Here is a 288358-nt window from a genome sequence, read left to right as displayed (position 1 = left end):
AACCGGTAGTTGTAGAAATCTGGCTTTCCCAACAGTAGTTGTTAGCTCAATCGGTAGAGCGCTGAGCTATGGATTCAAGGGTTGTGAGTTCGAATCTAGTCTAAGTCAAAAGATTTTTTTCCTGATATAATTCCTGAAATGGGAATGTTTCTCTCTCCACCTTTATCTCGTAATTCTGAATAGAGATGTTTGGATGTGAAAGAAAAAGTATACTAGAATGTAAGAAAAGAGAGGTAATTTACATGATTCCTTTTGCAATTTTTAACTATATTTTCACCTATCTAGGACGTTTCTAAAACGTTCAGACTCCTAGAGCTCCTTTTCGCTCTCTTATCTGTCCTTTAACTAATTTCTACAGTTACTTAGTGAATTACATATACATATATTACAGATGTATCTCTTTCTCTTCTCTCTACATCATGTCTGGAGATGAATGTTTTGACAATAGGTTACAAACACGATTTTAAAAAATAATACGATCTGCGATATCAGTGATACATATTGTGGTGTTTAACTTAACATATAAAACAATAAATAGAAAAACTGAGAATACGAATCTTTTCGTGCACTGATGCTTCAATAACAGTGAACTGATGCTTCAAATCTGTGTCTTTACTCCCTTCACCTATGTTAATTCCCTAGTCAAAATAAAAACTCTTCAAAATTAATCACAAATTCTTATACAACCATCCCTTCCTTGGAGTACTGCGCGGTCACATACCCGTCACTGCGATGTAAAGGCACTTATGGCGACGAGGATACATCGTATCTCTCCTCACTTGACAGCCTCCCGTCAGACACCACCAAAATGTACTAAGTCCTACAATATGACCCACGTACAACGTAACTGCACTCTCTCAAAGTGCAGTCCATTTCCTATAAACAAGCTTCCCACTGTCTTCTGACGTCCATAAGCCACAATCCTGTTCTTGCATGTACCTAAGAACGCCAATAAATCTATTTTATTTCAAAATAGGTTATAATTTTATACTCCCCACTCTTCCTTGTCTTGCGACGCCCCTGTGGTTTACTTTTGCGACCACTAAGTTTAAAGTTACAGTTCATCTGTCTGCAATAATATCATAAGTTTTCATATGTCTTGCATGAAAAAATTACTTTTTACAAACTCCTAATTTTATCAAGTTATTTTCAATCTTTTGTAATTATTTATCAATAAACTTTCACAGAACAATAAATAATATATATTGCAAAATAAATAAATAAATAAATTTGCTTCACGTTACAAAATAGTAAATAAAATTATAAAAAAAACTATCACAGGTTGATTCAGGCTCGAACCCTGGAACTTTAGTGCAGGAGTCGCGCATGTTACTCACTACACCAAGCTACACTAGTTAAAACTGACACGCTCTAAAATGCAAGCATCCCACTACTAGAAACGTGGCACGTGTTTGTACAAGTTAATTATTGTATCTAAGTTCAACAATTATTTTAAATACAATTCTAACTGTAGTGAATTGTTTTTCTTATTACTACCAAGCATATAGGTTGCTTATGCTTTCAATATGCTAATACACATCAACATATATTCATGCTTTCAATATGATAATAGCTGCATCAACTTATATTCAGTTCTTCTATGGCATCCGCTTTTTTATTTTCTTTCAAACAACAAATAATTTTAGCATCAGTGTTAAACATGAAACATTCCGAGTAATTTTTTACAATGTATTAAATGATAGAAGAGAAGCAGTCTGTATTGGGTGTCTTTACATCTAGTTTCAATTAGTCATACCAGGTGTACAATATACTAAAAGGAACCACAAGTAGTTAAATGAGTCATATGTTGCACATATAAATATTGTTCAAATAAACCACGTGTGTTTAAATTTAACTTTTAAGTTTTTCTCCATTTTTAAAAATGTGGGTTAGACCACTGTTGCGCTTACCCACTCAATTAATCAATTTTCACAAATATCTAGCTGTCACGGTTCGCATACGTCCCTTGTTAGTTAGAGCTGGAATGAAACCAGGGACCACATCCAACTGTGGTAAACGCTCTACCACTAAGCCGCCGCAGCCCCAAACCCAAACAGTGATTCAGATTATACTTTAAACAGTTTCATACAAGTGATGGTTAACTACCGTAGAATCAAATCGACCTGTCAATGCTTGTAATTAGTATTCACAGCAGACCCAACACATAAAAAAGATCGATCGTTAGTTTGTAGTTTATCGCCGCTTTCTGCACTCAAGCTATGTGAGACGTTGCTAGAGCGTAACGTAGAATCCAAGCTGCATGAGATCCCACCGAGAATTGGACCCGGGTCTCTAGCAGCAAAGACGCATACGCTAACCAAAAAGCTGACTCACATAGAAGAAAGAACAGTTAAAATTAAGTCAATTGAATTTTAAATCCTTTATTAATATAGTGGTAGTATAGGACAGGCGATTGTATATGTAAATTTAATATAATTCGGGATAATTAATTCATGCAAATGTTTATCTTACTTATTTGCATACGGAGTAATGTTTATTTTGCGTATCAATATTTTGAATATATAATTAAGTAATCAAATAAAGGATTAGTTGTGGGAGCAAGAACATAGGTTTAAGTGATTTGTTGTATATTATTATTATGATTATTAGTATTCTGGATGATTGTAATTATTGTGAAGGATTTAATTGATATATATTTTATTAATCGTAACATCGATGTATATTTAATTCAATGTATTGTTTTGATAGGTATTCTATATGAGAATATACACCAAGTTATAGAACTCAGCTCTCTATGAAAAAAAGAGAATTCAAAGACGAGAGTCTTTGTCTGAAGGAAAAGTATACGCTTGATTAGAAGCACAAGCTACATCGTTGCTAACCCCATATTCCGAAGTATAGGTACAAATAGGTGAATTTCATGTACCTACAGTAATAGAAAAGATATAGTCGATAATAGCACAGCAGTAAGAGACATTGGAACCAGGAGACAAGATGTCGAGAACGGCTATTGTTGGAAACATTCTCTGAAGTTGATATGTACGTGTGAAAATTCGGAAGACAAAGAGGTGCTAGAAAAATAGGTTCTGACCATATCTCATACCTATTTCTTCGATGGCTTCATAGGCAACGAACTTTTCCGCCAGCTCAAGACGGACCTAGGATTTTGAAATTCTTGGCTGCTTGGGGAAGAAAAACCAAGGAGAGAGCATTCCTGATAGAAACCTTCACCCCTGTTAACAAAAATGCTTCCACAAATAATTCTTTATTTATGTAGAAATTTTCTTGAAGTTTTCGTTATGGTAGTATATAGTATAGGTTAGCCTTGTTCTTATATATATTATGTATTTTTAAAAGAATGGCTTGTGATAAGTCCAGCAGTATCATACTGGGGGAGAGACGTGATACTTGGAAAAGCAGCAATGTTCGTGTTGAAGCAGAGGACGTCCTGAGTAGAAAAACAGCACCAACCCAAACAAAATTGCTTAATACTCACTTGTCAGTTATCCTACAATGACAGGGGAGATACCTATGAGGAACTGCGAAAGGTGGCAACACCGGCTTGACACTGCAGAAAATGTGCAAAAACTCATAACCAAAGTGTATAGCTAATGTTCTTAGTTAATTAGTGTGTTTCTTGGTGACAATAATAATGAGAATCACATATCGTATGAAAGCTTGAACTTCGTAGAACACTGTACCAGTGTTAGATTTTAAATATCGATTGCCAATTTCGAATAAATAAGGAAGAAAACAGGCAAAGTGTGGTAATCGGGTCAGGAAGGACAATGACCTATGGTGACAACCCCTCTCACCAAAACACCCCGCCATAAGAATTCTGGGTAGGCAAGGAGCGAACCTGAACTTCTGCACAAACTGGTGGGTGGTTAAAAGGAAAGAGCAGAGGAGAGACTGGATGATTCGCTGTGTGTTCATGAGATCTTTGGCTGTGTGTTCACGACATTCGCTGTTGCTCATGAGATCATTCCTTGTTTGCTCATGAGATCATTTCGCTGTGTGCTCAGGAGATCATTCGCATTTTGATCATTCATTCGCTGTTTGTTCATGAGATCATTCGCTGTGTGTTCACGAGATCATTCGCTGTTCGTTATTATAAGATTCGCTATTTGTTCATATGAGAAGAAGTATGACTCTTCGCGCTGTGTTGTTGTACTATTAGACACTTCGTTACTCATACTTTGAGATGAGAATTATCACACTGTTCTATTACTTTGTATATGTAAGCAAAGAGACTTGTTTGTGTGTGGACTAAATTACTAACCGCCATTAGCCAAACAACAGACTAGTAAGACGAGAATATACAAGAGAATGCAATTCTTTTCGTTTTAATGAAAATTTGTAAAGCTATTGTGATGTGCCAAGACGTTGTCACGGGTGCAACATACTAAAACCGTAAACAATAAATCTGCAACCCGACGAGCAACCAAGTAATGCGGGCTAACATAACGTCAGTGTCATCATCCCTTTGCTATTAGGGTGATGAAAATTAGTTAGACGTACATTAGCCACTTAACGGGGTGGATCGCGTTAGGTAGGCGAGACAAGCGGTCAACTACATCGCAATCATATTGAGTGCAGCTACAGTCCTTTTGAGAAAATCAAGAGGAGAAGCTCCAGAGTTCCAGAAAGTCTTGCTTCAATAGGAAGAGAAGCGAGGCCGGCGTTGGACCTACGTCTCATTAAGTGGGAAGATAATGAGGACAAGGTGGAAACCAAGGATAGAAAATCCAGCAGGAGCGTCCAGGAAGCAGAAGTAACCTTCGTGCAATGACGTGCACAAACTTTCAATTTGGTAGAAAAAGCCTAAAAATTCAATTTATTTCATTTCGGCGAACTTTCCAAATTTCATTCAAAATTAATTAAAATATTTTCCTTTTTTCTCTTCGTGTACAGAAGTGTGTATACATATTTATCGTGTGTTGTGGCATTAAAGCTGGATAAGCTTGCATATGTGCATTATTTTTATTCATATTAGTTTCATTTTTTGTATATAGTTTAGTGGTTTAGTGAATTCTTTGTGATACTTTTAGTGATTTTTCTGGTGATTTTTATTGAGTCGTGTTGGCATTGGCTGGCAACAGTGCCTTCAGTGTGCTATTCAAGTTGTGTCTGTGCATTCGACAATGTGCCGTGAAGTGCAACTAGGCAAGCATATTCATTAATAGTTTCAGAAAAGCATATTTATTCATAGGTTTTAGAGAAACACTCATGTTCATTAATATACAAGATTTACATGTTCTTAACGGTGTTTTAGAGTGCTACTCAGTTTATGTGTGATCGAAGACAAAGTATGATGGTGTAACAAGCAACCATATGATTTAGCAGCAAGCAAGCAACAATTACTGAGGAAAGAAGTTAAGGTAAGTAATTCATTGTACTAACCTTTAAGTATTATATCAATAATTATATTAACATATGAACAAAGCATGTTATATTTATCATATTAACGCATGTACACTTGAACAAGAATTGAAGCAAGTAACATCTAAAATATTCGTTAAGTCTTATTTCTCGTTCTTCCATGATATCTGGGTGAATCAGTAAAATGGGTTTGATCATACAGTTGATTAGCTGTGGATGTGATATGCGTGATTTGTAAATAAAGTACATAAATATATCACCCCTTTATAAATAAGCATCATCATTTTTTTGGTCCTCCGTCCACCGGATATCAGAACGAGAAACGTGGCTTTGAATTGTTTGTTCTCGTGTGTGTTTGTGAGATGCGTGAAGTTTGCAGGACCACTAACAGCTCAAATTCTGAAACTCGGTGCAGAATTTGAGTAGAATTTGACCTCTCAGAAAAACTAACTCCCAGAATTTGAGCTTTCAATTTAAAGGCTCTAAGTCCATTAGATAGGTGGTCCTGCCAACTTCACGCTGCAGGACCACCGAAAGCTCAAATTCTCAAACTCCGTCCAGATATACAGTAGACTTTGAGCTCTCAGAAAAACCAACTACCAAAATTTGAGCTCTCAATTTAAAAGATCTAAGTCCACTTAAACTTGAGCCACTTACAGCTCAAATTCTGAAACTCGGAGCAGAATTTGAGTAGAATTTGAGCTCTCAGAAAAACCAACTCCCAGAATTTTAGCTTTCAATTTAAAGGCTCTAAGTCCATTTGAAAGGTGGTCCTGCAAACTTCACACTGCATTACCACCGAAAGATCAAATTCTCAAACTCCGTCCAGATATTCAGCAGAAAAACAAACTCCCAGAATTTGAGCTTTCAACTTAAAATATCTAAGTACACTTAAAACTTGCGCCACTAACAGCTTAAATTCTGAAACTCGGTGTAGAATTTGAGCTCTCAGAAAAACCAACTCCCAAAATTTGAGCTTTCAATTTAAAGGCTGTAAGTCCATTTGAAAGGTGTTCCTGCCAACTTCACGCTGCAGGACCACCAAAAGCTCAAATTCTTAAGCTCCGTCCAGATATTCCATAGAATCTGAGCTTTCAAAAAAACCAACTCCCGGAGTTTAAGCTTTCAATTTAAAAGGTATAAGTCCACTTAAAACTTGTGCCACTAACAGCTCGAATTCTGAAACTCGGTGTAGAATTTGAGTAGAATTTGAGCTCTCAGAAAAACTTAATCCCAGAATTTGAGCTTTCAATTTAAAGGCTCTAAGTCCATTTGAAAGATGGTCCTGCCAATTTCACACTGCAGGACTAGCGAAAGCTCAAATTCTCAAAATCCGTCCAGATATAAAGTAGAATTTCAGCTCTCACAGAAACCAGCTCTCAGAATTTGAGCTTTCAATTTAAAGGCTTTAGATCCATTTGAAAGGTGCTCCTCTCAACTTCATGATGCAGGACCACCAAAAGCTCAAATTCTCAAACTCCATCCAGATATTCAGTAGAATTTGAGCTCTCAGAAAAACCAACTCCCAAAACTTGAGCTTTCAATTTAAAGGCTCCAAGCCCATTTGAAGGTGGTCCTGCCAACTTCACGCTGCAGGACCACTGAAAGCTCAAATTTTCAAACTCCGTCCAGATATTCAGTAGAATTTGAGCTCTCAGAAAAAGAAACTCCCAGAATTTGAGTTCTCAATTTAAAAGACCTAAGTCCACTTAAAAATTGCGCCACTAACAGCTCAAATTCTGAAACTCGGTGCAGAATTTGAGCTCTCAGAAAAACCAACACCCAAAATTTGATCTTTCAATTTAAAGGCTCTAAGTCCATTTGAAAGATGGTATTCGCAACTTCACGCTGCAGGACCACTGAAACCTCAAATTCTCAAACTCCGTCCAGATATTCAGTAGTATTTGAGGTTTCATAAAAAACAACTAGCGGAATTTGAGCTTTCAATTTAGAGGGTCTAAGTCTACTTGGAAACTGCGCCACTAACAGCTCAAATTCTGAAACTCGGTGCAGAAGTTGAGCAGAGTTTTAGCTCTCAGAAAAACCAACTGCCAAAATTTGAGATTTCAATTTCAAGGCTCTAAGTCCATTTCAAAGATGGTCCTGCCAACTTCACGCTGCAGGACCACCGAAAGCTTAAACTCGGTCCAGATATTCAGTAAAGTTTGAGCTTTCAAAAAAACCAACTCCGGAAGTTTGAGCTTTCAATTTAAAAGTTCTAAGTTCACTTAAAACTTGCGCCATTAACAGCTCAAATTCTGAAACTTGGTGCAGATATTGAGTAGAATTTGAGCTCTCAGAAAAACCAACATCCAAAATTTGATCTTTCAATTTAAAGGCTCTAAGTCCATTTGAAAGGTGGTCCTGCTAACTTCACGCTGCAGGACCACCGAAAGCTCAAATTCTCAAACTCCGTCCAGATATCCAGAAGAATTTGAACTTTCATAAAAACCAACTCCCGGAGTTTGAGCTTCCAATTTAAAAGGTCTAAGTTCACTTAAAACTTGCGCCATTAACAGTTCAAATTTTGAAACTCGGTGCAGAATTTGAGTAGAATTTGAGCACTCAGAAAACACAACTGCCAAAATTTGAGCTTTCAATTTAAAGGTTCCAAGTCCATTTGAAAGGTGGTCCTGCCAACTTCACGCTACAGGACCATTGAAAGCTCAAATTCTCAAACTCCGTCCAGATATTCAGTAGAATTTGAGCTCTCAGAAAAGACAACTCCCAAAATTTGAGCTTTCAATTTAAAGGTTCCAAGTCCATTTGAAAGGTGGTCCTGCCAACTTCACGGTATAGGACCATTGAAAGCTCAAATTCTCAAACTCCGTCCAGATATTCAGTAGAATTTGAGCTCTCAGAAAAACCAACTCCCAGAATTTGAGCTCTCAATTTAAAAGATGTAAGTTCACTTAAAACTTGCGCTATTAACAGCTCAAATTCTGAAAGTCGATGGAGAATTTGAGTAAAATTTGAGCTCTCAGAAAAACCAACTCCCAAATTTTGAGCTTTCAATTTAAAAGGTCTAAGTCCACTTAAAAACTACAATTTTGAACACATCGTACCGGACAACCAACAGGTCAAATTCTGAAACTCGGTGCAGAATTTGAGTAGAATTTAAGCTCTCAGAAAAACTAATTTCTAAAATTTGATCTCTCAATTTAAAGGCTCTAAGTCCATTTGAAAGGTGGTCCTGCCAACTTCACGCTGCAGGACCACCGAAAGCTCAAATTCTCAAACTCCGTCCAGATATTCAGTAGTATTTGAGGTTTCAATAATACCAACTAGCGGAATTTGAGCTTTCAATTTAGAGGGTCTAAGTCCACTTGAAAACTGCACCACTAACAGCTCAAATACTGAAACTCGGTGCAGAATTTGAGTACAGTTTTAGCTCTCAAATAAACCAACTCCCAGAATTTGATCTTTCAAGTTAAAGGATCTAAGTCCATTTCAAATATGGTCCTGCCAACTTCACGCTGCAGGACCACCGAAAGCTTAAACTCGTTCCAGATATTCAGTAAAATTTGAGCTTTCAAAAAAACCAACTCCCGGAGTTTGAGCTTTCAATTTAAACGGTCTAAGTCCACTTAAAACTTGCGCCATTAACAGCTCAAATTCCGAAACTCGGTGCAGATATTGAGTAGAATTTGAGCTCTCAGAAAAAAACAACTTCCAGAATTCGAGCTTTTAGTTAGTGGCGCAAGTTTTAAGTGGACTTAGATCTTTTAAATTGTGAGCTCAAATTCTGGGAGTTGGTTTTTTTCAGAGCTCAAATTCTACTGAATATCTGGACCGAGATTGAGCTTTCGGTGGTCCTGCAGCGTGAAGTTGGCAGGACCACCTTTCAAATGGACATAGAGCCTTTAAATTAAAGTAATAAAATACAATTTCTACATTGATGATGTGTTAAAATCAGTACCAAACGTGTCAGAGGCCTTAGAACTACAGAAGGATCTTATTAATATTTTAAGCAGAGCAGGTTTCAAGCTTTGTAAATGGAGTTCTAACAAAGAAGAAGTACTTCAAGGAGTTCCCGAAGACTTCAGGGAAAAACAACAGCCAATCATACTTGGTCAGCAAGAGGGTGTTAAGACTTTAGGATTCCATTAACAGACAAACTTATAATTTCGATCAAATTTTGTAAACACGAAACTGCAGTAGAAAGTAATGTTGCAATGACAAAAAGACAAGTCGTCAGTATAGTGTCATCTATCTTCGATCCATTAGGTCTGATCGCTCCAATTGTCATCAAATACAAGAATTTCTTACAGAAGTTGTGGAAGACAGGAATGGATTGGAATGACCCATTAGACACAGTCTTACAAGTTGAGTGGAATCAATTAATGTCTTGGTTACCTGCGATGGCGAAGATACAAATTACAAGAAACGTAATGTCTTCGGAGAACGTTAAGGAAATTCAATTACATGGTTTTTGCGATGCAAGTGAAGAAAAGTTTGGAGCAGTAGTGTACATCAGGGCTACAGACGATCAAGGAAACATTGAAGTCAATTTACTTTGTTCAAAGTCGAAGGTTGCACCACTGAAGAAGCAAACTTTGCCTAGATTTGAATTATGTGGAGCACTGTTACTTTCGAAGCTAATAGACAAAACGCTATCCATATTGAATATAGAGGTCAGTGGTATACACCTGTGGACAGACTCGATGATAGTTTTGTCATGGATCAAATTACCTCCTAATCGTTGGAAGACATTTGTATCCAACAGGGTGGCTCAAATTCAGAGAATCACATCAATTAATCAATGGCACCACGTGCCAAGTAAAGAAAATGCGGCAGACATAGTTAGTCGAGGTGCGGATCCCAACATTCTTATTCAGTCTCGAGAGTGGTGGCATGGTCCAGAGTTTCTTCACACAGCAGAATGGCCATGTCAAGAACAAAATGAGCCAGCTAATATCCCAGAAGAGAAGAAAGTCATGATAAGTTTGGTGGCAGTTCATGAAACAAGCTTTATGAAAAGGTATTCATCGTTAAACAAAATGTTGAGAGTAGTAGCATATTGTTTGCGATTCAAACATAATTGTCTTTCCAAGAAATTAGAAAGAAAAACCGATAGTCTTGACGCTTCGGAACTTCGTTTAGCGTTACACAGATGTATCAAGATAGTACAACATACTACCTATTATCAAGAAATATTGAACTTGCGGCAACAAATGGAAGTTTCAACAAAGAGCCCAATCAAGGATCTTTTTCCATTTCTGGACACGGAAGGAATGCTAAGAGTAGGAGGAAGATTGGAACATTCAAACTTGGAGTACGACAACAAGCATCAATTCATCCTACCTGCAGGACATAATTTCACCCACCTGATAGTCAAAGAAGAACATAAAAGGTTGCTTCATGCAGGACCACAGCTTCTTATTGCATCTTTGCGTACCAGATATTGGATTCCAAGAGCTAAGAAGATGGTCAAGGCAATAGTACACAATTGTTTGGTTTGTTTCAAGTGGAGATCAACAAGTTCATCACAGTTAATGGGACACTTACCCAAGGAAAGAGTAAATGAAGCAAGACCATTTGTACACGTGGGAGTGGACTACGCAGGATTCTTTTATGTCAAGCCCACAATTCGCAGCAAAATTCAAGTGAAGGTCTATGTAGCGTTGTTCATCTGTTTAGCCACTAGAGCAGTTCACATGGAAATAGTTTCAGACTTAACTTCTCAAGCCTTCATCGCAGGATTGAAGAGATTTGTTGCTAGGCGAGGTAAATGCTTATCTATCTGTAGCGACAATGGTTCAAACTTTGTTGGCGCCAATCGAGAATTGCAACAATTTTTTGAATCTAAGACTAACCGAAAGGACATCCTGGAATACTCACCTCAAGAAAGTTTAGAATGGAAATTCATTCCTGCCAGATCTCCTCACATGGGGTCATGGGAAAGTTCAATAAAATCCATGAAGTACTACCTACGGCGTGTAGCAGGAACAGCAAGTCTGACATACGAAGAGTTGAACACGTTACTTATTCAAATTGAAGCCATTCTAAATACAAGACCATTGGCAGCCATTTCCAACGATCCTACAGATCCAATGTATCTCAGTCCAGGACATTTTTTGATGGGAGCTACACTTCTCAGCCTTCCGGAACCAGATCTACTGGATGTACCTATCAACAGACTAGGAAGATGGCAACGGATTCAACAAATAAAGCAGCATATTTGGAAACGTTGGTCCAGGGATTACCTCAACCAGTTACAACAAAGAAGAAAATGGAAATCAGCTCAGCCTAATCTACAACCGGGCATGGTCGTATTGTTAAAAGAAGACAATGTTCCTCCTCAAGTGTGGAAGTTAGGTGTGATTAAAGAACTTCATCCGGGCAGTGATAATTTAGTGCGAGTGGCAACTGTGAAGTGTAAAAGTGGCATTTTTCGGCGCAGTGTTGCTAAATTAATTCTTTTGCCTCTAGAATATTAATTGATTGTGTCCAATCAAGGAGGGGGAGGATGGATAAGCTTGCATATGTGCATTATTTTTATTCATATTAGTTTCATTTTTTTTTTGTATATAGTTTAGTAGTTTAGTGATTTTTTTGTGATTCTTTTAGTGATTTTTCTGGTGAGTTTTAGTGAGTCGTGTTGGCATTGGCTGGCAACAGTGCCTTCAGTGTGCTATTCAAGTTGTGTCTGTGCATTCGACAATGTGCTGTGAAGTGCAACTAGGCAAGCATATTCATTAATAGTTTCAGAAAAGCATATTTATTCATAGGTTTTAGAGAAACACTCATGTTCATTAATATACAAGATTTACATGTTCTTAACGGTGTTTTAGAGTGCTACTCAGTTTATGTGTGATCGAAGACAAAGTATGATGGTGTAACAAGCAACCATGTGGTTTAGCAGCAAGCAAGCAACAATTATTGAGGAAAGAAGTTAAGATAAGTAATTCATTGTACTAACCTTTAAGTATTATATCAATAATTATATTAACATATGAACAAAGTATGTTATATTTATCATATTAACGCATGTACACTTGAACAAGAATTGAAGCAAGTAACATCTAAAATATTCGTTAAGTCTTATTTCTCGTTCCTCCATGATATCTGGGTGAATCAGTAAAATGGGTTTGATCATACAGTTGATTAGCTGTGGATGTGATATGCGTGATTTGTAAATAAAGTACATAAATATATCACCCCTTTATACATAAGCATCATCAAAAGCTGTCTATTCACCTGAATCTGAAGTGCATATTTTCTACCCTAGGATGTCAGTCAAGGTATGTAGAATATTTTTCAGTGTCACATTTCTCTTCCAGCTGTTTGGAGTTATGCTAATCCTGCCAAACTTGGTTGTGCGGAACACTCATGTGTTGCGTAAGTGAGTGAGAGTATTGTCTCATAATACCTGGAGTAAAACCACATCTAACACCTTGTAAAGTAAAGTCTCATCTTTCTTTAAAATTTAAGTAATTAAGAATACATTTTGTTCAGTTTGATAACTTTATCAATTTAACTAATATTTTGCTCAACCGACTTTTAATTAGCTCTAACGACTGTGCTAGATAATTTGCATAATATTCTAAATTAATTTATCAATATTCTGACTATTTAATATTCACTATTTAATATTCATTATCATCATCTTATTTTCATCTCCTCCTTCGATCGCACACACTTAACATGGTGTCTATCGACACTTAGTTCACCCTATTGATCTAGTGGCTAGGGCATGCACCTTTAGTGCACGTGGTCCGAGTTTTGATTCCAGAGAGTGGTGCCCATAGACCGGTTTTGGGGCGGATTTAGGGTGATATAGTTTCTCAATCAATAATACTACAATTGAACTTTAATTATATGACTATGATGTTTTTAAGAATGCTAACTGTGAATAACTAAGCTAAAATAAGATTTTAAAATAATTGTCATATCAAAGAACACTGTCTCTTTTTGATTGAAAAACCAAATCGTGGCGGAAGTCGATATAGACTGATTCTGTTTAAAAAGAACACGGTACAGACTATCAAAATGAACTAGTCTCAACAACCTAAGCAAGAATTTTTGTTAAATTTTGGGAAGGAAAAGTGGTAAATTAGAGGGAATAGCGCCCAAACACTTGGCTACGATGGCTCCGCCAGGGACGCCCACAGGATTTTTTTTTTTTCAAGGAGGCAAAAGAACAATTTCAAGGAGGGCAAAGAACTGACATACAAACACAATCGCGAATACTTTGAAGCATAATATACATAATATAAAACAACATTTATTTAGACATATATTGTTACTAAGTATAGTACAGTACAATAGTATTTGATATACATTATATTAAGTACTGTAGTAGTATGTGAGAGCAACTTATTATTTCTTGTCGTGTATTTCCAAGAACTGAAGGGGGCACGGTGGCTCAGTGATAGAGCCTTACCTCTGGTGCATAGGGTCTCTGCTTCGATCCCAGGCCAAGCAAGTTTGTGATGGACAACATTGTACCCGTGAGTTTCTTGGGTACTCCCGTTTTCTCCCACATTCTCATACCATCAATTTTTCAATCACCATTCACTAGCTTCAATCATCAGTCTTTTTTTAACCTAAAGAGCATAACGCGGGGCATTAAACTGAAAAATGTCATTTCAGTTTCCCAAGAACTGAGTACCTTTTAAAAATTCAGGGCGCACAACTGTCCTACTTTGCCTTTGTTGCTGTTGGCCATAGGCTATTCCAGATTGAAGAACATTTAAAAACAATTGAACGCATTACGATAGTTCGGATTAGACCCTAAGTGGAATTCCACGTTTTATATACCCTCGGTGCTGAAAATGAACACTAAACTTTAATGAACAAACAACACACTATAATTTACAGCCATTCAACTTCCGTGTGACCTTCCAGATGCTAATGATTAATACTGTGATCAGGGCCGGCCCTAGGCAATTTTCCGTCCCGTGTAATGACATCATTTGCCGCTTCCCTTTTTCCACAAAGAACAAATCTTAAAAACCACGATTTTAAGTATAAAAAATATATTACCCCTCCATGAACATCGAAGGGGAGAGAAAATTGCACTCGCACTCAGAAAAGCCTAAACACTACGTGTACAATCTCGTTGTGTCCGTTTTCTCTTTAAATAATAATCTTTATTATATTAGTGAAAGATAAAACAAACACGCCTGCAGAGAAAGATGCTAATCCTTTCTATAGAATTCAATATCGAGCTTCAATCTGAATATATCAGTTTGCAATTCCACTGCAAATAGTTCCTTTATCTTTATTTCTTGATTTTCCTTCTACATATGTTAAAAATCTAAAATAAACTTGTTTCCACTTTGAGTAATAAGGAATTTGTTTCTGATAAAGACAAGACTTATTTCCATATCAAGACTGTGATAACTAACAAAATGGAACAGGTATTCGCTAGTGCTTCACAGAATTGAGTTCTTGTATTTGACATCAATCAAGCAATTCGCGCTGGTTTTTGTTTGACCATTTGGTTTAGCAATGTCCATGTGACAAACTAATGCGACCTAAACGTGATTTATGAATGTAGTATTCATATAACAGGCAAGCTTAGGAAATTTAACTACCAGCATTATGAAGATGGTTTCCAACAAGAAATATTTATTGTATATAATAGTAATGACATAATTTTTCCGCCCCTCGAAACTTGGCGCTCAGTGCAAATGCATGTGTTGCACATATGGTAGAGCCAACCCTGACTGTGATAACATTATCAACACAACACAACTTGTTTTACAAATTGTCGTTTCGGCTGAGATAAAATAAACAAGTTACAGATATTTTTATCACCTACCTTTCCTTGAGAATTGTAGATGTCCCTGTCTTTTGCAAACAAATTTGCAATCTTTTATTCGTCCACGTAAATAGCTACAAAATAAATGAACAAAACAATCCAACAACATACCTTTTCGATTTGATAAGATTACTTTCGCTCGTGCATTTCTTTTTTTAAAAAAAAAATATTTATTATCACTCTTCAAAGGGAACTTGAAGCTAGTTTATTATGATCCATTAGTCCTATGCTTTTGTGTTAAGTATTCTCTCATATTTTGGAGCCATGCTGTTTTCGCTATTTGTTCTATTTCTTATTTATATTCGTTTACCAGTAACCAATTCGAAACTATCGCCAATTGTCTTACCAAAACAAGGGCCTATCCAAGGATGTGTTGAGAAGTCATATCATGGAAAAGAATTCTATGCGTTTCAAGGTGTTCCTTATGCAAAACCACCACTAGCAAATCGTAGATTCCAGGTAAAGTCCATGTTTATTTATCTATTTTTTTTTAAACGGTATCCTGTATTTTTCTGTGAGGAAATCTTAGATTTTTGGATTTTGACTTAGGAATTGGGTTTCTGAATTTTCGGTATCTATGGCAATGTTAGCTCGTCACGTGTAAAGGGATGACGTGCCTCCGCGATCACACTATTCGAAGATAGGGAAGGAACAAATAATTGGGGAAGGAAGGAAGAGATCTTGTACCTACAAGTTAGGTACCATCCCTGCATCTGGCTGGTGTGAATAAGGAAAACCTAGGAAAATCTCACTCAGGTTGGCTGGCCTAAAAACCGGGAACCGAACCCGGGATCGCTCGCACTAGAGACCAGAGTTTTTGAATTCAAAACTGTCCTATGCGTAAGAATGTGGATGAATTTTTGTAGAATAGCTAAAAATTCGTCTATTCACCGATATCAGAACAAAATAGTAAAATACTGTACAATATTTTTTTTTAACACTTTGAGTGCTAATCACGCGTATATACGGAGTGGCAGAACATCTGTAAACTGAGAATCACGTTTAACTACGCGTTTGCAGTCAACATTTACTTTATTAGGTCCCTTTTCCTTCATACTTGTACGAACTTGTACCATCTTGAATAATAATTCCTTAGATTTCATAGGTCCTTAGATTTTACCACAAGATGATCTTCAAATCCACGTAACTGTGCTACTGGCTTTCATGTCTAAAAGTGATGTGCATGGTTTTTACAGCAAAAATGGTGAGAAAAGTCTGTCGGACACAGTAGCGACATTTCAAATTTTGTCAAAAGAAGGGTACAGGGAAAACAAAGATTTCCTACCTACAACCGTTTCTCGTTTTTTTATTGGTATAGTAGTATACAATGTATTTTAAAAGTATTTTTTAAATTTTTTTTAAAATTAGTGTCGTAAATTGACTCCCTGCCGTCCCGAAATGACGACCCTGGTCGCACAATGTCATTTAGGTGAAGAGAAATTCAAGGAAAGTGGTGGATTTTTATTATTATTACTATTATTGAAAGGCCTTTCAATATGTTTCTCATGCTTTTGGACAATTCTTACATACTCTATAACAAAACTACCAGTAACAAACTATTTTTTTTTTTTAAATTCATGAAAAATATTTGTGAGACATTGGTTGTATACAAAGGAGAGGACTGGTGTAGGAAACCCAGGTTCGAGTTAAGTTGAGTTGATTTTAGTTTAGCGTCCCGTTCAGCAGCGAGGATATATGAGACGTGGACCTACTCATTAACGTGGAATCCGAACCACATGAGCTCCCGCCGGGAATCGAACCCGGGTCTCCCACGCCAAAGGCGCGTACGCTAACCGCTTAGCCACGAAGGAGCTCTAAACCCAGGTTCGATTCCCGGCGTAAGCTCATGAGGTTCTCATCTCATGTTAAACTGTAGTTCCACGCACTGTCTGATATAGCCTCGCTGCTGAACGGAACACTTAACTCAAAATCAAAGGAGGGTTATAGGATTTGAAATTACTTGTCTAACTCCAGGGAAATAATTTTTTGCACAAAATTCGCTCTTTGTAAACAATCCTACTCCGAAATTTTTCATTCGAGAAAACACTTCATATAGAAATGTAATGGGACATGTATCCACCTAATATTTTTATAGTCCAGCGTATACTCACTTTCGGAAGCACGAGCCTTTACGAGGGTAGGTGTGCACTACTTTTTTTAAAAAACAGTCGAGCATATATTTATCAAACATTCTAGCATTACAGTACTGACTTCACATCATATATTTATACACTGCAATGCAGTGCAGATGCTGAAAATTTAATTCAGTGTTTAAAATGTTTACTTACAAACATAAGTACAGTACAGAGTAGGCGCTTCCTTTAAATACAATGTAAGATTCATGAACATTTTATATTTTGTGATTTTTTTAAATACATAATGGACTTTCCAATATAACCTCATTATTAGAATATACCAAAAACTAAGAAGTTCCTAACTTTCCAGTGGTGTATGGTACATAAGTTTTGCACAATTTTTGATTTCGAAATTAAAAAAAAAAAAAGAAAAACATGCAGATAGCAAGAAAGATCAGCACTCAAAGTGTTAAAATGGATTTATTATCCCAAGAACTGGTTCAATCTGCTCGCTTAACAGTTTATTCAAGCTGGAAATGAGAAAACTTTTATCATTTCCGGTTTTAACATTTGTTACATACCATTGATCAGAAACAGTGATAGATAGCGAGAAGAATCTTCAGAGTTATTCAGAGCTCTTACTCTTTTATTCACTCTGGAATTAGTAGAAATCTAGTAACACTTCCTGTTTTAATATTGAGCTCCATAAACCAAAAGCAATATGAACAAACATGAATCACTTTTTGATGTCAATCCAGTGTCTCAAGATAAAGTTTCATCCACAGCATTATGGCTCGATTGAAACCGGAAGTTTTTGCCCTATCCCTTTGGGGTTCAATACTGAATCCTCGTCCCAGTTTTCTTTCCTAACCCACTTTCCACTGTGATACTTGGCAAGCCTATTAAGTAGTTTCAGTTATAACATGTTTCGTACAGTCACGTTTAATCGTTTAATTTATTTGAACATTTGCCATTCTTCCAGAAGCTCTATTGTTGAGTTGAGTATGAGTTTAACGTCCCCTTCAGCAGCGAGGCTATATGAGACGTGGATCTACTGATTAAAGTGGAATCCGAACCACAAGAGTTCCCGCCGGGAATCGAACCCGGGTCTTCCACGCCACCAGAAGTTCTCTTGTATAATCAACGCTCTCTCTAGGAGCTCATTGAAAAGAAATCTGAAAATGCTATTGGAAAATAACTTAACGAATTGAACAATTTAGTTCATGATTTTTTTAAAAAAATATTTCTGACAGCTCCTCAATTTTGATTTTTTTTTCAAGGGGGAGGCAAGCATTAATATTTGGGATCTCTAGAAAAAATTTGTTTTAGGCTCTCCCACAAAATTCAAAAATAGGCCCCTTCTTTCCACCATTCTCTTACTTTTTGTGAGCCCCCGGAGCCTCTGGATCCTCCCGCATGGCTCCGGGCCCATTCAATGCATGACAAATTAATTAAGGCGACAATATTGACAAATCTCAAAGCCATACGAAGAAATATTTCTAGGGCCCCTAATAGTAGATATTTTTACTGTAATGGGCTCACGACTCATTTTTGTTTTATTTACCTTTTGTGTGCTGTTTTGTTCATGTAGGTCTAATCTAGTGAACTTGTTTGATGCTTCATTTATAATTTCATGTTCGTATCGTACACGAAGAAAGAAAATTTTTATCTTAAAGTGCCCCCCGCCCTAGAACGGCTGTGAGCTTCTTTGCTAGCAGTTGCCCCCGCTCCTACCCCCACAAGTTACGGCCCTGTTCTGAATGCATTTTATTTTAGTTTATAAGACCTTAAAGTTTGATCCTTTTTCCATCGGAACATCTAGCGATGGATAGTGGCTAGTATATAATTAAAATCTTTAACTAACAATTATAAATAACTACACTGTAAAAAAAAAAATCGTTTTGTTATTTCAACGACATGCCTATATGTTAACACGATTGTGTTAAAATATAACAAACAAGTTATTAGAACAACTCACTCTACATTTGGAGTTGTGTGCCAAATGCCGATAGTTGAAATGACACACAGCCTGTATGTTAAATTAACACAATTGTAGAATCTTCGGTATTGTTTTCTGCGTGATTGCCAAATATGTTGGGCATCTAATTATAAAGGGTTATGAATTGAAGCTATAAACAAACACAGTAAAAAGAAATACTTAAACAAATCCAGGTAGGCCTATACGCAAAATTTCAAAATACAAACCGCGCGATGTGTTTTCAAATGTTTTACATAATATTTCTGAAGAAACCGTAACAGCCCAAGATGTGCTAGGCATGTGGCATTTAGGTGTTCTAAATTCATCTCCCATATTTGATGCATTTATTACTTCTTTTTCTAAGCGATTGTGTACTAGAAGCAACAAACGCATCAACTTTATTAGATGGCAACTGGCGCCGATCATTTGAAAGTGAATATGGAAGAACTATAAAACAAAGTAGGCTAAATAGACAATCGTCATTTTGTTATAAAATTAGGTATACATTGCGAGCAGATTTTATCTTATCCCGAACAGTTATCGTCGAATATACGCGGCTTAAAGGAGCACTCTGCTTAGCCAAATTCAAAAGACCTCAACAATTTATCCCTCTACAAGCGACGTTTTTTTCATCGCCTCCGTGGCCAAGTCGAAAGAGCACGCGGCTACTAATTGAAAGGTTGGTGGTCCGTGCCTCTCCCGCCACTGGAGTACATTTTTTTTTACTTGTTTAAAGTGTTTTTGTAGACTCAGTATAATGTAAACACATTACGCATATACCTAGGCGATTTAACATATTTTGCGGGAGTAATTTTGTGGTTCATTAACGCTTACGGCACGGCTCAACACCGGTTATGTGTTAAAGACGTAACACACCCCCTGTGTTAAACGCCAACACCGCGGGGTATGTGTTGAACTAACACCGCATAGTGGTAGTCACGCTGGAAACACTGTCCTGTGTTAAAATTGAGTTGAATTAACACAAACATTTTTTTACTGTGTATAAATTGAAAAGTTAAATTGACAGTAAGTGTTATCTTCTTCTCTAGCCTCCTGAACCTCCAGAACCGTGGCTTGGAATATGGAATGCTTGTAACAATGGGACGGTATGTCTCCAATACGTATTTACGGAAGAAGATCCATCGAAACGGGTTTATGGATCAGAAGACTGTCTCCATCTTAACATCTATACACCACAGGTAACGACAATTCTTATCAAACTTTTCAATGATCAATCAGTCCTATATAAGATTCACAAATTTTGTATCATGCCCACTCTTTTGGTTTTAATACCTCAAAACCTTAAGCCCGGCGATGACACTGCTACTATGAATATTTAACCCTCGTCAGGTTTCATGGGGTCAAATTTGACCCCAGTGTTCTTTCCAGTGCTGTAACTTTTAATACATTTGAAATAGCTTCAAGCCCTTTTTTGTATTTTACCTTTGCTTTCAGACAGCAAGTATGCTTAGTACACACTTGACCTCGGGTTTACATAATGACAGGTATTTGTTAGTATAAGTGTTTGGGGTCAAAAATGACCCCATGGTACTTCTTGTGTTCTAAATTATGTAATATGTTAGATTCATTTTTTTATGACTTAGACCCTACGTATTAATTTTTCCTACCAAAATAAATAGCGGGTAATAATAATAATAATAATAATAATAATAATAATAATAATAATAATAATAATAATAATAATAATAATAGTTATAATTATTACAATCGCAAAGTGAACAGTTCTTTGAATATGGAATCATATTGAGTCTTAATATATTTTCCTGGAATATGAGCTATTTTCTTCCTAGACTTGGCTACATTACCCCACCTGTAGTTGGCAACGCTAGCATCAGTAGACACATTGTTTTCAAGCAGAGGTAAACGAAACAACATTATGGCGAGACAAAAGCTATCTGTTGAAGAAACATTGTCCTATTTGGAGGAAGCCAGTGACAAAGAAGACTATTCAGAACAGTTTGGGATGAGACTGACAAAGAATTCAACGAAGCGATTGATTCCAGAGTGAGGAAAGTGCAAGTGATTCTGAGTGCGATGAAGAAAACGATAGTGGTGTGATGCTTGGAAAGGATAGATACGTCTGGGAAACAAAGACAAAACGATCAAAAAGAACACCCGCAAGAAATTTGGTAAGCGGAAAACCAGGTCCTAAAGGAGCTGGAAGTCAAGCCGACACTCTCTGAAAGCATTTTCGCTGTTCACGTGATAGCGCATGATATCTGTGATAGTGAAATGTACAAACCAGAAAATAGAAGCTGTGAAAACCACGTACAAGGGTAGATGCTGTTTCAACTACAAGACTGATGAGGATGAACTAAAAGAACTTTTGGGAGTATGACTCTTTCTCGGCGAAACTAAAGGTTCAAAGTAAAGTTTGTGAAGCATTTTGGCAATGGATGCTATTGGAAAACTGCTCTGTATTGCAGCTATGAGTCCGAAGCGGTTCTTATTTCTCCTTTACTGCTTGAGATTAGATGACAGGAGTATTCGAGACCAGCGTAGGGCTGTTGACAAATTGGCACAGTCTGGGAAGTTTGTGAGATGTTTTTGGACTTCTGCAAAGCAAACTACATGCCTGGGAGTTGGTGTACCGTGGGTGAATCTCTGTTAGGGTTTCGAGGAAGATGCGGTTTCAAAAAGTATATGCCTAAAAAGCCCAGCAAATATGGAATAAAAATGTACGTGTTATCTGATAGCATGGCTTTCTATTCGTTGTATTCCAAAGTGTATATAGGTAAAGGTACTCACGATCCTGGTTTCAGTTCCTACTCAAGCTGTATTCGACTTGATAGGAGCACTTGCTGCGACCAATCGCTACATTACAACGGTCAATTATTATATACCAATTCCGTTGGCCAATCAACTCAAGTCATGGGGCCTGACACTGGTCGGAACCATGAAGAAAAACAAGAGATGCATACCACCTTCTTTCCTTGCAAAATCTAAAGAATTCTGCACCAAGTGCAACAATTTTGTATGCAAACAACAAACGATTAAACAGAACTACAAAGGAGCGATTATAGAAATAATGAATAGTTTGTGTAAATGCAAAGTGCTAAAAGATGAGTGTACACAAATAACACATTGATAATGAAAATGTTGTTCACATTCTTTAATAAAGATTTCTGGATAAAGAAATATAATTCTAGATGTAATATTATTTGTATAGTTGTGTTTTGTAAGTGGGGTCAAATTTGACCCCATAGTACCTTTAGTGTAATTTTTTTCGTGGTACCAGACGGGGGTTAAATAGCTAGTCTGTAATTGCAGTACCTTTGGCCGCTTGACTGACTTGAGAGTTTTGTTCTTAAATGTTTAACTTAACGTTACACGATTTTTTTTAATAAAATGAAATCTTTGAATTTTACGTCCCACAGTTATGCCAGCTAGGCTAAAGGGGACTGTGATAATGAGAGATGACTGAAATGAAGGAAGTGGAAGGAAACGGGAGAACTCCGAAAACCCACGCATACGGTGTTTGTCCACCCAAAGTTCACGTGGCTTGAGTGGGGATCGAATCATTGATCCCACGCACCAGATGTGAATGCTCTACCACTGAGCCACCGCGGCCCCACGTTTTTTTTTTTTAACCTTTAGGTTAAAGGGAGACTCATGATAGTGATAGAGATGCAAGGGAAAGGAAAAATGAAATGAAATGAAATCTTTGAGTTTTACGTCCCACGGTTATGCCGGATAGACTAAAGGAGACGGTGATGATGAGTAATGAATGAAATGGTGGAATGAAGAAAGTGGGAGAAAACGGGAGAACCCCGAGAAAACCCACGCACACGGTGTTTGTCCACCACAAAGTTCACTTGGCGGGGGTTGGGATCGAACCCGGGAGCAACGGAAAGGAAGAAAAGCTCTCTCAAGAAGAAAGTTCTTTTCCCAAAATGTTTTGGATTGTGAAGTTTGGACCTTCTTTTTAAAATCTTTCAATTTAGTGGAAAGATAACAATATGTTCCATTTTCATTTCTCTTTTTTGCGCGTGCATTTAACTATCTTTAAATACATTTAACCATTGATTTAGCTGGAAAAATATATTTATCGGTATGTCTTTAACACACACAATGCTCGACTAAATTTGTTACTGAACTATAGAACACCTAAGACAAATACTTTCCAGAAGATCGTTCCGTTCTAATTTAAACACTGCATTTAACATTTTCCTTTAAAACTCCTGGATTCTGAACGGAGAAGGAAAAGGAAAAATTCAATAATCAAGGGAAGTCGGTCATTCGATAGGAGAGAAGAAAATGTAAATAGGTGGATGTTAAGGGCAGACTGGGAAACTTTGGCCCACCAGGCTTATCTAGATAGTTATATCCTACTATCAAAATTCATGGCACTAGTTTTAGTTGCAGGCAGAAAGTGGTTTTCGAAAGTCAGTTAAGAATTATTTCTTTTGTTATCAACAAGAATATTTAGTGGCTTAAATCGCTTCCTATTAAGCCAAAGGTATCGATTGTTTTCTAACCTTCACAGCCATATTGAATATTCTGCCTCATCTGTCATATTTTTCGATTTCTTCGCCAAGCTTAAATCCTTCTTTCACTAGAACCGTAATTTATTTTTACTTTTCCTGCGACAATGCATATATTCGCTGTATTTTCTCCGTATCTAAGACAAGTTTAAATTTCAAATTATTTTTAAATAAAAATTTACAAAAGTCAAAAAGTCTACAGATATATGAGGGGTTTGGGGAAACGTAATGATGAGCAACAGTTTCAGTGAAATTGAGTTATTAGGTGAAGTAGGTTGAAATTGAACCATGAAGCAATATGTAGGTAGCTTAATCTCGGCAAATGTTACAGCCTGTTCCTATTGACGTCACATAAGCAGCGCAATTTTGTGTTGGTTGAAGCTTTATATCTCTGTAATTAAGAAACATTGTTCTGAGATTTTTGGTATGTGCTATATTAAAGACTAATATCACCTAATTGAATCATTAACTTAAAACTTTTGGTCGAAAAAGAAATGTCCATTGTTTGTAGAGCTATCAAATGAGCATTCAATGACATTTTTTAAGTAAAAAAAAAATTCAATAATTTTAACATAATTGTTTTGAAAGATTTCGTGAGAGGTGGAATATAATGTAAAATTTATGAATTAAAGTTTCATTATAACTAGTAGACGTAACACTTATTAAGTTCATTAAAATTCGAGAGCAGAAAAATAAAACGCCATCAAGAACTTGTTTCACACACTTTGACACGGTACAACGGTAAACAAAGAAGGAATTATTTGAATAATGAAATTTTACTACTATTCTCAAAAATAGCTGTTTACGACTAACTTTGTAAACTGAAATCACATTAGGTTCTAATAGAAAATCTGAAGCTCAAGATAAAAGGTTTCCCGAACAGAAAACGAAGTGCCAGCGAAATTTTATATCAAAACAAAAATGGTTTTGTATGTGCTTTTTTTCTTTTTTTTTTTTTTTTCACCTGACAGTTTGAAACTTAGCCAACCAGTAAAACATAATATCAAGGTGTATACCTTGCAAGTTCTTGAGAAGATAGTTGCAACACTAACATGACACCTGTAATGTGCTGGATTGCATAAGGTAGACTTGCTGCCAACGAATGCAATGCCAGTTTTAGAACGCAATTAAGACAGCCTGTCCCGAACGGAATATATGACTCCCCAGTACTCAATATTGTAAACGCAATTTCTTAATTGTAGAATCCGCTACAAGGAAAGTCATAAAAAAAAAAAGCTAAAACTTCCGCATTTTCCATGAAATCTGCTTTTTACATTTAAAAAAGCCAATCCAAAAGAGCCACCTTCTTTGTACTCCTAAATGTTTATGAAAAATTGGATGAGGAAATAGAGAAAACATGAGAACTCCGAAAAAACTTATAGTTACAATGCTGTCTACCAGAAACTCACATTGTCTGAGATCGAACCAAGGACCCCTTCCACCAGAGGTGAGCACTGAAGCACTATTTTCTCTTTCTGAATCTTTTGGTCACTACTAGACTCGACAGAGTACACAAACACAGAAACATCGGGAACACCCATGCTTTTCTGAGAGACTCGAATCCACAGTATGCTTCGTCTCACTATTTTTATTAGCGTAATGCCTCAGACTACTCGACTGCAGACCGGGCTTACTGAATCTCTGTGCTCCCCAATCACGGGTAGGAGTTATAGCTATTATCTTGGTACAAGTGCTTCTTGGTTTATGGAGTGAATAGTGAAACACACTAGGAATTGCAGGTACTTAAATAGGTATACTCATAATAATACTACCGCTACCGGGCTGATGGGTTTTACTTGTTTGGAAATTAATGTTTTTAAAGGTAACAAATAAATTCATTACGTAGTGACTAATGATTGAAAGTAGCATTTCCTGATTATATCCTACCATCCGATTCTCATCTGGGACATTTCCACTAACAGTGAACTACTTTGAAACAACATACTCATTGTTTGTTTCAGTTAGTTCAACCGTGCTCTCGACCCAATCTTGATGTGATCGTGTTTATCCATGGTGGATCTTTCATGGTAGGATCTGGTAGAGAAAACGGACCACAATATTTGATGGACAGAGAGGTTGTCTTCGTTACATTGAATTATCGTTTGGGACCATTAGGTAATTACATCACATTTATTTTAACAGTAGTAAGAAAATTATTAATCTAATATCAATAATGCAATAATAGTGTATTAAATGTTTATCTTATGGTTAAAAAAAATCTGAATCTGCAAATGAAACATTACATTGGCAGTTATACAGCGAAATGCTTCACACCTCTTTAAAAATAGGAGTCTCTTAAAATCGATGCATGTTGTAGTAAGTACACTGAATTACGAGAATGGATCAAAAAGTAATGTCTCCTGTGGCATAAAATTTTATTACTGAACATGTAACAGCAAAAGTATTACAGACCATACATAGCCTGAACTGTTCTCTGAAGAAAACTACCGTTCAACATAATCTTCGTGATTTTGAACACATTTACGCTATTGTCGAACACAGGCATCAAAACTATTTTGAAAAAAATTCAGGGGTTTGCTTCTTGACCCATGATTTTAAAGCTGTCTTAACTTTATCCAAGTCATTGAATTTGTTACTTTATGATATCCCAAATCAGCAGTTATTGCTTGGTCCGAGCCATACAAGACATTTAATGCAACAGTAACATTCTGAACTGTAATGTGCCTGTCTTCTCAAATCAATTCATCAACCATGTTCTCGATTTGTATCTGTGACTCATGTTGACGGCCAGTCGCTTCTAGGTTTATCTGCAATTTCTGTTTCTCCATTTCTAAACTTTTTCACCAAACGCTACACATTCCTGATGTCCATTACAGCGTTATTATATACAGTTTTAATGCGATTATGAATTTTCTTAGGTAGACTACCTCCTTTTGTCAAAAATTCAATGACAACTCTTTCTTTTAGCTTCAGATCCATGGTTATAGTCAATCAATCTGAAAAAGAAAGGACTACATTAGTAGAGTAAGGTTACATCTATAATATCATTTTTAGATAGTTCAGTAGTTGCAATAGAAACAAAATTATAGCAAGGCATTACTTTTTGATCTAACCTCGTACTTTATACGCTGCATGTAGTATTTGCGTAAAGAGTATGTATGTCAGCGTTAGGGAAAGACAAACTGCCATCTACTGGTTGGCAGTTATTGCTAGCTAGTTGCTACGTATACATTGTGAGCTAGTGGTCTACTATGCCACGCTTAATTGCATGCATGGAGAGCATGCTCGCGACCGTTCGGTCTATTTAATGGACGGGTTCCGCAAGAATGTAATGCACCCCGCCCGTAGTTGCACAATATACGCTATTATTGCTCGTGCACGAAGTGCGCCGTCAAGATTTGTCCCTTAACCTTGATATCTAAGTGTGTCACCCCCATTCTCTGAGGGAGTGGGATACGCCCACTGCGCGGCCAGACCAAGTCCTGAGTGCCAACCAGTGGACCTACTGGTTGAGGCAGACTGCTAGCGAGTCAGTCCTACCATGCTCTGCAGGCATGGCGCCCGAGCGTTATAAGGCAAGCTCACCTCCCGCCCGTGTTCACCGTTACCCAGATTCCTGGGATTGGCTCCCACAAGCTACCGAATCCCACGGTATGACCACAGCCCGGCAGAGTCCAACCCAATCCGGGGCCCCAGGCAACGCCCGAGGGGGCTTGTTCAATCCCGGCCCTGCCTACCTCTATCGTTCAACTGGCAACCGCCTTGTCGTGTAGAGGTACCACGCACACGTCGAGATACTCCCGTATCTCATCCCGGACCCAATGGTACGTGTTGAGTCATCATTTGGGTTTGGTGCCGGCCCATGTCCCACGGAACTTCCTCCCTTTAGCAGAATCAGAACCGTTAGCCAGATTCATGGGATTGGCCCCTCCCCACCTCCGGTTGGTCCTCCCGCAGGCTGGAATCCGACACTCCCCCCGCCGGTAGGGTCGTCCAAGCAATACGGGACTTCCTCTAGTTACGGTAGAGGTACACCGTACATTACCAGAGCCAATGACTGATGTAGACCGTTTGCTCAAGGCAGACATTGTCATTTGGGAGCCGTGTCTCCCCTGGTAGGCCCGCCCAAACAATACGGGGCTACCTATCTTTCATGTGTTTAGGTACCACGTACACGTTGTAGCAAAGCTACCTGTCCGAATCCCAATGGTATGTGTAAGCCACCATTAGAAGGGACACCCACACACTTCCTTCGGTAGGGTCGTCCGAACAATACGGGACTACCTCTTCTTACGAGAGAGGTGAACCGTACATTACCAGACCCAATGGCTGATGTAGACTGTCTACCTTTAAAGACAATGGCAATTTGGGAGCGGCGGCTCCCCTGGTAGGGCCGTGGCTCCTGCACCCAGCTCACACTACTGGGACGAAGGAGGGACCCACTTCCTCAGCGCTCCTGAGGTACAAGTATGCGTTAGGATACCAAGTATCCCATCCCGGACCCAAGAGAACGCATTACACTCTCTTTGAGGGCAGTACCTACATCATCCTCCCGGTAGGGCGTTGGATCCGCCCACCCAGGGCACACCAACTACCCACTCTTTTTAGCGTGTTGGGTTACCACGCAGCCTTATCTCCCAGACCCAAGGGCACGGCTTAGTTGCCCATTTCGGGGGATACCCAAGGGCTCACCCCCGCCGGTAGATACGGCAGTCGAAACTACCTACCCCACTGAGGACGTGATGGGGTCACACGTACTCTCCCAGATCCAATGGCACGAGTTAGTCGCCCATTTCAGAGGATGCTCCCCGAAAGCTCACCTCTGCCGGTAGGTTGTTGACACCGCGTGCCACTCGCTGCCATATGGTAGTTAAAGTACCGGCAGCGCGCCGGGCACAGTGTCGCCCTATCTCCGCCTGCGAGTTACCGCGCCACCACAAGGCGTGTGACCCGGCAATACCCAGGGGGTCCCTCCCCCTTTCTCAGCACGGGCTTGGGACCGGCCACGGCATACAGTTCATAAAATAAATAAATAATAACTTCCCCCACCAAATTAAAAATTTTCAATTATTATTGGCAACGTACGACGCATTTTTTAGCGCCACAGAATTCTTTTAATTTTCTCAAAAACAGCGCATTTTGCACTCATGCGTATCATTTTGCTCAACTCAGCATTATCCATCAGTCTGATATTTGGATATTTATTATCTTTTCCATTATATGTTAATTATATTGTAGAAATTTGAGGCATGCTAAAAACATAACATGTCAACTTGGTAAGAGTGAAAGAATAGCATATGTCTGATATTTGGATATTATCTTTTCCGTTATATGCTAATAATATTGCAGAAATTCAAAGCATGTGAGAAGCAAAAGTGTAGCAATTAATACCATGAATGTTTTAAGAGAGTTATACTAAAGGCTTAGGACAGAACCAGGAATTAATAAATAGATCTAACTGATGAGTTATTGAGTTCCAGAACGGACTCAGAAGTTGTTCCATGAATTGCAGAGAAGGAAAGAAAGCTATTTCATAATTAACAAGGGAAATGAACTGCATTGTCAACCTCCAATAATGTTTAACAAGCCAATAGTGTAAATAATATGTAGTATTGAGTTCCACTTTATCTCTCTGTGTGGGCTCTGATAAGATTTAGCACATCGAGAGGTCAGATGTAAATAATATTTATAATGTGTGTTCCTTTTAGGTTTCTTAAGTACGGAGGATGAGGTTATACCGGGTAACAATGGTCTTAAAGATCAAGTAGCAGCTCTAAAATGGATAAAATCGAACATTGCTTCATTCGGAGGAAATCCAAACAGCATCACTCTCACTGGACATTCAGCTGGTGGAGCCAGCGTACATTTTCTTTTGCTTTCACCGATGACTAAAGGTAAAAGCAAGTTACTCGCCTTTTATTCTTCTAGAATGTTTATAATTGTAAGAAACTAACTTAAACATATCTTAATAATACAGTAAGTAAACATACAAATATAATGGATACAATGATACATTCAGGAAGGTGGTTTTCCTAAACTGGGAATAAGATAATAACTTTTCAATTATTATAACTCGCTGGATTTATTTTGCATTACTTAAAGCACTTGGCTCATCTATTAAATAGCTTCTTCTAAACACATTTATACATATCAACCAAATCACCTTTATCCTATAGATGATGTCAGTTGACAAACATTCAATCAAATTAGACCATTTACGTTTCGTAAGAAATCAGAATGTTTTGTTGCCACTCATGTGTGGGTGGTTCAAAGTGATTTTCCAGTACAATCAGATGTTATGTTGTAATTTGTTAGAATTCTGATAATTCGGAACTTTCTCTGTGTTAATAACATAGCAACAGAAACGATACTAATATTATTCGAACTGTGCAGAAACGATAGGAGAAGTATGATATTTGAGGCATTCTTCTGACGAGAACATATCGACTCATGGGCCCTTCCTCCAGAAATCTGTTTAAATGAACCATCATACTTAATTCTATAACCTCTGAAAATTTTGTTTTGATATTATACTACTGGACAAAGCGATACATTTATTTTGGATTGTGACGCATGTGAGAGCAGAACAAACTATTCGAATGGTCAGATTTAGCATATGGTTCATTAAAACGTTACTGTCGATTTTCACCACATTTGTCCAGTTAGAGAACATTAATTCATCAAGTGCAATCGAAGTTTCGGACTTGTAAAATCTGCTATGAAAAAAAAAAAAAGACAATATTTGATATTGCTATATCTTATTTTGAGGTCATTATGGTAAATTGCCGTATTAACTCAATCACCTTTCAATGTTCTAAATTATCGAAATATTACAAGAATTGGATGAAAGTATTGAAATCTCTAATTTTGAAAAAAAAATCAAGAATGTCACATTCAAGGCCCAGAATTATGTCCCAACGAAGTACTCAAAGGTTGATATATACATGTGAACTGAACCCTCCAAACACCATGTATTGGTTAAATAGAGTAAATAAATGAAATGATGAAGAGAACGACAGGGAAGGAGATTAGAATGAAGTAGATGTTGATGAAAAAATAGATATACTGAAACCTTTCCATTTGTTGGAAATTGAGTGAAACAACGTAATAAATGCAGTCTTGCACGGTTCGTCCTAGGTGAATGCAGCATGAGCTGAAGTTTTTTCTAATTGCTTTTCTGCACAACTTGCCTGGTAGCGTTTGACCAATTGTGTGGTCGAACACCTTAATCTTCTTATTAGTTTCAAGGCCCACGATTATGCATCGACGCTATGGAAGATGGTAAATTAGTGATGAGATGGATGCGAATGGTGAAATGCTGAAAGTAGGAGGCAGCGGGAGAACCTTGAGAAAACCCACGCTACAAAGCCTACTTCGCCAGGGTTGGAATCGAACCAGAGACCTCACACAACAGGGGGGAGTGCTCTACCAACGAGCCACTGAGGCTCGGAAGACCTCAATTATTTCATTTTCTTTGTGTGTTGCAATTTTACAAAAATTAGAATGGTTTACATTAAATTTGAAATGAATCCTACAGAGTGATGTTAGTATTTACAAATAATTCACTAACGAAAGCATGTAGTAACCAAAATTTAAAATGAAGTACTGTGTGATTTTCTTCCCTCAGGTCTCTTCCATCGAGCTATATCCATGAGTGGCACTCTATTTAATCCTTGGTCTCTTATGAAAGAAGGAAAACAAAGGGCACACAAAATTGCTTCAAGTGTTGGATGCCCAACGGACCATTCACGTAAACTTCTTGAATGTTTAGTTGAACGTCCGGGAACACTTATTATTGAAGCAGTCGAACATTTATATGTAAGTTTAAATATAATTTGTGCAGTAATTATTCCACACTTGAACCCTTATATTCATTATTTATTATTTGTATTCAGTTTATAATCAGTATGTTTAACCAATGCATAAAATTATACATTTACTAGCTAGTTCAATCATTTCTTTGAATGAAATAGCAAGTATTAATATGAATGTCTGTAGCTGAATGATGAGTGTAAGGGATCTTTTCCGTTAATTAGGACAGAAATGGTTAAATAATATTCTTTAGAGAGATAATGCGTAGTAATTGTGTATAATATTAAACGGAAAGTTAATTCATTTTATTTCAATTCCTGTTATTAGAAAAAAGTCATGTTATTGTATTATAAAATCATAAACTAACTCTAAATTCAAATCTAATCTAACCTACACTATAACCAAAACTAACGTATACTCAAACCTAATATACATTCAATACCGAGCGAAGTAGCTCAAGTGGTAGAGCGTTGGCTTCGCATTCGGGAGGTTGCGGGTTCGAATCCCGCTGCCGACCATCCTGACTGGGGTTTTCCAGGGTTTTCCTCAGTTCTGCCAGGCAAATGCCGGGATGGTACCTAGTAAACAGGCCCTGGCCGACACCTTCCCAAATCCTTTCCATTGTTGTTGTTGTTGTTAGATATCCAGTATAAAATGGCCCCTGAGCTGTATCTGGTGTTTGTTAAATAAATAAATAAATAAATCTAAAATATCCTAACTACAATTCAATCCAAACCACACTTAATCCAAACCTAATCTAATCTATACTCAACTTAAATCTAATCTATTAGGTTAGCTCTATCCAAAACAAACTTATACTCAAACCTAACTGAACCTACATTTAACCCAAACCTAACCTAATCTACACGCAATCCAAGTGTAACATAATCAAACCTAACTTAACTAATTTACTAAAGCTACTAGGTAAATATTTCTGCAGTTCATAATTGATTGATTTTGGATATTTTCAACATTAACTTAACCGATGTAACTTGGTTTCCCTGTCTGAAATATATATATATATATATCGTTATGTAGTCATACAATGAAAAAGATTTAATGCGTGTACCTTTTGTGTACATGGTTTCATATTTAATTACCAGTAGGAGACTTGTAATATCCGAGAAAGACGCAAAACCGTGATGCAATTTATGAACTAGCTGAATGAACATGTATCAAGCTGTAGTTAAGAAGGTCATACGTATATACAACATTGTGATAACGCATCATTTTGTTGCAGGTGTGACTCTGTTCACTCATAGTATTTTGTGACCTGTAGCCCTTAGAAGTTCAATTTTTAGCAGGTGTTAGTGAAGAAATTGTTCTACTATTAACACAAGCACTAAGTTAATAATAGCAGCACTTCATACATAAAATTACTTGAGAAAATATGCATTAAAGATATGCATAAATATTAGGGAAAAGTACAACCGTGTTAGTCAAAACCTGGTATGCATTTGATTAAAAAAAATTATCTTTATTCTGCCACAAAATGATAGTTCTTGTTAACATTCTGCTTGCTAGCGTGTCTCTCATTATCAATTAATTATTTTCTAGGTTTGGCAAATGTTTCCTGAGTTACAGTTTGCTCCAACCGTTGAGTTAGGTGGAAAGCAACCATTTATTACGAAACATCCTTATGAAATTATTAATAATGAAGAAATACACAATATAAATTGGATTGTTGGTTCTGTTTCTGCAGAGGGACTTTGGCCAACTGCAGGTTTGTACTATGTGGTATATCTCTTACAGCTATTACAAAGAAACACATAGTATGTAATTCCAATTGAAGTGTGATGATTATTAATATGCAGAATATATTGAATATATGAGAAAATTAAACTGATGGAAGTGCAATGTTTCACGTTGAAAATGAGCAAACCCTTTACAATTTAATAATTCATAACTCTTTTAGGTTGTAAAAGCTAATTCATCAAAATTTTACTGTCATTTGGAATCAGTAGTTCTTTCAGAAATACTGTTCAGGGGACACAATTAATATTTGGGGGGGGGGGCTGCTGATGCTATTCTATTTATTATAATATTATAGAAGTATTATTTTGGTTATCTCCGGGGGGGCACTCTCAGAGCTCCAGGGGCAGTGCCCCCACAAAAAACATGTCTGGAAGAAACACTCTTTGTATATAATTTGCGTAATGATTTTTGCCATTTCAACACAGTTCAGTAAGAGAGAAATATTTATTTGATTCCTTGTTGTAATAGTTCTAGGCTCCGTCAACATCAAATTGCTCCCTTTGTTATTCATATATGTGTTCATTTGGTTTATTAAGAATGCAAGAAGCAAAATATCACGCCAGAAATCATTAAGTTGGAATTGCAAACAATTGGTATAGTCGAATAAACTTATATACTAGAGTAAAAGTGGATGTGAAAAGGTAGGAGGACAAATGAAGTCACACTGTCCCCCTTACCTATCTTTGCCCATTGTATTTTTTTAGGAAGTGGAGGAACGTCATAGATATTTAGTGGAATGGGGGAATGACATCCCAGCGTTCCCCTTCACTTTTATCCCTATATGGAATTGTATACACGTTTCAATGGAAACTGCAACACGTGAGATTAATTGGTTCACTTGCTTTGCGCTAGGGGAAGCCGCTAATAGTCTGTGCCTACAGAGTCATTGACTCAACTGCCACCTGGCGGCAGGCCCGTGAAGGTCCTGAAGCCGGCAAGGTAGAATTATTCACCAGGGGCCAAATACTTAAGCAGAGTTTCCAAATTTGAACATCTTTATTTTTCCTTTTCAACTAAAAGGTAATTCTACCTATTGTAAATTTAATGTTAAAATTTTAAATGCAAGTTGGTGGTGCATTTGGCCAACCTTTTCTTGTCATGTTTAGTCATGTTCCCCCAAATTTAAACCTAAATGAGTTTAATCCATACGTTCCTTCATATATGCTTCATTGTTCGTTATTTGGTACATAGAGTTGTTCTTATTCTAAAGCTTGATGTTTATATTTTGCATTTCTGAAAAAACAAGCACCGATTGATTTAGGTTAATGCAAGAGCCGACTTATTCTAAACTTAACCTGTTTGACTTACACTGTTTGCAGTCATTCGATCCTCCTGTTAAGTTTGCTTGTTGTTTTGAATTATGTTAGTGTCACTTAAGTGTTATTTGAAAATCTCGTTACTATTATATTTTGTTGAAAATCTCGTTGAAAGAAAAAATGGTTATAATAAAATTAAACTCTTTTATACATGGCTACTCTCATTGTGCGAACCGATTATACAGGGTGGTAAGAAATTATTTGAACAAACTTCGGGAGCTGATTCCTGACACCTGAACCAGCAAAAAAAAAAAAAAAAAAAAAAAGTCCTCTGGAACTTTGGTCAGTGAGGGATAGTCTCGGCGATATAAGATATCGAAAGCGTGGGAAAATAAACTTCAGAGGGCTGTAATTCAAAAACATGTGTGCGAAAGATTCCCCAAAAGAACGTAGGGATTCCCTATAACCTGGCAAGTGATCCATGCGTTGGGGAATCCCTAGCACACATCTTGCGGAGGTTTGAAACACATTTTTCAATCGAGTAGGTATGACTTCGAGTGTCATGTTTCAAACCTCATTCTCTACGGTGCGTTGTTTTTGAATTACAGCCCTCTGAAATTCATTTTCCCACGCTTTCGGCACCTTATATCGCCGAAACTATCCCTAACTGACCAAAGTTCCACAGGACATATTTGCTGGTTTCGGTGTCGGGAATCAGCTTCCGAAGTTTGTTCAAGTAGTTTCTTACCATCCTGTATATAGTATATATACGTGTATAATATAACTGGAGCTATGTTCATTGCCATTGTAGTTATCTGTTATCTCCTTCAAACAACGAACTTTTCAACATTCAAAGAGCTGTAAGTTGTAAACCGTTCTAGATATAGATAAACTAATTAGTGTATGTGATTGTGTGGAAAAAATCATTGTTGTTTGATACCTCACATGGCCCTCTTTTCATTTGAAAAAGTTGACGTCGATCCAATACGGCGTATTTCAAGATGGTGGTCATGATCCGGAATGCCATAAAAATCCCTCTTAACTCGATTTACATAGTTGAAGTCATAACTGTTGTTCCTCCATCTAATTCGTAAAAAAAAAAAAAAAAAAAAAAAAAAAAAAAAAAAAATCGATCTTGCTACTATCAAATTATATTGAATATGGCTCTCCCACATTCATGTTTCTATTTCGTTTTCCGAAGTTTCTAGTGCCATTAGCAGCTAAAATTTTTGTCAGTGTCTTATATTCAACCCTACATTAGGACAGTAGTTGTTTCCTTTTGCTAACGCAACGGCGAAGTGATTATGTCTACTTGTTAGCCTAATTTCCCTACATGTAAGTTCCCACTAGCAGAAACTCACGTATCACAAGAATACTAGCTAATTATTAAATTACAAGAAATTCAGGGTAGGAAGGGTATAGGGTATTACCTATCTTCTGAGGTATATGATCATTATTCTTGATCATAACATATCAAAAAGGTAAAAGAAAATCATAGCATTATCAAGCCCATAATCTCTCGTTCTTAAGAATCGACCTCAATACTCTTATAAATAGGCCTCTCTATGGAACTTGACTCACAAAGGGACTCGAACTTACATTCACTGAGATCGTAATATACCTGAATCTAGAAGCTGGTTCATATACAAATCAGGCTTGTAAAACAAAGTCTTACTAAAAATAGGGATGTCATATTAAAAATAAATCCAGTTTCCAGTCACACAGTAGGATTATTTAATTCAACACAGTATACAAATACATGTTTACTAAATTGTTTTAAAAAAAGAAACAAAAAGAACAAAGCTTATCTCCTACTCGGGACGAAATTATCAAACAAGACTAACAACACTCAAGTCTGAAACACTGGTGTCTTCCCCGGACGTAAATTAAGGCACCTAGTATCAAGATCCGCCACATCCATTTTGTTTAGTTTCGAGTAATCTCACAAAACGTGCAGTGAAGCTCCATATACACGCGTACTATATTGAACTAGTTTTTTAGTATGAAATATTAATATACAAAGTTCTGTTTTCATGGAATTACCTTAGATCAAACATATACGGGTAACAAGCGATATATAACTCAATTTCGGTAAAAAAAAAAAAAAAAATGTTTTTGGAGGCTTTTGATACTAGGCGCCTCAATTGTCCAAGTGTCTAACCTTAGTATAGGAAACCTGCATTGTTTATATTAGCCCTCTCTATAGGCTTTTCCTATCCGTCAGCTGTATACAACTGAGCTTTGAGTCCCTTCCTTGGGTTCAAAAATTAAAAAGAGAAATTCAACGCTTTGATACTTGTGGGCCGATACTTGACCAGTGACTCAAGAACATTGAACCACGAAATATCATTTATACTGTTCTGACCTAACACAACTTGAAACAGGAAGAAAAAAAAATCTCAAAAAAGTATTCTATACAAAAATACAAAGAATTTTTTTTTTTTTTTTTTTAGAAACTAGCTACTTGGCCTTTTCCCCCTGCTTATAGAAAAAGAAAAAGACTTACCGGCTTTGGAGAAAGTATGTTAAACTAGATTCCAGTGCTGCTAGTTATAAGAAAATGTGTTAGAAGAAAAGCTTTTAGATAAATATTAACTATAAGGTATGTACGTATTAAATTGCATAAATGTACAGATAGTAATAATATAGAACATTGTCTAAAATGTAATATAGATATATAGGTTTCCATGCCTGGAATTTGATAGTTACTATTACCAAAAACATGAAGTTAAGCTCTATATACAGTATATATACAAATTATCCTATAATATAAATATACATAATTAATAAAATATATATAGCCTACACGAGCAAGGGGTGCTAAAAAGACACAATTGCACAGTTTGATTATAAGTATTTGGATGCCACAGACAGGTAGCAATCCTCAAGGAACTTGATGTCCCGTTTGGAAGAACATATCTGCTTGTATTGGAAGAGATCTGTCTGTTTCAAGTCTCATCACGGAAAGTCTGTCTCGCCTTGTCTTGGTGGCAATTCTACTGTTAGCTTACTTACCGCAAATGTATGTGCTCCTAAATCATAAGACCATTTCCTAATCTCTTTGTTCTAAGATACTTTTATTTCTTTAATTTTTATTTTTTTTCCATAACAACTTAGATCACCTGTAGTAAGACGATTTATTTCCGAATATATCACAGCCAAACAATTAAGTCCTCCTTACCTTATAATACTCTTATCTTCACAATGCTCTTTTCTGCCCAGCTCTTTTGTTAAAAAGTTTCTCATCCGTTTTCCGTTCCACATAGGTAATTCTTTTCATTCTTCTGTGCTAACTACATTTCGAATTCTTTCATTCATTTCTTTCCATCGCTCTCTCGTAATATTCATGTCTGCACACTACAATATTTCACACGAAATGTTTGATAAGTATTCTTCTTAGCTCTGTTTAACTATTCAGAAAATATTCTTTTTCTTTTTCCTAGAGGCATCTCTCCAATTCCTTTTCTTACTTTTAATATTGATCCAAAATACATTTCTTTTTGTTATTTATGTGTAATCTTTTTGGTATTTTGCATTAATACACATATTTATCAGGATTATTTTGGTTTTTATTATTATTTTGTATCATACGCTTTTATCCAATGTTAGTTTGTTACACATTTAACATCATTGAATAGACTAAATTATTTTATTATCTTTTTTTTTGGTACATACTAATGATTAGCATCTTGTTATTTTTAGTATTTCTGTTAGATCCAGAAAAACTTCAGTATGTCAACGACAATTTTGAGTCACTTGCTCCATATCTGTATTTATACAATGAGACTGCTCCTCGTGATGCATTTCCTGAGATTGCCAGAAAAATCAGGAAGTTTTACATTGGTGATGATCATATCAATAGTAGAAATTCAAGCGGATTAATTAAGGTATGTAAAACAGTGACGAAGGATTTGTATATTTTTGTTTACTTTGACCATCTCTATGTCTGCAAGTGTGTATATATGTGTCTCTCTGTCTCTTATTTGCGAATTTTTCAATTTTGAGCCCTCCACTCGATGAAGCATCAAAAACTATCTCCAAAAAAGTGATGAAATTTTTCGCGTCACTCTTACCGTTCCCGAGATATTGGCCAAAGAAGTTCCGATTTCGGAAGCCATACTTCGAGGACCGTAAGTCATAGAGAGATTATATTGGTGTTGATAAATACCAATACCAGTTATTGCTTTGATAATTACTGCGTCATCAGTTATTGATTCAACAATTATTGCATCATTAGTTATTGTCTCAATAATCATTACGTCATTAGTTATTAATTCAATAATTATTTTTTCTTTAATTACTGACTCAATAATTATTGCGTTATTACTTACTGATTCAATAATTATTGCGTCATTAGTTATTGATTTAATAATTATTGCGTTATTAGTTATTGTCTCAATAATTATTGCGTCATTGGTTATTGACTCAATAATTATTTCGTCATTAGTTATTCACTCAATAATTAATGCGCCATTAGTTATTCATTCAATAATTATTGCATCATTAGTTATTGGTTCAATAATTATTGCGTTATTAGTTATTGACTGAATAATCATTGCGCCATTAGTTATTCACTCAATAATTATTGCGTCATTAGTTATGGATTCAATAATTATTTCGTCTTTAGTTATTGACTCACAAATCATTGTGCCATTAGTTATTAACTCAATAATTATTGCGTCATTAGTTATTGATTCAATAATTATTGCGTCATTAGTTATTGACTCAAAAATCATTGCGCCATTAGTTATTCATTCAATAATTATTGCATCATTAGTTATTAATTCAATAATTATTGCGTTATTAGTTATTGATTGAATAATTATTGCGCCATTAGTTATTCACTCAATAATTATTGCGTCATTAGTTATTGATTCAACAATTATTGTGTCATTAGTTATTGACTCAAAAATCATGGTGCCATTAGTTATTCACTCAATAATTATTGGGTCATTAGTTATTGGTATAATTATTATTTCGTCATTAGTTATTGATTCAATAATTATTACGTCATTAGTTATTGACTCAAAAATCATTGAGCCATTAGTTACTCATTCAATAATTACTGCATCATTAGTTATTGATTCAATAATTATTGCGTTATTAGTTATTGACTGAATAATCATTACGCCATTAGTTATTCACTCAATAATTATTGCGTCATTAGTTATGGATTCAATAATTATTTCGTCATTAGTTATTGACTCACAAATCATTGAGCCATTAGTTTTTAACTCGATAATTATTGCGTCATTAGTTATTGATTTAATAATTATTGCGTTATTAGTTCTTGACTGAATAATTATTGCGCCATTAGTTATTCACTCAATAATTATTGCGTCATTAGGTATTGACTCAATAATTGTTGCCTCATTAGCTATTGAGTAATAACAAATTTCGAAAAAAAAATAATTCTTCTTAACTTCGTTCTGGCAATGCTCTTCGAGCATTCTCAACTTGTTCTAAATGAATTAAATAACTAATTACCATCAGTAAAAGTCCACGCTTTGTTGAACTTCTAATTGTTTTTTTCTAAATATTAATTTTAGGATGTTGAATCAAATGGAACTATTTTTAAACATATGTATTCATGGAGGTCCCTGAGAAAATTGTCTAAGTGTAGAATAAATATAAATATCAGAACTTTTCTCTTGTGACCCCATGGACAGATGTATTTTAAAATATTTTCGTTGGATTCAGCATTCTCAAATTAGTATAAAAAGCGTAATTAGAAGTTTATTCAAGCGTGAGTACTTTTTGCTAGTGGCATGATTGTTAGTTCTTTGTTAACTAAAAGCTTTTACCTCTTTTGGTGATTATTAACTAGTTGACCTTATTGGCAAAGGGACATTTATCTGAGCTTATCTAGCTTGATTGATAAGGAAATTGCTTTTATTGTTCAGATAACGAAGCAAAATTTGTACTAGAAGTTTAACATTATATAAAGTTCAGATCGTAGTTCTGAAAGCTGCTTCAAGTACGGTATTTGGCACACCTTATTGTAAGAACTCTCTATATCATCCAGATGCTGAACAAACTCCATAAAACTGCAGAACTCCTTCGTGGCTAAGCGGTTAGCATACGTGCCAATGGTGTGAGAGACCCGGGTTCGATTTCCGGCGGGAACTCATCTGGTTCGGACTCCACGTTAATCAGTAGGTCCCGTCTTATATAGCCTCGTTGCTGAAAGGGATGTTAAACTCAAAATCAACCCAACTCCATAAAAATGTGTCGGTGCTCTCCAGTGAGAACAATACTGTCTAAATTATTGGACTAACTTTCCTCATTGCAAGTATTTCGCACCAAACTCCCACTTTCAATATATGCATAGATTGTCCCAAAAGTACGTGTGGATTTTCAGCAGTCCTTATGCATGTATTCTGTGAATTGACATAGCCATACAAATGAATTTTGGATCACTACGCATCTGCAAACATTGTTACGTTTATTATGCCAGAATTTCTCCCAAGGAATTCCTGAACCCAATAACAGTATTTTACACGTTTGTTCTTATCTGGTTTCAACAACTATTTATCGGAAGTATTCCTGAATGCCTCAATCTGGACTTTTTCCGTAGCTCTCTAACATCCTGAGCACGAAGATCCACTCTTCTGTGACCGACGTCTTAATGACTTACAGGTGATCGCTCGAGTAGAATCAACAACAGTCGACAGTGAGGATCAACGATATTTACTACTCTAAAGAGAGACTGAAATGTTTCCAACTTGAGCACTAATACCAGTATTGCCTTCCTCTCGGGAGATGTTTGAATTTGACATTCCCTTTGGCTTTTCTCTTTTCGTAGTTGTAATTGAATTTGTAATTCTGTGATTCTTCATAAGGTAGATAAAGTTGCTACTGCAGGGTGTACTGCACCTTTACAATGTCTAAGATAACTGAGGAACAGCTGCCACAATTTATGAACACATACACCATCTTTTGTCAAGGCAGTATCACCACCATCACATGATACAGCATCAAATTCCCAGAATAGTGTTAAATATGAAATTTAAACAAACTAGTGATGTAGTCATTATGAATTATCATTATTATTATTATTATTATTATTATTCTTATTAATAATAATAATAATAATAATAATAATAATAATAATAATAATAATAATAATAAAGAAGTTTTATATGTGTGACTGTAGATTTCCTTGTTTCATAAGTTGTAAATTATTTTACATTACATCTGTACTCCGTACTGTATAGGTAAATATTTTGCGCTGATTGAAGTAAACTTGAAATGCCATCGAAGGATCAAACTACTCCTACAGTGTGTAAAATTTTCTGAAGTAGTCCATGTTGCAGTTGAGTAAAACACAAGTTACAGAGGGCATATTTCAAATATAAACTACCATTTTGAATTAGAACGTTATTAATTGACCTTGGGATTATCTGTCTACGCTTGTGAGCAATTTGTGATATTATTCTGGTCCATTATATATTTTCAGGTACACTCTAACATTCATTATTGATAATTTATTGCAGAGTGAATCAGACAGACAATACCTAATTGGACTCGAGCGTGGAGCTAAGATGCATGCCCTGAAGACTTCAGCTAAGACTTTCTATTATGAATATAATTTTAAAGGAAACCGCAGTTACTCGGAAATTCTAAGTGGGAAATCACTGAAAAACTTTGGTAAGAATATGTATAGAATTAATTCAACTTTATATTCGTGGAGGTCTGAAAAAGAATATGGTAACTTGTTATAAATTTTAAAGGAATTGAATACCCAGGAAAAAAAAGATAACCTAACTAAACTATTAAGAAGTTATTTTCATGATAAGAAATTTTAAGATGTAATTTATTTTTCTTTGAGGTGAAAGAATGAAAAAGCTGCGTTTGATGAGTGTTTCCTATTTTGCCTGTTGGCTGTTGACCTCACATGAGCTTTTGAACGAATGAACAAGCGAACGATGATTTAATTGATTTAAGAAAACCAGGCTTTTGTTTCAAGTCCTCTACTTTCATCATTATTTTCAAGATTTCGTTGGTTACTGTGTGTGAATTTATTTGTCGTTGATCAGCGCTGCCACTGTCGCTAGCGCTGTGAATTGTTGTCGTATGTAGCGTCGGTCACTTATTAGTCTTGGGGCCTCATTCCGTAACGGTTTGGGTCAGCTGAGTAGAATCTAGCCATTTGAGCAGATTTTGATCTTTTGACCCTTAGGACCGGCGTAAACCAGTGTATTGCTAACTGTTAGGACCCGCCCACACTCTTAGACGCCTCTAACCTGTGAAAGACCGTAAGTTCCCATGGGAGCTGGTTTTGTTACCAGACTCCATCGAATTTGACCTTGAGGTCCTATGTCTTAGGTGTCATAGCATATGATGACTATAGGCAAGAGGTGTGTGAGACTCCATCGAATTTAACCTTGGCATAACACGTGAAATTGATTTGTTGCTAAGGGGATATAGCGTTTCACGGCAATTTTGATGGAAGTAATGAGTCACGTAATGTATATATATATACTGTGTATATACATGTGTTGTTTGCAAACTTTTCAATTTTGAGCTCTCCATTCGATGGAACATCAAAAAGTATCTGAAAGAAGTTCTGAAATTTTTCGCGTCACTCTTACCGCTCCCGAGATACTTGGCTAAAAAAAAAAATCCAATTTCGGGAGATTTAAGGAGCCATATCTCGGGAACCGTAACTCATAGAGAAATGATATTGGTGTTGATCAATATCAATATTGATTCAATACCAATAGTTATTGATTTAATAATTATTGAGTCAATCAAATAAATGTTATTACGCGTATATACAATTTCATATAAATTTTGAAAAAAAAAATAATAACATTTAAATTCGTTCTGGCAATGTTCTTTGAGTATTCTCAACTAGTTTATTTTGTATTTTATTTTTAGTCTCATGATAACTTACATGAAAATTATGCCTAATGATATACTATAATAATTACATATGTTTCCGTTGAGACTTCAACCTAACCACTAATACTTGGAGTTACAATTAGATAAATGTTTATACTTAAATTAAGGACTAAATGTCTGCCTCCTATCTTTTAAAATATATGCTCAATGAAAACTTTCGTAAAACTTTCACGTTTTATGTAGTATGGTGTGTAATCTTCTTTAGCCAATTCAATCCTTTACTACTTGAAATCAGTAAAGAATGCGAAAATAAATTTATCTTCTCCAATATCAAAATAAAAAGAAGAAGTGTTCCAAGATAACTTTGTAAACATTACCCAATTTTATGGAACATACTGAAATTAGCGAAGAATAAGATCATGGGAACCTTAAAAAAGTCGCTGTTTTTTAAGAATACTTATCATTACTTGTGTAAAGCAAGAATGAAGTGCGTAGAAAATCTACTATTTTTTTTTTTAATTATTTCAATCATCTAAGGATTTCCTTGACTTGTTGATGATTTGGAGTTTGACGTCCCGTTCAGCATCGATACTATATGAAAAGCGAAACTACAGCTTAATGTGGAATCCAAAGCACATGAGCTTCCATATCGAGTCGAACCACGCTCTCCTACGGATTTGCTGACCTTATTGACGAGGGTAGTTCAAAAGGACCTCTTATAGCATAAATGTAGGTAACGTACTATTTTCGAGTGGAAGGAAGAAATTTATTGTCCAGCTATTCTGCTATTCACCCAATTCATATTTTTAGTGTACGTGACTGGTCTTTAAGCAAGACAAACTGTAAATAATAACTAAAACAGGATAAAGGAAACAAAAATAAAATGCGAAGTAGAGTGTCATTTTGAGGAATCGCACTGAAGCAACTAATGCCTTGAAGTCTTGCGCGCTATGAATTACCAAAGCAATGAACACTTGAAAATGAAATATCATAAATGATTGATAATTCTGGAATTGTTTGATGATGCTAGGGTTGCATCGAAAAGTCTGAGGCTACAATCAAGAATCAAACCCAGAACCATGATCAAGCACGCTAACCACTGGCTATAGGACATTATATGACACACTTTGATTGATTGATTGATTTTGAGTTTTACGTCCCGTTCAGCAGCGAGGCTATATGAGACGTGGACCTACTGATTAACGTGGAATCCGAACCACATGAGCTCCCGCCGGGAATCGAACCCGGGTCTCCCACGCCAAAGACGCGTACATGAGACACTTTGTTACGAGTGTTATTATTCCTTTTTAATTATTCGTTAGTCGATTTTGGTTAAAAATTAGCAATCTTTTCTTTTAGGGGGTGGGGATTTAAGAATTTAGATTTCCTGGCTTTCCGCATCTAAGGCCACGAATGAGGGATGACGTCCGTTGGCGAGCACACTATTCGGGGAAAGGGAAGGAAGGGAGCGGCCTGGGACCTATATGTTAGGTACAACCCCGGCATTTGCCTGGTGTGAATGAGGAATACCTCATTGAGGATAGCTGGCCTGAAGAAAACGAGTTCTTGACTGTATACTAAGACTCAAGAAAGACTCTAGGAAACATGCTCATACAAGGTGGTATGACAAAATGAAGAAGCACTGAGTAGTAACATGATAAAGAATTGCCAAAGATAGTTGGTCATAGACGGAGAGACTTTTATCCAACACTGTATTGACAATGGTTGACTGTGATGATGATGGTGGTATTGATGCACTTCATTGTTTGTTTGATGAAATTTAACGTCCCGTAAAGCAAGAAGGTTGTATGAGATTTGAACATACAGTTCTGGAGGAAATCCAAACCGTCCTAGTGCGTTCAATGCTCTTCCATCGAGAATTGAACCCGGGATTATGTTCACTGAAGGCGCGTGCACTAGCCACTAGATCAACAGTAAGACTATAAATAGTACAACATCCATCAATATATACGGAGGAACATACACCAGATTCATAACATACGCATATCACGAACAAGAAACAACCTAAGGCATCTTCATACCTTTAAACTATTCATTTACAATTCCTGCAGTAAGCTGTTATTTAAAAAATAAAATTAAAGATAAAAATTTAAAAAAAACACCAATATACTGAGTTATGAAATCCAATTAAATCAAATCCTCTCACATATTCTTTTAAATTTCTTTCCCCAGGAAATAATGTGGAATAACGCTCAGAGATGCTAATGACAGTAAATTAATCTAAATGTTTCATATCGCAAAAATCTTCCAAAACAGGAAAACATCAAACGAGAATATGGTAGTATCAGTTTGCCTATAAATTATCATTTAAAAAAAAAGGTACAAGTGAGAAGATTGTATAAGAAAAGAAACGGGTCGATATCAAATTATATCACCAAGGATCGATTACAGTAAGACTATGATTGACGGAAAATCTACACATAATTTTCATTAAAGACATTTGAGACTAACGTAAGATAATAAAAAAAATCTATAACAATTTTAATTAAGGACATTTGAGAGAATGAAAAATCTACACCGAATTTTAATTAAGGACATTCAAGAGAATGGAAAATCTACACCCAATTTTAATTAGAAACATTCAAGAGAATGGAAAATCTACACCCAATTTCAATTAAGAACATTCAAGAGAATGGAAAATCTACACCCAATTTTAATTAAGGACATTCAAGAGAATGGAAAATCTACACCCAATTTTAATTAAGTACATTCAAGAGAATGGAAAATCTACACCCAATTTTAATTAAGATCATTCAAGAAAATGGATATCTACACCCAATTTTAATTAAGAACATTTGTGAGAATCGAAAATCTACATCAAATTTTAATTAAGTACATTTGAGAAGGTGAATAAACCTGTACCCAATTTTAATTAAGAGAGAGAAGAAAATCTACATCCAATTTTAATTAACGACATTGGAGAGAATAGAAAATCTAAACCCAATATTAATTGAGGACAATTGAAAGAATGAAAAAACTACACACAATTTTCATTAAGGACATTTGTGACTAAAATAATTTATAAGTTCAAAACACAAAACATCGTACTAGGTGTCTCGGTCTGAAGAATCTGCAAAGTGTGTCCCCAATTGACTCAACTGATGACGAAGTGTGACTGTGACTACATCTACTGCAATCAGGCCTCCAGCAACGATCCCAGGACTGAAATGTGGATTCGCTGTACTATGTGCCTCTTTTCGGCACATGAACCATGTGCGGGAAATGATGATTGATCAATATATATTTATGAAAATTGCTCACAATAAGTACCCTGTCCTTTTCTGAAAAGGAAAGTAATAAATATATGAACTTTCACGAGGAATGTTTATTATTTCATTACTTATGTATTCCCAATGTACGATACCTATCCAATATTCAGAGGGTCTTTCTCGCATGGCCAAATTTGCACTTTTATTATATACTCTCCAATAATACGAACTTTGACCCTTTGGGAATCTCTATAAATTTGTCAGATACATGGTAAAGAACTAATTATTATATTGCCGACTTTTACCAATTTTTCTGCAGTCAAAATAGGTTCTCTACCGCGATTACAAAAAGTATCGGTTATTTGGTCGATAGACAACACGCAATCAGTATTATAGAAAAGTTGGATTTACTGGTGCTACGTGAATTCATACTGGTCAACAAAAACTACCGTCTGGAGGAATTACCAGGCAGATTCAATACATTCTATGAGTATATGGAATTATCAGGCAGATTACTATATCGGATTGTCACTCCCGATGAAAAATAGACTCTATATCTGCTACAACAATCGCAATGAGTTCACACAGTGGTTGCAACGTAATGCTCCACCCGCAGAAAGTGTTGTTGCTGATATTATCGCATAATGTAGTGTTGATTCATCATGTCTTCTTCATCGAAGCGAAACTATCACTGCGAATTGTTACAATGCTAAACTCCATGAAATACACCAACACATGTTGTATCCTCTTGTTGCACACTAAGGCACGCCAATATGTTATTCACAGAGAAGTGCAGACTCTCCGTGAAAAGCAGTGTTAATCCTTTTCTCACTCACCGTATTGTCCTAATGTTTCTTCCTTATATTACTATCTTTTTCGCCATCCTGATTAGTCCAGGGGCATATATAATCCCGTGGGATTTTGAGTGAAGGAATATTACGACTAATCGCGATGTATTTGTATTGAAACATATTAACATGTGCTACCAGATGTAATGCCTGATTCTATTGCAGACGGGGTGTATGACGTCATAATTTCAAGATGTCCGCTGAAATAGATACTAATATATTTTTTTCGTCTGTAACTCGTTTATGGTTAATTCTATGTAAATTACGTAAATAACATTTTTTGTTCGAAATGAAAACAGGTAGAGAAAACTTCATTATATATATTTATTTTTTATATCTCTTACGAGATATAGGGGAAACACCTTAGTCATGGACACTATTAAGAGCACTTTTGACAAAATATGTTGTAGATGGAATAGAATTGTAGTAATCTTGTTGTTTCGAAGTGGTAGGCATAGTTTACACTTGCGTCTATTAAATCGTAGTCATTACTGATATAGAAAACGAGTAGAATGTAGTATATGAGTTGTTCCTGTAACACTACTTTTTGTAAACAGTAATGGACATTAAAAAAGTTGATGCCCCAGTTATGGACACCCAGTGATGGACATACAACAGAAATCAACAAATTTTGACGTCTAACCTACTGAGGTAAAATTTAATACGTAACCTTTATTTGTGCGTAGGATTTTTATTTATTTTGCACTTGAAAAATGTTAAGCAAAACCAGTACTTGTGCGAAAACGAAATGAAAAGAACCCAATGTTCATAAGAAATTGTATGTGTTTGTGAACAATTGGTGAAAATAAATACTTCTATTATTAAAAACAAGAATTTTAGGAGTTATAAAAAAAATGGATCAAAAGTTTGCGATCTTGGCTAATAATTGGATGTTGGGTCAGGAGCCACAAAATTTTTGAACTGCCTCTAAATCGAGATTTTGTATTTTTTACGGAATAAGGACATACTGAGTTAAGTGGTAGCTTTGATTTGGCTGCACTATATGTAGTTCTCTAGATATAAGGCGTACAAGAAAATACTTGATTGAATGAAATATATTGGAATTTTTGGATCAGCCGCCACAAAAATTTTAATTGGACCCTAAATCGAGATTTCATATTTTTTACGGAATAAGTACACCATACTGAGTTAAGTGGTAGATTTGCTTTGGCTACAGTATATGTAGTTATCTAGATATAAGGCGTACAAGAAATTTTGTAATTGAATGAAAAGCATTGGATTTTTTGGATCAGGGCTCACAAAATTTTTGAATGGCCTCTAAATCGAGTTTTCGTATTTTTTACGGAATAAGGACATCACACTGAGTTAAGTGGTAGTTTTGGTTTAGCTGCACCATGTGTAGTTCTCGAGATATAAGACGTACAAAAAAACGTTTGGTTTAATGAAATATATTGGATTTTTTGGGTGAGGGACCACAAAAATTTTGAATGGCCCCTAAATCGAGTTTTCGTAAATTTTACGGAATAAGCACATCATACTGAGATAAGTGTTAGTTTTGGTTTGGCTCACTATATGTAGTTCTCCAGATATAAGGCCTACAAGAAAATTTCTGCCTGAAATATATAGTATCTTTTGATCCAAAAATAAACAATAAGTGAAAGGCTATTCTGAAAGGTACTAGTACCATTTTCCGATACAAACGCAAAGGAAGATAAGTTCTTTAAGAATTTTTTCTGCTTCTATTTGGAGCTCTGCTTTTTACGTTCCATTTGTATTTTTTCTGCGCGTGGCTTTTCTTCTCTCTTCAACTCCATCACACCTTTTCTCTGTAACTTCTGCTGCTGAATTCTGGCTTTTTCTTTAAGTTTCAATTCTAGTCGGTATTGTTCAAATGTAACAACTGCAGGAATCCGTTCCTTTTTCTTTCTTTTGAACAACTTCGGTTTGTCCTCGGGCTTTTTAAAGCAGCTGGAAAATCAGGATCACACCACACTGAATTATGGGATGTAGCTGATGAGGAAACAACTGCTGCTGGTTCTGAAGTGTTGGCTTCTGTGATTGCTTTGGCGGAAAGTGCCCATAACTAAACCAAAGTTTCAAGAAATCAGTATGGAGCATACGTTATCCGGATGCTACATAGACACTGCCCTTAGATGTTCCATCGTGCCGTTGTAGGATGTCTAATATCTATCAGTCTTCCTTATATTACATACCGTATGTTATTTTCGTCAGTTATATACGTCCACTTTTAAGTGAGATCCTGACCGCCTATATTGTTTCATACGGAAAGTACGTATAGATGGAACATTTAGGGGAAATGCGCACAGTACCGGACGTTACCCAGCACCGGACAGTAGTAGTAGAGTCCGTATCCGATAGATGACAGACGTGTACTGGTTATCATCACCATTGTGTAAGGTCAAGGTGTAGATGAGCAAGTTGTGACTTGTATCATGCCAGTGTGGAGCGAGATATTGGCGTGTGTAGCTGAATTGCTGTGTACGTTAGTGCTGTGTGTTAAGTTTTGTCTACTGTGTTGACTGTACGGGTAAGTTCGTGAACATTTTGTTAGATATATGACTTCCCTTATTGTGTGATGTACCCAAGTATGCTAATAAATATTGAATTACGGAAAGTGTTACTACGTGATCCGACATTATACATAATGTTAACATGTTAATTTCGCAGTACCGGGCAGCATGTATTTTCCCAGTATCGAACAAGGACACAATATTGTCCTTACGGAAATTTTATAATAGTAGCGTTTCTCGTTCTTGTTTTTTCTAAGCAAGATGGCAAGCAAGAAAAAGAGGAAGTGGGTGGAAGAGAATAAGTGTAAGGCAACGCAAGCAGCCATGGAAGAGCAAATGAGTCTGAGGGTAGCAGCACGTAACTTTCTGGTACCTAAGAGCATTTTAGTTGATAGAGGGAAAGACTTGAAAATTGGAAACACAATAGAAATTACTCCTCAAATAGGCCGTTTTGATACATTTTCAGAAGAAATAGAGACGCAGCTTGTTGATCATCTACAGGACTTGGACAACCAATTGCTGTCAATGAACGAAAAGAAGTTTTTGAAATTTGTTTTCGATATAGCAGAGCACCTCAAAATTAATCATCAGTTTAATAAAGACAAAATGTTTGCTGGACAGAAGTTGTACTACAGTTTCATGAAACGTCATCCTGAACCATCGTTGCGTATTCCTCAGTCGATGAGCATGCAGAGAGCAGTGGGGTTCAGTAAAAAGCACATTGATTTATTTTTTAACAAATATGAAGAGTATCTTCCAAAGTGCAACTGTAAACCTTCTAATATATTTAACTGTAATGAGACTGGAGTGTCGGTGGATCACGATAATGCAACTGAAGTTCTGTCGCAGAAAGGAAAGAAACAGGTCAGAAAAATTACTTCAGGCAGAAACATCAGAGTACTACTCATGATTAATGCAACTGGTGATCAGTTTCTTCCCTTGTTGTATATCTTTCCGCGGAAAAGGATATCTGAGGAACTGAAGGAAGGTGCGCCAATGAATAGTGTTTTCATTGCTGAAGAAAGTGGATGGATGACAGCTGTGGGTTTCCGGAAATATCTTGAAATGTTTGTTGCTCGCGTGAAGCTAACAAAGGAAGACCCTGCCCTACTAATTTTTGACGGACACACTTCACACAAAGACCTTCTGGTTGTTTTGTATACTAAAGAGAACAACATTCATATGGTTAGTCTACCCCCTCACACGACGCACAGATTACAGCCGTTAGACCGAGCTGTAATGAAACCGTTTAAAGCAGCCTACCACAAAGCTTGTTCTGTATGGATGAGAAAATATGCTCCCTTGAAAATTTCAGTGAAAGACGTGGCTGGTTTAGTAAACACAGCGTTTACGCCATTTGCAGAATGGATTTAGCAAGGTCAGCTTTTAGCTGCACCGGACTTTATCCTGTGAATAGGAATGTCTTTACTGACTTGGATTTCCTTCCATCAGTACATTTCTCTCTCGATCCAAATACCAATCTTCGAAAGTCACCTTCTCCTTTTCCAGAAACATTTTCAGAAACAACTTTACCTACTTCACAGGGTGTAACACAGTTCTGTTAGCACGATTTCTCGCTCAGCTCAAGAAAGGTCTTCATTCGATCCTAGTATGCCGTCAACCTCAAGACAATTTCCGACAATAGCTCAAGAGATCTACTCAGTCACAAGCGAAACAAATAGCATGTTAACAATGAGAAGAAACAGAAGTGAAACCAGTCAAATTCTAACATCAACGCCATACAGAAAAACATTAGAAGAGAAACGTAACAGGAAGCAAAGCACAAGTGATAGAAGAAACGAAACTGAAAAGTATGCAGTTTCAAGTAGACGAAGACAACTCAACGAAAAGGTAGCTAATGAAAGCGAACAGACAGGTGCGAAGAAAACTAAGAAGACAATAAGAAAAAACTTGATTTTGACACCGGTGACACAGATAAGTGCAGCAGTGGATCAAATGCCATCATCACTGAATGCATCATTTCTTCTGAAACAGTGGACGAAGAGTGGATGCAGTGTATCTTGTGTCACAAATGGGCTCATGTTGCATGCACAAGTCAAGAGAATCTTGACTATTAGATATGTGATCGGTGCAAATTCGTTTAGTGCTTGTTTATGTACAGGTGAGGTATGACTAATTCACATTTTCACACTCCTTGTTCAGTTCTGGGATATTGGCTTGACATTTCTTTGCTTGTATTATTATTGTTTCTGCAACGATAACACGAGATGTGATTTATTTACTTAAATATTTATAGAAGTGCCTTCAGACGTTTTTTACGGTCATATATCATTCTATTCGTTGCATATAAAAGGAAACAAATGTATTTTATGTTGTTTCCGATACTGGGTAACGTTTTTGTGTATGTGTGAATTTGAACCTGATTTTCATTTTCATTTTAAAAATATATGCTCTCCATTGATGTAGTTTCTTTTATGTCAGCTCTTATAATACATGTCCAACTTTAATATGGTTGCATTACTTTCATGATGGATCTCTTACTTACCTTGTGGATTCGAAGAAACCTTAGGTGTCCGGTACTGTGCGCACTTCCCCTATACAGAAAGTATTATAAAACATGCGTTTTTAGTTATATGTTTGCTGTACGTTAAATCCAAAAACTACAGGATTTACAAATGTAACATAGGATTTTACGTACGCCACATACATTTTTTTCTCGGTGCAACGACTAAAGGCATCGAGGAACAGAGAACAATACCTACAACATCGGCAACAATTCACTTTCAAGAAAACTCAGTTACGACACCTGCGTGCAGTTAGCCCCCCCTCATGCTAAATTTAAAATTATTTTTATGTCAATCGTTTGATCATCGTTTGATCAGGTATGATCAACAATTTTTAACGTTTGATCAGCTTTACTAACAGAAATATAAGCGATATTTAGTAGGGGGGGCTAACTACACGCTAGCCCCCCCTTCACGTCAGATTCGAAATTTTTTGATGTCAATCGTTTGATCATCGTTTGATCAAATTTGATCAACAATTTTCAACGTTTGATCAACTTTAGTAACAGAGATATAAGGGTTCCAAAATGGGGGGCCAGCCCCCCTTCACCTCCGATTCGACTTTTTCTTATGTCAATCGTTTGATCATCGTTTGATCACGTATGATCAACAATTTTTAACGTTTGATCAGCTTTACTAACAGAAATATAAGCGATATTTAGTAGGGGGGCTAACTACACGCTAGCCCCCCCTCACGTCAGATTCGAAATTTTTTTATGTCAATCGTTTGATCATCGTTTGATCAGGTTTGATCAACAATTTTCAACGTTTGATCAACTTTAGTAACAGAGATATAAGGGTTCCAAAATGGGGGGCCAGCCCCCCCTTCACCTCCGATTCGACTTTTTCTTATGTCAATCGTTTGATCATCGTTTGATCAGGTATGATCAACAATTTTTAACGTTTGATCAGCTTTACTAACAGAAATATAAGCGATATTTAGTAGGGGGGGCTAACTACACGCTAGCCCCCCCTCACGTCAGATTCGAAATTTTTTGATGTCAATCGTTTGATCATCGTTTGATCAGGTTTGGTCAACAATTTTCAACGTTTGATCAACTTTAGTAACAGAGATATAAGGGTTCCAAAATGGGGGCCAGCCCCCCCTTCACCTCCGATTCGACTTTTTCTTATGTCAATCGTTTGATCATCGTTTGATCAGGTTTGATCAACAATTTTCAACGTTTGATCAACTTTAGTAACAGAGATATAAGGGTTCCAAAATGGGGGGCCAGCCCCCCCTTCACCTCCGATTCGACTTTTTCTTATGTCAATCGTTTGATCATCGTTTGATCAGGTTTGATCAACAATTTTTAACGTTTGATCAACTTTAGTAACAGAGATATAAGGGTTCCAAAATGGGGGGCCAGCCCCCCCTTCATCTCCGATTCGACTTTTTCTTATGTCAATCGTTTGATCATCGTTTGATCAGGTTTGATCAACAATTTTCAACGTTTGATCAACTTTAGTAACAGAGATATAAGGGTTCCAAAATGGGGGGCCAGCCCCCCCTTCACCTCCGATTCGACTTTTTCTTATGTCAATCGTTTGATCATCGTTTGATCAGGTATGATCAACAATTTTTAACGTTTGATCAGCTTTACTAACAGAAATATAAGCGATATTTAGTAGGGGGGGCTAACTACACGCTAGCCCCCCCTCACGTCAGATTCGAAATTTTTTTATGTCAATCGTTTGATCATCGTTTGATCAGGTTTGATCAACAATTTTCAACGTTTGATCAACTTTAGTAACAGAGATATAAGGGTTCCAAAATGGGGGGCCAGCCCCCCCTTCACCTCCGATTCGACTTTTTCTTATGTCAATCGTTTGATCATCGTTTGATCAGGTTTGATCAACAATTTTCAACGTTTGATCAACTTTAGTAACAGAGATATAAGGGTTCCAAAATGGGGGGCCAGCCCCCCTTCACCTCCGATTCGACTTTTTCTTATGTCAATCGTTTGATCATCGTTTGATCAGGTTTGATCAACAATTTTCAACGTTTGATCAACTTTAGTAACAAAGATATAAGGGTTCCAAAATGGGGGGCCAGCCCCCCTTCATCTCAGATTCGACTTTTTCTTATGTCAATCGTTTGATCAGGTATGATCAACAATTTTTAACGTTTGATCAGCTTTACTAACAGAAATATAAGCGATATTTAGTAGGGGGGGCTAACTACACGCAAGCCCCCCCCTTCACGTCAGATTCGAAATTTTTTGATGTCAATCGTTTGATCATCGTTTGATCAGGTTTGATCAACAATTTTCAACGTTTGATCAACTTTAGTAACAAAGATATAAGGGTTCCAAAATGGGGGGCCAGCCCCCCCTTCACCTCCGATTCGACTTTTTCTTATGTCAATCGTTTGATCATCGTTTGATCAGGTATGATCAATAATTTTTAACGTTTGATCAGCTTTACTAACAGAAATATAAGCGATATTTAGTAGGGGGGGCTAACTACACGCTAGCCCCCCCTCACGTCAGATTCGAAATTTTTTGATGTCAATCGTTTGATCAACGTTTGATCAGGTTTGATCAACAATTTTCAACGTTTGATCAACTTTAGTAACAGAGATATAAGGGTTCCAAAATGGGGGGCCAGCCCCCCCTTCACCTCCGATTCGACTTTTTCTTATGTCAATCGTTTGATCATCGTTTGATCAGGTTTGATCAACAATTTTCAACGTTTGATCAACTTTAGTAACAGAGATATAAGGGTTCCAAAATGGGGGGCCAGCCCCCCCTTCACCTCCGATTCGACTTTTTCTTATGTCAATCGTTTGATCATCGTTTGATCAGGTTTGATCAACAATTTTTAACGTTTGATCAACTTTAGTAACAGAGATATAAGGGTTCCAAAATGGGGGGCCAGCCCCCCCTTCTCCTCCGATTCGACTTTTTCTTATGTCAATCGTTTGATCATCGTTTGATCAGGTTTGATCAACAATTTTCAACGTTTGATCAACTTTAGTAACAGAGATATAAGGGTTCCAAAATGGGGGGCCAGCCCCCCCCTTCACCTCCGATTCGACTTTTTCTTATGTCAATCGTTTGATCATCGTTTGATCAGGTTTGATCAACAATTTTCAACGTTTGATCAACTTTAGTAACAAAGATATAAGGGTTCCAAAATGGGGGGCCAGCCCCCCCTTCACCTCCGATTCGACTTTTTCTTATGTCAATCGTTTGATCATCGTTTGATCAGGTATGATCAACAATTTTTAACGTTTGATCAGCTTTACTAACAGAAATATAAGCGATATTTAGTAGGGGGGGCTAACTACACGCAAGCCCCCCCCCCCTTCACGTCAGATTCGAAATTTTTTTATGTCAATCGTTTGATCAGGTTTGATCAACAAATTTCAATGTTTGATCAACTTTTGTAACAGAGATATAAGGGTTTCAAAATGGGGGCCAGCCCCCCCTTCACCTCCGATTCGACTTTTTCTTATGTCAATCGTTTGATCATCGTTTGATCAGGTATGATCAATAATTTTTAACGTTTGATCAACTTTACTAACAGAGCTATAAAAGTGAGATAAGTTTGAGAAAGAAACAATGATAAATTGCCACCTACCAGGGGAAACATTCGGTTATTTACCCAGCGACGCAAATCTGTATTCAACAAAGGGGGGGGGGGAGTGACGGATAAGACCGTTAGCAATTTTTTTAAGATGTTTAAAATGTTTATGAAGTTGAAAAACAATGCTGTGGAGTATCAGAAAACTAGAATTGTCTTTAGGGATGCGTACGAGACGAGATTTGTGGCTGTCTCATCTCGAAAATGTTCTGTCAAAGTGATGTCTCGACTCGAAAAACGTATATTTTTCAATTGGAAGAGCCGTGTCTTTACTCGAATTTTGTCAGGAAATTCCTGTCTCGACTCGTCTCGTGCGCATCGCTAATTGTCTTCAACATTGGGAGACCTGCAGGGACAGATTTGAGGCTATTCTGAGAGGACTTAAATTTCTTCTCACTTTCCTTTGTGGTAATCGGACACAAATAATCATATTTTCCCCAAAACACATTTCAAATCGAATTATTGGGGGAACAGTCCGCCTCAGTTCTAAGATTGGAGGGGACTCATCCCCCCGGAGTTTTGCCAATGTATCTACCTATGCAGAAAATTAAAGTAAATCGTAATTCTGTATGCTAAGATGATGGACCAATAAAAATCTCTTCCCTGAAGGAAAATGAGTGCAGAAAGATGGAGAGTATAAATTCTCTTCTTTTCGTTTCAAGTGATTCAAATAGCGCGTTGTTCGTTGTTTCACAATAATGAGACAAAGGGAGTCAAGATAGGTATGTAAAACTAACATGAAAAGTTTTTTTTTTTTTTAAACTCTCTTGGACCATGGAGTAGTGAAGAAACTCCTGAATCATCAACATCAAATAACAGCTGAAGCATCTTCATGCATCAATTTACGGTAAGTACCGTATTGTGCTCTTTCGTGTACAGTCGGAAACAATAATAAGTAAAGGTAGAGGTATAAGAAACAATAGGTCCAACCTATACTTAATATTGTTTCTGACTGTACATCTACTCTTGCTTACTTCTTACTTATTTCTGTATAATTTCCTTGTGTGGACTGCTAACAAACTTTAAACGTTTAGATACTTGTGTGTCCAAGGACGTAGACATTTCGAGACCTTAGGCGACAAATATTTCGACGTCGCTTGCTCCCCCCCCCCTTCGGTGCCCTCACCTTGATGAAACTTACACCTTTCTTAGTATCTGTTAATAATTATGTTTGCAAGTTTCTACAAACATTGGAAATTATATGTTAACGAAAATACATGTTATTATCTTTGCTATTTTGTTTCAAAACTTAACTTTCATATTGATGTATGTAATTTATATCAGATTGCACTACTATAATACAAAAGCAATGCCGAAGGCGTTATTCAGAGGTATATATTTTTATGCATTTTGTACTTTTAAAGATTTTACATAAACATTATTCTTCTCGTGCTAAGCCGAGTACTTCTACCAGTATATATAGGTATATAGTGTATTATAATTTATACACTATGTTAAGTGTGGCAAGTGCAAACCATCATATCTTTCACTTACGAGCCGCCACCGCTATCAATTTTACTTTCTCCTCTACCTAGGACATTGTTTAGCTTACTTGGGAAGAACTAAAATATATTTAATTGTTATTTATTTGTAACGGTGTTCGTCCGACGGCATTTTCTTTGATAAGGACACCAGTGACCGCCATGACGTACAAAGCAGCCGCAGGTTCCCGTGTAAGCTATTTTTAAAATACTTGTATATATGATTAACATTTTTCGAAGGCAAAAGTAAGGTAACTTTTTTGAAGAGATCAGGGGTGTAGCCAGCAGGTTTAAGTAGGAGGGGCCCTTCGTTTTTGAAGAGGGGCCAGCTACAATGTATAAAACAAACAAACAAAAAAAAAACATGTGTTGAAGTTAGTGTTTTTTGAGACCTGAAAAATCGGAAAATTTTTGTTTCCTTCCGGAAAAGTAAAAACACAGGTATTTAGCTTATTATTATTATTATTATTATTATTATTATTATTATTATTATTATTATTATTATTACTATTATTATTATTATTATTATTATTATTATTATTATTATTATTATTATTATTATTGCTTTTTCTCCATAAATTATGTTCCAGGTAGTTTTTATTATGTTTCATCAAGAACTACTGAACCGGACCAAACATTATACCTTTGTGTATAACTATTTGAATTTAAGCCCTTGGACACACAACCTATCTATAAAGGTTACCAAGAAAGTTATATCGCTTTTTCACCCAACACCTTCGAACATCGATGTATTACCTCTGGCTAAGACTACCTGGAAGATTAAAGGTAGTCCCCATTAGCATCGACGATCTTCTGCCAACGTTCTGGGAGACCATGGATTCCATCGCGGTAGAACTTCGTGGATCGTGAAACTAAGAAGATATCAAGTGAATTTTGTATCTCTACTAGGGATTTGAACTGGCATCCTCTAAGGTGACTGTCCAAGGGATGCAACAGGTGATAATCGTACGGTGCAATGTCCGGGGAGTATAGCCGATGCAATAGTGTTTCCCATTCAAAGCGTAGAATGGTGTCCCGGGTCATCCTTGCCACGTGGGGCTTAGCGTTATCCTGTAACAGGAGGGCCCCCTTGTGATTCAGAACTGCTGGCTCCACATCTTTGAGTTTTCCTTGGACACGGCTCAACTGCTGACAGTACACAGTTGCATTGATGCTCTGACCAACTGGTAGCAGTTTAAGATGCACGATGCAGCGAGCACTCCACCCAACACACACGAGAACTTTCTTCTGGTGCAGTGCTTCTTTCGACTGTTTTGAAACTGGTTCATGGATGCTAACTAATGATGGCGGCACCGTGGAGTTTCGTACAGGTCCCACTTATCACCACATGTCAACACCCTGTTCAGAAATGGCTCCTTCCTCAGACGAGACGACAAAGAAACACAGGTGTCTGTTCGCGTTGCCTTCTGGCCCGGAGTTTAATCATGTGGGATCCATCGACCCAACTTGTAGTGTTTCCACAGTTGATGGAGGTGCTGCCGAATGATTTCTTCAATTATATAGAATTGTAGTCCCAGTTCCTCACACGTCTGGCACTGTTAGCCTAAATTGCTGTTTGGAGATCTTCATTTTGTACATGTGTTGGTCTTCCAGCATGTGATGCGTCTTCGAGTGTTTCGTCACCGTCCTTAAACTTGTTAAACTACCACTGCACTATCCGCGTACTCACGACACCCTCACAAAAGACCTGGCATATCTTCTACTTCACTGCAGCGTCATTTGACCCCAGTTTGAACTCGTACAGCATACACGCCCTTATGATTCTGTGGAGGTCCCATATTCCCTCTGTCCTTACACAAGTTCACGGAATAACTGAACTGTCACAACCAGGTAGTATGTTGGATATACCCACACCAACAACTGACCTTCGCCTTATTTCCATTCGCATTCAACTCACGGTGTGAGGGCCAATGGATCACATACCTCCACAAAAAGGGACAGAACATTCTTGGCTACCTTTATACATAAGACTGATCTTTGGAATTGCACTTAATTTCTTTAAGATTTCCTGACAAAAATATTTATTTATTATTCGTCACTAAAAAACATAATTATTTTATTAACAGCTATATATCCTGTTACACATCAAGTAGCATTAAAAAGAGCGAATGAAATCCGAACTGAAAAACTGAAAAAAAAACGTTATTTTCCACTAAATTTTCCATCTGATAAAAAAAATTAAAAAACATTAGTTACATATAAAAATATATAATATCGTTTCTAATTAGTTTAGTACCGTTGTTTAATGGTAGTATTTGAAGTACCTTGTTAAAACATTTGACTTCAAACTGTCAAATATGAATCGCAGTAAATTGAAGACTTAGGGGCAAAAACTCGTCAAGTCCAAAAAGTGAGAGTGTAAAGGAGATAGCTTCAGAAGGTTTTCTCGCCATCGGATTTTCTTCAAACTTGGCACATACTAGACCGAAAATAAATAGACACTTTTTTGTGTCTTTCGGGAAATAAGTTAAGGAGGCCAAAGGGCCCCTTTTCAAAAAGGGCCTCCTTGGTTAAAAGGGCCACATTAAAGGAAGGAAACTCTGCCGATGGAAAGATGACTTAAAAATAGGAAATACGTGTTTTGTCGTTTTTGCGAGAATAGAGTTATAGAGTTCAATAGCCCCCTTCGAAATGATAAAGGACACAACCCTTAGGAATTTAGATTTCCGTGGAATTGCTTGAAACCGTGATATGTTCTAGATGTTATATTCCTAAGAAAACGTCTCAATAGGCACAACCACAAATCACTGACTGTTTGGCCACTACAGGGCCACTTTTTTGAAAACAGCCGAATATAACCACATTCTGAATTTTGGTAAAGTGACTAAAGCCGTGATGTGTTGTGGATATTGTGATCCTGAGAAAAATCTTAATGGTCATAACCACCAATCATTGATCGTTTGGCCACTCAGGGTCACTTTTTTGAAAGCAGCCGAAGATAGTGATATTGTGGATTTCGATGAAAATGACTGAAACTGTGATATGTTCTAGATGTTGTGATCCTGAGAAAAAGTCTCAACAAGCCAAGAAGCACAACCACCAATAACTGACTGGTTGCTACAGGGTCGCCTTTTTGGAAAAAGAAGGTAACGGTATTCTGAATTTAGGTGGAATTGCTTGTAACCGTAATATGTTGTAGATATTATGACCCTGAGGAAAAGTCTTCACGGGCACAACTACCACTCACTGACCATTTGGCTCCTACGAGACCACTGTTTTGAAAGCAACCGAAAATATTGATATTGTGGATTTCGGTGAAAATGACTAAAACTGTGTTATGTTATAGATATTGTGATCCTGAGAAAAGGTTTTAATGGACACAACCACTAATCACTGACCGTTTGACCACTACGAGGACACTTTTTTGAAAGCAGCCGAGCCGAAAATAGTGATGTTCTGGATTTCGGTCAAAATGACAGAAACCGTGATATGTTGTAGATATTGTCATCCTGAGAAAAAGTCTCAATGGACACAACCACTAATCACTAATCGTTTGTTCACTACAGGGATACTTTCTTGAAAACAGCTGAGTACAACGATGTTCTGGATTTCAGTAAGATTGAGTAAGACTAAGATATGTTGAAGATCTCATCATCGTGATTGTTTGGTGGGTGCGCACGTTGAGACTTTTCTCTGGATCACAATATCTACAACATATCAAGGTTTCAAGCAATTCCACCGAAATCCAGAATAACGTTACCTTCTGCTGTTTTCAAAAAAGTGGTCCTGTAGTGGCCAAACGGTCAGTTATTGCTGACTGTGCTTATTGAGACATTTTCTCTGGATCACAACATTTACAACATATCAGAGTTTCAGTCATTTTGGTCGAAATCCACAATATCAGGATATTCGGCTGCTTTTAAAAACATGGCCCTGCAGTGGTCAAACGATCAGTGATTTGTGGTTATATTCGTTAAGACTTATTCTCAGGATCACAATATCTACAGCATATCACGGTTTTAGTCATTTTTACCGAAATCCAGAATGTCGTTATCATAGGCTGTTTTAAAAAAAGTGGCCCTGTAGTGGCCAAAGGGTCAGTGATTTGTGGTTGTGTCCATTGAGACTTTTTCTCAGAAATATCATATCTACAACATATCACGGTTTCAAGCAGTTCCACGAAAATCCGATTTTCGTAAGGATTGTGCGGGGTCCTTTGTCATTTCGAATTGGGCATTGGCCCTATAACCCTTTTCTCGCAAAAACGACAATACCGGTATTCCCTACTTTGAAGTCATCTTTGCATGGGCAGAGTTTAGTTTCTTTAAAGTGGTCCTTTTAATCAGGGGAACCCTTTTTTGAAATGGGGCCCTTTGCCCCCTTCAACCTATTTCCCGAAAGAAACAAAAAATACGTGTCGATTTATATTCGGTCTTATATATAAGTGCCAAGTTTGAAGGAAATCTGATGAAGAGAAACAGAAAATTATTATTTATATATAAGCATTAAAGCTGTCGTTTGGGGGGGAAGGAAGTCATTTGGGGGGCTGGCCCCGTTGGGAGCCCCCCGTGGCTACACCCCTGGAAGAGATAAAAAACAATGCAAGCCGTTCTCACTATCATGGCACCCAAGCAGGGGGTTCCTCACACCCTTTTTTATGCTAGTCACTTTGACCCAGGTGGATGAAACAAAGATCAGCAGTGTGTCAGAAATATAAACATCTACAGTAGAACCGGTTTTCTTTTATCTTCATTATTACAAATTTACACTTGTAGAATGCAATAATTCCGCGTGAGTCGATGAATGCTTTAACATTGTAATTGAATCTGGAACACTATCACAGAAACCACAACTTTAAGGACATTTTCTTCGAAATACAGGGGTATACAATTTTTTTAAAAGGTGTACAAAAGTATACAAAATTCGTAGATTATTTTTGTCTACTTAAGTCGTTCATATGAACACTCCGTACTCCAACGTGATCGTTGAGTTAGAAACCCTGACGGTAATTTTCTCGAAACACAGAAGTGTACAAAATTATTTTAAAGGTGTACAAAATTGTACGAAATTCGCATATTATTTTTAGCTACCTAAATCTCGAATCTGGTGATTCCGCACTCGAACGTCAAGTTGGAGTGCAGAATTTTGATCGCAAATTTGTGGAAACACATGGGTGTACAAATGTTTTTAAAAGATGTACAAAATGTGTACAAAATTATGAACATGTTTAATGCGTGATTTGCCGATTTCCCCCTAATAAATATTGCTTATATTTCTGTTATTAAAGCTGATCAAACGTTAAAAATTGTTGATCATACCTGATCAAACGGTGATCAAACGATTGACATCAAAAAATTTCGAATCTGACGTGAGGGGGGCTAGCGTGTAGTTAGCCCCCCCTACTAAATATCGCTTATATTTCTGTTAGTAAAGCTGATCAAACGTTAAAAATTGTTGATCATACCTGATCAAACGATGATCAAACGATTGATATAAGAAAAAGTCGAATCGGAGGTGAAGGGGGGCTGGCCCCCCATTTTGGAACCCTTATATCTCTGTTACTAAAGTTGATCAAACGTTGAAAATTGTTGATCAAACCTGATCAAACGATGATCAAACGATTGACATCAAAAAATTTCGAATCTGACGTGAGGGGGGGCTAGCGTGTAGTTAGCCCCCCCTACTAAATATCGCTTATATTTCTGTTAGTAAAGCTGATCAAACGTTAAAAATTGTTGATCATACCTGATCAAACGATGATCAAACGATTGATATAAGAAAAAGTCGAATCGGAGGTGAAGGGGGGCTGGCCCCCCATTTTGGAACCCTTATATCTCTGTTACTAAAGTTGATCAAACGTTGAAAATTGTTGATCAAACCTGATCAAACGATGATCAAACGATTGACATCAAAAAATTTCGAATCTGACGTGAGGGGGGCTAGCGTGTAGTTAGCCCCCCCTACTAAATATCGCTTATATTTCTGTTAGTAAAGCTGATCAAACGTTAAAAATTGTTGATCATACCTGATCAAACGATGATCAAACGATTGACATAAGAAAAAGTCGAATCGGAGGTGAAGGGGGGCTGGCCCCCCATTTTGGAACCCTTATATCTCTGTTACTAAAGTTGATCAAACGTTGAAAATTGTTGATCAAACCTGATCAAACGATGATCAAACGATTGACATAAGAAAAAGTCGAATCGGAGGTGAAGGGGGGGCTGGCCCCCCATTTTGGAACCCTTATATATCTGTTACTAAAGTTGATCAAACGTTGAAAATTGTTGATCAAACCTGATCAAACAATGATCAAACGATTGACATCAAAAAATTTCGAATCTGACGTGAGGGGGGGCTAGCGTGTAGTTAGCCCCCCCTAGTAAATATCGCTTATATTTCTGTTAGTAAAGCTGATCAAACGTTAAAAATTGTTGATCATACCTGATCAAACGATGATCAAACGATTGACATAAGAAAAAGTCGAATCGGAGGTGAAGGGGGGGCTGGCCCCCCATTTTGGAACCCTTATATCTCTGTTATTAAAGTTGATCAAACGTTGAAAATTGTTGATCAAACCTGATCAAACGATGATCAAACGATTGACATAAGAAAAAGTCGAATCGGAGGTGAAGGGGGGGCTGGCCCCCCATTTTGGAACCCTTATATCTCTGTTATTAAAGTTGATCAAACGTTGAAAATTGTTGATCAAACCTGATCAAACGATGATCAAACGATTGACATCAAAAAATTTCGAATCTGACGTGAGGGGGGGCTAGCGTGTAGTTAGCCCCCCCTACTAAATATCGTTTATATTTCTGTTAGTAAAGCTGATCAAACGTTAAAAATGGTTGATCATACCTGATCAAACGATGATCAAACGATTGACATAAGAAAAAGTCGAATCGGAGGTGAAGGGGGGGCTGGCCCCCCATTTTGGAACCCTTATATCTCTGTTATTAAAGTTGATCAAACGTTGAAAATTGTTGATCAAACCTGATCAAACGATGATCAAACGATTGACATCAAAAAATTTCGAATCTGACGTGAAGGGGGGGCTAGCGTGTAGTTAGCCCCCCCTACTAAATATCGCTTATATTTCTGTTAGTAAAGCTGATCAAACGTTAAAAATTGTTGATCATACCTGATCAAACGATGATCAAACGATTGACATAAATATAATTTTAAATTTAGCATGAGGGGGGGCTAACTGCACGCAGGTGTTACGACTTGTACTCAAGCTGAGGTAATCGCAATAATAAAGTTGCCTTACTTAATGCCTTGCTAGCTCGTTGTTTGAAGTCCAATGTGAAGGTTTGACAAGCAGAAACTAATGCTGATATTTCAATCGGTAATTTAACCTTGTCAAATGCAAAAATGTCAGGTTGTTGTTGTTGTTATCGGTCAAAACACTGATCTTATTCTATTAACAGCACGAACAAAGGAAAGGTGTGATATGCGTTTTCTAAGGGACCACAAATCACACTTTTCCTGCCTCTGGAACTACGAAACAGAAAACTACATTTAATATTTACCAGTGACAGTTATTATTTGTGGAAGAAATATGTGATGTACTGTAGATTTTGCATCCATGAACAGGTTGTGATACAACCTCGGCTATATATCAAAAGGTTAAACTTCAAGTCGTGCGTCTTCTCCAGAAAGATAAAGATTTGAGGACATCAGTTTTAGTGTTCAATGATCCATTGTCTACCAAAGTAACAATAGCCGAGGCTGGTGAGAAATTTCTGCTTCAACTATCGGCGCAAATCTGTTTTCAACATTGAGGGCGGGGGAGCGGGTAAGACCGTTTCCATAATCTTTTTTTTTTAAAGCGATGTTCAAAATATTTATGAAGTTGGAAAACAATGCTGTGGAGGATCAGGTAGGGGTGGACGGTTCCTGAAAACGTAAACCGCGGTTTCGGTTTGCCACTTAAACCGGTTTGGAACGGTTAACCAAAACCGAACCGAACCGATTCCAAACCGAACCGAACCGATCCCAAACCGAACCGAACCGAACTGATCTCAAACCGAACCGAACCGAACCCAAACCGAACCGAACCGTTCTCAAACCGAAACGAATCGTACCGTTCAGAACTGTCCGTAGAACTTTGACAAACTAAAGTGTCCAAAGGGTTTGAAACGTGGTTTCGTTTACTATTGGCTAACCAAAACTTAAGCGAACTCCGTCAAAGCAAATTCAGCTGTGTCCACATGGAGCTGAATTTAATCTTTAACTCACTCGTAACATACGACCAGTTAGCAGATTTGTGTATAATAAGAGAATAAAATAGCAAAGAGCCTGATATATATATATATATAATGTTTGTATATCTTTTGTATGTATGTAGATAGATAAAAATATCACACAACTAGATACCACGTATGCACAAACAATATCCTGGCAATACAAGTATTTGGTGGAGAAATGATCCCAATAAATTCCTTCAAATTAGAAGCATTTCATATGTCAACGGAATAAAAAAATCACTGGTAGTGATCAGTCTGGAAAAGATGAAATTCGTTGGGTTAAGTTCTAACCTGTTAAGCCCCCCCCCATTCTACAACTGCTTCAAATTCGAAAATGTTATTATTACCCTTGTCTACCTTCACTTTTAATATTCCCGCTCAAATAGCAGCTTGCATATCTGTCTTCATTTCTCTCATTTTTCATACTTTCATTCTCACCGTCGTGATTAATATTATAAGAAAAGCGTGATTAACTAACCAGACTCATCATCATCCAAACGCCGAACACCAGGGCCGTGCTGGGATGCTAGTGAGGGCGGTGGACAAGTCTACTAAAAGGGCGCCCATACAAACGGGAATATATATATATATATATATTTACAGGGGCGGATCCAGGATATGATCAAGGGGGGGCTATATATATATATATATATATATATATATATATATATATATATATATATATATGTGTGTGTGTGTGTGTGTGTATGTATGTATGTAGAGAGAGAGAGACTTTGAAAGAAAGTATGTGTGCCATTTTACCGTATATCAAAATCATCACCAAATTTGTTTTAGTATTAACGTAAATAGCTAACCTCGAATCGAAATCCTCTTTACTAGACTAAAACTTTTTAGTTCCTGTAATAAAATTTCTGTCAAATAAAAAGAAGCTAAATGTATCAACAACTTAATATAGCTCTATGGCCTATGGACGCAGGAGGTTCAGTGCCACGTTTACAAAAGCTCTACATTGATTTCTGTCCTTAGCCAACTAGACCCAGTTTCTACTTTATATTCCAATCTCTGCGAGAACCATTTTAATATTGTCCTCCCATTTTCCCTCATAGTCAGTAACTATGTTTCGCAACCATACAGAACAACAGGCATGATCATCGTTTTATATTTTGAGCTACAAATTCCTCAACAGAATTAGCGATAACAAAAGATTTTTAACAATAATAACACGACATCCCTGCTTCTAGTTGACATTAAATTTTTTTGTGATTATGGTTTTGGTCTGTTAATAATGATCCTAGATATTTGAATGTATCCACTTTGTCGAAAGAAAATATTATTTGGTATTTTAACGCATCTATAAAGTACAGTATTACGATCCCAGCAAACATCCATTTATTTAGTTTTCACTGCATTTACTTTTAAGCCCATATTTCTGCAAGCGTTAAGTAAGATTTCTGCATTCCTTTCTATTGTTCTATCATTCCCTATTAAATTTACATCATCAGCATACGCCATAACCTGGCAAATACAATTCAGCTCTACCACCTGGTTGCCGTCTTTGATTTTCATTATAGTGTTCTCCTGAACAAAGTTCTCCAGAATAATGGCGACAACGCATCTCCTTGTTTCAGGCCTTTCTCAACGTGAAAGCTCGCGAACAAGAATTTCTCTCTCTCCTCGAACCTTACTTTGGGATTCATTTAAATATATCTTAATCTACCTTTTTCGGTGTCGCAAATTCTGTAACCATGTTGTACAATGTTTTCCTCCTACCAGAGTCTAAAGTCAATATTTGATGTGCCAGGATATTGTGTTCTCATTTCTTTTCAAGTATTACTCGAATGGTAAATATCTGGTCGATAGTTGATCGATTTTACCTACATCCGCTCTGATAATCTCCAATAATTTCATCTGCGTATGGAGTCAATTATGCTAATAAAATGTTTAAGAGAATTTATTGGATGTTGACAGAAGAGAAATGTTTCAATAAGTAGTAAATCTGTTTTGTTGCTTTTCTTCTGAACTGGAACAATAATTGATTCTTTTCACTCTTGTGGTAATTTCTCCTTGTTCCAGATAAGGAGAATGAGTATCTTGCTCTACATTTTTCCCCTCCAGCTAAAATTAAGTCAACCAGAATTTCGTGTTTCTTTAATTTTTTGAATAGCGATTTCTATTTCTGTCTGGTTAGGTTGTGGAATATACGGTTATGCTGTATGCATTTCACTTTCTCCACGCGCATTAGTTTTTGACAATGTGTTAAGCAAATCGTCAAAGAAATCTTTCCATCTATTTAAGATGCTATCCTGATCAGTGAGAACTGTTCCGTAGTTTTCTTTAATATATAAGCACGAGGTTGATAGCCTTTCTTAAGTTCGTTGATGCATTTATACATGTTCCGAGTGTTTTTGTTTTCACTATTATCTTCAAGTTAATTAATTTTAGCTTTCAAACGTCGCGTTTCTTTGTTCTAAAAGTTTTGGAAGTTTTCTGCCAGATGACAATGAAATTTTATGTAGTTATTTCGTTCGGATTTTGTAGCCAACGCTGTTTCTTCTGCTTGCGCTTCTCTGCTACTTTAGTGTATTCCTGGTTGAACCATGTTTGTTCCTACGTATTTCTGCGTGCCCCAATATTTGTTTTGCTGAAATTTTAATGTTATCTCTAATTTCAACCAAGTATCCTGAACACTAGTGCACTCCGAACCTTCTAAAACCGAGAATCTATTCGATACTTCAATCTGGTTCCCCTCTCACCTGACTCTCCTCTATTTTTTTAAAAAATTAAACCGCTCCGTTTTCAGATATTGAATATTTTCTTTATTCAACGATAGTCTCTCTCTTATTATCACAATCAACTCCTCTGAACGACCGAACATCAGTTGTGTTAGACTGTTTTCTTCTGTCTACTAAAACATGATCAGTTTGATTATGTGCTTTTCCATCTGATGAAGTCTAAGTATATTTATGAATGTCGCGATGTTGGAATTTTGTAATCTTCACGATAAGATTTCTGGATGTTGCACAGTTCACGAGTCTAAAGCCGTTGCCACAACCTTCTTTATGCAAACATTTATTCCCTATAATCGGTTTGAAAATACCCTCTCATCCTACCTTCACATTGAAACCGCCTAACAGAATTTTCATATGGTAATGCAGGAGATGATCAAATACCCGTTCTATTCTTTCGTAAAAGCTGTATTTTTTTTTATCGCCATCCTTATTTTCTGTTGGGGCATGTGCATTTAAAACAATAATATTACACCACCGACCCTTAAGAGAAGTAAAAGAAAATCTGTCATTAATAAATTCAACCCGTTTAATTGCCGATATTCGTTTGTGAACGAAAAGCCCTGTTCCTAGTTGGTAATTTTTAATCCGTTGCCCGTAAAAGAACGTAAAATTTCCCGACTTGACTCCTCCATTTCCTTCTCATCTAACTTCCTGATATCCCACTAGGTTCATCTTCTGTTTCCAAACTTATTCTTTACAAATTTCAACGCGCCTGCCCTATAGAGACTTCTTATATTTCATGTTCCAAATCTCATGTCGATTTTACTTTGCTGAGTTCGTGCCAAGTTATCAGTTCTGATCTGAGGATTCTGCAAACTTATCTGAACATTTTTTTTTAAGGATGAGGTTGTTAACCCCACACCAAATCTCCAAGGTGGAGAATCACCTCTTGTCTGTCCGCGACTGCTTATTCAGTATAATCGCAGCTAATCTCTATATCTCAGACGCCATCTTCTCGATCCACAACCTGAGGACGCACCGTGCAGTGGTGACAGGAAGACCACATTTTACGGAAATTAAAAAAGCTATATTTCAGAAATACAATAGGTACTGATTATCCGAACACTGCTTTAAATCACACAGGAACAATCAATATGATCGGATATATGAATGCGTATTAAGACTGTGAAAGCTTCGATGCCTTAAAATCGTAAATTAGAGACTAGTGTCAGTGTAGTGTACTACCATGAGCAAAATAAATGACGCGTCTCTTTATTTTGAAGTTTTTTGAAAATATCTCCGTTTTCTTTATATGTTCGAAATTTCGGAAGGTTTCCCCAGCAGGACAGGTTAATAACAAACCCGTTTTTAATATTTGTGTTAGATATTAGCTTAAAATAAAGAAATTAGAAGCAAAAAACATTAAATCGACAGAAATCTCGAGAATTACCAACTCTGCTAAAGTGGGAAATTTTCAAGAACACGAGGGAATTCTGCATTTCAACACGAAGCAGCGACATCTATGTCATTGAGAGAAATGTGGATTAAATCTACAAACTAAACTTTTAACGAATATTTCTAGTATGTCTTATTATATGCATTATCTGCAAACTCCAAATATATGAATATATGCTAAGTATTAACATAAAGATAGAGCAAATAGTGGAAATTATCTATGGAAAAGGACGAATTGGTAGGACGATCGTAATGAAATATCGTCTTTACCGGAACAGGCTCAGTTCACGTAAAAAAACAAATAGCTCAGTTAGTTAAAGCAACGAATCTGTATGCTGAAGGTAGCGGGTTCGATCCCGTGGAAGTGCCGTTATCATTTTTATCACTACACTACGGTTATTTTTTTATTTTTTTTATTTGGGAAAGAATCAAATTGTAACGTATGTGTAAAACTCATGACGATACCAAAAAAAAAGGAGAAAATATCGTCGCACTTGCATTAGCGTCCCTAATTTTGTTTGCAAACAGTTTCGTAATTATTTCCCCTGTGCTCACTGCTCACCATATGCTCGCTGGCGCATAACGAATGTTTCCCAGTAAATGTTAATTCTAATTTGGAGAATTTTATAAAGTTTCACAATATTTCTCACTAGATAGTCTTCTATCTACTTGTTTGGATATTTTGATAACAGATTTCCCTATTAAATGTTTAATTTTCCCTAGATGTTTAATTACGGAAAAGTTTTACAATGTATTTGTATTGAATTGAAATTGTTTTGAATTTACTACATAAGGTAAGTAGACCGAAGGAGGAGAACTCAAGTAATTGATATTCTACGTAAAAGCAACCTATTGTAGAATGATGATGCTTCTTACCTTCAGCACATAATCTTTACGTTAGAGAGTCAGATAGAGAAAAATCCTGGTTTTCCCTCCTCTATGACCACCCATCTTAAACCTCTACATATCATTGTTCGTCTCACAAAATTTCGGTGCTCCAAAAACATTCAAATAATAATAATAATAATAATAATAATAATAATAATAATAATAATAATAATAATAATAATAATAATAATCCTGAATATGCCATCCTTACATAATGTAGGATATCTTAGTTTCCTAGTTTAAATCTTAAATATCTTAGTTTAATTGGCTTCATATTAAAGTCTTGGCTTCAAATGACAATTTCAGTCCGTGTGGACAACGATCAAATCTCGGAGGGCTTTTCGGTGTAGGGGTTTCTGCTTCTTTATGGGACAAGATTCACGTAGTTCATATTGCAAATTTGTTTTGTATATATAAGTGGAAACTTGCACCATTTGGTTAATTTTACCTCTTATGTTTTGCAGATTCATATTCCAAGCAATAGTTACTTCGCAGAGCTAAAAGAAGGCACTTACTAGTTTCATTAAAATGAAATGTCTTTTATGAGAGGAGCAGACGAACGAACAGGCACCCAAACGTTGGTTGAGTCGTACGGTTGAAACTCGTTAAGCTCGCTTCAATTATTATTATTATTATTATTATTATTATTATTATTATTATTATTATTAATAATAATAATAATAATAATAATAATAATAATAATAATAATAATAATAATAATAATAATAAAGCATTGCAGGGACCTTTGGTGCAGGGGGTCCGTGGCTCGATTCCACTTCGTGCCAAGTGAAGTTTGAGGTGGACAAATACCGTGTGCATGGGTATGTGTTTTCTTGAGATTTTCCATTTTCCTCCCACTTTCTTCATTTCACCATTTCATTCATCATCATTCTCCCTTAGCGTAGGTGCATAATCGTCCAACGTTAAACTAGATATTGCAATTTCAATAATAATAATAATAATAATTAATTCAACTGAAAGGACTGTAATTTATGTGGACAGCAATTATCATAAATATGCAACCATTATAAAAACAATGCTTTGAGTAGAAAGATAATCCTTCCCAAGTGTTAACGAATGCGCACGAGATAAGACATGTCTCGAGAAAGAGACAAGACGCGCTTTGTGACATCCAAGATAATACGAGGCAAATGTTTTGGACACGAGATAGCTTGTAAAATGTCTCGTCTTGTTTGGAATGTCTCGAAAACAAAAGTCTAAGTTTTAAAATTATTTTTCAAGATATATTCTCTCAGAAGTAGTTCTCTGCCTTAAAATTAATAACGACATTTGTGATTTAAAAAAAGATAAACAATGCCTAAAGTTAATAGTTAACTTTTCGAAAAGAAGCTTCATTAAGGGTGAACCTGAAAGATGTCCACAAACTTCGGGAGATGATTCGTGACATCAAAAGGAGACAAATGGTCCTCTTGCAGTTTTCGAATTCAGCTTCGTTGTCGAGATACAGGGTTGCCAACTGGTCGTGTTTGAGAAACTCACTGGGAATAAATTCAAGTCCAAGAATAAACTACTACTCATATATTTTTCAGGTCAATTGACTTATACCATGTTGTAAGGTCAAATATTTATTTATGAAGTGTGTACAAAATTCGCCAGGGTCCTTTATGAGAAAATCGTCGAGAAAAAGTCACCTCCAAGAATAAACTACCCCTCGTAAATTTTTCTAAGAGAAATATCTGATACTGCAATATAGGGTTGTTAATTAAATATTGATTAATGAAAAATAAACAAAATTGTTAAAACCATTTTTGAGAAAATAGCGTTTTTCGATTTTCGGCTGTTTGTAAACCACACTTATTTTAGGTGGTAGAAAAAAATGGAAAAGCTCCTGTAAGAATACTAAGTAAACCCTAAGTTTAAAATTTGGTGTAGATAAGTTGAACGGTATGGTCTCTAGGCGAGTGCATATAAAAGTGTGCCGAACGGACGGACCGGAAGGACGGGTGTCGAAATGTCACATTTTCGGTATGTAGACGCCATGAAACATGTAAATCCGTTGAAATCTGAATTTGATATTATTTTCACAATCACTATATTTTCTTCTCTCTTTTGTCGCTCGAAAAAGAAAAGCCTGAGTTTACCACAAAAAGCTAGGGAGTTTCTCAAAAAGTATTCAATTACAGGGCCACCGCACTAAACTTTTTCAATTCAATTTCTTAACTGTGTTAGGCCGCAGTTGTTACTGAAGTGTGTATTTGGATAATACGAATAAAATTATCGTATTATTCAAATACATCGAATGTCAGATTATCGAATAAAAAACTTCGATTGAAGAAAATCCATACTACAAAACTAACTCACACTTTGAGCACATTTTCATTAGACATATAATAGACCAATTAATGCAATCATTGTTTATGAAATATGAAAAAAATCAAATGAGTCACTTTGGGAAAGTCGTTCAAAAAGAACAGGTCAGGAGTAACCTACCTCTTGTGAATTGTTTCGAACAATGAGTTAATATATACATTTGGTTATTAATGAAATATTTATTTGCGAAATTTGAACAAAATCGCCTGTCGTTCGAGAAAATTGTCGGGGAAAAACCTTGACCCCAAAAATAAACTATCCGTTGTAATTGTTTTTCATAGAAATGACTTATACTAAAATATAGGGTTATTAATGAAATACTTATTTATGAATTATCAATAAAATTGTCCGAGTAATTTTTGAGAAAATCGTGAGGGAAAAATAACTCCCCGAATAAACTATCTCTTGAGGATTCTTTCAGGGTAAGCGAGTTATTCCATATTACTAGGTTTTTAATGAAATGTTTATTTCTGAGTACGAACAAAATTGCTTGACTCATTTTTGAGAAAACCGTGGAGGAAAAACACCCCCAAGAGATTGTTTTTCAGGACAAACGAGTTTTGCCATATTGTTCGGTTATTAACGAAATATTTATTTTTGAAATATGAATAAACTCTTTTGAGTCGTTTTTGAGAAAATCGCCCAGACAACACTCCACCAAGAATAAACTACCCCTCGCATTTTTTTAGGACAAACGAGTTATGCCATATTGATAAGTTATTAATGAAATCTTTATTTATGAAATATGAACGAAAACATTTGAGTCCATTTTGAGAAAATCACTGAGAAAAAACTCACCCCCTTAGTATAAACTACCCCTTGTAGATTTTTCTCAGATAAATGCCTTATACCACAAAATAGGGTTGCTAATTAAATATTGATTTATAAAAAAAGAAAGAAAACAAGATCGTTAGAGCCAGTTATGAGAAAATATCTTTTTTTTATTTTCATCGTACAGGAAACTACCCTTGTTTTGGGAGTAGGAGGGAAATAAAAAAACTATAGGAAATACTATGAAAATCTTAAACTAAAATTTGGTGCAGATAAGTTGAACATACCGTAAATTTTTTCAACTAATTTACGGTATGTTCAAGTATGGCTTCTAGGCGAGATATGGCTTCAGGTATGGCTTCTAGGCGAGTGCACAGAAAAGTGTAGCGAACGGACGGACGAACTGATGGACATGTATCGAAAAATAACTTTTTCGGTGTTAGGGGCTATAATACGTGTACATTCGTTGAAATCTCAAATTTGATTTTTTTTTCGAACACCATACTTTCTTCTCTCATTTGTCACTTCAAAGTAAAAGGAACTCAGAACTACAGATAAAAGACACCTACATTTTCACATATACATTTATTGATTTAAAACTGTTTTAGTTTGTGTCATTTCACTTCCAATTGAAAGGTTTTACAATGATTAACAGCATACCAATGACGAGACGGAAGTTTTCAGGAAGTAAATGCATTCAGAAGTCTAGACTGCATTACAGCCTGTTTTTATTTCTGCAATTGTTAACAGCTGTAATTTCGTCCAAACGCTACGTGAAATAATTTTTGGTTGACGTCATTGTATTACTATTTTAGTATTGTTCTCTTCAGACTTGGTTGAAGTTTTGTCTTAACGGTTATACATTTTTTCTTTCTTATTTCATCGTTACACATAAGAACAAAATGTTATGGTGAGTGGATAGATTCGAACCTACGAACATTGAGTTTATATTCTTCCAACACTTTACCAATGGACCAAGCTTTGTCTTCACGTTAACGCCCGGTTACAGGGTTTACTACGATTTAAATAAAATGGCTGGCTGTTAGAATTCCCTGCTCACATATTTCGATAAATAATTTTCATTGCTTCGTAGATACGTAGAGCAATGTTTAGATACACATTTTAGGAGAGTGAATTTTGGTGTATATAATAATTTCATGCCAGGTAAAAGCTAGATAAGTTTTGATAAAATGTTTCATATGTAGTTCTCAATAATAAGCTTGCTGTTCGGACTGAAGTTCCAAGGTTCAGCATTGCCTAGCAGTTTTTGCTGTTAATATCCCTTCTAACAATATTGGCAGTGGACAAAAGTTAGCCCGTGTTGAAGCTTTTTGCTCCTAATTTAGTTATTTTACTTATTTAAGGAATATATTGAAAATTGTCAGCAGGCACGTATGCAGTAATTTATTTCGGGAGAAGTCCGACTTCAATATTAGGATAAATTATAATAAAATTTAAAAGATAATCCTTAAATTTAGGCTAAATTTACAGTGAAGTTGGGATTTCAGAGGGGAGTTCGGACCACCTGGACCCACCCCTAAATGCGTCCTTGTTTGTCAGTAACGTTTCCTCATTTTGAAACCCTCAAAAACTTCGGATATATAAAGGAAAACGAGTTATTTTCGATAAAATATCACTTCAGAAGACGCGACAGTTTTATTGCACATGGTGGTATCCCAAGTTCACAAGGGCAAGAATTCATTAATTTTGATTCTCTGTCATTGTGCTCTATCGAAAGGTTAGGTTTGTAACATATTACTCCTACGAACAAGCATGACTGGCAGATAGGAATACTGAACACAACTCCAGAGAAATGCATGCTGAACTTACGTTTATAGCTACGCCTTGGTGATTTGCCCTCAAGGTCAATCGAGTGGTAATTCAGTTCCGTCTCTGTTCTTAAGCCATGTTCGTATTACTTCTAACAGTTTTGATAATGAAAAGCATGCCTCTTAATATAACAGACTTCTTTCGCGTAAGAAATCGAAACTCAGTTGGTCAGAGCAACTAGTCTGTAAGAATTAGGTTGTTAGTTAGTTAGGAGCCCAGTACGAGTAAGGGTTTTTATTACTATTGTTTTTATCTTTTTTATGTGAGGAAAAATCAAATTGTGACATCGTGATATCAAATGTATTTGATTAGGTAGCTTTGTCTTAGCTAAACTTTAAACATCAGTAACCGTCGAAATTATTTCACCAACTGATCACTTACTGAACATTTCAAACACGTCAAACCAGTGGCATAACATGAAGGTTAACCTCTCCTCCGCAGTCCTTAGTTATGCGTCCGTACCTTCAATGGCGGACTAAGGGCCGGGCGACTGCCCGGGGCGCCAGAGAAAGAGGGGCACCAAAACGAGCCTCAAAAAGTAAATTTTATAATGTGCTTTCTACTGACGTTTTTGGTTTATATTCTTGTAAAGTAGTGGCAATTATATGATCTTTTTCCATTTCACTATGGAAGAAGAGAGTTTCATAGTACTAAGGGGGCTGTATCGAAAAATTGAGAGATGGCATGTAGAATAAAGAGTGCCGGGAATTAAGTATTGTTTGTTTGTTTGCTTGAGTTTAGCGTTCCACGGTTATGCCTTAATGGGCAAGGGAGATGTGGATACTAATTATAGTGGAATCCGAACCACTTTTATCGTTCAACAGTAATCCACCGGGAATTGGACCCGGTACCACAGAAGGCAGGCGTGCTAGCCACTAGACCAGGAGGGGTGGAGTTGGTATTGTTTATAGCGGGCCATATTCTTTGTGAACATTTCCTAGGTAACGGATTTCTTTTTGAAAATGGGTTTAAAACAGAGGCGTCATTTAGGGAGGGGCATTTGCCCCCCGTGAGTTTGAGATGTATATAGATTTTATCATTAGAATAGTAGTAAATCAGTGAAAAACGCGAAATTTTACTTATATCAAGAGGTCTTGCCCCCCCCAAAGCAAAATCTGAAATGACGCTCCTGGTTTAAACTATTAAAAACACTATGATAAAATGTAAAATATAGGCTACTACTAGGGGAAGGGCGCCAAAAAGTCACTTTGCCCGTGTGAAAATTTGGCCTGCTCCGCCCCTGCGTACTTTCTGTATATTTTTTGGCCTTGCAGCTTGTGCGGTCCCCACGCCACATTGTTGCGGGGGCGCTATTTACGCCTACCCTTCGAACGTAATTCAATAACTGTTTAAGAAATTCTACCATCAGCGTGAAAACGGGAATATATTTTTCTAATAGTCCCATAGAACTTTCACTCAGAATGCCAGATGCAATTTTTCAGAGTGGGCTCTGGCTAAGTAGAAGAAAGATCTGTTTCCTAAGTAAGTTCCTTTCAGAAAGTTTGCTATTTCTTTAACAGTGATGTAAATAAATATACTTATCGTTATTAGCTCGACACCAAACCATCCTGGACAAATCCCTCTAGAACAATGATCGGCAAAAGTTATTCTGCATAATTTTATAAGCGACTCAAGGGTGAAACACTTGTTAACGAAAGCAATGTTGTGTATATACTGCCTTGTTTCTGACAAAATATAAAGTCTTTTGTAATCTTTAGACACTTTTCCTATTCTTTTTGTCACCCTTGGTTGTGTAGGGAAGCCTCGAACAAATAAAGAAGAGGTAATATTACAGTTAAGGGGCGCTATAAATATATTAGGTATTTCTTTTGTTACCTAACCATAACGGCCTAGGGTCGTCTTCAGTAGAATAAAAAATGCTACGTGATATTACATTCACGAAGGAGGAAAGGATGCTCTAAATATATTTCTTATTCATTTTGTCTGCCCTGCTTCTCAGAAATTATATACCTTCTGTTGGAGGGTGCTGAAAAGAGAGGAGGGGAAATAAAACGTCGTGCCCCCTCATACATTTTAAATTTTGTGACGTGGTTGCTCAAATTATTACTAAAGAAAGCACTTTAAACTAAGATGTGTAAAGTTACAACATTATGTAAGGGTGGTATATTCATTAATAATAATAATAATAATAATAATAATAATAATAATAATAATAATAATAATAATAATAATAATAATAATAATAATAAATATAAATGTCTTTGGAGAGTCGAAATTATGTGAGACGAACAATGATATGTAGAGGTTTAAGATGGGTGGTCATAGAGGAGGAAAAACCAGGATTTTTCTCTCTCTGACTCTCTAACGTTAAGATTATGTGCTGAAGGTAAGAAGCATCATCATTCTACAATAGGTTGCTTTTACGTAGAATATATATTACTTGAGCTCCCCTCCTTCGGGCAACTTTGCTTATGTAGTAAATTCAAAACAATTTCAATTTAAGTCAAATATTTATAGAGAAAATTAAACATTTAATAGGGAAATCTGTTATCAAAATATCCAAACACGTAGATAGAAGACTATGTAGTGAGAAACATTGTGAAACTATAAAATTCTCCAAATTAGAATTAACATTTACTGGAAAACATTCGTTATGCATCAGTGAGCACAGGGGAAATAATTACGAATGTGTTTGCAAACAAAAATTAGAGACACTAATGCAAATGCGACGATATTTTCTCCTTTTTCTTTTTTCTTTTTTTTTTTGGTATCGTCATGAGTTTTACACATATGTTACAATTTGATTCTTTCCCAAATAAAAAATAAATAAAATAACCTTAGTGATAAGAATGACAACAATACTTCCACGGGATTCGAACCGTCTACCTTCGGTATACAAACTCATTGCTTTACCTAACTTTTTTTTTAACTAACTTTTTTTTATTTAGATGCAAAAAAGTATTATACATTGGAATACATAACAATTTTTTTCCAAAAAGGATAACATATACTGTATTATTAACAAATAACAAGGAATCAAATCACAACCAGCAGAAACATAAGAAAAAAGAAAAAGAAAAAGAAAAGAAAACATTAGTAATACAAAAATTATGAATACATCAGTGTTAATTTTTCATCAACAACAGCTAAATAATTCGAGAACTGTTTTCGTTTGATAGTTTCAGTTATTTTCCATCGTTCTTTCAACAGGTGAAAATAATAGTCTGCAAGGGTTGGCGTTTGACTTTGAATCAAATATTCCACAGTTACACCACACAACCAAATTACACTATTTTGTTTGTAATGAGGATAATATGAAAAATCAGGAAATAAAATCATTAGCGGGGAAATATCCTGGATCCCACAACGAACGAGAATACACATGATACGTGCGAACGTCAACCATATGTCGTGCACCAAATTACAAGTTGAAAGCCGATGTTGTAAAGTATCGTCTCTACTACAATGCGAACATGTTCCGTTAGACATCAGCTTAATTTTCTGTAACTTTATATTAGTTGGTATGACGTCATGTACAATTCGATACCACACAGAGCGTTGATTGACATTTAGGACTGTGTTATTGATATTTTTCCAGATCATATCCCAATTATAGTTAGGAAAGTTGTCTTTTCGTTTAATAGTAACATTTTGTTTACACTGATATGAGCTGTACAAAAGTTTAATATTCTGGTGTTTGGGAGTATCTAAGTCTAGAACCATGTAACTAGAATTCAAGAGTACATCATACAAATATTTTACAGTGTTTGAAAGAATAGACATATTAAGAGGAGGGGTGATTGCCGTGGCCTGTACCCAATAGAGACCCCAGATTTTAGCAAAACTGGGTGTATGTAATTGTATCTTGTACATCCAATTAATCAAATATAAAACAGTGCTTTTGCAATATATATCCACCATGTTGAGACCTCCAGCAATTTTAGATTGAGTAAGTACATACATGGGTGTTTTAAAAATGTTACCTCTCCAAACAAACCAATAAACTGCAGCTTGCATAGAGCGGGCAATTCGACTTGGCAACGGTAAAACAGGACTTAAATACCAAAGGTGAGATGTAATATATGTATTAACAATCCAAATTCTTTGTTCAAGACAGTAGCCACGAAATTTCCACGATTGACATAAACCTTTCACCTTCTGGAGGACTAGAGCCCAATTTTCTAAAATCATTTGTTGGACCGTGCAATAAAAATAGACACCTAAAATTTTTATCCTATCAACATGGAGAATAGGAAAAGTAATCATCTGAAAATCCCAAGTACCAAATGCAAGCAATTTTGTTTTCTGAAAATTTATGCATGCCCCACTAGATTGTCCAATATTTTGTATGACATGAAGAACTTGATTAAGTTGAGCTTCATCTCGTACTAAAACAGAAAGATCATCAGCATAGGAACGCACTGTAAGGTGGAGATCAGCAAAGGAAATACCTATTTGCATAGCATGTAATTCACAAATCAATGGTGAAATGTAAATATTAAAAAGAGACATTGAAATCGGACACCCCTGTCTAATAGATCTATTGATTGTTATAAAAGGTGTTAAATAACCATTTACCTGGATTTTAGATCTCGCAAACATGTACAAAATTTTCACTTGATTAATTACAGCAGGATGAAATCCAAATTTTTCCATTACTTGATATAAATACCCATGGTTAACCAAATCAAATGCTGTCCTTAAATCTATAGATAGAAGGCCACCTTTACATTTGGTGTAATCAAAATATGCCACAGCATCGCGAAGATCCATCAATACATCAAGAAGTTTATTACCTTCTAGAAATCCTGCTTGCATTGGGTGGAGAATGCTTGAGAGCACTGTTTTTAACCTATTGAAAAAGCATTTTGCTACTATTTTATAGTCAACATTTAACATAGTTAACGCTCTATAATGCTTAAGACAAGTAGGATTTGGTAACTTTGGTACTAATATAATGACACCTGTAGCAAAGGATTCACTAATTACACCATGATGCAATATTTCATTGACAATAGTAGTAAACTCATCTGCTATAATAGGAAACACCTTTTGATAAAATTCTGCTACTAATCCATCAATTCCAGGAGTTTTATAACGCTGAAAACTGAGTATTACATCATGGATCTCATTTTTGGTATATGGTTGCATTAACATGTCGTTATAATCAGATGTAACTGTATAACCTGGCAGAGGCGTAAATTGCCAAACAGGAGTCGTGTTCTGTGATACATTATACAACTCTTGGTATGTATTATGAATGTGAGCTCTAATTTCACTCGGATTAGTTAGTACTTGCTGAGTATTAGAGGTTAATCTTGAAATTAAAGCTCGATTTTTACGTTTCTTTGTATGAATTAGATGGTATAACGTCATACGCTCGTTTTCTACCACAGTGTTATCTTTACAATAGAAACGAAATTTTTCAGTACATTCTCTCTGCAAATGTAAAATTTTACCTTTATAATACTGCATATCTCGGTACGATATTGGGGAAGTAGACGATAAACCACTAACAGATTGTAAACATTTCATATAAAATTGCATCATATGGTTACTATTGGCATTCCTATCTCGAAAGTGATCGATATATAGCCATTTGATTTTGGGTTTCACATATTGCTCCCACCATTTGAGGCGTGTGGTATACCTGTGGCGGTGGTGAAGCCAGACTGACCAGTGCCGATGAAACTGGTTAAGAAAATAAGGATCATTTAGACCAAGGGGGGACATTTTCCAGTAGGATCGTCCCCAGACACAGTACGGCGAACCAATATTAAATTCTAGAACTAGACCTAAATGATCAGTAAACGGGGCTAAACAGACATCATATTTAACAATCAATTTAACCAAGTCTGGATTACAATAGCAACGGTCAATTCTGGACGCCGCATTACTGCGCACGTAAGTAAAGATATGGTCCTTTTTACAGTAGATAGCAGTATCAACCAGCCTATATTGAGAAACAAAAAATTGCAGTGCAGGACTATATGATGGTGTCCCGACACAATCATTAGCTCGAAGTACACAATTAAAATCGCCCATGAGCATAATGTTATTAAAAGGTTCAGAAAGCAAATACAACAAATCTTCAGAATATAAGATCTCTCTACCCGTCTTTCCTTGATGCCCCGAATTCCCATATATATTGACAATTACAGTGTTTTTCCAATACAACGCTATCCCTCTGCCATCCACCAACATTTTAAGGGAATCAATTTGTATTCCTTCTTTCACTAATATAGCAGTTCCAAAACCATGTACACCAATATTAACATGACTTTTATAACCAGAGATGGAACAGTGTTCATCGGAGATTATTTCCTGAAGACATATAAAATCTGCGTCATAATCATAAACAAATTTTTTAAACAAGTCTTTTTTAACACTATTTTGCATACGGTTTACATTGAGTGAAACAATACGTGTAATGTACAGTGTTATAAGTAAGAAAACAAAAAAGCAAATGCAAGATTGGAACATATCGACGTATTACTATAAACAGAAGACGAGAACGTCAATATAGTCACACTGACAACAAAAAAGCGAAAAAAATGTTTACAAATCTTGAAGGTCAGTGAGCACACCTGAGGCAGTATCGTCGTGACGTAAACATTCAGTTATTGAAGCACCACGCCTTTTCTTCTTTCGAGTTGTTATGACATTCACAGGTTGTGAATAGGAACCACGTGAGCCTCGTTTCTTTCGTGAACGTAATTCCCTTGTATCAGGAATGTCTGTTGTTTCACTTTCCAGGTCAAGGTCACTACCTTCTGTATCTGAAGTAGGTGCAATGAATTCCATATCAGTTTTTTGTTTCACAGCTTGGAGGGAGCTCTCAGTACCAACAGGCTGTTTACCAGGGAGACAAGACGGAGTATCGATATTATCTACACTTGCAAGGTCATTAACATTAACACTAGGTGTATGTGTTTCTTCAGCTGCATTGTTGATAAGGCCAGATGGGGAATCAGAGTTGTCATCCGTATGAGCAGCAATCGTAGTAGAGGTGTCAGTTATTGATGCTGAACTGTTTGGTTGTAATTGCACATGTTGTTCACAAGGTTTTTTTGGAATAGTGCCGAGAGATGACATTTGTAAAGGCAGTGGCGGTGCGCTAGATGCGGGGCGAAGTGGGGGGAAAAACTCGGTAAATCGAATGTCAGACGTTTGAGACGTATGGGGGCCATTCAGTTCTTGTCTTCTTTTCTTATCACAGTCACTAAGTCGGTGAGTTAATGATCGACAGAAAAAACACATTACAGGCTGGCCTTCATATGATATGAAGCCACGAAAGCCGTTAAAGAGTAAACGTGAAGGAATAGGTTTTTTAAGGACAATGTTCACAGTTCGTATTCCATTGGACACTGCAAGGGGATAATTTTGAGACCATGTCTCATTGGTTATATTTTTCACTGTTCCATATTCAGTCAGAATTTGCACAATAACATTATTATCTAGTTGAATAGGTAAATTAAAGACTCTTACCCTGGTAATATTTTCCATTGCGTTGACAAGTTGGACAAAAGAGGTACTACCGTCACTATGTTTAAATGGTACCGTAGGTTCGAGCTTACGTAACACTTTTTCAAAAATGGCATCAGTATTAAAAGTCACAAACACAGCATATTCATCAGAGTGAAGTTGGAGCGCAATAATGTCATGGCAGTCCTCTTTAAATAAACTTTCAATCCATTTATGAATAGCGATGGGTGACGGGCGATTATTACGTTTCTCCTTGTCAAATACACATTTGATGGTATTTTTTCTAACGAGCTGAGACATCGTAATATTTTACAATATATAGTCACTTACACAAATAAACCACACGTAGTGGTAAAGCTAAGCACGTCAAACTGCGAACAAACACTGCACCGGACAACACGTCCTACCGCTAGCACAGTTTAACAGCAACTCTGAGCTATTTGCTCTCTTACGTAAGCTGAACCTGTTCCACAGTAAAGACGATTTTTCATTACGATTGGGCTAACAATTCGTCTTTTTCCGGGTAATTTCCACTATTTGCACTATCTATACGTTAATACTTAGCATAGATTCATATATTTGGAGTTCGCTGATAATGCATATAATAAGACATACTAGAAATATTTCGTTAAAATTTTCGTTTGTAGATCTAATCCACGCTTCTCTCAATGACATAGATGTCGCTGCTTCGTATTGAACTGCAGAATTCCCTCGCGTTCTTGAAGATTTCCCACTTTAGCAGAGTTGGTAATTCTCGAGATTTCTGTCGATTTAATGTTTTTTGCTTCTAATTTCTTTATTTTAAGCTAATATCTAACACAAATATTAAAAACGGGTTTGTTATTAACCTGTCCTGCTGGGGAAACCTTCCGAAATTTCGAACATATAAAGAAAACGGAGATATTTTCAAAAAAACTTCAAAATAAAGAGACGCGTCATTTATTTTGCTCATGGTAGTACATAAATGCATCGTACGTTTGACTATCCGAACTATTCTTGATGTATCACATTGTTTCGTTTTATAGCTACATAACTTTATAATAAGTGATTATTCTCTTTACCTGTTCTCTGCTAATAGCAACTGTATGAATTTATAATACGAAACTGAAATACAGAAGAATAAAATAATATATATATATATATATATATATATATATATATATATATATATATATATATATATATATATATATAATGTGATATTTCGCAGAGCATCTTAGATAAAGGGCGCCTGGTCTTCTTCACAGGTTCTGTACCACCAGTCAGTATTTGAATTTATTATAAAAAGCTGGTATACAGGGTAACTAAAACCACTTATCTATAATGTGATGTTTCGTAGGGCGCCTTATGCAAAGGGCGCACTGTACCTTTCAAGGATTCTTCACCATAAGAGTAAATAAAATTGTTCATCTTTGATGTGGTCTCGCAAGGGCGTCTAATTTAAAGAGCGCACTGCAACTTTCACGGGTTCTTTACCAATAAAACTGTAAGAATTTATTACTAAAAACTTGTACCTTTATTTATACTGTGACATTTCGGAGGGCGCACCGGGACACGTCCCGGTGGGCCAGCACGGGCCTGCCGAACACATATTTCAGACTTTGACCGTTTCTGATTTTGAAAACGCTCCTACGTACAATGTAAGTCAATACTCGGCACCTTGTATATCACATCGTTAACAAATCATTATATAATTACTTTATAAGTAAAAACTTCTTGTGAGTTTTACTGAAACGTTTGGATTGCGAGCGTAATGAGCAAGAAAATTTTTAACAAATCTATTTCTTTGCAAACCGACATCAATATTGATTTAATAGGGCGCCAATACTTTTACGGGCCACCACATCGTTTACTCATTTTCAACACTTCTTTTTTTTATTGCTTGTTCGGCGCCCTCTTGCTACCAGCTCTCCCCCCCCCCCCCCGGAGCTACGGCTCTGGGTGTGGTATCTTCTCCTTCACGATGTAGGTTTTGTACATTTGCTAATTGTACGCTTAAATATCATTCTCTGACAGAAGAGTTGCACTAAGTTGCAATCTCGCTATCTTCGATTCTGGACAGTGAACACAATGGCGAGGAAACATCTACCATTTCCCACTTTAATTTCTCTTTATTTCATCACCATACGGCCAACGAGTGTGATTACAGAGGTAATAAAGGAATACACACGTGAGAAATTGTAAAAGATCTAGGCTTAATAATAGACCAAGGGCTTAGCTGGAATAAACACATTTCTGAACAGTGTATTAAAGCTAACGAGGAAACGGTCTTACGTGTAAACAACCGATTTGGCTTGGGTCCGGATATATGTTACAGGAGACCAAAGTAGGAGACACGTATTTTGGCGTTTGAGCCCATACGCAGAAATTTCCGAAATGTGGGACCCCAAAGTGGCTCTACATGCTATAACTAGGAAGTGAATGACGTTACTTGTACACATCCAGTTTGACTAAGATCCGGATATGGTTATTATAAGCCCAAGTCGAAGACATGTAGTTTATTTTCCGACAAAACCTGACAGGGCGGCAAACTTTACTTCCGCCACTGTGCCCGGTTTCCTGACAGCACACGCCGCATCGATTAAATATTAATGTTCACTCTTTTGCACAAAAGTGTACCGCCCGGTATCCACACATCCTAGCCATAGAAATACAAGCGAAAAACGCAAACATTCTTTCGCTCCGTTGACACCCTCGTGGTCAGCAGATCCCCCTCGACGACTCGTTCCAGCTGAACATCTGTTCAGAATTGCATGGGTAACACATACGCCAAGTCCATGGCCTTATTGAAAATCTAGCAATATGGGACCCTGTATATTTGACATTCCTTTTTGTGGGACCTAACAACAAACACAAGTCTCATACCTTTGGATATATTATAACATATTCCAACCCATGGCAACATTCTGCACCAGTAACGCCATTCGCATTCTAGTTATGGCATGTAGGGCCACTTTGCGGCAGCATATTTCGGAAATTTCTGCGTATGGGCCCAAACGCCAAATTACGTGTCTCCTACCTTGGTCTCCCGTAACACATATCCGGACCCCAGCCAAATCGGTTGTATACAAGTAACGTCATTCGCTTCCTAGTTATAGCATGTAGGACCACTTTGGGGTCCCGTATTTCAGAAATTTCTGCGTACGGGCCCAAACGCCAAAATACGTGTCTCCTACTTTGGTCTCCTGTAACACATATCCGGACCCCAGCCAAATCGGTTGTATACAAGTAACGTCATTCGCTTCCTAGTTATAGCATGTAGGGCCACTTTGGGGACCCATATTTCGGAAATTTCTGCGTATGGGCCCAAACGCCAAAATACGTGTCTTCTACTTTGGTCTCCCGTAACACATATCCGGACCCCAGCCAAATCGGTTGTATACAAGTAACGTCATTCGCTTCCTAGTTATAGCATGTAGGGCCACTTTGGGGCCCCGTATTTCGAAAATGTCTGCGTATGGGCCCAAACGCCAAAATACGTGTCTCTTACTTTGGTCTTCCGTAACACATATCCGGACCCCAGCCAAATCGGTTGTATACAAGTAACGTCATTCGCTTCCTAGTTATAGAATGTAGGGCCACTTTGGGACCCCGTATTTCGAAAATTTCTGCGTATGGGCCCAAACGCCAAAATACGTGTCTTCTACTTTGGTCTCCCGTAACACATATCCGGACCCCAGCCAAATCGGTTGTTTACACTTAAGACTGTTTCCTCGTAAGAGCATCTTACAACAGCTTTATAAATTAAAAGGCTATTTATCGCAAGAAACAAGACTATATCTGGTTAACACTCTTATTTTACCTCTGTTCGATTACTGCGATTCAATATATGGTAGCTCTCTCTCCACTCAAAATACTAGGGCAATTCAGAAAATACAGAATTACTCTTTACGCTTCTCTCTCAATTACAGAAAGTCTTAGCATATTCTGCCGGTACTTAATGAAAACCATATCCTAACCATGTCCCGAAGACGATATCTCCGATACTATTGTTTACTATACAAAATAAATTCCACCACCTTACTTGCATCATAAATTAACATGTAGATCAGAAATTCACCGTTACAATACTCGAGGAAGTAATAAACTGAATATGCCCCGGCATTCTTGAAAAATAACAGAGAAGGCATTTTCAATTTCGGCAGTAAGAATCTGGAACACCCTACCACAGTCAATCACTGACAAACCGTACAATTCATTTAAATCATCACCCCAAACATTATTATTTAGAGATCAGAGACAAAGCACTGGCACACATGAAAGGTTTACTACAGTATGGAATTGAACTGAAATTGGTATGAAATTGGACTGTTTTTTTTTTTTTTTTTTTTTTTGCATTTACATTTACTGTGTGTTTTGTTTATCCTTAGTATTATTGAATGTACCATGCTATCTTGTTATTTGTATCTTATATCTTATTTGTGTCTTTGTTTTTTTCTTTTCTTTGTAATGATGACAAGGGTTAGGTGGCAGAGCAGCCTCCGGCTGAACCTCGCCCGCTGAAATAAAGAGAAATTCAATTCAATTCAATTCAAATTGGCAGACATTGATCTGGAATATGGGAAAGCGGACGGTAATGACCGCGTGGCACAACGGTGTACAGACAACAGTTTCCTAATCTTAGACTTCCACACCACGCAACGTTTTCATGTGTAGATCGAAGATTACAAGGAACAGGATTGCTGGAAGCACACAGGCCCAATGCTGGACGAAACAGAACCGTTTGGACTGTGGCTTTTGAGGAGGAAATTCTTGCTTGAGATCAGAGAAAACCGTCCACCGGTACACGGGTAGTAACTGCTGAAATTAACACCCATCATCGGCAGGTTTGGAACATGCTTCACGAAAATCAGATGTACTCTTTCAATGTCCAAAGGGTGCATGCATTACACGCCATCCACGTAGGCGGGAGTTCGTCCAGTGGCTACGCGAACCATGCTAATATATCCCGCTTCATGTCTCGTATTCTCTTCAAAGATAAAGCTATGTTTTCCCACGATGGAGTGATGAACACTCACACTCAACATTTGTGGTCTGAGGCAAACCCATATGGATTGTCAACTCGTGCCCATCAGGAACGGTGTTCTGTGAATGTGTGGGCATGAATCGTTGATAATTCTCATCAGACCGTACCTACTACCACAATGCCTAACCGGGTGGGAGTATTGGATATTTTTGAAAGAGATTCTGCCTGAACTACTAGAGACTGTGCCACTTGCTGTTCATCGAAACATGTAGTTTATGCACAACGGTGCTCCAGCACATTTGCTGTAGAGGTGCGAAATTGTCGCAACGCATCCCTTCCGAACAAATAGACGGCAGAGAAGGACCGGTATCTTGGCCACCTCGCTCATCCGACCTTAACCACTTAGATTTATTTTTCTGGGGGCATATGAAACAACTAATCTGCGCGACGCCTGTGCAATCAGAGGAGGATTTGGTTGCTCGAATTGTTGCTGCAGCGTGGAGCATTCAGGAAACGGCAGAAGTATTTCAACGCGTTCGCAACGTCTTTCCCTTCGACGCCGCTGTAACCTTTGCATTGAAGTGGTGGGTTGAAACTTTGAACACCTTTTGCAGTGTCCGTTCTGACAACCATCCTCTTTCAATGTAAACAAAGACTCCCTCTGTACCTTGCTCCCTACAACTACCTTCTGTATGCAGTCCCGTTATACGATTTGGATCCAGAAATATGGGCCCCTGTTACAGTACGTACAAATATCGTGAATGGAAGGAATATTTTGTTTCACATCCGTCAGTTTAGAACATTGATTGAAGAAAACGTACTGTAGTCGCATTTTTGTGATGTGCTGATCGAAATGAATGTGCTAAAACAGTTATGTGTATTATTATTATTATTATTATTATTATTATTATTATTATTATTATTATTATTATTATTATTATTATTATTATTATTATTATTACGCGTTCTTTATTTGTCTGTAGTTCTTGATCAATTACTGTAGTTGTAAAGGTAGATGCGTTCTCAAAAGCATTGCGATATCATTAATATGAGCAGATCAGCAATCGGAATTTCTTTATTTTCTGTTACTTATCGGCTCGTGCCGTACGTATTTTTACATTCTAGAAACGTAAAGTTTCCAATGAGTTCTTGTACAACGACTTTACTAGTACTTTTTGAGAAAGTATGCAACCACACACAGTAATTTTTACTTCATTCGCCATCTTTTATCTTTGTGTATGAGTACTGACCTGCCACGTAGTATTATTTCCAGGCAGTGAAATGTCCTTTCATTTTGTTGTCCACTCAATTTACGTCATAAAATATCAGGGAATTCCCTGTGCCGCCATTGCACAAATCTGAAAACTGCAAATTTGGATAGAGCAGGTTAGGATATTTTTTCGATATCATCCTGCATCACGTCTACAATCAGTAGTTTGTGCAATATTTAACTCTAAAGTTTGTTTTCCCACGCTTTCGGCAGCCTATAACACGTAAACGACACGCTGTTCGTCCTATGTGTACTGATTTTTTTTTCTCAGGAATCACCCCTCTGTTTTTGTACAACGAATTTAGCGCCATACTGTGTAGCGTCATCAGAATCAATTTGACTACACTAACGCGACAAAAGTAAATGTTCTCAAAACCAGCATAAATTTTCTTGGTTACCTGATATTACACCACGATATATTCCACATACAGGTGTAAATCACGCCCTCCCCCCTGTAGTCATTTCAAGACGAATTTAATGTTTCATTCTAAACGTAGCTTCTCCTGGAATAGCATCCACCCTTCAAGTAACTGCCATCCCTACCACGGTATCTCCTAAATCCGCTCATGCCGTAAAGTTGTCTTCCAACTGATATTAAGAGTTTTATTCCAAATTCCAAAGCATCAGTAAAAGTACCCACACAAGTAGGACCCCTAAATTCTTTCAGTAATATCGAAATAATTTTAATCTGAATAAAGTTATACCGAAAAACGTAACATTCACCCTTATTATAATGTCTGGATGGACGGTTGCTAATAATGCAAACTGCATTTCTGTCGATTTCAAATACTGAACTGAAACCGAACAAAACAGTCCTCAAAAAGGGCCCAACAGTTCTTAAACCGAACCGAACCATTGTACAAACCGAACCGTTTCAAAACCAAACCGAACCGTTCCCAAACCGAACCATTTCAAAACCGAACCGAACCGTTCCAAAACCGAACCGTTTCCAAACCGAACCGAACCGTTCCCAAACCGTACCGAACCGAACCGGACCAGTTTGAAGTCCAAACCGATTGATTCGGTTTAGACTACAAACCGAACCGAAACCGGTTAGCCGGTTCTTGGAACACCCCTAGGATCAGGGAAGCACAGTTGTCTTCGACATTGCAAGGCGGGCAGATTTGAGGTTTATTGTTGGGGAGAGGGGAGATGAGAATCATATTACGGTAGATGAATCTGTCTTCTGAGGTGAACCTGTTGCATATTATACAGAAAGGGACATCAACTTCACCTCACTTCCCTTTGTGACAGTCATACACAAATCATCATATTTCTCCCTTCACCCCCCCCCAAAAAAAATCTTTTTAAATCGAATTATTGGGGGCCGACATTCCCCCAGTTATAAGATTGGAAAGACATGCCCCCCTCATTCCCTCGAATTGGCGCCAGTGGCTCGAACTCTATATTGCCAAGAAATGCTAGAGCCTTGATGAATATCGTTATTACGGGTACAATTTTCTCATCGGTAAGCAAACATTTAGTTCCAGATTTGATCTCGCAGTGCTAGTTCCAAGTGCAGCCGCAAGGCAACATTCTTTAAGTGTATATCATCAAGTGCAGCAATGGAAGAAAAATTCATTATGATTAGAAATTGGGGATGGACACAATCTAACAACAAATTGATGCCAGTTTGCTCAGACTTAGAACCTGCGCCTTTTGAGTTATTGCACCAGGGGTGGATCCGGGGGGTTGGGGCGATCGGGGCCCAGAAGTCAGTCCTGGATCCGCTCCTGTATTGCCCACAATATCTTTTGGATGTAAAGATAATTGTAAGAATAATCGTGTTTGTTTCAACATTGGGCTACCAGGTTAGCTCATGTGTGGTTATTGCCAAGGTATTTCATGTGATAACTACCCAGATGTTCCTACTTCGCAAGAAAATGAAGATGAATTATATGCATGTAATATTTAAATTACATAGACAAAAGAACAAACTTTAGAACAAATTTTTAATAATAATTTTCAATATAAAGTTTTGTATTCTAATATATTTTAGTATACTTAGATATAAAAATGTAGTGGCACCTTTGAAAATAATATAAACACTGGAGAAATGTTAAGTCACAGTTAGAGATTTGTTAAGAAAAGTGAACTATGCTCAATAGATGTTTATATCTATTACAAAGTAATTAAATTTATTGTAAACTTTATGGATCTCCACGTTATTTACAGGTGTTATTACTCTGTAATTTACAAGCCACTGAAAAAGATATATATAAACATATTATACTCCAAAATCTGCATTTTATCTTCATTTTAATGCACAATTTGAGGAAGTATGAAATCTGCAGTGTTTGAATTCTGCCAGAGAAAATATAATATCTGCAGAAAATAAAAAGATTCCCATAACTTAAAATTTCATATCTCCTGAACGAATAAAGCTAAAGAGATGTATTAATTACATACCAAAATGTGTGGTTTTTCATTCTCAACATATCACCACTCTTTATGGTTTACACTATCTCTGCTCATTGTAAAGTTATCGGCGAAACACTGAAAATCGGCAGCCATTTTCCAATATGGTGGCCGAAGCTCAAGGTCAATTTTAGAGGACTTTTAGTATGTTGATAAGAAGGTCAAGTACTACAACTGTGCAAAGTTCCTTGCTTATATGATTTTTTTTTATATAAACCCCTAATTTTGATCTAAAATTCCTGCACTATAGTTGCTATAGCATGGCCAACAAGAAATTGACTCTGAAGTTTGTTACCACATGCGGAAGGAAAATGCAGCTCCTATTTTGGTGCTAGTGTTACCATCCACGGTCATTCTGTCTTACACCATTAATTATAGATTCCATTATAGATGCACCGAAAAAGGCGTTGACACGTGAATAGTGGCAACGTCGCTGCAATCTGTCAAGAGACCTTGCTGGCTCCCCTATAGGTGATTCTAAACGTTTCTCAAACTGGTACTAGACGTTCCATGAATGGTAACTTTTCTCAGTCGTTACTCTCCGTGAAGCATTTCCACGTCATAGTTTTCTGTGGGTACACGGTCTACACTATTTAATAACTAGTGAGTACCGGTAAACTACTACTGACTAATGGTTTCTAAAACTTCTCTCAAATTGGTGATACGTATTTCGCAAGTGAACTAACTCTATTCCATTTGCATCGTCAATTTAACGGTGTTGAGTAGCCAGGGCTAAATTAATGGGCTAGAATTACAATGAAGGTACAGGTATTTATCGCTGTTAATGTACTTTTCTAAAATGACAGTACATATTAGTGAATGGAAACTAACTGAATAAAAGGTATGAGCCACCACTATGAAATATTAATAAAATATTTAATTATGAAATATGAAGCAAATCGCCTGAGTCGTTTCTTGAGAAAATCATCCGAAAGAAAACCCATGAATAAACTACCTCTTATCGATTTTTTCCAGAAAAATTACTCATACTACATTACGGGGTTGTTTAAAAAAATGATTTATAAAATATAAACAAAATCATTAGAGCTGTTCTTCAGAAAATAGCAATTTTTGATTTTCACCCTTAAGTGAACTGCCCACTTTTTAGGTATAGGAAGAAAATTCGAAAAAAAAAAAAAAAAGACCCTGGAAGTTTACATAAGAACCTTAAGGTTTGTGTGAGGTACGTTGAACAGTATGGCCTTTTGGTAAGTGCATCAGGATGAACGAATGGACAAATATCGAAAAATATCTTTTTTTCGGTATCTATGAGCCACGAAACGTGCAAATCCATTGAAATCTCGAATTCGATTTCTTTTTCACGATCACCAAATTTTCTTCTTTCCTTTCATCGCTAGAAAGTAAAAAATGTAGACGCTCTAGAATCTTAATTATTTTGAACTATTTTAGGGGTCAGCCATGGTGATGACTTGCTTTTCATATTCAGGATTCCAAATTCTTCTCTGAATAGGGGAAACTCCGAACAAGAGAAGAAAATGACAGAGATATTTCTGGATATGTGGACCACATTTGCCAAAACAGGATAAGTAGTGTTTTCTTCCTCTTTCACTTGAGTTGTAGGATTGTCACAGGTTTTCCTTTAAATAATTTCATCAAACGTGCATCTCTGTGGAAGAAAAAACAGTATATTTATAATGTTCATTTTCATACCTATGTAATATACTTCCCAAGAAATAGAATACTAGTTCCTTACATTCTTTTATCCATCTTGTCTTCTCTATTTGTCTGATTGGACAAAACTTTGCAATTAACACTGGCACTTACTTATACAAACTTGGTTTTCTTCCACGCATGCATGCAATTTTAAGCATGCATTTTGTCTAATGTATATGGTAATATATTTCAGGAAAGTTTCATCAGGAATCTTATAGGATCCTATGCCAAAATTAATTATTGTTTGAAATTAGATTTAAACCACTCGCTCAGCAAAATAATTCATTGCTCAACAAACTATATTACTCAAATAGCTCTTGTTAAAAGATGAAAAAGATTTTAGGAAAAAGAAAAGCGTATTGAATGAGTGATAAAGGGAAGAAGTTAAGAAAAGTGAAACTTCTTGAATGTTGCGTGTAGAATATCGAACTCTATGTAGCAGTAAAATGTTTGCTACGCAAAAGCAATGATAAACCACTGTACAAAACTGCATGAAACGATCAACCAATGAGGTAGTGCTATGAATTAGAAGGAATAAACCCAAAATTTGAAATAATTAAAAACAGAGAAAGAAAGTGCGTACAACATCGTATTTGAAGAAAATGTGTTCTGGTGGACACAATGAAAGGTATGGTGAACCGGTAAAAGATATGGGGTAAAGAGAACATATGATGTATTGTACAAAAGAAGGTAAGTGCTATGCCAAGATGAAGAGATTGTATGAGGACTGTAAACCATTGATTCTCCTTAATTTGTTATACATGATTGTCAGCTATATTGTCGAATTAGCACCCAATGAAGAATTTTATACGAACTTCATATAATTTAACACTACAGGGAAAAACTGAATTTACCTTGAGCAAAATATAACAGAAAACTAATTCATTATTCTATATTTTATACAGTGTGTTTCTGGTGTTCCTCCGAATTAAAAAAAAAAAGATTTTAAACAGAGTTGTATCAAATTGAAATAACTTTGAGAATTGGGAATTTTAGTCGAAGAGTTTCGTGGTAGATGGCTAAACAATTGACTCTTAAAACAAAATTTGCACCCTGCGGCTTGGATCGTGGGTGAGATAATCAACAAAAGAATACGCTTAAAACCTTAAATGAACAAGAACTAAGGGAGAAAGTTTTTATGATTATTCATAACGTTTTGAGTGACGAATTTTAATAAGCAGTTTCTTTTCTTTTTTTAAATTCTGGTAATGATTGAAAGAGGTTTCGGACATCATTGGAGGTCAGTTATAAATGTACTCTTGAACAGTTGTGCATTGTCGTCAAAACTGAAATTTAAAGAGGATTTTAACTTAACTCTCAGTTTAAAATTCATGACACTTTCAACTTCTGTGAGACTTCAATAATGCCTTTAAGAAATTATACTGTAATATGCTTCCCAAATAGCACAATTCCCATTCAAGGATATAATTTTGAGAGATCCCAATTGTAAATTAGTCATCTACGGCTCAGACCATAGCTGAAAGATGAAAATAAATTTTCCTTTTTTCGTTGATTATTGCTCTGTAGGTTATCTATTTTCCACCTTTATCCAATTTAAACAGCTGTGGTTTATTTATTGTTGAGATATTGTCGGACTAGACATTGCGAGGAACTTCTGAGAAACATCCATGTCCCTCTGTATTTGCCAATCTGATTTACGTAGTGTTCTCTTTTTTGTTTCACACTTTCTTTCTACTAATTACATTAATGCATTCTTGAACCGATTTCAAAACCATAAGTTGTACAAGAATTAGCCATGAGGTTACAGCATCGTTGTTTAGTTCTCTTTAGTTTACAGCTTGCTCTTGAATTTGCAACATCCACAAGAGACAGATTTCAGGGTGATTTATAGCAGGATATTGATCTCTAGGGCAAACTATCGAAATATAATAGCTAGCCTCGTCAATAAACTTAATTTTACATATATGTAGAATAGGAATATTGCATAATTTTACAAATGTTAAATTATAGATTTTCTATTTTTTTTTCTAGTCTGATTTCGCTCGTTTCCTAAGACTTAATTGGCGAAAGAAACAACGAAAGTTAGTGTGAGTGTAATATAATAAAAACTTGCTTCGTGAAAGTTTACTTTTTTTTAAATTTTAAATGCACTTTTATGTACAACACACAGACATTCATTACTATGCGTAATTTCATTTTCAGTGTTCCTTTCGGAGGCAAAGTTAATTGGGAACCTGTTTCATCTACTGGACCCTTAAAATATTTACGCATCGATTCTCCGTCAGACATTTATATGAAGACTGCAGAAAAAAGTATAGGTAATGATAACTTTTGGAAAAGCTTGCCCATATACGATTAGTCTAGTTTAGGCTATCAACTGTTTGAACTTAATGGAACACAATTCTTAGAAAATGCATCTACTTGTTTGGTTCCTTTACATATTTCCTGGTACAGAACTCTTTGCTAAGTCCATTGGGTGCATGTTTACTTTTAGCGGATTCAGCACAAATACTTGCAAGGAAATATCACTAAATATGATTCTAAGAGACTATCTGCTTGGTAATCTCCGAGGAGTAGTAGAGCCTGACTGAGGCATTTTTCTTTATTTTGTTGGAAACAGTTAATCATGAATAATATGTTGCTAAACAAAAAGAAAGTTAACTTAATGTAAAATAATGTAAACAGTCTTTTCCAAATTCCAAAATCTAACTACCTAAAGTAATGTATGTTTTAATAAAATAAATAGATAGATTCATCAACAATTTGCTTTTCAGTACACGAAAGGTGGATATACTGGCCACTAGATCAGCAGTTTAAGATAAAGTTTATTATTTGCAATCTATACGCTATCCTACATACCTAAAGTAATTTTCTTATGCTGTACTATAAGTACGTAAAATGTTGATTTTTTTTAAACTACATTCTCCATCAAGAGATTAATTTCTACCATTATAAGACAGAGGTAGACAACAGAATTCACATCAGGGGGGAGTTGATGTACAAACTTTTTCTGACAAACTATCAGAGACACCGAAATAGAAATAATTCAGTATTAGGAATATCTTAATACTCTTGACATTGTATTGATACTCTTGAATATATAATTCTCAGGTACCTGGAATTCTCATATAGAAATACCAGGTAGACACTGAAGCGATTTCTTTAACGCGACTAGCGAATAGCAATGAGATCTTTTTTGAGGCGGATGACCTAGTAAATATAGTTGGACAGTGATGTTAGAAAGAATAACGTGCAAGATTAACATCAATGAAAACTACATCCAGCCCTCCTTGTGAAGATTTGTATTCTTTGCACTTCGATTAATTGATTTTATTTATTTATTTATTTATTTATTTATTGAACAAATTCCCAGATACAGCATCACTTTGCCATTTTACACAGGGACATGCTAACAAAAGAAAGAAAAAAAACAAGACAACAATAACAACAACATAGAAAAAAAGAGTGTAAAAGTAAAACTATTCCGTCAAAGCTCGTTTAATTGCTCTTTCAAATACTGGGTAGCTCGAAAAAATGTCCACATCACTTGTTACTTGATTATAACAGTTTGGTATTCTATAAAAAAGAGACCTCTGTATAACAGCCAACCTAGGACTGGCAAGATGGAATAGGTGGGTATTCCGGGTGATGCGGGAAGGGACACGTAAGGATAGTTCCTGAAGTAATATTTCCGATCTTAAGCTTCCATTAACTATTTTATGTAGATATTTCAGGTCAGCGATAATTCTGCATACTTCAGGAGTCTGAATATTAAGATGTCGCAAGAGCTCCTTCTTAGATAATATTCGAAGTGCAGGAACACGAAAACGGACTATAGCGATGAAGAAATTGAGAACAGAATCAAGTCTGGAGAGATGCGTAGGTGCTGCCATGGCCCATATGGGAGAGCAGTATTCGATCTTGGGCGCTATTAAAGTCTTATAAAAAGTTGCTAATGAAGAAACAGTGCGTAGTTCGGTGAATCGATAAAGAAGTCCCAACATGCGCATTGAATTCTTTAGTATTGAGGAGATGTGGTCAGAGAAGGTGAGTTTTGAATCAAAGATGACACCAAGATCGTTATGACTAGCAGAATGTGTGATAGGGGAATCGTTGATATGGTATGTGGAGGGAACAGGAGACTTTTTCAAAGTAATAGTAATACTGTCACATTTCTTACTGTTGAGTTTCAAGTGCCACATTTCACACCACCCTGTAAGGTAATTTATGTCTTCCTGTAGAGCAATTGTGTCATGGAGACGATATTTCTCTGTATAACTTACAATCGTCAGCAAAAAGCAGAAGGCCACTAGGTTGAGCTGGTAAGTGCGTGTAGAGATCATCCATATACAGGACAAACAGCAGAGACCCAAGTACACTCCCCTGAGGCACCCCTGAGATCACGGGTTGGGGGTTAGAAGTCGCCCCTGAAAGAACAACTCTCTGTTTACGGTCCTTCAAGTAGCTTGTAATTAGAGAGAGAAAGGACCCCGCACTTTTCTTATGGAAAGTGGCTTTCGGCTAATGTTGTTGAAACTTCGCTGGTTGATAGTTCTCAACATGTGGATCAAAAGTCTCAATGGGCACAAAGACCGAAATCCACTCCTTCCCCCCAAAAAACCGCCTCCAAGTAGCTGGGGGGATTGAACTGATTACAGCATGTAAAACAATTTGTTGTTTTAATCAACTCAACAAAGACCCCAAACAACCACATGTTAGACTATCAAACTACCCCACTTGACACCGCCCTTTTCCCCCCACATATCCCCCCCGCGAATTACCTTACGGATGTTCCATATTACTGTAGTTTATAGTTGCGCGTATCTGTTGAAATACCTACAGTTTTGGTCTCACCGACGATATAATGGGTTTCACGTATCGCTGATTATGAATCTGAGGTGAGAGTTCTAGAATTCAAGATGGAGGATCAATATGGCGGATCAAAAACACGAAACTCCTGAATGTAGCCACAAATAGCTGTTTACTAGGGTATTTTGGGTCGTTGGTTACGAATCTGAGGTCAAAATTCTTGAATTCAAGATTGCAGATCCAATATGGTGGATAAAAACGTCGAAGCCACAAATCGTAGTAGACTAGAGTGTTTTTAGATCGCTGTTTAAGTACGCAACATTCCTTGGTACTTCAGCCACCATGTAGAATTATTCTGCACCCTTGTCCTTTACCAAAACCCACCACAGATATCTTAATGCTGAACGGTGTTAAAATAATTCATCAATTATCTGTTCATTATTTTCATCATTTCGGTTTGCAGCATCTAATGTGGTACTTAGCAATGAGTCATCGGGATATCTAATATTCTGTAAATGTCGTGCATGGCCTAAATACCACAAGACACTTGCAACGTGCGCACATGTACCTAATGTACGAGCACCGCTTTGACATATACAGTAGTAACCTTGAATAACATTTTGATCATAATCCTGGTCATCTTCATCATTGGCTACATATACTATGAAAACTTGATGCTTAGTTGCATTGCGGAACCTTGAGTAGAGACGTATGCGCAGGAATCCCGGTTCAGTTACGTTTTCGTCAAGCTGGAATTGCTCATCCTTATCTTGTATTAGTTTATCTTGGACGTAAGAGGATGAGAGATCTACTTGATATGTGCCTACAGTCAAATCTCGTAAGTAGTTTAAGTACAGAGAAATCAATTAGGCTTTGATCATTCAGCGGTACCCATTGACCGTTACTTCTAATAAGATTATCTACCTCCTCTCTTGCTTTAACAACGTTCGGCATGATTGACCTATTTCCCATTTCTCTAGCTAATTCAATGGTTGCATCTTGCATGAAAATAACGGGATGGTATCTGTTCAAAATAGCTCCAGCTATGCGATAGAAACTATTCAGTTTCTTTGCATGTTGCAGATTCAATCTTTGTGCTAGAAACTTAAAAACAGATCTTAGATGCCCGTTTCTTGCCTCGACTATCCATCGACTTTTAGTAACTAGTCGAGAAGTATTCGCATCTTCTGTTGATAGCTGTCTTTCACGTGGTAGTAGAAGTGCGGGCATTCTATGATCAATTCCTAAATATTCCAGTAAAGGAATTGCATCGCGGTATCCTCTGTCTACTAACACAATGACCAGGATTATGATCAAAATGTTATTCAAGGTTACTACTGTACTTGTCAAAGCGGTGCTCGTACATTAGGTACATGTGCGCACGCTGCAAGTGTCTTGTGGTATTTAGGCCATGCTCGACATTTACAGAATATTACATATCCCGATGACTCATTGCTAAGTACCACATTAGATGCTGCAAACCGAAATGATGAAAATAATGAACAGATAATTGATGAATTATTTTAACACCGTTCAGCATTAAGATATCTGTGGTGGGTTTTAGTAAAGGACAAGGGTGCAGAATAATTCTACATGGTGGCTGAAGTATCAAGGAATGTTGCGTACTTAAACAGCGATCTAAAAACACTCTAGTCTACTACGATTTGTGGGTTCGACGTTTTTATCCACCATATTGGATCTGCAATCTTGAATTCAAGAATTTTGACCTCAGATTCGTAACCAACGACCCAAAATACCCTAGTAAACAGCCATTTGTGGCTACATTCAGGAGTTTCGTGTTTTTGATCCGCCATATTGATCCTCCATCTTGAATTCTAGAACTCTCACCTCAGATTCGTAATCAGCGATACGTGAAACCCATTATATCGTCGGTGAGACCATAACAATAGGTATTTCAACAGATACGCGCAACTATAAACTACAGTAATATGGAACATCCGTAAGGTAATTCGCGGGGGGGATATGTGGGGGGAAAAGGGCGGTGTCAAGTGGGGTAGTTTGATAGTCTAACATGTGGTTGTTTGGTGTCCTTGTTGAGTTGATTAAAACAACAAATTGTTTTACATGCTGAAATCAGTTCAATCCCCCCAGCTACTTGGAGGCGGTTTTTTGGGGGGAAGGAGTGGATTTCGGTCTTTGTGCCCATTGAGACTTTTGATCCACATGTTAAGAACTATCAACCAGCGAAGTTTCAACAACATTAGCCGAAAGCCACTTTCCATAAGAAAAGTGCGGGGTCCTTTGTCATGTACATTAAATCTATTGGAGAGTTTATGAAGAAGATGAATGTGACTGACAGAATCAAAGGCCTTCGAGAGATCAAAGTAGATAACATCTAATTGAGTATTGTTATTCATACATTTGACTGCACAGGAAAGAAGAGTACTTAAGTTTGAGAGACTTGAGCTTCTCGGTAGAAAGCCGTGCTGAGAACTATGGCTGTAAGGTGAGGTGAATTTAAGTAGCCTGTATTTGATTATTTTTTTGCAGATAATTGATATTACAGAAAGAAGAGATATTGGCCTATAGGAAGATACATGATCTTTAAGTCCTGATTTATATATTGGGGTCACGTGAGCTAGTTTCCAACTGGTGGGATAATACCCTTCCTTGAAGCATCTATTGAATAAGATAGATAGAGGAACCGCAATAACTGAAGCAGTTTTGTTGAGAAAGAGAGGACTAATTTTATCAGGTCTAAGTGATCTATGTGGAGATAACGATAGCAAGAGAGCCAGAACTTCGCCCGGGGTGGTAGAGAGAATGGATAAGGTGTCCGAACAGATGGGGTGGAGAGGGGGGAGATGGGTTGTAGAGGGAAGGGAAGTAAATATTTTGCAGAAGTAGTTATTGAAGAGGTCTGGTCTTTGATCATCACTCGCTTCAGTATTTTCATCTTGAACTGTTGCCGGTATGCCCGGAGATTTTGTTCTAGATTTAATTACAGACCAAAAGACTTTAGGGCTACTAACAGTAAAATCACCAATTGAGTCCATGTATTCAAAATATTTACGCCGCTGTACCTTCTTGGCAAGACTTCTAATTCTAGCAAAGTTTTTGTATGTGTAGTCATCAAGTCTAGGAGGCTTAGGTGGGCGGGTCATGTAGCTAGAATGAAAGAAAGTAGAAACGCTTTCAAAGTCTTGACTGGAAGACCCATAGGAAAACGACCATTAGGAAGACCTAGGCGCAGATGGGAGGACAATATTAAAACGGATCTCGCAGAGATTGGAATACAAAGTAGAAACTGGATGCAGCTAGCTAAGGATAGAAGTCAGTGGAGAGCTTTTGTGAACGCGGCATTGAACCTCCGGGTTCCATAGGCCATAGAGTTAGTTAGTTAGTAGTCACTCGGATGTGATTTCCATAGAGTCCAGGCAAGCTTTTTGTTTTTAAGAAGTTCACAAAGTTCATTGTCGTACCAGACCGGAAACCTGTTCGATTTTGATGCTTTCACCGGCACAAAGTCCTTTATGGCTGAGTGGACAACAGATGTAAATAAGTCCACAGCGTCGTCAACAGTTCCTACCTCTAACAAACACCAAAGAAACAGTTCAATAGCCCGGCAGATGTCACCCCAGGGGGCTTTCTTCCAAAGAAGTTGTGACCTACTTTTGAGGGGCTGGTTTGTAGTAGTGAAGGGAAGGAAATCGAAAGAGACATCCAAGGAATCGTGATCCGAGGGGAAAAGATTTCTGCATGGGACAACACAACGAGGTTCTAAGTTAGAGAGAATATAGTCAAAATTGCTATTATTGCGGGTATTATGCATATTATGTTGACCTAGACCAAGTCCATGAGTAAAATTGTCCATGAAATAACTGTCGTTTCCATCTTTAGCGACGCCATGCTTGCTGTCCTGCCACGTGATGGAAAGGTTGAAATCACCCAATAGTATGACGTCACCGTGTGACAACGCATGTAACAGTGAGTCATGGCAAGCTTCTAAGATGTGCTGGGGGCTGTTCTTGTGCGGCCTATAGAAGCACCTAATAAACACAGAACGACGCTTTGGAATAAATACTTTCACCCAAATAAGTTCACAATCCCGTCCAAGATCCAGTCTTCTTTTGCTCTTCCACTTATTATTTACACAAATCATCACTCCACCTCCACGAGTTATGCGGTCTTTACGATAAATGGTGAAATTATTAGAAAAGCTAATTTCACTGTCGTTCACTGATTCATTCAGCCACGATTCAGTCACTGCGAAACAATCCAGTTCCCTTATCTCACCTAGGTTCAATGAGCACTCAAGTAATTTGTTTTTAATGCTACGAACATTTTGATAATATATATTGAAAGCACTGGTGTAATATGGACAGGGTGGGCCAGGGTTTACGTGAATATCACCACAAAGGAGGAGAAAACAAACGAGAATGAGGCACTGGTTTTTTGCTTTTGTCTCATACCTTGGCACAAAATCACTGGTAGTTCCTCCGTCACTGTTAGCAGTACCAGAGAGAGCACATGGCGGTCCTCTTGGTATGAAGGCAGCAGCAATAAAATGAAATGATCTTCCACTACACTTCAGTCCATGTTTCATTGGCAATGCTTCACTTGGGAAAGTCACAGCACCGATACTACATGAAGAGAGTAGAGCACGCACATAAACACTACACACAATCACGAAAAAAAGGTAAACAATAAGAGCACCACTTTGCATCGACTTCGAGCCTGACGCCATCTTGCCCATACAAGGCAGAAACAATTTTTCTAAAACAGAATAAAGAAAGGGGGCAGCGTATATTATTTGCGACTTTGAAGAACATTCAGGAACTCTTCTTGACTGAGTTAAATTTGGTACGTAGGTAGTTTTCTTCCTTTCTAAATCAGATATGAGATGTTATGCAGCAGTAGTGTAGTTCCAGACTTACCTTTGGTTCCAGAATCACCTTTGGTGGTTTGAGTCACGTGGTCCCGGCTTCTATTCCCGGAGGGAAAGTACAAATAAATTATTTCCACAATAATTCACTTTCATTATTACTAAAAGGAATAACCATGAGATTTAAACTTGAAAAATCACTCCATTGTTTGTTTTTAGTTACAAAATTTTAAAAGAAATTGTAATTTTTTTAAAGAAAAGTACAAATAATAGCTTACCTGCAACCCTATGTTCTTAAACGTCACTGATCAAACAACACTAGTGTGTGTGTGTGTGTATCAGTAGACAATGAGTGCACTGTCCACTGGAAAAAATAAACACATTTCGTTGCTGCGCCTCGAAGAACCGCTATGTGACATTTTTGTCGAAAGTGAGTTTTTTTTTTTTTTAATGAGTATGTCGTGCAAATAAACCAGAAAGTTGTTAGGCAGCGTCCCTTATAATGTCGTAAGTTAATATTCAACTATTTTGCCACAACAATGAAAAATTATAGATAGAAATTAAAGGCTTCTGGTTCTCATCACGTACTCATTGATTAATGTATACAAATCCTCTATGTGCTTATAAAGGCGCAAAAGGTGCTGCATAAACACAAAAATAGTAATATAATACTGTTGAAACAAGCTACAACAATGTATAGTGCATAATATATGCAGAAACAATTTTATTACATTTTTAAGTGTTTCCGTCTATTTGGGAAAATTTTAAGAGTTCGGAATTTCTTTTTCTTCTCCTGAAAAGTTGTGGCTTTAACACACAGCGTTTCTTCCAGGCACAGCGACGATTTGCTTTTTGACAATGGAAAGGAGATATGAAGCTTGATTCAGGATGCACTATAATCAGATTCCATTTAAAACAATGTGTTTGTGTTGTTTTTTCCGTTCCATTCAAGAAGGAAAAGGACAGAATAAAAAAACAAAAAAATTCGCTTTAACCATGCCTTAGAAAAACATATAAAATTGTAAATTTTTAAATGTCGAAATACAGAAGAAATTGAACATTTTGGTACCATAAAAAGAAAAAGATACTTCATATCGGAGGATCCTCAATAGATATGTGCAAATGAATTTCTAGGTAATGAAGTCTAACTACTCAGTTATATATATATATATATATATATATATATATATATATATATATATATATATATATATATATATATATATATATATATATATATGGACACAGTGGCGTATTTACGATTTCGTTACGGGGGGGATTTGCCAACTTTAGTCCTGGAAATGTGAAAATTCCGCAAGATATTCAATTCACTTTGATATATAGTAAATAAAATTTCGGGGGGCTTAAGCCCGGAAGCTCCCTAAATACACCACTGTATGGACACATAATCTTAAACCTTAATTCTGTTCGTACATTGCAGTGTCTGAATTCCAGTTTGCCACATAACATTTGAACTTTTGAAAAGAATTGACTATCTTACCCCTGCTCTGATGACTTATAGGCACCGCACAGTTTCTTGAGACTTTAGCGCAGGACTGTTGAAGTCCCACCCCTCAAAGTTTTGGTTAACAACATTGCCTTCTTGATTTGCGTCACACAGGGCTGCTCTGTCGAAAGCAAGCTATTCTCATATAAGCATGTCATAATTTTATTGTTTGTATGTGCTCCCAGCATACGTATATGGGAAATGACTCATACAGAGAAAAATCGTCCTTATTAGATTTAATAATCAGATCTAATTCTAAATGAAAGATAATGGTTTTAAATTTAGATTTCTATAAACATTCAATTACGTTTAATCATTTCTGATGAGGATCGTAAAATATAATATGGTTTTATGGATTTTGAAAGGAGAGCAACAGTTTCATGGAGCTCTTCGGAAAGTGCTCACTGGAAATTTAGCCGTGATCATAATCACAGGACAACTTGATATGATCTACAAAGAACAGATATTAAGCTAAAACTTAAATTAGATTGTAGTTTCATTTATTATAGTAAATGCTATTGTGCTTTAGAAACAAATGCCACAGGGCAGGAGCGAGGGTACTTCCGAAGAAAGAAGGTGCGTTATCAATGGTGCGTGCATGTATAGTGCAAAAAACACTTCATATGGCATAAAAAATACATGCCTTGCGTGTGGCAAGGTAAAGAGCACACTTTGTATTTCTACCTTATTATACACGTGAGAGGTAAGATCCCGATAAAATTCGAGCACTTGTACATCAATCTTTCAAAATAACGTAACATGTTTCTTCCGTAAATTTTACAAATCTATGTTTGCCTAAACTTAGGCAGTAGCAATATTTTAAACGACCTGAATTTCTACTAAGAGAGAATGCATTATAACATAATGTGATGACAAATTATTAGAAACATACAAAATATGCAAATGACATTTGTAAGTTTCGACACACTGTAACATCCCAGATTTGATCCGTTACAAATCCTAGTTTATGGGTCCCGTTAATCTTATTTATTTAATTATTTGCTTTACATGCATACCTAAGTTTTAAATGTCTGATTTGTGATTCAATGTTTTATTTGTTAATTTTTCATTCAGTCTGTGATGTATTGTCTCTATATACCTGAAAACTGACGAAATATATAAATTGAATATTTCGTAATAGTAAAAGTAAAATGAAAAACTAAATGACCTGGTAGAACTGAAACCAGAAACTTATCATTTTTCCACAAAATTGTAAGTGAACTATTTAATTATTTGTATCACGATATGGAAGGAGACACTTTTGATCAACTGACATTTGAGTTACATAACTTGTTGATTTCCTGCAATTTGTATATTAAACGGGAAGCATTGACTCCAACGTCATAACACGCAATACGCATAGCTTATTTATGTCATTTTAGTCATGGGCAAAAGGTTACCTTAAGCATATACATTGCAATTTAGTCTACATTATGTTAATTGATTTTAAATAAATATATTGATTGTGAAGGAGTGGAAATGAGTTATAAATAATGAAATTAGTATGATTAATAGTCGATGAGACAACGAAATACGAATGATATTATATTAGTTTCAGTATTACAGATATAATTATCCGAGGATTAGTATTTTACAGTGTCTTACATAGTGAACATCACATACTTATATATGTGATGCGTCCCGCTTATTCAAATAGATGTTCACTTAGATTTGTCTCACTGCAGCTATTGTCTGGTTTATGCTAGAGACTGAATTTTTTAAAAGTCCATTAATATAAAAATTTATCTCGTAATCAAAATAAATTTCGAAATTTGGTCAATTTTGTTCTTGAAATGAAATGAAATCTTTGAGTTTTACGTCCCACGGTTATGCCGGTTAGGCTAAAGGAGACGGTGTTGATGAGTGATGAATGAAAAAAGAAGAAAGTAGAGGAAAGTAGTGTAATGAAGAAAGTGGGAGGAAACGGGAGAACCCCGAGAAAACCCATGCACACTGTGTTTGTCCACCACAAAGTCCACTTGGCGGGGGCTGGAATCGAACCCGGGAACCCAAGCACTAGAGGTGAACGCTCTACCACTGAGCCACCGCGGCCGTCAATTTTGTTCTTGTTTGTTCAATCTTATTTTGATGATAAATTTTATTGCAACGTTAACTCTTCCTTGTAGCAGGAAGGGGTCTTGCCAAATGGTTTCCCGGGCATACAACTTTGAGAAAACAAAGGCAACAAAAATTTATAAGCTATAAAATTTGAGTAATCATTATTGTCACTCCAAGCGGAAAGATTAGATATAGCATCGTGATGTGTATCTGTGACTATCGAGATATCGATATAGTTCTATATCTAAGTTGTTTTCTGTAGACTATGAAATCACCGGCAGTGATGTTATTTTTGTTTGTACCTGTACAGTGGTTCATACATTCTGATCAAATAGGGTCTAACCGCCAATAGATGGGCGGTATGACTTGCTTTGTTTCGTACGTTTTCGGTTTAAAATTTTCGTTACGAATTTCATTCTTGAATATATGTATGTATTCTTTCTACTATTCTTAACAAATGGTTCCATGTAGAAATTTGGATACGAGAAATCAGCGATCTGCACACCCTCCATATCTGCGTGTCCTTTTAGGCTTACCGAAATATGTTATCTCTATTCATTGGTGATAGTGCCAATATTCCAACATATGAATATTATTCACTATAGCTTAAAATCACAAATATATCATAATTTGGTCATCTATTTATAAGATGCTGACTTACATCTTAGGACTCTGTGTGTGACTTTTTGTCATTCGACAGGGTCCTTTGTATGATTTATCAACTTTCGAATACTGGTATCTCGAAGTTAGACCACTTATACAACTTCTTATCAAAATAATAGAAACACTTAGAGGGAATGCTACTTGATTAATATGACTAGTGGCCAACTTAGGCTGAAGTGAAAATCACACGATTTGCTTTGACTCTAGCTTTAACGTCCCACATTATGCCCATTAGGCTAAAAGAGACGAATGACTAATGAAGGTGAATGATTGTGAACTTCTTTTTGCTTTTTCACCGTGAATCGAACCCAGGAATAGTGCATCAAAGCCACATACGCTAGCCACCAGACCAGCGGTAAAAGCTATACCCCAAATCTGAATCAGCAAACTACGCTTATTTTCTCTACCTAATTAAGAGGTAATAATTTAGAAGGGAGTAGATAAAAAAAAAAAAAACAATTTGTCTATATTCTAAGGTTGTCCATATTAAGTGTCCTCCTAAATTTCGTAAAAATCCACCATGATGAAGAACGTTGTGGTAAGCCCAAATATTTTTTTTTTTTTTTTTTTTTTTAGAATAGAAAGTGAAGTACTAAATTAGAGTTGGAGTGATAAATTTGTGTATTATATATTACCAACTCCCAGCACTATTTTCCTGGTCCTTTCCTGTTTTGAATTTTCCTCTGTTCACGTAGCTTGTATACATTTTCATTTTTCGGTTGTCGAAAATTAAAAGACAGTAATTTAGTAAATGCACACTGAGAAAAAAATGTAGGTGAGGTACTTAGAAAGATAGATTACATGAGTAATTCCTGTAGTTTTTGAACTTAACGTACAGCAGACATAACTGAAAACGCATGTTTTATAATACTTTCTATATAAGTGTTCCATCCGTACGTACTTTCCGCATGAAACAATATAGGCAGTCAGGATCTCACATACAAATGGACGTATATAACATACAGCTGAGGAATGTAACATAAGTATATGAATGTGATATACGGAAAACTGTTAGATGTCAGACATCCTGCAACGGCATGATGTAACATCTAAGGGCAGTGCCTATGTAACATACGGATAACGTATGCTCCGTACTGATTTCTGTAGTAAGCAAGAGGATAACATATATTTGTACAATATACCGCTGTCCGGAGAGCGGATTTTTCTCAGTGCACTTGCCCCCTCATCACCTGCAGATTTAACCAAGCGGTCGCATAATCCATTATTTTTTATACCAACGTAGGATAATATATGCAAAAATTTAACAATATACGGTATATATAACAATCAACGACTTTAGAATAAAAGTCGTTAGTGCTACGATAATAGCTGGCACTAACTAGCGACAGAACAATGTTTCAAATGTAATGATTGAAACCAGGATGGCATACGTGAAAGAGAGTCGGACCGAGAATTTACCAGCTCCCTCTCTCCTTCGTATTTTTTTCATAGAGGTAACATCTAAGTTGATTTTTCGTTCCAGTTCAATGCAAACAAGCTTCTAGTACACAGAGAGAATTTATACAGATATGACATGAACAAATTGTATTTTCTTTAATAAATTTAGTGGTTAACGGATTGCGAAGGCTAGAACACAGACATTTACGTGTTTATATTATTGTTTGATGTTTAAAGATGGTATCGGTATTGCTTAGCTTTTAGTTTCGGAGGGGTCAGTGACAATTAGAATTGTTTCTGAATCTATTTTGTTTACATAACATAACCAAATTCACTCATATGTATACATCTGGTATTATGACAAATGTGAGATAATGTATATGTAAGTAGTGTAACTTCTATGACCGTCATGTTAACACCGTATTCAAAAGTGAAGTAAGATACGAGCGGGTTTTTTGTTACCTTATTTCCTATAGACTGTAAATAAGTTGTGGTAAATATGTGGAATATCCATGGAAGTTGTTTGGAGTATGCAATTTTCTTATTTTGGTTCATTATAGCTAATTGATTGATTTTAAAAATTTAGTTGAAGAAGATATCACAAGTCTAGAAATAGCAAACTCGCAGACAGAGTCAAATATTTAAGTTGATACTAGATTTGTCATCGTTTCTTTCATTACAGTATCCTTTTTTTGGGGAGGGAACTTAGGTTGCAACAATGTAAGATTTAATGCATTTTGTTGTGTCCTGCCTAAATTCGTATAAAATTGTGAAATCTTAGATGAGTAAAAAAATAACATAAAATTTTCGCTTCTATTGTTTGCTTTACAACATTTTTCAAGATGTGAGTGTTAATACACCACTTTTTGAAACCCAAAGAAGCAAAATATTTCTAAATTAGTTTGTTTTAAATTTTGAACTCTTCAAATGCTTTCTTCATAATAACTTGCTATCCAGGTCAAACGTAAGTATTTAGTAGTGGAAGTATTATTGAGTTGATGACCATTAACGTTTATGGGTGGAAATCGCTTGGTTCTTTTGCTGGTAAATGCATTATTTGTTTTTAGCAGTTACTGCCAAGACCATTTTATGTACACCAGTTATCAATTAACTTGAGGATATTTTCTAGTTTGTTCTTGCCTGTAATAGCATATTTCATGGTAAGATATATATGGTAAGGTCATCCAGGTACAGAAAACTAGAAACTTTATCTTGTAATAACTTTACTAAGTCTAATACATAGGTACACTGTAAAAAATCGTTGTGTTATTTCAACGATATGCTTATGTGTTAACACGATTGTGTTAAAATATAACACAAACAAGTGGTTAGAACAACTCACTCGCCATTCGGAGTTGTGTGTCAAATGCCGGTAGTTGAAATGACACACAGCCTGTGTATTAAATTAACACAAGTGTAGAATCTTCGGTGTTGTTTTCTGCGTGATTGCCAAATATGTTGGGCATCTAATTATAAAAGATTATGAATTGAAGCTACAGACAAACATAGTAGAAAGAAATACTTAAACAAATCCAGGTATACGCAAAATTTCAACATGCAAACCGCGCGATGTGTTTTCAATTGTTTTACATAATGTTTCTGAAGAAACCCTAACAGCACAAGATGTTCTAGGCATGTGCCATTTAGGTGTTCTAAATTCATCTCCCACATTTGATTCATTTATTGCTTCTTTTCTAAGCGATTGTGTACTAGAAGTAACAAGCGCATCAACTTTATAGATGGTAACTGTCGCCGATCATTTGAAAGTGAATGTGGAAGAACTATAAAATAAAGTAAGTAGACAGTCGTCATTTTGTTATAAAATTAGGTCTACATGGCGAGCAGATTTTATCTTATCCCGAACGGTTATCGTCGAATATACGCGGCTTAAAGGAGCACTCTGATTAGCCAAATTCAAAAGACCTCAACAATTTATTCCTCTACAAGCGACGTTTTCTTCATCACCTCCGTGGCCAAGTCGGAAGAGCACGCGGCTAATAATTGAAAGGTTGGTGGTTCGTGCCCCCCTCCCCCCGCCATTGGAGTGCATTTCTTTTACTTGTTTAAAGTGTTTTTTTTAGACTCAGCATAATGCAAACACATTACGCATATAGGCGATTTAACATATTTTGGGGGAGTAATTTTGTGGTTCATTAACGCTCACGGCATGGCTCAACACCGGTTGTGTGTTAAACGCCAACACCGCGGGATATGTGTTGAACTTACACCGCATAGTGGTAGTCACGCTGGAACCACTACCCTGTGTTAAAATTGAGTTGAATTAGCACAACCATTTTTTACAATGAAACAATGTGGGGCTCAGTTTACTCCCTTGAGGAGCTCCTAGGGATGTTTGTCTTTGATCACTGTATTCTTATTATTTTGATATACTTTTGTCTATTGATGATCATATTACATACTATTCTAATGATTGAAGGAGAAATGTTTATCTGTACATTTTTTTTATTAACAATTGTAATTATCGAATCTTATATATTTTTAAAAAAATCATTACTGATGGCCATTAATTTATTTTTATTTTGATAGGTTTTCCAAATGTAGATTATAAGTGGTCCCATTGCAAAGTATATGGAGCTATTTTCTTTCTGACTCCCATTATGTGATAAGATTTGGTTGTGTTCAAGGAACTAAGTTAATCGAATATTTTGAATAAGCAAGACAATAGAACAATACGTCAATAACTGGTAGATAATCCCATAGGTTTTAGGATAGGCACCACCAAGAGCTTCTATGCAGTCGGGATTTTTACTGTTTTCCAAGTACTATTATACATAATGAATATCTTTATTATGCTTTCCTCAAGTTAGGGGTTAAAATGAAAATATGGGAGATCATTTAAGTTAGGGCTGCGTTGTTATTGATTTTAGATAATACTAACTTCAGTTCTTTAACCATAAACAATTTATCGGATAGAAGGTTAGAGGATCGGAAAAGGAATCTTCGGATAGATTTCTTTATACTATTAACATAATATGGAGTTAGATTTTTGTGAATTAGACGTATCGTAACCACAATATTTCGGAGTTAGTTTTTATTATCCATCACTTATATCGCCATACACAAAAAAAAATATGTATATTAGTGCAGCTAGACTGCCGTGTCGTGACAAAACGCTGTAACTTTGGCGAAGAAGTTTTGCGAAAATGAGCCTTAAAGTTTTCATCCGAAAATGTGATCTGTATCGTGTAGAACCAGTGTAACTAGGCAATAATGGTCAACCAATCAATTTTCACCAAATTTAATCACACAACATGCATTTACGTAACATTACATGTAACCACGTGTTTCCAAAGTCAAGATACACTATTTCTACACGATACAGATCACATTTTCGGATGAAAACTTTAAGGCTCATTTTCGCAAAACTTCTTCGCCAAAGTTACAGCGTTTTGTCACGACACGGCAGTAGACATACTCAAATAAAAAGAGTAACGATAAACTAAACACTACATAACAACTAAAAAAATCGTAGAATAATATTAAATTAAACAAACAGTCGTAATAAGATCATATAATTAACAAAACACAAGCAACATATGCTGGAGAATTACAAAATATATAGGAAAAAATAAGACATTATTAGACTAAAGTTTTATTTATCAAAATACAAATATCTTATCATTTTCGCATATGTGACATTCTACGCACTTTGAAAACCATGGTGAAGAGAAAAACTAATCTCATTAGTATATCAAATACTACTAAAGCAACTAGGTTTTCCCAATAAGAACTTTCCACTGAAAACAGCTTCAGAATCTCTGTTGGATATTTAAAGTGGCAGTAATCCAAATCACAATTAAGTGTTTGACGATTGTTTCCATATATAGAAACCAGAATTCCATGGAACATGTATTTTACGAAGCAACCTTTCGTAAGTGTAAGCACAAAATAATTCATTGAACTTAACAAAAGAAACAAACCGCTCAAAGGTCCCATTGGAACTGTTACCACCACAAATGCCAATATGCCAACCTGAAACGATATAGAGACAATAAAATATTTAAAGTGTTGCAAAAGTGAAGCAATGTTTCTTTTTTTTTTATGCATACAGAATACATTAGCGCGTATCTTGATATCTGGAAACAAAATTAACTCTGTGTTATACTCAGGCTTATAGCCAGGGAGGAGCTAGAGTTGGTAGTATCCATTCTAAGTTATATTTTGCCCCCTCTAAAATAGAAGGTTGTAGAGAATGTTCAAATTGAAACAAAACTAAATATGAAACTCTTGCAAGTTTATTCAAGATATTAAATTCAGTTTAACACACTTTACTTTTATGTGCGTAAAATGATATGGCTCTTGCTGAATGCACAAAACATCTCCTATTACCCTTTTCTCATTTAAGCATTTCAAACTCAGTTACGTTATTATTCGTCACGGCAAATGCCAGTAGCGTAGGGCTAGATGCACTTCTAAATAATACTTACACAAGGTTAAAGTTATACTACATTGACTTGACACCTAGTCTTCCGTTCCAGACGCTGTTATCGGCTGAAGGAATTCTACTCCATTTCACTAAGTCTCTCTTGCTTAGCAGAGCTGAACCCTTATTGGGTCAACGCGTGAGTGTGAGCTTTAGTTCGCATTTTTGCCACGGCTCAAGACATTTTGGCAGCACTATAACTGCCAACATGAACAAACTGTAGGATAGGCTGGTAGCTAATGAGTAGCTAAGGCGGTCTAGCACACCCTTCGGCCTCCTTCAGCCACCTCTTAAATTTCTAGTTTTTGTTTTCATAAATATTTACTCAAAAAATTAGCAATCAAAAATATAAAGGGAAAAGGGATTCGTGTTGCGTGGCTTTTGCTCTTCGTGGAGTTTCCCCGTCGTGATTATCACCCTTAATGTTTTTTTTTTTTCTCATCCTAAAATAATGAGTCAAGAGCCCAAAGGTGATGAGCTTCTTGGCTGTATCTGAAACGAGATCAAAACCAACAAAAACCAAACAAGAAGAAAAAGTTCAATTATTTTTAAATTGTTTTTTCCTTAATTTTCTACAGAAACAAAGCGATAATCCACAATCGGAAGAATGTGTGTATATATCATATATTTTAGATAAAGAGCTACAGTATATAGCATCTCTCTTTATAAAAGAAGTCCTGAGTGATTCACTAACTAATCAAGGCCCAGCCCAAAACCACTTAAGCTAGAAACTTCAAATTTGAGCCATGCATACAATTTGTGACGTAAGGTACCACTAAGAAATAATTTTTGGGAATTCGACGAGGAAGGAGGAATAGAGGTGGCAATTATTATATTAAGATATCTATATCTCGAAATCTGTGAAGACGCTAAATTGGTGTATATATCATATTCTCGATTGAAATAAGAAGGCACGTGTTTCAGCGTCTCTTGTATATTTGAGGTAGAAGGAAAGAAAATGGGGTGGACAGGAAGACAGGAATAAGATTACAATTATTATAATAAAATGTCCATATTATAACAAGATGACTATACCTCGGAATTCTTTAAGTTAAACACATGAAAAATGCTTGGATGTCTTATCTAAAATAATTAATCGTGTGTTTCACCGCTTTCGTAGTTTGTGAGGAGTACGAACGGAAATATCATCCGTAGGAATGAACTTCTTTTATTGTTATTTTTACTAATTTTTCAGTGGTTTGATTTCAGTGTCTATGATTGTTTTCTACGGTTTATGCTTAATAAATGTTTCTATTGATGTACTATGTATTTTTAGTAGAGTTGAGTTGATTTTGAGTTTAACGTCCCTTTCAGCATTGAGGCTATATGAGACGGAACCTACTGATTAACGTGGAATCCGAATTACATGAGCTCCCGCCGGGAATCGAACCTGGGTCTCCCACGCCAAAAGCACGTACGCTAACCGCTTAGCCACGAAGGGTGTTTTTAATTCACGCAAAATTTGTACACATTCCGAACCAGATCTGACCAAAATATTGTCCTAAATTTGTTCATATTCTTGCACAACTGAGACCAAAATGAATGATTTTGTGAATAAGATAAGCTAAGAATCAACAGAAATCATAGTAGGGTGATCAGATCATCGATCCAAGTTAAAACGTGGGTTCATGGAAGACAAGCTATCTACCCCATCGATCAAGAGAAAGTAGAAGATGGATAATATTGTGTGTTTCTAAAAAATTTGCTTCTACAAAGCGATTAGTTTAGCACTAGTGATCACATATTCACGAACTTAGGATCCAGCAATGTGGAGGGGAAAATTATGGGACCTAGAACGGAATACATATGTAACACATAACTACCAGTTTACTAAAGGTATTTACAGTAATTACGTTTAATCTGATAACTATATGGTAATTGCCATGAAAAGGATGTACAAGACAAATTCTTCTTTAAAATCAAGATATGCAGAAATGGATTTCAAGAATATCGTTGATTTGGACTCATGTAATTAATTATCTTTGTATCTGAGAGAGATCAACAACAGTAATGAACAAACCTACCTCAATTCCAAATGCAGCTCCTAGCGCTTGTCCTAAATAATATCCCATATCAACCGTTAAAAAGCACATTATCCATAACATACATATCCTTGAGATCTCTAGTATTTGATCGGATAGGTAATATAGCGGGATAAAGTACAATGATGTGCAGCAAATCTGAAATCAAGATACATCGCATAAACTTACCTACTAGAATTAAATTTTGGTAGACAATTTAAAACAAAATACTCTATGAATTTTATATGTTATTATAACACTTAGAATCAATTAGAAAAATTACTAGTAAATCTTGCTGGCATTTCGCCAATATTTCGTATCTTTTTTATGCTCCAGAAACACTTAAGACCTTTACATACGAGGTGTAATGAAAAAGTACGGTGAGTCACTTTATTAGAAACAAAGTAATAAGCTTACATGGAATTTGACTTCATTTCCTTCAAAGTACTGTCCTTGGCTAGCAATGCACTTATTACAACGTTGAATGCATTTCTGGAAGGCTTCTTTAGGAAGACGTTCAGCTACTTTGTCGTGACCCTCCCAATGTCAGGAATCGAGGAATGGTGTCAAAACGTTTTCCTTTAAGCACGGTTTTAATTTTTTCTATTTTTTTTTACGAAGAACCGGAAGTCACATGGTGCTAAATCTGGTGAGTAAGGGGATGTGGACAGAGAAGAATATTTTTCTTGTCAGACAAGAATATTAAATTGTGGCACAGTGTGTTTTTGTGGTAAAAAAAAAAAGAAGGCATTTGCCCAATTAATCGCGGTTAAAATGTTTTCCACAGACCCATAGGAGATGTTTAGTTCTTCGAAAAGCTCTCGAATAGTCATTCACTTGTTTGAACAAATCATTCTTGCCACTTTTTGCACGTTTACATCTGTTTTTGACGTGGAAGAACGTCTCGATCGTTACTCGTTTCCAACCGACTCATAGCCGCTTTTCAATCGTTCATACCACTTGTCTTCAATGCCACCGCTTCATTGCCATACGCTGATTTTGACATTTCGTGAGTTTCTTTGGCACTTTTTTGCAACTTAGAACAAAACTTAATATTGGCGCGGGACAGACACTCTTAACACGTCCTCACTCTTCTGCCTCTGGAAGCCAACTAACATGTCACAACTCGTTCAAACTCGACACGGACTGTACCAACTGTTTAGGCTACCAGGCTTACTAGTTGAAATGGATACAACGTCGATAGATGGCACTGTGCAACTACATTCATCGCACTTTATGATCACATCTTGTATTTCTTTTAACACTGAGAATTCCAAGTGCTTTTAATTTCTAATTCCTTTCTTACGGTACAATGGAAATAATACACTGCTGTAAATACTAATTAATTGCACTTTTAAGGCTCTTCGTTAAGCTCAGCCCAAGTTTTTAAATTTTATTAGTCTTTCTATTTCAAATGTGCTCTCGAAAAATATGTGAAATATACATCGGACTCGGTCCCGCCGCCGCTGCTTGCTTCCCTTTACTTTGGGGAGAGAAATGAATGACATCGACTGTGTTGCCAATTTGTCATTTAGTCGTTTGGTCATGGCGAGTAAAGATCGTAAGATACTTAGAATGTCTAATAAGACATTGCACAGCGAAGCCCGTGATATAATTCGGAATGTTTCAATATGGCAACCCTGTTCGCTGAAGGACCTCAGCCAAATAAACTTGTCCCTCCTCTTTTGAGGGAAGTACGGAAAAGCACACATTGACAGCAGCGCCAGCAGGGGCACACTTGAAATAGAAAAGCTTTAGGTAGCCTACTTATTTTAGTGCAGAAACTGATCCCAACATTATCTGGAAAATATGTTACAAGCAAAGGTAGAGTTATGGGGGGAATAGGGGGGCATTGCCCCCAACTTTTTTTTACAGAAAATAAAAATGTCACCTATAAGATCCTTCAATTCTCATTTGTATTTACCGTGCCCCCCAGCAGACAAAAGGTCTGCTCCCCAGGAGGCAATTCCTAACTCCGCCCATGGTTACAAGAACTAAAAGTTATTGTCAAGATCTTTCGTAGAATGTACGAAGCGCGTTCGGAAAGTAACATCCGCTTGCTCACTATGAGTGAAGTAGTGGGGACAGGGCTACCATCTTTGCACACACATGCGCGGTAGGTCAGTCTGCATCCAGCCGTGGTAGAGCGAAGGTTGTCTGCTCACTAGTTCCACTTTTGTAGCGTCTCAAAATGTGTGCTGCAATAGAAAACCCCGTCAAGTTCGAAGTGCGAGCTGTTATATGTTCTCTTACGGCAAACTATATTCAGCAGTAGTTATTCATCGGGAACTCTGTAACATCATAAACAAACATTCATGACGAACAGAAGAGGGCAGGCCATCAGTGGTCACTGATGAATTCGTTCAGAAAATTGATTGACAAGTTCGTGAAAATCGACGTTTCACAAACTCGGAGCTTTCCGATGAATTTCTACAAATTTCCAGGATTGTGTTATACAGTATGATGTAGTGACACAGAGGTTAGCTTACATGAAGTACTGTGCGCGATGAGTGAGGAGCTGTAAGATGCGGTCACAGGCTTGTTCAAGGCACAGACTGGAGAGTTTTATAATTATGGCATTTCTACACTAGTGCAGAGGTATGATAAGTGCTTGAATGTTTATGGAAACTATGCTGAAAAATAGAGCGAAGATGTAATTTTCAGATGTATATAATAAATTCTTCTTATTTACTTTGTTGTTACTTTTTTAACCTATCGAAGGTTACTTTCAGATAGGACTTCGTATTAATTGTGAGTGCTCAACAATTTTACGACATAAATTGCGTATCCGATTTTCTAGTCTCTCTATACGAAATGCTTCGTGTGGAGTGTTGTACTGTATGGGGCGGAAACGTGGACATTACGTAAAGGTGACGAAAATCGACTGGAAGCCTTCGAAATGTGGGTGTGGAGAAGATTGGAAAGAATTAGTTGGGTCGAGCGGAAAACGAATGAGAGAGAGTTAGAAATGGTGGGTGAGAAAAGAACACTTTTAGACATTATTAGGAAGAAGAAGAGAAACTGGTTGGGACATTGCCTAAGAAGAGATTGTATCATGAGGTACGTCCTTGAGGGTATGGTGGCGGGAAAGAGAGGGAGGGGGCGAAGGAGACTGCAATTAATGGATGATATTAAAACAGAAAGATCATACGCGAAGACGAAAAGGTTAGCGGACGACCGTGGAGCATGGAAGCTTCTCAGCTGCGGCAAGTGACCTGCCAATAAAGGCAGAATACCTATGATGATGATGACTATACGAAAAGCTTTGTAGACAGTTGTAACTAGACAAAAATGAAGGCTGCGGATTTAGATACAGCAAAATTACTGGTATGAATACTATGAAATGCTAACCTGAAGCGGTAAATCCACAAATGACTTAGCAAAGTAGTAGGATTTGAGCGAGTACCAGTTGTTCATATATTCCTGTTTGAATACACCCATTTCTTCAGGAACTGTTGGGATAAACAAATGAAGATATGAATATCAACAAACAAAATTTCTATAATTACATATACAGTGTTGATCATTTAGCTTGAAACGGTATTTACTTTTTAAACTAATATACCTAGGTACAGATGCAAAAAAGCCGGCTTTTTTGAATCGATGTTTTTTTTACATAAAAAGCCGGCTTTTTTGGAAAAAAACGAGAATTTTGGAAATTTTGGCTTTTTTCATTTTCATGATTTTTCTATTTAAATAGCTTTCTTATAGTATATTCTATAGTTAGATAAGAATTCCATGACCTAAATGCCATATTTCGCTCTGAAATTCACCATCAAGATGGATGGAGCACATATTTTACGAATTAAAGCTAACATGAAGAATGTAGTATTTGAGGGCAATTTTAGAGGCTATTTAACTTTATTTTACTTTTGAGTTATCGACATCTTTTTTCTTCTCTAGACCATTTTAGGTTGTCATCCGTGTTTCATTTCTAAGAGCTTTTAGTACTCTAGCTTCTAGCGCAAAAGTTAAACTTGCCCGTTTTTCTATTTATACAAAATAACACTAAAACCTAGAATCACGTTGAATTCACTAAATTTAATTCTATATACACTCGTACAACCCTAACACACAACTTCATTCATATATTGCACTAGAAAACAATGGAAAATATAGAAGTTGTTTCTTATTATGTTTTTTCCCCTTACTTTAGAAAGAAGAAAAGACATTTTAGGAACTGTCAATTTTTGTGCAATTAAAAAATAACCTGTGAAAGACTTTTTTTCTTTCTTTCGCAAAATGCTCTCTGGTTAGTTTCAAAGCGGCTGACTAATATATCGAGCCCTTGTAAGAAGTGAAAGTATGCTGAAATTGTGCTCCAATAGGTTAATTTTGTGGTTATAATCTGTGGCAATTAAAATGCAATTTCTGTAGTTTTGCTTTACTCCACGGGAAGACAACCAACACATACTCACGAAACGGCAAATATATGGCACCATTTCTTTCATGAACCAGTAAATACATACAAAAACTTTACTTTTCTAAATAAAACTATATACATTAATGGGTTACTTCAAAAAAGTGCGGGGGCAACTGCCCCCCTTTGCCCCCCTAATCGCCGCCCATGAGTACAGGCATAACTAATATTTGGTTTCGTTTATATGTTTAGCAATAATCTTCCGAATACAACCTTAAAAATCATTTTATACTGAGAATCAGTGGCGGATTTAGAAAAGTATTTTGGGAAGGATTTTTCTTACTAATGTTTAGTTTTTCTAAACATTCGTAATTTTTATTTGACAGGATCTTAAAGTTTATGAGTAAAGACATAACAACAGATATTTCGTTTGTTGCAGACATTCCGTAACTTTGGGGAACGGGCTTCAGTCCGAAAGACTGCCCCCTTAACCTTCGCAAAACCGTCACTTCTGGTAATTAGTAATAATAACGATTTAAAAATAATAAGAAAGGAAGTCGGCCAACTCACAGTACACGCACTATTTCTACATTCACTGATGGAATGAAGAAAACCTTTGTCAGAATGGTCGAATGCTGGTTGAATCCCGGACTTCCCGATAGAAGCGCAAAAGCTAATAACTCAGTCATGTTTGTTGTGCAGTTGTATTTAGCTTAACTTAAATATATTCCGTAGTCCTTTTTTTGGGGGGGAGGGGCGGGGAAGTTTCGTAATGATATATTGAATTCCTCTTGTTAAAAATTCAGAAAACTTGAGGATTGGGTAAAACGTGATGGTGGTTATACAAAACTTAACTGTAGAATTTCAAGAATATACAGAACCAAAAGCTCTAGATATGCAGCCTTTAATTGTACCAAGTAATGACGAGATTTTCCCGATGGCTAGGGCGGGAGATTCTCAATTTAAGAAATTTACTGACCTGAGATTCTCAATTTCTTTAAGCTTATGGGAGTTCAGTAGGATAATAGGGAATTTATATACCATTTTGGTAATTGAAGTAATGAGTATTTTCAATGAGAGTCTAATTACGCTAATAGCGCAATGAGTATTTTGCAATTGAACTCATGAACGAGTACGATGTATGTAATTGAACTTATAAAAGAGTATGGGGTGTTAATGATAATATGAATTAATTTTTTATATGACTTACATATGTAATTGTTATTTACGTACGACATAATGTTCCGCACAATGAGATGAATCCCTAATTACGATTTTTTTTTATGATTTACATATACATAATGTGTTGCACAATGAAACTAATTTGTAATTACGAATTTTACTTGCACTTTTATTAGATTAATTACGAATTTACCTTGCACCTTGTTAATAGGAAGCAACCAATAATTTTATAGAATTTTAAACTAATTAACTTATAGAATAACTAATTACCTTTTAATTTACCCTATGTATATACTTACCTATTGGAATGGTTTTATTGAAACGTCCTGTATATGTGACTGAACGAATGTAGCGCCACGAAATTAATAGCGGAGGAAAAAAACGGGCAGCGTTTGCTGCATGCAACTTTGAACACGAAAGATGAATGACGGAGCATTAATGAATTTTTTTTTTTTTTTTTTTTTAAGGCTAGCTAAGAGCTAGCCACCTCTTAGAGGGGTACACCCTCTTCTAGGAAAGGAAGTGAAGGACTGAGAGGAATGAAAATTCATGGATGGTCTAAGTGAGGTTAGGTTATACAGTATTTATTTATTCTTTATTATTCATTATTCCATAAGGTCATTATGATCTTTGCGATCATAATCATTCTGTAAGGTGGGAAGAAAGTACAACATATATAACATAAAAAGCAGATATTAAATAATATATTATAACAAGCATTACTAATACTACATTAATGAATTTTTTTTTTTTTTGTTTTTGCTAGCCGCAGCTAGCACCCACCCAAAGGGTTACGCCCTTTATTTGGGATGCAGAGTTGACAGGAACTTTAGGTGTGAGGCTATTTTTGTCAGGCAAAGGAGATTTTATTAACTTTATTATATTTGAACTTCATTATCATTAGAGGACATTATGGCCTTTAACCATAATCATCAGGTCTGGAAAAGGAAATGTACACTGGCGAGCAATTCAATATGAGAGTGGAGAGAGTAGAGCATCAGTGAAAATGAAAATGAAACAATGAGGTGCACTTGACATCACAACACAATACATAGACGAGGGTTAGAGAGACGAATGAGTGTTATCTTCTGTCCAGGGGCTGCTCTGGACGTAATGGAGACGAAGGAAGCCCTGTTAGTGCGGGGAAGTCACTGTGCAACATGAGATGGAATGATGTGTGGTGGGGGGAGTGGAATGAGGAAGTCTTCAAGAAGTTGAAAGTCTGGACTATTTGGTGGGAGAACGTAGTGGAACAGAGTAAACAGCAGAGAGAGTGGAGAATGCCGGAGAATTGTTGATGGTTTACGGAGAGTGGCTTCGTGGTGCATAGCATCAAAGAGCAATGGATGGTGAGTCTGGAATCGCTTCGTAATGTACCTGAGTCTGAGGTCTTCTAGGTGATAGAGAATGTGTGGAAAAGGTGTTTTGTCATACAAGTCCCGGGTAGGGCTGGGTAATTTAATTCGGAAGGCAAGGCGTAGGGCGTGGCGCTCAAGAATTTGGAGTCGGCGGTAGTATGCCTCGGGTGCGGAAAGCCAGGCTGTAAAGCCATAAGTCAAAACAGGACGTAAAAATGCCTTGTAGGTATTAAGTAGGATTTTAGGTTTCAGTCCCCAGGTAGTCCCAGTTAGGCGTCGAAGTAAGTTTAGTCGGTTGGTCGCTTTTAGAGCAAGACTTTTCAGATGAGCAGTCCATTTCAGATGTGAATCGAAGATGATGCCCAGGTACGTGACTGTGGGACTAGCAGCAAGTGGTGTACCTGCAATCTCAATACTGAGGTTTGAGGGATTGCGATGGACCCGACTGCGTTTGCCTGGTGGTAGAAAGATAATGGCTTGAGTTTTATTGGCGTTAAGCTTGAGGCGCCACGTATCACACCACTGAAGGAAAGCATCGATGGCAGTTTGAAGAATGTGGTTGATGCGTTGAATGGTATTTGCCGTTGCCAGAAAAGCCGTATCATCCGCATATTGAAAAAGGCTGACATTTGGATGGAGAGTAGGGAAGTCAGCTACATAGAGTAAGTAAAGAAGCGGGGACAGAGCAGAGCCTTGAGGAACACCAGAATGGATAAATACAGGGTGAGAGTGAGCATTATTAATGGAAACGTAGGTGATGCGACTTGAGAGAAAATGGTAAATGAAGCGAATATAACACATTGGCAGTCGAAAAGAAAATAGTTTATAGAGAAGGCCAAGATGCCAAACTTTATCGAAAGCCTTTTCTAAATCGAAAAGGACAAGACAGGAAGGCTTAGATTGATTAAACTGGGCAGTGATGTACGTGGTCAGGCGGAGTAGTTGATCATTAATACTGTAATTCGGACGGAATCCGGCTTGATGAAAAGGAATTAGGTTGTGATCAGCGAGATGGGTGTGTAGACGAGAGACAAGTATCCGTTCGAGTATCTTACTGAAAACAAGGGTGAGTTGAATTGGGCGATAAGAAGACACAGATGAAGCTGGTTTGTTCGGTTTCAGAATCATTAAAGTTTTAGATGTTTTCCAGTCGTTGGGGATGAAACCAGTACGGAGGATGAACGTGAAGATGAGAGACAGAAGATAATGGAGGATATATGGCCCTTCTTTGATATGACGATACGTAATAGAATCTAGCCCGGGAGCGGTGGTGCGTCTACGAGCGACGGTGGTAGTAATTTCGGTGACGGTAACAGGAGCTGTCAAGGGTGAATTGTCGGGGAGAAGATGATCAACATGAGGTTGGAGTGATGGTGAGTTGAGATTGAGCCGGTCAGTAGGATGAGTGGGAGCTGAGAGGGCAGGTCCAAGAGGCGTGAAGACACCTTGAAGTTGGTCAGCGAAGGCATTGGCTTTGTCCACGTCAGAGTGTAATGGCGTATCATTGAGAATGAGTGGGTATGAAGGGCGAGTGGTGTTACCGGTGAGCTGATGAAAGCGTTTCCAGTACTTAGTTGGATGTGCTGTATCAGAGAGGGTATTGCACGTTTTTATCCAGCTTCTGGTCTTGTATGCCACGAGATAATTATGAACTGCCCTTTGGTATTGACGATGTTGACGAAGCGATTCCAGATTGCCCGTGCGAGTGAAATCTCGATAAAGTTGGCGGGAACGACGTATTAAAGGTAAGTATTGTGGCGGTAGTTTTGGCCTATAGGGATCAATTGTAGTCTGAGGGATATACTGCAAGGACGCCTGATGAATACTATCAGTGATCTCATCAATAGTGTCGTATAGTTCAGACTCTGAAGTTGGAGCGGATAAAGGTGTTAACCTGTTGGAAAGGTATTCCCTATAGTTAGGCCAACGGGCACGGTCGAAACGAGCCACTGTGCGGGGAGTTGTAGGCGGAGCGGGTTGAGATGTACCGGGATTTTGAAGAGTAGCTTTAATTGGGATATGATCGCTCCCAAGGGGATCAAGCACAGAAAGAGTGAGCTTGGAGAGAATATTGGGTGATGTAATGACTATATCGGGAGTTGTATTCGAAGCCGGTCGAGTTGGTTTAGGAATGGGATGAATAAATCCCGTCGTTTGAGTCTGGATATAATGGCAGAAGGTGCGTTTTTGATTATCGGAGCGGCTATGGTAATTTATGTCGGCCATTATGATGTAGGTCCGAAAATTGTCAGAAATATATTGAAAGAAACTTAGAGGAATAGGATGGCCTGGTCTTATATAGATGGTAGCAACAGTGACGTAGCATTGTTTGAAATATATTGTGGCGATAAGATGTTCAGGCAGAGATGTATCACCAGTAGCGTGTACTCTATGTGAAATAGAGTGAGGAAAACCAATAGCTACGCCACCGTTAGCACGGCGGGTGGGAATGGTATTATCGTGTCGAAGAATGTGATAGGGTGAGAGTTTGCATAAGATTTTAGGAGTGAGAAACGTTTCGTTGAGAAGAAAACAATGAACGTGTTCTTCCAGAAGTAGCTGCTCAAACAAAGGCTTGTTTTTTTGTAGAGATCGAATATTCAGAAAGAGAAAATGCACTGCCATAATGAAAAATAATGAGAAGAGATGGGGAGAGAACTTAGACTGCAGATTCATAGACTGTAGAATGAAAATGAGCATAGTTGTTGGAGTAAGTGCCAGTGAAGTTGACATGCAGGATAGATTTAGCAGCGAGTTGTACTTGTTGGAAGATATGTTGACGAAGAAATGGATGTATGTTCTGCAGGGTAACAGTGAGAAATGACAAAAATTTATCGATGGTGATGGGTTGTTGTGCAGAGCTAGGAGGAGGAGTAGTAGAATCTATGTTATGAATGCGGATAGGTACAGTGAGCTCGGGTTTTAGCATCTCTGCAGCTGGTTTGGCCTTACATTTATAGCTGTATGTAGGATGCTGATCTGGGCAGGTCGAGCATTGCGGTGGATTACTGAGATTGGGACAAGACTTGGTGGAATGGGGACCTGCACAGTACCCGCATTTGAAAGGGTTCCTGCAGTCGTTAGTGTGATGGGAGTTATAGGCTTGACATCGCTCACAACGGACAGGAAGAGGCGGAGGTGAGTGAGACGGTTCCACCCGATGTCTTTTCAGATATATGTAGGCACCATTGCTAAGAAGGTCATCCACGGTCTCTTGACTGTTTGTGAGTACTCGGACCATATAAGTGGGTCCGGAGGCATTCTTTATGCGGAGGCATTTCAGGATTGAATGACCCTCCAGCTTAAGTTCATCAGCGACCTCGGCATCCGTGAACTGGGGATCTACTCCTCGTATTACAACAGAGAGAGCTGGAGGCTTGCGAGGAGGTGGAGGCTGCTTAGCCTGGTTGGATGAAAGCTTTTGGAGGTTTGCCGAGGTGCCAAAGATCTCGAACGAGTAGGTGTTACGGAGAGTGGTTGCCATGTTAGGATCTGTCGATCGGATGATAATACCGTTCTTGGTAGGTATTAGCTGTTTGACATCCGATCGTGGCACATACTTCAGTAGACGTAAGTAAATCTGCTTTAAATCATGGTACTTGGCATCGTAGTTTGTAAGAAGAAATGAATGGACTACTGGTTTAGATGATGACTTCCCGTGAATCTCTATATCCATATTGCTTGATCCTGACGATGACTCACTCAGTGTATGATGCCGTTTGGTTGGAGGTGTCATCTGAAGAGCAGCAGAAAACGTAGCAGCTGTCGTAGAGTGAGCCGTTGGACTGCTGGGCTCTGACTCTTGGCGGGCTTTTCGTTTGTCGATCTTTGCCGCCGTCAGAGAAGGTCCCTGAGCAACAACGGGAGGTAGTCCAGTATGACCAGTACCTTGTCCAGAAGCCATAGCGAAGGTCGTCTAGGTTACAGGTTTGAAGAAGACCACCCGTTTGGATAGTGGTCTAGGTGGGCCAAAGAGGCTATCAACCTGCGTAGTGTAACCATACTTATGTTACGCTAATTTCGGTATCTTTTTAATTTCAATTAAACCATATATAACCTCAAATTCGAAAACTAGCGTATATGTATGGGTGGGAGAGGAGAACACATCGATCGGTTCCCCCGATATTAATTTTAGTGGTTTCGTAATTCCACACTGAAATATAGAAAGGATACTAATCTATTATCGCTACTAACAAGCAACACTATGAAAATAAATCTCTGAATAGTAGTAGGAGGATTTGAGTTCATAAAATAATACTCGTACAACCGATCTCCTTTAGAAATTCAAACAGTATATTTAAACTTTCAAGAACCCAATAATCAACATACATTTAACAATTCAACAGTCAGTATTTCATTATGGTCTTCGTAATAGTGGAAAGAGAATTTCAATAGATTCAATCTTAGACTATTATCCAATTAGCAGCGTAACTTATTTGCCTCAGTACCAGCTAACTTGTTCTAACTAGTCACGCCGATTGGTAATAATGCAGGAATCTAATTCAATTTAGAAAAAAGGTAGAAAATTTATCGGCAAAGTGCCTAAAACTAACAAAATGGCAAACGGCCCTTTAAATGTAAGAATAATTATAATGAAGGAAGGAAAAAACATGAAACTTACGTACCTCGCTGCCTTATTAAGCCAATCCGTGCTATCGAATAGAACAAATAGCCGACATGAGGTTACAGCACTCCACTTTAAACTTCATGATTATATCCGAATTTTAAACTTTAACATAATTATACTTCGAATATCACTCGTAGATTATGTATATAGAATAACTTTTGATACAAGAACTCGATCACAAATTATGATAATAGTAGCGAAACAACCTTCATACTTCCTCCCTCGGACGTTCCAGCACAACTATGGCCACCTATAGAGATAGTTCATCCGTCGTGCTAGTACGTCCCACCAGAGGGCATAACCAACAAAAACAAAAGAATAGGCAAGAACGAAAAAGCTTTTTCGGTACAAAATAATATAATATAAATTATTCCTAGAGACACCTTTTCTATAAATATTTAATAACCAGTGACATAAAATCCATAAAATCTATGGATTATATGTTACACCCTCGCCCCGGCCCACTCGCAAGCAAAAAAGAAAAAATCTTTTTTGAAAGCGAGCGAATCGAGAAATATAGAGAATTACAGATAAGAACATATTGTGGACGATTTTAGAAAAATGTTAGTATAGGAAAGAAAAGAACAAACATTCATCCAAACAATCATACTAAAAATAAAAAAAAAAAATCCCCCTTGATCAACCATACAAAATCATTCATACTAGGAAAAGTTTTAGGAAAAGAGAAAATAAATTATCAATCCACATACGTCCATCTGAATTCACCGTGGATCCAACTAGTAAAACTATTTGCAAAAGTTTCAGAAAACATTGTCATTATAACCAGAGACAAATTAGAATCATAAGATCCAAATAATATGTTAATAAATAATATCAATTCCTATGGAAAAATTACTTTCAATATATAATTATTTCTTTTTAAGTGAAAAAATAAATTCTAATGTAGGTATAATCTCCAAACCGATTCTCATAACATAACACAATACCTGATGAAAATAACATGAATACAAATACATGTATCCGACCTTCAAATTTCATTTCATATCCTCCTTCCAGCAATCCATAAGCATACCAAGAAATCATGGGTTCCCATTGCGTTCACAACAAATGGAGACGAAATACAAAACAAGAAGCCGAACAAACATGACTAAATTAGCAGGTGGCCACCCTACATAAATAGAAAAAAAGACAAACAGTACGAAAACACCAAAAACAATTTACATACATATAAATATAATTATTTACAATTTACTGAAAATTTCAATATTACTCTCATATCATTACTCACAGGTCTCTCTATGTTAGGAACAGTACAGTACCAAAAATTCACGGTACAGACCTCCTCTCACGAAATCTCTTTACTAACGCCACATGCGTTCTTCTCACATCTCTCGGATTTTCTACATTCCGAACAAGTAATGTGTTGTTCGTCAACAGCTTAACGATCTCGAAAGGTTCAGACCATCTCATAGATAATCCTTTATTAATCTTATCTGTCAATGAAGATTTCAGTTGGGATTTTAAAAGAACTTTCTGCCCCACCTGATAATCAGTGGGGACCCTATTTTGGTCATATAACCGTTTACGACGTTGCCACGCTCTCTCCATATTTTGAATAGCACATTGCAAAGTATCGCGATCTGGTTTATTCTGAAATAAAATATCGATCCTCCATTTCACGTCTAACGGATCATTGACGTTATAATTATATTTCATCTCCATGGGAGAAACACGTGTCTCCTCGTGGATAGAATTATTCAAAGAGAATTCTATCTCTCCCAACATCTTATCCCAATGTTCCTGTTTATCATGAACATATGTTTTCAAAATATCTTTAATTACTCTTATCGGACGTTCCGCTGAATTTGCCGCAGGAAAATAAGGTGATACCCGACAATCTCTAATCCCCAATCCCGCAAGAAAATCACGAAAAATCTGTGATGTAAAAATTGACGCGTTGTCATGGGAAAGAATATGTATATAACCGTGTCGGTTCATCAATTTACGTAATATCCTAATAACAAGAGAACTTTTCAATTCCCTGAGAGGCTCTAACATTAAAAATTTACTGCATCTATCAACAATTATCAATATGTATCGCCCAGCCCTACTTCTTGGTAGGGGACCTAGGGTATCAATGTCCCAATGGGAATTAATAATTTTGCTTACTTCAGAGATTAACTCTCCCCGCGGGGTAACATTACTCGCTTTCGCGCGTTGGCATAATTCACACGAAGTAATATAATCATGAACGTCCGTAAAAATCCGATCCCACGTGTATCTCATGGCGATTCTATTGATTGATTTATAAACCCCTAGGTGTGACCCCAATAGTGGGTCATTATGGTACAAATCCATAATCATAGGCCGAAGAGCGTTCGGAACATATATCTTAAATGGACGAATATGAGCTTTGGTTTTCTTGCAAAGAATACCATTAACTAATTTGAACGATTTAACTTCCTTACCTTGCTGCAATTGTTCAATAATTTGTAAACATTCAGGGTCCCGCAACTGATGTTCCTTTATGGAAATAGAAGAATTGGGATTATTCCAGAAATTTATATTTAACAAATTTTTCTTAATTTCTTCCTCACCTAAAGTAGTATCATAAATATCAAAATTGAAAGGATCATAAATCCGTGAAATCAAGTCTGCACCGATATTTTGGACTGATGACAAATGTTTAACATCAAAATTAAAGCATGCTAACCTATACAATAAGCTGCCATACTTTTTCATCCGCCTTACATTACTCAAGGCGTACATCAATGCTTGGTTATCTATCAAAAGATCAAATCGATTACGTAAATACAATTTATATCGTTCAAGAGTTTCTACCACTGCCTGCAACTCAAGATGATACACACTCTTATGAAAATCCGCTGGCTTAAGAGTTCGCGAATAGAAACCCACAGGCCTAATATTCCCGGCGCTATCCATTTGTTCGACGATCCCGCTAAGGGCCCGGGTGCTTGCATCCGTCCGCACTATGAACTTCCGGTCTAATTCTGGTAACTTTAAAACAATCTGAGTTTCAAACAACTCCTTTATTTTGTCTAAAGCGGCCTGCTGCTCTGATTTCCAAGCAAATTTTGTCCGTGTACTGCGCAACTTATGTATAGGATACATGATTTCATTAAATCCTTCAACAAACTTCCCATAAAACTGGAGAAATGCTGCCAAAGATATTAAAGCTTTTCGATTTTTTGGTGGGGGTAAATTTCGTATAACATCAATTCTTTTAGGGTCCATTTCCAAGTTTCCATTTGAAATCACAAATCCTAAATAATTTATCTTAGTTTGAAACAATAGACTTTTAGTTGGTGATATTGTAATCCCATTATTACGGAAAATAGTAAGTACCTTCTCTAGCAAGACTTTATGTTGTTCTACATTTTTACTAAAAATAATTATATCATCACAGTAATATTCAATTCCTTCATCCTTCAACTCATACAACAACTTATTAAGTACTTCCATTAAAGCATAACTACCCATTGTTAATCCAAAAGGTAACTTTCGGTACATATAACTACCGCGATGAGTTACAAAAGAAGTATATTTTTTGGAACGTTCTGACAATAATAATTGTGAATACGCTGAAGACATATCGACCACGGAAAACACTTTTCCTTTGCTCAAAGCCGAAAGAACGTCCTCCATAATGGGAGAAGGCTGAGAAACAATATTTAACCTTTTATTCAACTTAGAGTAATCGATCACAAGTCTCTTATTTCCCGTCTTTTTATCCACCAAGAAGGCAGGAAATGCCCATGGACTCGTTGATTTTTCTATTATGTTATCTTTTAATAAATTATCCAAAATCTTATCAAGCTCTTTCTGGTCTTGGCGGGGCAAAGGATAAGGTTTTAACCGTATTGGTGATTCATCGCTTACATGAATATCTAAAGTATAGTTATGTACTGTGCCTACCTTTTCAGTAAAAACATCGGAGTACGAAGCATATAACTGCTCTACATAACGTTGAAGCTCTCCCTCCGGATTATCCAATTGAGGATCTACAGCAGGTGGCTCTCCTTTTGTGGAGGCCTGGGTACCATCAGTAGACGAAAACGACTCTTCAGTTACTATCCTCTGAAGACTGGACAGCTGGCTCGATCCTGCGACCGGGGACCGACTCGCCGAACTCGTACTATCAACCGAGGCATGAACCACTGGACCATCGTTTCTCAGCATCACACCACGGCTTCCTATTGCTCCCTGGAATCCATTAGTGACCTCCCTCTGGAGCCACCTTTTCGGATTAGACGTGGGCCAAAACAACTCGATCCTCCCCCTCCGGTTCCGCTGGACTGGTCCACTAACAAAAGACTTAGAAGACTCATTAATGCTTGAACTTGATGGTATGTAACGTTTATAAAATATAGGGGCACGCACTTGTCCACCCTTCAATATCACTACGTCGTTCACCGTATCGATGACCATATGATTAGCTTTAACGGCATCAATACCCAATATAAATTTTGGAGACAAAAAAGGGCGAATGAAAAATTTGATATTCATAGTAACAGAGTCAATCCGGATAGGTATTTCCACAGACTCATTAATAATCACTGTTCTCCCGTCTATTCCCGCACCAACAAAACTTTCTTTTTTTCTTTTTATTTGTTTATTGTTCTCCAACAATTTTACTAATGCATTGTCAATCAAACTAACTGTCGAACAAGTATCAATTGCACCTTCAACATGGTTTTCATATATAATTGCTTTAACAAACACTGCAAGGGGGCGATGCACCATTTTATCATTAAATGTCCGCACACTTCCTTTCTTAAAATTACTGATGTTATTGTTAGTTCTTTTCTCTTGACCAATACCTTTATTGTAAATAGGTTGCTGTCTATGGGGACAATTTACTAGTTTATGGTTTCCATGACAAAGATGACACTTAATTCGCACTTGTTGAGGGTTTTCTAGAAGCTTACGTTCATACGTTAACACAGATTGTTGCTGCAAATTATAAGTTTGTAACCTATCTTTTAGTTCCTCAAGACTTCCTGGTTCAGAATACCGGAAAAGTTCATAACGCAATCGGGGATTCATACCTCCCAATATGTAATACAATATGGGAATTGAATCATATTCACCAAATAATATATAATAACAGTCAGACACGTGATCAAAATATTCCATTATATTTTCATCCCTGTCTTGCAAGCGTTCTAAAAAATGCTGTTTTATTACACGTAATCCGGTTTCTGAAATTAAAGCTTCTCGTATACGAGTTGTAACCCCATGCCACTCACAATTATTAGTAACGCACTCTAAAAGAATTTGTTTCAAAGCGCCTCCTGTTCTAGAAAGTGAAGCAATTAATACGATGTCAAAAGAATATAACATTGTCTTTACAATTTGATATAAACCTAGCAGCCACTCGAATAATAACACTTCATTGTGTCCATCACAAAAGGGCAAATTCGCAATCATTCGTTCAAAAGGTATTATGGCTATTGAGTTCATTAGTTTATCAGATTTAAAAGGAATAGCAACAGATTTGTTTTGAAAACCATGCCCTAAAGAAAAGTTTTTATGTTGTTCAGTAGGTTGATAGCCTCGAGGCAATGAGTGAGATAAAGAAAAACCTGTTTGAAGGTCGCGAGCCTTGGCCTGCAGGTGTGGCATACTCGATTCACTATGACGGTTGATAAATACAGGATTTAAAATCCTTTGCCTTATCTTATCATGTCCACTTTTATAAACAATTTCACACATTTTGGGCTTTGACAAATCCATTGGGGCTTCTAACGTTATTGACTCGGTGTTCTGGGTAATCAGTTCAAGGTCCTTATCACTATCGGAGAAAGGAACACTCCGGTCACCTCTAATAGGTCCGGCGACATTCATAAGACTAATCTCGTCGTCCACTATTACATTCTTTTGCTTACCATCAGTTTTTTCGTCTTTAGACAGATTCATGTTATGTTCAAATAAAGAAATAAACTCCGATTTAACAAGAATAGCACAGTCCATGTAATAATATACCAACTAACAACCTTTTACAAATGAGAAAATCCAAAAGTAACACTTGGATCGAACCCGAGACCTCTAGTGTCAATCTCACACCCCGTATACTTTACTCTTTCATTGCGAGCAATACTGAAATTCTTATACACCATAAATTATGCAATACTGAACTTTTTCTTTTGTATATCTACGAGTGATATTGCACGATTACCACCCCTTCCATATACAGAAAATTAAAGATAGTTGTGCTGGAATAATGTGTAACCATACTTATGTTACGCTAATTTCGGTATCTTTTTAATTTCAATTAAACCATATATAACCTCAAATTCGAAAACTAGCGTATATGTATGGGTGGGAGAGGAGAACACATCGATCGGTTCCCCCGATATTAATTTTAGTGGTTTCGTAATTCCACACTGAAATATAGAAAGGATACTAATCTATTATCGCTACTAACAAGCAACACTATGAAAATAAATCTCTGAATAGTAGTAGGAGGATTTGAGTTCATAAAATAATACTCGTACAACCGATCTCCTTTAGAAATTCAAACAGTATATTTAAACTTTCAAGAACCCAATAATCAACATACATTTAACAATTCAACAGTCAGTATTTCATTATGGTCTTCGTAATAGTGGAAAGAGAATTTCAATAGATTCAATCTTAGACTATTATCCAATTAGCAGCGTAACTTATTTGCCTCAGTACCAGCTAACTTGTTCTAACTAGTCACGCCGATTGGTAATAATGCAGGAATCTAATTCAATTTAGAAAAAAGGTAGAAAATTTATCGGCAAAGTGCCTAAAACTAACAAAATGGCAAACGGCCCTTTAAATGTAAGAATAATTATAATGAAGGAAGGAAAAAACATGAAACTTACGTACCTCGCTGCCTTATTAAGCCAATCCGTGCTATCGAATAGAACAAATAGCCGACATGAGGTTACAGCACTCCACTTTAAACTTCATGATTATATCCGAATTTTAAACTTTAACATAATTATACTTCGAATATCACTCGTAGATTATGTATATAGAATAACTTTTGATACAAGAACTCGATCACAAATTATGATAATAGTAGCGAAACAACCTTCATACTTCCTCCCTCGGACGTTCCAGCACAACTATGGCCACCTATAGAGATAGTTCATCCGTCGTGCTAGTACGTCCCACCAGAGGGCATAACCAACAAAAACAAAAGAATAGGCAAGAACGAAAAAGCTTTTTCGGTACAAAATAATATAATATAAATTATTCCTAGAGACACCTTTTCTATAAATATTTAATAACCAGTGACATAAAATCCATAAAATCTATGGATTATATGTTACAGTAGGTATCTGATGAGTTGGGCTAGATTAGTCTCTCAACCGATACACACAGATGCCAAGCTTCAGTGACCAGGATAGTGGGATAGGAAATTACAAAACTCGTCACTATGCTCTAGTGGCGCTTCAGAGCAGAGCAAAGCTAAGCTCTGGGAAAGTATGTGATTAATGAATTTTTTTTTTTTGGTAAGTGACTAGCCGTTCCGGCTAGAACCCTGTTAGAGGGTTATGCCCTCTCTTAGGGAACTGAAGTATGAGAACAGTAGATGTGCCTGACTTTGAGAGGGTCTCAGAGTTCTTTATTAAAGCTTGTTATAGCGATCAAAGACTTAAGGACCTTTGCGGGCCTTAACATCAGGCAGGGAAAGGGTGGCCGAGCAATTACATGATGTATAAGATGCAACTTAGTTGTCAATATATACGTTATATGGAGTTGTGGATGGATTTATTGTGCAACATAGGATGGAAAGATGAGCGGAAGATGGTCATGAATTTGATAGTCAGCAAGTAACTCCAGGTCTAGTGCATCAGGAGGTAGTGTGTAGCAGTACAGAGTATACAGGAGTGATAGCGGTGGATGGAAATATCGAAATGCTGCTGGGTGGAGTGCCATATGATGCATAGTAGTCAGAAGTAGAGGATGGTGTGCTTCATAACGATTGTGTATGTAGGTGAGACGTAACTTTTCAAGATGAAACTGTAGAGATGGAAACTCAATGCGGTTGTATAATTCTGCTGTTGGGCTAGGTAACTTAATGCGAAATGCAATACGTAGTGCATGTCTTTCTAAGATTAAGAGCTTTTCGTAGAAAGAGCGTGCAGCAGCTATCCAAGCAGTGTGACCATATGTTAGAGTCGGTCGTAGGAAAGCTTTGTAGGTATTTAATACTGTAGTAGGTTTCAAGCCCCATGTTGTTCCGGTTAACCTCTTTAGAAGATTTAGTCTATTGTAAGCCTTGGCGGTGACTGTTTGAAGATGTGGTTTCCATGTTAGATGTCTATCGAATGTAATGCCCAGATAGGTCACTGTTGAGCGTGCCTGTATAGGTGTATGGTTGACATGTAGTGTGAGGCGGTTGGGATTTCGACGTACTCTTGAGGTTTTCTTAGAGGGAATGAATACAATCGCCTGGGTTTTCGTGGCATTAATTGTAAGTTGCCATTTATCACACCAGCGGAGGAAATCGTTAATAGCCGTTTGCAAAGATTTGTTTATTGATTGGATAGTCGATCCCAAAGCAAGGAATGCAGTGTCATCGGCGTACTGAAAAAGATGGACTTTATCTGGTAGTGGAGGCATATCAGCAACGTAGAGAATGTACAGAAGTGGCGATAAAGCCGATCCTTGAGGAACTCCGGATAGCAGAAAAATAGGGTGTGATAGGCAGTTGTTAATAGAAACATAGGAAAGGCGACCCACTAAGAAGTTGTAAATAAGACGGATATATGTGAGAGGAAAACGGTGCCGTATTAATTTATAGATAAGTGCTAAGTGCCAAACTTTGTCAAACGCTTTCTCTAGATCAAACAGTACAAGACATGATGGCTTGACGGAATTATAATGATGTGTGACCATAGTGGATAAGCGAAGCAGTTGGTCGTTGATAGAATAGCCTGGTCTAAATCCTGCTTGATGGATGGGAAGAAGGTGGCGTCTGTCGATGTACGTATGTAGACGTCGGACAAGTATGCGTTCTAAGATTTTACTGAAGGTAGACGTTAATTGTATTGGACGATACGATGATACGCTTTCAGGTGGTTTGTGAGGTTTTGGAAACATTAACGTCTTTGAAGTCTTCCACTGGATAGGAAAATAGCCTGTTCGAAGTATGAAGGTAAAGATGCTGGCAAGCAGAATAAGCAATGAAAGCGGACTTTCTTTGATATGTCGGTAAGTGATATTATCGAATCCTGGTGCACTATTACGTTTATTTCGAACAACAGTGATGATGTCCTGAACTGTAATTGGTTCTGTCAAAGGTTGATTAAGTGGAAGAGTGTGGTGTAGATGAGGCTGTAAAGAAGGAGATGACGTATTGACTGCGTCTGCTGGATGGCGATAAGTAGGAGGAGACCTGTTAGGTGTGAATATTGTTTGAAGAAAATCAGCGAAAGCGTTGGCTTTGTCTGTATCTGATTGAATTCGAGATTCCCCTTGTAATAGTGGGTAATGTGTTTTTGTGTACTTTCCACAAAGAGTGTTAAAACGTTTCCAATACTTTGTGGGATGATTGGTATCAGATAATGAATTGCATGTTTTAACCCAACAGCGTAGTTTGTAAGCACATATGTAGTTTCGGACCATCCGCTGAAGTTGTTGATAATGACGAAATGATTCAGGATTGCCAGTCCTTTGATAATCTCGATAAAATTGTCGAGAGCGGGTAACGAATGTTAGGTATTGTGGAGGTAATGCAGGCTGGTACGGTATGGAGGTAGAAACTGGTATGAAGAGAGAACTTGCCTCCTGGATTGTAGTTGTGATAGTGTCGATACGAGCATAGAGTTCATCTTCTGTGGTGGGTGTTTCTAATGGTTCTATAGCTGTCATTAGATGAGCTCGATACAGAGCCCAGTTTGCCTTGTCAAAGCGGAGACTAGTGCGCTGGAAATGATTAGAGGAATTGTTAGTAGTTGTACGGAGCTGGAGTTTAACTGGAACATGGTCACTGCCGACTGGATCAAGAATATCAATATGTACTTGGGAGGCTAGATTAGCTGAAGTAATGACGATGTCCGGGGTAGTTTGTGAGATAGGTCTTGTATGTTTAGGCAGATTGTGAATGATACCGAGCGTATGAGTTGTAATGAAGTTTCGGAATGTAGTTCTGTCTTGCTCTGATCTACTATGCATGTTGAAATCGGCCATGATTATAAAACGTTTATAGTTATCGAAAATATACTGAACAAAGGATGTAGGTAGTGGATGGCCGGGTCTGATGTAAATGGTGGCAACAGTGATGGCTACGTTACGGAAGTATAATGTAAGTAGTAGGTACTCAGGAAGACCAGGTAAATTGCAATGATGTCTGCGAGATGGAACACGATGTGGAAAACCCACAGCTGTTCCTCCATTGGCTCGTTTGAGCGGAAGGGAGCTATCCTGCCTGATCAGTGTGTAGCCAGGAAACTGGCAAGAGATGGATGGAGTAAGGAAAGTTTCATTAAGAATAAAGACTGTGGCTCTTTCCTCTAGTAGTAACGCTTCGAATAAAGGTTTGTTTTTGTGAAGTGAACGAATGTTAAGGTATATAAACGTTAAGGCCATGATGAAACAGACAAAGCTAAACAGTGGTTTCCAAGCGAGAGGTATGAAAGTATACATTTTGTCCTGAATAAGTTGCGTAGAAGTTGACATGAAAAATCTCTCTTGCTGCGTGAGTAATTTGCTGTAAGACGTGAGAGCGATGAAATGGTTGGATATTTTGTAAGGTAAGCGTGAGGAAAGAAAGAAGATTTCGCACTGTTATAGGTGAGTCCATAGTAGGAGGAACATCCTCGGAATAATTATGTGTGCGCAATGGTACTACATATTCTGGATGATTTACTTCAGGAGCAGGTTTTCCTTTGCATTTATAGCTATATGTCGGATGTGCTTCGTGACAAGTGGAACAAGTAGGTGGCCGTTCTAGATTTGGACATGCACGTGTTAAATGCTCGCCAGTGCAGTAACCACAGACGTTGGTGTTAGTACAGTTGGCGGTAGTGTGCTGATTGTAAGCCTGACATTTTTCACAACGAACAGGCATTGGTGCAGAGGAGCGAGAGGGTTCGACACGATGCTTCCTGTTATATATATATGCGCCATTTGTCAGCAGACTATCTATGGTGCTTTGCGATGATGTTAAAACTCGAACCATGAATGTAGGGCCTGTAGCGTTACGGATTCTCAGAACTTTCTGGAGAGTGTGTCCTTCGTAGGTTAGTTCTTCTTGAATCTCCTCATCGGTGTAGGAAGGATCGATACCCCGAATAACTACAGATAGCAGTGGTGTACGTCTTGGAGGAGGCATTTGTTTTTGTTTAGATGCATTTAGGCTGCTAAGTTGAGCATCTTTGCCAAACGTATCAATAGGCACTTTGTTCTTAATAGTGCTGAGTAAATTAGGATCCTCTGTTTTAAAGATGTATCCATTTCTAGTCTTGATAATTTCTTTTAGTGAAGCTCGAGGGAGATATTTGCGAAGTTGTATGGCGATATGTTTCTCGTTCGCAAATTTAGCGTCGAATTTCGTCAATAGAAACGAATAGGTTGTTGCAGATGGTGGATTGGAATAATCAGAAGCTGCAGATGGTTCGGTTTCCATGTTGTTGGTACCTATCTCAATATCCAAAGTCTTATGCGGTTTTTTACTAGGTGGTGAAAGCTGCAAACGAGTAGCATAGCTACCTTGGATTCTTGAAGAGAGTGATGCAACAGAGTTAATGGAACTTTGAGATGCGCTCCTGGTACGAGCAGTTAGGTCTTTTGAACGCTCTTTTCGTTTTTCCACTTTAGTCGAACATCCGGAAGGTCCTGAAATGAGGCCAGGTAGCTTGTGTCGACCGGTTATGGATTTGCCAGTGTCTACGCCAGAGTCCGCCATCGTGAAAGCCGTCTGGTAGGCTAAGCCCGAGTATGAGATACCAAATAAGCCGTAAAACCAAGAACAATAGCAGTGTCGTCAATAGATAAGACCAGTTCGGTGTGTTAGCCTCCGTGGAGGCTTTAAATCAACTCGACGGTTGTTTCCTTGAACCTCAAGGAGGCAAGTAATCCAACCGTATTTAGAAGCTCGCGATTTAACCAATGGGATGGAAATATTAGGGACTTGCTTATTTTTCTCCGCCAGCTACGGATACCCTATTTTTTTACCTGGTTAGAGATTCCAGGTGGCCAGTTCCATTAATGAATTTTGAAGCTTGTATTACTATCCTATAGGCAAATATAAGAATTGTGAGAAATTGAATTTAATGTTTGTTTTGGTGTAAATTATATATGCTTTATACATATCCTTTGACAGTTGTGATTATATTATTATTATATGCTTATGGATAACAGAAAATTATATAGAATTGTTAAAGTAGTTGAGTTAATTTGTGCAGAATACTACTGATTGGTGCTGCCATCTGTTGTACATTTTTACAGTTTTTTAGGAGTATAAGAGAATGTGTATATGAAGTGAGCGAGATTTGATATGATTGGAATGAAATGAACTATGAAAGAGAATGAAGAGATATATTTACAGTTATGTTAAGCCTTACTGATTAAAAAATTGTGCAGGAGATATATTATAATAACCATTTTTTTTTTATGCTTGATTGTTGAATGATATAGAATGGCAGGTGTAACTGTGGTATTACTTAATCTGTTATTTTTAAAGACTGATGTTATTTAATATTGGACTGAGGAGAGTGATATTTGCAATTTAGCGAGTAGAAGAAAGCAAACATTATTTTTGTATAGACATAACTTTTTTTAAAAAAAACTTTTTGGATTGCAAGAGAAATACACAGTGAGGATTAAATTACTTATGAGAATTAATGCTTATTGTAACTACATTATTGCGAAAACAAGAATCGATTGAGGACATGTATATTTGACAGTAAATTGATTGTTATTTTTTATTATTGCAAAATATTACGGTAAACATACCTTACCTGGACACAAATGTTTTATAAACTTGGATTTAGCTTTGCATGAATATACAGTGTTAACACATATTGGAAACGAAATACGGAGTAGGATTTTTTTAAGATAGAGTGCGCTGATGACAGAATTGCTCATGGAATTTGCATTTTATGTTTTGAACAGAATGCACTGAACGTTATATATTTGATTAAATTTAGTATTTAGGAATAATATTGCATTTAGAAATATGTTATTAGTAACATTTAAGAAAGTACTACGTTATAATACTGAACTAACTATTACTTTGTATGATACAGCCAGTTACTGAATGCTAGGCATTAGACACAGTCCTTTTTTATTGATGGCATTGAATAATAATACAGAAATAACATTTTTGACTTGGTTGCTAAGCTATTGAAATATATTTTTTATAGTTTACTTTTTATAACTACATTTTAGAAATTTTGTTGTACTTTTGAAAGAAAATTATGTCCTATTTTTACGTGCTAGGTTTTACATTTAGTTTTTTTTTAAATGGAATGAAATAGATCCTATGATTAATAATTTAATTTGATTTGTTAGGAATATTTTGGGTTTGGACATTTATGATTATTTTAGCTTGTAATGTGTGAAGGATGACGCCTTTTGGCGGCTAGATTATTTGATGAAAGGAAGGAAATGCTTAGGTGAAATATCGAAGTGACCTGGAGCATGTATTTTAGGTATTATGCCGACATTTATTTGATGTGAATGAGGAGAATTCAGGAAAATTTTTATGCAAAATAGCTGTTATAATTTTTTGAATGGTATTGAACATGGGACCATTTGTACTGAAGGTGAGAATGTTTGTGACAATGCTATGTGGGGGGACAAATTTTATTTGCGAATGTATGTGATTATAATTTTATGTATTTGTTTGGATAACTTGTAGCGTATGAAAGATGACGCCCTTTGGCGAGCAGATTATTTGATGAAAGGAAGGAAAAGATAGAAGAAGGAAGGAAGTGACTTGGAATTTGTATACTAACTATTATTTAGGCATTTACTTGGTGTGAATGAGGAAACCGCAGGAAAAAAAAATTACTTAGGCTGACTGTTTGACTTTTTGAACGGCAATGAATACGGTACCATTTGTAATGAAGGCGAGAGCGTTTGCGACAATGTTATGTGGGGGAACAAATTTGATTTGTGTACGTACGTGATTATAATTTTATGTATTTGTTTAGAATGTGAGGAGAGGAACCTTTATTTTTACTATAAATATATAAGATTTGTAGAAATTAGGGATGAAGGATGTAGCGTGTATTGTGAAATATTTGAAACTAATGAAGGGAATGTTAGGTGATTTGAAAATTTGATATAGTGACTTTAATATTTTAGAGTACATTTATTTAGGAATATATGTAGGAAGTTGAAATATTTTACTTTTATGTTTGAAATTGAGCAGAACAGAGACCAGAGCATAGCGTTTGGTGCCGTGATTTTTTACTGAATGAAGTATTTGGTACTTTAGTGTTACAGATTTTGTTTGTTATGGTTTGTTTTGGATTTGTATGATGGTACTTGTGGTGAGGACTAGCTATAATTGGTTGCAGAGCGACAATACAGAAAGCATATAGAAATGAAATTATGTGCGTATATTTGTAGGATTTGATTTTGGCATATAGCAGGAACAAAACTTAGCCGTTTAAAATTTTGCAGTTGTAAGGATTTTTTTTTTTATTTTACTTTATGAACTACAGCATAAAACAGTATTATTGCTTGGGGAATAAAGATAATTACATTGCCATTTGGTGGTAGAAAAAAAAAACATAATACATGATATAAAGATGTAGAAATACTAATTTGAGATTATTATTATTTCCATGTAAAATAAGGCTATGCGTTTTGGAAAACAAGGATCAAATTTGATTATGAAATTATATTTTTTTTAATTAGTGAACATACACATGAACTATAGGCATTGGAAATTATAATTTAACCTATTTAAATAAAGTGAGATTAGCTGAGGAAAAGGACACTTTTGTAATCAATTTTGTATAATATTTATAATATTGTTTACTGTATATGGGTTGTTATGGAAATATATTTTGTAGACTTTGTATGATAGGTTTTAATTATTGTGGATGTGGGAGGAAACGGAAGAATTTCTTGACATTTGCATGTGTATTGTTGTATATTGTAAGTTGAAAGCTTCTGTGAACTAAGCCAGTTTGCTTTAGAATTGAGGAGTAGGAAATGATTTGATTGAAAAATATTGGTAGATACGTAACGACTAGCTTTTAGAATGTTATGTTCTAACGTTTTTTTAGTTTAGCTTTTATTATTTATATCTTTAAGTATTGAACAGCAGTATTTTATAATATTTATTATATTTAAAGAAGGAAACAGATAAGCAGAAGAATGAAGAAAGTTATGAATATATGGTTTAACGATGTTATTAAATGACGAAACTTGATTGTGTAGTTGCTGAAACGCGCTTTGGGTAGTATTCAATGATGATTTACTTAGGACTGTAATATCTATGATTGACTAATTTTTTTATTTTAGGTATTATTTTATGTAGATCTGAAAGAAATTTACTGTAAATTTGATTTGCTTTACGTTTGAAATTGTAATTTTGATGAGAGATATAATACAGATATCTATATATTCCCTATGGATTTGACTTTTTGGTGGGAACTTATGTGGTTTGAATTTTGGATTAATTAGTAGGTGTACGTTTCATATAGCCTTGCTGTTGAACGGGACGTTAACCCCGAAAATTAACTCAACACAACCTTTGGATTTGCCCAGTTAAAATTTGGAATATTACAACGTATATATATTTTATTGTAGTCTTTTGAACATGTGGCATGCATGTCTTTGGTGTTAGGGTTGATTTTTTTGGTGATGATACGTTTGACGTATGTTGATAGTAGTAATTGATATGTTGATGTTGTGGAAGGATTGAGAAGTTACGACTTGCCATATATGGAAACAAATATTAAAATTTTGAGTTACAGAAGTACTGAACATTAGTTATTTTCATTTTTTTCTTTGCAGTTTAAGGGATACACTTGAAAAGATTTATTTACATTATATGATTGTTGCAGAATATTTGTACAATACTTTGATTTGTAATTAGCATGGTATTGAACCTTTATTGATGAATGAAGCAATCTTTACTAACAGAACTATCGTACAGATCGCATATTATAGCTTTGGAAATATTTACTAATTAATTAGCGTAAAGCCATATGGATTTTACAGGTTTACAAATATTTTTTACTGATTATGTTGCAGCTATCAATTGTATTTGATTATTTTTACTTTGTATTTTTATTTGTAGGAGAATTATTTTAACATTGTTCAATGAATTACATATAGGTCTTATTAACGGTTGTTTTTCGATTTGATTTTTCAATTTTGGCTTTGAAAAGCGTTTTACTCTTTGCCATTTTGGATATATGACTTGAATACCTTAGCCACGTACACACTTGGCTTTATTATTGTTTTGGTAAACGTAATACATTATTTAGGTGTTTGCTGTGAAGTTTGTTTATTTTTATTACCGTTTTAGGATTTGAATGTATGGCTTTGAATTTCGTTTAAATAACTTTAGTGTATTTTTTCTGAGAGTAACCGAATATGTTTTTTTATTTATATATTACAGAAGCCATAGGTATTGTTCATATTTAAGCTTTTGCATTCTTTGATTGAATTTGTGCCCCAAAAATATTTTATTGCGTTTCAATTACCATTTATTTGGTATGATTTGTTATTATTGATTTTAGATATTTGAAACTATTTACTTTGACGAGACTATTACTGGATATTTTAGTGTATTGATATTTTGTAGTATTACGAATGCAGCGTAGCGTACTTTTATGTATTTAGCTTTTTTTGGCAATTAGTTTAATATTTATATTACTGCAAGCGTACAATAAGACTGTTGTATTTGTTTCTATTGTTTTCCTATTAGATTTATGTCATCAGCATATGCCATAACCTGGTGAATATGATACAGCTCTAGATTTTGTCTTTGATTTCCTTATAGAATACGCCAGATCAAACTTGAATAATATTTTGAAAATGCATTTTCATGTTTTAGGTTACTTTGGACACAAAAGTTTGTAAACAAGACTTTTTTAAAAATTGAACTTTACCACGGAATTGACTTAAAGATATTTTAAACAATATAACTAGTTTTGGAATTCAATTTTCTAAGAATACTATATAATGTGTTTTCTGTTTGAAAAAAAAAACTTAAAAGCTTTTGTCTTTAACGTTCCACAACTAGGCACCGAAGATAGGAAAGACGATAATTGTTACGAAAAATAATAATTACGGATTAAAGAAAGTGGAAAGAAATGGAAGAATTCCGAGAAAACCTACGAATATGATGACTTTGAAATGTTTCTAAATTAACATATATTTGACGCATCAGAATTTTACGTTTTAATTTTTTTGGGATATTTGTGGAATAGTAAAATTTTATACGATTTACACAAACTTTATTGATATTTTCGTTAAATTTTGGTACGCAGGATTATTTTTAATATCCCGATGGGTGAGAGGACTTATAAAATGATGACAGAAGAGAAATACAGACTTAATAACTATTGCTACTGTTTTCTTGTTTATGAACAGAAAGTACGATGATTTGATTTTGTACTACTACTTTTTTGTTACAAATAATGAAACTGATTTTATGTATCTTGTTTACATTTTATTCCAATTAGCATTAAGTCGGTTATAAAATACATGTATGTTTGCAGGCAACTATTTCTTTAACTTTTTTGTACTAGCTTTTTAAAATAAATAATTGTCTGAAATCATTTTTTAAAAAATTTATTGGTGATTTTATACACATAATGAAGGATTTTGGTTAGTATTAACAGCAACTTTATTATCTTTTGATATCAAAATTGTATTTTTTTTTTTTTTGCTCTAAATATTGAAAGTTAAATGTTTGATGACAAGGAATTTTATGTAGATATTTGTATGGATCTGGGAACGATTAAAGTTTTCCATGTTTATGTATGACTTAAGACTTTTTTGTTTGTATGTGTCACGAGTTGTTGGTATGTATGTTTGCATATTTATTTTGCTTGTTACTGTCTGCAATTTTAAACTTATTATTTGTATTATTAACTAACGAAAGTTACAGTGCGCTATATAATGCTACTCACAGACTGTGATGTTTAGTATAGGAAATTTCGATTTGACTTAGCTGCGGTATTTAAGTGAATACAATTTTATTGATTATAAGCGACAACTAGAGAACAATTTGTGGACAGTTTTTTTTTTTTTACTAAGTACAAGATTTGAAAAGGATAGGAACTTCCCGAGAAAGAAAATCATGTATGAGCTTATTAATAACTTCATACTGATTAATTAACAAATAACAAAACCTAGAAACTTTTACTTAGTAGTATTTACAAGAAAAAATTAGGTAGTACGCAGAACTAAAAATAATAAGTTACATTAAGAAGAATGAAACGTACAATCAAAGAAAGGAATATCAAAGAAGTGAAAACTTAAATTAATTCAAAATAAATAAATTACTCAGATCATCTAGGTAAGATCATACTAAAAGCCATCAAATATGTGTCGCAACACGACATCAGTAAGGAAAGCAAGCAGAAAAGATCTACCAAGAACTACGAATGAGGAGACCACAGAAATAAGTTAGAGCATCTTGAAATCAATTTTGAAAAAGACATAGTACTAATAAAAAGAAAAGCAGAAATAAGTTAACTGAAAGATACAAAATATAAACAAATTTACTTAGAAGGCACGCTGTCAAAGCTAAGGTAAATTAAGTTGTAGTAGCATTAGGTTCCATAGGATTATTTAAAAAAAAAAAAAAGTTGTGAAACTCAAGCAAGAGAAGATCTTATTATGTAAGTAGACTATAGAAAGAAATACATGCAGAAAACTGAAAATAAATATTTTAAAATAGCAAAAGGTGAAATATAATTTTAATAGTATACCACAAAGAGCAAAGAAGGAAGACAAACAGAAAAAAATATAGATACATAACTACAAAGATACAGCTAAGTAGCTGAAGAGAAAAAATGAAAGATAGGTAACTACATAGATCTAACTAAGTAGCTGAAGAGAGAAATGAAAGAAAGATAAGTACACAGAACTAGCTAAGTAATTGAAGAGATAGAGAAATTTTGGTTAGGCAAAGATATACATTACAAGAAAGAAAGTAGGTCGTGTGTTAAGTCATTTACATTAGGATCTTAGAAAATGTAAAATATTCCCTTCAAGCAAAGTTTTAGTTGGGGAACCAAGGCAAATCGCAAATACAATAAATTAAGTTTTTAGTTCACATTAGGAAATAAAATCAGAAAACATTAGTGGGTAACAGAAAATGAAGACTTGAAGGTAAGAAATCACATAAGGAAAATTTCAGTTCATAGGAAGAACACAATAAATAATAGCTATATTACTTTATCAACAATGATAGGTTATGTTAAATTAAGAAATCATTTAAACCTACAGTACTAATTAAGAAAAGTTAAAAAGCATAGTTGGAAGGACGCAAGTTAGGAAAAATTTAGTTAAAAATCAAAAAATAGTAATGCCAAAGTTAAACAAAGACGTTGGTAATACCAATAGATAAAAAATCAAATTCATAAAGAACAACACTTAAATATCATGTCAAGGGAAATTTGTTCCGTAAAATTTGTAGTATCTATAATCTTATTCAAATTAGTGTAAGTCACCGTCACCTCTTTATGGTTTTATCGGTATTACAAAAAATATTTCCGTTCTTTTGCTTTTTCGTTTCACGCTATAATAGTACGATTAACTTGAGTGTGCAGTAACATTACCTTATAAGCAAATTTTCGTTCGGTTGGTATAGTAAAACAAGAATCCAACATTTCGTAACGTTTCCTTATAATCAAAGTATTCTATTTTCTCCATACTCACATTTCGTACAAGTCAATGCAGCGCAAATGGAATCATTGACACATTTGTTTACACCGTTTTGCGTTCTATAGATACATAATTACCCGCTTTCATATTTTTTTCGCCCTATTGTTACTTTATACTAAGGATACTTAGAATAATAATAATAACGTATTACTGGAGTCTAGTTTAGTTACCAAAAGTGTAAAATAGTCTAAAATCAGCAAAGCAAGTGCAATCAAAATAAGTATATGTGGTTTTATTCTCTATATAATGAAAGAATTCTTTAATAAAGAATCAGGCGCAGACAACGTTCAGAAAAGCAAGGCAAGTGCATGACTACTGCTAATTAAAACCTTTCACCCGTAAGCCAATAAAAGCTTTATGGCGCCCCCAAAAAAAAATAAAATACTATGTGCCACTGTGGTAATAGAGATTAAGGTAAAAGCTAAACCAGTAAGAGGTAGACAAAACATTCAATATGTAGATGCAATCATCAAAGAGTAAATCTTAGGGGACATTTTTCTCCATACTCGCATTTTGCAATATGTATGCTTCACATTTTCCCCCTTGCAACGCTAAGTAAACAGCTAAAATTGAAAAGCAAACACACTGAAACTACAGTTCCTTAGTTTTCATTTCTACAGCCATTTGTCCCACACTAATTATTGGTATTCTCCACAACCACATTTCAAAGGTTTACCATGCATCTTCCCTAGAAGAACGCATAAATCTAATAATCATTAGATTAGGTCTTATCCTAATTTCTCAATTCCTTCATTAAAAAAAAAAATCGAGTCCTATTAGTCATAAAATTGAATTAATTTCCAAATATAAACAGTCTTTCTTTGATCCGTCAAAATGGCCTTAACACCGTTTAAATACGTGTTTCCGTATCTTTCATATAAGTAAAACTCTGTTCTTATCCTGCTCTAACAATTACTTATTGATTCAGGTACCATTTTGGTGTAAACTACCTCAAATTTCTGAGGGACAGCACAACAAATAATGGTTTTCAAATGCAATGCTAACAAGCCTCCTCGCCAATTTTCAAGACCTTCCTTTCTTCTAAGCGCCTAAAGGAGTATATAGTAATATTACTTTCCAATAAGCATTTGCAAGCAACAATATATTTGATTTTACTTTATTTAAAAAAAAAAAACATTTCTTCCCCTCCACTCCTGCCTTTTGATACACTCAAAAAGTGTAAATACTTTTGAAGTCAAACTTCCCAAGTTTTTTTGCAATATACCACCGTAACTATAATAGTTATTATAATTAGGGCGGCTTAGCAGAATGAACACTATTATCTAAATATTATGAAATCTTTCAAAGTAAAAAAATGCACAGAAATTCAGTTTTAGCTTCAGTAGTTGTCAAAAATTATAACTTAACATCGTCTAAAAAAAAAAAACATTTATTTTTTCAGAATAAACTGGGTAATGCGCAAATAACACAATATTCTTCCTGCCAAGCAAGTAAAAGCAATCCTACATTTTCCTGATCCATACAATAAACAGAAAACAAGCCCAGCTCCCAACAAAAAATTTCCAACTACTATTATTTAAAATTTTCATGCCAATGCCAATATCTCATATAGACAAACTATACAGAATGTTCCACATCTTAGTCAAGAGCAACATTATTTTTAAAACGATCTGCAGACACAAAATCGTTTTAAAAATAATGTTGCTCTTGACTAAGATGTGGAACATTCTGTATAGTTTGTCTATATGAGATATTGGCATTGGCATGAAAATTTTAAATAATAGTAGTTGGAAATTTTTTGTTGGGAGCTGGGCTTGTTTTCTGTTTATTGTATGGATCAGGAAAATGTAGGATTGCTTTTACTTGCTTGGCAGGAAGAATATTGTGTTATTTGCGCATTACCCAGTTTATTCTGAAAAAATAAATGTTTTTTTTTTAGACGATGTTAAGTTATAATTTTTGACAACTACTGAAGCTAAAACTGAATTTCTGTGCATTTTTTTACTTTGAAAGATTTCATAATATTTAGATAATAGTGTTCATTCTGCTAAGCCGCCCTAATTATAATAACTATTATAGTTACGGTGGTATATTGCAAAAAAACTTGGGAAGTTTGACTTCAAAAGTATTTACACTTTTTGAGTGTATCAAAAGGCAGGAGTGGAGGGGAAGAAATGTTTTTTTTTTAAAATAAAGTAAAATCAAATATATTGTTGCTTGCAAATGCTTATTGGAAAGTAATATTACTATATACTCCTTTAGGCGCTTAGAAGAAAAGAAGGTCTTGAAAATTGGCGAGGAGGCTTGTTAGCATTGCATTTGAAAACCATTATTTGTTGTGCTGTCCCTCAGAAATTTGAGGTAGTTTACACCAAAATGGTACCTGAATCAATAAGTAATTGTTAGAGCAGGATAAGAACAGAGTTTTACTTATATGAAAGATACGGAAACACGTATTTAAACGGTGTTAAGGCCATTTTGACGGATCAAAGAAAGACTGTTTATATTTGGAAATTAATTCAATTTTATGACTAATAGGACTCGATTTTTTTTTTTTAATGAAGGAATTGAGAAATTAGGATAAGACCTAATCTAATGATTATTAGATTTATGCGTTCTTCTAGGGAAGATGCATGGTAAACCTTTGAAATGTGGTTGTGGAGAATACCAATAATTAGTGTGGGACAAATGGCTGTAGAAATGAAAACTAAGGAACTGTAGTTTCAGTGTGTTTGCTTTTCAATTTTAGCTGTTTACTTAGCGTTGCAAGGGGGAAAATGTGAAGCATACATATTGCAAAATGCGAGTATGGAGAAAAATGTCCCCTAAGATTTACTCTTTGATGATTGCATCTACATATTGAATGTTTTGTCTACCTCTTACTGGTTTAGCTTTTACCTTAATCTCTATTACCACAGTGGCACATAGTATTTTATTTTTTTTGGGGGGCGCCATAAAGCTTTTATTGGCTTACGGGTGAAAGGTTTTAATTAGCAGTAGTCATGCACTTGCCTTGCTTTTCTGAACGTTGTCTGCGCCTGATTCTTTATTAAAGAATTCTTTCATTATATAGAGAATAAAACCACATATACTTATTTTGATTGCACTTGCTTTGCTGATTTTAGACTATTTTACACTTTTGGTAACTAAACTAGACTCCAGTAATACGTTATTATTATTATTCTAAGTATCCTTAGTATAAAGTAACAATAGGGCGAAAAAAATATGAAAGCGGGTAATTATGTATCTATAGAACGCAAAACGGTGTAAACAAATGTGTCAATGATTCCATTTGCGCTGCATTGACTTGTACGAAATGTGAGTATGGAGAAAATAGAATACTTTGATTATAAGGAAACGTTACGAAATGTTGGATTCTTGTTTTACTATACCAACCGAACGAAAATTTGCTTATAAGGTAATGTTACTGCACACTCAAGTTAATCGTACTATTATAGCGTGAAACGAAAAAGCAAAAGAACGGAAATATTTTTTGTAATACCGATAAAACCATAAAGAGGTGACGGTGACTTACACTAATTTGAATAAGATTATAGATACTACAAATTTTACGGAACAAATTTCCCTTGACATGATATTTAAGTGTTGTTCTTTATGAATTTGATTTTTTATCTATTGGTATTACCAACGTCTTTGTTTAACTTTGGCATTACTATTTTTTGATTTTTAACTAAATTTTTCCTAACTTGCGTCCTTCCAACTATGCTTTTTAACTTTTCTTAATTAGTACTGTAGGTTTAAATGATTTCTTAATTTAACATAACCTATCATTGTTGATAAAGTAATATAGCTATTATTTATTGTGTTCTTCCTATGAACTGAAATTTTCCTTATGTGATTTCTTACCTTCAAGTCTTCATTTTCTGTTACCCACTAATGTTTTCTGATTTTATTTCCTAATGTGAACTAAAAACTTAATTTATTGTATTTGCGATTTGCCTTGGTTCCCCAACTAAAACTTTGCTTGAAGGGAATATTTTACATTTTCTAAGATCCTAATGTAAATGACTTAACACACGACCTACTTTCTTTCTTGTAATGTATATCTTTGCCTAACCAAAATTTCTCTATCTCTTCAATTACTTAGCTAGTTCTGTGTACTTATCTTTCTTTCATTTCTCTCTTCAGCTACTTAGTTAGATCTATGTAGTTACCTATCTTTCATTTTTTCTCTTCAGCTACTTAGCTGTATCTTTGTAGTTATGTATCTATATTTTTTTCTGTTTGTCTTCCTTCTTTGCTCTTTGTGGTATACTATTAAAATTATATTTCACCTTTTGCTATTTTAAAATATTTATTTTCAGTTTTCTGCATGTATTTCTTTCTATAGTCTACTTACATAATAAGATCTTCTCTTGCTTGAGTTTCACAACTTTTTTTTTTTTAAATAATCCTATGGAACCTAATGCTACTACAACTTAATTTACCTTAGCTTTGACAGCGTGCCTTCTAAGTAAATTTGTTTATATTTTGTATCTTTCAGTTAACTTATTTCTGCTTTTCTTTTTATTAGTACTATGTCTTTTTCAAAATTGATTTCAAGATGCTCTAACTTATTTCTGTGGTCTCCTCATTCGTAGTTCTTGGTAGATCTTTTCTGCTTGCTTTCCTTACTGATGTCGTGTTGCGACACATATTTGATGGCTTTTAGTATGATCTTACCTAGATGATCTGAGTAATTTATTTATTTTGAATTAATTTAAGTTTTCACTTCTTTGATATTCCTTTCTTTGATTGTACGTTTCATTCTTCTTAATGTAACTTATTATTTTTAGTTCTGCGTACTACCTATTTTTTTCTTGTAAATACTACTAAGTAAAAGTTTCTAGGTTTTGTTATTTGTTAATTAATCAGTATGAAGTTATTAATAAGCTCATACATGATTTTCTTTCTCGGGAAGTTCCTATCCTTTTCAAATCTTGTACTTAGTAAAAAAAAAAAACTGTCCACAAATTGTTCTCTAGTTGTCGCTTATAATCAATAAAATTGTATTCACTTAAATACCGCAGCTAAGTCAAATCGAAATTTCCTATACTAAACATCACAGTCTGTGAGTAGCATTATATAGCGCACTGTAACTTTCGTTAGTTAATAATACAAATAATAAGTTTAAAATTGCAGACAGTAACAAGCAAAATAAATATGCAAACATACATACCAACAACTCGTGACACATACAAACAAAAAAGTCTTAAGTCATACATAAACATGGAAAACTTTAATCGTTCCCAGATCCATACAAATATCTACATAAAATTCCTTGTCATCAAACATTTAACTTTCAATATTTAGAGCAAAAAAAAAAAAAAAAATACAATTTTGATATCAAAAGATAATAAAGTTGCTGTTAATACTAACCAAAATCCTTCATTATGTGTATAAAATCACCAATAAATTTTTTAAAAAATGATTTCAGACAATTATTTATTTTAAAAAGCTAGTACAAAAAAGTTAAAGAAATAGTTGCCTGCAAACATACATGTATTTTATAACCGACTTAATGCTAATTGGAATAAAATGTAAACAAGATACATAAAATCAGTTTCATTATTTGTAACAAAAAAGTAGTAGTACAAAATCAAATCATCGTACTTTCTGTTCATAAACAAGAAAACAGTAGCAATAGTTATTAAGTCTGTATTTCTCTTCTGTCATCATTTTATAAGTCCTCTCACCCATCGGGATATTAAAAATAATCCTGCGTACCAAAATTTAACGAAAATATCAATAAAGTTTGTGTAAATCGTATAAAATTTTACTATTCCACAAATATCCCAAAAAAATTAAAACGTAAAATTCTGATGCGTCAAATATATGTTAATTTAGAAACATTTCAAAGTCATCATATTCGTAGGTTTTCTCGGAATTCTTCCATTTCTTTCCACTTTCTTTAATCCGTAATTATTATTTTTCGTAACAATTATCGTCTTTCCTATCTTCGGTGCCTAGTTGTGGAACGTTAAAGACAAAAGCTTTTAAGTTTTTTTTTTTCAAACAGAAAACACATTATATAGTATTCTTAGAAAATTGAATTCCAAAACTAGTTATATTGTTTAAAATATCTTTAAGTCAATTCCGTGGTAAAGTTCAATTTTTAAAAAAGTCTTGTTTACAAACTTTTGTGTCCAAAGTAACCTAAAACATGAAAATGCATTTTCAAAATATTATTCAAGTTTGATCTGGCGTATTCTATAAGGAAATCAAAGACAAAATCTAGAGCTGTATCATATTCACCAGGTTATGGCATATGCTGATGACATAAATCTAATAGGAAAACAATAGAAACAAATACAACAGTCTTATTGTACGCTTGCAGTAATATAAATATTAAACTAATTGCCAAAAAAAGCTAAATACATAAAAGTACGCTACGCTGCATTCGTAATACTACAAAATATCAATACACTAAAATATCCAGTAATAGTCTCGTCAAAGTAAATAGTTTCAAATATCTAAAATCAATAATAACAAATCATACCAAATAAATGGTAATTGAAACGCAATAAAATATTTTTGGGGCACAAATTCAATCAAAGAATGCAAAAGCTTAAATATGAACAATACCTATGGCTTCTGTAATATATAAATAAAAAAACATATTCGGTTACTCTCAGAAAAAATACACTAAAGTTATTTAAACGAAATTCAAAGCCATACATTCAAATCCTAAAACGGTAATAAAAATAAACAAACTTCACAGCAAACACCTAAATAATGTATTACGTTTACCAAAACAATAATAAAGCCAAGTGTGTACGTGGCTAAGGTATTCAAGTCATATATCCAAAATGGCAAAGAGTAAAACGCTTTTCAAAGCCAAAATTGAAAAATCAAATCGAAAAACAACCGTTAATAAGACCTATATGTAATTCATTGAACAATGTTAAAATAATTCTCCTACAAATAAAAATACAAAGTAAAAATAATCAAATACAATTGATAGCTGCAACATAATCAGTAAAAAATATTTGTAAACCTGTAAAATCCATATGGCTTTACGCTAATTAATTAGTAAATATTTCCAAAGCTATAATATGCGATCTGTACGATAGTTCTGTTAGTAAAGATTGCTTCATTCATCAATAAAGGTTCAATACCATGCTAATTACAAATCAAAGTATTGTACAAATATTCTGCAACAATCATATAATGTAAATAAATCTTTTCAAGTGTATCCCTTAAACTGCAAAGAAAAAAATGAAAATAACTAATGTTCAGTACTTCTGTAACTCAAAATTTTAATATTTGTTTCCATATATGGCAAGTCGTAACTTCTCAATCCTTCCACAACATCAACATATCAATTACTACTATCAACATACGTCAAACGTATCATCACAAAAAAAAAAAAAAAAAAAAAATCAACCCTAACACCAAAGACATGCATGCCACATGTTCAAAAGACTACAATAAAATATATATACGTTGTAATATTCCAAATTTTAACTGGGCAAATCCAAAGGTTGTGTTGAGTTAATTTTCGGGGTTAACGTCCCGTTCAACAGCAAGGCTATATGAAACGTACACCTACTAATTAATCCAAAATTCAAACCACATAAGTTCCCACCAAAAAGTCAAATCCATAGGGAATATATAGATATCTGTATTATATCTCTCATCAAAATTACAATTTCAAACGTAAAGCAAATCAAATTTACAGTAAATTTCTTTCAGATCTACATAAAATAATACCTAAAATAAAAAAATTAGTCAATCATAGATATTACAGTCCTAAGTAAATCATCATTGAATACTACCCAAAGCGCGTTTCAGCAACTACACAATCAAGTTTCGTCATTTAATAACATCGTTAAACCATATATTCATAACTTTCTTCATTCTTCTGCTTATCTGTTTCCTTCTTTAAATATAATAAATATTATAAAATACTGCTGTTCAATACTTAAAGATATAAATAATAAAAGCTAAACTAAAAAAACGTTAGAACATAACATTCTAAAAGCTAGTCGTTACGTATCTACCAATATTTTTCAATCAAATCATTTCCTACTCCTCAATTCTAAAGCAAACTGGCTTAGTTCACAGAAGCTTTCAACTTACAATATACAACAATACACATGCAAATGTCAAGAAATTCTTCCGTTTCCTCCCACATCCACAATAATTAAAACCTATCATACAAAGTCTACAAAATATATTTCCATAACAACCCATATACAGTAAACAATATTATAAATATTATACAAAATTGATTACAAAAGTGTCCTTTTCCTCAGCTAATCTCACTTTATTTAAATAGGTTAAATTATAATTTCCAATGCCTATAGTTCATGTGTATGTTCACTAATTAAAAAAAATATAATTTCATAATCAAATTTGATCCTTGTTTTCCAAAACGCATAGCCTTATTTTACATGGAAATAATAATAATCTCAAATTAGTATTTCTACATCTTTATATCATGTATTATGTTTTTTTTTTTCTACCACCAAATGGCAATGTAATTATCTTTATTCCCCAAGCAATAATACTGTTTTATGCTGTAGTTCATAAAGTAAAATAAAAAAAAATCCTTACAACTGCAAAATTTTAAACGGCTAAGTTTTGTTCCTGCTATATGCCAAAATCAAATCCTACAAATATACGCACATAATTTCATTTCTATATGCTTTCTGTATTGTCGCTCTGCAACCAATTATAGCTAGTCCTCACCACAAGTACCATCATACAAATCCAAAACAAACCATAACAAACAAAATCTGTAACACTAAAGTACCAAATACTTCATTCAGTAAAAAATCACGGCACCAAACGCTATGCTCTGGTCTCTGTTCTGCTCAATTTCAAACATAAAAGTAAAATATTTCAACTTCCTACATATATTCCTAAATAAATGTACTCTAAAATATTAAAGTCACTATATCAAATTTTCAAATCACCTAACATTCCCTTCATTAGTTTCAAATATTTCACAATACACGCTACATCCTTCATCCCTAATTTCTACAAATCTTATATATTTATAGTAAAAATAAAGGTTCCTCTCCTCACATTCTAAACAAATACATAAAATTATAATCACGTACGTACACAAATCAAATTTGTTCCCCCACATAACATTGTCGCAAACGCTCTCGCCTTCATTACAAATGGTACCGTATTCATTGCCGTTCAAAAAGTCAAACAGTCAGCCTAAGTAATTTTTTTTTCCTGCGGTTTCCTCATTCACACCAAGTAAATGCCTAAATAATAGTTAGTATACAAATTCCAAGTCACTTCCTTCCTTCTTCTATCTTTTCCTTCCTTTCATCAAATAATCTGCTCGCCAAAGGGCGTCATCTTTCATACGCTACAAGTTATCCAAACAAATACATAAAATTATAATCACATACATTCGCAAATAAAATTTGTCCCCCCACATAGCATTGTCACAAACATTCTCACCTTCAGTACAAATGGTCCCATGTTCAATACCATTCAAAAAATTATAACAGCTATTTTGCATAAAAATTTTCCTGAATTCTCCTCATTCACATCAAATAAATGTCGGCATAATACCTAAAATACATGCTCCAGGTCACTTCGATATTTCACCTAAGCATTTCCTTCCTTTCATCAAATAATCTAGCCGCCAAAAGGCGTCATCCTTCACACATTACAAGCTAAAATAATCATAAATGTCCAAACCCAAAATATTCCTAACAAATCAAATTAAATTATTAATCATAGGATCTATTTCATTCCATTAAAAAAAAAAACTAAATGTAAAACCTAGCACGTAAAAATAGGACATAATTTTCTTTCAAAAGTACAACAAAATTTCTAAAATGTAGTTATAAAAAGTAAACTATAAAAAATATATTTCAATAGCTTAGCAACCAAGTCAAAAATGTTATTTCTGTATTATTATTCAATGCCATCAATAAAAAAGGACTGTGTCTAATGCCTAGCATTCAGTAACTGGCTGTATCATACAAAGTAATAGTTAGTTCAGTATTATAACGTAGTACTTTCTTAAATGTTACTAATAACATATTTCTAAATGCAATATTATTCCTAAATACTAAATTTAATCAAATATATAACGTTCAGTGCATTCTGTTCAAAACATAAAATGCAAATTCCATGAGCAATTCTGTCATCAGCGCACTCTATCTTAAAAAAATCCTACTCCGTATTTCGTTTCCAATATGTGTTAACACTGTATATTCATGCAAAGCTAAATCCAAGTTTATAAAACATTTGTGTCCAGGTAAGGTATGTTTACCGTAATATTTTGCAATAATAAAAAATAACAATCAATTTACTGTCAAATATACATGTCCTCAATCGATTCTTGTTTTCGCAATAATGTAGTTACAATAAGCATTAATTCTCATAAGTAATTTAATCCTCACTGTGTATTTCTCTTGCAATCCAAAAAGTTTTTTTTAAAAAAAGTTATGTCTATACAAAAATAATGTTTGCTTTCTTCTACTCGCTAAATTGCAAATATCACTCTCCTCAGTCCAATATTAAATAACATCAGTCTTTAAAAATAACAGATTAAGTAATACCACAGTTACACCTGCCATTCTATATCATTCAACAATCAAGCATAAAAAAAAATGGTTATTATAATATATCTCCTGCACAATTTTTTAATCAGTAAGGCTTAACATAACTGTAAATATATCTCTTCATTCTCTTTCATAGTTCATTTCATTCCAATCATATCAAATCTCGCTCACTTCATATACACATTCTCTTATACTCCTAAAAAACTGTAAAAATGTACAACAGATGGCAGCACCAATCAGTAGTATTCTGCACAAATTAACTCAACTACTTTAACAATTCTATATAATTTTCTGTTATCCATAAGCATATAATAATAATATAATCACAACTGTCAAAGGATATGTATAAAGCATATATAATTTACACCAAAACAAACATTAAATTCAATTTCTCACAATTCTTATATTTGCCTATAGGATAGTAATACAAGCTTCAAAATTCATTAATGCATACTTTCCCAGAGCTTTGCTTTGCTCTGCTCTGAAGCGCCACTAGAGCATAGTGACGAGTTTTGTAATTTCCTATCCTCTATCCTCTATCCTGGTCACTGAAGCTTGAGCTCTGTGTGTATCGGTTGAGAGACTAATCTAGCCCAACTCAACAGACACCTACGCAGGTTGATAGCATCTTTGGCCCACCTAGACCACTATCCAAACGGGTGGTCTTCAAACCTGTAACCTAGACGACCCCAGCTATGGCATCTGGACAAGGCCCCGGTCATTCTGGATTACCTTCTGTTGTTGTACAGGGCCCCTCTCTGACGGCGGCAAAGCTTGATAAGCGTAAAGCCCGCCAAGAGTCAGAACCGAGCAGTCCAACGGGTCAATCTGCAAAAGCTGCTACTTTTGCTGCTGCACTGCAGATGACACCTCCAACGAAACGACATCACACTTTGAGTGAGTCCTCATCAACATCTAGCAATATGGATACAGAGATCACTGCCAATACAGCATCTAAACCTATCGTGCACTCTTTTCTCCTAACAAACTACGACGCCAAATACCATGATTTGAAGCAGATCTACTTACGTTTACTTAAGTACGTGCCACGATCGGATGTCAAGCAGCTCATACCCACCAAGAATGGTATTATCATCCGATCCACAGACCCCAACCTGGCAACCACACTTCGCAATACTTACTCTTTTGAGATCTTTGGCAAATCGGCAAACCTTCAAAAGCTTACTTCTCAACAAGCGAAGCAACCTCCACCTCCTCGCAAGCCTCCGGCTCTCTCTGTAGTTATCCGAGGAGTTGATCCACAATACACAGATGCTGAGATCGCTGAGGAACTCAACATGGAGGGTCATTCGATCATTAAATGCATTCGAATTAAGAACATATCCGGACCCACCTACATGGTCCGTGTTCTAACAAATAACCAAGAGACCGTGGACGATCTCCTTAGTAACGGTGCATTTATATACTTAAAACGTCATCGAGTAGAACCATCTCGCTCACCACCTCCACTTCCAATGCGTTGTGAGCGATGTCAATCCTATAACTCGCATCATACCAACGACTGCAGGAACCCTTTCAAATGTGGATACTGTGCCGGCCCACATTCGACTAAGTCGTGCACTAATCTCACTAATCCACCGCAATGCTCAACCTGCCCGGATCAGCATCCTACATACAGTTATAAATGTAAGGCCAAACCTGCTGCAGAAATACTTAAACCAGAGCTCACTGTTCCGATACGCATCCATAACGCCGATACTACTACACCACCCCCTACTTCTGCAAATCAACCGATTACCATTGACAAATTTTTGGCATTTCTTACTGTCACATTGCAGAACATTCATCCCTTCCTCCGTCAACATATTCTTCACCAAGTGCAACTAGCCGCAAAAACCATCCTGCATGTCAATTTTACGGGCACCTACTCCAACAACTTCGCACATTTCCATTCCACTGTACATGAATCTGCAGTATAATTTCCCTCTTCATCTAATCTCTCTAATCTTCATTATGGCAGTACATTGTTTATTTCTGAACATTCGTTCTCTTCAGAAAAACAGGCCTTTGTTTGAACAGCTGCTCCTTGAGGAACACATACATTGCTTTCTACTTAATGAGACATTCCTCTCACCAAAAATATCCTGTAAAATTCCATCTTATCATCTTGTTCGCCAGGACAATACCGTCCCAGCTCGCCGTGCTAGTGGCGGTGTCGCTATAGGCTTTCCATCATCTATCTCTCATCGAATACATGCTACCGGCGATCCAACACTGCCTGAACATCTTATCTCCACCTTATATTTCAAACATTGTTACATCACGGTAGCCACCATCTATATACGACCCGGCCAACCTATTCCTCACAGTTTCTTTCAGTATATATCGGACAACTTTCGCACCTACATCATCATGGCTGATATTAACTACCACAGTCGCACAGATCACCAAAAACTTACTTTCCGCAACTATCTTCAGACCCACACGACTGGTTTCTTTCACCATATCCCTAAACCGACAAGGCCGGCATCCAACACAACTCCTGATATTGTCATAACTTCACCCAACCTTCTTTGCAAGCTTAACTTGACTGTACTTGATCCTCTGGGGAGTGATCATGTCCCTATCAAACTCACTATTCAACAACAGGGACCTATTCAACCACCTCCAACTGCTCCTCCCCGTTCAGTAGCTCGCTTCGACCGTGCAAATTGGCCTAAGTACAAGGAATGCCTCTCTAATAGCCTCACATCTGTATCAGGCCCTACTACAGAGGCTGAACTTTACGATGCCTTACATACAATCACCGAAAGTATACATCAGGCATCCGCTGAATTCATACCCCAGACTACAGTAACTTCCTACAGACCTAAGCTACCGCCCCAGTATTTACCATTAATACGCCGTTCCCGCCAGCTCTATCGAGATTTTACTCACACAGGTAATCTGGAATCGCTTCGGCAACATCGCCAATACCAAAGAGCAGTCCATAACTATATTGTTGCCCACAAGACCAGAAACTGGATCAAAACCTGTAATACTCTCTCCGATACAGCCCACCCAACTAAGTACTGGAAACGATTTCACCAGCTCACTGGTCAATCCTCTCGTACTTCTTATCCACTCATCCTTAATGATACGCCCTTACACACTGACGAGGAAAAAGCCAATGCTTTTGCTGACCAGCTGCAAGGGGTCTTCACGCCTCTTGGACCTGCCTTTACAGCTCGCCCTCATCCTACAGCTCGACTGAATCTCAACACACCATCACTTCAACCTCACACCGAACATCCTCTGCCCGACGATTCACCTTTAACAGCTCCTATCACTGTCACAGAAATTACTTCCATTATAGCTCGTAAACGTAACACTGCTCCAGGGTTAGATTCTATTACCTACCGTCATATCAAAGAAGGACCGTATATTCTCCATTATCTTCTGTCACTCATTTTCACGTTCATTCTCCGTACTGGTTTTATCCCTACCGATTGGAAAACATCAAAAACTTTAATGTTCCTCAAACCGAAAAAACCAGCTCCCTCTGTGTCTTCCTACCGCCCAATACAACTCACCCTTGTTTTCAGCAAGATACTCGAACGAATTCTTGTCTCACGCTTGCATATCCATCTCACCGCTCATAACCTTATTCCTCTTCATCAGGCTGGATTCCGTCCAAACTTCAGTATTAACGACCAACTTCTCCGTCTGACCACGTACATTACAGCTCAGTTTAACCAATCTAAGCCTTCCTGTCTTGTCCTTTTTGATTTAGAAAAGGCGTTCGATAAAGTATGGCATCTAGGTCTTCTATACAAACTATTTTCTTTCCGCCTTCCAATATGTTACGTTCGGTTCATCTACCATTTTCTCTCCGGTCGCCTGACCTATGTTTCCATCAATACTGCTCTCTCACACCCTGTGTTTCTCCATTCTGGTGTTCCTCAAGGATCGGCTCTGTCCCCGCTTCTTTATCTACTGTATGTTGCTGACTTTCCTGCTCTTCCTACGAACGTCAGTCTATTTCAATATGCGGATGATACGGCTTTTCTGGCAACGGCAAATACTATTCAGCACATCAATCGCATCCTTCAACCTGCCATTGATACTTTCATTCAATGGTGCGAAACCTGGCGCCTCAAACTTAACGCCAATAAAACACAAGCCATTATCTTCCTACCACCAGGTAAACGCAGTCGGGTTCATCGCAATCCATCCAATCTCAGTATTGAGATTGCAGGAACACCACTTTCTGTTAGTCCCACAGTCACATATCTAGGCATTATCTTCGACTCCCATCTGAAATGGTCTGCTCATCTCAAAAGTCTTGCTCTTAAAGCGACCAACCGTCTAAACCTACTGCGACGCCTAACTGGGACTACCTGGGGCCTGAAACCTAAGATACTTCTAAACACCTACAAGGCTTTTTTACGCCCTGTTTTGACTTATGGCTTTACAGCCTGGCTATCAGCTCCAGAGTCATATTACCGCAGGCTGCAAATTCTTGAGCGCCATGCCCTACGCCTTGCCTTTCGAATTAAATTACCAAGCCCTACACGTGACTTATATGAGAGAACACCTTTTCCACAACTCCTTTATCACCTAGAAGACCTCCGACTCCGGTACGTTACGAAGCGATTCCAGACTCACCATCCATTGCTCTTTGATGCCATGCACCACGAAGCCACTCTTCGCAAACCTTCAACTATTCTCCGTCATTCTCCACTCTCTCTGCTGTTTACTCTGTACCAATACGTTCTCCCACCAAATAGTCCCGACTTTCAACTTCTTGAAGACTTCCTCATTGCAATCCCTCCACCATATATCATTCCATCTTATGTTGCACAGTGATTTCACCGCACTAACAGGGCTCCACTCGTCTCCATTACGTCCAGAGTAGCCCCTGGACAGAAGATAACATTCATTCGTCTCTCTAACACTCTGTGTTGTGTTGTGATGTCAAGTGCACCTCATTGTTCCATTTCTCCACACTGTTCTGCTCTCACGCTCTCCTGTTGAATTGCTCACACTTATTCATGTTTTCCTGTCCTTATGATTATGGTTAACGGCCATAATGTCCTTTCAATTGAAAGAACTTGGATTTAATAAAGTTAATAAAATCTCTTTTGCCTCACGACAATTAACCTACACCTCCAGTTCCTATAAACTCCGCTTCCCAAATAAAGGGCGTAACCCTTTGGGTGGGTGCTAGCTAGCTACGGCTAGAAAAAAAAAAAATTCATTAATGCTCCGTCATTCATCTTTCGTGTTCAAAGTTGCATGCAGCAAACGCTGCCCGTTTTTTCCTCCGCTATTAATTTCGTGGCGCTACATTCGTTCAGTCACATATACAGGACGTTTCAATAAAACCATTCCAATAGGTAAGTATATACATAGGGTAAATTAAAAGGTAATTAGTTATTCTATAAGTTAATTAGTTTAAAATTCTATAAAATTATTGGTTGCTTCCTATTAACAAGGTGCAAGGTAAATTCGTAATTAATCTAATAAAAGTGCAAGTAAAATTCGTAATTACAAATTAGTTTCATTGTGCAACACATTATGTATATGTAAATCATAAAAAAAAATCGTAATTAGGGATTCATCTCATTGTGCGGAACATTATGTCGTACGTAAATAACAATTACATATGTAAGTCATATAAAAAATTAATTCATATTATCATTAACACCCCATACTCTTTTATAAGTTCAATTACATACATCGTACTCGTTCATGAGTTCAATTGCAAAATACTCATTGCGCTATTAGCGTAATTAGACTCTCATTGAAAATACTCATTACTTCAATTACCAAAATGGTATATAAATTCCCTATTATCCTACTGAGTTCTTCCGGCATAATCCCGATGTTGCATAATAACACCAAGGCGAAACAAACTTATTTCTGTGAATATGTAATATAAATACATAAAGCAAAAAATCTAAATCAAAAAAGCCTGGTTTAAACCAAAAAAGCCTGGTTTAAACATCCCCGAAAAACGGGTTTTTGGCATTTTCAAAAACAACCATGGTTCTTGCCAACTCTGCTTACTTTTGTGTATAAGAGGTTAAAATATTCTTATTATATACATTGGTTAATCCTGTGGAATTCATAATGTAAATATGTTGAAGAAAAATTGTTTGAAATATCTTTTCGAAATTCATAGTTTATTTTCGAGGTTTTATATTATTATCAGCATCAACCACTAATTAAATGACGTTTTGTGTTATAGAGAAGCGAAACAAAGTCTGCTTTATCAATTTAAAGCAGAATTTTGAAAAAAGCCCAAAATTTCCCAAGCAAAAAAGCAAAGCAGAAAAAACCGAGTTTTTTTCCAAAAAAGCCGGTTTTTCTCCGAGCCCTTGCATCTCTATACCTAGGTACAACAAACAATAAAATTTGGAATAATCTAAATATCGACAAGGGAAGGTATTTGATATACTGAAAACGCTACCAGATCAACAACGTTGCAAACTCAACATCAAGTTGTATATTTTGAATGGAATTATAATAGATATATTTCAAATTTATTTGTTAAACGAAAACATATAATACCACTATGTTATTGAACATTATAAACTAAAGATATTACAGTATCACAAACATCTAAAGTTTGAAGCCACCTACACTAGTAACAAGCAAGTGAAACGGATGGGCCAGTTCAAATCTAAAGTAATTTAGTGTAGAATACTATTATGATCATGGTATGACGTATTTAGAATACATAAAGGCAAAGTTACAAGGAAATGGAAAATTTCACTTTTTTCAAAAAAAAAAAAAGAAAGAAAAAGAAAGAAAGAAAGAAAAAAAAGAAAAATCTTTACTTCCAAGCACTTAGAAAAGTATTACATTAAATTATTGTTAGTAGATGGTTTCCAATAAACATAAAAATCATAATTTGACACCTCAAACATAGGTGGCGATAGCTATATTACTTAAAATAATATATTGTATTTACGGGAAATTTTTGATGTGATTATTGCTTTTTTTTTTTTTTTTGCTTCTATAACATTGTAACAATTGTAGTTGTAATTACACGTTTCCGATATTACATAACTTTAACTAGTATTTCAAATTTTACCAATACTTATCATATTTCTGGAACAGTTTGTTATAACAAACTGCTATAACGGCAAGACTGAAGTTTATAGGAATAATGAGATTTAACAAACAAACAAAAAAAAAAGAAAAAAAAAGAAACATAAACACATCCTCTGTAATTTGAACTGCTGATCAAAGATGAAGTGGAATTACTTCAAGATGCACACTAACCAGTAACTTTAGGAAGGCAGATTTGAGCAGTGTTTCTTGGTAAATGTGTACGTAGAAATTACAAAGAAGGAGAGAGAGTTTCCTGTATTTTGTACCTATTTTCTATCTAGTCTTTTCTTTACGTATGTGGCAAAGCGACTTTACTGCTTACTGCGTTCTGATTATTAAACGTTTTAAACAAATCAAATAGTGCGTATATGTTCTCTCTTTCTCAACCTCCTTTCTTATTCTATGATATTAATAATACAAATCCATTTTCACTAATATTTGTGGAGAATACCACTCAGCAGTGGACAAAACTAGTAAGTGTGCGCAGTTTTATGATTTGTTTTCTTGTGAAGCAAAACCTAGTGTTTTGAAATCCAATATGAACTCAATCTTGCTGTCTCAAAAATGTAAATTTCTGTTTGTTCACAAACACATGGAGATAACACGTGACATTCGTCAATAAAGAGACGTTGTTCAGAAAATCGTTATTACACATTCCTGATATGTTGCTGCGAAATTTCCTCCGCCTGTTCTTATCATCATCCAATAATTTCTGCAGAGCCTGACTCTTGCACGGAGAAAAATTTTAAATCTTTGTGTAGGAACATGTTCCTAGCAATTTCTAAAAATGTAGATATACGCTTACGTACAGCAGGATTAGGGAAAACAATGTAAGGGCTACGTAAAACATCTTGCCTTACACATTCGATATTTTCAGGTGTCTTTACAGTTCTTCGTGGACCACCCCTGCCCTACCCCAGGTTTGAACTGCCCCTGCTGTATTCCACTTCTTCACCAAGTTTGACTCGGTGCTGAGCCGGACGTTAAACTCAAAACCACCTCAACTGGCTTGAGAGTCCATCTGTGCAGTTAAAATGTCCAAACTTTCTCTCCAGGGTTATATGTGATTTGATTTTCATATACTGTTGCATAATGAAAACTGCTTTACACTGTACTAGCACTCCATCTTATATCACGTCACATGCAAAATATCCAAAACAAAATATTTAGAGTTGCTGAATTTCATGAGTCATGTATCGTTACTATATGTTTTTTCCATGGAGTTATTATTGTTTATAATGGTAAAACTTATTGTGGTCCATGCATTATTTGCTTGGTAGTAGTTTAGTAAATAAAATAAAATACACGCGACTAACTTTCATTCTTACACATAGATAATAACAGAAAATAAACTAATAGTTTAGTTTTGGCATTTATGACTTTCAATCGATACCAATACGGGATTCCTTCAATAAAGTCCTAAGCTCTTTTATGATATTAAAGTCATGAGCGAGTCGTTTCTTTATCTTACAAATTGATCATAAATGATTTATATAAGAGAAATCAGCATTAACTGCTACAGGAACGCCAATTGTTCAGGTGTGACGAAATTATTGAATTTTACTCAGCGGTACAGGACTGGAATCAAAAAGAAAAGCAAGTGCATCATAGGATCAAATCTTAGTCAAAGACATTTTTCTTCTTCTTGGAGATTCCCTTTACTTTGTAGTTCTGTAATTAAGAGGATAGAATACTCAAATAAATAAGTATAGCTAACAAGGGACATAACCCAATTGTCCGGCTCCGATTTCAATGATTTTTTTCCCGATAGAGGACATGTATGTATTATTTGTTATGACAGAATTTCTTGCCATGGTGCATGTTTTCTATTTTTCTATAATTTTTAAGAGTTGTGGTGTGGTTATTAGAGATTACTGCAGAAGTCCCTTACTACCCTTTGTAAACGGAGTGATAATGAAAATACAACCATGTAAATACATATAACGCCTAAGGGGAAGCCGTATGGTAGGTATAACCTTGACGGCGGCCATCTTGAAATCCGCCATTTTGAATTAAGGTCAAGTTTTTGAAATGGGAATAGGGTAATATGATACATAATTTCAGGCTAAAATTTAATCAGGAAGACAATGGTGAAGTTAGTTTTAAGATATGCCCATTTGAGGAAAAATTACAGGCATATTAATTGTTTATACTTACTATGTGCGTAAGTCCCTTGCCTCCGCTTTTAATCCGCGTATTAATGATAATAAGTGGATAAAAGCTTCGGTAATATATATTATGCCTACAGGGAAGTGATACGGTAAGGGTTCCTTGACGGCAGCCATCTTGAAATCCGCCATTTTGAATTAAAGTGAAGTTTTGAAAAATGAATACCATAGCATGTGACACCTCATTTTAATAGTAAATTTTCCCAAAACGCCAATTATATGCTTATTTTTATTCTATAGTTAACTGGTATGAATTTAGGACTGTTTCTAATGTGCACCAAACGTCCATTATTCGATCTTTCAAATTGGCAACACTCCTAATTTTCATCGCATGTTTTAAGATTCCAAGCGGCACTTTGCAATTGTTGCCATGGCTCATGTTTTCTAAATTTATTACATCTTTTAAGAGTTGCGATTTGTCAGTTCGTGAATAGTGTTAGGATAAGCATCCAGCAGCCTTTCTGAATTTTGAAGACTTGCAATGTAATTATTTATTTTAAACCAGAATACATGAGGAACCTATGGACCTACAAATGAAATACAAGAAATACAAATGAAATTAAAACAAATTGGTGTTATACGAACACAAAATTATCAAGAAATATAGCCTATAGGTTGCGCAAACGACAAACAATAAAATATTTTTAATAAATACAACATTAAAGGAACAGCAGCAATGATAGAAAATATCAAAGAGGCATAAAATGACTGTTCCCAACACACTGTTTGTACCATGAACATAGTATGAAAACAGGTAACTCGTTTATAAAGAGGTGTAACTTAATCGAGTTCCCGATCAATACTGATTATAAATCTTACAAACATGAACTATCGACAACAATCACTAGAAAACGAATTACTTTTTTGTCTTACTAGCTAAAAAATTACCATAGAAAATAAAAAAATACACAAAGAAATAAATATAAATCAAAACAAAAGAACATTGATTTGCACAACAATCATATTTCGTTTTCCTTTTTGAAGTGAATTTTCATTTGATTTCCGTCTCATCAGCTATCCATTACAAGCTACGTCTTCGGTATTACCTGAATGCAAAGTTGGACTTCTTTCCTTGTGCGATGATTCATGTCAGTAAACGAGGTTTTGAAGGGCAGGTATAGGAAATAAATAATTACATGGCAAGTCTTCAAAATTCAGAAAGATTGCTGGATGCTTATCCCAACACTATTCACGAACTGACAAATCGCAACTTTTTTAAAAAATGTAATAAAATTAGAAAACATAAGCCATGGCAACAATTCCAAAGTGCAAATTAGAATCTTAAAACATGCGGTGAAAATTAGGAGTGTTGCCAATTTGAAAGATCGAATAATGAACGTTTGGTGCACATTAGAAGCAGTCCTAAATTAATACTAGTTAACTAAAGAATAAAAATAAGCATACTATTGGCTTTTTGGGAAAATTTACTATTAAAATAAGGTGTCAAATACTATGGATTTCATTTTTCAAAACTCCACTTAAATTCAAAATGGCGGATTTCAAGATGGCTGCCGTCAAGGATACCCCTACCGTATCACTTTTCTCTAGGCATAATATGTATTACCGAAGTTTTATCCACTTATGATCATTAATACGCGGGTTAAGAGCGGAGGTAAGGGACTTACGCACATAGTAAGTATAAACAATTAATATGCCTGTAATTTTTCCTCAAATGGGTGTACCTTAAAACTAACTTCACCATTGTCTTCCTGATTAAATTCTAGCCCGAAATTGTGTATTGAATTGCCCTATTCCGATTTCAAAAACTTGACCTTAATTCAAAATGGCGGATTCCAAGATGGCTGCCGTCAAGGTCATACCTAGCACACGACTTCTCCCTAGGCCTTATATGTATCTACATGGTTGTTTCTTCATTAACACTCCGTTTATAAAGGGTAGTAAGGGACCTCTCTAGTAATCTCTAATAACCACATCACAACTCTTAAAAATTATAGAAAAATAGAAAACATGCACCATGGCAAAAATTTCTGTCATAACAAATAATACATACGTTCTCTATCAGCAAAAAAAAAAAAAAAAAAAAAATCGGAGCCGGACAATTGCGTGATGTCCCTTGTAAATATGAGAATTAAATAAACACATCGCATTTAATATATTGGAAATATTTTATATAGAAAGTTGAATAACGAATAGAAAATAGGAAATCAACAGCGTGTCTAGAGTATGTCAAGAATGAACGGTCATATTTACAAATCTAACTAATTACATTAAGTACACAAAAAATGTAAGCTTTCAATATTTTCCTGCAATCTTTAGTTGAGAGGAGAGTAAGAAAATTGGTTATGTTTGAGCAGTGATGAAAATTTTCCGGAAAATTTTGAAACGGAAAATTTTCCGATTTATGAAAACACTCCACTTATTCCTACATCGTTGTTTAGCCGTGATGTGGGGTGGGAAATTTTCTTCTATATTTTTCCGGAAAATTTTCCGTTCTTAAATATCAGTGATCAAGTAACAATTCCTCAGTGTTCATAAAATTCATTGAATTCATGTATAGAAATGTTAAAAAGTGAAAGATCGTTTAAAGAATCTGAAAATTTTCATGGCTCAATTTTCCGTACTATATAGGAACAACTGAAACAATTTTTCATGAATCGAAATATTTTCTGTCTTCTATGGAAAAATTGAAGAACTTTTTATGAGTCGGAAAACTTTCATCATTTTGAAGCAAAAAGTAAAACAACTTTTTGTGAATCGGAAAGTTTGATTGCTCTATAGAAACAAGTGAAAGGAATTTTCATGAATCGGAAAATTCTCATCACGATGTAGAAACAAGTGAAAAAACTTTTCATAATCCGGAAAATTTTGGATATTATGTATAGTGATGTTAGGTGGAAAATTTTCCACTATATTTAACAGCACATTCAGCTATAAAATTAGTCCTGTAGAGGAAAGTGTCAGCAACAAATTATCATTTTCCAGTTACTTTCGGAAACCAGAAAATTTTCTATTTTAAGTTGGTAAGTGAAAATATACAGTGTTTCTCTCTTTCTTTTTCTTTCTTTCTCTCCCTCTGTGTGCGTGTGTGTGTGTGTGTGTGTGTGTGTGCGTGCGTGTGTGTTTATGTGTTTGTGTAAAGTGCAGGGAACATACATCGAGTTCGTAGAGAACAAATATCCCATTCCAATATTTAAAATGTAACAAGAAATTGAAAAGAAACCTTTATGAATTTATCAATTTCAGAAACAGAAAATTCCAGTATTTCTTCACATGTAGGCCTGCCTATGTAATGAAATAACTGCATAAAAGTTCCTTATGAAGATTATTTTTATAACAGAAAATAAGAAAATATGATTTTATTGTGTTTAACACTCGTAAATCATAATTTCGATATTGGAATTTTGTATAATCAACATCTTAGAGCAGATACTCGTACTTGTATTGGAAAACTTCTATTAATGTGTATAAAAAATTATTAGAAATAATGACGATTCGATAGAACAAGTATATATATAGAACAAGAAATAGGTTTTTTATTTTGTAAATTAAAATGAAATTACTTTTTGCTTTTAGAACGCAGAGCTAATAGTGCAGCTTTTTATGTTTGTTTTATTATTTTATTGGAAGAACAACTAGATAAATCAGCTTCCTTATTAGTTATATTTCACTTTCTCTTCTGAATGAATATATGAATAAATAAATGTTTGTTTCCAGAAAATGGTCAGTATTTGCTTTCATGAGTTCCTTAAAATCGAATTTTGGGTAGTCAAAAATTTACAGTAGGTACTTTATATTGTATCTACTTATTTATAAATGTTGCAGTATGTAAATCTGTAAAAGTAGTAAAGCTATGATAAAACCGTCTTATGCGTATTAAACTGACGAAATGTAATATTGTAAGATCAAAGGTGGATTCTGATGGAAGAACGCATTGAAGTTTTTGAAACATTCTTGAAATGAAGGATCGTTAGATTTTCACTTCTTGAAACTTTTTAAGACAATATTTATTACCAATAAATTTTACGGCTAAACAAGGATGTAGGAATAAGTGGAGTATGTTTTTATGAATCGGAAACTATTCATGACTTTTAATACATTGAAATTTTAAATAATAGAATAGTATATTTGTACTCTACGAACTCGATGTATGTTCTCTGCACTTTGCACACATACACACACACACACACACACACAGAGAGAGAGAGAGAGAGAGAGAGAGAGAGAGAGAGAGAGTAGATGAATTGAGTTGATTTTGAGTTTAACGTCCATTTCAGCAGCGAGAGTATATAAGACGAGACCAATTAATTAACGTGGAATTCGAACTACATGAGCTCTCGCTGGGAATCGAAGCCAGGACTTACAAGCCAAAGATGCGTATGCTAACCGCTTAGCAACGAAGGAGCTCACAGAGAAAGAGAGAGAGAGAGAGAGAGAGAGAGAGAGACTGTGTAAAATTTTACTTCCCAACTTGAAATATTAGAAAATTTTTGGGTTCCCGAAAGCTAATTGGAAAATTATAATTTCTTGCTGACTAAATTTCCTCTACAGAAATTCAATTTTGTAGCTCTATGTGCAGTTAAATATAGTGGAAAATTTTCCACCTAACATCACTATACATAATATCCAAAATTCTCCGGATTATGAAAAGTTTTTTCACTTGTTTCTACATCGTGATGAAAATTTTCTGATTCATGAAAATTCCTTTCACTTGTTTCTACAGGGCAAGCAAACTTTCCGAAAAGTTCTTTAATTTTTCCATATAAGAGAAAATATTTCGATTCATGAAAAATTGTTTCATTTGTTTCTATATAGTACTGAAAATTGTCTGAGCCCTGAAAATTTTCAGATTGTTTAAACGATCTTTCACTTTTTAACATTTCTATACATGAATTCAACTAATTTTATGATTGCTAAGGAATTGTTACTTGATTACTGACATTTTTTTTTAGAACGGAAATTTTTCCGGAAAAATATAGCGGAAAATTTTCCACCTCACATCACAATGTTTGAGATTCGTTACTAGAATTACAAGCAAGAAAAAATGGTTTATTATTTATCTGACTTCTTTTATAAAGCAAATATTACGACAGAAAATAGCAAAATCTCTATTAATACTTAAGTTCGTTACCTTCCATTATCTCTGGTGTGATATATAGAGTTTCTAAAGACTAAGGTTCAATGAATATAGTAGTACCTTGGAATCAGAATTTAAGTATTCCAGAATCCGCTCGACTTCCAAGGCAATTTTTTGCCCTTTAAAATAATAATCAAAACTGAATTAATTCTTTCCTTGGTCCCATGAACTCGAACTTTTAAAATTAATTTAACAGTAAATACACTAGATTTACCCGAAAACGTTAGCAAATAAAAGATATTGGAATATAAATGCAATTAATAAAATTTAAAGTGTAAAACCCTGAGTAAAAAAAGTGCTGATAAAGCATGCGGAAGCAAGATGAGAAAAGATTTAAAAAAATGAAGATGATGAGTTGCCTTCGATGATAACTCCCCCCTAATTCGAATTTGTCGAAATTATAATAATGTATCTAAGGAAAGTCCAGAGATTGATCTATCTTTGCCATATACTTTATATTTGAAATTATTAAAACAAACATTAGATAAGAGGTGTGTCAGATGATTATTAAAATATTGTATATATTGTATAATTTTTCTCTATTATATCCTTTATATTTGCAATTGTTGAAACAGATATCAAACAAGTAATGAGTCAGATGATTATTCGAACATTGTATACATAGTTCTTGTTTTCTGTTACGTTATAGATGTAACATTGTTTTTGTTTTTCTTTGCACCAATGCCAATCAATGTATATCCTTCTTTATTTTATTTTATTTTATTTTATTTTTATTTGCTCGTCTTTCTCTCTATTTTTAATCTCTCTTTTAGTTTTATTTTATTTTTATGTTTACTCTTATTATTGTACATGTATATAAGTATTTGAATATAACTTAATTCTTGTAAGCCTATTGTAATTGGGACAGCCGTCCTGTTATAGGTGACAAATAAATAAATAAATAAATAAATAAATAAATAAATAAATAAATAAATAAATAAATAACACCAGGTAACTGAGTTTCTGGTAGTTTTGGTGAATGCATTCTGGAGAAATACTGCCAGAGAAACGTATGCCTGAACACATAAACAATGGTGCTGGGCATCCGAATTCTGAAGCAGCATTCAGATTTCAGGCCAAAATTTGCTGGAATTTTCCTTTCGTATTCCAAGGTTTTCGAGTTCTGGGACTTTGTATTCTAGAATCAACATGTATTTGTACGTCCTATATTTCAATATAAGCATACCTGAAAGTACCATTATAAACAAGGAAACAATTACCTGCTTGCACGTGTAATGAAGTAATGTCAATACTCTGTAATATTATCTGTATTTGTACTTACATGTTACCGTAGAGTGAATACAGTTCACTGTAAGAAGAAATACTATTGTGAGGTACAAGCAGCCTACATTGCTGAAGACATGAGATGCATCATTTCCAATTCCGTAGGACAAACTGCCTACTGCACAGCCTATGAGGAAATGGTACGCCAACCGAAGCAATGCCAACTTCTGTAATAATAATAATAGAATTGCTTTAAAGTGAACTACTTGTCAAGAAACATGATATCTCAATACCTTCCTAGATAATGTCTATTCGTATAAGTATTTCAGTGGGATTAGATATATTTATACTTACATACAGTACAGTATTTTCCTCTGAAGTCGTCTTTGAAATAGTACGAGATACTACCATCATTTGGAGATTTAATCTTGATCTTAGAAATTGTATTTAAGAAAAGTATAATTTAATGTACAGAATTAAAAATAAATCATATCTTATTTTGGTGGTATTTGTAATCTACGTACAATCTTGTTAAAAAGAATTTGGAAATCCACTTCTGTTTGAAAAGCCCTCGATTCGAATGAAATCTGTACCCTTACCTACGATTCGAATGAAATCATATAAATGCGAATTTTCCTTCATCAATTGAGATATTTATTTAGAGCCAAAGTATGTATTTGAAATTCCTATATACCGTTATCAAAATATGACCTTTCAAAACTAAATAAGTGCCCAAGACATTTCTGAACAAATCTGTACATTTACAATCACTGTGCACTCACATCTTCTTTTCAAGGAAGTATCTGTAAGTACCTCTATCTATAAGGTGCTATCTGCTGGTGGGACTTGTTCTACGTGCCTACACTCTCTCACTACCATATACAGTATTTCATATTAGTAATTAATATAAATTATGATACTTTTTTTTCTTCTAGCTTTCCTTCTCTATATCTTGTATTATTTGTTCAGTATATTTCAATCAAGGCCTTCCTCTAATTATTTTCACTTCTGCAATTCCTTTCATAGCTATTAATGTGGTTCCTCCATGTCTCATAATGTCTCCGACGAACACTGTGCTCTTGGGTTTTCTCAGAGTACCCCGTTTCCTCCCACTTTCTTCATTCCACCATTTCATTCATTTCTCATCTTCACCGTCTCCTTTAGCCTAACCGACATAATCGTTTGACGTAAAACTTACAGATTTCATTTCACTTTTTTTCATAATGTCTCCAATCATTTTATCTCGTCTTTTCGAATTATTCTTTAATATACTACTCTTCTCTTGTATAATATCCAATACTATCTCATTTGATACCTTGTTTGTCCATCTAATTTTTATAATTCTTCTATAGCACCACATTTCAAAGGCTTCCATTCTCCGTTTTTCCTCTTCTCCTAGTATCCATGTCTTACATCTATACACTGTCACTGTCACTTTCATTAGCCTTTTCTTCAGTTGTATGCCGATGCTCCCAGTAGAAACTTCTGTTCTTCTTCGAATGCCTTCGCCACTTAAGCTATTCTGGATTTTATAATTTGTTTCTATCTGTTATTGCTTGTTATTTTACTCCCTAAGTAACAGAATTCCTGCACTTCTTCCGCCAAGTGATCTTCATTTTTCTTGTTTTGTTTTCCAGTACATCTCATGACTTTTGTTTTGCACTTGTTAATCTTCATGTTGAATTTGCTGTTGCATACGGTTTAGACTTGTCTTTAAATTTCCTCCCACTGTCTGCCAACATTACGATATCGCTCGCAAATTAAGCGTGTGTATTTTCTGTCCATTAACAGTTATTCCTGTGTTGTGAATGTCCTTGATTTCTTTCATTGCTTCTTCAATTTAGAGATTAAACAAAACTGGTGACAATGAGCATCCTTGTCTAACCCCTTTCTAAATTACTTCTTTTCTTCTCTCTCTTTTTATTTTAATGGTTGATTTTTTATATAAAGAAATCTTTTTTTCTTGTACCTTGCAGCTCCCAGCTGTTGACGATCGTGAGCTGTACCCTACGAGTTTTTGTACTCTGAACTAATTGTCTGTGTATTCTGAATTGATGTAGAGATCTCTCGGGTATCTTTTGGACAATCTATCACTGTGTCGTAAAGGTTATATTTCTTCTTAAGATTAATTTTAATGTCACCCACGAGACGAAAAATAAAGGTTGCTCATAAATTTTAAACAAAGGGTCTCTTCTAAATTGGGTCGTTATTTACTCAAAAGGTTACCCTTGACCTAAAACTACCTCAAAAAATTTTTGACCCCCTACCCCCTCCCCTTATCGAATTATCGTATCATACATGCTCAAAATTGAATATATTTTTTTAAAAAACTGGTGCGGGTGATCGAAATATTTTGAAAGTTTTACAGATTATAGATACTACCTAGATGTATATGTCCATTTTTTTTTTAAACCATTGATACGCATTTTCTTTGTTTTTCTTTGTTGAAAATTTAAAAAAAATATAGAAAAAAATTTTGGGGGGACATGTCGCTGATTTTCTGTTTAAAATTTTATTATACCCTTAGGTACAACATATATTTTTCTCGATGTCTGAAAGTGATGGCAACATTGTCAAAAAGAAAGAAAACTGGAAACAAACGTGTTTTCGCACAGTTTTTCTACCATTTAGGGCCCTCAAGGTGAGGGCTCCTTCAAACCATCCTTTGCCAGACTTCACAACTGTACACACAATTGTTCACAATTGTACACAGAGCGTTCCTTCCTCTTGCATCCCTTCCCCATCTATCGTTCTTCGGCTGCTTCGATTGTCTTCATTTCGGAACAGAAACATCAAATATATCTCGTAACGGTGCTTTCACTTCAACCGACTCTTGCACACCAAAGCTACACACACCTCGCGTCGCCTCCTCGTATCTACCGGGTCTAGGTCAAAACCCCCACAGCCAAAACCCCCACACTCAAGAAATGTCAAAATGCCCACACGATCGGTCATAACTCCCACACAAATGGACAAATCCCCCAAACGCACGAACGGTCAAAACCCCCACAGCCAAAACCCCCACACTCAAGAAATGTCAAAACGACCACACGATCGGTCATAACCCCCACACAAATGGACAAATCCCCCAAACGCACGAACGGTCAAAACCCCCACAGCCAAAACCCCCACACTCAAGAAATGTCAAAACGCCCACACGATCGGTCATAACCCGCACACAAATGGACAAAACTCCCACACATAGCAACGGTCACAATCTCCACATAAATGGACAAAACCCCCACACAAATGGACAAAACCCCCACACAATCGGACAAATCCCCCACACTCTGAAAATATCGTGATTACACGTCTTTGTTGCGGCTCTTTACGAAGCCCACTTTAGTGTTTCTGTCATTACAAAACAGTGCAAGAAGAATACTTGCAACATCGGTTTAAGTGGAATAAAAAATGTTATTAAAAAGTACAAGGGCAAGACATACAACCAGGTTCATTTCAGAGTGTGGGAGATTTGACCGATTGTGTGGGAGTTTTGTCCATTTGTGTGGGGGTTTTGTCCATTTATGTGGGGATTGTGACCGTTGCTATGTGTGGCTGTTTTGTCCATTTGTGTGGGAGTTATGACCGTTGGAGGTTATGACCGATTACCAGTGTGGGGGTTTTGGCTGTGGGGGTTATGACCGTTCGTGTATTTGGGAGATTTGTCCATTTGTGTGGGGGTTATGACCGATCGTGTCGGCGTTTTGACATTTCTTGAGTGTGGGGGTTTTGGCTGTGGGGGTTATGACCGTTCGTGTGTTTGGGAGATTTGTCCATTTGTGTGGGGGTTATGACCGTTTGTGTGGGCGTTTTGACATTTCTTGAGTGTGGGTGTTTTGGCTGTGGGGGTTTTGACCGGTTCCCTATCTACCAGTGCTTGCTTCACTGGCCGCACACAGTGGCGCTCTCTGTTACCTGCATCGGGAAACGGCGACTCACTTCCCACAACTGACTTTCAAATACGCACTAGAGGCAGCGGAAAAACAAGTACGCTTTCCATTTTTATGTTCTACCTGGAATTGAAGTAACTTCACGTATCTTGTTATTGTAGAGGATCCAGAAATTATTTGGATAACTATCGGATAACAAAAGACACGTTTTGTTTCAGATGCTGTGTACTTTGTTTGAAAATTTACCTTACACATATACTATCTAGGTAGTATCTACAATCTGCGAGACTTTCAAGATATTTCGACCACCCCCACCAAAATTTTAAAATATTCAATTTTGAGCATGTATGATACGATAATTCGGAAAGGGGAGGAGGTAGGGAGTCAAAAATTTTTTGAGGTTGTTTTAGGTAAAGGGTAATCTTTTGAGTGAATAACGACCCAATTTGGATCAAGGGACGATTTCACTATCTTACTCGGAAAGACTCTTTCCTCTGGATTCTTAAAAATAAAATCTCGTCTCGTCTCGATTCTCGAAAAGATTTTCACGATTTGTCTTGAAATTTTTATCATTCCATTCACCAAATTTATATCCTGATTTTTTTTCTTGATTTTAACTAGAAGTTACTGGAATCCTTCCGTGTCACGCGTTTCACGAAGTGTATAACATAGAAACCATATTTATTATTGATTCCGAGTTTAGCGTTCCTTTCAGCAGCCAGGCCACATAAGACATTGTCCTACAGCTTAACGATGAATCCAAATTACATGAGCTCCCGCCAGGAATCAAACCTGGATTTCCCACGCCAACGGCACATACGCTAACCGCTTACCCAAGAGAAAGCTCTGAACCATATTTATTATTAGAGTATTCCATAATGAGTGCGTATCTGTAAAATGTTGATAAATGTTTGTGCAATCACTTCATTAGTTTATAGTTTTTATACTATGAACCTTGTAACATTACAGCAGTGTTTGAGATCTGAGACTTGAGCAAACTAGTGTTGCTCACGAGATTTGTGAAAGTTTACTCCTCATCTCGAATCTAAAAATGCACTTTTTGACTCGATTCTCCTCTCGGTTTTGATACGAGATGAGAAGTTCCTTGTCTCATGAGCAACACTTTAAAAGATTTTGAATTATTTTCCTTTGAAAGAAGTACCGCTGATGTAAACAGTAAGAATATCCTCAATGCTTGGATAAGTTTCTAATTTTAGAACGCTGAATCAAGTGAAATTATTTGAATAAAAATCAAAATTTAAAAACTTAAACAAGCGTGGGCACATTCTTACTATTGACGTAAGTGGTAGTTCTTTGTGTGTTCTCAGTATACATATAGAAACTATTGAAATACCTTGTCTCTCCATGTGCGGAGCATCGTTCTTCTGTACAGAGTGCAATATTCGTTCCAAAGTGATGCGTGATGAACTGATAGGATTTCATTTACATTATTCCTTTCAATTGTTTGAGTTGAATACGTTTCATTTGGTGACTTGACTGTAAAACACAGCAAAATATTAATCAAATAGAGAATTATTGTATTATCTATTAAAGCAATATAATTCATGGTGAAGCACAGTAAAGACAAACAAATTTTAAAGTATGTCAATAAACTTCAAGTTTAAATAAATTTAGCTGAAATACCCGTCCTTTGCACAGGAAACGTAAATTTATGGAAAGCATTTGAACAACTTCCTTCCTCTCAGGATATGTATTTGTCATTGAAACTGTAATGTTAAAAATCCATAAGAAAATCTTTTTTGGTATAAATGTTTAAATACCAAGTCTATCTAGGATACGTTCTGCAATTAAAATAACATGATAAGAATGCAGCTTAAGGTAGGTTCCAAAATCCATTTCAAACTTGTCAGCCGTTTCCCCTTGAAACAATCACAAACAACACATAACGTCAATTTTGGACACGTTATTCTTCCCCATTTCCCGCATCGAATGCCAAAGAAGCTGAATTTGGACTTAACGGCACCGGAAGTGTCACTATTCACCTTAGCAATCCTGAAAGCTATAAACTGGACACTAATATCGGGTATTTTAGATTACTATTACATGTCACTTCTCTTCCACCCCCACCTCTCATCTCTCTAAGTCCATGGAGTGCACTTGGACTTAAACTGCAACTGTGTCATTATTCATCTCATTGACCTCGAGAACTACACTGAAATCGGTCGTTTTCGATTCTTTTCACGTGATCCCTCCTCTCTAGAGGTGCTAGAAGTGTCCTACACGACATTTAGAGTGTTACTATTCATCTCAGTAACTCTGAAAACTGTGAATTCGACACTAATATCGATCGTTCTCGTTCACTTTTACATGTCGACCCTTCCCAATGCTAGGAGTGCTAGGAGTATTTTACTAGGGTGGGTCGTTTTGCCACTTTTTTTTTTCGGAACGAAATGTAATACCTGGCAAAAGTGGCCCAACCACATGGACATTATAGGTATATATATTTTTTCAAATCAGATAATATTTTATGTGAGAATTATTGCCTCAAAGTTTCAAAATTACACTGAAAATTACAAAAATTACCAAAATTGTTCATTATTTTTAGTAATGTTAAAGTAAACATATTTTTGGATTTATACATGCCAGATGCTATGAAAACTGACATTCAAGTCTCAAAATGCCAGTTATATGCCCCTGTGGTGGGATGGGGTGCCTACTCTGGGGCCGGCAAAGGGGGCAAATTTAGTACAATTAAGCGTTTCTACAGCTATTTTCGTCCTTGCCTTTTCCTTCTACTGGTGGTTCATAGTGGTAGCAGAGCATTGTTATTTTTCACCATGACACTCCCACCCCTCCACCTCACAATACTGCAACGCCCTTCTCCTGTCCCGATCTGCGTAACTCAGCATCACTATCAGGAACGAGCCGGATATGCTTCAAATTGGGCGCCATTTCTCAAGCGCTATATTTGGTTACTGTTGCCTTCAGCTTATATGAATTGGCCGTTATAGATAATAGTTTGCTAAACACTATTTTCACAGAAAATTCTGTTTTTCTTTTTTAAAAAGTCAATATTATTTATTATATCACAAAAATGACTGCAGTGACAATGAAGTAGACCATGAAGAGAAAGCAGAGGAAAGCTCTTCTGAGGAAGAGACCAAACCCAGAGACAGAACATCTAAACCGAAGCTAGACGACTTAAACTGCTATGATTGCTCAGAGATACAATGTAAGCGAAAGGGCTGTGGCACATATAACATCAACTGTGCTTCAGGCAGCTTTAAAGGCTGGAATTATAACCTCTCAACAATCTAGCAACGTAACTATGCTTTTTGGGGGCCGCGATGGCTCAGTGGTAGAGCGTTCACTTCTGGTGCTAGGGGTTTTGGGTTCAAACCCTGCTACCGCCAAGTGAACTTTGTGGTGAACAAACACCGTGTGCGTGGGTTTTCTCAGGGTTCTCCCGTTTCCTCCCACTTTCTTTATTTATTCCACCATTTCATTCATTACTCATCATCACCTTCTCCTTTAGCCTAACCGGCATAACCGTGGGACGTAAAACTCAAAAATTTCATTTCATTTACATAACTCTGCTTTAATTGTGGACAGGAGCAAAATAAGGCGTGCGAAACTTAAAGTTGCTCGGAATTTAAAAGTTTGCTCGGAATTTAAAAGTAAGTTCTAGAAATGATGATCCCATTAAAAGCCTATACTTTGATGGTCAAAGGGAAGACACTAAAACACACGCAGGCATCGTTAGAGAAGAGGACTTATCACTTGTGGCTGAACCTAACTCTCAATACGTTGGTGACGTGACACCATCCTCTGGCTCTGGCCATGACAAGACAACGGCTATTTTCGAGTACATCATGAACCAAATCGAAGGTGGCTTTGGTGAAACAAACACTTGTTCTTGGGTGTGATGGAACAAACACTAACACTGGTTGGAAGGGAGGCATTCGTCGAAAATTAAAGGAACTAACAGGCTATTTGTCTCTTGCATTTCAATGAACTGTCTTTCCGAGCTCTCTTCACGCATATTGGCGCTAATTCAAGCCCCTATTCTTACACAGGTCCCATAGGTTCAAAACTATCTGACTGTGAGAAGCTTCCAGTGGTGTCATTCAAACCAATAAAATGCGACTTACCTCATCATAGTCAGAAGAGCTTAGAAAACTCAGTAAAGACCTGAGATAATTATCTCAAGTCTTCCATTGCTAATGGTCCTCGTCACGTCTTTGAGACCTTCATAGGTCTAGATACTTACCAAATGAATACCAGGCTGTAATCCGTTCATCCATTCAGACGAATGCATTTCTCGCACTCCCAGAGAATGTTCTTTTCACCATGATGACTGATGGTCTACTTGCTGTCCGACAAGATGCATTACATAAGATTCTTAGTGCTCGAAAACACGAAGCAGAGAATCTTCATAACACTATTAGATATAACGTCATTCCCAGACTGAATTTTGAGGCGAAAGATTACACTGAAATGATGTTTTGGGAAAGCACTGATGTTTCAATAACTGTACCACCAGTTCTAAGGACGGTATCAAACAAATGTCTCATGGACAAACTTTCACTTTCTAACAACACTGTGCCAGAATAGTCCTCCACCGTCTATCCATGCCACACGATGGCAGTAGAACGGATAGTGAAATTAGTCACTGAAGCAGCTTCTCGAGTATGTGGCAGTGATGCTAGGGACGGGATAATCAGGTCAACCTTACTTTCTAGGAAAGCTGTGTCTAAATTGCAATCAAAGTCCAAATTTGTGACAATTTTTCCTGACAGTGACGAATTGGATTAGCTCATCAGTCCCTATATATGGTTGGTTGATTGGGTTGGGCTGGCGCAGGAGCCCTAAGTGCAGCCACCTCCACGTGGCAGACTCTGGGACGCTTGGACAGGCTATATGACCAGGTGAGCGAGGACCTGCACAACTGCTTAAATATACTGAATTTGCCCCCTTTTCTGGCCCCAGTGGAGGCATTCCTATCCCCCCAATGGCACATAACTGGCATTTTTATACTTGAATGAAAGTTTTCTAAGCAACTAACATGTATTTAACCAAAAAATGTTTACTTTAACATAATTAAAATTCATGAAGAACTTTGGTATTTTTTTCTAATATTCAGTGAAATTTTGAAACTTTAAGGCAATAGTTTTCACAGAAGATATTATCCGATTTAAAAAGAAATCTATATCTGTAATGTCCATGTGGGTTGGTCACTTTTGCCAGGTATTACATTTAATTCCGAAAAAAAAAGTGGTAAAACGCTGCACCCTAGTATTTTACCCCTACAGTTTTTTTTTTTTTTTTTTTAGTTTGATAATCATAAATGAACCAAGTTTGGTTGAAATTGCCATGCATTCTAAAGTTATGCTGGAACAAGAGCATATAAAAACAATAAAGGTTCCCAACTAAACGTATATACCTATAGGTTGTATATGAGTTAAATTGATAACCTCCTCTTGGTTTTGAAGTGGATGAAAAATGTAAGACGCTCGCAGTGTTGCAATGTGGACTTCGAGACGTTGTTCATGAAGAAAAAAATGATTGAATATGTTCTTGTCAAAAATGTTAAGATAAACCAAAGTGCTACCTCAAAAGAAAGTAATAATAATCAAATTAACTAATAATGAAATGAGCCGCTCACCTAATTCTGCTGCTGTACCTTCCTCTGACGCATCATTATTTTCAGTCGAAACTGAGGTCAGTTCATGTGGATTCCAGGTACGTGTAGCATCTCTTGCACGCTCTGTTACATCACCTAGCTCTCCACTTGCCACCTCCAAGGCTGAAATATTTTGAAAATAAGTATATGTATTTATGTGTTATTACTTATATTGTAATTTTTTGGTGTAACGTTTTCTTTTGAACACTGGGATTATGAAGAATCTTACCTATTAAAGTGGAAACTTAACAGTGCTTAAGTTTTTATACAAAACGTTGTAGAAGACTAGTGGAATTTAGAAAAGTTCTAAGAAAAATATTTAGCATATTAGCAACACTGTTTTTTAAGTCATGCAGTTTATGCTGATGTTTGATACACCCTCTTATCTTTTACTATAGCAGACAGTCTAGATCTCGAGCATAAAGGAGGGAAAGTTTGAGTTGCTTTCAGGTAGATCACAGACTACACACACCACACACACCTATAAAAAAAAATCCAAAGGTGATAAACGAAGACAGCAAAATAAAAATTGTGTGGTTAATTAATCAGCAGATAATATACACGCCATGATAACTTCTACCTGGGCATTTAGATTTCCAGTTATCAACAGTAATTCGGCCCTTAGACTGGTTCGCCGTTGTATAGAGTGTCCTTAACGTCCTCTGGTAGGAGGTTTTGTGTTTCATCTGTTGGTATCTTGTGCATCTTGCGTCATGGGTTAATTTCCCGGTCCATATATTTCGAAGTAGACTTCATAGTTTTTTTTCCTTTCGATGTGGTTTAAGATAGGATCGCCTAATAGCCCACCATGGCAAAGTGTAGGGCCAATCTACTTCAGTTTCCTCCTTCTGTTTGTCTGAGTAATACACCTTTATTCATACAGTAGTTGTGATGCTAATTCATTGCTTACTCGTTCGGTCCAACTTACTTTCCCTATCCATCTTCAGCACTACATTTCCAGGGTTTCTAATCTTTTTTTGGTTCTAGTCGTCAATAATCCAAGTTTCGGACCTATATAAAGTAACGTCTCAGACATACTTTTGTTTTTCAATCAGCCGTTTCGTCAGTGTTTTGGAGACATTTCGGTTTGTAAGGAGTTTTTTGTTTCGATTGGAAGGCTTGTTTAACCAACTCAGTGCAGATTCGGACCTCCTTGCTACAGTTACCATCTCCAGTGACCGTACTGTCTAAATATTTAGATGACACCCTGTTCGAGTCGCTGATTGTCAAATATGAATGTTGAATTGGAGTACTCGTTTTTAATTAGGCACATTATTTTGGTTTTGATTTTATTAATTTTCATTCCGTATATCTCAGCTGTGCGAATGAGTCGTTTCGTCACTTTCTGTAGCATCTTAGGGTTACCAGCTGCTAAGGAACAGATTATCTGCGAACTTAGCAGTGGTAACTGTACTTCCTCCAATTGAAACACCGTATTTCATATTGTTTAGAGCTTGGGACAATATTAATTGTGCATATGTACTGTATTAGAAAGGCACGGTAAGAGCGGGCAGCTTGTATTACTCCTCTGTGGATTTATGTAAGCTCCGTTTCTCTTTCTGCTGTTCCGTCTTTTGCCTTTTGTTCTTAGTAAATACCGAAAATTAACCACAAACGTTCTTCTGAGCAGCCAATAAATACTACGTAGGACGGAGTTCAGCTTATGCCATTCATCTTGATCGAAAGATTTTTCATAGTCCGCATAAACAATAAGGAGATTGCAATTGATGTTTACAAAACGTTAACTGATTGTACGTACTGTTGCTATCGAATCCGGCGTAGATAGATATCGACGAAATCCAAATTGAGTATCACCGAGGTACTCTTCGATGTACGATATAATACGTTGTAAGAATTTTTGATGTATGACTCACGAGTGTTACAACCCAGATTTTCATTTCATGCTGTCACATATCTTACGGTACATTTTGGGGCTATTTTGTACTGGTCGTATTTTTATTAGGTCGTCTAAGTATTCAGTTCATGGTGTAATGTTTTATTCATTCAATTTGTCTACAAGCTGATACTTCTTTTATTTCTGTTCTTTTCTGATTCTATTCTATGAGCTGTATACATTTATATTCTGCTCCTGTAATTTATATAAAAAAATATGATTATATACATCTATGGTTATCACTACTTAACGTTCCAATATGGCGAGTTTTAAAGATGTTTCATTGTCATTAATTTAATCCAGGGTTTCTCAAACTGGGGGTCGCAAAGATAAGCGGAAGAGATAAATATAATTAGAATCTAACACAAGAAAATATTTTTAAATATTATTTTGAATTTTGTTCTGATAAGACATATTTTTGCTTTTACTTTTATGTTAATAACAACAAAAAATAGGTTCACTAAACATTTTCAACAGGTGCAGAGTTGTTTAAAAATCAATTTAAATCAAAGAGATACAGTATGAAATAATGAGAACTGATATATAAATGCCAGAAAAATACAAATGCAACAAAACCTGCATAGGGTGAGTTCGCCACTAGTCGACCACCATCCAATAATCGACCATTTTTGCTTACTATTGTCTATATAAAATATATCTGGTGGTCTTTCGGAGCGAAAAATTATTCATGATAAAGCTTGCATCATATACTACCAATGACATTCATTGTTTAACTCTCTCTTGTTTAGCTGGTCGTTTTTGACCAATATATATCGATGTATCTGTAGAATTACGACTAAAGTGCGTACTTTACGACAGCGTGTAATGAGAATCTTGTGTTCCTGTTGTTTTTCATTTTTCTGAGGATATAGATAGTACGTGAGGTCAGAAATGTTTTAGTTACATAACTAAATTAGTCTAGAAACTGTACCAGCATAATTTGTCAATAACTGGAAAGTATTAAATGAAAAAATACGCGTTAAAATGTGGTCGAAATTTCGCATTTTTCCTGTCCCATACAAACCAATGGTCGACCAAGGGTGGTCGATTATTGGATTATTTGAGAGTGCGCCAAATTGCTTCAAATTATTCCTTGTTTGGTATTGAGGCCTGTTTTTCAACATGCATGCATAAAATTTTCGATTTCGTGACATATTCTAAAAATCGACCGCCTGATCCTCATGTTGGTCGACTATTGGAATATTTCTTGCCAGCTGCCGACCACACTGTTTCATACTGTTTTGCATTTGCTGACTAGATTTTGTTCAGTAACATTAGTTGAAAGTTTCTTTTCCTGACAATCTATTTCAATGTGGAACCTTATTTTTAAGCACAAGAACAAGAAGCCCTCCTAGCTGATCTAATGGCTAGCACGCGTGCCATGATCTTAAGACTTACCCCACCAGTACGAACAATCTTTTCATTCTAGAAGATCCACGTAGAATTTTTAACGCGTATGAATCTTCTTTTCAATTGTGCCCATCATCAGGGAAAATTTTTGGATCAAAAGGCGGGAAGAATTTTTATGAGGTTCAAGATAAAGAAAAGTTAACGCTTACTTTTCTACGGACGTTTAGTGCTTCGAGAGAAACAGTTGCTCCAACGATTGTTTATCCATACAAGTCGCAAGTACTCAGAGATATTGGGTCTTATGCAGAGTCGTTCTGACGCGTGATTACTGCAATACTAAAGCGTTCGACTAACATGTGTTCCCCACAGTAGTCAGGCCTTTAGTATGACTCTAATCACACGTCAAGACGACTGTGCATAAGGCACATTGTGTTCAATATTCCCTTTTCGATTGTGGTAGAACGATCCGAATCTGGCTGGGTGATTAGCGAGACATTCTTTGAGTGGGTCGCCAACGGTTTCAATAAATGGAAAATGAAATGAAATCTTTGAGTTTTACGTCCCGCAGTTATGCCGGTTAGGCTAAAGGAGACGGTGATGATGAGTAATGGATGAAATGGTGGAATGAAGAAAGTGGGAGGAAACGGGAGAACCCCGAGAAAACCCACGCACACGGGGTTTCAATAAATGGCTATTAGATTACGATGTACCTGAGCCTGTGATACTTTTCATCGACGGTCACAAAACTCACTTAACTTATGAAGTAAACAAATTTTGTGACAACAACGAGATCATATTATATGCCCTGTACCCTCATGCAACGCATATCTTGCAACGCGTATCCGTCTTCAAGGCGTTAAAAACAAATTGGAAATTCGTTGTCCACAGCTATCTAACGGAACATAATTTATCTTCTGTTACAAGAGTTCAGTTTGCACCACTTATTGCAGAAGTCTTAGCAACAGCAGCTACACCTTCAACAATAATGTATTTCGTAAATGTGGACTGTACCATTTCAATCCGGACGCCGTTGACAATACAAAATGCATCAAGAGTGTATGCAAAAACAAAGGGTACTTCCACTCAGCTAAACGCTAGTGAAGAAGATATTCTTACTGCAAGAAAAGTTATTACTGTGTACAATGATGAACTTCAAAATGCTGCGGTTGACTTCAACACAGGCCTTGAAGTTTTGAAACTTCCGGCAGAAAAGCCGATGGACGAAACACTACAAACTGATGATAAAATGCCATCTTACCAGTAGATGACGAAGTTGTAGTTGGTGAAATCCCTGTATTTGATGATAACAATGAATACTTGCCTCAATCTACTCTTACTGTTAGTCAGGATTTACTAAATGAACTTCTCCAGTCATTGACTGCTGAAGCCAATCCAAGTGTAACAACTGAAAACAGTGAATATAGAAAATATTCTACCAACGAAACCTGAGGAATCAGACACCATTGCAGTACAGAAGAAAGAGGAAATCAGTATTGTGCCAAACGAAGAATCAGTTGTATGTCTGCTTCAACAACAGAATCAGAGAGGCCTTTAATTATTCTGAGAAAGGAAGCTTGTATTCCAGAATTTGTGCCATCAAATGAGAAGAAAGGTAACACATCAACTCCACTGAATGAACTGAACATATGAAGGATATTCAGCAATATACTTATTCTCCCAAAGAACATTCTACTGAAGCTCTGGGTTATATACCAGAAGCATAGCAAGAAACAAAGGACATTGAAAGCGAGTTGTTCCTGGACCAAGTGAATCAAATCAGAAGAATATTGCAACACCTAAAATTATCAGACCAATATATATAACGACAACTTTGAAAAGCATCTGTTCTGGCCCAAGAGTCCTGTCAAAAAACCTAAGAGAAAAGTAGAGAAGATACAGTTTGCAATTAGCTTAGAATAATATTGCCGAGTACCGACTGCAAAACAAAACAAAACAAAACAAAACAGAAGAAACTAGAGGAGGAAAAGAAACGCAACAGAGATTAAAGAAAGGCAAAAAAGAGCAAGAAGACGGAAAATTCTAAGAAGAGATCGAAGAAGAACTGTAGAACAACTGCTGTTGTAAAACATCATAATAAAGATGATGTAATTTACTATAGCGATGGAGCCATATGCAGAGGATATGGAGTGATAATTAATAATTTTGCTTTGGAAAGTGAGGATAAACTAGTGGGTTGCGATGAATGTGATAAATGGTTCCATTTTCGATGTACCGCTGGCTATGCATGGGAAGATCTCGCAGATAAGATGTTCCTGTGTGCAGAGTGTACCATATAAATTATTTGAACAAACAATGAGGAGCTTACTGTAATTACATGAAAAGATAACGCAATGTGCTAAAGTAACTCAGACGAGAAACCTTATCATATATGAGAAGATAATTCGGTATGTTCAAGTAACACAGGAGAAAAACCTAACACGGGAGAGAAATCTATTTCACACGGGGGAAACGTGAACACGTAGGATTTTTTAAAAATTATTTGTGACCCCTTGTAGTAGAGATAACTTGCAAACCGCTCGCTGTAATCTTGAATTACAAGTCGGCCAAGATTGCATCCAGCTTGATTGGAAAACATACAAGCATGCCGCAAGCTGGGTTCCAGTAACGAAGTTACATGGAGGCAACCTTGCATTCAGTGTTCCATTCAAGCTTGACGCAAGCGTTTTGCAAGTCAAGTCAATAGCCAATGAACGGCCAGTGATATTATGACGCTCTGCGAAGGGTCTAAAGCATCGTTTGCAAGTACAACAAAAGGCATGTTGTATGAAAGCATGCGTTTCAAGTGTAAGCGTAGAAAGCAAAAAGCCAAACATGCGCCAACTGGCCGAAAGCTTTCTTGCTATTAGGGTCGTACTTTGTTTAGAATTTGTAAAGCTATAATAAGTGATAAGATAACGTGCGCATATAACGCATGAGAGAAATCTTGTTTTACGTGGAAGAACCATTTAATAATCAAATCCATTTTTCCAAATAAAGTAGCTATGTATCAAACCCTAAAAGCCTAATCCTTTAATTTATAACCACTAAGGAGAAAAACTTTAAGAAAATTAGATAATATATATATAATCGTTTTGTCAAGTTCAAATCTCACGAATAATCAAATTTCCAAACATCATCTAACGCAATCAATTACTTCTAAGCGATAGAAATGATAAAAATTGCGCGCGGTCGACTAATAGCATGAATACGGTCGACTACTGAATGACGATGGTCGACAAGTGGAAATTTTGATGTTTTCGTAAAACGCATTTTTATGTCACTGCAAAATTTTAAAAGTGAGCAGTTAACACACGGTATGGTACAAAATAACCCAAATGAAGCAAATAATTCACTTTTGTCAAATATTATGAAATCATCACGTTTTATAAGTATTCAGAAGTAAGATTTTTTCAGCGGTCGACTATTGGTGAACTCACCGTATTGAAATACCATTAAAATTGAAAGCTAATGAGATACCTGAACATGAGCATGGAGTGATTTCACTAGTGCGGCTAGTAGTTCAATCTTTGTGATGCAAATTATCAAGTCATTTTCAACTCATAAATACATTTTTGTATTTGTTTTAATGTTTACCATAGAAGAAAAACACTCCCGTCAATGGTATTCATTTTGAGGCAGTATGACGGATCCGATTCGATATTTGTAATATGAATGAACTGACCAAATTTGGTTTTAATCCATTCGCTTTTAGCGAGGTTACTATATCCATTTTATACAAGAAATGGATTCTGCTATTATAGAAAAAGATGGATGTCGTGAGATCTCCGCAATAGGTATATTAAAAATCCCCTCAAGCTTGTTACAAACCAGAAATTATAAGGGGATCGCTAGCAAGAGGATGTGATAAAATAGGGGTCGTAATAGGAATTAGGTTAAGAACCACTGATTTAATAAATGTTACATATATATCCTTGTCCAGATTTTTCCTTCTTCATTTGTTAAATTCAGATTATACATAAGTTTTAAAAACGAAATCAAATAGAAATTTTAACAAAAATAATGTTTGTATATTTCGCAAATGATGTTATTTAAATATTGTTGAGCTCTTAGTTTAGGGTTAACTTTACAATAACCGCCCCAATTGGTATCCTTACAGAGAGATGAGAAATTATTTTGTTAATTTTAACAAAATGGGTCCAAACTTCCCTAACCCTACCTTGCTCTACCCTATCCTACTCTACTGTACCTTTTAAAGCAGTCCTACTTATCAATACGCAACTGGAGCGTGTATTGTAAAGTTTATCCTTAGTTTAATCTGTAAAATCTCCGAAAACATTAGTTGATAAAAATTTGTTTAATTTTGGTTGGTGTAACTTCCGTTATGAAATTTTACAAAACTACACTTTTCGTCTATAATCCTAATTTCTATACTGAAACCAAGAAAATGAAATTGCTGTCAGGTAAATGAAATAATTTGCTTCATTGTTGCTGATCTAATTTAACTGTAATTCAGAATTTCTGCTATACTTGTATTTTGATAACATAAAACAGACTGAATATGTGTTTCGTACTCACGAAAGCTTACCGTTTTATGTCAACCGACACTAAGAAGTCACAAACAGCCTAAGACTTACTTCGAATAAAGGTGCTTCTGCGAAACGATAACGATTGATGATAAATGACAACATATTCACAAAACAAATACTAATAATGAAATGATATAATGTAAATGTAGTGGCGAATAATATGATAACGATGTAAGATCAGATACAAAACTATGAAATAATAAATGTCCGAGGATATGTTAGTATTTGATTCTTCCTAATTGAGTTCTAAAGTAAAAGGAGGTTGTGAAATCAACCAGTTTATATATATTGGGAGACAATGTTTGGCATACTCTGTGATACCACAAGGTTAACAGTTTTGTCGAACTATCATAAAGTAGTACTTTCTCAATGGCATTAAGTAAGATTCTTACACATTTCAAATTTACATATATAAAACGAAAACTTAAAATGTCGCACTTGTTATGAAGTGTTATAATCTAAGAGACGCAACAGTATCACAAACATCCAAATTTTGTAGGATTCAACAGCAGTAATAATGCAAATGAGGCGGACAAGGCGATGCACTTCCTAAGTACTTTAATGTGTAATATTATGATCGTGATGTTATGGATTTCTAATGCATGTGATTCAAGTTTGAAGTAATTGGAAATTTGACTTTAAAAAAAAAAAAAAAAACTATTTTAAAAAGCTGTCTAGATAAATACCTTATCCAATTACATAGATCGTTTTAATGGAAGTGAAGATCGCAATGCCATTTACACCAACTTGATAATTCAAGCCGTTGGAGATATGGAAAATAGTGGTAAAGTTCGCAACATTGCTTGAAATTATGTAATTCCGGCAACTAGTTGTAATTATACCCTCAAAAAGTATTGTTGTACTGTTATAGAAGAAAAGTTAATTTAAAAAAATGTTTTAAAAACCACGCAAACACGTCAGTTTAAGCAATATATCACATTTTTACCATCTTTTCATATTTCCCGACTAGTTTAACAAAGGATCTTTACGTTTATTGAAATCCACATAGCGTAATTTTGTGTGCTACATATCAAAACCAGGGGCGTCATTTAGGGGGGCAGGGAGGGGCATTTTCCCCTCTGAGTTTTAGATGTGTATAGATTTTATCAATAGAATAGTAGTAAGTCAGTGAAAAACGCGAAATTTTACTTATATCAAGGGGTCTTCCCCCCCAAAGCAAAATCTGAAATGACGCTACTGATCAAAACACTTTTTTGTTGAAATACAATCGTATGAAAAAATAAATACTTGCTATTTCTTGTATCCATAGGCATAGCCACGGGGTGTGCCGAGTTGGGCACACCCTAATGGACTGCTTTATCACAGAGAATTAAAGACAGATATTTCAATATGAGAAAAAAATTAGCAGCACCTTTCTTTTTCCAGGGCAAAATTATTAAAAGTACAGATTATTCGAAATATTGTACTTGCTGAATACGCCCTCGAATTCCACTTCCCTTCCTCTAGTTTCTCCAAAGTCCAGATGTAAATCTACTTTTGACTTTATCTAGTGTCAGATCGCTTAGCAATGCTGTGCAATCCATGAGAAATTCGTCTCAGTTTACGGAACTTTACAACGAAGGTATTAAGATCTGTGATAGTCTGGTTATTTCTATTCCTCCAATGAAAGGCGCAAATTTTACAGTCTTGACAAATCAAGTCAACTTGCAGTATTTCTACGAAACAAAGGAAGAAGAGATGACAAATTCTTGTTATTATCCTCTTTTAGATTCAGTTGTTTCTGGTATTAATGAGAGGTTTAGTCAAGAAACTATTAGGGTCCTCAGTGGCGTGGGAAATGTGGTTGACTTAAATGTAAAGGATGAAGAAATAACCCTCTTAGCTAGAACATTCAAATTGTTAGGGGACAAGTTGGCAGCAGAAGTAAGACTTCTGAAAGGAAAATCGTCTGTACCTAAGGGAAGTTTTTCTGTTATGCTACAGGAGTAGTTTCAGTGATTGGAAAAAGAAGATAGAAAGAAGATATTTAGTGCATTCTACTCTGTAATATGGCGCTTCTATACCTCTTACAAGCTGCACATGTGAGAAAACTTTCTCCAAGATTACTCAAGTTAAAAGTAAATTAAGAGCAACTCAGACGCAGGATAGACTGGAAGCCCTGCTCTTCCTGTTTGTGAAACGGGAAAGAGCTTCGTCTATTGATGTAGATGAAGTTATTGATAAATTTAAGAACATTGTGCCTTTTGACAGACGTCTCTTGTTACAGATTATGGGCACTTTGATGTACTTGATAGTAATATTTATGAACATTGTGCGTGTGTATAATTTCTATGCAATTTGACTTTTTCCCACTACATAGCTATATCCAGAAATGTTCAACTCTGTCATTTAGTGAATTTATATTCCTTTAAAAACATTAATGCAGCTAAAGAGCCAAGTGATTGTATTGCAACGCTACAAAGGTGTTAAAAAGCACAAGACCTAATTTGTTTTCTTTGTGCATACCCAAATACAAAGTTCTAGCTACGCCTATGCTTGTATCTTTCTTCTAATTGTTCGAAATATGTCATACGAATACCGTAGTATTTGACATTAAAGTACTTTCGAAATGTTTTACGCCGTCAAACTTGCATTATTATTGTTCTACAACCCTCCAAAATTTGATTGTTTTTGTCTATTTGTGATATTGTAACGTCCTTAGTTTGCAACACTGCATAACAAGTGTGATGTAAGTTTTTATTTTATGTGAAGACTTAAAATGTGTAGGCCTAATAACCTGACGTAGTGTCGTTTGAAAAAAACTACAACTTCATGTCGGGTTGGAAACACTCTTAACCTTGCAGTATCATAGAGTATGTCAAACAATATCCCTTCGCCGATATTTGCATGATACAAAATTACAGCATTCTTATGTCTATTAATTTAAAATTTACAATGATGTATCAAGATAAATAGTCCAACCTGTGTATACAGGGTGAATTATTTATCTTGATACACCCTTGTGACTTGTTAACTTTCCAAGCTTCGTTTCATCGTTTTTAAAGATCCCTTTCTTATTCATTAACTGGAATATTTCTTGAGTAATTTCTTCCTGTTGTGGGTTAGTGGTTTTGCCTAGAATTTCTTCGGCTGCAATTGTGCAATGGCTGAATTGTACAGTACTTATTGGTTTGTTGCCAATATTGTACTACTTTGTCTGGTGTTATTCTTTGAGCAAACAGTGTTTCTCCTGACAGTGAATTCAAGACTTTTCTCTTCGTTTCTCGATCTCTTTAGACCTCAGAGAAGAGGTCTGTTCCAAGCATCTGATTGGTCAATTAAAGACAGATGATATCTGACAGAGTAAAGTCGTTTGTGTCTCATGAACAGTTTTCTTGGTGGGAACAGATGGAAACGCCATTTTCCTTTATCCCTATCACAGCAAGCAGGGTTGCCAACCGTCCCGACTCTGTCGGGACTGTACCGATTTCTGACTTATTTGTCCCGCATCCAGCATATTGTCCCGATTTATCGATTTTCAAAGTTAATGTTTTACTGGGACATTTTTACAAAAGAATAACTTATTCTTTTATATGCACAGTTTTATATATACAATCAATTTAGCAAATTTGTGTTTTGATTCAGAAAAAAATATTGAGTTGATAATGAAGCCAATTATGATGATAGTATATTCCATGCAGGAAAATAAAAAAAATAAGGTATCGCATTCATTCAGGTTCTTGTTATTCAGTTGATTATTTACATTATTTTCAATGACTCGTCATGCGTGTAGTCGTCTCCGGGGCGAGGGGTGGGGGCTGCAACACCGAGTGTCCCGTCCCGATTTTTCCTTAAGAAAAATTGGCAACCCTGACAGCAAGTCGAAGTCACAAAGCTTCGGAGCACATCAGTGTTGCAAAATTTAGATTAAAATGACTGATATTAGTGGAAAAATTAAAAAGTTGTTATAAATTCATTGTTCGTAAAAGTGTGTGACCGAGAAGGGATTGCAATCGCTGATGTAGAACTCGTTAACCTTCAAGTCCGCGTTTCATGTATCTTCGGTAACTGTAAAAGGACATTAAAATTTTAATATGGTTCACTGGTCGATAGTTTAATGTCCTTTCGATAGCTCAAGGTTGTTTGAGATCGCTGTAAAACTTCTGTCTGAAAGAAATACCGCTTAACTTTACAGAAACACATAAAACACATGTTTTACGAACATAATCATGCTTTTGAATAGTTAATAATTTACCGAAATCAGCTGGATTGTATAAGTCTGGACAATCTAACCCCATAAACTTCAGAAAAGGTAGGAGGAGCTTGGCGTCTCCTGAGTAGATACAATGACCCTGAGTCAACAGATAAAGATCGTCGAAGAGTCCGAAGATCCTGGAGCTGGGTTGATGTATGACACAGATTATAGCACGGCCATCTTCAACCAGAGATTTTAGGTGAAACATCACTTGAGTTGCTGAAGAGTTGTCAAGGCCACTATGAGAAGAAAGTAGTAGAAGATTTTTTAAACATTTCATATGAAACATTACATAAACTGGTAAGTGTAGTACGAAGATATACAAAGACGTATCTTTTTTCGAAATACATATTAACTTAAGGTTTTTCTCAGTTAAATTAGCGGAAGAGGTGATTCAGGGACACATTGCAATATTTATTGCATCTACTTACACCACATCATAAAACAATGAAACAGTATAAAATTAGAACGTAGTTTAAGATAACTAATTAGTGACTTGAACAGGAAGCACATTTTTATACAAATAGGCACAATGATGTCAACTTAGCCATGCAAAGTTATAAGAACCTGTTAGGATCTTATTGTGCTGGAAAGCTACAGTAGGAACATGAAAAATTCAGTTCAATGACCATAATAATACTGAAAATGTTTTGTAATTTTGTTCACTTATTTAGAGAACATTTTCTAGAAAATATCTAAGAGAAGTTGGAAACTATTAAAGTATTTGTCAAAAACAAATACCAAAAATTGAACTGTGATCGACTCTGAGGCACATCTTATGTAGACTAAAGTTAATTTTACATCTTCCGTGGCCCGTATGTGTAGGGATGGGCACGAGTAGAGCTAAAACTCGACTCGACTGGAATTCGACCCGAGTTTCGAGTCGAGTCAAAGGTAATTTTCTCGAGTCGAATTCCGAGTTGAGTCGAGTTTGATAAATTCTCGCTCGTTCAGCTCGTTTTAGCTCGGTTTGAAATCATGGCCTGATTAGACTGGAAAGCGAAAGCAATGAGAAATGTAAGCAGTAATGTGGAATGCTTTTAGTGTTGCTCACCGCAGGGTCCATCTCGTCGCTTACTTTTAGTGCATCTTGTAAAGTACTTTTAGTGTGAACTGCTCGAACGAGCTCTGTTGAAATGAGCCACCGACTCGACTCATGTGAGTCATCGGCTCGAGTTAGCACCGTTGAAACTAGTCCATCGGCTCGGTTCGATTCAGCTTAACTGAGTTGATGGCTCGAACTGGCTTGGTTGCGGTGAGCAATAAGTTCGGTTCGGTTTGGCTCGGGTGAGCCATCGGTTCGAACTAGCTCGGTTGGGTGAACTGTAGGCTCGGGTCGCTTCTCGGTTCGGCTTGATAGTGAATGAGTTGTAAGTCGAGCCTTTACAACCATAAACCCGGGCCAACAGTTTTGACCAAGTATGACCGTCGTCCTGTAACTTTTAATATTTTTTTGCTCGAGCCCGAATACTTTCTCCTCCGGAAGTCAAACCCAGAACCTCTTGATAGGGGTGTTCGATAAGGCTGAGGACCTATCGAATTTCGGGACTAGAAATTTATCGAGTTGTCATTCGTTACTCTAAACAGTTTTGTAATTATTTGAAATTATCGAAGTTTCGGGTATTATCGAAATTTCGAGTATTATCGAAGTGTCCGGTATTATCGAAGCAAGCTAAGCCCCTTTGCTAGCAAAGTCAGCATGGAATCTTAAGTACCAGTCACAATGCGGAAATTAATAATATTTTAGGTATGAAAGGATAAAAGTGTTGATATTTTGATGCTTGGTATTCTACCAGTAATTTGCAAGGTTTAGAATTTATCAAGGTCGCCCCATAGGAGAGGGAGGGGATGTTAGATGTTAACATGGCTTTCCAAAAACTTGAGTGGTTCAGATTAAAACCTTATAGCCGTCAAGTCATAAACTCTGAGGCTTTTGTTTAGCCCACCTTATAAGAAGAGACGGACTAATGTAACGGATCCAAAGAAAATGAAGGCAACGGGAAAGTGACGAAGTATAATCGTGCTAATATTCTAAACTGGTGATCCGAATCGAGAGACCTACTGTCCTTAAAAACCTACTTAGGCTTATAATTTCATGTGAGAGAGGCTCCGGAGGATACCTAAAGGAATGTTCGGAAACGGCAAAAATGAGGATTCTTCTGTGAACCTTCTTATCGGAGGGGGGAAATGGGTCCAATTACTATGGTACGTGGTCATAGGCATTTTAAGATGGCGGCAATATCGAAATTTTGGCCATAGAAAGGCGCACTAACAATAGAAAGTCCCGATTTCTAATCGTTACGTATTACTGCAGTACGTGATCATTTCAAAATGGCAGCAGAGAAAAAAATGGAGGATAACAAGATGATGATAAAACAAAAAAGATGCCAACACTGGCGGAAGGGCGTGTCTAGCTTGTTTTTCACTCACACGCAGCACGTATTTGATGGAAAGAGATTTTTTGTAATGTAATGAAATTTAGTTTTCTTTTACCATCGCAGTATTCACTTTTTTATTGTAGTTAAAATTTAATTGCGTCGTATAACTTTAAACTATTCTAAAACATTCCAAAACATCTATCAATAATTTGGAGTAAAGCATCCAAACCTCACATAACCTACATAATACCAGTTAAAGATTATAGTGGTAGTAGCAGGGTTTGCCCAAGTGGGCCCAGCTCGAAAATACCCTTTGTTTTTTTCGGGTACGACCCACCCGAAAAAAACGCCTGGGTTTTTGAGCTTTTTATTAGTATATCATTGATATATACAACTAAGGTGACCATATTGAAAGTGATTTTTACAAGATTTTGAACTTTATTTGTGGGGACTTAGATCTTTCAGGTTAAGATATACAACATTCAACATATAATAAAGTGTTTTCTAAGACCTTTATGAAGTTCTGAATGCATTGAATGAATAAAAAGAACTTACCTTAGCTTGAGATAATTATAGAACAAATTAATGTATGAATTATGCTTATAGCTTATTTGAAGTAAAATATGCAATTTTATATTTTAGAAAATACTGTAAAACAAAATACAGTAATAAAATTTGAGAACATAGTGACCTAGAATATAGAAATTAGTATGAAATATGGCTAGGTCTTCAGTCCACACAAATGTCATTTAAGATGAAAAATTACAAAACATTAAAAACCTTAAACGTGAAAGATGTTTTCTAATTTAGTTTGAAAGGATTTTCTAATCTACAGTCACTAAGTTCAATGTTGTGCAATGTGAAAAGATTACCACTCCGTAGAATCTCCCTTACTTCTTGCACCACTCCGTAGAATCTCCCTTACTTTCTGATAGTAAATGATTTTCCACAATAACTAAATTCAGTGTTGCACGATGTGAGACAATCACCACCCCGTATCTTCCTTACTTCCTGACGTTAAAACTCTGTATACCTTAACCAATTTCACAGCTTTTCCTACTCCAAAGCCTATCATCTTATTCCATATCAATCCGAAAGTGCGCAGGAAATTCCCGTCATTGAGTGCACAAAGTATCGGAAGTGAATTTCAATAATAAAACAATTTATTTTGTGCTGGATGATATTTATCTCATATAAGACATTTTGAAACATTTATTTTATAAAACATGAAATATATTACTGCAGTACAGTAATTTATTACTGCAGTACAGATGCACAGGATGTACAGGACAGCATGGCCAAATGGACTAATTTAGTAGGATTAGATCCCCCAGTACTCGAAAGAAGAAATATCCAATCAGCCTGGGATGAACCTATAATTAAGCATCATATAGCTTCACTATTAAGATCAACTGACAACCTCGAAGATAAAGTCAGGCTTCTTGCTGTCACATTCCCTGAAAATGTAGCATGGCTTCAAGAATTATCTTCACCTTCTTTGGACTTACATCTATCTAACGAAAGTTTTCGAATAGCAACTGTTCTACGCTTAGGCAGGGTCTAAAATTGAGTGGAGTACTCCACACTTTGTGGAACTGTAGGGAAGGAGTGTGGAACTATAATTCTTAATGTGTGGAGTGGCATTAATATGAGTACCTTACTTTTCTCGAATTATGCATTTAAACGCGTTTAGTGTATCAAACTATGTCTTACTGATTCAATACGTTCATTATGCAATGGGTTACTCAATTCCATATAACTGCCGGCATATGACATTAAGCCAGAAGTTTGAGAGTGATGAAATGTTTCTTTTGGACATAATAACAAATAAACATAGAACTATAGCACAATTGGAGAGTATGAAAGAGAAACCTCTGTTAGGCGGGTGGGAAGAAACGTTTTTAAACGAACGTGTTCAAGAGAACGTCAACGGAGAAATACAGTACTCATTACATGGTATTCAACTTCATCGTAACACACGTCGCAATAAATCCCATAACAAATATGTCAGTGAGAAAAGAGATTTTACTGTAGTATGCTACGAAGTCCTGGATTCCATAATTAACTTTGTTAGTCAGCGTTTGCTGTATGAAAACAGTATTGTTGCTTTGGAGCCTTTGCGTGATTTGCAAAAGGATGTAACTGATGATGCCCTAAGAGAATGCTACAAAGTTATTTGTCCTGATACAGTTTGCAGTTCGCAATGCAATATAGAGAGGCATCATCGTGCAAAGTCTGGGGAAATCAGTCATTTCATGCTCTGTCAACAAGTCTAGCCCGAGTTGTTGCTTCGAAACCATCTTCTTCCGATGATGAAAGACTTATAAGTGACTACAACATATTGAAAACAGATAACAGACTCTCTTTGACTCCCACTACTGTGAAAAATTACCTTCACGTTAATATAAATATGGGTCCGTTGAAAGATTTTAGTCCAATCCCTGCTGTTATGAAATGGCTGGCCAGAAAGGAAAGGCGTTTTGAAGTTCGTAGGAAGTCAAAGAAACAGCCCTGGTATAACGGTGTATTTGCCTCGGCAGAAAACAGACTGAGACAGCGTGATGATCACGGAAAAATGACTGAAATTCTTACGTAAGAAAAAGTGACTTTTCTTCCAGTGTGACTATTTTTCTTATCGGTTTGTTTCCTGTATTTTATGGTTTTAATACAATACAATTAAATATGTATCCTAATGTGCCTTTAATTTTGTTTGCTCTGGATGCCAAAATTTTCCTAAATAATAATAATAATAATAATAATAATAATAATAATAATAATAATAATAATAATAATAATAATAATAATAATAATAATAATAATAATATTTTCTTTTGGGTCGCAGGTAAACATGATGTACTGGACAGAACACTGATATGTCAAAACAAATGCTGACTAAACTAGTTTTTCTATACTATATAAAATTTTTACCAGTGTGGAGCTGTGATTTCGTTGAATTTTAGGCCCTGCGCTTAGGAGTAGATATCAGCGAGCAACACCGTTGCTCCACATGTGACACCCATGTAGATAATAAAGGATTGCATGGCTTATCATGTAAAAACAGTGCTGGCAGACTTTCACGACATACCAGTGTAAATGATATTATTCTGAGAGCTCTCATTTCAGCAGGCGTTCCATCAGGAGAGAACCGAATGGATGCAGCCGCAATGACAGAAAGAGGCCTGACGGAATGACGTTAGTGCTATGTAAAAAGGGGAAGGCGCTTGTTTGGGATTTCACCTGTGCAGACACTTATGCCCCCTCAAATGGACAAGATATATCGACTCGACCAGGTCTCGTAGCAGCTCGAAGAGAGGTCGAGGAAAGGAATAAATATATCAATCTATTGAACAAATATTTGCTTGTTATAATAGCAATTGAATCAAGTGGTTCATGGGGCAAAGAGGGGTTTCACTTTATCAATGAAACTGGCCAACGCATATCGTTAAAATCGGGAGATACCAGAACTAGATCATTTCTCATTCAATGGATTAGCATAGCAATTCAACGAGGAAATGTGTTAGCTATCTTGGGAACTCTGCTAACGGGAAAAGAATTAGAAGAGATCTTCCTTTTATAAGCAATTTATGAACTATTCGGGATAAAAAATTTCGCCAATTAATAATAATAATAATATTATGATGATGATGAAGACCGTTAATAAATATAAAATTATTCTTTCTTGTTAATGCCATTTAAAGTTTATTCCATGTTATATCTTTAAGTTATTTGTTTTCAATAGTGTTACATATTTAGCAGATGGTTTTCATACATTATTGCTTTGAATACACTGTTTATGTAATTTTTGTTTGTTCTTTAGAAATATACTATTCTTTGTTTTAAATTAATATATTTGGTATTCATATTTGGCGAATGTCACTGAAGTGAGGCTCCTGGGATAACATGATCTACATTTGTTTGTTTGTTTGCTGTACCACACAGGGTACAATTTTCGGTCTTTTAAGTTCAAAGTTTGAGGGTAGAAACATTAGACATTCTATATTTGCTGTATAGATTTTCTCGGCGATCCAATACATGTTCTTCCAAATGAAATGTTACCTTTTTTGTAATCAAACTTCATTATACGCTAAATTTTAATGGATATGTCAAATATCTTAAGAACAAAGCTTTTCGCATTATCCAAATACTGAAAAGAAGTATTACTAATCAATCACTTTCCTAAACCATCTAAAGATTTTTTTGTTTAAATATATAAACTTATCATCAGATCTAATCTGACTTTCGTCACAACAATTTTCTCACTAAATAATATGTAACAATTAGAAACTATACCTAGGTAGAACGATTATGGCTAAAACTAACCTCTAATCACAAGTATATACCAACAAAAGAATTATATTCAAACAATATATTAAGTATACCAAAGGATTATATCAAAAACCCAAACGTAAAATTCGTAAACACATTATTCAACTCCAACTTTTAGATAAAACATTATGAAGATACTGAAGATTAATAAATAATGGAAAGGAATTAAGTACAAAATAAAATAATACGAGCCATGAGTACACTTACACGAACTTCAAAAATAAATTTTTAAAAATAAATTAAAGATTTTGAAAGGTAAATCCGAAGACTACAACGTTATATTATCATAAGGATAAAGGACTATAATACAACAAAAAGAAATAAGCTAACAGAATATTTTTGACAGCTCAGAGAAGATAACGTCAAAGGCTTGGAACACATCTATTACCTAATTTACCATACTAATCAAAAAGATAAATTTCATTGTTGTCAAAAACTGCTAGAGTTCTTCTTACCCAATAAGCTAACCAAAATTAATTCTACCACTCTGGGCCAAATAGTCTAAAATGGTTAGATGTTCTTGCCCTATTAGATATAGATGTTATGATGATTAGATACAATGGCTAGATATTATTTTATGTATGTTATGTGCGTGGAAGTAACATCGAAGTAAGTTCGCCTCGAAATTGCTACAAGGCGTCTTAGTTTCCTGGCCCTAACAATTCTGGTAGAAATAAACATACTTCCTATTTTAAAAAGTCAAGTTTATCTAGTGTATCATCTAAAACATGAAAATAAATAGTTATTCTAATAAACGGTGTTATTGCTTATTGCTTACCTTGTAGGCTCATCTATGAACATTATTCGTGGATTGGAAATTAATTCGACGGCAATAGATAGCCGTTTCAGTTCGCCACCAGATAAACGGTTTACCATTGTTCCACCTGTATGCTCAAGCCCCAATACAATCAGGATATCAAGTATCTGTAGAGAAGATAATTAGGGAATACACCTGTATAATATTTTTATTACGTTATATATATATAATTCAGTTTGCTAACACAAATAATAATCATAGCTTCACTTTATTTTCTAACTAACTAACTAACTCTATAGCCTATGGAACCTGGATGTTCAACGCCGTGTTCACAAAAGCTCTTCATTGTCTTCTGTCCTTTGCCAACTGGATCCAGTTTCTACTTTGTATTCCTATTTCTGCGAGATCCATCTTCATATTGTCCTCCCATCTGGGCCATGGTCTACCTAATGGACGTTTTCCAATTGGATGTTTAGTTAAATCTTTGAAAGCGCTCCTACTATTTTCCATTCTGGCTACATAACCTGCCCACCTGAGCATCCTATACCTAATGACCCTAATAATGTTTGGTAAAGGTGTAAATTATCCAGTTCTTTGGTTATGAAGTTTTCATCATTCCCCATCCGTTCCTCTTGGGTCCGAATATTCGTCGCAGGATTTTATTCTCAAATACTTTCAGTCTGCATTCTTCCCTCATAGTAAGCGACCATGTTTCGCAACCACACAGCACAACAGCCATGATTATCATTTTATGTATTTTAAGCTTCAAATTCCTCGACAGAATTCGCGACGTCAAAATATTTTGAACTGAATAATAACACATTTGCATCATCTACTATTAGATTTACACCATCAGCATACGCCATAACCTGTTGAATATCATTCAGATCTAGGTCCTGGTTGTTATCTTACAGTGTACTCCAGAACAAAGTTGAATAATAATGGCGACAACGCACCTTATTTTTTCACGTCTTATTTCTTGTCTCGACGTGGTGGAAGCTCGTGGACAAGAATTTTCCTACTCTCACTTTAGTTTGGGATTCATTTAAACATATCTTAATTAATCTAACTAGGTTTTCCGGTAAGAATACAAAATTCTGTAAGAATATTGTACAGTGTTTTCCTAATACGAATATAAGCTTAACATATTGAGACTAGTTCACGGCAAGTATTATAATATACATCTGCTGGATAATACTTCTAACTTCTCTTTTTAGTACTAGAGCTATATGTAGTGAAGTGATGAAAGTTTTCCCATTCACGAGAAGTTGTTTGACTTATTCCTTACTTCTAAATCGTTGTTGTCCCGTAAAACTTATTTGTAATTGACCTCGTATAAAAAATGTTTCATGAACTGAAAAATCTAACAACTCTTCGTTTCTGGAGTTCTTACCTTACAATTTGCCTTTGATCAGAGAAAATCATAAATCATCAGTTTCATGTGCGTAATACAATCTTTCCTCATAATTAGTTTTAATTCTACTACTTTTACACATTTGCATAGTTCCATCACATATATGTAAGCAGGGCTAATATCAGATATTTACTCGGGAGACCTCTAATCGGGTGCTCATATGTTTCGGATTCTAGCTAGGCTGTGGGTCAACATCCCATAACCTCGTTGCTGAACGGAACGAAAATCCCGAAATCTATCAATTAATAAATATTAATAAATACAGTATTTACTAGAAGTTCTTGATTATCCAAAATTTCAGAATTCAACTAAAGCAACTCATTAAAACAAATACTGAAAATTTTCACGAAATGAATATTTATCCAGCAATCAGAAAAGATTGTAAATTGTTAATAATGTACAGGTTAACGTGTGCAGTTGTTGGTCCAATTAAAGAAAAGAGCATTTATTCCGAAGTTGGGCGTCCGCTTTCGTCACGTTTTTTTGCTGTTATCTCCTTTGCTCACTTTCTGCAATTTGTTATTAGGTTCATTAACCCGTGCTCTTCACAAACTTTTAAAAGATTTTGCTCGTTATCAACGTATTGCTTCACAAATGTTAAAACTATTAGTTCATTGCCCTTGTACATTCGCCATGTTGATAACATAAATGCTCGTTTCTTTCCCACAATGCAACTGTTCGGTTACCTTGCACCAAGTAGGTTCCCTACGCTCGCCGTATAGTCCCATGTTTATAGCCGCTTATATATAACAAATAAACAGATTTTTCGAGACTCTCATATATTATCAAGCACACAAACGATCAAATTATCCATATCTTTGATGTAAATTTTAAAACTTTTGCTGGAAACGGACGCCCAACTTTGGGACTTAACCCAAGAAAAGTGTGTAAGACAAAGATACAGAGCTGAAAGCCACAATAAGTAACCCCATTTTAATTTATAAAGTTGAAAGATATGTGTTGCCATCATATAATTGTTGTCATCTTCTTTATTATTTTTTATACATTTTTATAAATAAAACATTTATATATTTTTCAATACTCAGATTTTGTGATTACATTTTATATAATTAGGATTTATAATAATGTTATTACTCGTACTTTGCGCATTGTTTCAAATAACATGGAATAACTATAACCCATAAGATTGTTTGCACCATTACACTAAAACTAGTTCTATACATAACTTAAAGTTTAAGGTTGACTTAACATAATAAGCTTTTGCTTGTGCACATGCTTCTTCCAAGTTCTTTGCTGTATAGTTATAAGGAACTTGTATGCACTGTTTTCTTATTATTACTAAATAAGTGCATTTTGGGAAGCATTTATTTTCCTTGCATTTTATACATACAGAAGCATCATTTAAATTTTTCATTATCAAGTGCGAAATAGTATTTGAAGTTTTGCAGTTATGAAAAGTTGTTATTGGAAAATTATAATTTGCTGTTATTTCATATTCTTAAACATGGATTGAATTAATTTTAAAGCTTACTTGACGCTGACTGGAATCCAGCCGACTAGTCAAATGCTCTTGGGTATTCAACTCAAGGAGATTCCTAAATTAATTTGAAATAGTTTAATGGTTTCATTATCTTGTATCATAAGACAAACAACGTAAATGTGAATGAATAGGATAAACTATGGAAATTGCACACGTTCCGCTTAGTTGAAGAGTTTTCGATAACGCTTGAACACGCATAAGATTACTCTTAATATAAAGGATTTATTTACTCTTGTGAGGCTATTTTTGAATAAATTTCAAATCACAGGATAAAATCCTGGCTTGATTTAAGAGCTATTGTGCTGCAAAAATGTCTTGAGCCGTATGCGAACTAAAGCTCACACCCTCACACACCCACGCGTTGAGCCAATAAGGGTTCAGCTGTTGCTAAGCGAGAGAAAGCAAGTGGAATTCCTTCAGCCGATAGCAGCGCTTGCCGGAAGACCAGGGATCAAGTCAATGTGGTATATTTATAACTAGGTTAGAAACTTCATTTCAATCAACTTTGCTATTTTCCCGTGATGAAGATATAGAAAACGTCAAATTTATTCTTGTATATTGACTGTAATTATAGAAGTTGCCCGCTTCCCATTACAGAAGCAGAATTTTCTCAAGCGCTGTTACCCATTCCACTTATTTTTAATAAAGAGTTTGTACACGAAGTTTCACCTATCTAACATAAGGAAATCATGAGATCTTTATTTTTCGTAATTATATAGTTTTTGAATCTTCCTCTTCCCTTAGTATACCCATTTTAAAAAATTTAAGCAGCCTATGATTTCTTTCCCACAGTTACCTAGAAGTGAGTAAAATTTAAAGTATCTCAAGTCAATGGTGCGGACTTGTTTCAGGGAAAAATATTTAGCTTTATATAGAGATTTTCAGAATAAGTGAAACGTAAGGCAGGAGGGAATTCCTTGAAGCGAATAGACAAAATATGTTCGTGAGGAACATAGATGAAAAATTAATAATTTGCCAGATATATAATAATAATTTATATATAAAACAATTAATATACAATAATTATTAAAATGTTATATAATTGTTTAATAATCATCTATCTATCTATCTATCTATCTATCTATCTATCTATCTATCTATCTATCTATCTATCTATCTATAGATAGATAGATAGATAGATAGATAGATAGATAGATAGATAGATAGATAGATAGATAGATAGAGAGAGAGAGAGAGAGAGAGAGAGAGAGAGAGATGTATGTATAATAAAATTTAATTATTTAATTAATAATTTAAATATGTTTCGCAGAAAAAACACATATGGAATGGAGAACTAAAGGACGGAAAGGAAAGTGCTAATTCCTAATAAATGGAAAAATTGACAAATCCCTTCATTCACTTCCATAAATAGTACATTTTTAAAAAACATTTTTGTTACCTGTAAATTGTAAGAACATAAATTACATAGTTATCGTTTTGATTGAAAATAAAACGGAAATATGAATTGTTAACGAGGTATTGATATTCAAATATCTCTCGTGGAAAATTTCAATTTTGGAGTTAAGCCACTTGCCATCCAAGAAGCCCAACTCAAAATCAATTGAGATGGAAAGGATCTGGTTGTGGCTCCTATACAAGTATGGTGCGTGGCAAATGCAAATCAAAATACTGTCTTCAGAATCTTCCAAACCAGAAGATTTCTGTTCTGATTTGCATCAAACTTTGAACTACTATGATGCCAAAAGCATCAATCCTGAAACCTGATACCCCACAAGTATTTTTTTAAAAATAATATTATTGTGTATTATTTACGTTTATCTAAATACATAAATAAAAAAATCAGCACAATCAAGTTAATTCTTACATTAAAGTGTTAAGCGAAACAAGAGTCTGTCGAAGAATTTGCTTTCAAATAGAAGAAACTATTCAACTATTTTTTAAAAGGCTACAAAAACTTTTAGATTCTCATTGGCTAAAATAACAAATTTAAGAAACTAGGAAAAAAGCCAAGAATAATGAACTCTTATCAACTTATCAATCTAAATCAGTAATTCAGCCGTAGCATGAGCTTCATCATGGCTTTATGGTTGCCGGAAATTTGTATATCAAGAGATATCTGAATTTAATTCCCGGCGTGAACTCATGTGATTCAAGTCCTACTTAAGCTGTGGGTCCACATTTTATATAGCCTCGATGCTGAAAGAGATGCTAAACTCAACCAACCAACAGCTGTTATATACCATAAAGAACACAGGCATTATTTACACACTTTACTTCACTCAGAAAATCACGGCACTCACCATCAACGCTGACAAGGCGACTATACAATAATAATCAGTCCATACAGAGAAGAACACCAACCATTCTCACAAGATACTCACTGCTCCAAGGCAGTAATCTTATAAAACACTGGCTATCTTTACTTGTTGCAGTTGTCCCGTATAATACTAACATGCAAAGCCTCCAACACCAAAGATTAGGTTGATTACTTTGAGGTTTAAAGTCCTTCCAGCACCTAGGATATATGAGACATGAACATACAGCTTAACGTGGGATCTGCACCACATAAGCTCCCGACGGGAATAGAACTAGAGTCTCTCACCTTGATATCCAGTACGCTGATCATATAGTGAAGAGAAAAAGCTCCATCCAACAACAAAGAATTAAGTATCCCTAATCCAATCAGAACCTTTCCATTTCAGAAATCAACTCTGCTGATTTGTGTGTTCTCACACGACTTCACAAGAAACAAATAGACTATTTAAATCGGGTATCTCTATGAAGGACAGAAACCCAATCATTGCGTTCTCCAATGCTATACTGTAATATAATCACGCTGAGATTATTGTCAATACGTCTATTCTAAGCAAAAGTGCGATCAACTGTCTGTATGCCAGAGCCGGCCTTAGGTGGTGCGGGGTCCGATTGGGAACATTTTGCGGGGCCCCAGGTTTACAACTAACTTGCGTCAAGGTATGTATATACAACCACTAGATTAGCAAGGAGAGCGCCGCAATATCTCTCTCTCTTTCTTATATATATATAAGTTAATTTTTTCAGAAAAATAAACTCAAATGGAAATGTAGACAGTGAACGAATTTTAAATTATATATTTCACCCTTCCCAATTTTTGAAGACGATTCTGTACCAGTATTTCATAGTTTTCTTCTCTTACAAGCAAACTTATCGATGTCGAAATCTAGTTTTTTGACTAAACTTGGCAGAGAAGCGTGGAATGTCATAAATGAGCGAAGGCAAATTTAAATTGCCTCCGTATATAAAGACGACCATCTTGAAGTCGCCATCATGGCCGCCATCTTGAAGTCGGCTATCTCGCTCTGCTTTCTTAAACAAGAAAGGGGTCATGTAATATATCAAATTGGGTTAGAATTTTACGTGAAATACAATAATGAAGTCTATGTTTTCATAAGTTTATATTTGTAAGCCGTAATGAAATGCACATTGATATAAATTCGTTGGTTCAAAGATTTCTTAACAACTGTACCTTTTGAAAAGAATGCAAGTAAGGAAAACCTAATGTATGCTAGTGTGAACATCGTAGGTAGTTACTTATGAAAGGTATAATCAACTTGAAATCGCTATCGACTGCAGACAAAATGAAATGGTGATGAGACGATCACAAACCTTAAGGAACTGATGGAAGATGGATTGCATATTTTCCATTGGATTATTCGGGTTAGAAGACAAACCTTCATAAGCAGCCATCTGTTCAGTACGCACTAGAATACATTCGGTTTTCCTGTACATCCAAGGGATTTTTCGCAGAAGAATGCAAAGTTTGTCCTCTGGTTTTGTATTTTTAATGTAGCTATAATAAGAGAAAGCATATGCAAAGAAGTTGCACTGAGGCTGATTTATTTGATACCATCTCGGTATACACAATAGTATCACATGACATAATCAATAAGAACGCCAGAAACTTTTACTTAATGAGGTGTTCAAAATAAAAGATGGTGTGCACTCAGAATAATGATATACGTTTTTACACAAATTCAAAGAAAACGATATTTTACGCCCAGGGTGTGTGTAAGGAAGTTTGGAGGAGTATTATGGGTGTTGGGGGTATGCGAAATACTCCCAGGATATATATATATTTTTACAAGAAGTTGTAAACAAAACAAAAAATAAAAATAAACTATTGCAGCATTAATTTTTTTAAAAAAAATATTTGCTTCTGCCCGGAAACTTAATACAAACTATTCATTTACTTGTTAGGGAGAAGTTTACCCTCCCTGATAGAGTCTATGGATGTACTGTACCTGTATTGCAGTATGTTGTTTTGTGTACTTGACAACCGAGAGTAGCAGAGCCGCTTAACAGTATCATAGCCACTTGGCCGGGGGCCACGCGAACAGAATGGCATGTATTTATTACATATATTAGGAGCAAAATTTAGTCACAGGGACCACAACACACTTGTTTGCTCTTGAGCCTAATATGCTGTTAAAACGGCACAGGAAAGTAGATTAGACTGGACAGTAAAACAGACGACATTGTGAGCTCCTCCGTGGCTAAGCGGTTAGCGTACACGCCTTTGGCGTGACAGACCCGGGTTCGATTCCCGGCAGGAGCTGCTGTGGTTCGGATTCCACGTTAATCTGTAGGTCCCGTCTCATATAACTTCGCTGCTGAAAGGAGGGATAAACTCAAAATCAACTCAACTCAACTAGACTGCATTGTAGAGTAAATTAGACTGGACATTAGAATAGACGACACTAGCGCGGGGCTCCCTTAGGCGCGGGCCCGATTGGGAGCAATCGGTCCTTTCGGCTTAAGGCCAGCCCTGCTGTGTGCTATAGATGTAAGGAAATAAACGACCACAAATGTGAGCTACCGCTAAACAAGATCTTTTGCGCTACTTATAGAATACGACAACACGGTACTGGAACAAGCAAAAGCCTACTACGACCATTCCACGTCACTACAGAAGTCCTCTGATCGTCCTTAGAAGAGAAGAATCATAACAGCTTCAAAAGATTACTCACCAAAGCACGTATACACAACACGAGATAAAATAGACAGGCCGACCAAGTTGATACCAACATCCATAGCTCACATAACATGAAGTCACACAACAATGAACATAAACAACTCAATCTAAACGACACAAAAGACATTCCAGTACTCATACGTATTCAGAATCATTACTGAAGTAATGGAAACACACAAACAACACTTATTGGTTGAGTCACATCCGTATTGCTACTCACGATCAGTAGTATCAAATTGTTGACAAAACAAATCAAAGTTGCAATCAACATTGCTTCCGGGAAAGTACTCAAAACAAAAGTTCAATATCTAAGAATGAAGGTATTTATTAGGTGAGTCAGAGTGAAATGTCAATTTTGATGTCTGTGGGAAACTTGCCTCAGCGACACAACACCAGGATGAACTAAGGTTACGAGTTTAACATCACAAACTCTATATATATGTATATAACCACCAAATAGATTGACTGCAGAGAAAGTAAGGAGGTAATGCGTTGAACAGGATCGTATAAAAAAATGCACCATGGAGAACACGCACTTGCAAGCGATTTTTTAAAATGAATTCAAGCTGGGATATTGAAGCCACACTAAGCCACAAGAAACATTAACAGTGCATTTTGGCTAGGTGCAGGAACACTGTGGTAGCAGACCCTCGAAAAAGTGTTCGTGCCATTGCAGACGAGCTAGGCATAAACCACACTACTGTCGTTCGGAGACCGTGCAATCGACAAAATGATAATTTTGATTCATTAGTACCACATGAATGTTAGGGTAGAGAAATTTTAAATATTAAGTAAAATGAACCCACGGCAAACTTATGTCTGGCTTTCTCCTTTATTTAACTATATTTTATACATTGCTACATATACTATTCAAAACCTAGCTACACAATATACCTCATTTCTTGAGCCAACATACCACCAACTATTGATAATACAGCTCAATTATGTTCTACTTCTTAAACTATTCTGTACCATTTGTATAATTCTTTCCTCTCGTACACTTCGATTATTCAAGTTTACTAATTCATTAGACAGTTCATGTAGCAATCCTAACAGTGAGTTAACCCCGGCTAACTAGAAACGGAATTTGAAGGCGTGCACTTCTCCGCGTCTAACGAGGAACAACCGGAAAACTTTCCTATTCAGATTGTCTCTTTAGGTGAAAAACGGATCTGGTATAGCAATCATAAACGGTTAGGACAATGATTGGATCGTGATCAACATCATAGATGGTTTCCTAAGCCACCCCTTCGCCCACAGAAGATGTTGTGGCTGATACATGGGGGTTTTTGGTGGGAGTTATTCATGATATCTTTCTCAGGTGAGGTAAAACCATTAATGAAGATTGTTACAGTGATGAATTCAATTAAATAAGCCGCAAATTTGTCCGCAAGTATCCATCAATGTTCAATAGACATGGTATCTTCATGTTGAACAACAAACTTATTAACATGTTCCGCAATGGACGGTGCAGACTCTTTTGATTTTCAGTGTAAAACACACTTCCTCACCCTCCATTTTACCAAGATATCTCTTCCACTGACTACCATCTTATCCGGCATCTTGATTACTTCTTCAGAGGGAAGATCTTCCCTAATGATTGAGACTGCAACATGTGGTTGAGAACTTCTTCGCTTCGCAGACTTGAGACTTTTTTCGCTGGGGAATCTAGCACTTGTCTGAACGATGGCCAAATATTCTGATTACATGAATAGAGATATTTTGGTTAATCAACTATTGTAGTTTTTTTCTTTCTTTCGCCTTTGAAAATGACGCACCTAGGTTGAACATTTCATTCACAACAACCTGATATATAACGTACACCAAATACTCAAACAACACACTACCAGAGGGAATCCATCAAATTATTAAATAGTTAATTCTGAAGTTTGGGGAATTGCATCATTTTGCATGCATATGGAGGCAATCCCAACAGCATCAAATCTAAGACAAGTCCTCCAATGAGAAGAAAACTATAACATCGTCCAATGAGAAGTAACATCGTTAAATGAAGGACAGTAAAAGTAATTCTTTGCAACGCAAGAAGGAATGTAACTACCATTCAAGGTACAAACTTTAATATACCAATCTCGTATTTTATCATTTTTGGTTCCTCACTGGGCAAAAATAGCTTAAAGCTCTAAGCTCCCTTACCATTCTACCTAGAAGGATTAAGCTAACTTCACTCATCTAGAGCAAAGTAATCAATGGGGATCAAAAAGATAGGTAATAGGTTAAAGTTAGTAATAAACTATATCTAGCAGTTATGTAATATACTAGCTGAAATATCCATTCTTCGCATGGGTCAGATAAAATATCTATGTAAACAAACTGAACAACGAAAGTAAAAATATCGGTCATTTTCTACTATTTTTACATATTCCGGTAAACGCCCCCTGAGACACCCTGGTTCCCAGCAAATAGAGACTGTATTTAGAAGTCAACGCCTGTAGAAGTATCACCATTCATTTTAACTACCGCGAAAACTATGGATTTGACACTAATATTGATCATTTTGGATTATTTTTACATGTCTTGGTATCCTCTCCCCTCCCGGTGACCTCCAGCCGGCAGCCGAATGGGGTGAATTTGGAAGTTGATGCGATTGATCTCAGCAACCGCTAAACCTATGGATTTGACACTAATATTGGTCATTTTCTACTACTTTTACATGTCGCCGTAAACGCCCCTGAAATCTACAATGGAGGCTGTATTTGGAAGTCAACGCCTGTCGGAGTATCACCATTCATCTCAGCAACCGCGAAAACTATGAATTGTACACTAATATCGGTCATTTTGGATTATTTTTACATGTCCTGGTATCTCCCCCGATGACCCCGGCCCGCAGCCAAATGGGATGAATTTGGAAGTTAATGCGATCGGAGTTTCCCCATTGATTTCAGAGACCGCGAAAACTATGAATCCGTCACTAATATCGGTCATTTTCTAGTACTTTTACATGTCCCGGTAAAAGCCCCAATCCCACGAGACCTCCTTGATCGAATTTAAAAAAAAAAACTTCATCTTGGTCTGGGGCCAGGACCAAGGTACCGATAACCAAACTTTGGCAACTCTCGGTCCACGCGTTTAATCCTCAGGCCGCACACAGGCAGACAAACAAACAAACTCTTTATTTTATTTATATTAAAAGATAACACTGGTTACAGTCAGTAATAAACTTCTGTTTCCATAGCTGAATTGCCTGAAGTCAGACCGTACTAACTTCTTTTTCATGCTTGAGAATTTGGCCCTTATGGAATCGGTAACTACTTGACACGAACTGCTGTCTTTGGGAAATGGGATTCACGTTATTGTTTCCTATTGTTTGTCAATTTGAAATAACAAAAAGTAAACCAATTATGTAAATAATATTTGTTTATGACAGCAGTTCGTTGAAAGTTCCACTAATTCCAAAAGAACAAATTTGGCTCAACACGAAAAGGTAGTTAGTTCAGTCTAGCTGCAGACAGCTCAGTTAATATTTTCTCTCCAAATTAGATATTAGATCTCTATATTTCTCAATATTATAAAAATTGGAACATCAAATACGAACTTTAGTACATTTCTTCATATACCTCACCTTTTTCTCTTTCAGATTTTTTGTGAATAAAATAAAACTGGAAAAATACTAGAAATTTCAAAAGTTATTTTCCACTTATAAAATGTTAATACGTATTACCAACAGTTGAGGGAATTTTAAAGATCAGATCTCCAACTTAACTTGTTTGAATTTGTCTTTTGAAATCAATCAATCCCTTGCTCTACCCATTCGAGGATTGAAATGCTGTTAATGGCTCAATCGGTCTCAGGTAGACACTAACTCTTGGAGAAGAAAGAAAAATGTACTATGATACAGGTTTCGTAATGAAAATAAATCTATAAATGTTTGTATAATCGATGCTTGAATGTTAACACTATACATGAAATCAGGTTAGGTTTTTAGGAAAGGAAATTATTCGAACCCCTATCCAATTGATCAACATTGTTGAATAAGACAATTTTGACCTTTTAATTTCATATTTTCAAAAATCAGGAGCTTTTGAAAAGAAATGTCGGATATTTTCAGCTGTCTTCAATCTTACTGTCGTTTTGCTATGTGTATATGGGAAGAAGGAGCTATTTTGTAATTCAACATTGCTCTCTGTGGTTTTCAAGTGATATTTCTGCTATTTTGATTCTAGACAGACGGCCGTTTCAGTGATCCTATTTTCAACCTTTTCTGAATCAACACTTTGTAATCGCAGAACATAAACATAATAACTGCATTATGAGTTAAATTTAACTCAAGTTAGTTTTGAGCCCGGGGTCTCGTGAACCAAATATAACTCACACGTATCTTTACTTCGCCATCCACGAGGTGTGCAGGCAACTCACACTATCATGCTGTAACATTTGTGTAGTCTGATGGTGACCCTGGGAAAAATCCTGCAATTGAGTCGTGAAAAGCTTAATTGCTTATGTTTTTGTTGTTGCAATAAATATTGACAATTTATTTTTTTTAAAAAAAGTACTGCGTCTCTCAGAAAAGATTTGTTTTCTACTGTGATGGTCAATATGTTCAAGATGTTGATAAAAAAAAATAAGATGCAAATAATCTTTTGCTTTTATTTTGCTGAGTTTTATAATAATGGGTTGAAAACAGAGGTAGGAATATTATAAGTAAATATCCATAATACAGTGATTCAAAAAGCTCAGTGATCTTCGAAGCCTCGTATAGCATTAGATACAGAGTACTAAAATGTAATGCAGTACAGACAACTGTGAAGAAAAATGTATTAATCACAATGAACATAGCCAGTCTTCAGTACATAATAGTGGCAGCCAGTCGTTCTTTCAGAAAAAGTGTTGCGGGGGGCATACTTACTATATCCGGGGGGCACTACTGGTACTATTCTATTTATTATTATTATATAGACGTATTATTTTGGTTTCCTACATAAGTCACTCTCGGAGCTCCGGGGGGCAGTGACCCCCCCCCCTAAAACGTGTCTGGAAGAAACACTGGTGGCAGCTGTAACATTAAATAGAATAACACTATCACTAGCACAAATTTGTTTGATATTGGATGTCCTAAATACACGTTGAAATTCAAGTATTGATTTTATATTATACAAATGGATCATAATCATATGCACCAGGTCTTTTCTAAGATTTTTGGCATGCTGCGAAAGTCTCCTTAAACATTCCAAATTTTATGTGGAATTGAAATCTATTTCCTGAATGGCCTAGATATAAGAATTTTGAAGTTTTGTCACTCTTCCTAATTAAGTGTGCGCATACTATTGGACTGAATTGTTTTCTTTTTCTTCTTCTTCTTCTTCTTCTTCTTATTATTATTATTATTATTAATAATAATAATAATAATAATAATAATAATAATAATAATAATAATAATAATAATAATAATAATAATAATAATAATAATAATAATAATAATAATTTCTGTAAGAAGCAGAGTGATGAACAAACAATATTGCATGCACGAAAAAGAAACGTATTTTTAAAAGGATTCAGAAAGAGAGAGAAAAAAGTAAAGTACTAATTTACTTGAATTCTCATGTTATTTACGTAGAATCTGATTACGTAAGTTTGATTAATACCATGGTTCTTTTGCTAAATTGGTCTTAACTTTGGAATTCAGAAAACATTCTGAAGAAACTTCGTTCCAGAATATTGTAATCATCTCAATTTCAAGATACAGCATTTTCACACATTTTAAATATCGTAATTAACGTTAATGGCTAAAATTGTTTTACGCTACCATATTCGTCAAGGTTGTTGTAAAACTAATTAACCCTTTATTGCACAAATTAATTTTGGTTGTGTTCAAATTATTTTTTTCTTTCTTTCTTTATGAATTACATAGATAAATGTAAATAACGTGCATTAATATATATTTTTTATCATTTTTCTTCTGGGGTATCAAGTTACAGGATAGATGTTATGGTGTATTACACTAGTGAAAATAGAGTTTAGTGCCAATATCAGCAGAAACCATGTGGTATGGAAGATTGTAAAACATTTCTATATACTTTTTGACGCTCTCTGATACTCTTTATCCAACCTATGAAATTAGACGAAAACTGTGTGGTAGAAAGCTTAACTCAATTGGTGCCACATGGTACCGGCGTGCAGTATTCGCTAATGTACACATTTTAAGAATCTAATTATTATTGCTATCGTCATTGTTTCACTATGGTGCCGTGCCAATTGGCATCAAAATGCATTTTAGGGTTAAACGCGCTTAAACCATTCCCACAGACCTTTACAGCTCTAGAGTTGATTTGCATATTTCAAATGACTATACGTGCGCTAACACCTGAGAGAAAAAAAAAAGCTTGTAACAATAATTTGATGATTTACTAATTAGTTTGGTTTACCAGAAACTTGTTTACATATTTGTCTGTCCATGTCTGTCCGGGAGACACAAAATTCCAAGAACGACTTGATGCATCCAAGTCGTTCCATGGATTACCATCAATTTTGGCCAGGATGTTGAGGGTGAAAATTTTAGGAACCAAGTTCGTTGATAGAGATGATCCATCCGTTGATCTCAAGATATAGACAATCAAAAATCGGTTTGTTATGTATTCTTATGGGAGTAATTATGAATATTACATCTGGTTGATAGATTACCTGCAGTGTTATTGAGATTAGCGGGTTACTATAATGCTCAGGATGGGAAAAAATAATAATGTGTTCATGAAAATAACCCTAAAATGCAACTAAATGACTTTCTACTTGACAAATATAAAGAATATTTTCTGTTTTCAAATACCCATTCATTTTAAATTATACTACGTTTAATTTGATAAAAAATAGTAATTTAAGCTTAGGCATGGTGAACTTTAGCTTCATTAAGGAGTTTAGTTTACCAAAAACGAAATCAAACTAAGGCCTGTGACAAATATCTTTGCATTTCAGCTAAACGAATAAAACGAAAGCTCTGTCGCGACGTTGCCAAGTGGTAAAGGGGTGTGGCTATGGGTAAGCAGACAAACTACAGCGCGATCAGGTGACAGGGGATACAGGTGGATGTGTGCAAAATAAACATGGCAATGCAGCTGGCCTCTCATTTGCTAGCAGCATTTAAAGGGAACTTGGAGCGCCGCCTTCAAATGCCAAGATGTTTGTCACGCCGTTTAATTCGCGTGGTGTCCACTTTGACATGCTAATTGTCTGTATATTTAGTAATCCATGCATTGGCTAAATGTTCTCTGATCTTGAAATAAAATTAATATAGTTTAAAGTTTATTAAACTCCTATTGTGCAGATAATTTGTTGTAGTATCTCTTGCTATATCTTTTTAATATATTTTTTTTTTACATTTGATTTTGATAACTCAACAAACTAAACAGAAATTATAATCTCGATGATTAAAAAATAATTATTTTTAACTTAACATTAAGTAGAAATGAATTTCTTTTTTAAATGACAACTTACTCTTCCATCTTCTCTGCACTCGTCATTGTTGTCCCAATTTTTAAATCAGCTGCAATCTTCATAGTTTCATAAACAGTCAAATGTGAAAGGAACTTGAAGTCTTGTGTTATATAACAGGTTATTTTCTTGAACTCTTTTACATTTCTTTCACAGCCATTCACTAGAATAGATCCTCCAGGGTCCATAGAACTAAAAAAACGAAAAAAACTGAAATAATGAATTTGAAATATTTTGCAATTAAATCCGAATTGTTAATTACATAGGGAGAACAGAAATAAGACAATTTCAGAAATGTAAGGCAGAGGCAATAAAACCAGAAACCGGTTTCTAGAAACCGAGATCCGAAAAGAGACATTTCTGTTTTCTCCAAAACCGGTTCCATTTTTCACAGAAACCGGTTTCAGTTTCTCCAAAAACAGATTCGGGTTTTCATCGAAACCGGTTTCGGTTTCTCCAAAAACCAGTTCGGTTTTTCTCCGAAACTGGATTCGGTTTTCTTGAAAATCGGTTCGGTTTTCTCGAGAAACGGTTCGGTTTTCAACGAAGACATAGAACTTTCTTAACTCTTAACATGGCGTAGTTACCTGCACCTACCTTATTAGAAAAATCCAAAACCTAGTTTACTGTTGAAATGAATTTTGGTTGGACGATTTTCTTGAAAATATCTGAAGCAACTTTACTCACTTAGTCCTGACTAACTGACTGACTTATCAAGGCCAGACCAAACTCTTTAAACATAAACTTGAAATTTCGGTAGTGCATACGAGTTTTGACGTAAGGTACAACTAAGGAAAGATTTTTCAAAATCTACCTGAAAGGAAAGGGGGATAAGTGAGGATTGCAATTATAATAACACGTCCATACCACGGAATCCCTTAAGGATAGAGATATTTGCATTTTTCAAATAAAATAGTGAAACGCTGTTTTCTTTTTTTTTTTTAGCGAGGCTTATATTTATTTGACTTAGGCGTTTGTTTATTCAGATACTCCTCCGAGATACCTAAGCCGTTCCCTACCAAACTTGACATGGTGATTTGAAAGATACCCGTTCAGTGTCGTTAGAGATCCTATGTCCAGATTGGACGTACCATTGACCCTTAAGGGATCCAGGGTTTTGGGGGTATCTTTTAGACTTTCAGTCAAGCAGCTACTAATTCTCAAGCATCATCACTATTTATCCTAGGATAATGGTTCATACCTCATTCTCTTCAAAATGAAGCTAGCTTTCAAATGGTACCACTTGCATGCTCATATCGTATACCAGAAGAGGGAAAATTGATGTCAAAGGAAAAATTTCGGAGGTGAATTGTTTTTCAAACTTTGGACCCCTCTGGAGCGGGCCTGAGTGAACGTAGAGATCCCAAAAACATCTGATAAATAGTACTTGGTAGACTGAATGTGTGTGCCAAATTTCATGTTTCTATCTTGAATACTAAGGGCGGGAAAAATTTTATCAAGAATCCCCACAATGCCCCAAATTACCGCAAAAGACCATGATCTCAGGTAAAAAATTTCCTGAGACATTCCCATTTACCCTAGGGTCATGTTTCGCCCATGATTCTCTTCAGAATAGAACTGCCTTTCAGACGGTATGACTCACGTGTCTCCATCATTTATCTAAGGCGGGAAAATCCCGAAGAAAGGGCTTTTTCGGTCTAAATGTCCCATTTTTCAACTTTTGCTCCTCTGAACCACCCTGTTTTAACGCAGAAATCTGAAAAAAATCTGGTAAATAGTACTCGGTGGACTTAATGTTTGTGCACAATTTCAATCTTCTACGGGCAAAAATAATCCCGCCAAAAAAAATACCGAAAATGACCAATATTCCCCTATACAGAAGTATATTTTGATAAAAATTCCCTGAGACATCCCTAATTACCCTAGGGCCATGTTTCGCCCATCATTCTCTTCAGAATAGAACTGCCTTTTAGACAGTACGACTAACGTGTCTCCATCATGTATGTAAGGTGGGAAAATCCCGAAGAAAGGGATTTTTTGATAAAAATATCCCTTTTTCAACTCTTTGCCCTTCTGGATTCTCCCCCCCCCCCTGTTTTAACGCAGAAATCTGAAAAAAATCTGGTAAATACTAATTCCTGGACTGAATGTTTGTGCGAAATTTCAATCTTCTACGTGCGAAAATAAGCACGCCAAAAAATAATGAACATAGGCTCAATAAGAGAAAATATATATTTTAAAATTATGACGTCATCACCTCCTATGTCTGGACGCAGGAAGGTGTGAAACCATACGTAAGGTCTCCTACGATGCTTCTGGACTTGAAAAACAAAAAAAAGGACGAAAAAACTCAAATAGAAAAGTTATAACGCAATGTACCATGAAACAACCGTATGGTACAAATTGTACCATCGGATTCCTTAAGGGTTGAGGAATGATCACAGAAAAACAGGATGACCATAGAATAACCTTGGAAAAGCATTTAACGCGCGAATTATCAGTTAACAATGAAAAATAGAATTTTCAGCATTAAAAATAGAGCGAGGCCCTTTTCGTTTTGTTCTGCGAGCACAGTTTTTCAAAGCCATTATGCTTTTCACTGATACGCCAAATCAACTATTTCCATATCGTGCTCGTTCACGAAATATAATTGATGCGCTACAAAATTCTATGAATAATCAATCAAGGTGGATAGCTTCGCTCGAAATTTGCAATTATTACATACCTATTATATGTTTTATCTAAAAAGAAAGAAAAGAAGTTAAAATTAAAAGGAGTTGTGTTGATTGCACAAGTTGACTTCCACCAAGTACGAAAGACTGTTCCAAGGGCTCAAGCTTTCGAGTATGATAAAACATTCAGAAACCGAAAAAAACAAGTTTCCACACGTTAACAAATGTCATGTGAAACCCAACTCTAGGAGTATTAAGACCTCAACTAGTTGCTGAGCTGAGAACTAAAGCTGCGTATCGCGGCCTCACGAAGAATGTTACTTAAGACCCAATTTTGGATCTCATGATGATCAAGCAGAGATGTCGGTATCTTGGAACCCGTTAAATTAGGAGACATGAAATCTGATATTTTCACTTTTCCTTTAAAATAATGGAATATGTATTTCAGCGTTTGTACAGAGTGTTAGTGAACTATACCGACAAACTGTAAGAGGTGATTCCTTACATGAAAATAACAGAAAAAGTTCAGATGGACCTGTGGGGAGAAAAGTATAGTTTCAGAGCTAGGGCTGTCCAAAAACGTGAAAAAGCCAAATTTCAAGAGGCCCTTTTTCGAATTCGAAGAACTGTGGATGGTGGTCGTTATCAGCGTAAAGGAAATCATGCATGCACAATAGGGTGCATCGAATTTCCACTTTTTTTGAAATCAGCTTACCCTTAGTGATATTTTTTTGCGAAATGTCCTCCATATAACGTGTAAAAAATTGCAAGTCGATTGGTCAATATCTTTAGGTGCCACCAACGGCCAAAAGTTTTAAAATGTTGTTAAAAATTAAATGTTATTTTAAAAAATGTAAAATATCTAGTTTTATGAAATATGGTTATCCTATGTGGTTTTGTTTCTGTAAAAGGTCAATATTTTACGTGAAAAAAAAATCATCTTGATGAGTCAAGTCATTCAGGTGCCACTTGTGGCTTAAAATATGGACAAATGTGTCCCTACTTCTTCATTTTTTAAAATTAAGTTGCATTGTTTGTGATTCATCTGGATCGTTAATTAGATAAGAAAGGTTTTGTTTTACATCTGCAGCTATTTGCTTATTTCCAAACGTTAATGATGGAAATAACCCAGAACTCACCATGAGGAGATGGCTGTAGTTCGAGTTCCGCCCACCCGTATATACTAATGTTGCATATGATAGTGCAAGTCATATTGTTACTCTTTTACCTCAAACTGTTTTTCTTTTCTTTTTCGTATTACATTCTGGTATGTTTTTTCTTGATTGTAGTGTTGATAGGACAAATCTATGTCGTGCTTCTTGCCCACATACCGTTGATGCCGCTTCTGTCCCCAACTTCACCATTCTTTCTACCGCGCTAGTGTGAAAGGGTAAGGATGTAATATATTCATTAGCCATTGGAGCCGTCTTTACATTTTCTCTTAGCTTCTGCACGCTGAAGTGTTTTGTCAGTTTTGGCTCCGTCAACGTCATGTTGACCAATTAATCATATCACCAATTAATCATCATACACACGAATGAGCTTCCATTTCGACATTTGATTGAATTTATAGACGGCAAATCTATTGGACCAAATGCATTTAAAGGACCAATATTATGAGCACTTCCAATCTGCGAAGAGTTGTCACTCCAGATTTTTCAGCCCGTTCCAGTAGACTGGGATCTCAACTTCACTGAGGATTCATTAAACACGGATCAAAAATATGTGCTGAATATCTGCCAAGCGGTTTCTTCAGGAGAATGGCCCATTGAGTTAGCTCACATGAAGCCTGGTAAAATTCATCAAGCTAGATGGGTAATTACTGCAAATAGAGTCTTACGTTTGTGCGTAGGAACAAAAGAACCCACGAATGAACTTACAACCATCGTCCAGTACATCATGATGGTCTACGCGCCACTCTGGTTTGCTGTGATCCGTAATCCATCGTGTGCAGACGAAGCTCGTCATTTGTGGCAACTCATCACGACTTCTCGCCACATGGAAGCGAAATACAGGAAAATAATTGATCCAGTGTCCGTAGAAATGCGTGGTACGGTCATCCTGAGAACCTACTTCTATCAATGTTGACTGACCAAGATGCTAACGTACGAGAGCTCGGCTGGGGGCGAGTCCTAAAAGCAAGACAAACGACTCAATCTGGTGATCGCGTACCGGTGCGAGAATTCGTCATCCCTGAAATCAACTTAGAAGCGACAAACTATGTTGATATGATTAATTGGTCAACATGACACTGACGGAGCCACCACTGACAAAACACTTCAGCGTGCAGAAGCTAAGAGAAAATGTAAAGACGGCTCCAATGGCTAATGAATATATTACATCCTTACCCTTTCACACTAGCGCGGTAGAAAAAATGGTGAAGTTGGGGACAGAAGCGGCATCAACGGTATGTGGGCAAGAAGCACGACATAGATTTGTCCTATCAACACTACAATCAAGAAAAAAAATACCAGAATGTAATACAAAAAAGAAAAGAAAAACAGTTTGAGGTAAAAGAGTAACAATATGACTTGCACTATCATATGCAACATTAGTATATACGGGTGGGCGGAACTCGAACTACAGCCATCTCCTCATGGTGAGTTCTGGGTTATTTCCATCATTAACGTTTGGAAATAAGCAAATAGCTGCAGATGTAAAACAAAACCTTTCTTATCTAATTAACGATCCAGATGAATCACAAACAATGCAACTTAATTTAAAAAAATGAAAAAGTAGGGACACATTTGTCCATATTTTAAGCCACAGGTGGCACCTGAATGACTTGACTCATCAAGATGAATTTTTTTTCACGTAAAATATTGACCTTTTACAGAAACAAAACCACATAGGATAACCATATTTCATAAAACTAGATATTTTACATTTTTTAAAATAACATTTAATTTTTAACAACATTTTAAAACTTTTGGCCGTTGGTGGCACCTAAAGATATTGACCAATCGACTTGCAATTTTTTACACGTTATATGGAGGCCATTTCGCAAAAAAAATATCACTAAGGGTAAGCTGATTTCAAGAAAAGTGGAAATTCGATGCACCCTAATGCACAATCCAAAAATGCATAGTTCATTAATGTGCAATCGATGTACAGAGTATTTAATGCATGGTGATTTCCCCAGACACGCCATCAACCGAATTTTGAGATATGTTCTGACTTTATGATTGGTCCAAAGCACGCACACGATAAACCTTGATAGCAGTGAACACGGAATCCTTTGGCGCGTGTTAAGGATCGTCAGCAGCACGGTCTCTCGTACTCGGGAAAAGGCGTACTTCATTTTTTTTCACGCTTACAAATGAAGAAAATGTGAAATATACCATGACGAAATACATCGCATCACAAGTTATTCCGAACACACACACACACACACAAAAAAAAACATGGAGCTGCCGGTTCATAACACTTTCATCTTCCCTCCGAAGCATTGGATGTCTATTGTTGTCAAAGCTTACCTTCTGCTTACATTGGACCCGAAAACTCTATTGAGAGCATATCTGAGAATTACACCATGTAGGAAATACCCTGTGCACCTATTGAAAATTGACGACATATGCACTCTTGAATTGTGTATGCGTGGCTTCCTTTATGCTGATAAAGGCCACCATCCACAGTTTCTCGAATTCGAAATAGGGCCTCTTGAAATTTAGCTTTTTCGCGATTTTGGACAGACCTAGCTCTGAAAGTATGCACTTTCCGCCATAGGTCCATATGAACTTTTTTTCTTATTTTGATGTGAGGAATCAGCTCTTACAGTTTGTCGGCATAATTCATTAACACCCTGTATATATACTTCATTAGCAGGCCTGCAACAAGAAAAAACATGTTTTTCCTCAGAGCAATACCGGAAACAGTAATATACTGCAAAACGTTATTGTAATTTACATAGTATACTCTATATACCTGTACCTATATATACGTACATCTATGTATATAGTCATTATATGGTGAAACCAGGCTCTCAGTGATATTATTATTATTATTATTATTATTATTATTATTATTATTATTATTATTATTATTATTATTATTATTATTATTATTATTATTATTATTAAAATTTTCCCTCGCACTACACTTGTTATAGCCTTAATTTGGGAGCAATTTAATGTTCTTTCCGTTAGGCTGAAAGGCTCTGAAACCTGTTGCGTCAAACATTATTGAAAAAGATTGTTCCTAACTGCGATTATCAAGAATAATTAATAACAAACTATATACTAATTCTAGGATAACAAATTACTAATAACTGCAGAGACCAAACATAAGGATATGGTAGACACTACACAAAATTCCAAGGTAAATGTTGTTCAAGAGTTGTGAGTAGACAAAACCCAATAATTTCATTTGAGAAGCCATTTATAAATAGTACTTCCATTTTGAGTTACTTACTTATGGGTAATCATTATTATGGGTAATATCAGATTTTTACATACATGTAATGGAAACAACACATGCTAAATAGTAGTACTTACTTATATCCAGCTAATATGTTTAATAATGTAGTCTTTCCAGTTCCGGATGGGCCCATAATAGCGGTAAGTCGTTCTCCAAGGAAACGACCATTTAACTTGTGCAGAATCTTCTTAGTTTCTTCGAAAGAAAAATAATCATTTAAAAAATATTTTTGTGCAATATATTTTTAAAGTTCTGAAATATCATTTGTTTTTAATAGATCTATCACAAAAAGGCAGAATATCAAGACTGCATGAAAATTCAGTTTAAAGTTCAGTAAAACACGATAGAAAAATTAAATACAATAGTTTTGTACCTCGTACAATGATTTGTAGTATTGGTAAAAAACACAAAGATATGAGTTTCATATTATAGTGGATTTCCAAACTATGGTAATTCAATACTCAAAATTGAAGTAGTATAGCTATCACTGCCGGTTGCAGTATATTAATAAAATCAAAAACAGAACTAGCACTCGGATACTAAATCCATATCAAAAAAGCCATTATTATTTTTGTTCTATGGCCATAAAGGTTGAAACCGGAAATCGTTAATTTGAGCCATTTCTGGACTGAATACATGGTTAAGGGAGGAGATAGGACTTGCTCTGGGAAGTTGAATCTATTACAAAAACTTCATCTTGATATCTCTTACATGATTTGCTCTAAGGAAATCAGTATTAAAACCGGAAGTAATAGTAAATTTGAACTACTTCTGGGTTTGGTAGTGTTGTAAGTAGTCATGATACGTTGTTAACCGCTGAATCGTTTGCTGAAAACGGCTTTTCGCTACCTGTTACCATTTTCGTTCTATGGCAATAAACATTGATACCAAAAATGACTATTTTTAACCACTTCCGGTTTAAAAAGAGCTTTAATTGAAGATGAAATATGTTGTTAAGACAATGACTCGATTACAGAATACCGCGTCTCGATATATCTTACCGTTTTTTGCTCTGTAGAAATTAGTATTGAAATCGGAAGTAATATTAAATTTCAACCAGTTCCGGTTTTGGTAGAGGTTGCAATTATTTATGCTTTCTTGACAAGGAATCAATTACCAGTTTTGTTCTGTGATTATAAGCATTGAAACCAGAAATTGTTAATTTAAAGCACTTGTGTTCTGATAACTGTCGACAGACGGATGGACGGACAAACGCGTTCTACAAGACTTCTAACACGTCTACATAACATAGTTTTGAAATCTAAAAGCAACAAACATGTACATGTAAGGACATAAATATAGTGATGTGGAATAAAGAGAAATCAGGTTTAAGAGTTGAAGAAATGGAAAGAGAGAGCAAAAAGATGACAGATGACATACAGAACAACATGTCTTTAGGGTTGCCATTCGTCCCGAAAAATCCGGTATCGACACGGAATCGAGATCTGAGTCCCGGCGCCCCAAAAATATTTGTCGATACGCGTAAATGTCCCGGATTTCAGCTAAGAAGAAAGGCAGGGAATGTAATAGTTTGCTTTTTTTCACAGGATTAGACATATAATTATTCTCTTCAACTTGAATAATTATACGTCTAATCCTGTGAAATAACACGCAATTTTTTTCTGAGTATGACAATCCAAAGTTGAAAAAAAATACATAAAACATGGCTTTAATTAAGTTCAAGATTTAACTACTTTGACATTCAACGAAGCATTCGTTTCATTGGGCCAAGGACAAAAGGTTTTACTGCCTCAATCCTATTGTTATATTTACTACTCTGTTTCAATCTGCATCTTGCTTCTAAAAATAAAAGAAATAAAGTAAAAATTCAAGGAAATAAATTCTTTGAATTTAACAATGCCGCGAGAACATATTGCCAATGAATTAACTGTTCAAAAAAAAATCAACATGAACAGACAAAACGTGTGAACGGAAACATCATACCGAGAATGAGCTAAAACAGACTCTTCAAGTCACGAAACATAACACATCGTTAGAAATGAAAAGAAAGAAAAAAAAAAGAAAATTATTTACCAGAGGAGTTGGTAAATTATCTGCTTACATTTGCTTAACTAGGAAGGAGAAGGTCTACTACAATAAATAAAAATGTGATTACGTAATACTTGAGTAACTCGATATCTAATGGAAGAAAGTAAATTAGTATATAACAATTATTTTCATTTTAAGTATTTCAAAGATTCGCGTAATTTAGTAGCGTCCTGGATTTCCATTTTTGAAATATGGAAACCCTATATGTCTTTCAGTCTCAACTTTCCAGTTGCCTAGTTTGGACTCTTACCGTATTTTACGGACTATAACACGCAATTTTTTTCTTCGAAAAATTGTCTCCAAAATTCAGGTGCGTCTTTTACTCGATATTAATATAAAAATGTCCAGTGTTTGATTTCAAATTCCCGCCAGTCTTAAAAATGGAAATATATTCGATGCTGCGGGAAAGGTATCTCTATCTGGCAACATTGGATTTAACTGGCGGCAGCAGTGATGCGACGAACATGAGTTGCGGGGATTCACAAGCTTGCTAACACTGTCTCCCTCCCGCCCCGCCATCAAAAACCGAGAACCACAGGCCAGAATATACAGACCGTAAGCTCTGCGAAAATCTGGAAACAAGGCGAACCGTAGTACCTCTAGCATGCGACGACAGAACTAACCAGTCGATCTGTTAGTCGACAACCCTTGACATTACGCTCAAAAACCGATGGCAGCCCCAACCCACTTACAGCGAAACATTGTTCCCTACCAAACGTTGATTGGCTCTTTCGCCGTGCAAACGATATAAACTAATTTAAATAGCGCATAGTTCGGTTTTATAAACTATGATTTTTTTTAAGTCTCGCTTTGCAATTTAATAATAAAATTTTTAAAAATGCTTAAAAATTAAGGTGTGTCTTATAGTCCGTAAAATACGGTATGTGTTTCTTCCATCGAATCAGTTCATTGGAGGCTGAGTTTCAGCATCCTGATTGGCCAAAAAAGTACAAAAGACATGTTCTGTTATCATTTTAAGCTCCAGAGCGACTCAAATGGAACTGTATGAAAAATGCATAGAAGTTATGATATATAGTAATAGTTATAATGTATAGTAATGGTTATAATGTATAGTAATGTTAACAGAATTATGGAGTTTGAAAGACAGGCTGAGTTCAATCTAGGTGTGGAGAAAGTTCTTTGTTGAATACTTTAATATTACTGGAAGAGTGATTTTTCGGAATTCCAATCAAAGTAGCTAAGTGATTGGCATTTGACGTAGCAGAAATATATATTTCTTCACACACGTTCAATACAGAAAAGGGACTGGCCGAAAAGAAAAAGTGATTTAGTGCACTCATTAGAATAAACAATAACCTTGTATTGTTTTCATTACTAAATATATTTAGGATATAAAATCCAAATAGATTATTTTCATATCATTTAGAAAAGATCTATCCTACGAAACACGTGGTCCAGTTTATGAAACTAGTTTCCTCAAATTGACCGATGAAAATAGTTTTATCTTTCTGCAATAGAATATTACTGTGAGACATTTAGTTAAGATAATTCTGTCATAAATGCTAATAGGCTTTTTATTAGAATAGTTATTTTCTCACTTCACTGTTTCGTTTCTGGTGCATGAGAGAAAAATGCGGAACACCGGAACTAGTCCAAACTTGGCAAACTTTTCCTATACATCAAGACACTGACAACTTCTGACCTCTTACAGGTATAAGGAGTGTAACAGAAAGACAATTAATAATACATAATTAATCAAATAATAGACTAAAAGACAATTTATGGACAAAGGGAGTCTGATTTACTTTTAACATGGAAATATGAAATTTATTCGTAAATTTTCTTAATAAAAAATAACTGAAATTACATAAATAGTTTAAGCAGTTTAATAGTTAAATACGTAGTATTGCACAGTACTTTAAGCCTAAACCATTAACTTATGTAAGGACATTATGACGAAAGTTTAACTTCGGACTTCCATTATTTCTTATTTGCCATGTTTCTCATTTCATCACGAATTTAAAAATGTACTTATCGTCTCGACCCTAATCTCGTGTGGAACGCCAGTGAAAAGTAAAGTACAAGAATTTGTTTTTCTAGAAGGGAAGAAAAAAATATGAAGAAAGTGGGAGAAAACAGGAGAAAGAAGAAGTGTGAGATCTCTTTTCTTTTCTTCTTTTCTTTTCTGTTACCACTCTTTTCCTTATTGTTGTTTTCTTCCATCTCTTCTCTCTCTCTTATCTTCTTTTCTCTTCCCTTTCTGTCCTTTTACTTCTCTCTTTCTCTGCTTTCTCTTTTCTCCGATTTTCCCTACTCCCTACTTCTTTTCTTTTCTCCTCTACCCCCTTTCTCTTTCTTCCTTTCTCTCTCCCTCTCTCTAAGAGTTTTTTCTTCTTTTATTTCCCCACCCTCTTTTCTTCCCTTTCTTCTTTTTCCCCTTTCTCTCTTTCTTTCTCTCCTTCTTCTGTTTTTAATTCATATGGAACCAAGAGAAGGAAATTTTGTAGCTTGGGGAGGAGTTTTATCCCTGAGACATCCCCAGAAATGTAAGTCCGTTTTTCGATAGCTCTTTTTCGTCCTTGTTCTTTATTGAATGTTAGTGCACATTCTCCGCACCGAGGCAATATGAATTGTGAACCTTAAGTTTAAGTGGGAATCAGAACCAATGTAACGTGTTCAAATTGAAAGGATCTCCGACCGGAATCCCGTGCTAGCCACTAGACTAGCGGGAAGAGCCGCTCTTCGTTCTCGAAACACGAGGTACACTATGTACACACACACACACACACACCAAAACGAACAATGTGGATTTTAGAACGGCTTTCTTTCTATAAAGCAGTTTAAAATACTTCATTTGAACTGTAGAAACAGAAATATTTTACAAGTTTACACACAACAACACTGTTTAGCTAAAACTCTGATGTTGGTACGGTAGACTTGGGCTCGATTCCCGGTGGAAGCTCATATGACTCGGATTCCACGTCTCATATTGCCTCGCTAATTAAAAGGACACTTACATACGAGAGGGCACAGTAAATTAAAGATTGATTGATTCATAGATTTTGAGTTTAACGTCCCTTTCAGCAGCGAGGCTCTATGAGACGGGACCTACTGATTAACGTGGAATCCGAACCACATGAGCTCCCACCGGGAATCGAACACGGGTCTTCCACGCCGAAGGCGCATACAGTAAATCAAAGAGTACTCACCAGTTTTATTGATTGACACACTGTATGATATATCTCTGAAATCTATGGTCACAGTTTTCGTGATTTTTGTTGTCACTGACATGTTGATGAAACTCGGAAAGCCAACTTCACTAAATTCCTGCAACTGCTAGTAAAAAAATGTAATAATAACAGACTGGAAAACAGAAATGTGTCAACATTTTTACTATACAGCAATGTTATACGAAAAGAACATTTTGACGTATGAAGTACGTAATTATAGTGGGAAGAACATCAATTATTCATGGATTTTTTATAACAACCTTCAAGCACAGAAAGTGGGAAATTAAAAGAATTTTACCTTGAAATACAACCACCATTATTTTTTAAAGTATATTTTAATATTTTAAAATATTCTTTAAAGTGCAGTAGAAGGTCACTTCACACATCCATTGTAATTTTGTTTAATTAAAATTTCTCGTTTTACGTTCTACGATTATGCCCTTTATGCTAAAGGAAACGGATGGTAATGAATGGTTCTGAAACAATTGGTGTAATGAAAACATGGGAGGGGATGAGAGAACCCTGAGGAAACCGACAGGCATGATGATGCTCACCACAAACCGACAAGGCCTGCGATCGAACCAAGGACCTCTCGCACATGAGATGAACACTTTATCACCCAACTATCTCCTTTTGTTTGATTAGAATAAATATAGTAGATTCGAATGGTAGAGGCTCGCTTACGTTCGGTTCAAATATGACGGAATAAGTTAAAAGTACTGCCGTTAGTAGTGTACAGGGTTTTAAAAATATATCATGATAAAATAAACTATCATCATATATATATACAGGCGCCGATAGAGGATATGATCAAGGGAGGGACTAAACCATAGTTTGCCGCTTTATCCAGTGTAAAGAAAGTAAGATTGAAGCCTATTGATCCTCCAATGTGTACCTGAAGCGTCAAGGGGGGGACTATAGCCGCCTTAGATCCACGCCTGTATATATATATATATATATATATATATATATATATGTGTGTGTGTGTGTGTGTGTGTGTGTGTGTGTGTATGTATGTATGTATATATGTATGCATATTTAATGAAATTGACGTGTGCTGCGAAATGCCATAAGCTTAGGAACTTGAGTTCTCCTATATCCTGACTGCCGTACAAAATAAATGCGAACGAAAAATATTTCTTGAGGTGGAAAAGGAGGAGCTGATCCTTTTATCTTTGACTCACAGGTTATAAATACCAAGGAATTTACCTCATTGGAAACTCTCCGGAAAGTACACACTTTCTTTGAATGTTTTATTAGTGAGAGTTCATTCATACTTTACACTGCTTTTATTTATATTACGTATAGGCGAATAAAGATAAGTGCTATACATAATAAAAGCAAATAAGAATGCAATTGAATTACAGAACTTGACAACATGTTTGAACATATTAAATTCCTCGATGAAATAAAACAAAATCTCTATGTCATAAGATTATGCCCCGTAGGCTAAAGAAAATAATTTTAATCGAATGATTATGGAAGAATTATTGAATTGTGTATATGAGTGTAAATGAGATAATACCAAGAACATCATATTGTCCACCACAAACTACATTTGCATATAATCTATTCAGAGACTTCTCATATCAAAATATATCATTCTAACGCTGAGCGACGGTGCTCCTACAGATAGCATGTAGATCTTTGCGATTAATATATAAGGGAATTATTTTCATTGGAGATGGCAGATCTCAAAGCTGACATCGCCATAGAAGGAAATTGACAATATCATTTGAAAGAAAATACATGTTGAGCCCATGACGGCTCAGTAGTAAATCGCTCATTTCTAGTGCGAAGGGTCTCTGTTCAATCCAAGGTTAATGAGTTTGTGGTAAACAACATAGTATTCGTGGATTTTCTCGGAGTTCTCAGGTGATTCTTCCAAAATCATTACGAATTATTAATGTCTGTCTCCTTTAGCACACAGGTGATGATTGTGGGTCATGAACCTGAAGATGTAATGATTTAATTTAATTTTCTTCTATTCACTACATTCAGTCGCTGCTGTAGTTATACAACCACGCACAACACACCAAAAATCCTTCACCATCTTCATTTTGTTCGAAACATTGATGATCTGTCAATGACTTTTGTTACTTGGTAGGACGTTATTCCATCTGTCATGAATCGGACCCATCTGTCCTAATGGAATATCCGGGACCCCAAACTTCCTGTGGGAAACTACTGAACGATTCAGAATCTTGTATTTTGGATACAGCAGATTACAAGTCTAAGAAAATAACATACCGCCTCAGCTCAATAGCTAATAGTTTTGGAGATATTCGCCCCCAAAATTTCATTTTTTCCACGGTTTTGGACAGTCCTAGCTCTGAGACTATGAACTTTTGACCATGGGTCCATATGAATCTTTTTTGATGTGAGTAATCATCTGTTTCAATTTGCCAGTCTAGTTCATTCACACCCTATATATATATATATATATATATATATATATATATATATATATATTAGTGTGTATTATATAATTATTGCTTATTGAATTTAGGCGTGGAATGATATAACTTCAAAGGAAAGTTTCGCTATGAGATTTGAAACTGCTATTCTTCCCTCATTTCTACAAATTTATGAAGTAAACTCAAATATTTTCAGAGTATAATTCAATTTAATTTGACAATAAATAATTCCTGGGTATTATGTAACATTTAGCAGAATCTTAATATTTGGCTAACCAAAATATTAATAATAATAATGTTGGTATTCTCGTCATAGTGGTCAAAGAAGAAAGAAAGAATAAAGATCATTATATATATATATATATATATATATATATATATATATATATATATATATATATATATATATATATATATATATATATATATACAGCAAAATTTTAGGGGTTGATTCGTTATGGGTAGTCAAGCATAAAAGTTCATATGACCATATATCGAGAAATGCATCGTTACAGAGTTACGGGCATTGAGCCACCTAATAGTGTGAAATAGTCACATTCTGGTAGCTCCTTAATACGACTCAATTGAAACGTCAATCACTCAGACCCTAATAAGCTGAAAAGATAATTTCAATAACAATGCGTTCCTGAAGGATGAAGCTTTCCGCCGATATGCATTTTATGAGTGTACCTCCAAGGGAGAAGGAATACATTTCCAAACGTCTGATGCAAAAAACAGAAAAACACGTAATTACCCTCCCTTGTCCGCTGTGGTGCCCCCTACATACATAAAATACATATAGGCGGAAAGTGTCGTCCTTTAGAAATACAAAGATACCAAAATTATCTTTCTAGCTTAATTTGGCTCTGACTTACTGAGGTTTAAATTGAGTCACATTAAGGAGTGACCAAAATGTGACTATTTCACACCATTAGGCGGCTCAACGGCCGTAACTCTGTAACGATGCATTTCCCGACAAATGATCATATGAACTTTTTTGCTTGTCTACCCATAAAGAATCCACCCCTGATATTTTGCCGTACTCTTTTGTTACACCTATTGTACACACACACACACACACATACACACACACACACACACACACACACACACACATATATATATATATATATATATATATATATATATATATATATATATATATATATATATAATGATCTTTATTCTTTCTTTCTTCTTTGGCCACTATGACGAGAATACCAACATTGTTAATATTATATAAGTATGTGCATTCTCCGTATACAAGGAGTCTCATGTAGCTTCCTCTTTCGCACAAAAACAAGATTATGGATAAATTATGTGCAACACTGCAACTCTTTTCACTACCAATGGACTCAATTTATTATTTTTACACAAAAGAAACTAACAAGGAAGAAACACTTTTAACACGCTTAGCTCTAAGCAACATGGTTCGATCCCCAATACACAACTACACAAAGTTATATGTAGATTTAATTGTATCGTTGAGTTCGAAAATCGGTCATCTCCATCGAAGCTAATTTGAGAGAAGTGACAAACAAAACTAAATTAGTCAATATGCATCTGATATATAGGACTGTTTTCATTTTTTAGGCCGTAGAACTGACATTTTTCTACTTTTCAAAGATTGAAATAACCCTATATGTCAGATACATATTGATTAATTTACTTTTGTTTGTTGCTCCTCTCAAATTTGGTTCGAAGGAGATGACCGCTTTTCGAACTCAATGAATTAATTGTACTAATATCGCTCTCACGTTTGGCGACGATAATTTCTGCTAAGTTCTTTTACTAAGGTAAAAGAATTTACGTCAGTATAATTCGGACCGAGAATAGTCGGCAATAACTATAGAGATGCATGTTTGAACCAAATCTTATAACCAAAGACAAAAAATATCAATATTGAGAAGATAAAACAAACTCATTGAAAAATGTTATATACATATAGCAGCAATTCATTGCGTGATGCAACAATGCATTGTTTGATGCTTGATGCGATAGAACACATATTGAAACAGTTCTGCCACTCCGAAGTTGATACCTATGAAACATGCTGTTTGTATGCCTTGATGACTTTTTCTGGATTGCAAAAGCGCTTCCCACGCAACATGTTCTTGATTGCTGGGAACAAAAAAAAAAAATCACTGGAAGCTAAATCAGGTGAATAAGCCGGTGTGTGTGATGACTCCAACGTTTTCCTAGTCTAAAAGATCACTTGTGGCAGCCGTTATGTACTAGTTGGTATTGTCGTGGTGCAGAATGATTCGATGGTTGGGATTGGACTGTCTGCTCATATGGTTGTGTACCATTCTGCATGTGACTGTTCTACGATTCTCCAGTGAGACAGTTGCAATATGACCTGATTTACCAAAATATGATGCAGTCATTTGTTTGGAGATACTGTGCGTGTACGAACAACTTTAGTTGGTTTAGGTTCATCGCAGAACATCCACACAGCCGATTGTCGCTTTGTTTCCGGTTCGTATGCATAAACTTACGTTTCATGACCTGTTACGATGTTAAACACCAAACTAGATGATCCAGACTTGAACTGTTTCGTCACAGCTTTGCACCTCTTCACACGGGCGTGCTTGAGTTAAATTGTGTGGGATCCAACGAGTGCAAAGTTTTTCACACCTAAATGATCATGCAATATTGTTCGTATTTGGCTCGTGTCAATATTTAAGGTCACCTGAATTTCGCCATAAGTCACGTGTAGATCAGTGTTAATTAATTCACGAACAGTTTCAGTGTTTAGGGGCACAATGGCTGTCGTGGACGACCTGCACGATCTTCATAACTCACGCTGACCTGACCACATCTGAATTCCTAAAACCACCTGTGTATTGTCGTCTGGGATAAGACTTCATCAAGAAAAGTAGCAGTCATCCGACGAACACGCTCTTCCTGTGTTAACCCTTGGTGAAAATCGTAATAAATCATGGCACGGAAGTGCTCTCTCGTCAGATCCATTTTTGATCACGACCACCTCACTTCAAACTGTTGCCCTGCAACGACGAAGATTCCGAGTTACATCAAGGTGACCAGAACTTTTACTTGCAAAAACGGGACACATACGAATCGGCGACGCGGGGGGAGGTAAATATGTGACTTCCAGACTGTATTTTGGGACTCAACAGAGTTTTCAATTTACAAAATACACAAATAAGAATGATAACACAGCGTTTCTAACTTAAGTACTACCCAAAAATACTTTTAAGTACTTGAACACTCAGAAATCGAACTCAATTCCCGCTTGAACCACATAACACTCAATTCTCATTTGAATATTCAGAAGTTCTAGGCACCGCTGAACTTTTCCAGTGAGTGTTGGTACGGAAGAGTGTTGAATTAGCATTGACCATTGATATTTTGAATAATAATTACGTGACACCTGGGTCATTTTTGCTTAAAAACGGGACATTTAGGCGTCCCGTTTGAGAATCAGAAAAATACGGGACAACGGTTGAAAATAAGGGACTGTCCCGGCTAAAACGGGACGTCTGGTCACCTTGAGTTACATATGCTTTTGTATTTAGAGTGAACAAAGATGAAACTTTATAATTACAACAAAATCTCACAGATTACATTGTTCCCAGTACGTGATTCCCGAAACCTTCAGTGCAATCCTCGTGTTACATACTCACATATTTACATATATTTGCGGTGTATGTGATTATGTATGAAATATGATATCACTCAAATGTCCTCCACGATTCTGCAGGCACACTCTCACTGATCCTTTCTTTCGATGGAGCTTTCTCGTGGCTATGTGGTTAACTTACCTACCTTTGGAGTGGGAGGTGCGGGTTCGATTTCCGGCCGGGGCGCACGTGGTTCGGATTTCACGTTAAGCTGTAGGTCTACGTCTCATATAGCCTCGCTACTGGAAGGGACGCTAAACTCAAAATCGAATCAAATCAATCAAATCGTTCTTCCGATGAAATTTTCGATAGCTTTTCGACATACTTGCACCTCTAGTCCTGAAATTACACGCTGAATCTTAGCTACGAGCTGCGGAAGAGATCGTGGTTTGTTGGCGTACACACGAGATTTCAAATACCCCCCCCCAAAAAAAAAGATATCACATGGTATCAAATTACAAGATCTGGGTGACCAATTCACGTCACCGTTGCAAGACAACACGCTGTTCTATCCTGAAGCGCTCCATTTCTACCCGTACAAAAAAATAGATGAGGAGCGTACGCTATTCGACGATCCGTGACTATAGCCCGCGTCACACGAATTGGCGTGTGGCATCAGCCAATAAACTCACAGTCCCCTGTTACTAAACCTTCAGGGAGGAATCGAATCATTCATTATTGTCCACAAATACGAACAAAATCAATTATGAATGATTCGATTCCTCCCTGAAGGTTTAGTAACAGGGGACTGTGAGTTTATTGGCTGATGCCACACGCCAATTCGGGTGACGCGGACAAGTCAACGGATGAAAATCGTGCAATATTCAGTGCTACCAACTTACTAGAACAGAAATGGCGCCTATTTTAAAATTTGCATTCTTTACGGGACACCCGTTACATAAATATTGCAATGAACTCGTTTTCTCTTCTCAATACTGACATTTTATTTCTAATTGGCCCAATTTCCAATAGAATTCTTTCTTGGGAAGTAAACGTACTTTCGATAATCTCACAAACTTAAGAACGGGTATAAATACTGCAGAAATTAAATACACATATTCTCATACCCTATGAAATACTGTATTGTTAAGCTTAATAATATTCTACGAAATATTTATCTAATGTTACTTTTATTTTATGTATAGTGAGCCAGCAGGTTCGAATTATGAGTGGGAGTGCCAGAAATATTGCATTTCAATACTTTTGTGGATAAGCCAATACGGACTTATGCACGAAAGAACCTATGACCCGAAATACGTTCTGGCACAACAAAAGAAATTATGTAAGAGAATGTTATTTATTTAAAAAATCGTTCTATTACTGAAAATAACCCTTGCATTTATGAAGAACGAGAGAGCGTCAGCTAAAAGCTATATACATATATCATTTGTATAAAAAGTTACATTCCAAACATGGTAGATCTTCCTGAGGACAGTCTAAAGTACATTTTTTATGAACTCGGAGAACACTGAACAAAAACAACTTACCTAGTTTGCTAAGAAACGGAACAACTTTTAAATGATAGCACGTGATAGTTCTCTTCGTAAATATTATAAACATTTCACAAAGATGTCTAGAACTTTACTCAAATCAGATTCAGGATTAGGAAATAATTTATTTTTCTCGACTCGGCCAATTTAGCAGTTCCATGTAATATATACATTAATATATGTAATGGAACAGATCACTCTATATTAATTTTGGTCACTTCCGGAAAGTTGCTTCTGGTTTAGCCAGAATTTATTTCCCAGTACCAAGCGATTTCAAGTGATTCTGTGTATATATAATATGTACAGCAATTGATTTAGAATGACAAAACGAATCAATTGATATAATTTAGATTAAATCCGAAATGTTACTTCCGGTTTAGAGTTATAATATACTAGTACTTTATGAGATCAGAATATTTCTAGTGATTTTATATACACAATGTGTACCTAGGTATATCAATCCGTTTAGGATGACGAAGCGAATAGATTTTGCCATCTGAGAAATCACTTCCGGTTTTAGAATTACGATTTACCTTCCAGAGCCTGAGTGTTGAAATTATATATATTTGCCACTAGAAATAGAGACATTAAAAATGTTCACGGCACCCAGAAAGTAACTTGTGATCTAAATCGGAAGTGTCCACAACTAGAAGAAACCGTTTCGTTTCGTCACCCCTACATTATTAATGTACTGAAATTATGTGCATTATGTGGCTGGGACCTATATAGAAACACTAGAAATGTGCAAGCTCCAGAAAGTAAATTACGACTCTAAACAGGAAGTAGCCAAAATTTGTTTTGTGACCGTGAATCGAATGATGTATATGTATATTGCCTCTATGGAACCACCAGATAAGTCCGCATCCCGGAAAGTAAATTATTTCCGAGAATTGTATCTTTCGGAAATTTCTTGATAAATTTTGTCTCAGTTACATTAAAATAATTCGAGAATCTGTACAAACATACAAGAATTTCGTTCTTGCTATGTATGCATCACTACAAAGCCATAGATCGCAATAGTGTGATAATTTCAGGGGAAAATGCCAATGTGTAGTTTTCTTTTGTGAATGGCGGCTTACTAGAACACAAACGTTTGCTTGATTTTTACTTTGAAAAATCAGTTCCTTGGTAAACAAGTTCAATAATGAAAACAGAATTACTTACCAATGGCATGTAACTACTCCATTGGATCTATTACCTTTTTTCTACATTCGAAATGGAAAAATTCTTCTCCGGCACTATTCACTGCGATCAGAACTAAATGACTTCCATCTTGGAAAACAAAATCTTGCTTCTCGAAGAAGAAGAAAAGGTCTTCTGACTTTCAACCACCAATCAGAGGATATATACAATTTCACTTGCTGACAGCCAATCAGTCATCTTAACACATGGGGGCTAAGGAATGTAACTTATTGATTAAATACCATAAACGAAGTTATGACAGTTAGCTATATAGAATGTTTATTATTTAAAGTATTAAAGCAGGTACTAAAGCAAAATACATTTATTTTGTAAACGAACAACTTATGTGCTCAGGACCAGCTACTAAATGCTGTTCCTGAAATTGTTTCTGTAAATACAAACAGGAAGTCCTCTTTTACTGAGTCACTGAGAGCATTCCATGGCCTATAAATCAAAGAATTCAGCTAATATCAAAGAACCTAGTATAATCTTGAGTTTTAGAAAATTCTGGAGGAGGAAAGACTGAAACTTATTGAGAATTCTGGCGTGGTTTAGACAATAACCAGGATTCTTTGCTGTAAAAAATAAAGTTCTTTATTGCATTAACTAATCAGCTACTTCTTTAAAAGTACTTAGTTTATAATGAGGTCTGGTATTTGAAGGTGTGCTCAGGGCAATAGCTGAGAGCAACCTGTTCTACAAGTTAAATTAAATGTAACTTATTCCTTTTATTTTGTATTGCATGCAACAGAAGCTATTTAGAATTGCAGTTTAGGAAGTTCGTTTGTTTCGTTATTGAGAATATTATCACAAAATAAAATTTGTTAAACAATGTAAATGAATTATTAGTCAGTTATATTTCAGTAGTTAATCATGTACTTTCATTATTGTAAATAAACAAATCGTAGCTTCTTAGCAATCCCAAAGAAAAATCTAAAACTGTTCCTATAGTGCGACAATTAAGAAGCGAAACTGACTTCTCCCCCCCCGCTCTTTTTTTTTTTTTTTTTTTTGGTAATGGTGATTATTCTGTGTGACACTAAAAACAGTTGTAGAAATCCAGCTCTGCTGATCGGGTGACAATAAGTCTTTCATTTTCAAGAGTAGCCTGGTAATGGTAGGCCTATTTTCATATAGAAACTCAAGAGAAAATGTGGGCTAATCTCCAAAAAAATTATGAGCCCCTTCGTGACTAAGCACTTAGCGTATTTGCCTTTGGCATGGGAGGCCCGGTTCGATTCCCGGCGGGAGCTCATGTGGTTCGGATTCCACGTTAATCAGTAGGTCCACGTCTCATATAGCCTCGCTGCTGAAAAGGGACGTTAAACTCAAAATCAAGTCAACTCCAAAATTATGTTGGTAGTACTGACAAGGGAATGACACAAAAATGTATATTTATTAAACTAAGAGTACTATATTTAAGAAGTGCATAACAAAACAGTGTAAGCACAATTATGTGACTAGCTAGACGTGACACTGCAGCTACACAAAAGGGATAAAAGTTATATGATAAAGAAACAGAAATCCTAAAATGAAGTTTGCATAAATAATATAATAACAATCTTTCAGTTTGACGTCCAACGATTATGCCTTTTGGGCTAAGAAAGACGGATGATTAAGGCAAGTGAATGATGGTGAGGGAATTGGTAGAATGAGAATGTGGAAGGAAATAGAAGTACCCCGAGAAAAAACACAGACACGATGTTGTCCACCAGAAACTTTTTTCGCGGGGGATAGAAACAGGGACCTCACGCACAAGAGGTAAGTGCTCCACCACTGAGCCACCATGCCTTCAAATCATAAAATAAAGTTACAGAAATCAGTGATCATATCTAAACAAAATGACCTTCTGTATATGTCTTTTACTTGTGATTCTAGCCTTCCTTTGAATTCCACTATTCGTCGATTAGGGTGGCTTTACTTCACTCTCTTTGATTTAGCCAAGTGTCCAATGAGAAGTAGATGCATTGTCATTTTATTCTCTGATTCTTTCTGCTTTAAAACTTTTATAACTCTTTATATATTGTTATGATTTTATAGGTAAAGACAAAATAACGGCCTTCCCCTTCACCAATTTATTATAAAAATTCCTAAGTACATATCTTTGATTTACAAAGAATAAATAATGTCTTTTCTTCTTATTGACCAGAAGGATATAGGTGTTTTGCACGGTGCTCCTTCTCTCAAAGCAGTCTCCAAGACACCTGCAAGGTTTTGGTGAGTCTCGAAGGAAAATCCCCTCAGCCCAAGGCAGCTTCGTGAGTTTTTGGCTGTGGTGAGAAACGCTAGTCCAATGCGACCTCGGGTTAAGGAAAGGTGTACCCCTAGTCCAATGCGACCTCGGAGCAGGTGTTGGTTACTTGATCAGTGGTCAGACTGATAGCTGGTCCTCCTCAGGCTGCGCTTTTACAGAAGGCCTCTTGGTGGATCGTTACTCCTCGGGATCCACCGTCTTCATTTCGTGTCATCCGTGTTGACTTCTCGTCTGTTTCATTGTTTGTAATCAATAGCACGTGTTGTATTGACATATGCTTCTGCTGAAGGTGGGGATCCTTACAATATGCAGATGTGGATTCTCTGCTTCCTTCCTAATTTTTGGAATGTCACGCTTTAAGTCCAATTTGTCATCCTGCCTCTATTGTTATTATACTAACTCCACAATTTTCTCTAAACAAGAAATAAAAGCAATTGACAAGATTCTTCGCAGTGATGAACCGAAAAAAAAATGCACTGAACTCAGTTAATGGCTCATATACCTACAAAGGAACTATTCTTGGAAGACACTAAATGAGGTGACATTTTGTTATTTTAAAATAATAATAATAATAATAATAGTAATAATAATAATTCAACAAAGTTTGGATCAGACTTATTTAGAAACATGCATTTGTGTAATTGCACAATTCTAATCTCTGATTCAGGTTACTGTCCTTTACATCAAAGAAATAAAGATACACGTGGCGGATCTAGCCGGGGAGGCCTAACCCCAGTAGTTTGAATGACAAAAATAATTGAAGCTATTATTTACAGTATATATTTTTGAAAGTTTATAGCAAACTCATGTACCTATCATAGTCTGGGTTCTTCCCTCTTCCGCCCCCCCCCCCGTATTTTTACCTGGAATGGATGTTATAAACGAGTTAAAAATACTACTACTTACAGAACATAATGTGCTTCATTCTTATCCAGTCGTATCTCAGCCTTGTAGTCACGGAAGTCGAGTTTGTAGTAAGTCCGGCGAGTTTACCATAGTATGAATGAAACATCGGATCCTCTATTTTCTGGAACAAAAACTTGTGTAATAGCTCTTTTGATCTATTTCCTTATATTCTCATCTTCTCAATATAGTTGAAGTAATCATATTCCTTGAGCCTTTCTCCAAAGGCTCTCAAAATAATGAGATTAACGTCCTTGATTTTTTTCTTTTGGAAAAACAAAATTGAAAGCGCAATTGTATCTTACTTTTCAAAATCGCTTGTCCTATTGCAAATTCTGTAATTACTTCTAGCATTACGGAAAACGTACGATGGTTCGTTGTTCCTCTCTTCGAAGAAAGAACAGGACGAAGAAGTGGAAAACACTTTTCTAAATATTCATCAGATATTGTGTATAACTGTGCGAAAATCGATGAGACAATTTCAAAAGTCTCATCCACTAAAATGTCTTTAATGAGGTGCAAACGTTTAATCAAACAGCAAGGATAGTTTCAAGAGGAAATGTTAACTTTTAATTGGATACATTATTATAGTGCTGCCTAAATGTCTTGAACTGTGGCACAAATACGAACTAAAGCTCACACTATGCACACACTCACGCGTTGAGTCAACAAGGGTTCATCTGTTGCTAAGCGAGAGAGCCTTAGCCAAAGGGAGTGGAATTCCTTCAGCCGATAGCATCTCTTGGAACATAAGATTGGTGTCAAGTCAATGTGGTATATCTATACCAGCATATGCTAACTAAAATAAGTTTTCCTTTTTTTAAAATGGTGTAACAAGAACAGTAACTTTGTGTCATCATTTCAATTGACTATGAGCTACATTCAGTTTTCGTAACTATGAGCCATTAGGCTAAACTTGAAGCCCCGGTCGTCTCCAGCGTGGCTCGTGACATCGCTAATTCAAAATGTTAATAAGTCAAAAACTACAAATAAAAATTAAATTTTAAAATAATATTACTCTTGTTGGTTGGTTTATCAAATTTTGTTCCGGTGATACAGCACTGCAAAAGAGCACCGTAGGCACCAACCAACATTATGTTCGGATGAGTTTCTCGGGAATATTCGGGCAAAGGTAATAAGTTGAACACACAGGAGCCACATAAGTTGATACAGGTCAACAAGAATCTTCGTGTCTGTGTGTGTGCAGTCCCCTGAGCGCACGGAATAACCGGAAAATGTCCTATGTCGGATTGTCACTTCAGATGAAACATACGTTGAGTGCTCACTGAATTGCGACCACTCCTTCACACAAGAAAGTGTGGCCAGCAGCCCAGATCATTGCATGACTACCTCAACTGGTACTGTTGCGGAGAAAAAACACACTGGATGCTATATCTTGGCAGACAGCACACTGTTATATTCACAGGTGGGTAGGATTTATCCGCATTCCAACAGGGTATGATTGTGCATATCCGAGCAATAGATGTGTCAATAACCCAGACAGCAATACTTGTCGGATGCGCCCCTTCCTGTGTAGTGAAGGTGTACAAGGAGCTGGAAGAAAGTGAAGTAACGGACTTCAAGAGACAGAATTGCAGGAGCGTAAGGAAGCTCAAAAAGTGGGGCGAGCGTCGCGTCAAACAGCTCGTGACAGCCAAACGAACCATTAGTGTCAGAGAATTTTGTGATCAATACAATGGTGGATACACAACACTAATATCCCTCGTAAGTATACAACGTGCAATGGCACATATGTAGTTCCATAGCGGGCGACCCACTCCAAACGACTCGTCAACGGCGACTTCGTCGCGCATTGAGCACAGGAACACGCTAACTAGACCGTAGATGATTAGAAAAGAATTTGGTCCGATATCACGGTTAGTGCTACTCTTCTCGGATTTGTGATCCCGTGTGAATTTGTGATCCCAATAACACGAAGTTATGGGCCCCTCGTGCATGGTGCATACTGTGCAGGCAGGTGAGGGTTTCTATATGGTTTGGGGATCCTTTTGTTGGCATGCAAACTGAAACAGTTGGTATGCATGGGTCACAGTGAGACATCTATTGTGTACCTGTATGTGTTAGAGGATCACGTACACCCTACAATGCAACACTTCTACCCACACAAAGACAACATTTTCCAGGACGACAATGCACAACGTCATCAAGCCAGGACTGTACTTGCGTGGCTTAGGTAACATTCCACGGAGCTGCAGCATATGAATTACCCCCCCCCCAAATCAGCGGATCGTAATCCTATAGACTACAGGGTATTTATGGGATGTTGTGGAACGAGCTATTTTGCACTAAGACTCCTGCACCAACATCTGTGGGCTCATTGTGGGATGCTATATTGTCAGATCTCCACGGAAACATATCAGCAACTATTAGAATTTATGCCACGAATTGTCCAAGCCGTCCTCTGAGCAAAAGGTAGACCAACAAATTATTAGGTAGGAGGTCGCAATTCAATAAGCACTAGGTGTAGATTTGTTATGACAATCGTAGATGGTCAGGACAATGGTTGGATCGTAATCCAGGTCCAGAACGATTTGTTAAACCACTCCTCCATTCACAGAAGAGTTTATTGTTGGTGATGTAGTCTATAGTTTCAAGTTTATCTAGATATTTGCCAACGTTCAATGTCCTCTACCATTGAAGGCACTAACATCATAGAGGTACTAAAATTCTTCTGAATCTTGGACAAGCATGTCCATCGTCACGGGAGCTATAGCAGTAGTGATAGAATTTTTTCATCCCTTAGAGACTTTTGGATGATCACGATACATAAAAGATATTCTTAATTTATCCCACAAGAAGACACAAGGATATGTATCCGTTGTCCGTGGAGGCTACCTGAAAAGTACCAAGCCGTTAGCTTCTTGACAATCAATACAATTGTGCCGAAGATTTTCATTAAGAAATTGTAGCAATTGATGACATCAGCTAGGAGGTGTCCCGTTTTGTTGAAAACTGAAGGTTTCAAAATCTTCGGAAACAACCATTTTGTAACATAACAAAGGTATTTTTTGGAGTTTCCTACATCAACAGCACAAAGTATGGTATCTCACAAGGGAACCTTCCGAAAATGATAGTTGCAGTGAAAGATATGGCCTATGCCAATTCAAAGAGCTGTAACAGAAATGAGAATTCCCCAAAAAATAGCTGCCCATAGCAATAGGTTCAAGAAATATAAGGGGTGGAAGTTCGGGAAACAGCAAGGTTGGACAAGGGGAAAAAGTGCAAATACCGTAAAAAAAAAAAAGGTGGGGCACGACAAAATACAATGCTGGCAAGTGGTGTATAGAAAGAGACTTGCCACAATAGGGAACAAATGAAGGCCACCAGTAGGGTTAACAGTGTTGCCAACTGCAATGAAAAGTACATGTTTTGCAAAGAGCACTATGTAAATTGAGTGCAATATTCAGTGTCATGTAGAACATAAGATATGGCGTGTATAATCAGTGGTACAATCTAAGAAAAGAAAATAGAAAAAACAGAAGTACAAAAAATACGTAAAAGACGAAGTTGGCCATAATGCGCCACATTTGATCACGAGCTGTGCATATTAGAATGAACAAAACAAGAAGCACCGACTTTGCAGGAAACCGACGTACCTAGAATCGAAAAGAAAAACGAGTTAAAAAGTTGGCAGCACTGGCCATGAACATCCAGACAAGTCAAATATAGTGAGGCCACTCGCTTAACAAAAAGAAAATTCCGGCAACAGGCATCACTCGAAATGCATCAATGCTAGAGTGATTGAGGCAATGCCAAGTAGTGCTCTCAACAGGTCGGGTCGGGTCGGGTTGAAGACCGACCCGACCCGACCCGTGACCGAACTGACTGACCCGACCCGTGACCCGAACTGACTGACCCGACCCGATGACCCGACCCGACTTGACCCGACCCGACTCGACCCGTTTGAGAGCACTAGGTCACGACACTGGGTGAACGCCAAAATGCACTCACATTAGGAATTAAACCCGGACCACATGTACCGAAGTCTTACACGTTAACCACTAGCTAGATCAAGCGGGGGATTTGTATATGCATCTTAATGAATATTTGGGCACTTTTGAGGTTTAGTTATTTCTTTTTATAACTGATACCAATGTCCGACGTGGGAGAATTTTCTTTTCTTGCTTTAGTTCTATGTGACGAAATTTTTCTTCAAGGTCAGTGTTCTCACCTGCTCGGACGGCAGGGGGTCTTCTCGGAAGGCAGTAGTAAGAGTATCTTGGCAGAGACAAAAGGAAATCGTTTAACTACAATGATAAGGGTTGAGGAAACGGGAGAACGCCTGTGATTTTTTCCAACCCTTCAACTTTCAATCCAAAATAGGTTCCTATGAATCCGGGACCCGTGCCACTTTGATTTTTCTTTCTCGGTAATTAAAACGTATTTTACAGTATATATAGTTGCACGTAAGAAGATACATATTATGAATTTTGTAATTTAAAATTTAAAAATACAGTATGATAATTAATTATAAAGTACTAATTTTATTTCATCACTTTCAGCCCAACAAATGAAATTGAAACAATTCGCTCCCTGGGTCTTGGCCATCAATACTACGTCTTATCCTTTGTCTTGCAGTCAAGTCTTGGTCCTGCATTTCGTAGTCTTGGTTATCTTTCATGCTATATAAGAGCCAAGAATGCTCGCCTCATCGGTAAAAATGAAGACCAAGTGTGATTTTGATTATGGTCTTTCATACTATACGGAAAGCAAGAAAATACGCTCATCGCTACTTGGTGATGACCAAAACAAGGCCAAGAGCAAGATTACTATGCTTTTCGTCTTGCATATCCAATCTTTATCTTGTTCTTGTATCGGTGTCCTTGGGCTTGGTGAAATAAAATGAAATATTCAGTTTAAGGTCCCTCGATTCTGCACCGAGGCTAAGGGATATGGTGACCATGAGAAATGAATGAAATGGTGGAATAAAGAAAGTGGGAGGAAACAGAAGAACCCCGAGAAAACCCACTACACGGCGTTTTCCCACCAAAGCCCACTTAGCACAAGCTGGGATCGAACCATGGACACCATCAGTGGCGGAGCCAAGGGAGGGTCAAGGGGGCCAGGCCCCCTTGCTCAAATTCTTGGTCCCCCTAGTGCCCCCCCCCCCCACACACACAGATGATGCTATTATAGGTCGACAAACGGTGAGTTGCCAGTGGCTACAAGTGAAACTACTTCCAAAACATCTCTCGACAATAAAGTTACGAACTGCAGAATACCGTTGCGTTCCGAATAAAATAGCTCCACTCGTTTTAGTTTGTAGTACGGAAAGACCTAATTCACGGAAATCTGTGGGATGCTTGCATTGACCTCGCCACCTGGACATTCATTTTAATCTCTGTCCATTATCTAGTTATCTCCTTTGTTTTTGACAAACAACCAGAAAAATATAAAATCAGTCGCATTCTCATTGGCTTCAATGCTGAAAATCATACTAAAATATGATATGCTTACTTACAAATAACATGCATTGCAGTAAAACATTACACTTGTGTTGGACGAAAAAAGTCTTCGTACACTAAGTAATTGATTTCCTTTGATTATGGCGACATAGAACAAATGCATAGCATCCATTAAATAATTTGGAATTATTATTATTATTATTATTATTATTATTATTATTATTATTATTATTATTATTATTATTATTATTATTATTATTATTATTATGAGTTTATCTACCAAACAACTATTTATTGATTAACAAAAATGATTAATCAATTATATTTAGTTACGTATGGTAGATGACTTCAGATTATATTATTTACTGACCGACAGTATCCCACGCTATCGTATCTGTGCATAAGAGGTAAGTTCTAATCTTTTCTTTGTAGAAGTTAAGTAAAAGATCCTGTTTTACCTCGAAATGCTTAATTACAATTTTATTTACACAAAGACAATTCTAACATGCAAGATGATATTAAAGATGCTATTTGCATATACGAGTTACTTGTCACAAAAACTAATTACGCTAGGAAACTAAAACTATGCTCAAACTTTCTTTCTTAGCTAACTTTTACAAGTGGTATCAATTGAAACTCACATGAGTATATGGTAACATCTCACCCGAAGTCCAAGGTTAATCTCTTTACAATTGGCTAAAAAAAAAAAAAAAAAAGAAAAAAAAAGAACGTCTCTGTTGCCTCCGTTTTCAATCTCCCCCTCTGCCAGCCTGAATCCCCATTATATTACCAAATGTTATCAATCTTTAATTTCAAATTAAGTGCTTTATGATTTTTTTCCAATTATAAAGTCTCATTAGTTTCTATCACCGTTGTCCCGTAGGACAAGTTATTATAACAAAGCAAAAACATATTAATGATTCCTCTTGATTACTTTTCAAGGCTTTTTCTTATAATTCACTTAAGCACTATCACTTTTTTTCACAAATTATCATATCCATTTATTCCTTTTTTTTCATAAAATCTGTTTTCAACACATTATATTATCATGCAGTATTAAAACAAATCTGGAACTTCTGATATTTATTTACCTCCATCATTCCATCCGGAACATTAGTGTGATCTGTACACGAGGGAATGTTTTCGGGCTGCTAAAATTCAGATTACTGGTGCCATGCTATAACTTTGAGTTTTGCCTTATCTCAAGTAGATGCAGACATGTCAGAAGGTTTGTTCCTTGTAGATACACTAGTTCAAACGCTGTCCAAGATGAGGTCAGGTGAATATGACTCTCAAAGAACAATATTCGAACAAATTTTTCAAGCATGTTTGGAGATGTGCAAAGAGAATGGTCTCGAATTCCAGAGCCGGAAACAAATAGAATATAGGGGTTCCTCATGGAAACGAACTAGACATCCGCCATCGAAATATCAATTATATTTTGGATGAATCTTTTCCTTCATTGGTTGCAGAAAACGAATTTTCTAAAGATAATATATCTATCAAGAGACATTTTTCTCCCTATTATTGATAGACAATCTCTGATATGGAAAACCGCTTTGTATCATGTTGCAAAATCATCAGATCAATCACCACTCCCCATCCAAAAAGTAAAAACTTTTTAAAATTACAACATTGTCGAGCCTATAACCCAGCATTATGGAGTGATCTGCAAACATTAAAGTGAGAACTCAAAATCCTCCCAAACACAATTAATAGAGCAACCCAAAAGCATAAAAAGCTTATAAAGCATAACAGCAATTTACACATATGGTTGGTACCTTGAACATGATTGTGATTGTCTAAGGGTCCAGAAGAAACTAGTTTTAAAAGCATAATTTTAGAAAATAAAGCATAAAGCATAATTTAAAATATATAGCACAATTCTTGGAAAATTATCTTTAACTGAAAGTTTAACATACTGTGTTAATATTTTTTAAAACCAATATTTACAATGCAAAATCATTGAGAGCATAACAACGCAACAATGAAAAGCTTATTTTCATTTCTCTAAACTTTTCGGTATAATCCTTTGATGTGGAGAAAATAAAAAAGTAAAAGAAGAAATTTTTCCGCCAACAATGAATAGTATGCAAGAACTCCATACTATATTGTTATGTTGACTTTTTTAACTTAAGCACTTTCTGTACTTTTTGGTGGCATCTTTTACTTTCCCTTTCTGTATATACAGTGTAAGTCATAAGTATTCGTACACCAACTGCAAGCTATTAATAAATGCCTGTAGCTCTGATTTCCTTGGAGATAGAGCATTGGAACAAATGGCACTGTATTCTGCATTATGAGCTTTAGTATTTACAAAACAAACGTTCCGTGAATGTGGAAACATAGATAAATAATAGCAAAAGAAACAAAAGTGGACATGGTTTTGATGTGTCAAAAGTATTCGTACACGTACGAAAAGTCCAGAAAGAAAATGATTGTGTATGATTCAATACTTGGATGGGTACCCTTTGGCCCTAATTACAGCTAGAAGGTATCGATTGCGCCAAATGTCGAGAATCTTTTGACTGTTATAGAAACTCATTCATCTTCAAGTGCAGTTTGCAAAGAAATTTTACTCGTAATGCTACGCTTGCGGAGTCTCTTTTCGAGTCAGTACCACAACACTCAATCGGATTGAGGTCAGGCGATTGATGAAGAGTGGCCAGTTGCTTTGGCACATTGTATAGTAACCAGAGCCTTGTATTGTGTGCCGTATATTTGGAATCATTATCCTGTTGAAATATAAAGTGGTCTTGCAGGCCTATTTGATCAGCATTAGTACGTAGATTTTTCTTCAAGATATCAGAATACATATGCTGGTATATAATACCGTCGATAATTGTCAACTTTCGCTCTCCCGAAGCACGTATGCGCTCCCAAACTAGCACTTCTCCACTAAATGCTTGACGGTTTTCTGCAGACATTTCTGGTTCATCTCTGTATTTGGCTTCCGCCACATTATTTTTCTACCATCGGAACCAGAAACATTAAATTTACTATCATATAAGAACATCACTTTTTTCCAGAAAGCTACATCTTTGTGCACGTAAGCTTTCGCAAACCAGAGCCGCTTCTTCCTATTCATCTCGGAAGCAAAAATTTCTTTCAAGTAACACGCCCATTATAACCTTGTTTGTTGCACGCACGACGCACAGTAATTTCCGAAACTAACATACCTGATTGGCTGCTTCTGCCAGCATCTGTGGAGAACTGATTCTTGGTTCTTCTTATTTTCATTCAGCAGTATGCGCTCACATCTACAAAGATCTCCCGTGGACGTCCACTTCGCGGCATGTTTTTGACTGTGCTTGTTTCGTAAAAGCTATCTATGATTGACTGCACGGTCAAATGTGGTCGTCCGATAACATCTGATATCTCCCGTAAGAATTTGCAGTCAATGATCGATCGTTATGAAGCCTTATAACTATTTTACTTTCTGCATCTGTTATCTCCGTCCCTTTTTGACTCATTAATTCTTCCGTCTTGTATTACTCTTTAAACTTAAATGATATTTCGCTTGCCTGTAGTTGTATTTAGCTTTGCAAACCTCCAGAGGGCGTTCTATGTCAACAACAGCTCGAACAGCTGGACGTTTTTGTCTTTAATTTCAGTGTGCGAATACTTTTGACAGATCAAAACCATGTTCATTTTCGTTTCTTTTGCCATTATGTGTCTATGTTTTCGCACTCACGGAACGTTAGTTTTGTAAATAATAAAGAACTTAATGGAGAATGCAGTACCGTTTGTTCCAATGCTCTATCTCCAAGGAAATCAGAGCTACAGGCATTTATTCATAGCTTGCAGCCGGTGTACGAATACTTATGACTTTCACTGTATGTATCTGTAAGGCGCACACAAATGATAGAAAAAAAATTATTCGAGCAAAGCACATCTCTTTACAATGAATTAAGTAGAAAGTTCATTAAATAGGAGAGAAACTAGTTGCAAAAAATATCAATAAATAGAACAAGATATTTACAGTATTTAATGTATAATAAATATTATACATTATACACGATTAATGTAAAATAATCATTGAAATTAACAATAAAGCATAATTTAAAAAAAAGCATAATTAAACAAGAAATAAAGCATAATGGGGGTTGCTCTAACAATTAAGTTGTATGAAGACAAGAAGAAAACCAAAGCTGATTCCTTAATGAATTTCGTTGATCTTCTTTGTGTCTAGAAAAACGCATTCCTAGAAACCTTCAAGCTAGCTATAATCTCTGTGATTATATCAGTTTCTAGCGCTACATGCAAAAGGTAATTCTCTTCTTTGAAAAGATTAAAGACTTGTATACGCAATTCAATGACTCATGATAGGTTGAAAAACTTAGTGTTACTTTATATTGAGAAGAAAATTGCTAAATCGTTAGATCTTTAACAAGTTGTGGATATGTTTGCTGCTGCCCACACGAATAGAAAGATCCTCTTCAAGTAGATCTATGAACCTACAAGTATAAGTTATTTTCTTTACCTGTAAAAGTGTGTTTGATTCCACTTAAGTCAACCAGCTACACATATTTTAAACGCCATGATTAAATAACTATTTACTTATATTAGAAATTAATTGCATTAATGAATCGTAGTTGTTTGTGGTACTAAATTCTTATATTTTCACTGTTTTCCAAAGAGTAAAATCATGAACCACAAAGATTGAAACATTCACCTTGAATACACACACACACACACACACACACACACACATATATATATATATATATATATATATATATATATATATATATATATATTGGAGATGGTCCCCTCAAAATCCTCTTGGGCCCTTCGTTGCCCCCCCTGAAAAAAACTCTAGCTACGCTACTGGACACCATGCACCAGAGATGAATTCTCTACCACTGAGCCACCGCGGCCCTGCTTGGGCTTGGTCGTCCATATCCAATATCTCTTTTGGTGTTGCTTTAACAACTTCTAGTTTTGTTCTAAATCCAGACTCCATATTGGCGTAGATATTAATATTACAGTCGATTGTTAAATCAATCTTCCACATTTAAAAATTAAAGTACACACAAATACAAAAAAAAAGCACTTACCATAAAAACACTAGCTGCAAGTGTTCAAAATAGATTTGTGGTTTCTATAAAATCAATTGAAAATTGCTATTTTTAATTAGGCAGCTAGTGAAAAACAGCAGCTTTCGACTCCAGCCGAGTTTAAACTCAACCTAAACTCAGTTGACCAAAGTGAACTGACCCGACTGACCCGACCCGACAACCCGACCCGAGCTGACCCGATTGACCCGACCCGACAACCCGATCCGAGCTGACCCGACTGACCCGACCCGAGTAGCCTGACCCGACAACCCGACCCAAGTAGCCTGACCCGACAACCCGATCCGAGTAGCCTGACCCGACAACCCGACCCGACCCGTAACCCGACCCGAACTGACCCGACCCGTTTGAGAGCACTAATGCCAAGTCGGGGAACATGAAATGGTTGGGTTGAGCCAAAAGTAAACATTATGTCATGGTTAGGTCGTATGTGGGAATATACAGGGTGTTCCACCAAACTTTGTGACCTGAAAGATTTCAGAAACGAACAAAAATGTGACGGATCCAGTTGTGCAGGAATGTGCCAATGTCAGGGGATGATAAAAGTCTGTGAGAAGCAAGTGCCCCCAGGATCCCCATCATAGGGCTACAGGAGCCAACTTCAAACTATCAAATGGCAACAGGGACCGAGTGGTACCTCTCTCGATAGATCATGGAATGTGCAACAACACATATAGGAAACATTTGCTATATGAAGCATGTTTTTCAAAATGGCCGCCACAAATATATGTTGTGTCTTAACATGGCATCGAACATTGTGATCTCAAATTGCTGCGAAGCGAATAGAGATGTTGCAAATCCAATTGCACAGGAATGTACTCATGTCGAGGGCCAAGAAAACTTTGTAAGAAGCAAGTCCCCAGGGTCCCCATCATAAGGCTCGAGGGTCAACCGCAACATTTCAAATGGGAAAAGGGGCGGATGATATTTCTCTGGATAGATACAACACCGCCTATAAGAAACATTTGCCATATGAAGCACGGGTTTCAAAATGGCCGCCAAAAATGCACGTTGTTCTTGTCACCGAGCAGATATTTTTGGTGGCCATTTTGAAATCCCATATAGTAAATATTTCTGATATGCGTTGTTGCATATTCCATGATTTATTGAAAGAAATATAACTCGACCGATGGTGCTATTTGAAAGTTTGAAGTTGGCCCCTGGGACCCTATGATGGGGGACTTGGGGGCACTTGCATCTCACAAAGTTTCTCGCCCACTGACATGGGTACATTCCTGCACAACTGGATGTGTCACATTTTTTTCGCTTTGAAACTATTTCAGTCGCAGAGTTAGGTGGGACACTCTGGATACATCATATAGGCGGTGATAGTACTGCAGACAGCAACACACAGCAGATCAAGCCTTTGATTATGTTTGCTTTCTACTGGTGTGGATATGTGATAGAAAGACCACCAAAGGTTCCGACACCTCTAGAGTACTGTTTCGAGACATCCACAGGCGATCATTGTACCATGTATGACGGATTGGTAGTATTCCGCTGTGCTCACTGCAAATGTATCTTCTATTTGGACCATTGTCTCATCGAACAATTGCACGTACAATGTGGACGAGCATGTACAAAGGATGCGAAGGCTAATGCCTCTTGCCGGAATTTTGTTTTTGTAAAGCGAGTGGCCTAACTATATTAGAATTGTCTGGATTTTCATGGCCAGTGCTGTCAACTTTGGAACTCGTTTTTCTTTTCGACTCTAGGTACGTCGGTTTCCTACATAGTTGGTGCTTCTTGTTTTGTTCATTCTAATATGCACAGCTCGTGATCAAATGTGGCACATTATGGCCAACTTCGTCTTTTCCGTATTTTTTGTACTTCTGTTTTTTTTCTATTCTCTTTTGTTAGATTGTACCACTGATTATACACGTCATATCTTATGTTCTACATGACACTGAATATTGCACTCAATTTACATAGTGCTCTTTGCAAAACATGTACTTTTCATTGCAGTTAGCAACACTGTTAACCCTACTGGTGGCCTTCATTTGTTCCCTATTGTGGCAAGTCTCTTTCTATACATCACTTGTCAGCATTGTATTTTGCCGTGTCCCCCCTTTTTTTGATGGTATTTGCACTTTTCCCCCCTTGTCCAACCTTGCTGTTTCCCGAACTTCCATCCCTTATATTTCTTGAACCTATTGCTATGGGCAGCTAATTTTTTGGGAATGCTCATCTCTGTTACAGCTCTTTCAATTGGCATAGGCCACATCTTTCACTGCAACTATCATTTTCGGAAGGTTCCCTTGTCAGTCGAAACATTGGTCAAAATTTGAAATGAAAAATTCTGAGAGTAAATAAAACCATCTTACCTTTTTGTTCAATAGCTCCGATATTACATGAGAGTCATCCCTTTTCACTCGTATCAGCAGGCAAGCCATAGTAGTGATTATTCAGTCGCTGTGTACAATGGAGGTCTTTCTGCTCGGTGCTTGCCAAATAATGGCTGTTTGTGATACTAGTTTAAATGTTTTGTGTTGTGGAGTGACGTTATGAGCAATAGAGTTAAAAGAGTAGCCTATGTACTACACTTTAAAATTATAATAATGTATTTGAAGTTAATATTGATATATTCTTTCTAAAATTGTGTTTAATAAAAATATAACATTTTAATAGAGACTAGCTGAACCTGCGCTCTCTACGGTTCCTTCCTGTTCTGCCTAATGATCCTCTAGCACTTTATTTAAATTTGAATGAAATTTATTAGTATCCATTTTCCCTTGATATACAAATACTATTGCAGAACCCTCTAAATTAAATTTGAATGACGCGCTGTGTAGAAAGGGTGTCTTCCTGTTCTGCCTAATGACCCACCAGCACTTTGTAACACATTTTTTTATCTAATCTTATCTTTAGGCAGAACAGGAATTCATATATACTGTAATTTATTATGAAAAAACAAGTCACACAGTCATATTCAAAAAATTTACTTCCCATAAGCTCTATCTTCAGCATAAACTTCCCGTGGAAGATCACTCCCAAAACTGTTCATTGTAACATAAGTTTTGCAGTAAAGACAATTCTAATGAGTCGTACACTATGGTCCAGCTTTCTTTCAAATGCTACTATATTATTGCATGCAAACTCATATTCAGTAAGACTTTTTCTCATGGTTTTTTGTCTTTCATTTTATTCATTTTATGAACATTAAGAGAAAATTACAGCATAATAAAGCTTTTTCTTATACAGGGTGGCCCGAAAGTAGGTATACAGTCCCAGAAAGTAAGACATTTTAGTTTATTAAGGTAACATGTCTATCAAAGAACTTTTGGACATAATCAAACCATAAATAGCCACATCTGACGCACTTGAGCAGGAATTTTCTCCATGGCCGCAAATTACGCTTAACCGTACACTAAGAAAAGCGCGCCAGCAGAAGACAAAGAAAAAAATGGCAAACGAACAAAATAGCAACGGAAAAAGGAAACTGATTATCAAAATAGACATTAAACATAGACTTCTAATACTGAAATAGACTCTGAAGAAAATTGTCATCCATTACGTATTCATGTCAATCGTACTCAATAGTTTGGAGAGGGATACGGCTGTTTCGGTGTAGGACATTTCGCTAAAGGACGTTTAGGTGTGAGGCTGGTTCGGTGTAAAGATTCAAATCTTTACACCGAAACATCCAGTCTTTCTAACGAGTTTTTTCAATAGGAAAAGATAAACATACCGCTAGTTATTAATTAGGAAAAAATAAATTCATGAAAAAATAAAATATTTAAAATAAAAATTAAATGTTGCCATGAAATGTTACTAATCTGTATGAAATAATTCCTTTTCTTATTCATTTTACCATATGAACGAGAAGCACACGGTTCTTAACGTTGATACTAGTAGAAGCTGGAAATTTTACTAGAAACTTAATACAAGTATCCTTACGTATAGCATGTATTAGTGGAAGTGTCAAATCAGAAGCAAGAAGCAAATGTTGACGTTTGGTACGGAAGGACGACGAAACTCAAGATACGTGCATCGGGCATTCGAGTCAAATGTCGATGCTTCGTACCTCTCATTACGGAAGTTCTTAAATGCTCTTCTAAGAGAGGAATTTCTACGTTCGATTCAAACAGAACAAATGGCGGACATGAAGTCAGAACAAAGAAAAAAAAGAAAGAAAGAAAGAAATTAAGAAAGAAAGAAATGCCGGCGTTACAAAGAGGCTGAGCAACATTTGTACAAATGCAAACTTAATGTTATAATTACTTTGTTAAAAGGAGTTGCATACAATTTTAAACTCTAAATCTTGTGATTCTGAGGAAGCTGAAGTTGTTCAAATTTTCTTCAACAGAATTCCTATGAGATAGGTACATACAAAAAAAATTATTTTGGGAGGGCCCAAATTCAATAAGAGGATAAATTATATTCAAATTTGTAAAATCACCCCTAAAATTAGACTAAATCTATACAAAAGTCGGGGGGGGGGAACACCTAGGACCCTCTCCCTACTGTGATTCAGTTTATAAACGGGTTTCTCAGGAACGTTGTGCAATAGATTGATTTCTTGATGATGAATACTCTGAAATAAATTCGAACTATATTTGAGTATTATTGTTCATATTATTATTGTTATTCTATTGTACACAAGCTGAATATATTATCATGAACACATTTCATTTTATCATAGGAGCTGCGGTGGCTCAATGGTAGAGCGTTCATCTCTTGTGCATGGGGTCCCTGGTTCGATCCCAGCTCGCGCCAAGTGAACTTTGTGGACACACAGTGTGTGCATGGATTTCCTAGGGGATTCTCTCATTTCCTCCCACTTTCTTCATTCCGCTCATTTCTCATCATCACCGTCTTCTTTAGCCTAGCCGGCTTAACGTGGGACGTAAAACTCAACGATTTTATTTTTCATTCTATCAGAACGCACTCCAATATTATTCTGTAATTGCCTCAATAACATTTTAACCAGTTTACGCTATGGCACGGCAACTTCACTACGGCACTTTGAGTGTAAGATCACAAAATTCAAAGTACTTTTTTTTGTTCAAAAATAAAATTCTATTTTATTTTTTCCTGTGTGAACTAGTTCTCCCTTTTTCTTCATTACGAGTATATAATAAATGCTCTAATATATATATATATATATATATATATATATATATATATATATATATATATATATATATATATATATATATATATATATATATATACATCAAAAAGTCCTAGAGCCATTTGGTGTATTTTGTAATAAAATAGATATGTATAAGAAAAAATCAACATACGAGTATATAGCTAGATTATTAATGTGACATACAACACATAACATATGCAGAAAAGAAAAACACATTCATTCAGGGGTGTAACCAGCAACTTGTCCCATGAGAACATGACTCAATGTGTTACTAACGAAGAAAGAAGAATGCTCTATTTCAACTCTGAATAACTTGACAAATAGTTATTGGAAAACTGTTAAGAAAACAAACTTACATCAAATAATAGTAATAATGAAAGAATACAAATATTTTTATAAGTTCCATTTAAATATCATAAACAGGCATTCCAACAATCAGAGATGAGCATTTGTTTTTACTTTGTAATTTTGGCCAATCAAAAACAGGCACTTGTTTACATCTTTCAGATGGATAATTCTTCTACCATTGAGAAGTAGGTTTTTTCTCGATTGTAAAATACTACATATTATAACTTAAATTCCATTCAACTGAGTAATAATTGTTATTTAGGCTAAGAACAGAGATTGGTAAATTAACCACACAGTAAAAGAGTGGTTATCCGTAATTGCTTATATAATATGCAACCTAATCTGTTAGGTCATATTGTCCCAATTTATATATTTATGTTGCCATTATTCTTAATATTTCAACTTCTGTACGAGGAAATGTTGACCGAATTACCTTAATACCGAAAGTCATTTTATTTTTTTAATACAAATTTTCTTATTACTACTTTTAAGAATTTTCCATGTTATGAGAGAGAATCGATTCATGTTTTCGCAAGGGCAATTATAACTATGTCTTTAACTATATTATTGCTCAGTTAGTTGCACTATCGCAACCAGAAGGATAAGATCTCATCGGTGAAGTTGTAGACAGCCAACAGATATCGCGTAGATATATTCGTAGTAAAATAATGATGATCTATGATTGCTAAATTTAATTTCAGATAAGCTGAAATGATATTTAAAAAATCAAGAGGTCCTGACAGCAACTGCAATTGTCGGGAAAATAATTAGTATTAAATTTCCCTTAAATCTTAATATCCCCTTTTCACGAAGACAAGGCAGAAGGTGAATTAGGCAGAACAGGAATTCATCTTCTGCCTAAAGATAAGATTAGATAAAAAAAAGTGTTACAAAGTGCTGGAGGGTCATTGGGCAGAACAGGAAGACACCCTTTCTACACAGTGCGTCATTCAAATATGAGCATGAATCCAATTGTAATTCCTTACAACGTCTGTACATTTCCCTTTACAAACACAATTAAAAGACGTCTTGATAAAAATCGACAAGAAGTACCTTAAGAGGAAGATTTTTTAAAGTTATTTTTTCAATATTTTGCACCGTTTGCAAAATTGAGCCTACTTCCGGTTGGAGTTTCTAATTCATGTATGATCAGTGTTTTCTTTCTTCTTGCATGCAGTATGTAATAAGCAAAATCTTTAACTTACATACAAAATTAATTATAATGTCAATGATATATGATGTTAATTGGGCAAAACACTCCAAACAATAAAGATTCATCTTAGCCTGGACAAATGATTATCCTTCGTGTTTCATTGTAATTTTGCCATGAAACAAACGCCTGAGAGATATGCAACCCCTACATAGAATTATGTTGTGTAGGAATGTATAATACATAGGGTATGATGCTTTTTTCAAATTTCAACGCTTCCAGTGTACTCCTAAAAAGTGTAATAAAAAAATAACAGCTATGTTTTGTTTTTTTACAAAAAATATTCAATTACAACTAGACAATCTACACAAAATTTGGAATCGACCAGCGAAAACTGCATGTTGCATGTTGGAAACAAACATATAAACCTAGCATTTTAATATATATATATATATATATATATATATATATATATATATATATATATATATATATATATATATATATATATATATATACAGTGGCGGATCCAGGATATGATCAAGGGAGGGGCTAAACCATAATTTGTCGTTTTATCCAGTGTAAAGCAGAATTGAAGCCCATTTTATCCAATGTAAACCTGAGCGTCAATGGGGGCGGGCTATAGCCCCGTAGCTCCCCCTTGGATCCGCCCTTGTATATATATATGCCCAAAGGAAATTATAGATTCAATATATAATATAACTTTAAAGAAAGTACTACAGAAGAAATACTTTCCGTAACCAACGGCCCTATTTTAAGAATAGTTGTTTATTTTGAATATATCCTTATTGAGAAAACTTCAGAATACTAGCAGAAATTCGTTCTTCGCACAGGAAGAACGATGTTAAAAAATTATTACGATTATATTTAAATTTGTCACATACACGTGACGCTGTGGATCTACAGAGACAGTGTACGAAGTATGCAGTATAAAGATAGATACAGAGTAAGAGAGAGTAAGACCAGGTCTCTTTAAATAGGCCGTTTAATTAGTAAATGGTAATTGTTCATTGTTATAGAGATATTAACGAAAAATCGTAGAAATAAGTGGAGAGTTTAGCAAAAATATTTAATCGTGAGATTCTCAAGTATTAAATGAGATATTTTGTTGTAATATATCTTATCTTGCGCCCAATAATAAGTTTATGTTTGAAAGTGCATTATGTACTGCATAAAATACGTATACATATAAAATAAACAAGAAAGTTCTGTCGCTTTTTCACCACCACCTTCGAACATCGATATGTCACCTAAAACGTACCTGGAAGATCAAAAAAGTACACATTAGCATCGACGAGTTTCTGCCAACGTTATGGAAGGTCAAGAATTCCATCGCGGTAGAACTTGGTGAGCCGTGAAGCGAAGAAGGTATCAAGTGCATTTTGCACCTCTACTAGGAATTTGAACTGGCGTCCTCTAAGGTGATTGTCTAAAGAATGGAGCAGGTGATAATCGGACGGTGTAGTGTCCGGAGAGTATGGCGGATGTAATAGTGTTTCCCATCCAAAGCGCAGAATGGTGCCCCAGATCATCCTAGCCACGTGGGGATTACCGTTGTCCTGTACAGGATGGCCCCCTTGCGATTCAGAAGTGCTGGCTCAAGAGTTTTAATTTTTTCTTGAACATGGTTCAAATGTTGACAATACATAGTTGCATTGATGCTCTGACCAGCTGGTAGCAATTCCCGATTTACGGTGCCGCGAGAAGTCCACCAAACACACAGGAGGACCTTCTTCTGGTGCAGTGTTGGTTTCGGCTGTTTTGGAACCGACTAATGGGATGCTAACCAATGATTACGGTGCCGTGGAGCTTCGTACAGGACTCACGTCAACACCGTGTTCGCAAATGGCTCCTTCCTCTGACGAGACAGCAAAGAAACACAGGTGCCTGCTCACGTTGCCTTCTGGCCCGGAGTCAAACCATGTGGGACCCATCGACGCAACACGCAGTGCTTCCATTCGGTGCTGCCGAATGGTTTCTCCACTCACAATGAATTATAGTCCCAGTTCCTCACATGTCTGGCCCCTTTTCCCTCAATTGTTGCCTGAAGATCTTAATTTTGTACATGTGTTGGTCTTCCGGCACGTTGTACGTCTTCGAGAGTTTCGTCACCGTCCTTAAGTTTGTTAAACCATCACTGCTCTGTCTGCGTACTCACGACACCCTCACCAAAGGCCTGGCATATCTTCTGCTCGCTACAGGGGCGTTTGACCCCAGTTTTAACTCGTGCAGCATACACGCTCTTATTACGCTCTGTGTTGGTCCCATGTTTAGTCTGTCCTTACGCAAGTTACGGTGTAAGTGAACTACCAGAGTTGTATGTTGGATATATTCACACCAACAATTGACCTTCGTCTTATCTCCATTCTGATTCAACTCACGTTGTGAGGGCCAATGGAACACAGACCTCCACAAAAAGCGACAGAACTTTCTTGGTTACCTATATATTTAAAATATCTGGCCTAATATATAGCCTAATATACACAAAAGAAGCATGCGCACTGTACTTTACTTGCTGTATTCGTTTGCTGTACTTTACTTGCGCTCTTTTAAAAATTAGATTATATTTTCACTATCTGCACTGCACTATAGTGTATCAATTTATGATATGAAGTATTTTCTTGAAAGAATTGTTTCGAACATGGGTTCTTGAAACAGTGCGAACTAACGATGGCTACACTCGTGGCAACTAGTCCTTCTAGCTTTCCCTTTCCCAGTCTTCCAGCAAATTTTGTACATTTTTGTTCATCTTCTTTCCTGGAAGTGGTAGAATTTAGTGCAAAAAATATTCTCCTGGGGGCAGTCTAGCAGCTGTAGATCATGGAAGTCTCACCATAGGTCCAGTCAGGCCCGTGCTAGCCCACCGAAACACCAGGACATGTCCCGGTGCGCCCTCTGAAAAATTCGTACTATAAATAAAGGTACAAGTTTTTTTAATAAATTCTTACAGCTGTTATGGGTAAAGAACCCATGATAAGTACAGTGCGCTCTTTACATAAGAAGCCCTTGCAAAACCACATCAAAGACAAACGGTTTTATTTATTATTCTGCATGGTACAGTTTGTTACTGTTGGTAAAGAACCCGTGAAGGGTACAATGTGACCTTTACGCAAGGCGCAGGCCCGCAACCAGAGGGAGGTTTGCCCCTCAAGACCTTGACACAAAAAACAATTAAGATATGTTTAAGAGAATTTTTAATGACTTTGACCCGCTAACACATCCATGCCTCCCCCCCCCCAAACCTCTGCGGCTGGTTGCGGGCCTGGTAAGGCGCACTTGCGAAACTATGTCAAAGATAAACTGTTTTATTTATTCATCTTCATAGCACAGTTCTGTACAGCGAGGGACACTTCTGGATGGTACACCCATATGGAGATTTAAACTAAAGAGCTCCACCAGCTGAGTCCAAAGTATTTGCCGGAAAGTATTGCAACCGAATTAACTATAAAGGAAGGTGGGTGGCATAATCGCCAGGCACTGAAAATTCCCGTACACTTGGGTGAAATTCCCACTACCGTCTACAGTATCATTTCTCCAAAATGAGATAAATCTTAGACGTTTAGTTCTTAGGGCAAACACACTACTTGATATTCGTCCTATTCCTGAAGATAAAGTGCAACAAAAAATGAAAGTCCAAGCCTGTTGCTGTTGGAATGAACTCTCTTTAAGTCGTTTGATCTGAAATGACTTTGCAGAACCTGAATAAATATTCTGTCACTTCAGGGGAGGGTGTAGGAAGTGCGAATGCTACCCTCCTACAGTATGAAAACATATACTTTTAATCAAATGCTTAACGAGAGTGAGCCCATTGGTATAGCGCTTTTATGATTTGAAATCTTGCTCCCAAGCCATCTTATGTGATAACTGACAACATAGAAGAACGGGAGATGCAAATATGATGAAGGAGAAATACACTCACATGTGCAAATTCAGAATTTAAGGCATAATGATCGGATAGCATCCATATTTTGTTGCAAATTTTGATTTTGTAGGTAGACATGTAAAAGCTCACCCGAACCTGAGAGCATTCCATTACCAATTGTTGAATTCAAGTGGAGAACTTAGTTGAGAGCATCAGATGATTACGGAGGGAGAGTAACATCTTAAGATATGGGGAACGAACAATGAAAAAAATACCAACTACTCTCGACCGGACTCGATCCCTAAACCAGATTACCAAGCCACGCCTTTGCTCAGTCATCCACGGAGCCACACAGAATGGCAAACAGTCATACGTCAGAAAAAAAAAATGTTCGTTACAACCAGTGATTTATTTGTAGGGGGAAGCTAGGGAAATTCCCCGTCTCTAGTTTTTTTTCCCTTGGCACTCACTTAATTACTGTTGTCCCAACCTGGGAAGAATATTTTCCACCTCTTTAGAAAATTTCCTAACCATTTGGATACATTTTTAGCAGCACGAAACAATTATTCATTATTATTCTGCATAACTATACTTACATAAACGAATTATTTCCAATTCTATGAATTCCCGTACCAAGTAAACAGAAGTACTGAGTATGAAATTCTATATCTCGCGAATAGTTTTGCAGACAATACCTAAACTAAATTTTCTATTGGGAACAGGGGAAGAATACGCGGGGCTTAGGAAGCAGATTGCACCCATAAGATTTATTTTGGTCATTAAGGGACATAAATTTACATTCAAATGGTAAAATCACACGTTTAAATATACCATAATTTTACTTTTAAGAGCGCCAAATGCGTAGAACGAATACATTCTTTTTGGTTTGGAAGAATAAAATTATGGCTGAAGGTAGAAGTGAACAGACTGATTATGATCAGGAACAATGGATGCTACCAAGCAGTGGCGTAGAGAGGAGGTCTGGAACCCCCGACATTTGAAAAAGTTGTTAATATAAGGCCTAAGATTGCGGTTTTATTCAAACTTTTTCTCGGGGTGAAACCTCGGACACACCCCAAATGAACATTTAGCCAGCGACCCTCCTGAAATCAAATCCTGCTACGCCCCTGCCACCAAGTGATATATTCTCTGTCACATAAGAAAATGCATGTTTTAAGTTGGATACTATCTTTTGCCCCTTACTATTAGAATGAAATCGCTACACATCCCTTGCTACCACATCGCGATTTAATTAAATGTTTTAAAAGTTTTTAAAGCTCAATCCCTAACCAAATCGATAAGTGCATGATCTATCTCTTTGCAGTTCACCCAAGACACTATAGAAATATCGTACAACTTAATAAAAGGAGAAAAAAGTTTTTTCACAGCGTAAAGCTTACGATTATTGCCAAATATTTATAGCATAGCAGTTTCGCTTATCTTATTTCATAGCTCATTGGAGCCGTGCAGAATTCCCATTCCCGTGACCTGTGTTCGAATCTTCGGGCCGCTACTTTTAATTTAATTTTTTTATTGATCAGGTAGGACTCCAGTAGAAAGAAACATATGGTTACAGTTCAAGGTGTGATTCGATATTTTGCAAGTATTTATTTATTTAGTTTTTGTCAAGCATAAAAATGAAGTAGAATTTTACAAGCGTACAACTTCTAGATTTGACTGTTAATAAAAACTGTGAATAAGATTACAGCTCAAAATAAATTGAATTCTCTTCAATTGTAGCTCATAATTAGATATGGTCAAGGAAAAGGATTTCAGCTGTTTTGTGTGTGATCAGCACATTTACTTCCATCATCCCTCTTTCTGGAACTAAATATCACTAATTTTGTTTTTTCGTTTATATTAAAAATTCTCATCTTTTGGCCCTTAACAAAACAAAGATTATTGCTCAAACTGTCACTATGGCACTACATTTCATTATATAAATAAATGAAACTATATATATATATATATATATATATATATATATATATATATATATATATATATATATATATATATATATATATATATATATATATATATATATATATATATATACCTAAAATATGGAAAGTAATATGACAAATATTATGAACAATTTTATAATAGAACTAAACAATGGTTTATAATAAAATAAACTGCAATGAAATGCAGGGTATTTGAAGTTAGCGATAATATTGCCAGTAGACCAACAGATGCTGAAATACACGTTCTTGAACAGATAGGGACACTTCACCTTGAAATATACAACTTGAATTTGATTCTCGATAAAATCTGAAATATGTTAAGAACTTTAAACCTTGAATAACGGAACACAAGTTTGAATCCCATGGTTATAATAGTGTCGTTACAAACTCACTAGCGATAGTGCCTCATTGAAAGAATTCCTGCTTCCCGATCTTTTTATATAAATCAAATAATCTAAAGCCGGATCTTTGATCAAAAAGTATTTTCTCCTTTGCGTATATTTCAGCCAGAACATGAAACGTAAACTTTTATTAGCAAATGTAGCAACTGATCAAATTGAATAATGCTAAAAATAGCCTACTTTCCTTTCTAAAACTAATGTTTGATAGAAGTTCATACATCAAATCGTTTTTTTTTTGTTTGTTTCTTGTTTCTTGTTTTGTTTTCTTAGCTTTCTGAATACTTCCAAAGATTTTAACAGAATTCCTGTAATAATACATTTATGTTTGCTCTGTTTGAAATGAAAAAAATATTTATTATGAAGAAAATGGTCTGCAGAGCTCTTTCTATAATGTCTGTTATTATTTGTAGTAGTTGATTTGATTTTGGCGTCCCATTCAGCAACGAGGCTATATGAAACATGGACTTACAGCTTAACGTGGGATCCGAAACCATAGGCCTCTACTGAGAATCAAGCTCCTGTTTTAGTAAAAAGAATCTTACCACAGTCAGTTCTTACCCGTTGGGGTTAGAACAGACCCTATTATTATACTGGTATTAGGAAGCAGTGATAATTGATTACGAATTTTGTGACCTGGAAGCAATCACACTCGTGTCTCGGCATGAAGGGAACAGACGTGGAGACGAAAAAACGTCGTCATACACACGGTGAATTTGTATGATACTGTTAAACATTCAAGTTAATACATCATTTTTATATCAATAAATAACTTAAATAAATAAATAAAAACAGTAACAATACTATTAACGTATATCTACATAGTATATAAGTGAAAAATACGTTGTCTATCATAACAAAAAATGGCTGAAACATTTGAAATGAATTTTATTGATATAGTTAACCTCTAGCTTGGACTATGTTGTTGAGATCTAGCTCGGGAGAGTACTCCCGGAAGTAGTAACTAAATACACGATTCTGATTGGTTAGCGTTATCCGTATCTTGCTAGGCAACCTATACCTATGTATATAACAGAAATCATACGCTTCTTCCTATCGGTCCTCGTGGTCGTGCGCTCTAGCGCTGTAGTCTAGTAACAAGAATTACTTTTGCCGTGGGTTCAATGCCGGCCCAAGGAAAGTTTTCTCCTTTTTTAAAATCGATCATAACACTTTTTTTTCAATAAAATATGATGAAAAAAGTACTCAAAAAGGCTATTTGCTTATTTTTGGGGAGATAAGTAGTAGTGGTAGTAGTAGTACAGAAGCGAAGATATATATATATCTTTCCATGAAATCATGAAAATAAAAAAAAAATGACTTCCAACTTTATTCAGAAGGTAGGTATATTGACACGTGTCAAACCGAGTTGTTTGCTACGCGACGTTATGCCTTCAGGCAGACTGCTGGCTATCAACTAGGTAGGCCTTAAGGGCCACCATGAAGAACGAAAGAAAGAAAGAAAGAAAAAAAAGGCTTATGGTTTCAACTAATAATCCTATTGTTTGGAATTTAACTCTGTCAAGAATAATTGATGAAAGCTAAAACACTCACCCTTTGCACATATACATACAAAACAATTTTGTGTTATAGGCAAAAGAACTTGAAGATCATTTGATTAGACAAAACATAGCCTATTTTTACTTTAGACCATCCGCATCATTCGAATTGGTTGCTGGTGAAATTGACAATGGATAAGCGCGTAAAAGGAACCAAGTTCCTCTGAACTTCGAAACTTCGTTTTTTAAATATTATAATAAAATATTTTTTTAAAAAAACTTTCACCATATTGAGTCGATTTCGATTCAATATGGCGTATATTTTGGGCTTCTCGATCATCCCTATTAAACGAAGTCAATTGGGGTCAAGAGAAAAATGAAATTAACTTTTTCAGTTTTACGTCCAAAGATTATGCCCTGTAGACTAAGGGGGACGGTGATTAGGTGAAGTGAATTATAATGGTAGACTTGGTGGAATGATAATGTGCGAGGAGACGAAAGTACACCGGCTGTCAAGAATTAGAGGTTGAATTATTTTACCCTGCCGTTTTAAAAAGATCCAGTATAACTTCTGTAAAAAGTATTTAAAATTTACTAGCGTTAAATCCCGGGAGTGGCTCACTAAACCAGCTACTGTTTGCCGATCTTTTTATATAAATCGACGTATGTAAAGCCGGATATTTCATCAAGACATTTTTTCCTTGCATACATACCAATCTCTTTGCATACATACCAATCGCTTTGCATACCAATCACTTTCTCACAATTTTATGAGTTCTAAGACTGATGGGTTGGATGGTTAGAAGTTTAACTTAACTTTCAGCATCGAGACTTTATGAGACATGGGCCTACAGCCTAACGTGTTATCCCGAACCAGATAAACTCACACTGGAAATCGAACCCAGGTCTTCTGCACCGAACACCAAGACAGAGTGTACTTCCATTTTTTCATTTATCGTTGCATAATTATAAAATGTTACATTTCCTCTGGGTCTGACACGAACTTTTCCAGGTATAATACAAGGTTCCAGGACACATACGACCTTTAATGATAATAACGCTAGTTTATTAACCATATTTTGGTTAAATACAGGACATGGTTTATTTTTCCAACATGCTTAAACATCTAATAGACTGACGCGGATAGCTCATATTTTTTTCTTTCCTCTCTTTGTTTTCACAGAGAGACCAATATTTCATTCACATAATGTGTCAGAACTTAGTAGAAGAAGCAAACTGCCTTCACTTCACAGGTAAAACAAAGACAAGACCGCATTTCAAACAACCTTCAGGCGATATTGCTTTGCCTTTCTTTGCCTATAGCGTTTAGTGATGACTCATTGAATAAGTAGTTGCTTACTACTGAAGGAAATTTCATTGGGTCAACAGCAGGGTGGGTTGATTTAAATCAGTCTGATTTTAATCAAGATTTAAATCACTTGATTTTTTGAATAAAAATCTTTGGTTTAAATCAAAATCCGAAATAAATTAATTTAAAGAGAAAAAAGTAAAACCCCGTTTCTGTTCTGTTATTTCGATTATGGAAGGTAATAATAAAATACAATGAGACTCGAATGTATGTAAGCACAATATGAAAACGAGTATCATGCAGAGGATGATTAGAGAAAATCCCGCTTTGACGAGTAACCGGTGAATCCTGCTTTCTTCTCTTTGTAACATAGGGTTTTTAAATCGTTAAAACTATTCCAACGGAGAAATCATCATGGAAATATAAGACGAAAGTTCTTTTGTGTCCACGCCTATTTGTTTGTTTTCAGGGAATAGGGTCATATTTAGAGGAGCTCGATCCCCTCTCCGAAAAAAAATGTAGATTTTAAAACTTCAGGCGAAATTTATGTACTAAACACGTCGAAGTTATTAGGGATCGTAATACGGCAAATTTTGGATGCGTTAAAATATCGAATAATACTTTTGATAAAGTGGATACTTTCAAATATCTAAGATCAATATTAACAGACGGAAACGATATTCACGAAGAAATTAAATGTCTACTAAAAGCAGGGAATTCGTGTTATTATTTAGTTCAAAATCTCTTGTCGTCGCAAATTCTGTCGAGAAATTTGAAGCTTAAAATATATAAAACGATAATCAATGCCTGTTGTTCTGTATGGTTGCGAAACATGGTCGCTTGCTATGAGGGAAGAGCATAGACTGAAAGTATTTGAGAACAAGATCCTCAGACGAATATTCGGACCCAAAAGGAACGTGAATGGGGAATGGCGGGAACTTCATAACGAGGAACTGCATAATTTATACGGTTTACCAAACATTGTTAGGGTCATCAAGTCTAGGAGACTCAGGTGGGCAGGTCATGCAGCCAGGATGGAAAAGTAGGAACGCTTTCAAAGTCTTAACTGGAAGACCAATCGGAAAACGATCATTAGGAAGACCTAGGCGCAGATGGGAGGACAATATTTAGATGGATTTCGCAGATATAGGAATACAAAGTAGAAACTGGATCCAGTTGGCTAAAGATAGAAGTCAGTGGAAAGCTTTTGTGAACGTGGAATTGATCCTCCGGGTTCCATAGGCCATAGGCCATAGTTAATTTTAGGCGAACTTTATGTACTTTATATGTATTTCGTGCCGCTAGCTAGTTTTGATTTAAAAAAAATATGCCCCTGCCAAACATCAGTAACTTTCGTGAAAAGAAAAGTGTCATATTGATAAACGTTGCTGTAAGTTTTTTCTTTAATGCTTGAGATACATTGTTTGGGATTGAAATAGGTTAACGATTGGGGATTACTTCAAAATTAAATCCCAATACTTCCACCTAAATGAAAAAATAAACATTTAATACTAATTCCTAATGTCTTTTCTGCAGTTCGCGACTTGTATTATACGAGGAGAAAGTTTTGATTTAAATAAACAAAATCGATTTAAATAAAAAAAAACAACAAAAATATTTAAGTAAAATCATGATTTTTTTCACCCTGGTCAACAGTCTCACACCCAAAAACAAATAAAAAGATCCACACTCGTTATATTATTTTGTCAAAGATAGAAAAAGAATATAGTTAGAATTATATTTATATTTGCGGGTAGTGACTTGCTTCTTTACAAAAATAAAATTAATAATACCCAGAATGAATATGCATCAATAAATAAATCAACACATAATATTACTCTGATCCTTAACACACGCCTTCACATTCATACATCCTGTGGAGTATTTCGTTTGTGATTCTAGTAACAGCAAAAATGAATAGAACGGCGCTTTGGAGTTAACTGGCGCTCAAAAAGGTGAGATTATTGGCCGTGAAGCTAATGATGAGAAATTGCCTCTCATTGCTGAAGATTTTGGGTGTGATGCTAGAACCGTGAGGAAGTGTCTGGATCGTCATGGGGAGCAGGAAAACAGAGAATGGACTAAGTCAAGACCCAGAAGTGGAAGACCGCGGGCAACATCAAAGACCCAAGGTGAAGCTCTCGTTGAAGAAGTACACAACCATCCTTTGCATCATCGGTCTGTGTTGAGAGACAAATCTGTTGAACTAGGATGTTCACACAAGACAGTAAGGCAACGGTTTACTGCGGCTGGACTCCATCACGCACGGCCAGCTATGAGAACTATTTTGACAGATTACCACAAGGAAAGGAGTTTAGAATGGGCTAAGAACGTGAGTCTTCCACAAGCCTATTGGGATCTCGTCATCTGGTCTGATGAGAAGGTGTTCCTTTCTGATCAGCAAGGGAGAATGATATTATACTGGCCACGCGGGACACGAAATCTTCCACAACATGTCATTCGCACAGAACATTCAAGACGAGTTTCAGCTCATTTTTGGGGCTATATGACAGCTGAAGGTCCGGGCGAGATCGTTCCTGTTCCTGGATGAACGACTAGTGCGATTTATATTCAAGTACTGGAGAATACACTGCTTCCGTCTCAACAGGAAAAGTTTCCAGAACAAGAGGAATTCGTGTTTATGCAAGACAACAGTGGTGTTCATACCTCGAGACATACTCAAGCATCGTTGGAAGATCATCAGGAACTAATATATATATATATATACAATGGCCTCCTCGATCTCCAGACCTTAGCCCTATAGAACATCTTTGGCGTTAATGGTTCAAGAATGGGAAGAACCTCGGCAAGACCGTAACAAAGAAATTCTTGAGACACATGTAATAGAACTCTGGAATAATTTCCAACAGCATCCAACTATATTCTTGAATCTTGTAGCTAATATACCTAATCGTTTGGGTGAAGTTATAGAAGCAGAAGGTGACTACACAAAATACTAGAATTTTTTCATTTCCAAATATTTGCCATTTATTGATCTTTTCTTCTTTTGTTCAATAGTAAAGAATTTATACAGATGGTGATTAGAAAAATGGAAACACCTGTAGTTGGCAACACGTCAGATGTATGGGTTAGCAGTGGTGTCGTGGTGCCCGCAGCGCCGGACCGCTGGTGGTGGTGTTTTAGGTCGGTCTCCATACTACGTCAGGCGCAGTGGAACAGCAGTGTCTAGTGGCTGCAGCAGACGGAGGTAGTGTAAAATGGGAGACCTCTCAGAGTTTCAAAGAGGGCAAATTGTTGGTGCGCGGTTATGTGGAGTGAGTGTGACGGCAGTGACTACTGTGTTAGGTGTGTCGCGTGGGACACTATCGAAGGTGATGACGGCTTACACAACACACGGGAAAACCACATCGGGGAAGCAGAACAGTGGGCGGAAGAAAATCATGAGTGACAGGTCACGCCGGGTATTAATGAGCATTGCCACGCAGAACCGTCGTGCCACTGCGGAGCAAGTGACGCAGGAACTCAATCAGCACCTCCCCCACCCTGTTTCGACAATCACAGTCCGCCGCGAATTACATGACATGAACTTACGGGGTCGTGTTGCACGGGCTAAACCGCTCATCAGGGACCATAACGCTTTCGCACGCCGCAAATGGTGCCGCGACCATGCAACTTGGACCGTTGAGGGCTGGAAACGTGTGATATGGTCGGATGAGTCATCCTTCATCCTATTCCCAACCACGGGCCGTGTTTATGTGTGGAGAACGCCCAAAGAATCTTATGATCTGCAGTGTCTCCTCCCAACTGTGAAACATGGCGGCGGCTCGGTGATGCTGTGGGCCGCCATATCATGGTTTTCATTGGGTCCTGTGGTCACACTTAGCGGACGAAACACTGCCAACGATTATGTCGCAATTTTAGGAAAACACTTGCATCCTATGATCCGGATGTTGTTCCCGGACAATGACGCCATCTTCCAGGATGATAATGCACCCATTCACACAGCTGGCGTTGTTGCAACGTGGTTTGAGGAACATCGGGATGAAGTTCAACACCTCCCCTGGCCCGCCCAATCCCCAGATCTCAACATAATTGAACATCTGAGGTCCGTCTTGGAAACACGACTCCGGCGACGATTTCCACCTCCATCCTCTCTCACAGAACTGGACAATGCCCTGCACGAGGAATGGTGTAAGATTCCACTTGCTACCGTTCACGACCTCTATGCCTCCATCCAACGTCGCATCAAGGCTGTTCTGAAGGCGAAAGGTGGCCCGACACCATATTAATCTGGTAAGTTGCAATTTCGTTCAGGTGTTTCCATTTTTCTGATCACCATCTGTACATTTCATTTTTGTTCTCAATTAACCTAAAAGACATTTGAAACTGGATTAAATGTCTTACGTTTTCTTCATCAAATTCAACTTTGATTTTATTTTCATCATAATTAATGTCCAAGAGACCTCTGGAGCTAAAGTTAAATATTTTATTTCGTTTTTAGAAAAAATTGTTTTAATTTAATTTTTTCCTAATTAATGCCCAAAAGACATTTGGGGCTAGAATTATGTACAGATGGTGATCAGAAAAATGGAAACACCTGTAGTTGGCAACACGTCAAATGTGTGGGTTGGCAGTGGTGTCGTGGCGCTTGCAGCGCCGGACCGCTAGTGGTGGTGTGTTAGGTCGGTCTCCATGCTACGTCAGGCTCAATGGAACAGCAGTGTCCAGTGGCTCCAGCAGACGGATTTAGTGTAAAATGAGAGACCTCTCAGATTTTCAAAGATGGCAAATTGTTGGTGCGCGGTTATGTGGAGTGAGTGTGACGGCAGTGGCTACTGTGTTAGATGTGTCGCGTGGGACAGTATCGAAGGTAATGACGGCCTACACAACACACGGGAAAACTACATCGGGGAAGCGGAACAGTGGGCGGAAGAAAATCATGAGTGACAGGTCACGCCAGGTATTAAAGCGCATTGTCACGTAGAACCCTCGTGCCACTGTGGAGTAAGTGACGGAAGAACTCAATCAGCACCTCCCCCACCCTGTTTCGACAATCACAGTCCGCCGCGAATTACATGACATGAACTTACGGGGTCGTGTTGCACGGGCCAAACCGCTCATCAGGGACCATAACGCTTTCGCACGCCGCAAATGGTGCTGCGACCATGCAACTTGGACCGTTGAGGACTGGAAACATGTGATATGGTCGGATGAGTCATCCTTCACCCTATTACCAACCACGGGCCGTGTTTATGTGTGGAGAACGCCCAAAGAATCTTATGATCTGCAGTATCTCCTCCCAACTGTGAAACATGGCGGCGGCTCGGTGATGCTGTGGGCCGCCAAATAATGGTTTTCATTGGGTCCTGTGGTCACACTTAGCGGGCGAATCTCTGCCAACAATTATGTCGCAATTTTAGGAAACCACTTGCATCCTATGGTCCGGATGTTGTTCCCGGACAATGACGCCATCTTCCAGGATGATAATGCACCCATTCACAGCTGGAGTTGTTGCAGCGTGGTTTGAGGAACATCGGGATGAATTTCAACACCTCCCCTGGCCCGCCCAATCCCCAGATCTCAACATAATTGAACATCTGAGGTCCGTCTTGGAAACACGACTCCGGCGACGATTTCCACCTCCATCCTTTCTCACAGAACTGGCGGATGCCCTGCACGAGGAATGGTGTAAGATTCCACTTGCTACCATTCACGACCTTTATGCCTCCATCCCACGTCGCATCAAGGCTGTTCTGAAGGCGAAAGGTGGCCCGACACCATATTAATCTGGTAAGTTGCAATTTCGTTCAGGTGTTTCCATTTTTCTGATCACCATCTGTATTTTATTTCTTCTTTACAAAATAACGTTTTATCACCACTACTTGTGCTATGTCTTAAAGAAGCGAGTGGATTTCTTTTCAACTTTTACATTTACATTATCTTTCTCTTCATGAGTTTCAGTCCCTACCAACAACAGTAGTTCTTACACTTTAAAAAAAGTTGCTTCATGAAATCAGTTTTAACGAAAGCACAGAAGTTATCGTAAAATGTAATCTTCAAATTGGCTTAATTTCCCCCAACTCTCATGCGTAACAGCATAAACAATAGGCCTAACTACAGCCTGAAAGAAAACTTACCTACTATTTCATGAAAATTGGGAACTTTGGAGAAAAAATATTTTTAACAGTTTCACGAAATGAAATTAATTCACCTTTTTTCCCTCCAACTTCAACTCCAAACAATAATTTTGTGCCTGTAATTTCAAATAAAACACATTATGTTTCACAAAACTCTAATTTGCACAAAATATTTCTTGTTACATGACAAGACGAATGAAATTTACTCCTTTATTATTGACCAATTAGAATTCCAAACAGCGGAGATAATTGGGTACCTACAAAATAATATTTGGAATTTTGTAAAGGAACATGATTGGAAGGGGGCGATTGGTCATACCTGACTGACTTTACCTAAAAAGTGTGGCTTGTTCATAAACTGCAAATTACATTCGCACCGTATTCTTTAAAAATTAAATACTTTTTACAGATGATATACTGGATCTTTTTAAAACGGCAGGGTAAAGTAATTCAACTTCTAATTCTTGATAACCGTCTCCTCCAACATTATCATTCCACCAAGTCTACCATCATAATTCACTTCCCTCAATCACCGCCCCCCTTAGTCTACAGGGAAAATCTTTGGACGTAAAACTGAAAAAAGTTAATTTCATTTTTCTCTTGACCCCAATTGACTTCGTTTAATAGAGATGATCGAGAAGCCCAAAGAAAATATACGCCATATTGAATCAAAATTGACTCAATATGGTGAAAGTTATTTTTAAAAATATTTTGTTATAATATTTAAATAATGAGGTTTCGAAGTTCAGAGGAACTTGGTTCCTTTTACGCGCTTATCCATTGCCAATTTCACCCGCAACCAATTAGAATGATGTGGATGGCCTAAAGTAAAAAAATAGGCTATGTTTTGTCTAATCAAATGATCTTCACGTTGTTTTGCCTATAACACAAAATTGTTTTATATGCATATGTGCAAAGGATGTGTTTTAGCTTTCACCTCTTATTCTTGATAGAGTTAAATCGCAAACAATAAGATTATTAGTTGAAACCATAAGCCAATTTTCATTAAAATGAAACCAAAACAATAAAAAACGTTGTGGAGCAGGCAAACGGCCGCACATACTCACAAATGTCAGTTGAGTCGAATTGTAGCGCTTGTCTTTGATCAATTTCACTATGTTTCATAAAAATGGGATTTGTTTAAAGATGTCTTCGTCGAACAGTTTTCAAATCAGGACGGATAATTAACTTCCTCGGTATTGACTGATTTTAGCCCCAAGCAGTAGAATTATGGGAAATGCTTATAGAACATATACTTCATATTGTATTAACATCTAATCACTTTTATGGATCTCGAACCGGCTCGGTAGATTGAGGTGTGTGCCCGGCTCACTTCTCAATTCGGCTCGGTGTTGACTGAATCGTGAGCCGAGCCGTTCGAACCGTTGACAATACAACAGGCTGACACCTCAGGCTGCTTAGCTACACCCCCCGGTTTCCACTGGGCCACTGCGGCCCCCACCCTTGTAATAGTTTGTAGTAATATTCATTGTCTTCACCCACGCAATCAGCTATCCAGTTGCGGTGATTAAATTATACATATGTATTTTATTTATTTATTTATTTATTTATAAAATATTTACGATACAGCCAGAAGATCATTACTTTTGTAAAATGTTTATTATTTTCATGAAGCAGAGTGAATATTCTACTTGGGTTTAGAACTATCATTTGCTACACTTTTAATTGACAACTATTAGTTTATGTTCATTATTTCTGTCCATTTCCTACAAATTACTTGCAGAGACTAATCGGGGTAAATGTTTTACTTAGCTAGTGTTTCATTAAAGTTTTGTCATATTTTATTTCAATATATTTTAAATATACCGTAAATACGCGCGTAATTGTCGCCCTAGCATAATTTTCGCATCCAAATTTTGAAGGTCATTTCCTGTATATTTTATTTTCCTCGCGTAATTTGCGCACGCGAGGATTTGACAGTGATATGTAAGAAACCACACGACTTCTTAATCAATTTTTTAATGTTATTTTTCTACAAATTTAGAATTAGTTGTTTGTTGTCAATTCTTCCTACAATCAAAATTTGTACCGGTATTTTCGTGTTATTTTGACTGGGATGATGTTCACTAACGTGGCTAATTTTTTCCCCGCATAATTTACGCACCCTTGTTCTAAAACAACTTTTTTCCTCTTAAAAAACTGCGAAAATTACGCAAGTAAATACGGTATATTATTTTATTCTTTTTGTTTAATAAGTATAATTATATTTTTCTTTCTTTTTCTATGGGAATTAACAATTCTCTTTTTTTCTTTTTTTTACGAAAATAAGGAAAAATATTCTGAACAATTTTAAAGCACATAACGCCAAAGCGTAGATAAATATGCTATTTTATTTCGTTATATGTGTGATATATGAGATATATATTTCTTTCTTCTTATATAGGAGAATTAACGTTTTCCTTTAGTCTCCCAAGGAAATTAGAAAATTGATTTTCATAACAGCATTGCTTTCAAACACTTAATGTCAAGGAGCAGATAGACTATTTTATTTTGTTCTCCCCATGAAATAAGCATACCTTTCTCTTTCTTTCTTTCTTTCTTCATGGTGGCCCTAGCCGATAGCCGATAGCCAGCAGTCTGCCTGAAGGCATAACGTCGCATAGCAAACAACTCGGTTTGACACGTGTCAATATACCTACCTTCTGAATAGAGTTGGAAGTCATTTTTTTTTCATGATTTCATGGAAAGATATATATATATCTTCGCTTCTGTACTACTACTACCACTACTACTTATCTCCCCAAAAGTAAGCAAATAGCCTTTTTGAGTACTTTTTTATCATATTTTATTGAAAAAAAGTGTTATGAACGATTTCAAAAATGAAGAAAACTTTCCTTGGGCCGGCATTGAACCCACGCCAAAAGTAATTCTTGTTACTAGACTACAGCGCTAGAGCGCACGACCACGAGGACCGATAGTAAGAAGCGTATGATTTCTGTTATATACATAGGTATAGGCTACCTAACAAGATACGGATAACGCCAACCAAATCAGAATCGTGTATTTAGTTACTACTTCCGGGAGTACACTCCCGAGCTAGATCTCAACAACCTAGTCCAAGCTAGAGGTTAACTATATCAATAAAATTCATTTCAAATGTTTCAGCCATTTTTCGTTATGATAGACAACGTATTTTTCATTTATGTACTATGTAGATATACGTTAATAGTATTGTTACTGTTTTTTTTATTTATTTATTTAAGTTATATATTGGTATAAAAATGATGTATTAACTTGAATGTTTAACAGCATCATACAAATTCACCGTGTGTATGACGACGTTTCGTCGTCTGCAGGTCTGTTCCGGTCATGCCGGGACACGATTGTGATTGCTTCCAGGTCACAAAATTCGTAAGCAATTATCACTGCTTCCAAATACCAATATAATAATAGAGTCTGTTCTAACCCCAACGGGTAAAAACTGACTGTGGTAAGATTCTTTTTACTAAAAACGGAGCTCGATTCTCAATAGAAGTCTATGGTTTCGGATCCCACGTTAAGCTGTAAGTCCGTGTCTCATATAGAATCGCTGCTGAATGGGACGCTAAAATCAAGCCAACTACTACAACTAATAACAGACATTCTAGAAAGAGCACTGCAGACCATTTTTTTCATAATAAATATTTTTTCATTTCAAACAGAGCAAACATAAATGTATAATTACAAGAATTCTGTTAAAATCTTCCGAAGTATTCAGAAATCTAAGAAAACAAAACAAAAACAAGAAACAAACAAACAAAAAAACTATTTCATGTATGAACTTCTACCAAACATTAGTTCTAGCAAGGAAGGTAGGCTATTTTTAGCATTATTCAATTTGATCAGTTGCTACATTTGCTAATAAAAGTTTACGTTTCATGTTCTGGCTGAAATATATGCAAAGGAGAAAATACTTTTTGATCAAAGATCCGGCTTTAGATTATTTGATTTATATAAAAAATCGGGAAGCAGGAATTCTTTCAATGAGCCACTATCGCTAGTAAGTTTGTAACGACACTATTATAACCATTGGATTCAAACTTGTGTTGCGTTATTCAAGGTTTAAAGTTCTTAACATATTTCAGATTTTATCGAGAATCAAATTCAAGTTGTATATTTCAAGGTGAAGTGTCCCTATCTGTTCAAGAACGTGTATTTCAGCATCTACTGGTCTACTGGCAATATTATCGCTAACTTCAAATACCCTGCATTTCATTGCAGTTTATTTTATTATAAACCATTGTTTAGTTCTATTATAAAATTGTTCATAATATTTGTCATATTATTTTCGATATTTTTAGAGTTTCATTTCTTTATATAATGAAATGTAGTGCCATAGTGACAGTTTGAGCAATAGTCTCTGTTTTGTTAAGGACTAAAAGATGAGAATTTTATATATAAACGAAAAAACAAAATTAGTGATATTTAGTTCCAGAAATAGGGATAATGGAAGTAAATGTGCTGATCACACACAAAACAGCTGAAATCCATTTCCTTGACCATAGCTAATTATGGGCTACAATTGAAGAGAATTCAATTTATTTTGAGCTGTAATCTTATTCATAGTTTTTATTAAGAGTCAAATCTAGAAGTTTTACGCTTGTAAAATTCTACCAAATTTTTATGCTTGACAACAACTAAATAAATACTTGCAGAATATCGAATCACACCTTGAACTGCAACCATATGTTTCTTTCTACTGGAGTCCTACCTGATCAATAAAAAAATAAAAATAACGGCACGAAGATTCGAACACGGGTCGCGAGAATGGGAACTTTGCACGGATCCAATAAGCTACGGAATAAGATACACGAAACGTCTACGCTATAAATATATCGCAATAATCGTAAGCTTAACGCTGTGAAAGAACTTTTTTCTACTTTTATTAAGTTTTACGATATTTCTATAGTGTCTTGGGTGAACTGCTAATAGATAGATCATGCACTTATCGATTTGGTTAGGGATTGAGCTTTAAAAACTTTTAAAACATTTAATTAAACCGCGATTTGGTAGCAAGGGATGTGTAGCGATTTCATTCTAATAGTAAGGGGCAAAAGATAGTATCCAACGGAAAACATGCATTTTCTTATGTGAAAGAGAATATATCACTTGGTGGGAGGGGCGTAGCCAGGATCTGATTTCAGGAGGGTCGCTGGCTAAATGTTCATTTGGGGTGTGTCCGGGGGTTGACCCCGGGAAAAACTTTGAATAAAACAGCAATCTTAGGCCTTATATTAACAACTTTTTCAAATGTCGGGGGTTCCAGAAATCCTGGCTACGCCACTGCTTGGTAGTATCCATTGTTCCTGATCATAATCAGTCTGTTCACTTCTACATTCAGCCATAATTTTATTCTTCCAAACCAAAAAGAATGTATTCGTTCTATGCATTTGGCGCTCTTAAAAGTAAAATTATGGTATAATTGAACGTGTGATTTTGCCATTTGAATGTAAATTTATGTCCCTTACTGACCAAAATAAATCTTATGGGCGCAATCTGCTTCCTAAGCACCGCGTGTTCTTCCCCTGTTCCCAATAGAAAATTTAGTTTAGGTATTGTCTGCAAAACTATTCGCGAGATATAGAATTTCATACTCAGTACTTCTGTTTACTTGGTACGGGAATTCATAGAATTGGAAATAATTCGTTTGTGTAAGTATAATTATGCAGAACAACAATGAATAAATGTTTGGTGTTGCTAAAAATGTATCCAAATGGTTAGAAAATTTTCTAGAGAGGTGGATAATATTCTTCCCAGGCTGGGACAACAGTAATTAAGTGAGTGCCAAGGAAAGAAAAACTAGAGACGGGGAATTTCCCTAGCTTCCCCCTACAAATAAATCACTGGTCGTAACGAACATTTTTTTCTGACGTATGACTGTCTGTCGTTCTGTGTGGTTCCGGGGATTAGTGAGCAAAGGCGTGGCTTGGTAATCATGGGGTTTAGGAATTGAGTCCACTCGAGAAAAATTGGTATTTTTTTCATTGTTCGGTCCCCATATTTTTTGATGTTACTCTCCCTCCCTAATCATCTGATGCTTTCAACTGAGTTCTCCACTTGAATTCAACAATTCGTAATGAAATGCTCTCAGGTTCGGGTGAGCTTTTACATGTCTACCTACAAAATCAAAATTTGCGACAAAATATGGATGCTATCCGATCATTTTGTCTCCAGTTCTGAATTTGCACATGTGAGTGTACTTCTCCTTCATCATATTTGCATCTCCCGTTCTTCTATGTTGTCAGTTAAGATGGCTTGGGAGCAAGATTTCAAATCATAAAAGCGCTATACCAATGGGCTCACTCTCGCTAAGCATTTGCTTGAAAGTATATGTTTTCATACTGTAGGAGGGGAGCATTCGCTCTTCCTACACCCTCCCCTGAAGTGACAGAATATTTATTCAGGTTCTGCAAAGTCATTTCAGATCAAATGACTTAAAGAGAGTTCATTCCAACAGCAACAGAATTGGGCTTTCATTTTTTGTTGCACTTTATCTTCAGGAATAGGACGAATATCAAGTAGTATGTTTGCCCTAAGAACTAAACGTCTAAGATTTATCTCATTTTGGAGAAATAATGCTGTAGACGGTAGTGGGAATTTCGCCCAAGTGTAAGGAAATTTCAGTGCCTGGCGATTATGCTACCCGCCTTCTTTTAAAGTTAATTCGGTTGCAATACTTCCCGGCAAATACTTTGGACTGAACTGGTGGAGGTCTTTAGTTTAAATCTCCATATGGGTGTACCATCCAGAAATGCCCCTCGCTGTGCAATAAATACATACTGTTCCTCCTTCCTCCGTGAAAGGTACAGTGCTCCCTCTGCATACAGCGCCCTGCGATACATCACATTATAGATGTTCTTCTGTACATCAGTTCTGTGTAGTAAATTCATATACTGGCTGTTGGTAAAGAACCTGTGAAAGTACAGTGCACCTTTATAAATGGCGGCGTGCGAAACATCACATTATAAATACTTTTTAATTCTTCTGTATAAGTTTTATATTATACATTTATGCAGTTGCTATTAGCAAAGAATAGGTAAAGAGTACAATCACTTTAAGGAAATATGTATAAGGCCAGTAAAGCAATTAACATGTAGGTCTATTTGGTAAGATAATATAGAGTTTTCCGTGCTGCTACTGATATATTTCCAAAAAAACTTTCGGAAGCTAAGCGTAATCAATATAGCGCAGTTTAAACAATTCCAGTTGTTTTTAAAGCTCTTTATTTACAAATTTGATTGTTCCTACGTATTTTAGAGCAGTGTTCGAATAAAATTAGTGCCTATTGTATTCCTAAAATATAGTTATAGAACTAAAAAGTATTTCTCTAAATAAGACGTTTTCACAGTTTAGGTATTTACGTTAAGAAACAAATATGGTAGTTTTAATACATAAAATGGCGCCCGTGTATATACAGGGTGCAGCTTAATATAACGAACGTAGGAAGGTTATTCCTGACACTGAGATAAAACGAAAAGTATACACCAACTTGGGTGTAAAAATGTCTCCTTTCGACGTCTTGATTATTGGAAAATTTGTCGGAAAAATGTAAAACCTGCCATAAATCAAGAACAAAACGTCGGATCGAAATTAGGTAAGAGAGAATGTCCATTATTTTCAGTCGTAGATTCCATTAGTGTATAATCAAATATAGTACAATGGCAGAGCAAAGGTGGCTCCCATAGAAACTGGAATATTCCTTTGAGTATTTTATCAAATGTTGAATGAGGAAAATTAACAACAATCAAGTACAAGATTTCAAAAATCAAAAATAATAGTACATCGTTCAAGTTAGAAGAAAGCGAAATATACATGTGTAATTCATCTATTTTGTCTCGATGCAGAATAAACTCTTGGAAGAAGAATTTAAATGAAACGAAGTCTTTAACGTCCTATATCTTCTAGGGTAATGGTAATGGGTGATAAATGAACGGCTTCCTGTCCAAGTTACGAGTGTATGAAAAAAATACTTTTATCCAGATTAGGTTTAAAACGATTGTGCATAGGACAGTCAGGTGGCATGTAAACAAACATAACATGTAGTATCCAAAAATGCAAAGATCATATGTGATGAACGAGTGTACATGGGATTCTCCACATGACACAGGGATTTCCAAATATTGCATGAATACATATTAGGCAAAAGTAATCTGCGTTAAAGAGTTTCTCATCGAAATATGTAATTCCGTGAAATGTGATACTTTTGTGCAAAGACGTAACAAAAATGGACGAAACGTGAGATGTTCTACGTGTTGCATAACGATACAAAGAAATCCGCTGAGACACTATACCTGATTTATCGGTTAGGTGAATCTTCTTTCAGGGATCCTTTCGAGGGGCTTTTCCTCTCCCTTCGAGTTTACAAACTGCCCCTTACCCCTGAGCTACGAAAAACCACATTGCTATTGTGAATGTACTAAAATATCGTCCTAGTGTAACCCACTTACATTTTGATTTTGTGAGTCATGGAGAAATTTTTTAGAAGAAACATCGTTGGAATTACATTCAGAAAATGGGGAAAATCTTTTTTCGACTTTCTAATGTATCTTGGAGCTGGATGGAATACCTACACGGAGGAAAGAGAATGTGGTAACTTGCGTACACATAGCAGCACGTACGTAGCTCATAGTACTTTCACTAAAGGCGTGATGTTTTGTTCGCACACTACGGAACTATCGTCCCTTGTATGCCAATTGCGAGTGGCTCGGAGAAGGTTGTCTTACGGTTTTGTTGTGAAATGGCCTCAATTACCGTGGCTGTTTTGTAGTAGGCATCTACACAACTTGTAAGTAATATACCTAGTCCAATGCTCTGGTGTTACGTGTGGAATTGCTGTAAAACAGGATAGGAAGTGTTGCGTTCACGGTAGAGGGATGTGTCCAGGTATTCACGGTCATGTAAAAGTGTAGACGTTGGTGCTTAAGTAAAATTGATTGTGTTTATCTGCACATGACTGCACAATGGAGATTTCCCTGTTCACAAGCTGGCAGATATGCACCTCATTTACGGAGAGACAATGGGAAATTCCCCACAGGTGAGGGGTTTATATCGTGACCATCGCCCCCAAACGAGAGTAACTTTCCCATGGGAGAGTATTTTTCTACGCCTCCATAATCGCCTTGGAGAGATAGGGTCTCTTCAATTCCCCTACGTCAAATCGGAGGAAATCACACCATGTGGATAGTCGAATTTGAAAACAGCGTACTGGGAATGATCAAAGACCGTCCTGAAACTAGCAGTAGTCATGTATAGTGCGTAAAAGTCCATATACAAGTCTAGTGAACTATCAGCAGCAGAGATTTAGTGTGAGCGTGCGGTGCGGTATGGTGGATAAATTTGTGATAGGGTCTTATTTATTACCGGCCCGCCTGTGTGGCAGTACGTACCATTTATTTTTACTAATGTTGACCAAAGTTGTTAGAACATGTGTCCTTGAAATGAGACAGCATATGTGATCCCAGCATGACATTGCTCATGCACATTTTGACAGCAATATGCAGACCTACCTAAATGAAACATTTCCAGATCGTTGGATTGGGAGAGAAGGACATGTGGTATGACCACCTCGCTCACCCTACCTCACGCCCCTTGATTTTTTAGGGGGATTATGAAACGTGCAACACCAGCCACGATAGCCGAAGAACTGGTTGCAAGTTAGAGCTGCGGCAGTCATCACCGAAATTTCAGATCGTGGAAAAATTCGCTTCGCCGATATCATCTTTGCAATGCGGTCAACGGTTGACAATATCAGACTGTGAACTGTTATTCTTCATAACTGTCTCGTGTACACATACTGCATTTCACAAATACTTTACAAGGTATTTCCCAGTTATCCTACTTTGTACGGAACAGAATAAATCGGTAGTTTGAAACTGTACTTCTTTGTATCCTTGTGCAACACGAGCAACAGCTTGTGTTCCGTCGAGTTTCATTGCTTCTGTGCTCGGAATTATTATCTTCCACGAAATTACGTATTACAAGGAGGAAATCTTTTAACACAGCTTACATTTGCAAAAATTCTATTCACATAATTTTTGGAAATCACTGTTGTAATGTGAAGAATCCCTTATACTCTCGTTCACTATTCATGATCTCCTGACCATCTTATGTACAGTCAATATAAAGCTAATCTAGACAAAAGTTATTTTTTCATTTTCACACACTCGTAACTTGGACGTTCATATATCATCCTATACCATTAGCCTAGAAGATAAAAAAATGTTAAATACTTCGTTTCAAGGTGCGTGAAGTTGGCAAGACCACTAAAAGCTCAAATTCTGAAACTCGGTGCAGAATTTGAGTATAATTTGAGCTCTCAGAAAAACCAACTCTCAGAATTTGAGCTTTCAATTTAAAGGGTCTAAGTATATGTCAAAGGTGGTCCTGCCAACTTCACGCTGCAGGACCATCGAAAGCTCAAATTCTCAAACTCCGTCCAGATATTCACTAGAATTTGAGCTTTGAAAAAAACCAACTCCCGGAATTTGAGCTTTCAATTTAAAGGGTGTAAGTCCACTTAAAACTGTGATTTTGAACACATCGTACCAGGACACCAACAGCTCAAATTCTGAAACTCGGTGCAGAATTTGAGTATAATTTGAGCTCTCAAAAAAACCAACTCCCAGAATTTGAACTTTCAATTTAAAGGGTCTAAGCCCATGTCAAAGGTCGTCCTACCAACTTCACGCTGCAGGACCACCGAAAGCTCAAATTCTCAAACTCCTTCCAGATATCCACTAAAATTTGAGCTTTCAAAAAACCAACTTCCGGAATTTGAGCTTTCAATTTAAAGGGTCTAAGTCCACTTAAAAGCTGCAATTTTCAACACATTGTACCAGGAAACAAACAGCTCAAATTCTGAAACTCGGTGCAGATATTGAGTAGAATTTGTTCCCTCAGAAAAACTAACTCCCAGAATTTGAGCTTTCAATTTAAAGGCACTAAGTCCATTTGAAAGGTGCTCCTGTCAACTTCACGCTGCAGGACCACCGAAAGCTCAAAATCTCAAACTTCGTCCAGTTATTCACTAGAATTTCAGCTCTCAAAAAACCAACTCCCGGAATTTGAGCTTTCAACTTAAAGGGTCTAAGTCCACTTAAAATCTGCATTTTTGAATACATCGTACCAGGACACCAACAGCTCAAATTCTGAAACTCGGTGCAGAATTTGAGTATAATTTGAGCTCTCAGAAAAACCAACTCACAGAATTTGAACTTTCAATTTAAAGGGTCTAAGTCCACTTAAAAGCTGCAATTTTCAACACATTGTACCAGGACACCAACAGCTCAAATTCTGAAACTCGGTGCAGATATTGAGTAGAATTTGAGCTCTCACAAAAACGAAATCCCAGAATTTGAGCTTTCAATTTAAAAGCTCTAAGTCCATTTGAAAGGTGGTCCTGCCAACTTCACGCTGTAGGACCACCGAAAGCTCAAGTTCTCAAACTCCGTCCAGTTATTCACTAGAATTTGAGCTCTTAGAAAAACCAACTCCCAGAAATTGAGCTTCCAATTTAAAGGGTCTAAGTCCATGTCAAGGTGGTCCTGCCAACTTCACGCTACAGAACCACCGAAAGCTCAAATTCTCAAACTCCGTCCAGATATTCACTAAAATTTGAGCTTTCAAAAAAACCAACTCCCGGAACTTGAGCTTTCAATTTAAAGGGTCTAAGTCCACTTAAAAGCTGCAATTTTCAACACATCGTACCAGGACACCAACAGCTCAAATTCTGAAACTCGGTGCAGAGATTGAGTAGAATTTGAGCTCTCACAAAAACGAAATCCCAGAATTTGAGCTTTCAATTTAAAAGCTCTAAGTCCATTTGAAAGGTGGTCCTGCCAACTTCACGCTGCAGGACCACCGAAAGCTCAAAATCTCAATCTTAATCCAGTTATTCACTAGAATTTGAGCTCTCAAAAAAAACCAACTGCCGGAATTTGAGCTTTCAATTTAAAGGGTCTACGTCCACTTAAAATCTGCATTTTTGAACACATCGTACCAGGACACCAACAGCTCAAATTCTGAAACTTGTTGCAGACATGGAGTAGAATTTGAGCTCTCAGAAAAACTAACTCCCAGAATTTGAGCTTTCAATTTAAAGGCACTAAGTCCATTTCAAAGGTGGTTCTGCCAACTTCACGCTGCAGGACCACCGAAAGATCAAAATCTCAAACTTCGTCCAGTTATTCACTAGAATTTGAGCTCTTAGAAAAACCAACTCCCAGAAATTGAGCTTCCAATTTAAAGGGTCTAAGTCCATGTCAAAGGTGGTCCTGCCAACTTCACGCTGCAGGACCACCGAAAGCTCAAATTCAAAAACTCCGTCCAGATATTCACTAAAATTTGAGCTTTCAAAGAAACCAACTCCCGAAATTTGAGCTTTCAATTTAAAGGGTCTAAGTCCACTTAAAAGCTGCAATTTTCAACACATCGTACCAGGACACCAAACGCTCAAATTAAGAAACTCGGTGCAGATATTGAGTAGAACTTGAGAACTCACAAAAACCAAATCCCAGAATTTGAGCTTTCAATTTAATGGCTTTAAGTCCATTTGAAAGGTGGTCCTGCCAACTTCACGCTGCAGGACCACCGAAAGCTCAAAATCTCAAACTTCGTCCAGTTATTCACTAGAATTTGAGCTCTCAAAAAAACCAACTCCCGGAATTTGAGCTTTCAATTTAAAGGTTCTAAGTCCACTTGAATCTGCACTTTTGAACACATCGTACCAGGACACCAACAGCTCAAATTCTGAAACTCGGTGCAGAATTTGAGTATAATTTGAGCTCTCAAAAAAACCAACTCCCAGAATTTGAACTTTCAATTTAAAGGGTCTAAGCCCATGTCAAAGGTCGTCCTACCAATTTCACGCTGCAGTACCACCGAAAGCTCAAATTCTCAAACTCCTTCCAGATATTCACTAAAATTTAAGCTTTGAAAAAAACCAACTCCCGGAATTTGAGCTTTCAATTTAAAGGGTGTAAGTCCTCTTAAAACTGTGATTTTCAACACATTGTACCAGGACACCAACAGCTCAAATTCTGAAACTCGGTGCAGATATTGAGTAGAATTTGTGCCCTCAGAAAAACTAACTACCAGAATTTGAGCTTTCAATTTAAAGGCACTTAGTCCATTTGAAAGGTGCTCCTGCTAACTTCACGCTGCAGGACCACCGAAAGCTCAAAATCTCAAACTTCGTCCAGTTATTCACTAGAATTTGAGCTCTCAAAAAAACCAACTCCCGGAATTTGAGCTTTCAATTTAAAGGGTCTAAGTCCACTTAAAATCTGCATTTTTGAATACATCGTACCATGATACCAACAGCTCAAATTCTGAAACTCGGTGCAGAATTTGAGTATAATTTGAGGTCTCAGAAAAACCAACTCACAGAATTTGAACTTTCAATTTAAAGGGTCTAAGTCCACTTAAAAGCTGCAATTTTCAACACATTGTACCAGGACACCAACAGCTCAAATTCTGAAACTCGGTGCAGATATTGAGTAGAATTTGAGCTCTCACAAAAACAAAATCCCAGAATTTGAGCTTTCAATTTAAAGGCTCTAAGTCCATGTGTAAGATGAATTCTACTGAATATCTACGGAATATCTGGGCGGCTTGAGATAAGCGCGGGGCCAGGAGTTCCGATAAATGTCGCCGAGCGCCGACAGGCTAATTTTCAAGCCGACTGGGAAGTAAGCAAGTTCCTCAGATGCTTGAGTTTTAATATCAAGACAAATTTATTTTTAAATATTTTGTTTTTTTTATGAACAACGGTTTCTTATATAAAAAAGGAAGAAATGTCTTTGAAACGCGGGTCCCCGTAAAGCGCGGGCCCTGGGGCGGCTGCCAGATTGGCCATCCTCAAACTTTGACTCTGGATGTTATTACTTTTTACTTAAGTCAAATAAAATCAACACATATTCAAAACACATGTTCGGACACAGTGTGGGACACATTACCTGCAAATTTGAAAAAGCTTTATATATTCAATTAATTTATGCATTTCTTTACTAACCTCACGCTTGTAATGAAATAAATGATTTTATTTTGTTATTAAGTGTTCAAAAAAAGTTACAAACTTCCAGTGTATTAACGTAGAATCAAAAGAAAAAGCACGAAGGTCTTATAGTTAACATGTGTCCTTGACGCATCATCTTGGACATATGAGATGTCCATAACGTCGCATACTTCAGAAGCCTGTATTTCAGAATCTATTCAACGTACACAGTGCGTCTTAAAAATTCAGGAAAGAAATTCCCCAGAGAGATAACTAGGCGACAAAGAATTTCGTTACCGTTTGTTAAACCATTTTGTGCAATCCATTCCGAACACATTGGAGAGATTTGAAACATGCTTTTCTAATCAAAGCAGCTAAGACTTTGAGGGTTAAGTATTAAGCCATACTCCCTGCGTTGAATAGTTTCTGAAACATAGATCTCTCAAGTTCAGTTTCCATCGTTTTCGGCTGCTTACATCTACGAAACGATGTGTCAAAGACATGTATTTTGACAGCGAAGTACTTTTTAAGTCCTTTCCTAATATTCAGATGATAAAACATGAATCCCAGATAGGATTCTTTTACTAGATCCTAATGTGTGTGCTATAGAAATGTTGAAGGAAACAGTGCTTTCTAAGATAATCTATGATTCATTTATCTTGGTTGGTGGATTTTTCGGTGGTCATGCAGCATGAAGTTGGAAAGACCAACTTTCAAAAAAATTTAGAGCCTTTAAATTGAAAGCTCAAATTCTGGGAGTTGGTTTTTCTGAGAGCGCAAATTCTGCACCGAGTTTCAGAATTTGAGGTGTTAGTGGCGCAGCTTTTAAGTGGACTTAGATCTTATAAATTGATAGCTCAAATTCCGGGAGTTGGTTTTATTGAAAGCTCAAATTCTACTGAATATCTGGACGGATTTTGAGAATTTGAGCTTTCGGTGGTCCTGGAGCATGAAGTTGGCAGATCACATTTCTAATGGACTTACCAGGGATGATATCGAAATTGCACCTTGAATTGGGAGACATTCTATATATTCCCTGATAGGACTTCTCGAGCAAGCTCCAAAACAGGTGTTCGTTTCGTGCCCGGAAGTGAC

General features: G+C 36.2%; 2 protein-coding genes across 2 annotated transcripts; one reads left to right on the top strand and one right to left on the bottom strand.

Annotated features, from left to right (window-relative positions):
* Positions 1–50132: 50132 nt before the first annotated feature.
* Positions 50133–51245, top strand: LOC145689295 (uncharacterized). Its single transcript, XM_081763435.1, has one exon. It carries the CDS (start codon positions 50133–50135, stop codon positions 51243–51245), a length of 1113 nt encoding a protein of 370 aa, XP_081619561.1.
* Positions 51246–112178: 60933 nt separating this feature from the next.
* On the bottom strand, positions 112179–237943 carry LOC145689294 (ATP-binding cassette sub-family G member 1-like). The gene is made up of 13 exons (XM_081763433.1): positions 237845–237943; positions 229109–229235; positions 223967–224084; positions 216844–217032; positions 204420–204483; positions 201535–201680; positions 194053–194291; positions 182049–182189; positions 177777–177919; positions 172591–172759; positions 118473–118573; positions 115125–115280; positions 112179–112649 (listed from the first exon to the last, which is right to left on the bottom strand). Exons 1-13 carry the CDS (start codon positions 237851–237853, stop codon positions 112296–112298), a joined length of 1956 nt encoding a protein of 651 aa, XP_081619559.1. The 5' UTR covers positions 237854–237943; the 3' UTR covers positions 112179–112295.
* Between the last annotated feature and the right edge of the window lie 50415 nt (positions 237944–288358).

This window comes from Thermobia domestica, chromosome 7, assembly GCF_964235325.1.
Source record: "Thermobia domestica chromosome 7, izTheDome1.hap1.1, whole genome shotgun sequence".
In the NCBI taxonomy this organism is placed as follows: Eukaryota; Metazoa; Arthropoda; class Insecta; order Zygentoma; family Lepismatidae; genus Thermobia; species Thermobia domestica.
This window is presented reverse-complemented; position numbering and strand designations above follow the sequence as displayed.

Excerpts from the sequence above, each read along its gene's own strand:
- LOC145689294 (XM_081763433.1), bottom strand. Across the intron at positions 217,033-223,966 it reads AACATATTAGCTGGATATAA|TTCTATGGACCCTGGAGGAT; the intron begins GTAAGTACTACT and ends TCGTTTTTTTAG. Across the intron at positions 182,190-194,052 it reads ATACAATCCAGCTGATTTCG|CCTTGGAGGTGGCAAGTGGA; the intron begins GTAAATTATTAA and ends AAAATATTTCAG.
- LOC145689295 (XM_081763435.1), top strand. The coding sequence starts at position 50,133 with ATGGCAAGCAAGAAAAAGAGGAAGTGGGTGGAAGAGAATAAGTGTAAG.